General features: G+C 42.7%; 5 protein-coding genes across 34 annotated transcripts; all 5 read left to right on the forward strand.

Moving 5' to 3' along the window:
• Positions 1 to 33,639: 33,639 nt before the first annotated feature.
• Positions 33,640 to 177,533, forward strand: raraa (retinoic acid receptor, alpha a). 9 transcript variants are annotated; one of them, XM_082543434.1, is made up of 11 exons: positions 33,640 to 33,974; positions 51,963 to 52,012; positions 72,801 to 72,922; positions 97,264 to 98,097; positions 161,533 to 161,681; positions 168,709 to 168,850; positions 173,580 to 173,740; positions 173,873 to 174,049; positions 174,162 to 174,366; positions 174,562 to 174,720; positions 174,889 to 177,533. In XM_082543434.1, the coding sequence occupies exons 4-11, from the start codon at positions 97,944 to 97,946 to the stop codon at positions 175,083 to 175,085; spliced, it is 1,344 nt and encodes a 447-aa protein (XP_082399560.1). In that variant the 5' UTR covers positions 33,640 to 33,974; positions 51,963 to 52,012; positions 72,801 to 72,922; positions 97,264 to 97,943; the 3' UTR covers positions 175,086 to 177,533. The 9 variants fall into 9 exon arrangements, with proteins under 9 accessions (XP_082399560.1, XP_082399561.1, XP_082399564.1 ...); XM_082543435.1 differs by having other exon boundaries at positions 72,804 to 72,922; XM_082543438.1 differs by lacking the exon at positions 72,801 to 72,922.
• A 4,101-nt stretch (positions 177,534 to 181,634) lies between these two features.
• On the forward strand, positions 181,635 to 192,878 carry mki67 (marker of proliferation Ki-67). 15 transcript variants are annotated; one of them, XM_082543419.1, is made up of 17 exons: positions 181,635 to 181,854; positions 182,416 to 182,518; positions 183,154 to 183,235; positions 183,411 to 183,526; positions 185,271 to 185,340; positions 185,465 to 185,540; positions 185,713 to 186,324; positions 186,435 to 186,667; positions 186,743 to 186,915; positions 186,961 to 187,907; positions 188,208 to 188,323; positions 188,432 to 188,609; positions 188,700 to 188,843; positions 188,964 to 189,859; positions 190,045 to 190,093; positions 190,293 to 190,805; positions 190,960 to 192,878. In XM_082543419.1, the coding sequence occupies exons 2-17, from the start codon at positions 182,430 to 182,432 to the stop codon at positions 192,621 to 192,623; spliced, it is 5,958 nt and encodes a 1,985-aa protein (XP_082399545.1). In that variant the 5' UTR covers positions 181,635 to 181,854; positions 182,416 to 182,429; the 3' UTR covers positions 192,624 to 192,878. The 15 variants fall into 15 exon arrangements, with proteins under 15 accessions (XP_082399545.1, XP_082399542.1, XP_082399549.1 ...); XM_082543423.1 differs by having other exon boundaries at positions 181,636 to 181,854; positions 186,743 to 187,248; positions 187,327 to 187,907; XM_082543417.1 differs by having other exon boundaries at positions 181,636 to 181,854; positions 186,743 to 187,215; positions 187,249 to 187,907.
• A 471-nt stretch (positions 192,879 to 193,349) lies between these two features.
• On the forward strand, positions 193,350 to 202,718 carry tut1 (terminal uridylyl transferase 1, U6 snRNA-specific). 2 transcript variants are annotated; one of them, XM_082544354.1, is made up of 10 exons: positions 193,350 to 193,518; positions 194,531 to 194,721; positions 194,821 to 195,027; positions 195,246 to 195,360; positions 195,472 to 195,599; positions 195,685 to 195,911; positions 196,005 to 196,114; positions 196,616 to 196,738; positions 201,101 to 201,193; positions 201,275 to 202,718. In XM_082544354.1, the coding sequence occupies exons 1-10, from the start codon at positions 193,422 to 193,424 to the stop codon at positions 202,405 to 202,407; spliced, it is 2,424 nt and encodes an 807-aa protein (XP_082400480.1). In that variant the 5' UTR covers positions 193,350 to 193,421; the 3' UTR covers positions 202,408 to 202,718. The 2 variants fall into 2 exon arrangements, with proteins under 2 accessions (XP_082400480.1, XP_082400481.1); XM_082544355.1 differs by having other exon boundaries at positions 193,421 to 193,666.
• Positions 202,719 to 211,317: 8,599 nt separating this feature from the next.
• Positions 211,318 to 213,470, forward strand: pyyb (peptide YYb). Its single transcript, XM_082545315.1, has 4 exons — positions 211,318 to 211,484; positions 211,685 to 211,872; positions 212,891 to 212,971; positions 213,240 to 213,470. The coding sequence occupies exons 2-4, from the start codon at positions 211,685 to 211,687 to the stop codon at positions 213,262 to 213,264; spliced, it is 294 nt and encodes a 97-aa protein (XP_082401441.1). The 5' UTR covers positions 211,318 to 211,484; the 3' UTR covers positions 213,265 to 213,470.
• Positions 213,471 to 213,536: 66 nt separating this feature from the next.
• Positions 213,537 to 259,228, forward strand: mpp2b (MAGUK p55 scaffold protein 2b). 7 transcript variants are annotated; one of them, XM_082545308.1, is made up of 13 exons: positions 213,537 to 214,063; positions 228,093 to 228,172; positions 242,043 to 242,143; positions 251,084 to 251,236; positions 251,468 to 251,623; positions 252,300 to 252,527; positions 255,372 to 255,503; positions 255,587 to 255,689; positions 256,711 to 256,779; positions 256,886 to 257,047; positions 257,187 to 257,389; positions 257,701 to 257,829; positions 258,976 to 259,228. In XM_082545308.1, the coding sequence occupies exons 2-13, from the start codon at positions 228,142 to 228,144 to the stop codon at positions 259,150 to 259,152; spliced, it is 1,644 nt and encodes a 547-aa protein (XP_082401434.1). In that variant the 5' UTR covers positions 213,537 to 214,063; positions 228,093 to 228,141; the 3' UTR covers positions 259,153 to 259,228. The 7 variants fall into 7 exon arrangements, with proteins under 7 accessions (XP_082401434.1, XP_082401437.1, XP_082401438.1 ...); XM_082545309.1 differs by lacking the exon at positions 213,537 to 214,063 and adding an exon at positions 214,279 to 214,360; XM_082545307.1 differs by lacking the exon at positions 213,537 to 214,063 and adding an exon at positions 231,690 to 231,796 and having other exon boundaries at positions 228,089 to 228,172.
• The last annotated feature ends 5,285 nt before the right edge of the window (positions 259,229 to 264,513 follow it).

Here is a 264,513-nt window from a genome sequence, read left to right on the forward strand (position 1 = left end):
TTCCCATGATGCATTAGGTGTTTCTTCTTCACTGACCTTCCTTCACTTTGTGTTTATACACCACTCTGCATTTAATCATTAGCTATTATTAATCTCTGGCTCTCTTCCACAGTGTGTCTATTTTTTTCTCCTGTCCCTCCCTCGCCCCCAAATGGTCGCTTGGATGGCTGCCCCTCCCTGTGGCTGGTTCTGGAGGTTTCTTCCTGTTAAAAGGGAGTTTTTCCTTCCCCCCTTGTCACCAAGTGCTTGCTCATGGGGTATGGGTGGGTGTGGGGATCTGATTGTTGGGGGTTTATCTATTATTGCAAGTTCTTCGTATCATAAAGTGCCTTGAGCTGACAGTTGTTGTGTCGATGCCTTTTGTAGTATTTTTATTGGAATTATCTGTCATGAGGCTTGTGAAGTATTAGGGAATGAAATTCTATTTTTATTAGCAGGTATCTGTGTCTGTGTTATACACCTACACAGTTTATGACTGCAGCTGGCTTCACCAGCTTTTTAGCAACTCCCCCCCCAAAAAATATAACCTAGTCGCTACCTGCTGATCATGCTCATGAAAATAAGAAAATAAGAGTGGATGTTGGCAAAAAAGTAAAATGCAGCGTTTTCCAAAACTCTGAGCTCTTCCCTTCAGAGAGCCATGCAAAGGCATGAGGTCATTTTTGGTGCAAACAATGTATTTGTCACTGCAGACTGAATGTGCCTTTCTGGTGCTAATTTACCAGAAAAGTTCGATTACCACCTTAGAGTCTTTTAGGGCCAAGTTACGCAACTATGTAACCGTGACCTCGCCGACCCTCGGTAATGCTGACGCTTTCCCGTACAGTTCTGTGTGTACTTGCTGATCTCTAGCCCGTCACACAGCCGGACACAGAGCTGATGGATCCCATCTCTTTTCCCTCGGTCAAAGCAGCTGAAGCGTGCCTCTATGTTTATGGCGTCACTAAAGAGCTCGGGTCACCGCACATCACACCTCGACACTCTTCCTAGTCCTCATCCTCATCCATCCATCCATCTGGACCCTCCACCCTTCCTCTCTTTCCTTTGCCACGGGGCACACTGTGCGCAGCATTTGCAAGGAAATGTTCTCGTCGCCTCTGTTTCTTTCCCTCCATCTGCTTTCTTCGCTTCTTCCTGTTTCCTCTGCCCAAAGGGGCTGGGTGGGGGTTACGGGATGCTGGGCTACAATGTGAATGATACACTGTCATCCTATCTCACCCCCACCCTTACCCCTGCTATCGTTTTCTCAAGGAAAATATTGCGTAAAGGCCTTTGGGCTTATGGCCACAAAAAAAGGCCATGTTGCAAATAGTGACCGGAAAGTGGATGAGCTGACTGCCTTGTTTTGAGAGCTTCTTTCCAAAACAAGGTATTGCCTGGGTTGCTAAAGCACAGAGCCAGGAACATTAGATTGCAATATTTTATGAACATGAATGCTTTTTGATTAATTTTGTATCTTTTTTTTGTCTTTTCCTTTGCACATTTAAATGGAAAAAGTAATATTGCTCTAAGATTGATGGAAGGATGGAAGGATGGATGGATGGAAGTAAAGTTGGGAGTTTGAGCTCTCCCCCGGTTTCTGTCAATTCTCCGTTGGTGTTCACTTGTTTTTGATGTCCTTGCGGTCCTCGTGGGAGATTACAGAGAGTGTGTGTGCGCACTCAAGTGTAGCTACTGTGTCCTTGTGAACGTATACCTCGGTATTTGTGTGAGTGTGTGCATAAGTGTGTGCATGCATGGTTCACCCCGTGCGTGCAGAGCTGTCCAGAGTGGTGTGCTCAGCAGTCGTGCTCGGCTGCACACTAACACGATGTGACAGGGTAGAAATACCAGTACCGACCGTGCTCTCGCCCACCCACCGTCTCACACACACACACACACACACACACACACACACACACGATCTCCATCCCGTCACCATCCACTTCCTCCCCCCCTTCCATCTCCCACTTTCTCCACCGCACCGTGCCCGCACCCCATTGGCTGTCTACTTTCGTCACTCCATGTCTTCTGCTCGGAGACAGAACCATGAGCCCTCCATGCTTTTCCCTCCCCCTTCATTTCACCTCACCCCCGAAAAACCGCGCTCCCCATTTGGCTGCCTACTAGCAGCATTATGCGGGGCCCTACTCTAATATCAGTGTGTGACATGGTATGAAATGGGACACGTTACGCAATGTCCCATTATGCAATGCAAAATTTTCATGTGTTCATCCACCCACCCTCTTGAGATGGGTCCTTTTTCTCCACTTTGCTTTCGCTCTCTCGTTCTTTCAATATCTCCTTACCGGTTGGTTGGCTTCCTTAACGGTGAACCAAGGTGACAGTCCCAGTAGGGGACAAAACTCATTTGACATTTGCAGTTGTCACAATTTGAACCCTGACCTCTGCTCCTTTGCAGCTGGCGGGCTCAAGCTGATAGGACAAGGAGAAATTTAAATACCATGCGACCATCTTCTCATCTTAGAGTCCCGGTGTCAAAGAACACAGAGACATCTTTCTTATAACCTTCAGGCTATGGCTGATTTATCATGCAGCACCTCGACTCATATTTATACCATTACACATTTTCACGCTTGGATACAGCTGGATAAAAGGCTACTCTCTGGCCACTAAGCAGCTCCACTGGAGCATTTCAGTGCCTTGCTCAAGGACATTTCTGCTTTACTTTTCAAGCTTGGAGTAGGCTCTAACAGGTGTCATTAGAATACACAAAAAGCTAGATTAAGGTCATTTTCTCCCCTCTGATGGTACAGTATGGTACTATACTTACGAAGTCAGGGAAAAACACTCACATAAATAGCTCCTCTCTGACTGGTATACAATTTTTCATCAGTGATTTATTACATCTGTATAAAAATAGAAAAAAAATATTTTCCCTACACCTTTTCCCCAACTTACACACTCCACCCAAACTCCCAATTCGCAAACCCCCACCATGACCGGCCAAAAAGCAAAAGCAGCTCAGGTACCTGCCGACCAGCACAGATACAAATCAATATCATCAAGTACGGAAACATCAACAAAATTCATGCGCATGCATGAAATAGCCAAAAAAATAAATTTAAACTCATGTCCATAGGTGGAGATGAGTCAAGATTGCAGGTTTTATTATATATTTCTTGTTTCAGTTTGTCATACTGGAAGCAGCCTCAACAATTTTATATGCTGCAGAAATGTTTCACCTGGATAAGTGCAGTTGTATTATGTAAACCAATCAAAGGAGCTTGCAAAGAAAAGCGTCTGGACTTCTTTAAGTTACTTCTTCAGCTTCTTCAGTTCTAAGGTCAAATGGTGGAGAGTCCCAGATATAAACCTAGTGGGAGTAACCCCCCACAGGGGGACAAAAGGACCCCTTGATGATCCTCTAATCGCCTAAGCCAAGGTGTGAAACTGGGTGTGGGTCCCAGCCAGAGTTTCGGGTGAGCTCATTGTGAAACCTGGCCCCACCTTATCATGCGAATTCCTGAGGTCAGATGGCCCAGGATGTGAGTGGGCGTTAAGGCGTCTGGGAAGGGAACTCAAAATTGGATTATAGATGGCAGAGAGTTGGTGTCGCAAACCCCCGCCTCTGTTTAAAGATGGTCGCTCACAGTGGACATAGATGGCTTCTTTCACTCCTCTTTCAAACCATCTGTCCTCCCTGTCCAAAATGTGAACATTGGCGTCCTCAAAAGAGTGTCCTTTATCCTTAAGATGCAGATGGACTGCTGAGTCTTGTCCTGTGGAGGTGGCTCTTCTGTGTTGTGCCATGCGCTTGTGAAGTGGCTGTTTGGTCTCTCCAATGTAGAGGTCTGGGCATTCCTCGCTGCACTGTACAGCATACACTATATTGTTAAGTCTGTGTTTTGGCGTTTTGTCTTTCGGGTGAACTAGTTTTCGTCTGAGCGTGTTGCTGGGTCTGAAATGCACCGGGATGTCATGCTTGGAGAAAACCCTCCTGAGTTTTTCTGATACACCGGCTACATAGGGGATGACAATGTTGTTGCGTCTGTCCTTCTTATCCTCCCTCGCTGGTGTCTGATCTTCTTTTCTGTGCCTTTTTGCTGACTTTAAGAACGCCCATTTAGGATAGCCGCACGTTTTGAGTGCTTCCTTTACATGTGTGTGTCTAAGGTCAGTTCTAAGGTCATTTGACCTTAGAACTGAAGAAGCTTCTCGGATGAGAGGTGAAAAGTCTTCAAGTAACTTAAAGAAGTTCAGACGCTTTTCTTTGCAAGCTCCTTTGACTACGATGACCTGGATGACTGAGAACCTTCACAGACATATGTAAACCAATCATATTTTTTGCTTTTAAAATTGTAATTTGTCAAATAGCTGCAGCTGACAGTATTTTCTACTCACGAACCCCAGTGTGGGTGGGTGTCCCTAACACACCTGTTGTTCAAACCTTCTGTTTGCGAAGGGGAGCCACTAAGAAGAAAGTTAGGTTAAAAGGGAGAGGAGCTAAAAAAGAATTGTTTCAGAGAGAAGATGAACTGAGGGAGGGGGGGTCACACCAAAACCCAGTGTATATAAGGATTATTTTGAACTGTGAATCATGCAGTGCAACCCCAGAGTCCAAGAATAACAGCAAAAGTGAGCGCAGCAAGTTCAAGATTTTACTGGACTGTGCTTGTGACTGTTTTTTTAAAAAAAAGAGTATCACAGCACAAGATGTTTGGACATCGACCAGTTGGTGGGGGTCTCCAGTCTATCTCTAAACAAAACATAAAGTGTGTGTGTGCAATTCAAACCATATATAGATCACCTCAGGACTGTGATATTATGTCCTCGGTGCCTCATATGACTAACTTTTTCCTTTTGGCAACTAAATCAAAAAGAGTTATGTCAGTATTGTTGCTACTATGATTAATGAGACAATAAGGATCATTTATGGTAGATTAAGGATTTTGAGAGAATTTAAGATACACAGTGGTGGACTATTGCAGTTTTACAGGCACCTATAGCAAACAAAAGTAAGTGCTTTGCTTGATGTCGGCGAGTAAAAATGGGCACTTTTCACACCACTGCTGATAATAAAGATACTCTGAGAGAGAAGGAAAGGGGGAATTAAGGCCACAGAGGGGACGGCGTTACTCGTCCCTCTTGCTACTTTGACCTTTTATACAAAAGAATCTATATAAAGACTGAACAGCTTCTCTATATTTTTATTCTGCATCATTCTCCAGTTCACCTCTCCTCCTCTTTGTGGGCTTATGTGAACTCTCTCTCTTCCCTCTCTGCCATCTCTCCTCCCCTCTTTCCATCCCGTGTTTTCCTCTATCCTCAGGGAGACAGCTGCATGCACAAGCATTTTGGATCACTGAGCTTCAAGACACCGTTTCTAAAAATTGCTCCATTTTTTTTTTCTTTCCACCGAGCATTTTTCTAAAGCGCTGAGCTGATATGATGCTGCGGTTCCTGCCTTGGAATTTGTTCGGTGAGCTAATGGATGAAGTTTTGATGCATTATTGATGCAAAATGATTTCTTTGTGCTTGTCACCGTCCTAAAATCATATTCGGGTTTCAAAAGTGGCTTAAGATGGGCAGCTCTGAGTCGTGCTATCACGTTTTTAGTATGTAAAATTCAAGCGCTAACGGACAGCTTCGCTCTCTCTGTTGCAGATTTATCTACATTAGTGTAAGTTTCACAGCAACGCAGCCCTGAAGGCATCCATCTTGGACGTTCTCCAGTCCACTGAAGGCGTAAGGGCGATGCCTGGTGGAGACTACATTTTGGCTCCCTTCCAGTCCAGTGGGCATGGAGCAGGCCTCAGAGGCTCTTCCCTTTTACACCAGTCTCCCCCCCTCCTCCCGGTCTCTCTCTCTGCTCCCCACTAACCAATTAGAAGGGATAAATACTTAAGTGGACATGTAAAAGACTGCATGTAGGCTGTGGGAAACAGGAATAAATCAGGATAAAAGGAGTAGCAAAGAAGTGTCATGGGAAAGGAGATTATGGCGAGAAAGGACAGATAGGAAGCGTGTGTGTGTGAAAACAATGAAGCACTGATATAAAAAGCTGAAAATATGACAACGTAGCCGCTTCTGCCCCACTGCGTCTGATTCATCCGTCACACATTCCACACTCGAATGTGTGTTGCCGAATACACAGGCCCGTGATAGATGTTTATGAGCTAATGTCAATTTTCTTCTGTGAATTTACTGTCAGCGGATGATGAATGCACTCAATATCGCTGGTTATTCATCTCATATATTCTCTGAAATGCTCCCATTGCGGCACAGAGTCACAGAGCCACCAATAGGTGTCGTCATTGCCCAGCCTGTTCTCAGGTCAAGCCGGCAGAGAGAAAGGGAGAGAGAGATCGTTCCCTTTCAGACCTATTGTAGCAAGATGTGGGGTAACCGTGCACTGTAGCTCTGTCACGATAAAGACAACAAAGGCAAGCGAGTGTGTCCGCGTAAATTAAAGTGCGCTGATTTATGAATAAATATTTTGCGTGCGGATGCAGAGGCTGCGGTTCTGTCAGTAACACACTGCAGATGAAAGTAGGTGACAGGTTAAGGGCGGTATGTGTACACAGACGCCACGTCATCCACCTTTGTGTGTGAGTGTGTGTTTGTGTTCCTGTCCTTGTGTTGGCCATGCTCCTGTAAGCGACCCACATCAATTCGTAAGGCCTCTGCCCTTTTCCTGAGGCTGCCTGAGAAATGTGATGTGACATGCAGGATGAGTAAGATGGAGTGAGGGGGGAGAGAGGACGAGGAAGAGGAAAAGGGTGATAGGTGAGGATCCAGAAGGTAGATTTTAGGGGACATTTCAAAGCACAAGACTGAGAGATGCACAAAGTCGGGCTGTCAGGGACGCAGACTGACTGCATTCTGACAAACTCCTGCATACTTTAAATAGACAGAGCGAAACAGATTTTTATCAAGTAAATAACCGTGAAGCGAGGTAAACATTAACACTGACAGGACTCCACCGGAGCACTTGAATCAATGCAGAAAGACATTAAAGCATGAATACACTCAACAGCATATTGGTATTACTATTAAGACATGGAAATCTTCAATATCATGTAGTGGGAATTTATCATAACATAGCAGGTTATAATCGACTGTAGTGGATTTTATGGATTACACAGTCTGTCAGTTTATCCACCACTCTGTTCAAAACTCAAATATCCAGTGAATGGCAGTCATGTTAATATTCCAGTGTTTTTGCAGGTTGGGGATTTTCTATCCAGTAGCCCACTCTTGTTCATGACATGCCAAGAAAACTAGCCACAGTTGCTTAAGTTTTGGCTGTACCTTAGCTGTGTCTCAAAATGCATAGTTCCATACCTTTGCTATCTATCTTGAGACTGTAAGTGCATTTTCACCAGCAGGTACCGCTACATGAAGTGTGCTACACCTATCTAAATGGTGCATTCATACGAGTCAAAAACCTGAGTGCGCGCTGTTCTGTATAGACTGTAAATAAAAGATGACTACCGCCACCAGAACATCAACAGTGGCTTAGGGAAGACCCACAGACGGTATAAAACCAGGGGGAAACTGCCAGGTAAGAAAAATGAAGCCAATGTGAAAGTGCCTTCAACATGCATTCCATCTGAAAGCCACCAGATGGCGATAGCTGTGGCTGCAAAAGGACTTGTGGTCCTATGGAAAAATGACTTTCTGACGTGACCTGCGTAAACACATGGTGAAAACGCTAATCTTGAGGCTAAAAAACCATCACACTTTTGCGTAACTTCACCTATTTTTACAATCGCAGGTGTCGCCACCTGCTGGCCATAAGAAAGAATGCAGATTTTATGTCACGTCTGCACCGGCTTTACCTTTTAGATCAACAATCTGTCTGTATTATAGTCTGTGCTGAAACTTTCGTGTCTCGATTATATAGCAGAAGCAACAGGATCACCAACCAATTTTCAGCCAGTAGCAGGAAAATAAATGATCAGCACTGATCATGACAACAGTACCTGCAAGGTAATAGCTACTTAACATCACATACATGTTTTTGTGTGCTGACTTCCTACCTTTACCATAGAGTTATTGAGTATTGATTGATCAGAGCCCTTGCACGTGGTAAATGTTCAAAAAATCCTGCAGCTAGCACAACAATTAGCTAAAACGTAATTTTCTATAAGTGCACAACATCATGTGCTTTTGGAAACTAGAATGTCAAGATTCTTTCTTACACACATGTAAGTACGAAGTGTACTGCTCTACACAGAAGTCTAATGCACGTATCCAGACACAGTTTAGTGCTAATTAGCAAACATTAGCACGGCACATTCATTGTACCGGAATATGAGCTTGAATGTATTGTTATTGTTTTTTATCTCAGTGAGCTGCTGGCCACATCATATTAAGCAACTACAATGGCTTGTGTTGCTGCTGTTTATGTCTGCCTTTAACAGCATCTCTGCACAGTAGGCTACTACCTGGGGGAGGTTGCATCAACTGTACAGGCTCCCTTTTCTGCACTAAACATCAGCAGTTTGTGAGAAGCGTGATGTTAATTAAAAACAAAAATCTGAATTTTACAGCACCGCCAGTGGAAACAATAAAGCCGTGGATATTCATCGGTCTCTGTGGGTTTGAAGTATCTTGTACTGAGCAGACATTTTTGCCTGTATTGGGCAGCAGATGAGAAAGCAATGACAGCGAGAGAGAGAAAATGAGAGAAAGCAAAATCTATTATGTGTGGTAGGCCACCTATGGAGATGAAGACTTCAACTGCTTAGCCCAAAAAATGAAAAAAATCTATGAGATAGAAGGAGGCTGGGTAAAAGAGACACAAGAAGAGACAGGAGGCTAAAATTAAAGGCAGTAAAAGAAGCCAAAATCTCAGGCCCAGAAAGAGAATGCTGCACGTACTGCACATGTGCACGTATGGAAATACCATTGCTACTGAGCCAGTCGATGCAACTCGGAACTTTATTTACAGGCTGGATTGAAAAGTGAATTTACTGTCTATGTAGATTGTGTGTGTGTGTGTGTGTGTGTGTGTGTGTGTGTGTGTGTGTGTGTGTGTGTGTGTGTGTGCATGTGCGTGGAGATTGATGGGCCTACATGTGAATCCATGTGAATCTACGTGTTGGTGTATGCATGTTCCCCCCCCCCCCCCCCTCCTTTCTTCTGAGTGCTACCAAGATGAGTTTGTTCCATATGTATGTCATCTCCGATCACTCAGTGGAAATGGGGCGGGGTGGCAGTGCATACTCTCCATGCACATTAGTCTATGATGTAGATGGAGATTGTGTATTTCAGAACAGAGGTGATGAAAAAAAAAAGGTTCCACTGTTTTGGGAGGAGGTGATAAATTGAGTTGAGAAAGGTGGTTTTTAGGGAGGGAGGGATGGAAACAATATTCTTTTAGTGGTTTCAGCTTCTCTGGAAAGTTATTGGTTTACTGCAAACGCTCATTCCTTCTTCCTTTACTTCCTTTCTTTCTTTCTCCTCTCGCTCCTCTCCATATTTCTCCCTCAGTGTTTCTTTCCCTCTAAAGTTACTCCCCTCCTTCCTTCTCCCTCCGCTCTGCCCCACCCATGTGTACTTTGACACCCAACTCCTGCTCAGCACGGCAGAGGGCTGGCTCCAGCCTACAGTGTCCTAGACCTAAGTCATGTGACGCTGACCTGCTATGTTTTACAAGGCTGCAGGGCAGTGAGGGGGCCTCTGAGGAAAAGGGCTGCGTTCACCAGCGGCAGGAAACAAAGCAAAAGTCGGAGAGGAGAAGGGGAGTGTGTGTCTGTGCGTGTGTGAGTGGGGCGATTGTGTGGGTGGGGGATCAGGAAGCAGTATTTCAAGCGATGGAACTCCGCTATAAAAAGTTTGACATCACGAAGCGTTCAAACGTGCTGCATTGTTGTTGGCCTGAGATGGAAAACCTTTGATCAGAGCAGCTTGATTTTTCTCTTCTTCTTTTTTTCACCTGGTCCACATATATTTCTCAAGTCCAATTGACATGCTAAGATGAGCTCTGGCCTTAATCTCCTCTCTCCTTCACTCCCTATCTCCTTCTCCCTTTCCCCGCATTAAATCTCGCGCATCTGAACCTTTTCTCTCTTCCCTGCCTCTCCAGCTCTCTCATTTATTCCCCCATGAGTTGACCTTCACCATCACTCAGCTCCGCAAAGCCATACGTCTGCTCTCACTTGCTCTGCTGCCTTAATCTACGGCTGTGGATGCAGACGTATCCTGCTGTCCGAGCAACCTACTGCACACAAGTGCACACGTACACATCCAGTCATATGTGCACTCAAAAGGGACTTTGCGCTGTGAAATAAGCACATGAAGGATGACCGTGGATACTTATGAGCATGTATGACTACACAAACGCACACACAGACTCCCTCGCACACATGCATCTGTGTCATTCCTGGGAGACTTTAGCCCATTAAATGAGCACAGCTCGGTCCAGTCTCTCAGATCGCTGCCTTTCCCCCTCTTTGTTCCCCAAATCAGGAACAGCTGTGCTCCTCCACAGTTGTAAGTCACTCACTCAGTGGAAATTTAAAAGCTATTAGCCGAGCCCCTCATTGCTACCCCACCCCGTTGTGTATATGAGTGTGTGCAACTCTTTTTTTATGTCTCGCTTATCTGGGCGCAGAGACGCAGACACATTTGCCTGCACACTCGTGTGTACGCGCTGAAAGTCAAGTCAAAACACCCCCTCGGCCCTGCGCGGCGCATTCGAGAAAGCGCTTCTTCGAGTGGCCTCTCTTGTTGAACCTCCGTGCTTTCAAGTAGTCTGAGCAAAGCGCAGACTCATCAGAGGCCAGTGTACTGCGGGATCACGGCGTCATGTGCCTCCCACACCTTGAAAACTTTGCCGTTTTCCAGGCGCGAGTAGTTAAGTGGGGAAGGAGGGAGGACGGGGGTCGCATGAGGTCATGTTGTCTTTGAATGTGGAACAACAAAAACAAGGCCCTGCTGAAATAGCTTGCCGCTTGTCCACTTTCTTGGCTTAGCCGAGCGAATTACCGTGCCAGGAAAGAACAACAAGCCCAGAGCCTTTCACGGGAGCGAGCGCTTCAAGCTCGCCGTATAGACGCAGGCACAGCTGCACGCTCGAACACAGCAAGCAGATGTCGGAGGAGACGCAGACAGAGAGATAGAGAGAAGAGGGAAGGAGGAGATAAAGGAAAAAGAAGGGACCGTGACATGGAAAGTAGACTTTCCGATGTCAAAAGTCAAATCTATGGTTCTTTCTGCTGTTTTTCTTTTGTCTCCTCCACCTCCTTGCCTCCCTCCGTTATCTCCTGTGGAGATCTCTCATTTCCTGCAGGCCCAATGTTGATTTCATACTGGAGCTCAGGGCTTAGAGTGGGAGTCTGTGAGATGGAGAACATGGAGAGCGTGGGGGTGTTTGGGATCAAGCCAAAAACAACCTTCACCTCCACTTAGCTTTTTTTGCGCGCGTGTGTGTTTTAAGTGAGCAAACATGTAGAGTTTTCTTTTTTTGGGGGGGAGAGAAACTTTCAACTTGTTCACACAAGTCAAATAACATTAAGAACATTTTTTTTGAAATCCCTCTTTATTAAACTAGCATAACAGATATGATACAGTTTTAACCCAGAAGTGCTCACATGACCACTATCTGCCAGATCATGACCTTTGTGGTTGCGAATGACACAGCCTGATAGAGGAAATAGTCTAGGTGAGGGTAAGTGCCAGTTTCTGTGTGGTGTAACTTTGACCTTTTCTAAATTAAGGCAGTTTCCTTTGTCAGCACAAAAGAAAGCATAACGAATCACTTCAGTTTCAGTAATACAAAGAAAAAAAATCATCTCTCAATGGCAGATCATTTGTATCTTATCAGTGGTAACCGAGGAAGAAGTTTCACCGCTCTGTCTTGCAGGCATAACACACCAATATGCAATGCACCAATACGCAACACACCAATATGTACGGTTGTACTCACACGCACGGAAGATTGTAACACTCAGATAACTGCGGCACATGGGCAATTTCTGCTCTTCACTTCCTTTCTCTCAATTGTTAGCCTAGATGAGGCCTTCTAGACATGAACAGCTGCAGCCCTCTGCTTTCACTTCCCCTTCTATGAAACCACACATGTATCTGTTACCACAACAAGTTCCCTAAACGTGGCCTCTAATGCCCTCTGTGCCTCCCTCGTGCCAACACATGCACACGTGTGCCTCCGGGTGTACTTACATATATGTATATATAGAAAAACTGACACCACCGTACTTCACGAGGAGGGTGTCCAGCAGGTTATTTTGGCAGTGAGGTTGTCTCTTGTGTTTACTGTTGCAAGCTCGTGATGCTTTCTGACCCCTGGGCAATGGTAAGAATTTTGAAAGAAATCTCCTTTTTTCTTTTTTTTAGAGGTGTTAAGTTGTTTTTGAACTTAGAATGAGGGCGTCACTAACCCTGACTTCCTGTGTGCAGGTCCTTTGGTGGCAGATTTTCACCTCTGTGTGCACAGCCACTGTCTCAATTTGACTAATACATACAAACTCAGTTTGACATACTATCAGTGGCATGGCATCCAAAACACACAGACACACACACACACACACACATATAGCAAGCCAAAAGGAGCAGCATTGCGTGACTGAGGCTTCGCACCTCTCTTTCTCTCTTTCACTCAATGAAAGCATGAAAAAAATCCCTCCCCCGCAGTAATGTGAGAATTGTGTGTGTGTGAGTGTGTGAGCCGCAGCGTATGCGCATGCTTTCAGTGTCTGTCTAGGGCACTGACTAACTATGCCCTTGTTTGGCCTACGTCTTTGTCATTTACATACCCGATGCACTGCATGTGCACACGCATGCAGAAATAGTCTGAGCTCACATCCCCTCTCACACATATTGGCTCCGGGTCTGCCAGCATGCAGCTAGTCAATCAGCATCAGATCAGCAAACCACACCTCACTTTATTATCCTTATCCATATGTGTGTGTGTGTGTTCATTTTTACAGCTCTGTAGACAGTACATTCATTCCAAATACACATTCACATTGTATCCTCAAAACCTGCTCTGCTTTTATTTTTATTTTTTTGTGAATGAACCCACTGACACAATGGCTCAGCTTTTTCATTGTCTCACAGTGTTTTCTCCCGGGAATTTTGGGTAAAGCGATGCAGTGCGAAGGTGTGGGCTGATAGTAGTGAACAAAAAGCTCTGATGAGCTCATTCTCGTGACCGGTCACTCGTGTCATGGAGACGTTCAAGGGCTGATTAGGAAAAAGGACAATATCCAAGAAATGTGTTCCAGTAAGCCGGTCTGTGCGATGTCTGCTGCCAAAACAGCCTCCCATTCTCTTGATCCACTACATCTACAGTATGCGTGGGCTGACAGGCACAGTTTTGTGATGGGAAGGCAGTGGCCAGGTGGCTAATTGAGCTGTTCTCAGGGCAGCCTGTAACAGCGTGCCACTCTGTGCCAAGGTGTTGCCGTTTCCCAGGGCTCAAGAATAGATGCTTTTAGTCTACGTAAAGTGTGTCCAATTACCCTGCCCAATGACACAGAGAAGGCTCACAGTACCGGATGCAAAGCACATTCATCTGGGCTGAAACATGCTGGGTCGAGTGAGTCTATTGTGCCCGATGTGGATTCAAACATCTCCTGTGACTGCAATTGAGTTCAGAAAAAGGAGCCAATAACATATGCATTATCCTACCACACCTGATCATTACCTTGTTGTATTTCCAAATGCTATGCTTAGTTCAATAAAAGTGAGGGTTTTTTTCTTTTTGGTTAGTCATTATAAGCGGTTGCTAGAGGGCAACATCCCTCCATCCATTACTGCATCTTTTTTTCTGCAGAGGGTCACATGAGGCTGGAACAGGTCACATCTGGCATTCATGAAAGGCCTCGCACAACCTCAGCAGCTAACAGTAAGAGGAAGACAGCCAATCAAATCAGCAAATTTCAGATGATCACTTAACCTAACATGCGTGGCTTTGGACTACACCCAGAACTTTCTTGTGTGAGGTGAAAGGTACAAGGTGTGCTATCGTTTTGCTCCGTGTATGTAAAATGATCATTTTCTTTTCTGATTCCTGGTCAGCATGAGCTTTTATAATCCTCCTTCTTTGCTTATAGAGATTTATAAATCATTAGTAATAAGAGCATTTAACTGTTTTGCTCTGTGTACTCCTATAGCTGCTCCAGATATTCAGTTTAGATGTGAATGTGAGTTTTTTCTTGTGAACCTGCATTCAGACCGTCATTTAAATAACCATATTTAATACACATAAGGATGCCAATATGTGTGCTTAGTCATCCTGAATGTAATACTGAGCAATCATAGACATAACAGTACTTGACAGAAAGTCGACTTTTTAGTCGCTCTTTCACAAATGGAGATCGGCCATGTCAACTTCTTCATGCGTCCAAACGCTTAATTTTTGGAAGTGGAAACTAAACATAATGAAAACATGTCGACGTACATTCAGTATTAATAAATACTCGCACTTACAAACCGCAGTGTGCATTTACATATCAAAACAGTCATTTCCAGCCAGTTATGTCTTTGCACATTCACAGTTTTTTTAATAAATATATTCATGTACTTATTTCTTGCAAGCATGCGTAAGTGGGTGAGAGGTGAAGCTGCAGGCAGAGATCCACCGGCTGTGAGGAATCAGTTTCAAGATTGTAAACATCCCCCCCATTAACAAAACCCCTCATGCTTCAGCTTATGGGTGTGCCCCCCCCCCCCCCCCCCCCGCCCCCGCCACACCACGCCAACCCTCCCGCCCCTTCACCCCCCCCCCCCCTTCCTTTTCGTGTTTCCTGTTGAGCTGGCTAGACTCCTTTGACAGATTTACAACTCCGGGGTCAAAGTTTTCCGACAGCAGCAGATAAATCTTACACCACCAGCCCCCCCCCCCCCCCCCCCTCCCTGCTTCTCCTTCACCTGATAAAAAGACACTCACTCAAAACAGCCGCCCTGCGCTTCCCCCCACCGCCAGCACACCGCCCACCACCTCTCCCCACGTCCTTTCATGTGTAATTTGCCCTTTTTTTTCTCCCACCCCTCCTTTTTTTTCTTTTTTTTTCTACAGGAAAAAGGCAGCGCACCTTTGTGCATGAACGTGTGTGTGCGAGGGCGCCTGGCTTCATTTGCTCAAAAAGAGGTGTGTGCAAATCCTTTAGCGCATGTGTGTGTGTGTGTGTGTGTGGATGCAGAAGGGTAAGTTCCTTGCAAGTTTTGTGGTTAAGAGAAAGAATGCAGGACATTGTTCTTAAACCATGAAGGCAGGCGTTTCATGTTTCAATTGTCTTTTGGGGGAGGTCTGGTGTTTTGATTTTTTTGGTGGTGGTGGTGGTGGGGTTCCTCTTTGCTTAACTCCTTCTCTTTTCCCGCCATCGGGTTTTTATGTGTTGGCCCTTGTATCATACACACTCTGTTTTGTCTCCTCTCCAGACAGATAAGAGCATGCTTCATTCCACCAGCATGGCAACAGTTCCCTTCCCTCACACATACACTCTCTCCTCCTCGCTCTTATCCCACCCAACTGTAACATTCATTTCTCTTTATTCATCACCCTTTTATCACAATGTCTGTGTCAAACATCTTCCGCTCTGCCAGGGCAGACTGTGGAAAAATGGAGACAAGAAGTGAGACAGAGATACACACAGGTCTAGGGGCCGTGTCTCTCCCACTCCTTTAGTTCCCTCTATGCTCTGATCTCTGCCCCGAGGTCGAAGACAGGATGACCAGAATTTATATTCTATGGCTAAACTTTTCTCTATGTACCGTACTTTACTAATATCTCTTTTGGTATAATGGGATATGTAACTCCCTCCTTTCTTTTTGATAGATCTGCTGCTTGTCAGAAGAAAGTGACTTTAAAACATTCAGTCTGACACAATTCTTCTGTTTCTTAAGACTTCTTAAGAAAAGAAATTAAGCACATTTGTTAATGACCTTAAATTACCTTCAAGCTCCATTTAGCCTTAGCTTTAATCTTGTGTTGTTTTCCTGAGAAAGTGAGGATCCAACTTTTTTTTTTCCCCAAGCACCATGAAAATCAAAATTGATTTTCCTCGAATTTTACCCAGTACAGTAATATCATGTTCTTAGCCTACAACAACAAACGCTCCCCAATCCAATGTTGTGTCAGATCAATGAGCATGATTGATTTGGTGGTGTGCTGACAGTTCTGATCAATGTTAACTTGGATGACAGCCACAGACCGTGCATCACTGTCATTCACAGTATGTGTGTGTATCTTTTATTACTTCCATTATTTTTGAGCTGTTCTATTTTTATGGTGTCATATTATATTTGGCATCAGATTTATTAAGCATATACTGTTTAAAACAAGCCGCAACCTCACAAAGTAACACACGCCTCCAAAAAACTGCATTTTCTTTAGTGAGCACTTGGGAGTGACTCCAGAAGACAGTCAGCAAGGACTTAATTGAAAGAAAGTAACTACTTGTTACATTACTTTTCATTACTCTTTAACATGACCTGAAATGAGCTGTGACATAATTATCAGCTAATGATATAAACCCACAGTTCCACAACCCAGTGGAAATCCCTGTCCTAATGAGGACATTAGTATATGATCTTTCTTTTAGTTTTTACTAGTGTTGTCAGCGTTAATCTCGTTAAAATGATGCTAACGCCCCGTGCGTGGGGCTGCACGCCGTCAACGCGTTAGCGTCAACAGTTAGTTCGTTAACAAGTTAGCGCCGTGCAGCCACACGCATGGGGCGATCCACGTTAACTCGCTAACGGAGATTTGTCGCGTTAATGCGGTTATGGCGTTAACGTCATTTTAATGAGATTAACGCTGACAGCACTAGTTTTTACACATGAACATAAGAATAGCAACAAAATTCATAGTTAAAAACCAGCCCATATAAACTTCAAAGCAAGTCATTGTGCTGTACAAACATTTACAGGTATAAATGCAGGCAGCAATGTTGCACGTGTGAATGCTCACCATTGCCTTTGTTGCCTGTCGAAGATCAGGCACTGGCTGCTAGGCTGGGGTCAGCGTGCTTGGTTAGCTTCATGTTAGTGTCACACAGTGGAAATTTGTGTTTTTATGTTTTATCAATCTGTGTATTGGTACATAGAGTTGATTTTATTTGCACGATTTTATTGTGATATTTATATTGCATGTTTGTTTATTGATATTTATATTGCATGGTTTTATCCTCATATTTACATTATGTATTTTAGTGTTGTTGCACAATATTCTTCTAATCCACTGTGGACTAAGCAGACAATTGTAGGCACCTGTGAGGTGGGGGCGTTCCCCGAGGTGGCCTATCAGCCGCCAGACTGACCTGTTAAAAGGGATGGTGAGCGCAGAGACAAGAGGAGCGACGCACAAAAGGTGAGCAGGAGAAAACCAAACGCGTGTAAGCCTGCACATGTGTTGGAGGAACTGCTGCCTGACTGTGGGGGGCCACGAGTCATTCGGCGATCCAGTCCCCATGGCAGGAACAGCAACAGTGGGTGGCGATGGCCGCAATTCACAGCAGGGCAGGGGTGCCCCTCTGCCTGCATCTGGCGGTGCTACGAGGGAGGCTGTGTTCAGGTGTGGAGTGGGGCGGGACTGTGCGGTGACGCGCTGTCAGGAGGAGACATGTCTGCGACAGGAGCCCCCTCCTTGTTCTTCTGGCCGGCGTGGTTTCCACGTATTTTGGAAATTTCATTAGCTTTCTGCTAATACGATGTTGTGCTCCCATCGTATTAGCAGAAAGCTAATGAAATTTCCAAAATACATATAAAAATCAAAAGAGGAAGGATTTTTAATATATCTTTTTGAAAGCCTGGACCTCCCAGAGATTTCTTCCTGTTAAAGGGGAGTTTTTCCTTCTCGCTGTCGCCAAGTGTTTGCTCATAGGTGGTCATTTGATCATTGGAGTTATCTCTGATATTGTGGGGTGTTTACTTTACAACAAACTAAACTTTATAAAGTGTCTTGAGGCAAGGAAGAAAGAAAGGATCTATGAAATGTAACAAGGGTGGACTGTAGTAAAAGTACCATTTAACTCCAGCTAAAGGATCAGCAGTTCAATGTGGTTGAGTACCATTTAATATCTTGGTCTAATAAACATGCAGTCATAATTACGCAGCTATTAGTCTAAAAACAAAGTTTGCTTCCTTTAAAGTAAACACATTTCTGATGCAGTAACGTGAGTAAGCGATGACATGGAGCATGTGATAACTGTGGCTGAACCATATGAATCAACTCAGTCTTGAGAAAAGCAAACGATGTTGAAACAGAACATCTGAAAGAGTGTAAACATTCTCATTGCTGGGACACACCCGGTCCACAGGTCATCCTGTTTCACAAACTGCAAACACACACACACACACACACATACACACTCACAGATAGAAATCTATTACTGTGAGGACTCACACTGATATCATGCATTCCTTAACAGAAACTCAAGTCCCAACACTAACACTAATGTAACCATCAAACTGCCTTTGGAGGCTCTATCCCAGACTGAAGTCCAGGAGCAATCTCCTCACTTTCCAAGGTTTGAAAACCCCAAACTGGTCCTCACAAAGATAGACACACACAAACACACATCGCCATCACACACATCACATGCACACACCCACACACACTATCAGATTTGCAGGGAAGCTCATCAAAAATTACAAAACATCACATGCCTTGTGAAACACTCAATGCGCTGCAGCGTACGCTTTGTCAAGCGGTGACCTTGAATACTTAAAAGGCCCCTTGGTGAATGTAACCCCCCCCCCCCCTCCCCCTCCCACAGACACACACGCACAAACACAACACACACCACCACCTCCAATAGTCTTCACAGATCACTGCCATGGGAATGAGTGATATGATGGCAGAAGAAGAAGAGAAGGGAAGACTTAACGAGTGACAGAGAGACGAAAAACAGGAGAAAAAAAAAGGGAGGAATGGAGGTACGGGGACGTGGGGGTGGAGCGGCACCATCTGACTCTCTCCAGGGAAATCTCATCACAGCAGAGCGGGGGGAGGTGACTTTCGACTGGGGGGAAAGATTGGGATGAACAGATCGCGGGGGAGTGGGGGGTGTTTGGGGATTAACAAACGAACAAACCTGTCCTCACTTCTACTCTGCTGTCCCATCATCCTTCTCTGGCATCTGGACGAGCTCTATATTTCTAGCAAAGTCCTCCTGTAACCTCTGTAGAGTTTTTATGGTCAGCGTGTCTTTTCACAAGACCTTTTATTGGATTATAGTTCGCTCCAAAGACTCTCTCCTTTTTCGTTGTTCTGTCCTTCCTCTCTCGATTATGTGCTATGCTAGTCATTTCGCCTCCTATATGTTCCACTCTCCCACATCTTTTTTTTTTTTCCCTCCGTGGCCTAGGCATTCTGTTTGTTCCCATCCTGAGGGATAAGGATGGACAGAGAAGCAAGTAGGACAGAGAGAAAGAGCTAATGTTCTAGTCTGGCTGAATTATTATTTTTTTGGCTTCGCCACCTTGCGTCACTCCGCTGGTGTTAGGTTGGCCATAATATTAAGCGACAGGCCACATGCTTTCCACATGCTTGTGTCCTTAAAACTTGGAAGAAATGTGAGACAACAGAGAGGGAGAAAATATAGAAGGAGGGAGAAATATGCATATAAAAAACAATCAGATGTGCAAATAGTACAATAGGAGATAAGACAGGGTGGGTTAAATTTACGAGGAAACCAAATAAAAAGTAATGACATGCAGCTTTCAAAAACACTGTTGTCTTTGGGTCGACTCCGCCCTCCAGCAGCACAGAGGTCAACTGTTCTATGAGAGATCCGGTGACCTTTGAGAGCAAACTTTGATGTTAACTTTGCATGATTTGTTTGGCTGCTCCACGGCAAACAGAGGGATAGTTGGAAAGGAGGAGAGAGCGAGGGAGAGCGAGGGAGAAAGCAAATGAACTGTACTCCTGAAACTAGGCCAGTCACTGTCTAGAAATGTGGACGTTCCCGTTTCCATCCATTCCCCGGAGTAGCTAGCCTGCCTGCCGTCTGCCTGCCTGCTTGGCCATTTCACCGTCCACTGTGCTGCCTTCACTGAGCTCATGTAGCAGGGTTTTTTTTTCAGAGTTTGGGCCATTTCCTGAATTAAAGCTACCAAAACAAAATGTAATTTTCTACAACATATCAGATACAAGTCCAAACTCAATAGGTAATTAAAGCTACTTTCGCATGTTTAACCATGAATATTACTATTTTTTTTAAACATTAACACACAGACATGAGTCAAACTGTTGCACTGGTTGACCAGTTCCTTTATCACCACCTGGGACTGTAGCTTATTTTGAGTCAGCTTTTGCTCCAAGTATTACATTCTGCACAGCTGGGGACAGCTGACAAAAGCCGCAAACAAATGCATGATTTAACACCTGTTTGAGTAACATTTGCAAAAACGCTGCTCAAGTGGTCCAGGAAGTTACTAAGCATTAACAAAAAATATGTTTGTGACTTATTTATTTCTGTTTTTTATTATTTAGAAAAATTAAACCTTTGATATTGGTGTTTCATTGAATTTTAGAACATAGCATAATTACAATCACATAAAATAAGCAATTCATTAAACAGAAAAGCCAAAAAGTTGGTTCCAGCTTTTTAAAACATATTCTGGCATTAATGTCTTTGGAATCTGATTTTCTTTAGATGTCTTTTTTTTATTTACCTTTGTGATTGACTGACTGACTGATGGGCTAAAGCTGATGTCACACATGAACTCTGGCCAACGTCAAGGAGAATCAGGTCAGGATGTCATCCATCCATCCATATTTCTGACTCCTTATCTAACTGTGGGCTGTGTGTGGGAGGCTTGAGGTTAGCTGAGATGGTGAGAAAGGCAACGTACACGCTGGACAGGTCACTAGTCCATCACAGGGCTAACACAAGGGCGCACACAATCAGATACCTTATCATTCAGACCTACTCCCAAATTAGAATCAACAAGTTACCTAACCTGGGGGCAACCCAATCGGGCACAGAGAGCGTACGTCAACTCCACACGGAAAGGCCCCATCCACTCTGCACCTTCTTCTTCTGCATCCTACACTGTTACATTCCCCGTCACTCTATTCTGGGACTCGTTTTATGTATACGGCTTAAAAGATCCAAGATCAAGTGTCTGATCCAGGATTTGCTGATTCCAGGTTACAGTTGTTTAGTTCTTTGGAGCCACGTGGGAATCACTAATCACTAAACCCTCAAAGACTTAATCGATGTCACTTGGTAGATGAGGGCCAGTGTCAGACAGACAGCATGATCTAAATGGGAAACCATATTATGTTACCTCAATAATACCAAAACATGTTTTTGTACTACTTATTATCAGTGCACTGATCACAGCAAGTTCCTCTCACTTGTGTCAACCACTGTTGGGTGGATTTCTAAAAACAAGGCAGTTTCATATACTCCTGTTTTTATGAAGTAATCCTCCCGTTTAGGTTTTAATCTTACAAGTTTTATCCTGTGAAAACTAATCAAACAACTATCTAACCACAGGATCAAACCACATCTATAAGGTATAGAAGACCTCTGTGATCCAACAATAATTACCTCACAGAGCTTGATTTAGGTGTTGAACTGAAAAGCATTAGGTTGTGCTCATATTGAGCTTCTCTCTCTCACTCTCTGCATGCCTTTTTGCAGCATCTAGAAAGTACATTTCCCCTAATATTCTGGAGACTAATTCTTTGCCCACGATTAGATCAAAAGGTTGGGACCTCTGGCTGGTGCGGACTGTTTCGTAACCCTGCTGCTGCTACCAAACCTCTTATATCACCGCTTATCTTTTTTTTTGAGTTGAGCAACGCCAGCTTGCAGGAGGAACTGGGAGCCATGTGCAGGGAGGATCCAGGCGCAACCATAAAACCGGCGTGCCGACATCTGCCAGCCTATCTTCGCCTTCGTTCCGCCTGGCAGTGCCAGCCCATTAGCATCATGTAGCTCATGGCGCTAATCCAGCCAGGACAATGCGACCTTAATCTTTTCACCTGTAACCCAGCTCCTGACACATCTGGCACATCTCCGGATTCAACAGCAATGTCTGCCTCTGCTGTTCTTGTGTGCCCTACAGTGACTATAATAATCCCCTACTGGTTGCACATCACAGCATCACCATGGATTGGCGCTTATTAAACTGCACTCCCTGATCAGCTCAGGCATGTTGGGGATCAAAACGAAACATGGCGATCTTTAAGAGTGATTAAACGCTCACCGCGTTACCATCCATAAACCCATCCTACCATCAGTCTAAGCTTCACTGCTTACAGATTATGTTTAGATTCAACCTCTTAATGAAGCTTTCTGGTTGCACAAAAAAGGCAGGATTCTGCTGCAGAACATTTTTCCTGCTCATGCAGAACACATCCATCATTTATTTTGCCACATTGCCAGCAACCTCACTGCGAAGGCCGCTTTCCAGTTCTGTTACAGTAGCAATTGTACTAATAAATTATCTGCTGAGAGGGGAAGTTTCTATTTATAAGGTAAATTAGATTGTTGCGCCACCAAACTCCCCCCTGCCCGGCAATGTCCTGCCAGCTTTTGTTCATATACTGTAAATACATCAAGATCCGAAGTACCCATGTGGTTTCATTTTTTTAAAGGGGGTTGGGTTTGAAATGCTCTCCATGTAATGCTGAAAAAGTAGCTTAAAATGCAGCCTTCATTGTAGAGATACACAAGAAACTACACTTCCTCTTCCCTCCCTGCTTGCAACAGACACACAGACAAACCACACTGCCACTGCCAGAGACAAAAGACAACAGGAAAAAGCAAAACTGCCATTTTTGTGATTCATTTCAAGGGCATTAGTAGCGGCACTCTCCTTTGACCATAAAACTCCACAACTGAGCATAGTTTGTTGTTGTTTTATTAAATTAGCTTGACAGTTAATCTTTGTTTTATATTCACGATCATGTTAAAGAGAAAAAAAGTCTCATATTTGGGAATACCACTTTCTACCAGTTGGTAAAAGGAACAACTTTTCCTATATTCTATAATGAACTGCAGTCCTTGCAGCCATCATACTGCTGCAGCTCTGTGGCAGCCATTGTGTTTTTTTCTTCCAGAGAGATCAAGGGAAGGAGTTTTCCTTCTCTGCCTCATTTAGATCAGATCAGCAGTAGGTTCCTTGTGGATCACAGGGGGGGCATTTGAGGATTATGGTCACTACTCACAGGCTGTTTCTGTCAGTATCAGTGCACCCACTCTTGTCTTTGCAGGCCTGGGAAAGGCTGCAGGAGTCACAGATGAGCAACATCTGATCCCGAGTGATCATTATAAGTGGGTATCATTTCCCATTTGCGTGCCTGCGTGCGATGAGTCATAGTGACAATGAGTCAGAGTGCCAATATAGACACTGAAACTAGTGACTGAAATGTCTGAAGCGCCAAGATAATTATCTCAATGTAAAAATATAGCGCTCGAAAGGAAACGGCAGCCCTGAAAACCGCGCCTCTTCATCTTTAACGATCAGCAAACTCGAACCCTTGACTTTTGGAGAATTTTGCAACGAGGGCAGTGAAAGTACGTAATGCGTGATAAAATCTACTCTTAAACCCCCTTTCATCTCATAAACGCAGACCTTCCATTTCTGCTCATCACGCGGGAAAATCTTCTTGTCAAACATATTATAATTTATCTAGTCATAACATTTTTTCGGTGTGTGTTTACGCTATCGTTTTACCTAGAAATCAAGCAGAACTGCGCTCCTATTTGAACTGCATGTGACTGCCTCTTTACACAATCCTCAGGGGCACATTAGTACGATGGTGACTTACACAGGAAACCCAAAAAAGAGATACAGCAGAGGATTTGGGTGGTGATAAATGTCTTAACCTCAAACTTCCGTCGCCAAGCTCGTGTTGTTTTTCTCTTTCGCGATGTGCTTGATGCCCAGATTAGCAGCTGAGGACACATTTGCTTTTCTGCGTAGTTCTCTTCCATTTCTAGGCAAACTCCTCCCAAGAGCCACTGTAGGGTGTGCTTTTAGAAAAGAAAAGAAAAAAAAAAAACAAAAAAAACCCTTTATTTACTCTCCAGCAGAGAGTTCACTTTACCCCCTCTGAGACAGCCTCCTGCTCAGCCATGCATTACAACCCCCAGTTCTCATCACTTCCAGGTTTCCTTTGTTGTTTCCCGGTTTTTGTCACAGCATGACATTCTAATCAATAAGCAATTAAAAAAGGCAACGTGGCAGAGGCCTTACATTGCTTATAGTTCCAATGTTCGTTTGGTTCTCTCTCAGGGGCACAATGCACAGGTGAGACCACTGGTGTGTGTGCCTGGCAAGCACGAAAGCTACAAAAGCAGCTCAAAGTCTTTGGTAGCTTTTATATCTGCCACTGCAGGTACGGTATTGGAGCATTTTTTTTATTGACTCTGCTGTCGCATTTGCCATTTTCCTGACATTTCGATGAGTTGCCTATGCAAGCTCCGTGAATAACATTTAAAGTCCCCAGCTTATGATTAAAGGAGGGGAAAAGACGAGCCAGCTCAAGGTCAGTCGATACTCGTAGTAATCTTAACCAGGAAGAGTGGTTGAAGCCACCCATCCTGTGGTTTATGAAGGATTTACGAATAGCGCCTGTGACTGTCACACCGTTTCAAAGCATCTGATGTTTGGCTGCAGCAACCAGAGATGTTTACATCATCATTTAACGCTGTTGCACTGCATCGCCTAACACCCCCCCCCCCCCCCCCACCCCCCCCAATTACAGCTGTGCTTGCCCTAAGATACACACAAACCTGACGAGCATATCGATTGTGTCACTGACGGTTTACACCGTCTTGTCTGCTAGGGTAGTGGGAGTGAGATGTGTTTATAGGGTTTGGGCTTTTTTTCAAGCTCCCGGCATTTTTTTCCCTACTTCTGTTCTTGGCATTGTTTTCGAGCATGTGTGTGGCCTGTTTAATCACACTACTGTCACCTCATTCTTTAGTTCTTTGACCTGATAGCAGGCAGATGCGGCAGATGTCACCCATCAGCCACGTCCAGCCCATTCTACCCGTCACCTCTGATATGATCAACCTGCCCGCCAGCTTTCCTGGAGAGCACAGTGGTGTTATGAGTGGACTGCGTGTGTACGAGTGTGTATTTGTGTGTGTTGCGAATGAAGAAATAGGGCTTTTCATCTTAATCAGCGCTATTTGAAGTTTATTAAAGTTACCATGTATGAAAATCAAGAGCATGTGTGTTTTTGGATTCGACCCTTCCCGAGTTAAAACGAGTAGCACGCTGTGCCTGCGTTTGTTCTGTGTGTGTGTTACAAGCAAGGAAAACACACAAACGTGTGCGTGTGTTTTGCATTAATGCAAAGAAATAAAAAAAAGGAGGAGAGAAAAAAAATCACCATTACTAAAGTCCAAAAACTCCCACTTCTCCCACTTTCTGCCTCTCTCACACCTCTCCCCCTTTCTCTAACACTCTTCCCTTTTTACAGGCTGCCATTTCCACTAAATTAGTGCCCAGGGTTTTAATTGCAGTTTATGAAGCTCATTTATTGGCTCGGGAGTCTGTGTTTGTGTGATGTGGCATCCAGCAAGGCAGGCCAGTCTTATCCAAGCCTCCCTGTGGTTTTTTTGCTTTTCTTTTTTTTAACCTCCTTCTCTGTTGTTTTCTTTCCCCCCCCCCCCCCCCTCTTCCTTTCTTTTTTCCTTTTTTCTTCTTCTTCTTTTTTTTTTGTTACACCAGAATGTTGTTGGGCTTAACCGTACATGCAGCTGTTTTTATAGAGAATTAGCACTTCTCTACCCAGCACTGGCTGTGTGGCTCCACACTGGAAGTGCTGCCTTTAAATCAGCCCTCCCCTTTAAAACCGCTCAGGCACGTGCCAAGAACCACACATTTAGCATACAGAAGCTAGCGTTCCTTATGAGTGTAATCAAAGCAATAAGCATTGAATTATATTATGCTGTTAAAGCGTAGCAACAAATGTAGTACTTTCTTTAAAACTGATGTACAAGCAGTTGGTCGCAGGACTGTAAATCGTCACAAAAGAGAGCGCTCATTTGTTTCATGGCCTGTGACTAGCTTTCTGTCTTTAAATTTCTGTTTCATATCCCCTTTCTCTTGCTTTCTTCCTCCACATCATCCCCTCTATGGCATTGCAGTGACACCCTGGAGGCTAATTAAGCCTTAATTACATTTGTTGGAATTGATTTGTGATTTAGTCTTTCCTCTGTTGTTCCAGCTCATTGGCCCCCATAGAAAAGTCATTAATGCACCATTATTTTCACGGGCGGTCTAATTAAAGGGACATACTCTCTGGGTTTCTTCTGATGAGATGCTAAGAAGGGGAACATGTTGGCGACTGGCACCCTGGTGATCCAAAATAGAAGACCCAGTGGGAGGGCATGTAACACAACACTATGTGTGAGAATTAAGATGCTGCGTAGACAGAGGTTGCCAGGTAGTCAGTTTGGGAGTTCATGTTGCTTGACATGGTGTTATTACAAGACATGGTGGGTTCAGATGCTTCAGAGGTGAAGGTATAAAACTGTGTTTTTAATTAAAGCTCTGCCAGCCTTAACCTCTTAACACTGATCTGCCAGTCTGAATACAGGAAACCCTTGCACTGTAGACTGCATCTGAATCAGTTTTGTCAAGCTACACCTTTGAAACTGCAAGGTTTCACAATTTAACCTTTGTGAATTATTTCTAGGTACTAATACCATCAAAGTAATCGTTGCTTTTTTGAAGGAAATGGCAGAAATACAGTTTCCTACCTTTTCTGTTGATGTACACCTGTTGAAGCGTGCTGCTCACTTATATTGCAGTAAGGGTATAATGAACGCTCCACCTTGAAAGGCACACTCTATAAAAACAACAAGCAGAGCTTAGCGAAACAGCTAGCCCACCTCAGTTATAAACTCTATAAAACAAATAGCTACCACAGCATCACCTGCTGGTTTTTAAAGTTTTGAAGCCCAAGGATTGGCATTTTACCATCGCCATCTTGTTTATAAAAAACGTACGTGATGAGGACTTGCTCATTGGCTAATGGCTTGTTAAATAAGTTGGTAGCCAAAATGCTAAAGATTTAAAGCATGTCTGCAGTGGGTTAATCTTCCATCCTGGATCCTTAAAACAATTTGTGACAGAAAACTATTGGTTGGCAGGAACTGTACAGATAACTTCATTATTATGGCGGTCGCCATCTTGTTTTTGCTTTTCAAACAGCACATGACCATTTTAAACTAGCTAGCTAGTCATCACACTAGCTAGATATCTAGCTAGCCTAGTTAACAAGGTGCCTATATTTACTGAGCTATTGCAGTAGATGCTACAGTTGATTAGAGTATGCTTTAGTACAACCAAAAAAAAAAAAAACAGGACCAAAAGGCTTTCACCTGTCAAGCAAAGTGGCCACACCCCAATAAAACTGAATGTGATTGGTCTGCAGAGATCAAAACCAAAATGGGTACCAACCTGCTAATTTCTGCTTCTCTAATGGGCATGTTAACAAGTGGGGGTGACCAGCTGATTGTCACAGGTTTTTGACATCCAGCATTTGCGTCGAATTCTTCCTGCATCACACTACACCCTCTGCTCATGAACGGTAACAGCTTTTGATTTCAAGCAATTGAAATGACAGGTACACAAAATACAGCTGTATGACTCACATCATATCGTAAGGCCAATCCCTTCTGGGGAAATTGACCCCAGGCCTATTTGGTCCTAATAGCTGCACTGAGTAAGTGCATAGAGCTGCTTGCAACACAGCATGGCCAAAAAAGCAAAAGCACGTTTGACTCTGTTTCAAAAATAAAAAGCAAAATACGGAGTTGGCAATTGTTTGTGATTCTTTTAAAACATTGGTCTTTCCTTGGGGAGGCTTGTGGGAGGGATGCACAAAAATGGGTGGGGGGTTGCGGTGCATTCACATGTGGAAGCTCAAAGCAGTAACAATCTTTCCCAGCCTGCTCTGGCCTCATATGGCCTATAGTATCCTGCTAAGAGCCTCAAAGCACAGGACTATTCTTTCTCTATCTCCCGCTCTCTGTCTGACTGCTCCCCTTTCTTCCTTTGCTTGCTCACCAATGTGCTGCCAGAGTGACTGCCTGCCACTCTCCTCTGTCCTCAATTTTAGCGCAATTCTATCAGTTGTCTGCATGTACCCCTTCTGTCTGTTATGATTGTGTATAATGGGCCTCAGTCCAGCGTGCTGGCTGGCAGGCAGACGGGCGTGTTGGACAACTGCTTCACAGTTGGCTGGGCTGGTGAGCGAGGGGGAAGTACAGAGGGAAGGAGCGAGAGCAAAGGAAAGAAAGAGAGAAAAGGGTGGAGGGAGGGAACATCAGAGCTGGAGATAGAGCGAGAACTGGGAAAGGGGTCACTTGAGTTTGTTGCTCATAGGATATCAAGCAGCTCTCTCTCTCTCCACCCCGTTTAGTAGTCTGGCTTTTCTGCTACCTCCCTCTCTATCTCTACCAAAACTGCCATCTTTGGGAGTGTTACTATAACAACAATGTTCTTCATAAAACAATCCAGCAGCCCTGTTTTGAGTCCCGGCTTAATCGCGCAATATAAAACACTGAAGATGAAGTTCAGCCGAAGCATTAAGTAAGCTTAAGCTTGCATTTCTTTTATCTGGCACTGTCAGCGCTCGGTGGAATATATTAAATGACTAAGAGATGTTTATCTTTTTTTTTCCAGGTTACTTTGCAAGAGAAAAGGGCAAAGAATGCATTCTGTTGAGCTTGCACTCGGAAGTTAACTGTATCAGGAGTGTGAATTTTCCCTTCTTAAAGGTGTTTTCCTTTGTTTTGCTTTGTTTTGGTTTTTTGCCAGGTTCCTGTGTTTGCTGAGTTGTCTGGAAAAAAAAGAAAAGAAAGAAAGAAAGAAAGAAAAGAAAGCAGCGCTCTCGCATTCTTTATTCTTGGTTAATGCACCATAAGAGAACTTCCATTTTTAGCCTCGCAGCAAATTATATTAAGCTACAGTTCAGTGAGCCCTAATGCTTTGAAAGTAACAAAAATTGACAGAAAAGGATAAGAGTTGCGCGATATTGCTCAGACTTTCTCCTGGCAAGGCGTCTTCTCTGCTTCATCTGGGCCACCAATCGAGAGAAGAATGGGTTAAACCTGTCTGCGGCCCACATCTGGGAATCATTTGAAACATTCCTCAAGGCTTACCACATGTTTTCAGATGGACTAAATCCTGCGAAAGGCTCGCCTGTCAGAGGTTTGCAAAAAAAAAAAATTACAAAAAAAAAATCATCTTGTATTTGCCAGGAAGGGAAAAAATGAGACAGAGAAAATTAAAAGGCTTTTCTCTCTCTCTCCAGGTAAGATAAGGTAGGGAGGTGGATGAGTGGGTGGGTGGGTGGGATACCTGTGTTTTTGCTGTGCAAAGGGGAGCTCTCTCCCTGAGTCCTATTGCATGTTGGTGGCATGTTATTTGAACATGTTCTGAGTGAAAGCTGTTTCTTAACAGCCATTTGTAGTTCAAAAGAGGCTTTGAGGCTTGGCTAACTGTTTCCATGCGGCTGATACCATCTACCCTGCACTCTCTCTCTTTTTTTTTTACCCCCCCTCGTTTCCATTTCTTCTTTATTCTTCACAGTCTAGCACCATAAAGTGAACCAACGTGAAAGCCATGCAGCCTTTCAGCACGCCTGTCCAGACACACTTACAGACACGAGTGGCACATCAAGCTTCTGGCGGAGTAGCAGTAGAGTGTTCGAGTGGTGTGATATCTTCATCTTACTGCGATATATCCATAAAGCCTCTTTTATTAAGCCTGATCAAGTAGCCTTAAGCCTCACCCCGAGGTGCTTTTTTATGGTGCCTGCTTGATGGTTTTACCATTATACTCCGCTATGAATGACAAGCTAATAAACAGGAGTTGCAAAGTGATGAATGGATAGGAATGGAAAATTCCAACAAATCTGGTTTTTAAAAGAGGGCAAAAAGGGATACAGTGATTGACCACCGAGCTTTGACATCCTTCACAGTTTTCCAGCTGCAGGCTATCTCCCGAAGTATACCCAAGAAGAACTGCCAGACTGCTTCCCTTTTTCATGCCAGCCTCCTCCTCTCAGGTTGCCTTAGTGCATTAGACACCCCACTGTAATTGCCCACTGACATTTGGAGAGCTGGAAATGTTTCTCTTGGGTGTAGGTGACACCCTACACAGAGGGGGTGTGGGGTCTCTGACACCCTCTTCTTCTTTTTTTTTCTCTTTTTTTTTTTTCTGTGAACCAGGATGTGACATGTGGTATGTGGCCCCACGCTGGGGTTGAGCACATTGATCAGGCTGGCTAATGTTACCACACTTTGCAAATAGCACTGGACTTTCACGCTGGACAGTAAATAGGCAGAAACCGAGCACCTGCTAAAGGGCTCACACGGCGCCTTGTAAAAAGCAACATGAAAGGGACTCTCTGTTATAGTCATGTAACAACAACCATTAACACGGACTGTTTTATATTATTGTTTCTTGGGGGGAAATGGCAGGACTAAGAGTATAAATAACCCTGAGGCCTTCTGAAAGCATCTTAAAGTGTGTCTGACTTAAGTTATTCAGTGGGTGCTAATATTTTGTTGGAGTAAAGGTATAGTCTGATGACCCCAGAAGGTTTATTCTGTTAATCAATGAAATGAACATATGGGCTGATAAGCTGTCTGTGTGATAAATAAGTAGTATTCGGCCTTAGCTTTGAAAGCATAGAAATAAAGGGATATTGGCTTCTTTCTGTCTAAATGTAAAATAATTACTTTCTCACATGTAGCAAACATTGGGAGATACTCAGACACATTCTGACTTGCAGTTCGCCTGTGCCAAACATTTACATCCGACTTCACATACAAGTCGGTTGAGTAATGCCTGGAAAGATTCTGTGTTTCAGTGCATATGTGAATCAAAGTGTCTTTACCTCTGTCTGCTATTTAGAGGACTGAAGACTTTTGTTTGCCTTTCCTATTCTGTTTCTGGTGCCTTAAGACCGCTGCTCTCTGGTGACTCCTAACCCTCAAGAGCTGCTCGAGTTTTGGAGTGAGCTTCTCCAACCTGCATGTGCTGTGTGCGTGCTGTATTTAATCCTTCAAGCCATTGTCAGGCTTGTCTGTTACTCTTTGCTGCTCTTTGAAAAAAGCGAAAGCGGCATTAAAATCTCTGTATTTTTCAGCAATGTCAACATTTTCTGCCTGTAGCTGAACAAAAAGTTAGCGCAAGTGCCTTAAAGGTACTGTCAAGCCAGACAGTATGAGAGCTTTGTATGAGGGCATGTTAAAGGCTGATTAAACGAAGCATGCAGCACACGGCGTTTCACTTTGCTTAACATGTTCTGATGGCTCTACGGTAGATGCTGAAATGCAGTCTATATCACTATTACAGAGCAGAGGCTAGCTCTGCTAGACAGCGCTGGACTGGGGAACCGTTAAGATTCAGCTCCAGTAACTTCCATTTTAAAGCTGGCTACAAGCAGAGGATGCAGCTGGGCTAAGGAGACCCTAGAGGCCTCACTATCCAACCTAGAGATATGTAGAGGAAACACAAAGCTTCACAATACAAATCCCCACACTGCAGTTGGGTAAATGAGTCTGAGTCTATCCAGTCTAGATGAACACATGCATGCTGGGGCCAAGTTTCACCTGTCAGGAAGCGGTGAAATAAGACAGCTCCATCTCTACAGCCATTCTCCTATGACAGCAACAACTTCCACCAGAGCATACTTTTAGGATTTGACGACTCCCTCATTCCACGCTTACTCGCATGCCTGCGTGTCCCGTGTCACAACCAGCACCCCCCCCCAGCAATGCATTCCTCACTTGTGTGGTGATGTGTGACAACTGACACAGTTTAGTGACACTCACAGCTTTTGTATAGGAAAGCCTTAAAGGCAGCAGGGGAGAACAAGGAGGATACTGACGCTTGCTCTCTCTCTGTAGCAGTGTCAGTGCTCTGAGGGAAAGATGAAAAGCAACTGAGAAGATACCACAGAGGGAAAATATGTCACTAGCTCTCTTGTGGCCTTTTGCCCAGTCATAAGGGACAAGGGCTTTCACATCTGCCACCTGTCACAAAATGTTGCTTTCTGGGTTGGAAAGCATTCGAATGCAGCCACCATGTCTGAGAGACGGAGGAGGACCTGTCCTTTTTCCTGGAATACAGTTTATGTGTAAAGTGTATACAGACTGGATTACCCAGTCTGTATACACTCACCAGTGCTACAGCTGATGACGGCATATCCACACAAATCTGTTTGCGTTTTGTTCAAGCAGTTAGCCATCGCTTCTGATTACTTTTAACAGTACGCCTTCAAAGACACAGGTAAAAGTAAAACAGTAGTGGTTCTGGGAAGGCAGATCTAAATGTTGGTCCCCACAGTGAACCTTTTTATCGAAGCAAGTGCTTTGTGGTTTTTCTTTGGACATCGATTGCTTTTTCACTCTTTTTCAGTCCAGTCCTTGTACCTGACCATTTTTGGAATGTTGGTTTGTCTGTTTGTTTGTTAACCCACCTAACAGGGACCTGTGAACTATTCAAGCAAAAAAACAAAACAAAGCAAAAATAGTACGTAAAACTCTCTGTAAAACATGGTGGAGGCTGTGTCACAGTTTGGAGTTGCTTTTCAGCCAGTGGAATCGGAGATTCTGTCAAAATTGTTGGAGTTGTGAATGCAGAAATGTACAGTCAGATTTGGATCCACAATGTCATCTGGAAAACATCTGCTTCAGTTTTCAGCACACCAATGGTCCCAAACATACTAGCAATGCAGTAAAAGCATACCTGGAAAAACACATGGAACACTCTCAGCCATAGACTGGCCTCCCCAAAGTCCGGAGCTCAACACTACTGAAGCAGAGAATAGCAATATTGAAGGAGCACAGAGAGTGTAGTAGAATTTAGGTGATCCTACCAAATATGATCAAATTTGTCAGAAAAACACTCAGTTTTTGCTTCATATTCTGTATTTACTTGTATGTTTGCACATGTTGTTGAGTAATCCCTTTATCCATTTCCCAAATTATGGGTGGCTCAAGGCTTTTGCACAGTACCGTATAATATGCATAACAGCTCTTTAAACATAGACAAATGTAAGGTGCGTGTTACAAAATTAAAATGCAGACTAACCGAACACATGGCTGTTAAACAGATGCATAATTATGCTTGAAAGCCACTGACAGCGCGGCCCCTCTTTATGCGCTCAGGTGGAGCATTCCTCTGAGTGGAGGATTAAACAGAAGAAGCCGACTGCCCAAATGCGGTGTGACAAAAGGGAACAGCACAACCTGCGATGGAAGATATTTTAGAGGCTTTAATGGTGTTCTCAGCATGACACCGAGACATAGTCACGCAACGGCGGCGGGATCGTTTAAAATTTTATGCTGATAATACATATTTGAACAAAAATCAGAAAGACTGCACAGCTTTCCCGTCCCACCGCGATGATATGGAATTTTTTAAAGTGTCGAAATCATTTTAAGTTGAAGCTGTTTTGTCAAAAAAAAAAGTAAATAAAATATAATAAAAATTCATGTCTGTACTGTGTGCTTGGTTTCATTGTTTAGATACAGAGAATGATAGAAAACTGTGTTTTTATTTATTTTTAACGGAGCATAAACGAGCTGCAAGAAACGCATTAAAAATGCAACCAAAACAAAGTGAGTGCTCCTTCTTGTTGCCTCGCTTGGTTGCAGCAGCGCGCGGAGCACATCTGGAGAGAAACAGGACATCCACTTTTTCGATGACAGGCCCCATAAGAGAAAGGGGGCGGGGTCAGGGCTGGTGTTGGATTTCACAGCCAGAGAACGTGACTGCCATGGTTGCTTCTGCGAACGTCGTTTCGAACTTGCTTGCTCTCTGAACGCCACTCGCCGACTTCTTACCCGCTGTTTGCCCGGTGGGGGTTAACTCACTCAGCGCTCGTGAGGGCCACCGTTTTTTGGAGATTTTGAGAAGTCGGCGGAAAACTTTCAAAAAAAAAAGAAAAGAAAAGAAAAAAGAGAGTACAACCCGCGTTAGAAATACAGCGGCGCGACTGAACTTCCAGCAGCAGTCCGAGGCGAGCAGCAGCGGCAGGAGGAGGAGTCAACAGGTCCCAGGTATTACCATACACTTGTCATTGACAGCTAGACAACATTTGACAGCATGTGTCCAGCTCTCGGGTCTCCTTCGGGGGGTTAGCCAGGCACCGTAGTAACCTGTCCGCTTTACACCTGGAGGACTTTGAACGCGTCACGAGTCGGCACGGTCATTAAATGCACGGGTGTGACAGTTTTTTGTTTGTTTGTTTGTTTGTTTTAACGCCGTTCATTGTCAGAAGCGTACTGGACAGCCTGACCATAAAACTCCCTGTCAAGTTGGCGTTCTCATGGCCAATTAAGCAAAAAAAATAAAAAATAAACCATAGGTGTGTTTAACCGAGCGACGTTATAGTGTGCGAATCCGACGCTTCTTAGGTCGGCTAGCATGTCAGAGCTAACGCGTCTTTGCCTAGGTGGAGGTTGGAAAGACACCGGGTCACATTTAAGTGCTGACAGCTTCCTTTACTTAATTAGCAGAGCCGTTTCGGTGTCCACCTAGCTTGGCTGTTGAGAAAGTGGGGATTTACGGATTAAAAGAGGAGGAGGGGAAAACCCTGTAATGTGTGTCTGGATGTCTCTGTTACCCTCTCAGAGAAAAGCTAGTGTTTTTGGCAGCGTCGGAACAGCGGAATGTGGGGAGATAGTATTTCATTTCACATGGTGCGTTATGCACATTTCGCTCACCATTGTTTGGCTGTGGGCTACTTCAGGCTGGAGGTAAACTTTGCTCCAGTGCATAATTAATACCGAGCCACTTCCTCGGTGTGCAGACTAGAGGCACCAGCCACTGCTTGCAATACTTTCAAGGTGCTCTGAAACTGAGCTGCATACCTGCTGACCCGAGAAGGGGGGAAAAAAGTACTGTAACAAAAACAGCCACATGCTTTTTTTCTGTTGCTTTTCTTTATAGCCTTAAGGTACATTGGCAAACTGACAGATATCTCCCCCAATTTGTTAACACTCTCGATTATCTGCTGTCAAGATAATGTGGCGATTTAAGGCGTCTGCATCACCTCAAATTAAATGTCAGGAGTCTTTAAGTATACCCTGCAGCATCAAAATCCTGCAGTGTTGTCTTGTAAAATGTTGTCTTATAAACCACAGATTACAGTGTTCTGTACCCTCTGTTGATAGCGGTACTTTGTAGAGATGTTTCCCTGTGTTTGAATGAACCCTCATTTCCTGTGTAGGATTTGTTGAGTGATTTATTTATTTAAGCTATGACTCTCTAGATCTTCTCTGCTGGCTGCAGAGCAGGGCAGACTGATTGTTTACAGGGGGAAGCGATCGCAGGGTGGCACTGAAAGGAAAAAAGATACCCGACCTTTCCTGTGACAGTCTGTGACATTCAGAGCAAGATGCATTAGGGTAAGAGTCACTCACTGGGAAATCTGGGGTGTTTGAGGGTTTTCCCACCCTGTCACCTCCCGTCTTGGTGTGATTCACAGTTAAATGCTGTGCCCTCACCACGGTTTGGCAAGGCTTGGCCTGAATACAAGATTATTCTTTCCTACCCAGTAAGCTGTCACTCTGATGAAAATTTTTGATAATAACCTTCAGACATTTTGCATAAAATTGTTGTGTTTGCTGTCTAGCCATCTTGTGGTACCTGATCTGATGTCACGCATGCTCATCATTGTGTTCTAAAAATACAGTTCCCGATAAGCTGCGGGGTTATATGAAAGGCATGATACTGGCACTCGCGAGCAGATCTCATAGTAGTGTTTTAATTGAGCGAGGTTCAGAGAAAGGGTTTCCTGCAGTCACACGCCGTTTTCATGCTAGTAAGATTTTAAAGGTTGTTTTTTTTTTTGGTTTTTTTTTTTTTTTGTTCTCAGAAGGTCTATTAAAGATCTAAAGACCTAGTCATACTGCCCACTGTCGCATTTGTTAGTAAAAAAAGTGACAGGAGTGGTTTCTGTGATGCAGTCAGAACTTCTGTGACAAGTGTTGGCGGAAAGCAGCGACTCTTCTCGTGTGAACCGTGCCAGTCAAAGGCCTCGTGTGCCCTAAATGTATCATCATGTCAGCAGAGGCAGTGGCACACTCAGTTTGCCACCTCACCTCCCCCACGCCCTCGGCGTGTCCCTCTGCTTCCTCTATAGTTTGTAGACTCAACTCAAACACTAGAAAGGGTTTTTTTGTCTCTCTCTCTCTCTTTTTGTTGTTGTTGGTTTGGCATGGCAGTGGTGAGTCAGTAGCTCCTTGCTCTATGAGTTTGGTTACATGTGATGACAGTTTTTCTCATCATACATGGAACTAGTGAATTCAGCAGATGATACGTGGTGAGTTATTAACGGTTGTTTGCATTGTTCTTGATGAGAGGAATTTATTTGAAGGTTTGTTTTAGTTTTTGGGGTTTTCTTTTTTTTTTTTGCACAATTCACACATTTATATACTAATATGTATATGTGGTGTAATATTATATCACTATAATAAGGCTTGTGTATTGAATTAATGCATTTTTAGTGACCTCCTTTTGGACTTAAGTATGTTTTTCTTTTCTTCTTTTACCGTTATAAGGATGGCGTCTGTCAGGTGCTTTGATTGTAGTAGTCTTGCTGGCCACAGTAGCCTGCTACCCTGTTGATGATGTGCCAGGCTGACTCACGAGGTTATGACTGTACAGTACGAAGTCAGCATGTGCTGACAGAGGAACCAAGTTCACTGCAACTAGAGGTGTCACCCAGTGCTTTTTGAATGGTAAACACCTCTACCCCAGTCGCACCAACGCCCTGTCAGATTTTGATTGCTAGATGTTTTGTTAGTGAAAACCACACAGCAGAAATAAGAGTTCGACTTGCTGTAAATAGGAAAAACTGATGTGAAGATTGGGGTTTGTTTCTTTTTTTGTCTTTTATTTCTTAGAATCTATTTGGTGTGCACAGGTGTTTGACTACTGATGCTGCCGTAAAGAGTAGTAAGCAGCAAACATGCTTCTACAAATGGAGTCCAGTGGAACCGCACAGTGTGGCTTTACACTAATAAAACCAGCCTTGACCCAAATGAAACGGGCCCACGGTCTGTCAGAATAAGTAGAAATAAATTAGGATATTACTGTGGTTTTTCTGTGGTGCCCAATGACGTAGTCGTTGCCTTTGGGACTGGGGCGAGTGTGGGAAAAGCAGGAGAGAAGAAGGGTGGGAGGAGAGTGTAGCTGAAGCCGAGTGGGATTTTTTTTTTTTTTTTTTTTTGGAGGGGGAGTGGAGCCGCTGTGATGTGGGAGCTCCGCTCATGTTGGCCGGCGGCAGTTAGACAGGCCTGCTTTTGCATACTGATTCCAATTCTGTAGCTCTCCACATAGCAAACTAGCGTGCCTGGTGCTGCCAGTCACGTGAGGGTTAACTCCCCCTTCCTTTTTATGCTGCCTTCCTTTTATTCCTTTTTTTAATGGCTTTGATGGTATTAAATAATCTTTACGTGTCAGAGTGCACAGCTCCCAGTGTTCATGTTGGGAGAGCAAGAGAGCAATTAGGTCAGAGTGGTAGAATAACTTGGTATCATCTCAGTCTTAAAGCGGCAGGCTGCCTCGCTTCCATTTGTTCTTTATATTCACCTCAACCCTTCGGAGCAACATTTTCAAAGAGGTCCAAGGCCAGCTGGGTTATCAAAGCACTCAGAGAAAGAACTTTGTGTCTCTCTGTTGTATAGTCTCTTAATAAAACGTCCCAGAATGGATCATCGGTTGTTATTTTAGGTTCCTCGCTATGTTAATTTGCCTGAAGAATGAGGCCACGATTGTCTCCTTTTTTTCCTAATGAGGCTGAGCTAAAGACCCATATAACCTATTATCCAGGTTATTGATTTAGAATCTGTTTCGAGCTGCACATTGTTTTGATAGACCTTGAAACCATTGATGTTTTACTGCAGAATTGAAGCGCTGATCCCCTTCCCCACTTCAAGATCACATAAAATAATACTACACTGAGGGGGTTGTATTTATGGTTGACATGGCTTGACTGATCTTTGTTGTAAAGTTTCCCACAGCTTATTTTGCATGTTTGAGATTGCATTTCTACCAGCTGGCATGTGGATGTTTCTGGCCTGTGTCGCAGTGTTTCATTGCACTTGTCACAAAATTTCATACTATTTTCCACACTCATTTTGTACCTTGGCTTTTTGCAGAAGTGTCTCTGCCCAGTCGGACAGTCCCCCAGCGTGACGGCTGACATTTCCAGTGAAAGAGACCTATTGTTGCTTCTTAATCCCCCTCCACCCTCCTCTCCATAAAACAATGGTATCAATTGCTTCCACTGAGTACATCCACAGTTCTGAGTGAGAGACAGCCTGGCTGGGCCTGTTAGCTAGCCTGCCAACCGTCCTCCCAGGCAGCCCGGGCGACCTCTTCATTCCCAGCGATAGCTCGGTGTTTGAGCCCGCAGACTGCTCCTGCACTAATATTACCTCTGCCGCATGTGAACTGGCTCTTGATTGCGACTGCACTGCCACCTTCTAAATGCACAAATAATAGCTCGGGTATATATTTATTTTCCCGCGGAGACGGCGGAGCAGACCGATGGCTTCGACACACCCCCGTCCCCCACCTTCTTAATGAACGGTCTTCATTCTATTTTCCTTCATTTTCCCGAGGACACTGCCATTAACTTTGACAGATGATATGTTCTTTTAGCGAAACGGTGATCCTGAACGCACCGTCACTGGAAATTGGATTTGCACACCCACCCCTTTTGCTCCTTGCGTTTTCTCCATCTCTCCTTTTTCTCTGCTTTTTCTTTCTCTCTCCGTCAGCACTGAGGGACATGCTGTTAATATTCCTTTTAGAGCTGCGCTGTACAGCTGAGCTGCCAAGTTAACCTTCTGCTGTCATGAGTCAGACAGCTAGCTAGATAGCCAGTGTCACTTACACAGATGTCTGACCGACCAATCTGTCCTTAAGTGCTTCTTGATAATATGCGTATTTCTCTGTGCCAAGTGTGAATGTGCAGTCAGTCATAGCATTCAGTTTTCATGTCCACTTTGCTGACACCGATGTAATTTGAATGTATTTGTTAGTTAAATATTTCCAAAAAGGTGTGTAAGAGAAAATGCAGATTTAGTCTCATCTTCTGCCTTGATTTGTTACACTGATATTTTAGTTCTTACTTGGAGGATAACGTTTGGCTGGTCTGCTCCCCATTTAAAAAAAACAAACAAACAAACGTCTCTCTAAGTGAGGCGGTTGACAGCTCCCGCGTCCTTCCCGAGAAGTAGCATTGGCTAATGTTAAACCACTGCACAAACCAAGGCATCTTCACACTGATTTTAGTGGAACAAATCCTCTCTATTGTGCCTCCTGTGTGGGCGTATGTGGCCGTCAACAGTGTATTACCCAGATGCCGTGGTTGCAGCTGCTTGCACATTAGCTCAAGTTGCTATAGGCCACATTTATCAGTGTGAGGAGAACAGAGCGGTGGTGAGATAATGGTCCTGAACAAGATGATACCGCGCTCGCTGCTGCTAGCACGAATAGGCAGCTCCTGTAAGTGGCTCGGCACATAGCATCGTTATCGTACTGCTCTGCTGTCTTGGCTTGTGCCCGCCGAGTCTGTGAAGCTAGTGAGCCGCTGCTACTTATTCTGTCTCCCTGGTCTATCATCTCAATGCAGCCAGCCCCGATGAAGAGCCATCACACCAAATCATCGTCGTGCTGGAACGTTGCAGCACAGAGCCCATTAGATGACAGGATTTCTGCGTTTGCAGCTGGAGAAGGTGATGGAAAGCCAGAAATACCCAAAAAGAATGTAGAAAAGAATTTTTAAAACCAATTACATTTACTTTTCTGTAGCTTTGTTGTGCCCCAATCAATTTTTCCAATAAAAACAGCAAAACAATGTTTATTTTGGCAGTTTAGACATGAACAAACTTGATGTACAGTACAACTAAAGGAGGTGTAGCAGAAATGCACCCTGTCTGTTAAACTAGGCTGTCAGGTTTGCAGATTTCTTTTTCTTTTTTTACCGAGGCACCATAACCTGTGGCCTGAAATGATACACTTTCAGCCAATGAGACTGCGAGACGCTATCGTTAACGGCGGATCCTTTTGATTGGTTTTGTACTTCATTTCATGTCAACATAATTCACTTTTTTTTTTTTGCTTTTTGTGTCGCAGTAATAATTCTGTAATATGGCGCACCACACAGCATATGGCTGCCATTTATGATCAACTGCCTCGGTAAGGAGGTGACTGGAATATGCAAATGGGAGCATGCTAATGGAATAGTAATGTAATGAAGTATGTTGTATATTGCCAGTAATGAGCTCTGGTTATTGAGTGTTGATGGCTTTTTCTCAGCCAGCCTTTGTTGTTACACAAGATGCAGTTTTGGGTTTTTTTTGGTTTGTTGTTCAGGACAAAAACGCACATCATCACCCCAAAAAGCACAAACAAACACCCCCCCCACCCCACCAAAAGAATTTTGACAAACACAGCCGGACGTAATTACACATTACTATTTATTTATTTATTTGTTTGTTTTTTATTGATTTGGCATTGTGTGAAAAGCATATTGATAAATATTTGGAGTACTTGCCCGCTGAAACTCTGAAACTAAATTGGGCAGAACTGAGACAGATGCGGTGCAGTAAATTAAACAAGCAATCTTCTCTGTTGGGTGACAGCACAATGGTGATTAGGGTTTCATGTGAGCTGCCCTACATTATTTATGGCTGTGCTGTGGGCTGCCTGCAGTTGAATAGACCCACAGTCCATTGACTGGGCATATTATGGGAGGCTGACTCGAAGCGAGGGGGGGGGAGTTAAAAATGGCTTTATTTCCTCTCGAGGAGGTCCATTTTCATCTCAATGAAGGTGGAAGCCCCAAGCGTGTTGTTTCCAGGCCTTGTGCGTGTAAAGTGTGTTGACTCTGTTCCAGCAGGCTTCTCTGCATCACTCTTCTTCATGTTTCAGAGTGATATCCACAGAACCTCACATTTGTACGTATTCGTAATCTGTCACTGCCTGCTCAATTTTGTTGCCAATTCATACGCTGACTTTTATCATTGAATTCATCCACATCTGTTTGGACCCGAACTTTATAGTTTGGTGCCTTTGCTTTGCATTGTGACATGCATGCTTCTTGTGGCATGGAGGTCTGAACAGGATGTAGACATACTGAGGTTTGAGTGCAGGTTTTAGCCAACTGTTGACCTTTTTAGAGGTGTTTTCCACGTTCAAACACTCTTTTGTTATGGTGAGAGTATATTTACTCATCGCCCACTAGTTACATTCTTGTGCTTGTAAGATCTTATGAGAATCTTGAGGGAATTTCTTCAAATTTAGCACAAAAACTCTGTTTGATTTTTATTTTTTTAAAGGGAAAGTCGCTCTGACCTCCCATCCCATCCCTGTCATTCTTGTCATTTCAATAATTGCAATTACATCTGGCGTAAACATCTACTTGGTCTCAAGAATAAACTGATTAGTGTTTGGTGGTCAAAGTTCAAGTTCACTGTGACCTCAAATGTTTTTCACAATTTTCTAAGTCATGTGCTTAGTAGTAACTAGTAAATCACTCAAATGCCCAGAGGAAACGGAGGGACCGATGACGTTTTATAACCAAATGTTCATTAAATGTTATTCGGTGCCCTTATAGCAGAAGCAGGGATGATTCTAAACTGCAGCTTGACTTGGTTGCCAGAGGCATTCAAGTGTGAGGCTGTAATTCTAGCTGATATCCAAAAGGGGCTTTTGTTAATACTTCACGCTTTATTTGGTAACACTCCTTTGGTTCACTCACTGCAACGCCCTGATAAAGAAAGCTACTTTTGGCTGTTCCCTTATTCACGAGGGATCGCCACAGCGGGGCGCTCCGCATGTTTGATTTGGCACATTTTTACGCCAGATGCCCTTCCTGACGCAACCCCAGAGGGATTTATGTCCCCTCCCGGAATCAAACCACCGGGCTTTCGTTTGCATCGTGATTGTGTAAACCACTACATTATGAAGACACTTTACTGCAGTGCCCTGTGGTGTTTAGAGCAGAGGTGGGCAATTAGTTTCCCCAAGAGGGTCATGTGAGAAACTGGGACTGTTGTGGACTGCTGCACAAATAAGCTGGATTTAATTCTGCTTGTAAAATTATTGTTGTGGCCCTCCACAACAGTCCCACCCCTGCTTTAGAAAATTAAGGAGGGCAATGGATTGGTGAGATTTAGCATATTTTAAAAAATGGCCTCATTCTTCATCCCACAGATAACTCTGCAACAAACTTAGAATGCTTTAGGTTTGATACACTCACAAACTATTTTTTGAGTTGTGTGTGTTTTATTCCTGGATTAGGTTATTTGTAAATTAAAGCATTACTACATCTAGGGCTGCTCAATTAATCGAATTTTAATCACGATTACGATCTGGGCTTTCAACGATCATTAAAAATGACTGAGCCGATTATTAGCCCCTCCCTCATTTATCCGCGACACCTTAAAGGCCGGTCCGTGAAAATATTGTCGGGCATAAACCGGTCCGTGGCGCAAAAAAGGTTGGAGACCGCTGATTAAGAGGACCCGAGGGAAGCTCGGAAAGCTAAGCAGAAGTTATTTGGAGAGGAGAGTGACTGCTGTTGGTTGAAAAGAGAGTTTAAAAAAAACTTCAGTGGTGTTGCACACTATTTTATATTATTTTTTTAAAGTCATTGTTAACCCTTTAAAGCCGGTCAGAGCAGCACGCTCCGTTTTGCGTAACTATTTTTAAATCCCTGTAGAATCTGAACCGTGTAAGCTAGCGCAATAATTTGTTTTGCATATGAAACCGGAGGAGTTGTACTTACATCTTATGCCATCAGCTTGTCCTCGGTCACGGTTTCGTTCCACATATAGCTTTGCAAAAATTGCATAAAAAGCGCTTGCAGGAACAAAAACATAATATTCCAGAAACACGCTTTGCCGTTCCTATCAGCTGTTCGTAACACTTCCCACAGTGAAATGATGCACATGCTGTTTTCTTTGCAAATTTGCATCATAGGATTGTTTTTTGTTTTTCCTGCAGTATATAAAAATTGCTGTATCTCCAAAATAAAACTATGAAGACACTCAAAATAAATTTCCTGTTGTTGTAAACTATTTTTTGCAACTTTTTTTGTATTTAAAGTTTTGAGGGATAAACCTCTTAAATTTCTCCAAGTAGAAATATATGTAAACAAAACAAAAGCGATTTTCAATTTTTTTTTTTTGTAGTTTATTGCACTTTTTTGCAATTAATGTAGTTACTATGGCCTTAATGCATACATATTAGTAAAATATGGGCTATAACAGTTGTATAGCAACTTGAAATGCTCCCACAAATGGCACTACAGCATGTAAAAAAAAAAAAAAAAAAAGCTCTGGTGGACTTGGTTCTATAGTAGGTCTTAAAGGGTTAAATAAATATCGTCAAATAATCGTGATCTCAATTTCAGTGAAAATAATCGTGATTATCATTTTTGCCATAATCGAGCAGCCCTAACTACATCACTGATAACCGTGAATCTTTCTAGTGCAATACTATGTTTTTCCCCCCATCCAAGCGGCACCTCTTAATAACAACAAGTCTGTTTATTGATAAATGTTCCACAAAGAGACAAATATGTAAAATCCAAAAGAGTGGGGGCAAATCCAGGCACAACAGGATGCTGTTGTTAATACATAAAAAGGATCCACAGAGTCGAGAAAGAAAAATTGCAAAAGAACCCAGGGACGTTGGTGTTGAATGGTTCCTGCTGATACCTTGTGATGTTATGTATTTCTAGCTGCTAACCTAAGACCCCTGCAGCAAACACTAGCTTAAGATGTCAACAAAATGATTGTTGCTACACTCAAGGACTCGAATCATGAGCTAGACTTGACTCAAAGATTGCTTTGTTTGACCTCATAAAAAGGGATATTGCAGTTGTCTTTTCATGTGGAAGTCTTACACAAATTTCATCATGTGCCATTTACACAAACACACTTAATATCTGCATCCCATTTGCATTTGCCAGTTACAGGGTAATGACATCGTGTATGATGGCTCACTGGTATACCCTGCTGGGACTCTTGAAGTTATCATTAATAGTAACACTGTGGCTTTTCCTATCTTGATATGTAAAAGGCTGGCTGTGGAGAAATAAAACCGCTCAGACTGTGAGTTTGAGGAAAAGAGTCAGAAGGAGAGCGCAAACTGTTCACTGTCAAACCATCACTGTCGGCACAGAAGTGACTGTTAAAGTTCAACAGCGAATATGGACAGTGGTGGAAAGCAAGAATGTGAGAAATGATGAGAAAACTACTTGCAGAACACTTGGAACTCTGCCCGTTGTCACACCTTTGCACATGTGAGAAGACTGCCTTTTCACTTTTCTCTGTTTTTGACACTTAACGTTTGGCTGTTTAACTTGATTAATTAACATAACCGTTTAAAGAAATTGCTAAATTATAGTGGAGACAGTAGAATGTATATATAATTTTGTCTTCAGTTGGCAGGTCAGCAGCTCAATTGCTGACAAAGTAGAAACGGGTGTGCACTGCTGCAAGTGTTAGGAAAAGTGAAAAATGGGTTTACGTTGTGTAGTTTTTGTTAGACTCAGAATGGAGTTTCAAAGTCAACCTCGTTGAAAATTGTATATGACAATGGGGTCATTTTTCTCTCTCTCTGACTCTAAAACCTTTTTGGGAGGAACTAAAAATTCCTCTTTTGGAGGAAGAACCCTGTATAAAGATAACAGTAATTATCGTTTTGGTTTCTCTTCATCCCTTGTAGACATGCACTCTTTTGCATTAATCAAAGGGCTCCTGAACGTCAGCTTTGTCTAACAGCAATCTCTTGTAGTATTTAGACATCACTTTAAACAGAGCACTAGCCTGAGCTGCATGCAGTCACATTAACTGATAGGCATGAATGATTGCAGCTGACTCTTGTTTCTGTTGTGCGTCTTTTGTGAGTTCTTCAGTTACCTGAGGGGGAAAAAAGGACTATTGATTTGGATCCCTGTTTCTAATTTGCGATAAGAACAAAACATTTGTTAGGACACGTTTTTGCTTTTCCCACTCTAGCAAAAAGGATGTCTCCCTGAGCCTGATGGGATATCTGTCACTCACTTTAGAGCACACACACACACTCAACACACCACTGTTTAAAAATATGGATCCACATCTTCTAGCATGCGAGATACTGGCAGAACAGCAACAGCAGAAAGACGCTTGTATGTCACAATATGTATTTTTACAAAGTTAAAATGATCGGATGATGGAGAAATCCTGGAAATGTCTCCTTACTTTAAAGTTGAAACGCTCGAGAGCTTTGATGGAGAAAGTGTTGCAGTTGACAAGATGTAGTTTGTGTTAGCGTATGAAAATTGCTGTGCGTTGGCGTTGCGGTCTATGAAAATGAACCACCATCCCTAACTTGTATTTTCAATGTGCATTTCTCTTCCAGTAGCCTCATTGTAGATGCTCTGCCCATGCACAAGTTATGAAATGGCCAACAAGAAGGCCATGTTTGTTTTAATCCTGAAATTAGCTGTCATCTCCACTTGATGAATGCCCGTTGCGTGAGTGTGCCCTAATTGTCCATTTGCACAACGTTGTCTTCGTTCTCGGTTGGCCTATGGCCCAGGGTACCCACTACAACTGTTGTCCACTTGTCCAGAGCACCAAAACAATACCAAGCTGCCGTGATCCTTCAGAGAGCCACTGTCGAGGAGCCCCCTGGGGGTGGGGTGCTTTCTGATAGGTCTGTGCCAAATCTAGTCCAACACTCAATTGCTTCTTTGTCATTTTTCTCCATGTGAATGTCATTGTGGTTGAGTTGTGGCTCCATGGATTCCCTGCGTTCAGGACTTAGACAGCGCTCCTTGCTTCCCCCTCAACCACAAGCCCTTCATCGTGGAAACCATTGTTGTCCTATCAAATGAAGCTTGTTTTTCAGCTTCTCTCATGAAGCGTGAAATACAAGCTTTTATATTAGCTTTGGCAGGTATTTAAACTTCTGATCTGATCCAGGCTGTGCTCATTAAATCGTCAGAGTGATGTAATGTTTCAGTGGCGCTACTGTGTGCCAGCATGGCATGTTTTTCCACTTAGGGATTCCAGGATTTGTCTCTGTCATAAACACAGGGCATCTGGTTGCCAGTAGTGTGAGCTTCATTGGAGTTAGGGCATTGAAATGTGAAGAAGAGAAGCTGCCTGGTTTTTCATTTAGCAGCTTGGGTAAGTATGATAAATGTTACTTATCACCTATTGACCCCATGAGGTCAAGCCTTTGCCCTGTCACCCATCATCCTCCTCCTTCCCGCTGTCTTCTAGCTGCCCCTGAAACCCTGTGGATAGCCTTTATCTGCTCAGGCAACATTTTTCTCTCCAATACTGCTTGACCGCCATACAGATACCAAGGCAACACAGCTATTCACTTTCCGTGTTTGCAGTCAAGTGTGAGATGTTTTCCTCCTCCTGATTTATCTTTCCAAAGATATCTATTATTTGTCCTGTGGCCTCTGAAATACATTCATGATTAGATATGCAAAGCCTGAACAGATAGCTCCACTCCCAGTGTTCTCAGCTTTAGTTTTGACCCGCACACACCTAAATCCCTGCCATTTTTGGGACATAGCTGGAGAGATAAGCAAATGGAAGAAAGTGTGAGATTATCATTGAAATAATCTTCTGAAATCAATTCAACTGAAATATCAAGGACAATGGGCTTATGTGCATGCACACACACTCGTGGGGTTTCTGTTTGTTTCATGCTTCCCCCCCCCACTGGCAGTGAAAATCCACCTGATAATGTTGGGAGCTGGCTCCTTGCCTGAGCTGGTTGGATTTTAAAAAAGACAAAAAGGGAGAAAAAAGCTCTGTCTCCAGTGACCACTCCAGCATTGCACATCCTACATAGTGGCCCAGATTTTTTGCGGTCCCTCAGTAAAACAGCTCTTGTTTTTTGGGGGAGCTTTGGAAGTGGATGGCGAATGTCTATTTCAAAGGGTAACCCTCAGAAGGTGAAAAGTGCAACACAGGTAGGAATAACAATGAGTGCAGCTTAATAACGGCACCATTGTGACGCCAGGCTTTCTGGGTTCACAGATAGGCCATTGCACCATCCTTTCCCCCCCTTCGTGCTTAAACGTTCCACATGAGACTGATTGAGCCGTTTCGTCCTGCTAAGCTGCGTGAAGAGTGCTACTTTTATAATGGAAGAATACTGCTAAATCAAGGCTTGACAAATCTGCTTTCTCCATGTCCTCACATTGAGGGTTGGCGGATTAGGTGCTAATTTTAGTGCCACTTATTTCTTCAGCTGCTTTTAAGAATTAGTTCCAAATAACAGAAAAAAAGTGTGGAGCAAAAAATTGGGAGGGGAGGGAATTGTCTATTGTCAGAGGAAGCAAGGCTGTGGAAAACGGATTGTCTAGTGGCAGTGAGGGCTCTTTGCATAAGAGGTGAAATTTACATACAAATCTCCAGTTACAAAAACAAAAAACTCAATTTGTGGCAGTTGAGTAGAGGGGCAGCTGTTAACAGAAATCTTTGAGGAGTATTTCAGTCCCACCACACTGTGCCTCGAGTGACTCCATGAGATCACAAAGTCAGTTGGTGTTTTGAAAAAAGCCCAGACCATAAAAAATTCAGCACAGCTTTTTTCACCTTCTCTTTCCATAACAGACCCTTAGATCCAGGCTGTGTACGATTAAAGTGTGCGCTGTTAGTTAGAAGTCTGCCGTGCATTTGTTTAGCACTTGGTTGTCACCCTGCAAGTCAGCAGCAGTTAGTTCATCTACAAACAAATTTACTTTTCTGGACTTATTTCACAAATGCCCTGTTAGTTTGAACCTTTCCATCGCGCACTTGTTTGGCTATTGTGTCACATCGTCAATACCAAGCAACCATCAATACCCCACTGGAGGCAGTTGCATTTAAAACAACGGAGGACACAGCATTGGTGTGCATTCAGCACTTTTGAATAGGCGTCAGCTTATTGATTCTCCTTCAAGGTCTGCATCAATTCCTCTCTGCCCGCTCTTTTCTTGTTTGTGACAGCGGAGAGCAAATGCGTTGTGTTGAATTGGGAGGTAAGGGGGTGGGGGCACCCGTAAAAGGTTTGTGGCAGCTTCCACTCAGATCTGCTGCTCTTGGAGAGTAGCCCTTGACGTCGGTGACAGTATTTGGGTGTGATTATGTAATCCATCAGGGTATTACCATAAAGTGGAGTGGGGAGGGCTATCGAGGGGCTAGAAGGTAGCAGTGGCGCTGCTGCTGCTACTGCTGATCATCGTCTAGCAACTGCCCAAGGGCAGGAATGTTTTGTGTGCCGATGTGTCCGACAGGTGGCTAGGAGACGCTAATTGATTAATGATCAGGGTGATATATGAGCCCCTACGGCCAACCTTAACATAAAGGCTCAGAGCACCGGTGTCGCCCTAAATCATTTCCAACCAGGCCAGTAAACCCCAAACAGTTCCCTCATTAGCATATGAAAGACCAATCGGGAGGGAGACTGTGCCTTCTCAGCCCTTTGTAGACCGCCTATTGTCAACATCCTGAGTCTGAATTAACAGGCCAGCATTTTATGCCAGATGAATAATGACAACAAAGATGATTTTATAATAAGGGTCACTCAGCACTAATGAATGGTTAACATCACCACAATCTCAGCCTTTGTTATTGTTTGGACTTTATCCCTCCTTTTTTTTCTGTCTGTGCATGGCTTTGACCTGGGCAGCACTCACCTAAACTGATTTTGCTCATTAGAAGAGTGTTTCCTGCACTGCGTGAGATTTAGGTTCCCTTTATTTCACTACAGTTGGTAAAATATTGATGTGAAACTCGACTGAAGAAATGCGCTGCATTTTCAAAGTGTGTTACAGAAAATCTGAATCCCATATAGAGGTGAAATGATTTGCATTCTTGCTTCATGTGTGTTTTTCTTCTCTGCATCATGGAGTTGACATATTTTCCATTCAAGCAGTGTCAGATTCTTCCTGAATGATTGAACGTTAGTGGAATTCACCTGTCCCCAGATGGTCATATTTTGCACTTGGTGTTCCATATAACGCTGTCAGACTGGATTAGTCTCAATCTCGCTCTCTCACTTCCTCAGTCTCTTCCTCTCTTCCTCTCGGTCTCACTCCCTCTGGTTATTTACCATTCCACAGGGGGCCTTGCGTGACCCTCTTCATTGTTTTCTTTGGATGGCTCTGAAGGACAATAGCAGTCTGGAGCCTTGGCCTGCAATCAGTATGTGTGTGAATCTGCATCTTTCCATTGGGAGTTGTGTCCTCTTGTGTCAACAGAGGTTATGCGATCTATGTGTCACTGAAGGGGCTTTCCACCGCTCAGAGTCAGAGCCTCAAGAACAGGGTGTGTGTGTGTGTGTGTGTGTGTGTGTGTGTGTGTGTGTGTGTGTGTGTGTGTGTGTGTGTGTGCATAGGCAGCCAGCCGGTGGAATTTTATAGGACCAAGCAAGTTAAAACAACACATTGTGTCTGTTTTAATGTGAGCTCATGACCCTCGCTGCAGGGCTGTCATTCCCAAGTAAGCACACGCTTGGAGACTGCTGGTCGTACTCAAAATCAGAGATTCTATTTGTACTGATAGTCTACGCAGGGGCGATGCTGTCACAGTGAATAAGTGAACATCCAAGGGCCGATGATAATTTTACTCGAGACTTGGACTGCTTCCCATCAAACCTTTTTAAACCTTGAACGGTTGAGCAACCCTGAGCATAGTTACAGTTGCTGAGATGCTGGGCTGTACACTCAGGATGGGTGATCCCACTGAATTATTATTTTAGACTCCTTGCGAGCTCCTGAGCACTCAAGACCTCCTATGTGTGGCGATATCAGCTTTGGTTTGAAACCACGCGTCAACAGTGACGACACCATGTTCTTCTTTGTGTTTAAGGTGAGCGTCTACAGCGACTTGCTTTCACCCATCAGCAAGGATAAAGATGCGATTACCTTGGGCTCATCCTGTCCACTCCACTCTCATCAGTGCAGGCTGGAGGCTCAGACAGACACACACACATACACAAACTCTGTCCTTGTTTCATCTTTCTAGAAATTATGCTGCTCTTCCTCTACAGGACCAGTAGGAACACATGATTTAGATACCATTCATATTCATAAACAGGAAGTAAGGGTGTGTTTAAAAAAACAAAACAAAACAGGAAATGGCACAAGGAGCTTCTGCACAAACCAACTGATGGGTAGAGGGTGGAATGGGTAATGAAACTACTTTTTTGTTATTCACAATCCACCTCAAAATGAATAACATATTTTGATATATGTGTCCATATCCTGTAGTTCTGGAAAGTGTAAGTATTGCATGTAGGGATGTACAGATTTATCACACTTGGGTGATATCTGCGTAGTCATATCAGCCTACAAACAAGATAGCAATCAATAGTGTAAGTGTTGAGCCTTTATCTGTTGTGTTATGTCACCTTTGTGCTCGCTAACTGCTTTTTACACTGCTAAAACATTATTTGGTTAAAACTAAAAAGTCTAAGGTAAAGACAAGTTCATAGGAAAAACATCTAAAAATGAAGCTGGCTTCGAAATGCTCGTAGTCCTTTCACTTTGCCACATCTTTGACATGTGCACATGCAGGAGGAAGGTGAGCGTGTAGTAAAAGGATGTGAGCAATATTTCTTTGACCATAGAAATTGTAGACAAGCATTTGATGTTAGTTTGTAAATTTGCTTCCTGATTAACCCCAAATTAAGGTGTCTCTGAGAGCCATTTGTAATTGAGTTGTATGCAAATGAAGCCATTCTTTATAATAACCCCAAATCTTTATTTGTGTAAAAAAATAAATAAATAAATTTTAAAAATGCTATATTTAAAGCTCTGTTGTTTCACTGTCCCTGGTAGCTTGTGATAACAAATTACTGCAAAATTCATTTGCTGCCAATAAAAGGCCACTTCTTCCTCAAGGGATGGTGTTTCCCTGTTTTCTTTAGTTTTTTTCTCCAGCAGTATCTTGACCCTTCTAAAGAGCGACTATTAGCCTGGCTGTCAGAAAAGCTCTGTTGTGCCACAGCTTGCTGTTAACTAAGTGTAAGGAACTTGCTTTCTCACTGTGACAAGTGAAGTGAAATATACCCAAACAGACCACAGTTTTAAATGTCATTGGTTTCTCTTGCTTTTGGAAAACCCTGTCCTGGTCCACAGTTCTACATTTTATTGGAGCCGGATTTGCTACCCCCCCCCCCCCCCCCCCCCCCCCCCCTTCAGAAAGAGAGAGGATAAGCTCACTGCTTTTGACGTGAGCCAATTTTCTATTCAAATATGATTGACCGTGATTGTGTAGTTTGGCATTTACTAACCGCCATTCTGTAATTTCCAGCTAGTTGTTTTTGGTTTGAAAACAATACCACAAAGCGTTTTCCATGCTTTCTCCAGCACAAAGGTGCCATTTATCAGATAGCCTAAGTACCATGTGACTCTTTCAATGTAGATCTGTAACTAGACCTGTTAGTAAACACTTGTAATATTTGAGCAGTTTGCATAAACAAAATGGAAGCATTCATACACTTGCTGAAAACCAGAGTCATTAGATCGTTGTCTGTAGCAGCCATTCATCTGCACAGCATCGGCTAAGCTGCTCTACTATGAAAAGATGACACGCCACTTCAGATTTGTCTCTGTCTTGGCAATGAAGGCGCCTCTGTGTCCCTATTTGTGCATCAGGCTGAGGGGATTTCTAGGCCGCCACCTGATTCACATTGCTGTAATTGAGTTGTGGCCATAAGCACTACTGTGCCTGCCTAGGCCCTAGGTAATTCACACACCACAAAAGCACTGTTTTACTCCACTTTTCACATGATGTCTGGGGTACAAATGCAGCAAGTGAGAAAGTACAATCTATTGGAAAAGGGTGGGGAGATCATAGGGAGAACGAGAGGGGGGAAAAAGTGTGTAAGAGTTTTCATGTAGTAAAGCAGCTCTGCGCCAGAAAGCCAGGGAGTCACTGAGTCTGCAGCACGTGGATAAAGGACCACAAAGCTCTCGATTTCAAATCTCTCTCTCTCTCTGTTTTTTTTTTTTTTCTCTCTCTCAGAGCTTAGGAGCCACAATCGATTCAAGGACGGCGAGATTGACGTTTTTGGGGTAAGCCCGAATTTGTCACTGCTTTTGACTCCGGGTAATTTTGGTTTTCCACATTTAACACTTTGTGTGTACCAATTTTTTTCGCACGCATGTCTCTATATAAGCGTTGCTCTTTGCCATATTAATGTCGTGGAGAGGTCGACTCTGTTGTCATTTGTTTTTCCCATGACACATGGTCTGCATTTCGCTGGCTGGGTAAAGTTCAAGCTTGTGGACAGCTGACTTTTTAAAGTCTTTCCAATCATTTTCACACACCCTTGCACAGACTCACACACACACTGTGCGTCTGTTTGGAGGGGGTGCTGTGTCTTGTGCCCTGCGTGCTGCTAGCATTAGGATGAGCACTGTTGCATCAGAGCTGGAGTTGGCAGCGGGGAGATTTGCCCTGTCATATTAAAGTGACAAAGACCAAACACAAACAGCCGTTCATCATTCGCTATATTGGCTTGAAGTGCACAGACCATTGCTGTGTGAATATAGATTCATTTTGGTTCTTTGTATTAGACTGGCAGCTAAATGAATACTGCTATTAGTTTATTCTTATCCCTTCTGTCATTTCATACTGTTTTGACAAATTCTTTTCATCGTAGTGAAAGAATTTTCACTACGATGAAAACAGCAATACTGCGATCTTTCAGCCAATCAAAGATCGCAGTTTGTCCTCCTCAGTCTGGTTTTGTCCTGTTTGTACAGACTTGTTTTACTCCTCTGTCCTGTCCCATCTTGTCCCATTCTGTCCTGTTTTTAAACCGGCTCTTCCTGGCCTTGGGAGAAAGGTAATCTCTTCCTCTCAGACATGCACCTGCCCTCATACCAGCCTCTGAGCAAAAGCAAACTGAATGCTGTGTGTACCAGTATGCCAGCCAATACCCAGAAAAATGCAGACTCTCTCTGCAGATCACTTCCGTCATGGCATACCCACACAACAGAGATATGCTTTGTGGACAGACGCACACCCACAGAAGACGTCCGTGTGTTGTGTTTTTAGCTTTTGTAAGGTAGACACAAAAAAGGTACAAATTGAAGCTGTTCAGTTTTTTGTTTATTGCCTTCATCATGTTAACTTCATCACATTTTGTGGATATCACACAGTTAAGCCATTACTCTGTGACTTGGCAGAGGATAGTTGCAGCCATTTTGGACTGGGGTTTTCATCTCAATGTAAAACTATACTGAAGCTCCCCTCCCCTTCCCCCTCTGCTGCCCTCCCTCCCTTCATAATTTAGATCCAGTCTCATAAGTGGGTTGGGAAGAGGCCCCGGCAGTTGATGTGGAACACATGCCTTTAATGATTCACACTCTGTGCGGTAGGTCGGTGGTGGTTGCCGAGCCCGCTGCCTCTCCCTCCGTCTAGAGTAGGAGTCCTGTATTTTTCACAGTGTTGTTCCCTTTTTTTCTTTTTTTTTTACTCCATACATGGAAACTTAAGGGAAGTTGAAGTGCATAGCTATACACTGTTATTTACATGTAATGGTTCTTCTTAGTCTCACTCAGAGGCTGGACACAGTTGGATCTGTGTTTACCTGCCAGGCTATAACACTTTCTGTATCTTCTTTTTTTTCTTGTTGATGAAACTTCATGGAGTGAACTGCTGACTCCAGTGGCTCTAATGGTAATTTCTCTCCTGTCATTGTGGTAAATCTGGCTATAAGTTTTGGTGCGATTATGTTGCTGTTCCAATTTTTCACTATCGAATAACCGATCTAAATCGTCGGCTAAACTACTTCGAGCTCAGTTAATGTGTTGTGCTGCCAAGCTCATTTACTGTAAGGCGTTTGACTAGCAAAACATTGCGTGGCATGTTACTTCCTCACCAAGGACAAAATAGCAGAAGTGATGCTCAATACTCCAACCACAGTGACAAATTTGAGCAATTTCACAGCGTTAATCCCATTCAAACAAATGCAGATGCCAGCTTCTGGCTGCACAGTCAAAAGTTAGTGAAACATGCCAGCACGTGGCCATCCAGGCTAACGTAAATGGCTTCCTGGGGTTTTTTGTTGTTGTTTTAAAAATTTCTTTTACTTTCACCCTCTGCTCTCAATCTCAGCCTACATCTTTCCATCCATACTTCCATCTTTTGTACCCCCCCGCCCCGCCCTAACTCTTCCTGTGTCGCACCATCGTGGGTCCCACATCTAGTTTTGGTGCCTTGTCTCACTACTCCTTTCATCACCTGCTCATGGGAACACACTGCGTCACCTACCACACAGTGGACATTACACATGTATGATACAGAGACAAAAAATAGCTCATTCCTTTTTATCCAGAAACAAACTTGGTGAGATCTGCCGTGCTTAAATGAAAGTTTCCAACACTTGCTGACCGCGCCGGTCAAATTAGGCTGCTCGTGCGTTGGCTATGTCACTCTAAAGCTCTGTATTAATGTGCTAAAGTGTTGCAGTTATTGATTCACTGGAAGCGGTACATCATATTTTTGTAATGATTTGGGAAAATGTGCATGTGTCGTTGGAAGTCGCAGTGCTCTTTTGCATTAGTGGGAGAGTAATTTCGTTTTAGCTCTTTTTCCCACAAGTGCTTGGATTAATGCCCACGAGTTTACCAATCCTGTTTACTATGTTTTTATGTGGTGGTGCTCAGTTTTTACAATACCCATTATCCACGAGCCTAACAAAGTGCCACTCATAAAGTGTTGCTTTAATGAAACTATGCTTTGTGCTGTTTTATGCACTGTGTTTTGCGAAAATTGGTGTTAATCTGTTTGGGGCTCATAAATTAAGCCGTTTGTTAGAACATGTTTTATGAAGTTTGTTGCTCTCAGAGCTGCTTTTGGAACAACAGATGGAGTGTTTGAAGTGTGTGTGAGCGCTAAAATTGATGAAGAGACCTCCCTGGATTTGAGTATTGCTACAAATCACTACTCGATACTGGATGCAGAAACCCCCAGTCATTCTATGCGAGAGGGCGTAGCTAACAGTACTGAGTAGTCTGCAGTTCCTCTTTGGGGCGCCTCCTGACAGGAACTTGGCAGCAAGGAAACATAAACAAATTCCCTGTGGTGGGCTGGCAGGCTGGGCGGCGCGGTCCCCCCCCCCCCCCCATTACCATACATGCACAGCAAAGCGCAACCCAGCTCAGGCTAGCATGCTCAGCTCAGAACCCACAAGCTGTGAGAAATAGATCTTAAAGGGACAGGTGCTGCTGGCTTTCCATCATAGGGCACAGGGCCACTCTGTATTTGCAGTTTGTTTTCATTGTGTTGTTCTAGACTGACAGCGGTGTGTGTTACTCCTCCTGCACAAACCCCTGACAGATCAAAAAAAACACCTTTCATGCTTAGGGGAGGGGAACTGTAGCCAGGGGTCCCCGAATTTGTGCTGAGTGAGCAAAAAGCCAAAGCAAGGATGATGTAATGATGGCAGCGATGGCGGTTGGGGGAGATCGAAGCGAATGCAGTTGTTGCAATCTGGAATGAAAGAGAGAGGGAACACGATGGCTAAAGTAGTCATAACGTATACCCAAACAGTTGCACAACCAAAAAATGCATTGTGTTGCACATGTTGTATTTATGCATTTGTGTGCAGAAAAAAACTCAGATGTCTGCAGTTTTCTCTTTCTTTTTCACTCACCCTCTTCAAACACAGTAGTGTATTGTGCAGCCTGACCTGGTCCCTGTCCAAAGGCAAAGAGAACCCAGATTGCTGAAACAGAGGGGCCACTAGTAACAGGCTGGCCAGGCTGTAGTTGTTATAGCCCGCTGTGGCCTTCCAAACCAACAGGGACTTCTGGCTGAGGCCAGAAACTGTGTGTGTGTGTGTGTGTGTGTGTGTGTGTGTGTGTGTGTGTGTGTACACTTGAGTATTCTTTTTGATCAACCACAGAGGAGGTTTTTGGACAAGACTTGCAGGAGCCGACATGGCACCTCAGCGCAGTTTCAGAAGTACTGGTAAAGGCATTTGCCTGACTTTTAATAGTCCTTCTCCATAACATCATCCAAATGCACTATTTTCAACCGTCCTTTAAGGGCGGTGCTCCTGGAGCAGGCGAGTAGGAGGAGAAGACCCTTCGCCTCCTTCAGTTCTCACTAGGAGGATTAAATGCCTCGGTGGTTTCAGTCATCTGCTTCAGCAGCTCGTCTGTGTGCTCTCACATGTGATTAGCACCTGTAATAATGTGGAATAGTGGCACACTAAAGTACTTCAACAGGCTGGATTTTCTGTCTGTCTTGGGGTGGGCATTAAATGAAATATGTTCAATGTATTCTGCATGGGATATACTAGATGGCTGTATCCTTAACACTAGTACAAAGGGTTTTTGTTTGCAGGTTTGTTTTTTTTAAAAACAGATTCTCTAGTTCTTTCCTGTCGATCTCTCTTTCACACACAGGCACAAAAAGAAAATCACATTTCCCCTGCATATCTAGGCGAGTGTGTACGTAGCTGGACAGTCGGGCTTTTCCCTCATGTTGAAACATGTGTCAGCGTTTACAACTTTAATGAGATGATTAAGCGAGACTATCATTCTGGTCATGAAAAGAAAAGAAACAAAACAAAACACAAAGAGTGAATTCTAAGAGGTAATCTTATGTTCTCTCCAGAGCTTTTCTCACATAATCTTGGGGCAGTGTCTGCAGAATCAAGTTGGGACACTATCCAAGTTGTCTTTTCTCAGGTGTAGCTCCAGCCACAATCTCACTACTGGAAATGCTCCATTAATGTGCACTGTTGTCACAGATCGGCACAGTCGGACTTCATGTAGAGTTGCTGTGGAACTGTAAGGCTAAAGACTGCTGATTGTCTGTCTCTGACATTTGTGTTTTCACCTCTTAAGTCTGGCTGGTTATGTCTAGAAAAATTCAGAGTTGCATTGCTCAAGTTTGATGTCAGCAAAAAGAAACTATTGTGATTAAGTTGACATGCTAGCTTGAAGTGTCTCACTGATATAGGGAAGCACACCTCTCAGTCTGCGGTCTGTCTGCGTCTTGCTTGCGTGCCAACCACTTCCAGGGCTGAGCTTTTTAAAATTTTTTGTGACTCTGTGCCTGACAAGTGAGAGTGAAAGATAATTATTTATTCTACTCATAAACACCAATGAGCAGCAATGCTCATAAACAGCAGCTCACATGTACAAAGTTAAAACTGTGATTTTTTTTTTTTTTTTTTTTTTTTTTTCTTCTTTCAGCACCAAGCTCTGAGAGGACAAGCTCAATTGCACAAGATTTTATAATGATGAATGATGACCTTAGTTTCTTTTGTAATGTTTTAATTAGACCTTTAGACTAACACATGATAGAACCCAGTCAATTAACATTGATTACTGCATTATGTATTTGTTTTAAATGTTGATTAGCGGGACATATTGGTCAGTATTGTGTGCATTTTTTCAAAGTATTCATCCAGACGCTAGAATAAATGCAACAAGGTGGGACGATCGAAGGGGAAAGTCAGGTGTGACTATGACATGTGGTTGACAGGTCACAGCTGAAGTCACATCTGTTTGTGCTCACAGAACATTATTGTAATGCAGCTGAACTGAAAACAAAGCTGTTTTCATTCCAATACCTTCCTGTTTTTGTTGTAATATGACTGATATGAAAGGTCGCCCACTGAAGCTAATGTAAAGCAGCCTTTATATTTTTAGACCCTTTTTCAGACTACTTCTCTTCAGTCCTGATTTTATAACAAAGAAGCTGTCTGATTGAAATCAGCACTGACTCACAGTGTTGGCTGCTCTGCTGCTCTGTTTCACCTGTATTTACAAGCAAAATTACCAAGTTTCTTGTTGTCACCTCATTGATGGTTCATAGTCAGTAGTGTATTTGTAGGACTTATGTGAAATCTGTTTAGTAAAAGTCACAATCAAGTGTGTAGTTTAAAAAAAAAAAAAAAAAAAATGTAGATGCACACTCATTCAGCTGTACATAGCAAACACCGATGGGCCCCTCTGAGCCAGGAAAGACCTTATATCTAAAACTATTTGGGAGTATAAAGTTGTGGTCACAGTGGTTATTTTCAGCTCAGTGAGTGGCAATAATGGCTTAAGCATTAATTTTTTATTTTTTTTTAATTTGTACTGCATGCATATCAACCCTTTCCACGAGTAATTTCACCTGCGTGCAATTGCGGTGGGCCAGTTGCACAGCTGAAATGACTGGTAGAGTAAACCTTTATGCAAAATCATTGTGGACTTCTTAAGAACATGTAAAAACAGGAAGTGTCGGCGATTATGTCACTGCCACATATTTTGTGGAAGTAACAATGCTGTCGTTTTCCCCTATTGCTCGCGCGCATTCATGTGCGAGAATAGAACAGTCAGTGCTCTCTGCAAACAGCAGAGCTGGGGGGAGGAGGGGGGGGAGTGGAGGACGAGGAGGGGCTGACAGAAAGTCTTAGGATCAAGCTGTTCCACTGACAGAGCACTGTGCAGGCTGAACTGGTGACAGTGCACTGCACAGGGAGAGACTGTTTAAAGGAATGTGGAGGAAATGGAGAAGATGGCACCAAAAGTGAGTTAAAGTTCCCCCTCCTCCCTCACAGGAAGACTATATGAGAACAGTGAAACTTGGAGATTAAGAAAAGGTCTCTTGGAATAGTTTGGGTGTGCATGCACATGTATAGTATGTAAAGCTCTTCTGTTGTGTGTGCGTATGTCCCAGTACTCACGGGGAGTAAGTACATTCTCACACCGATGAGGTGAAAAAGACAGCATCAAGAGCCTCAGATGTATCTTCTCCCCCGTTGCACTCTCTTATGTCCCACTAGGCACATCTCTGTAACGGCCCTTTATCGATCCCAATGCCTCCTTGTTTGCACTCAATCCACATCGATCGGCACCTCGCAGTGTCTCAGAGGGCTGCTACACAGCCTGTTGCCGTGACACACTGTGCGTCTATACTGTGTGTGCATGTGTGTAAAACAGTGCGTGTTTGTTTACTAGAAAAGAAGCCCTGCCTTCATATGTCTGGAGTGCGTAGGGCTGTGAGTGTCCGTCCAGTCTTTCTGTCAAGCCTTCCTGGGCTCTGTTAATGTGGCTGGAGACCTTCAGTAAAATCGCTCCGCTGTAGCATGGAGTGAAGGCCTCGCTGTCATTAAATCGTGACCGATTCAGGGCTCCATGTCCAAAACCTTGCAGCATGAAGACCTAAGCAGCCGGCATAAAAAGACGCACTTAGTAACTCTGCAGTCTTGAAAAAAGAAAGAGATAAAAATGACTCGCATGTTTTTCTTTCTTTCTTTCTTTTTTTAAGAAAACCCTGATTAATCAGTCAAGCCACATGAAAACTTTGCTTGTTATTGTTGCTACTTGATTGATTGAAGTCCTGGATCTGGGTCAAGCACTCCCCCCCACCCCACACACACACACACACACACACACACACACACACACACACACACACACACACACACACACACACACCTTTTTCTCTCTCTCTCCTCTCTCCCTTGTTTTTTAACCCTCTCTGCCTTTTTTCTACCTAAATAAGAGCCAACCCCCCACGTCTCTTCCCTTTGTCTCTCATCTGGTCTTCTGTTTTTGTTAAAGGACAGTTGATTAATGGTGCCACAGACAAAGCCCATAGTCTGCTCTCAGCATGGCCTCAGATAGGGCTTCGCTCTAGGTAAACCAAAACACGTGTGCTCCGGACAGCCACTGGAAACCCCCGAGGAGTGAGCGAGAGAATAGGAGGGACCGAAGACTTTAACGACAGCACTCACTGATGTATTGTATACAGTGATGTAGGCCTTTCCTGCACACTCCAGATTTATCGAGATGAAGGAGTTGTGTTTAATATATACAGTCCCGGGCGGACATGTTCTGGGTGTTGCCTTTTACACTGCCTGTCGGTAACTAAGATTTAGTCGCACTACGCTGGCCTCTGTGTGTGTTCATTAAAGTATATACTTATCCTGCTAAGGTCTACCTCCCCTGGTGGGAAAGTGCACGTATTTACTGATCTTAATGTAGCAAAGAGTCATTTCAACACCTGAGTATTGTTTCTTGCCTGCAGGCTCCTCGGGAATGAGTGCTGTGCCCGTGACAGTCTTATAGATGAGAATTGCCTTATTGAATGATAACTGAGCATATTATCCCTGTGACTGCGCTGAGGTTTTTATCGTTAGTTGTCTTCGTAATGGCAGGGCCTGACACTCGGTGTTTGTGCCGCATTGGTATGGTCTAATTGGCTGCGCCTGCTGCCAAAGTTAAACATGTTTTCACTGGAATTATTACCTAGTAGGTATATTGGCTAATAACTCTTATGTGTTCAGTTATACTATATGGTACTGACACACTGAGCAATTCTACTCCATTTATATTCAGACCCTTTTTATACACTGTAAGCCAATAAAGACAAAGCATTCCGCGCTATTGTTTCTTTAATCTTCCTATATATATATATATATATATTTAGTTGTATTTGCGGCTATTATGGCTTTTGTGGCTCTATAGGTTGTGTTGATGCTGAATTCTGCTTTGCTTCTGAGAATTGCACAGAACAGCATGTGCTCCAAAAAGGCAGGGAGGTTTTACTCAGAAACCAATCGAAGAACTGTGGTAAGTTATCATCCTGTCTTGGCGAGAGTCTGCATTCATAATGACTGGAAACCAAAACATAATTGAAAATAAATTTGTATTAATCAACAAGCCTTATTATAATTTGGCCACGGGCTGATATTAGGCACAGTGATTCAGCTGACTCACAATTTAAGCATTAATAGAATAATCAGATTTGAACTTGTGGAAATTCCCCCTTGTTTTCTCTAAATGTCACCAACCAGCAGTATGTTGGAAAAAAGCAAAGGTTTAATAACCGTTGGCTATGCGTCAAACACATGTAAGAATAGCTTAGCTGGTCAGCAAGGTCGCTATCCAACAGCAACACCAGCAGCTCTTTGTCAAACTGTGTATACCTTATGTAGAGGAAAGGTGAAGCTCTCCCAATGAGCGTGTAGCCCTCCTCCACTGCTTTTCACCCAGACGATGTACGTATGCCAGCTTCCTGTCTTTTCCAGCTCTCATACAGAATGATCCCAAAGCCTTCCTGTGGGTCTCAGAGGGATTAGCCGTGGCATGTGGACCGCTGGAAGTGGTGACAGGCTGTTCAAGCAGATTTGTTCTATAGAACCAGAAGATTTTTGTCACAGATGAGATGAGCATGTTGAATATTGGGGCAGTTGGCAAATGCAATATTTACATCCCGTTGGAGGCTTGTATGGTATGGGAAGTGGAGAACATGATAAATAAATAAACTGGCGTGTTTTCAGAAGGCTGATGAGAAAATCCATTTTGGACTTTTCACAATAAACACAGGGACTGAGGCAGCGTGTTCCTTTTCCACAAGAAAGTGACTTCACTTTCGTGGGTGTCTCTGGCAGTCCTGCAGTAGAAATGTATTTTTAAACTTTTAAACTAGGTGAATTGAAACTCTGTTCATCCATACTTAGAAGCTTAAGATTTTTTCCTGATAAAAAGAAACTGCAAAGTCAACTAAATTCATGAGTGGCGACCTAAAAGCCACCCCACATCCATTTTTTTTTTTTTTTTTTTACAGAAATAAAGCAGAGTTTATTAAAGTGGTCCAGGTAAAATGCCATCTGTTGAGACTGAAACCTGCTGAGGGGTTCGAATCAGCGCGTTCACCTGTTGTAGGGAATCTGAAGCCAAGTGGCCCATCTTCACTTTATTAGACTGAGCGTCTGTTAGTAATTTATCCTCTGCTTTCTCTGGAAGCAAGACCAAAAGGCTCAGCTGTGGCTGTCTGTCCAGATTTCTTGTCACTGGACATTCAAGCCATTTCCCATTTTGGACTGCAAGTTATTTACTCACTTACACCCTTCCCCAACACAGCCACACACACCCTGCAATGTGCACCTGCCCGGATGAGCAGATGATGCTGTAGTGCTAGAGGCAAAGTTAGGGAAGCACGGCCGTGTGTGTGTATGTGGGTTTTTTTGTTTTGTTTTGTTTGTTTTTATTTTTCTTTTCTTTTCCCCCCTCCCATCTTTTTGGATTTTTTCCCTCTGTCATTACCTTTTCTGTTACTGTACTAAGACAATGTGTACCCTGTACCAAATGTACTCTTTCTCCCTAGCTCTATCCCCAGGGAGTGCCTGTTCTTTTTATATTTTAGTGAGTTTTTCGCCCCCCCCCTTCCTGCTCATCATCACTTGCTGCACTATGGTGTCAAATTTGGTTATGTATGCACCCCATGTCTTTGATCTCCCCCTGCACTCCTGCGTTGTGTACATTGCATAACCACCCGCCGCTAGAGGTTCACCTCAACTCCCCCTCCCCCCGATCTCTTTTCTCTCTCACACCCTCGTTCCTCTTTTTTCCTCACGCCCCTTGCTCTCCCCCTCCATCTTCCTCTTTCTTCTTTGGCAGCAATCCAGGTCATCACCTCTTCCCTTCTTCTCCTTTCTATGATCCCGAACCTGGAAAATCAGTTGGTTGCTCTCACTCTCTCTGTCTCTTTTTCTCACTCCCTTCTTGCCATTGTTGTTCCACTCCTCTTCCCTCGCTCACCCTTTATTTCCCATCCTCACTCTCTTCCCTCTACTCATTTCACTCTCCCTGCCTCCTGCTCTCCACTCTCCCAGTGGTCTCATTAGGCATGAAGGAGGCTGCCTGTTGTGTGTATGTGTGTTCTCTTAGGCAAAGTCTCACTTGACTGAGCATGCCACTTGTACTAGCGGGGGCCTGGGCTCCATTATTACCACAAAGCTGTCACAAACAGTATATAAAGTAGCCTCCTGTTGCCGAGTTGTGGGTGAACACAGGGCATTCTCCTAACAACAGCAGCTACCACTGCTGTGCCTTGCTGGAACGATAGAGAAGCTGCTTTTTGCTTTAGCAGGCGAAACAGACGTGCATTATACAGATATAGAAAATAGGAAATGTATACAAAATAAATACACACACACACACACACCTACACGTCACCTTTCTATTTGGTCGGCACATGCTGCTCCTGAGACTTAAAACCACATACCAAACACATCTGTCTCTTCTGTCTAATGACATCCCACCTATGTGGTCCAACCTTCTGGGATGTCCTCTTCCTCTACTGAGTGAATGATTATATATATATGTGTGTGTGTGTGTGTCCACCACTGTTTTGCTAGTATCTAGTTACAGGGATGCAGGAATGGGCCTCTGTGCTGCCTTGCTGGCAGGCCTGACCCCAGCAGGTCAACGTCCATTACCACATGAAACCTAAATGTCAAGCACGGCCCCCTGCTGTAGCCATTTGTCTTTCTCTGTAGACCCATCAGCCTAGATACACACAAGCATGCAAAGACGCTCACCTGCTGAAGAATCCTCAAAATGTCTCATTGTAACCATTTCCTTTTCTGTGGCTATATTTAAATACACACTTTGCACATTTCTTTGTATTAAAGGATTGATGCCTAGCAACAGGGGATATTGTTATTACATTGCTTTTGATAATCACCCGGATATAATTTCTTCCTACATGTTTGAAGCGTTGACTGACAGCCTGACAACATCCTGTTTTTTATCCAAGAGCTGTTTAGTTTGACCTTTTCTGAGAATGGAGTGACTTCAGTTGATGATGGACAGTCAATGAACAACACTTTCTTTTTGCTTTAAAAAATATGCAGTTTACATGTTCGTTTTCAGCTTTTAACCATTAAACACGGTAGTCTAAACTAGTGATGTTCCTGAGACATATGGTAGCTTCTTTATGCTGCGCGTAATGTTCAGTTGATTCTTGCCACACCTGCTAAAAAGCAAGGCCAGCAAGTGGCAAAAGTGTCCAAAGCATTAAAGGGAAAAAGCCATTCCTTATTTCTCACTACCTGAGCGATCCATCGACAGTTCTGTTACATCAGGCGAATGATTCATTCGCCATTTGTACATTTATCTCTGAGGCTGTTAAGCATCAAACACCACCTCATTTGTTCCCATTGAAGTGATTTGAGTTCTTTAACCACCGGTCAGTGAGGAAATAGCATTTTCCCCTGGTACACAGTGATGAGCTCTGTAGCAGTCATTATCAGAAAGCACTCTGGCCAACTCCATCCCCCCCCCAACACACACACACACACATTAGTGAGCAGCAGCCATCCATTTTTTGCAGATAAAGGACAGAGAGAAAGCTACAGTGACTGTACGTACACACTCGTGCACACATATAAACATATGACTTGTTTACAGGAAGCTGTCAGCCATGTGTCCGTATGATAAATAAACAGAGAAGCATCTACTTTTTAATGATGGCACATACAGGCCTACACGCCGACTATTGATGGAAAGATTGAAAGTGTTCTCAAGGGCCTTTCCAACATGACAAATAGGTCTGGATTTTTTTCCCCCCTCCATTGCCTGCTCTTTTATTTATCTTGTGCAGGAGTTTGAAGATGCAAGCGATGCCAAGCACATTTATAAAGAGCAGTGAACAACAGGGAAAACATTCAGAGCATGAATGAAAAGAATTTGATAATAAACAGAGAGAAAGCCACAAAGAGTAAAAATGTGCTTTCCTTCAGGAGACCAGAGGACATGCACAAAGTATAGTTCAAAATTTAGAAAAAAAAGAGGGTTGTTTTTTAAGGTTTTTATCAAACCTGAGGCATAACTGCTCACCACCTCCTGCCAATGTCATCTCAGGATACCAAAAACAGCAAAGCCACCTGCATTAGCAGGCTGCCCCTGCCGTGCAGAAGATGCTCCGCTGCTCGCTTTGATAAATGTTTCATTGTTTATGCTCTTTCTTCTGCGTCTCAGTTTCTCTCTCCTCCTCTCCATCCTACATCTAGTCGGGTGAATGTTTTCAGAGACCGGCGGGCTTTCTGTTTTTTCTTTTTTTTTTTTTTTTTTGTCAAGTGTTGTTTCAGTGTTAGTCGAGCGTTTGATGTCTTTCTCGATTGTTGTTCATCTGCCTCCCTGGGCCGAGATCACAGGCAACATTTATTAATCTGCAGGTTCACACTCACAGCTAAGGGACTGCTAGCAGCAGGTCCACCACATGCCTTCTTTCCTTTTTCTCTTTTTTTCTCTTAAAACTATACACTGCCCCCCCCCCCCCCCCCTTTTTTTTTTTTTTTTTTTTTTTTAAACTATTAGCAAATGACCTACTTCATGAATCTAAACTTAGCTGCACTCAACCCCGAGTCAAGGGAGCGATTTGATTGTGAGTTTAGCTCGTGAAGGGAGGGCGGTGTTATCTGTGCTCCACAAAGACACAGGGTTAATTGATGCACGCCAGTGTCACTGTGGTGATTGCTTGCCTTTTTGCCTTGTTGGCTTTTTAAGTTGATTTTTAACCCCATTATCTGATAAGCCGTATGTGGCAGGTTGGGGAGTATTTGTGTGTGTGTGTGTGTGTGTGTGTGTGTGTGTGTGTGTGTGTGTGTGTGTGTGAGTGAGTCCTAGTTGCCTCACAAAGATGAAGAGCTCTCTCTTTACCTAAGGGGAATGGGGTTTGACAGTACTGTAGCGCCCCCACCCTCCCTCCATCCTTCTATTGAAACCCCCTCCACCCCTCCCCTCACACACCATCCCCCGCTGCTGATAAATGTGTTTTTCTTAAAGGAAGAAGGTGGTTGGTTTAGAGGAGTCTCTTTTAATGTAGCTTTTTTCCCGTGTGTGTGTGTGTGTGTGTGTGTGTGTGTGCACGGGAGGGGGGGTGCTTGCTAATGCAGTGCAGGGCCATACAGCAGGGCTACAGGCAGGCAGACTCGGAGGCAGGCCTGCAACCTCGACCTCAGCATCATTTGTTTGGACGAGGGCCGTCAGCGGCTGTCACGCGGCCCATGATGAAGTGTCAGTCGGTAATTGTCCCCGCGAAGCATCCACATCTCAGGGGGTGATGGTGGAGGGAGGGAGGACGGGAGAGCTGGGAGCTGACAGAGAGAGAAATGACACCCGGGGCTCCTCCCATTCTCTCTCTTTCTCCTTCCTTCCTTCCTATTCACTCCTCTTTTCTTTCTTGGCTTTCTCTGCACTCTACCTAAAGCTGCACCTCATAGGAAGGTCTGCTGTGTGCTTGGCTCAGACCACTGGCACCCATGGAGCTTTGTCTGGGCTCCAGTAGCAACATAATAGATGCATCATATATAGATTTGTGGGAGTATGAACTAAAATCACCCAGAACTGAATGGTGTACCTTTGTGGATACACATTACTGAGAAAGTATATTTTTAAAACCACTCTGCAGCTGCTGCTCATCATTTAGTCTTCCATTAAAAAAAAAAAGAAAAAAAGAAAAGAAGTTCTTATCTTTCCCACATTCATCTCCGTATTGCCTTGAGCTTTTAATGGGCCTGATACTTGACTAAGAGGCCTCTTGAAGGCTCTTTGGTGGAAACATTGTTCTCCTTCACTGATCATCTTGAAAATAAGTATATATTTTCTAGCTATTGTCATTTTTGGTAATTAGATTCAGTAGAGGGCTTATATTGATTGTTCAATGTCTCCATGTAATGAAAAGCTTTTACAGGACGTGTACACAGTAGCTATTTATAGTGCAATCCATAATGTGTTGCCTTATGTCATGGGCCCTAATGCACAGCAGCCAGGCTCCTGTGCATAAATTGCCGGCAGAAGTTTGAAGATAGAGCCTTGTATGAGTGCGTCGTGATAGACAAAAGGGAGATGGAGAGGAAGGAGATATTAAAGGACAGACAAAAGCTCTTATGAAAGAAAGAAGGGGCCACAGGAGGAGAGAGGATCCCACGTGGAGAAGATGAATAGAGGCTGCATACTGAAAGATGGGCAAGGCATGTAATGGAAATGCGGAAAGAGGTGAAAAGAGGCGAGAATATGGAGGAAACCACCTTGAGATATGAGCCCTGCATTTCCACTTTCTTCCTTCTCCCATAGGACTTTGAACCACCACCGCTATCATCTCCACCTCTGTGATGGTAGGATGAAAGCTGCGATGTATGGTAGATCAGTGATGGGGTTCCTTATGGAGGAACAAGCAGAGTGAAGAGGAAAGATGAATATAAAGGACAAGGACAACAAAAGCATATGAAGAAAGGAGAGAAGAAGTGTGTGAAGGAGCATGACATAAGAGGGAAAAGTGTAAAATTAATAACAGGGCTTAGAAGGGAGACTCCGTTTTTGGCACCCGGCTTCTTATGACACCCTGAGGACAGCAGGTGAATTATAAGGAGGCAGATGGGAGGCATCCCAGCCTTTTCCCTCTGTCTGTCTGTTGGCTGCAGGTGGAACACAGCCTGCCACTCCTGCTGTCTAAATGAGGAGGTGCTCTCCTCCTTCTCCTCCTCTCCTCTGTGTCTCTCCCTTATACACACTGCTTCTGTCTTTCTTTCCTTTAATGGGGCACTGGCCTGGGGCGCCGAACCTGCTCCCTCTGGAGCAACACACATACAGCGTGCACACACACTGATCATGCATTACAGAGACTCCTGCATGCCCTTGCACATGGTGCGATACACACACACAGAAATGGAGAAGCAGGGGAAACCGCAGCCCCCCAAATTATGCCCCAGTCTGCGAGATGATGAATCTGGTTGGTGATTAGTTAGTAGAGGAGGGAGGCACACTGCATAGGCCCTTTAATGGGCCATAATTTGGGAAGATAACTGTATTGTCCTATCTCTCTTGACATTTAAATCTAATCAGACCCTGCTGGTTAGCACTTTGGTCCAAGACAAGAGGGAGCCTGGGAGGGATAAAAGACAGCAGAGAAGCATTGGTCCATAGTGGGTCATTGATCCCTGTAGGGCAAGGCTAAGCAATTAGAAAACAAGACCAAGAGAAACATTATTTCATGCATTCCCTCATTTATGTGTTTATTACTTTTGCTTTGTTTTGTTTAACTATCACCACACAGAACGCTGAATTCAGTATATTCTAAGGGATGTATATAAAGTTCCTTTTCCTTCCATACGCACATGATTATGTGTACACAAGCACCACTAGTGAGCCACTCCAAGGCCTCTTTTGTGCTCTTTATTACCACAGATGAGATGCTCAGTTTGATTAAGACTTCTCTTTTATCCTCTTCATTAGCAGAGGAAAGCCACGGTAGCAGCCGTGGCCCATGTAAAGAGGGGCATGAATTAGAATCCACTTATTCCATAGACTGCCACTAATTCCACTCAATGGCGTTTAATGGCAGGGAGTAATAGGAAAAGGGTGTTTCTAATTGTGTCTTTGGATAGGGCCGCGTGTGCTGAACAGCTGTTTTGGTGAAGTAGGCTCCTCAAAGAGGCCGAAGTCCAGCGACAGCATTGGAGGGCCCGCACAACTCCGTTCGATCGAGCTCACCAGCAATAAATGCTCGTAGACGAGCCAATTTCCTCTGGCGGAGCATCCTGCAGAGTGGAGGAGCTGGGCCTCAGTCAATGAGAACCACCTGGTGCTGAGGGAATGTGATTAGGCTTGGCACTGCTGTGAGCGAAGAGCTGTTTTGTTAAGGCGGATTGAGATGCAGGAAGGGGGGGAATCTCGCCTGAGTTTGGTTTACTGGAGAAATATTGACATTAGGTTTTTGTCAGAGCGAGATCTGAGACACAATGTTGTTTTGTTGGTGCGCAATTAGAGGGAATTATTTTGGTGGCAGCATGTGTTTTACGTTTTGATCTTGGTACCGATTGTCGACTCGGTTGGAGCGTGGGACACGCCACAACAATGGGGTTGTGGGTTCAGCTCCCACACAGACTACACGCATACCAACTTAGAAGTCAGAATAGTTGCGCAAGTGGCTAACCATACGGAAGATTAACGCTTTTTTTCTGCACTGATGGGAATTTTATTGCAACCTCAAAAATGTCTGGAAATCCACAGAGAATGGCGATATTCTTTGCATGGCAAGATTTAGCTGTCGCATGGCCCACCCATGCTACAGCTACAACGAATGGCATTCATTGGACTTTGTCACAGTGCATCACTATAACAAATAAGCCTTCAGAATAGCCTTCTTCTATTTAAGCTAGCCTCAGATAGATGATCACAAATTTTCCTTGTGTTGTTGGGTTGTTTATTAGAGGTGGGAATCACCATACAACTCACGATACGATAATATCACAATACTTAACGCACGATACGATATTATTGCAATTTTTAAAAATATTTTGCGATATTCAAATTCTGTACATAAAGGTAAACTTTATCAATATTAATTTTATCTAATATCAAAGTCTCACACTCAGTCTTTCTCTCATTTCAGTCAGTTTTATTGTTGACAAACTGAACGGTTTGTATTACAGTCTAGTCCAACTTAACTGAATGCAACCATCTGGTACAATTATAGCTATTCTGAACTATGCAATTTATGAAAACTATGCAGCCCATTCAGCAACTGAAGAATTTGAAAGTAAATTAAAACAAAATATAATTTTACATTAAATAAAAAAAGTTTTAAACTTAATTAAAATAAAACATGTCTTAAATTAAAATAAGTAAACTGTCATGTTTATTGCTGCCAAAAAAAAAAGTTAAACACATTTGGACAGTGAAGGAATGTCAGGGTTCTTGCTCAGAAAAAGGATCAACGTGCTCTGAAGTCAGAGCATGTTCCAGTCCACGAAAAAATTGTTTGTAACAAAATATCGATTTCTGCTGTCGATACATTATTAGCAAACAAAATATCACAATACTACACGGTATCGATTTTTTCCCCCACCCCTATTGTTTATGATCATTAGTGATGACTTAGACCTTACAAGGTTTAATAAAAATTTTCTTGCTGTGGCCAGCTATCATCACATCCCTGAGTTTATCTGGCTTACCTGGAGGTGTGTTCTAAAACAGTCTGCCTGTGTTTCTTGTTTTTGCTGACTTTTTGTTTGTTGTTGTTGTTTTTTTGTTGTTGTTGTTGTTGTTTTTTTTAATCATGTGACCATATTCTTAGCTCTCAGCAATAAATTGTGTGACTACTGTGTTATTATTACCCACAGAAATGGCAGCCAAAACTATGAAGAGGGCTGTACCTCCGGGCTGCTGCACCATTCATCTGAAGCCTTGTTCCTTTTGATGCGTATTTAATTTATTTGACCTTTTAATTTAACCAGACATGTCGGACCTTTCCCAAGATTCGGTTTTCACTTGTAAGAAACCGTCGCTGTGTGTGTGTGTGTGTGTGTGGTGCGCTTTTTGTGCGCCTTCCCGCAGGGGTTATCACAGTTGAGTGAATGTTGGCTTGCGGACAGTAGCTCTGATCACATTTGATGATGGAAACGCATACCACTGAGGATTGTCTTTGTGTGTGTGTGTGTGTGTGTGTGTGTGTGTGTGTGTGTGTGTGTGTGTGTGTGTGTGTGTGTACAAAGCAGATTGTGGAGGTGATGATAGTCCTGCCAGTGTCTGTAGAGGGTATTAATCTCACTGTTTATGCATGTTTGTCTTTTATCTTTTCTTCTGCTGAGTCTTCAGCTCTACATTCCCAGCGTTGATGTTTTTCCACCTCAAACCATTTTTTCCTCTTAATACATCTGTTTGTGTGTTTGTTTTTTAAAGAAATCTCAGTGTCATCCCTTTTTCCTCCATTTTTTTTCTTTATGGCCTGTTCGCTCATCCTCCTCTGCTGTTGCCCTCGTTGCCCCTCTTTCTGTTCATCTTTTAATCTCCACTCATCTCTCCCCAGTCTGGATCTTGGCATTTAGGCCTCTAATTGAGCTGGCATCCCTTGAATACTTCATGGAAAAGAACAACAGAGAATCCCACCATTGTTTTCTGTACCCTGTGTTCAGACACAGAAGGCAGGGCCAGTCTGTCTGAGTAAGAGAGAGAGCATTTACAATGGAAGGGGGGCAAATAAAAAAAAATGTAAAGATTTTTCAGTTTCATAAATGTGCATTGCCCGAATTGACTGTCTGTACATTTAGGAGTTGATTGCATGAAGACAGCTGACAATTTTTTACCAATATAAGAGTCAGTGTGACAGAGTAGTTCATGGCATGCAACCATAAATGCACCAGCCTCGAGAATACAGTCAGTCATGATTAAGAAATTAAACCTGGAACTTATCCTCTTACACTTTCTGTCTTGCTTACCCTGAAGAAATCTCCTCCTCCTCCTCTCAGCTGAGCACACCCCTCGTTCCAGAAGAGAGAAATGAAGCACTGGTCTACTCCTTTTTCCAGAATGTGTTTGACAGCTTCTCCAAGCTCTCCACTAACAAATCCCAGCACACACTTGCATGGAGACACACATTCACAAATGTTTTGGAGCAAATCCCGTGTGTGTGTGTGTGTGTGTGTGTGTGTGTGTGTGTGTGTGTGTGTGTGTGTGTGTGTGTGTGTGTGTGTGTGTGTGTGTGTGTGTGTGTGAGAGAGAGAGAAAGGAGAAAGTGAGAAACTAAAAGAGAGTTCGCACAGCAACCTTAATCTATTTCTATCTTCAACTTAGTTTGCTTCTTCAGGTGAGAGTTAGATGAGGAAAGTGTGTGTGAGAGAGAGAGGGAGAATGAGAAAGAAGTGTTCTCTAGTTGCAGACTGAAAGAGGACCCACTGCAGGATGCCCTTCAGGCAACTAACACACAGAGAAGAAACTGAAATATGAAACAGTGGCAGCACACATCAGCACATACAGTATAAGATAGAGAGCCCACATTCATACACACACTGACAACTACACCAAACTCCCCGTGTGTGTGTGTGTGTGTGTGTGTGTACATGTCTTTGTTCTGTCTGGCTGTCCTCTTGGCACGTAAATCATAATGGATCTCATTATCCAGCTGGGTCGGCTTGGTGGGGCCTGTCTGGCAGGAGATGATAGCTGGATGGCTGAAGGGCTTCCATAACACATACACGCGCACACACACACACACACATACACAGGCACATACTCAGCTTTATCCATATATGCATGCCATTTAGCTTGGATAGCTTCTGTGGGAGCATATATGTTTCATTTTCACTCAAATAACATCAACAGACGGACACACACACAGACACACGCACACGCACGTTTATAGCCCATCCAGACACAATGGACATTAGCGGCTCAGCTTGCCGTCAGACAGAAGGCGAATTGATGCAGAGCAGAGGGAGGGACGGATGAAAAATGGAACTTATCCTCTTACTCCCTCTCTCTTGTCATCCTCTCCCCACCTTCTTTCACCCCCCTCTTCTTTCCTTCTTTCTTCCTGCTTATATCCTAACCGTCACTTGTTTGGAGGACACAGCAGATGTCGGTTTGTCCCTCGAGGTGAGCGGGCGCTTGTGCTGCCATATTTTTCCTCCTTATCGTGGTACAGTTTCCCACACAGACTGCAAGAGAGGCATGAATCACACGTGCACGCCACGCTGGTTTTGAGTTGGGGAGTGGTGTGTGCATGTGTGGGTGGGTGTAGTGGGGGGGGTAATAATGTTTTGTTCCAGTAAATCACATGTTTCGTGAGTCTTGTACACAAACGCATACGCACGCTGGTGCCATTTGGTATCCGAGCAGTGCTCAGAGTTATGCTGTGAATACAGGCGGAGCAGTTGGTTGCTCGTAACACGGTTAGGGCCTACACCATTTGTCTGGACATGACCATTACCCAAGCCAATTACTGGCTGGTGTACCGGCGACTCGCCAACAACCTAATGTTTTCCCGTCATGGCTGCCCCCACCGGCCCGAAACCCCTTCCTTTGCAAACACACACACGCAAGCAGAAGGAGGGGGGATAGAGAGGAAGGATGGAGAGCCTGAGGCAAAAAAACCCCACCCCATCGACTTGACTGACTGATACACCTAATAAACTTTCATTTAAGCTAATGTTCCTCTTTTTTTCCTCCCCTCATCTTCTCACCATCCCTCCCCCTCTCTCTTTTCTTACTTTTTTTTTCTCCTCATTGCTACTCTCCTCCTTTCCTCCTCTGTTTTTCAATTTTTCTGTCTGTGCGCCAGAAGAAGGGCCTCTCCGAGCAATCGATGCAGGCAGTCCACCAACCGGAAGCCCAGTTGGCCGAACAGCACACCACTCAATCAGTCTGAACAGCGACACCCAGGGTTTCTGGCAACCAACTGAGGTAGACGCACTCTCGCTATATATACAGCAGTAGATCCTGAACTGAGCTCATTTGATAAATCATGTACATATCCTGCAACAGCAGTAAATGTCATGCACCAAGTTTTATATATCGAAACGAAGCCAAATGAATCAACAGCAATACATCAAACATTCACACTCATCTCTTAAATAGCGCAGACATGCCAGAGTGTTTTGGAACGGGGACTCTTTGCCACCGCCAGCCCATATATCTTTGAATACTCTAGGTGATATGCTAATTTAACTTTCAGACAAAACAGCTGTTTGTTTTCCTTCTATTTATAGGCTTTGTCTGAGACCACAGCTGGCTCAGTATGTACATGTGTGGTTTTCCCTGTACTGGTTACTGTGTCAGTATGTGTTGACAGTGGACACGCTCTGTACAACCACACTGTTTGTAGTTGCTTTACTTTCACTCGTGTGTGTGTGTGTGTGTGTGTGTGTGTGTGTGTGTGTGTGACTGAATTGTAAATTTTATGTGAGGTTTCATTGCATTCATGGCATTGTGTATTTTTTGCTAACCTTAATATATGTAAGTGGTGTATTTGTTCTTAGTTAATCTGTTGTAAGTGTGCAGTACAAAGGGGTTTCTGCTCTTTGTCTCAATTTGTGTCGAGTTGGGAAAAGGCAGGAATTTCCCCCCCTTTTTTTTCCCTTAAAAATAGTACCTTGCTCTTTTCTCCATTTGTTTGATTAACGAGAGCTGCATACTCCCATCATAATAAGAAACTATAGCTTTTGCTCACAGAAGTAAGTAGTTATTTTTAGGGCTGCAGTTTATGATTTCATAAGCTCCTTTCAGACACGCGCTCCTTTTCATTCATCTGACAGCATCTCGGCGCATCGGCTTCGTGTCTGTTACAGCTTTTACAGAAAGGAAAAGCTGTGACAAGCATGCTAGTTTTGAACCTGTAGCACATGGTTACCCTTGAGACTTGGTGACCTAAACAGCCTAGCTAAATCTAAATCAGAAATGTAATGTTCTGTGCTTCGATCTGCTGATATTTTATTTAGATTTTCAAATATTTCTTCACCTCAGGTTTTGGATGGATCAGAGCGAATATTATTACTGCCTTAATATAAAGAACAGTAATCACAGCCTTTAATATAAGGACTCAGATATGTCAACAGGATTCCTGGGTGCAGATTGCTGAAACTGTCGGATTGAACGTGAGTGAATGTATGAAGAAGAAGAGAAACTTAAGGGGGAAACATCTTTTCCCTGAAGGAGGAAGAAGTCTCAGGGTTTTATTTGTTTTTATAATGCCTGGCCCTGCATAAAACACCGAGACATGACCACAAGGTTATTAACTGCACGCGTGGCTCAGCTACGGAGTCTATATCGTAGTCTCGTATGATTCAGCTCTTGAGGTTGAATGAAATGTTCCTATTAATGAAGAGGCATGCACAAGTTTAGAACTGAGTGTACTTTTTCTGCATCTTTGGGGAAGTACACATACAGAACTCTCCAAAGTAACTTTTCATGTATGTTGACTTTCCTGTCATTACAGATTAAATTGCCTATAAAACACTACTTAAGAGTAAATTATTTACCTGAGCGAATAAAAAGTCTGCGGCAGCACAGATTAACATGACTCAGCAGTAACAGCTACAGCATGAGTTAGTTTGGGTAGCTGCTTTTGGTCTCACTGCCAAGTTTATTTCATACCTGCAGCTATAGGAATTCATTAGTTTCCAAAGATAGAGTTGCATGCAGTACTTGCACCTGCTGTTCTACTTTAAATCTTAGAGAGTTTAAATTTCAGTGTCAAAAAGGAAACTAGAACAAAATGATTACTGATTAATACCCATCTGAATCTGATAATAACTGTTTATCCAAGATTGTGTAGTTTAATATTGGCTGGAGTATCTAAAAATGTCACATCCTAAGCTTCACTAATTGAAATAATTAAGGCAGTTACGTTAGGTCACTAACCAAAGTAAACCATAGCAGCTCAGTGTCTTCAGATGCCATAGGTATTAACAAGGAGAAGAAGAAGAAACTCCTGTGCACACATGATGTCAGCAGGCAGACAGTGCACTGGTGTTAATGACACTCTCTGGTCTGCTTCTTTCAAGGACCTTCACTAACTCTTGATACATTAGTGTTTTCTCCGCTGAGTGCTTACCAGTGTGAAGTAGAATTGCTTTATTTCCCTCCTTTACCCATTGACCTTCTATCACTTTGTTGTATGCTTTATGTATCCTCTGCTTTCTCTTATTTAAGTGTTTAAAGGGAGCAGAGACTTTACCGCTACTTCTTCAATGTGTGGGTGGTTTTCCTCCAGATTTTGACATCGAGATTTCTGCCTTGCAACCTATACGATTAGCCAAGCCGCATTTCTGCAACATGCACAGACTTCAAGACTTCAAAAACTCACCCCACCCAGCTCTATATGATGCAGCGCTGCTGTCTCCTCATCCATCCGAAAGTGTAGGCTCTGTATGCTTTGTAGCTGGAGGTGTGCTACTGTAGGCGAGATAGACAGTCTTTGTATTTTTATTTTTTTTTAATAAGTTGGGCAATAACAATAAATCCTACAGGCTAATCACACACTCACCAATAACCCGCCCTCCCCCACTGAATGCAGAGCGATGCAGCATTACTCTGCCGCCGCCTTCAATTACGCCATTCATCATGCATCTTATCTGGCCGCCGGTTTGATTGAGTGTGCAATGGGAGGCACTGCAAACCCTGCATTCTCTATACCTCCGTGTGTGTGTGTTTATGTGTTGGGGGTGTTGACAGGAATGGAAAACTGCATTTGGGGGGGTGTGGGCACATGCGAGTGTATATAGGATTTATTGGGATGTATGATCGTGCGTAGAAATGTGTGAGTGAGAGCACGGCAGATCTACAGAAGTGTATAAATCAAACCGGATGATCGTCCTCCCACTCTGATCCACTCTGTCTCAGCAAGTGCATTCCTCTTTTTTTCCCTTTTTTTTCATTTCTACTGTCCCTTTGCTTCCTTCCATCTCTCTCGGTCCTTTTTTCCCTTCCAGCTCCTCCTCCTCCCCCTCCTCTTCTCCGTCTTCTTCTCTGTAACAGATTTGTCTGGGGGCCCCTGTCTAATCTCCAGCAGTGCCGGGTGTTGGGAGACGGGCGACAAATTTTAATAAGCAACTGGGCGCTGTAATTTAGCGGCCTGGGAGGGAGATTAAGCTGATTGATGCTGGGCTCGCCTAATGGTCCAGCCTACGGCTCCCAGCCCAAATTGGTGGTAATGAAAGTTTTGTGCAAATTGAGATGGAAGAAAATAAGGCATCCTCTCATCTTCCCTCACTCTCTCTCTATCTTCATTCATTCTTTGTATTCCTCTCTCAGTTTCTAGCTCCCTGTTCATTTTCTCCTCTGCTCTCAATCTTTTTGACAAGGTGCGTCTTTCCCTCTGTCTCCCTCCATCAAGCCCTCTCTTTCCTCCCCTCCTTTTATTCTTTATCTGTTTCACTTTCTCTCTTTCAAGCTGTCCTTCATATCCTCCGCCATCATTCATGCCTTCTTGGCTCTTTGTCTTTCTTATCCTCTTTCATGCTCATTGCTTGCTCTGCCTCTTTACCAAAATCGATTTGTCCCTCATCTGCTGTCTCTCTCTCTCTATATTTCGCTCTACGCTGTCAGTAGTTTTTCTCAGGCACGCTTAACTCCGTTCAGTATGTTTTTATTTATTTCACTCACAGGCTCATTTGCTCCCTCCCTCCTCTCTTGGCTGTAGAAGGAGTTTGTGTGCCCTTGTGGTTTGCAGCTGGTGCAGGAGGTGTTGTCTGCATCGCTCCTGTGTTGTCAGGTCAAATTCATCTAGATCTGCAGAGAGTTGTCAGAAGAGGGCCTGATGGCTGTCTAATATTTTCTTTCTTTTTTTTTCCTCCTCTGCTTTTTCTTCTTCGGCCCTCCAAATTACTTACAGCTGGACCGTCACTCTGACGGGCTTCATCTGCCTTGCATTATTAGGCTGTGGAGACACTTTACAGGGTATGGCGAATGTGTGTCTGTGTCCAGCACCTTGTCCTACTGGCAAACTGTGTTTCATTCAATGTGTTTGTCAGATTGTTTTATGATACTTCAGTTCCAAATCATATCAAGCAAATCTCAGTTTAGTTCCGGCAGAACTGGTTGTCTGAGGGTTGAATTTGTTATAAATAAATGCATTTTCTGCTCTCTATTTATATAAGAGTGGTAACGTGTAACAGCGGTTTTGTTTTAAATAGGATTCGAAGCAGTGAGGGTTTCTATGGCATCAGGGATGAAAGAGCCCCCCCCCCCCTCCCCCCACAGAAGCAGAAACTTCATAAAGTTAATGTACAAAGATGCAGTGCCACGGATCTCTGTGTTGTGTGGGGAAGGAGCATGGGAGTGAGCTCACTGCACTAAGGATGTTACCTTAAAATGACTTCTGTATGGGTGTTTGTATGAGGCACAGGAAACTAGGGTTTCATAAGTCTTGCATGAGCAAATCAGTGTCCTTACTAAATCTTCAACTTTCTCTGGCCACCACTCCCTTAAGCGAGAGAAACAGAGAGAGGGAGAGAAAACTGTATGCATACTGAATGAAGGGAAGCTGAGAGTGGCCTCGGGGAAAATGAAAACAGCAGCTATTAGCATGAAGTGATGGTGGTGGGTGGGGGGAAGGCAGCGCTAATCCACTGGTACTGGAACACTGCGGTACTGTATGTAGCATTAGATATTTTTGCTGTTATGAAATCCCCCCTGAGGATGGATGTGATGTTGTAAACTCACACGGGATTTCTGGCCCTCGAGGACTTAAGCGTATGATGTGTTTACATGTACTGCATACGTTTGTGTATAGATGTTTGTGTAATTTATTGAGGTTGTGCAGACATGTGACTACCTGGTTGTGAGGGGAGAAATGAGTATTACCCAACTGGTTGTGAGTAGTTGCTGGAGGTTGATGGCAGTCGCTGGGAAAGTGATTGCTAAAGACCCAGTCACACAGGCCTACAGGCCGGGTCATGACCCCTTGGCTACCACATGTTAGTAAGAAAAATGTGTATTCCTCAACTGTTTGGCAAAAATCTCTGTAATTGCTTTGGTTACTAGCATATTGCTGCAGTTATGGTTTGAATGGCAGACTTGTCTATAAACATTGTCCAGTTACTCTCTGAGTAGGGAAACAAAGACAATTGTGCCTTTTGAAAAACCACAAAACTTTTAATTTGAAGGTAAAGCTTCTCCGTTTTTGGTTTGTGTTGCAGTTTTTTTATTGTTTTATCAGAAATAGTGTGATTTCTTTTTCTTTTTTTTTTCATTTATTCATTTATTTATTTATTTTTTACTTATTTTTGCATGTTTCATTTTGATAGTAATTACATTTTAATTATTGTTTAGCACTTTTGTGTCTTTTAAAGCAATATATAAATAAACTTCACTTACTTAATGCCGTAACCAGTTAGGAAATACACATTTTTTTTGCTAACAACTAGTGGCTGTTAGCATGTCCAATATGTTGGACAACTTTTAAGCAATGTGTACACAACATCGCGTGAGAAATCTCAATACACTCACTGATTTCCTTGTGTGCATGTGTGTCTGGGTGTGTGTGGGTGTTAGCCAGTTCCCGTTGCCTAACAATGTAACTAACGACTGTCTCACTTTTCTGTCCCATCTTCTCTTAACTTCTACTCGCTGTATCTTTTTTTTCAAAGGGTGAGGCTGTTGATGTCCTCCTCCTCCTTTCTTGCTGCCCCTTTAAGTTATGGGTCACTCTATCATTAAAAGCATCGCTTCTCTCTAAAGAAGCTCGCGTGTATTATTCAAACTTGATCACGAACCCTCACATCATTAAATAAGGGACCAAGCTGAGTTCTCTCTATCACTCAATGGGAGATAGGTAGGAGGTAATAGCACAACATAGTTTCAGAGTTTCCCTGCATACAGCATGTATGGTGTCAAAGTAAGTATTCCCTCCTTTGTTTTCCTTGAAGGCCCCCTATTAAGTGTATTTCCTAACTCGTGTTGCACAACGAGCACGCTTTAGCAATATCCTGGACAAATACGAACAAGAAGAGCATTTATTTCAAGCCCACTCTGCCCTCCAACCGAGGCTCAGAGAAAAAATTTCAAGGCAACCAGAACGACACTTTGCAGCTACAAAGAAGCAAAGTGGGGCAGCGAAGCCTGTAAATATGTGGCAACTTTCTCTGAAGTTTATCTTGGCAAAGGGCAGCCCTTGTTGATGGCTCGCAGAAGTATGTGGTTGGAATTCCAGACAACACAGTATAATCGCACTTTCCAAGTCTGCCTAAATACAGTGTGGTCAAAGATTAGACATGGCCCACCTCCACAGGAGCTGTTAAGGCTTTTCTAAAGTTCACGCTTGGCTTGCCAGCATGGTTTGTTAAGAGTTGATTGTTAATTTTCCTTTGGGGGACAGAGATAGAGGAAGTTTTGACGGACAACACGAAATGCGGCTTAAACCGTAAACTGACAGGAGTTTTTAGTTCCTGTTTTGCTTTGTACACTGGTTGCTTGTTTTAAAATTTTGGTGGTTATGCATGCAGTGATTTGGCACCGGTTAGCACTTGCTTTAGTTTTTATGGAGGTCAGTATGTCGTGCTGTTTCTTGGAGAGACTGTAAGACATGGGCATTTTAATAACTACACCCTTGATATAGCAGAAACAATGGGAAATGCAACGCTGCTCCTGCTATTTTCTCTTTTCTTTGCCTCACTGTGTTTAGATTTAGGCACAGTATGTTTGAGGGTTATGACTGCAAATTATCTACCTCCCTCGATGCAGGCTAGTGGAAGGGCAGTAATGCAAGAAACTGAGAGCATATGAACAGTTTCTGTTTGCTGAATGCTCTCCTCCCACCTCATAGTTTCATGGTGGATGATGCTGGGAGGTATTAAATAAGCTGACTGAACGGTTTGAAATGCCCTTTTATAAGATAGTGGGATGTGCCTGATGGTATGGGCTGCAGGGAAGGATTTTCTTTCTTTTTTTGTGGGGGGGGTTCATTTGTTTTCCTGGCTGGTTGCAAAAGATGTGAAGCAAGGTAAGGGAAAATGAGAGGGGGAGGAAAGGAGAAGGGCGAGGTGCTGATGGGAAATAGACGAATGGCGTGCCAGTGTCAGAAGTGGTCATGTGCTGAGGAAAGACTAGGGGAGAATGAGAGGGAGGATGGAAGGAGGGCTTGACTGATTAACCTGTTTACCTCCATGAAAATGCTCTGGGCGCCACTCTGATTAAAGTTCAGTCTTCCATCTATCATCGCCGTGGCCGGCTTGAACCTTCAGAGCTGCCGATACCAAACACTGTCAAAACGATCGAGCCTCCAACCCGCACCACCTCCACACTCCTCCAGCAACAAGCCTATTGCTCTCAGTCAGCAGCATAATTTGCATCTTATACTTGTCACTTCTTCACTTGTCAGTAAACCTTCAGTTAATCTTCTCTCTGTCACTCTTTCTTCCTCACCTGCTGAGTTTGTATGTGTGTCTGCCTTTTTATCTACTCCTTCCAGTGTGCTTCTGAGCTTCTTCCTCTGAAGACTCCCCGGGAATGGTCCTTGTGTGTCTTAGCCCGTTTCCTCCGATGATGTGCTTTCCCAACTCGAGGCTTTTAGCACCTCCAGCATAATACGATTACACCCGTTTGGGGACAGGATATTGTTAACGGCTTTCTATAAATATCCTTTCCAGTCCAGTCACAGTAGCACAGCAGCACTACAAGCGGACCTGATGCAGCGATGGGCAGAGGCGGGGGCTGCACACGGTGTTCTGGCCACTCAAGCACAAATGTTAGCCCTTTAAAAGCTTTTTGCACTGTCCTAAGACCAGACGGAAAAGTAGAAGACAGGGGTTGACAATTAGATTTGAGTATGGACCATAATGGCTTCCTTGCAAGTGCATACGGGTGCATCGATGCAGTAATGACTGTCTGAAAGAGACTTTATTCTCTACGGAAAAAACAACATCCTCAGCCAAACAACAATAATTTGTTGTAATTTTGATCATCCGAGGAAGAAGGAAGTTGGGTAAAGTTTTGAAATAGCCTCAAAGTAACTCAGAGACCATAATGGGGATAATAAGAGTGAACATCCCATTCAGTAAGATTATTACTAGATTGTTATCTGGCAGTAATTTGGGTTTTTTGATAGTTCAGACCCAAACATGCTTCATCAACATCAGCCTACCCAGCAAAACTTGTTGGAAAGACGTCGATGATGACTTTTTCGGCCATGTAAACATCTCTGAAGTTTGTTAAAAAGCAGGAAGGAACTCTTCCTTCTCTACAGCATAGCAGCTCAATCCTTGATTATACTTCCCCTGTCCACAAGTCTGCTCTGGTCCATTTGGGTCAAAGTGACAACAATTTCATCTTCAGGTGGTGAGGACAGGGTTTGCACGTATGTCCGCGTCCCTGCCTGTTTTTGTTTTTTTTTGTTTTTTTTGTGACCACATGGACTTGCCCATGGAAAATTTCCCTTACAATACACCAACGATGGATGCGCCCCAGGTGGCGAACTTCAAGCGGACTTCAAAGCGGAATAACAGGAATGACTATCCAGCCTTTGGCTCTCTAGCAGTCCGTGTCCATAGCGGTGTATAATCAAGGCTTAAGTCGAGCAGCAGCTTCAAGCCCAGAGCTTCTAGCTTTGAGGTGACATTGTAAACTGCTGCATCCCTCTGATACCTTAGCATATGAAAGTTAATTTTTGACTGTCTGCAGCTTCCACTTTTGAATCAATTTTAAGCTGATTTTTAGCCGTCTTGGATGTGTACAAGCCACGTACAGCTCTAAACACGAATTGGTCCCTGTTTGTAATGAAGTTGGAAAATCTTTCAAATTGTTAATAAAAGCCCCGAAAAGGCAACTTTAAATGTTGAACTTTTTTCATCGTGCATTCCGATATAGAGGGATGTCTTTTTAATGACCAAACATATCTCAGAAAACAACATAAATGAAAGTTTAAGTTTCCAAAAACTGTGCAAAAGGTATAAATATCTAAAATCTCTTTCTTGAAGATATAAGACTCTATTCTCTTATTTTTACCAGAGCCAGACTGATGCTTTCCATCAGAAGAGTTTCCACAAATAATATAAACTCACAATGTTTGAGTTTACAAGAGTAAATATCCCTGCAGGGCATCAGTGATATAGTAAACCCGGTATTGCTTATGAATAATATAAAAAGAAAAACAAACAAATGGTTTTTATACTAGACCGCATCTCCATACTACCCGTCCTGTGGTGTGGAGTCAGTCACAGTGGTAACTAATATAATATATATATTTTTCATTTTGCTTTAAATTTTTAACTGTTACATTTTCATACTGATTCAGTTCAAATGATGTGATTTTTGGATTGTTTACAATCAGCAGTTTCCCAGTAGATACAGCTTTGTTACAAATACATGAACTGTATTGTTTTTAACTTTTTAAGAGTGTAATTAATGCAAAATTTAGACGTTAAACAAAAGCTGGAAAAAAAACCCACCAAACAGTAACAAACAAATAATAATCCGTCCCAGTTCAGATCCTGTCGTATTCCAAGAAAACCGTGAAAATGGATTCATTCACAGATTGCAGGGAAGTATTAAAGTATTAAAAACCTCGATTTCACTCTCTCCAGTGTTCATGGGCTGCTTTTCCTCTCGCTTCTCTGCAGGATGTGGCGGAAAATTAGGTCAGTGTGTTTGATCGCGCTTTCGCCCGTTCCCAGGCAGTCATCCCAACAATTTTATTGTATAAAACACTTCTTTGTTTCCCGCTGCTCATTCTCCGTTTCTTCCCTTCGGCCTCTCTCACGTTCTGTCTCTCCTGCTGTCAGTGAAAATTGACTGAAAACACATGGGCATCAGCTTGCCCAGTTATGCCTCAGCACACAACAATACTTGGCGTTGTTCAAACCAAACAGCAAAATATAAGCAGCTTTCACCAAAACTATGCTTCTTGCTTTGGATTTTCCAAATGCAAATGGTTGCATTTGTTTGGGATTTTTAGCTGCTTGGATTGTATGGGGAGGATTTATTGTATGCATTTCACAAAGATATCAAAGATAGTAGGACATTGTTCTTAATTCTGAGCTGATCAGTGAATATGAGCATGTACATAGAGTGTTCAGAAAACCAGCTTAGAGAGTGTTATTGCTAACCCTGGGGGCAACAGGAAAGGTCTGAGGTGATTTCTCTTCAGCCCAGACAGCCTATATGGTGTTACAGCAGCCGGTGATGGACTGATTTAATCCCACTGATGCTGCTCGTAAGACACAGGAAGAGGCAAAGTTACGCGTGCATGCACACACACACCCACACCAAGTCACCCTTTAGTCATAAATGTGGTCATAATGGAGATTGTGCATGTGTGTTTGTGCGTGAGGGAGACAGAGAGAGGTCAGCAGGGCTAACCAGTCCCCTGGCTGTTCTCAAGGTTAATGTAAGACTGACAGCAGCCACCGTTAGCAACCTTCAGATGGTTTCCACCTCCTATGTGGAGAGATGATTCATCCTGGTGGCAGCAGTGCATTAAGATGTAACCGCTTACTCCCAGGTGTCACTCACCCTTTTAGACAAGAGCCTACATCATAATTTTACATTTCCTATTAACTCGTATTATCTGCGCTCAACCACAATGGTCCATTAAAGGGAATAGATGCTGCCGTTACTGCCTCATTCGCACATGTCACTCAGCTCTTGCTATATGTCGTTATTTCATGTCACGCCACTGTCTGTTAATTGAAATACCACAGGCATTGTCTGTAAGGTCCATTACTGGGGTGGGGGTTAGGGGCGAGAGTCGTTCCTAAGTGTCAGCGCGGCTTTAGGCGCGAGCTCGTTAATTTATGTTTGACTTATAAGTGCACGGAGAGGTGGGGGCGGAGGGGAGGTGGGGGTAAATGTAACCAAGAAGAAATGCGCACCGGCATGTCGAAGTCTCATCCAAGCCATTGAAAACTCATTTACATGTTAATGCAAAGTCATTAAGCAGATGCTCCTATCTAGTGCTGGTTGATGTTTACCGTCTTACTCAAGGACACTTTGGAGAGTTGTGTTGCAGAGTGAATGAAAAGAAAAAGTCTTAAAAGTTTTCAGTTTTCATTGTTTTAAGTTAAAACATTTCGTTTTTTTGTTTTTTGTTAATGATATGTTTTTAATGCAGATTCATTATATCCGATTAGCACAGCAGAAGTTTGTGCAAATTAGCGAGCAGCTTCTGCAAGGCTGAAAAGTGCAAACTGAAATGAATTTTTAAGCTTAACTTAAGAGGGAGTTATTGGTTGGAGGTACTGACGAGGATTAAATCCATGCAGCATGCAGGATTTTGCAAATAGCAGTACCAAATGGGGAAGGTTGGTGGTGATGTTCGTATGAAGAGTGATGATGTTGTTGCCTTGGTGTCAAGCGAATGTCAATCAGTCAATTAGCCAATCAATAGTCATCTTGCGAGCGCCTGAGGACACTGGGGGAAGATCTTCCTGAAACACTTGAATCAATTAGTTTTTCACCTGGGCCACAGGCTGTCACTGGGGTGTGTGATCCACTTATATCCACGTGTTTATGTTCTTTCTTTGATGCAGTTTTACAGCATTCATCCTTATTATGTGGGATTTTGTGAAGAAGTCAGTGCCTCCCTCTATTTTCTTCTTTTTTCTTTTCCACATGCTCGGATGCCAAGGCATCAGTTTGCAGTGCCATGGGAAAAAGAAAAATGATTAAATTCAGTTTTCCCCCTCATTCCTCATCCCTCATCCCTTTCAGTCCTCCTCCTCCTCGTCTCTCCATTTCTCCCTTAATGGAAAGCAGCATTCCTTGGCTGCCGTCAGCAGCTATAGCCATCCACACTATAACGCAGTTAATAGATAGGCCTGGCAGCTTATGGAGTCCATGCATTTTTAAATGTGAGTTTTATGACTCCTGAAGAGGAGGCAAGGAAAGAGAGCCAGGCATATGCTTGATGCTTTTATGTGTGAGAAGGAAAATGGAGGACAGAGGCATTAGAAAAGATTAGTATCATAATCTTGCTCGTGCTCGCTTTCACTGTTTCTCTCTCCTGCAAGGTTGTTTGTATCTGTCGTCTTTATGTTTCTGCATTGTTTGGCGGGGGGAGGGGGGCATTAGTTATATAGCTATACAGTGTGTGCATTTGGGTTGTATATGTTCCTAATCTCGCAGCTTTGAGTGGGCCAAAGGTCATTCTAGAAATGCCATTCTCATTTAGACAGTGTTGGGTTAGTGATGGATGTGTCCTAGAGAGGTCATATCAGGATGACCTGCACTTTATAGGGCTTAATCTGTGTATGGACTGACCCACAAACCCCTGCCTCTACTCTTCTTGTCATATAAGCATGAAAACACATGTGCAAATGCTTTAAGTGATTGCAGTGTGCCCCACATAGTGCAACTGTAGGCCTGGTTGTTTTGCAGATGGCCCTGGTGCTAGGCTATGGAGATTTTCATTTCCCCTCAAGAGGTAAAAACTGCCTGCATGGAGTGTCATTGTGGTATGAAACGTGCACAAAAACACAATGGGCAGCATTGTCATGGAAGGCTGGTGATCCTATACTGTAGCATGCAGTTGACATGGAAATTTCAACCCAAGTCTGCACTTTAAACATAAAATGACATCACTAAGTGATCAGTGTAAGGTGAAAAAAGAAAAAAAAAAAAGCCGTGCCCTCATTCATTTGAATGGAGCCAGTCTGTCGATGCAGAGGGGCTGCCAACAAAGGGGTCTCGGACAAAATGACTCAGGGTTGTCTGGCACCCGCCCTAACTTTTGCTCCAGTGTAATGTGATGTCATCTGGCAGAGGCTTCTGTAGGCCAGAAAAGCACACATGGATGTTAGATGACTATGTTTGCTATATTTCTTTCTCTCTGTTTACCTTGCAATCACCAGAATGGAAGACAAAGCAGCTGAGGATGAGATTATTGTGCAAGCCTGCCTGTAAGAATTGTCAGACTATTGTGCAATGTTTTAGTGTCTGATAAACCTCCTGCTGGGGTTGCTAGAGCCATGTCGACTTTTCGATACCTTATATAAGGTATAAGATGAGAAAATGTGGTTCATCAGTATTGCTTGCTGTTGGGTTACATAACCTCTCTGGGCTAGTGTTTACAGTTCTCCACTTACATTCTCAGTGCAATCCTGTTCCTAATCTCCCTCCCAGTGTGCAATCAAACCACGCCACACTTGCAAGTTCTCCTGTGACAGCACTTGTCCACATTTCGGTTTTCATGGAAACTGATTTTTGGGTTTTTTTCCCCCCAAACTGGCTATCATTGTGAGTCATGCTTGGTGGTCACCTCTTCTCCTCTGCTCTCTGTTTCACCAGGTGAGTGTGGTAATGTCGGGGAGGGCTGGGGTTGCGGGTAGAACAGATAACAGGAAAAATGGGTGGAGTGAAGGAAACTGCGCTCAATCTGATAACAACTTATTGTCAGTGCAGTCAAAACAATGAAAACGAGTTTTTATCGACGTACTGCTGTTAACTTTAGGGAAACGCTCAGAACTCATAAGTAACTGGTTGTCGGTCAAGATCTGAAGCATTCCAGTCCTGTTTGGCTCAACTTGAGACTCATGAATCGGTTCAAAATCAGCACATTTGAATCATATTTATCTGAGTGTGGTTATTGTTTGGCAACAAGAATAAAAGAAGTGTAGCCGCTGCATGTTTTTATGTGACTTTCTTATAAATTATTCATGAAAAATACCTTTATTTATGTGAGCTAATGATGAGCAAGCAGCAGCGTGAACAAGTACACTAGATGCAGATATCTGACCTTGACCTAAAACTCTGGGTTTGCTGATGTGGTATAAAGTCTGATCTGTTATCAGTGGCCTGCACTATGGCCTTTTTTACTGTTTTACTGTAAGTGTGAAAAACAAATGACTATACCCACACACACACGCACAGTTCTAAACACTATGCGGGATCATTCAAGTAATTGAAAAAAGCTGTCTGTAAACAAGACTCAACAAGCCTGGTGGAAATACAGGACACTTAGTTTGGTGAGTCAAACTGGCTTTTTGCCATGCATGCACGTGGACACACACACACACTCGCCTTGTATATGCACACTACTTGATATCAACTAATCGCACACTTTCACAATAGTGACTGCAGCACACAGAAACACACACTCAGACACTCCTGTGCAGAATTGTGGTCACGCATGAGTGCGTTTGATTGATTGATTGATTGATTGGTAATTTATTTCAACATGTGAACAATATACAAGTACATTTAGAAAAGAAATGAGAGAAAAAAAAATATACTATACAAATTACATACAAAAAAACATTCTGATTAATTTACATGTTGAAAGTCACACATTTGCACATTGGGATAGGAAAGTGTTAATTTGGTCAGAGTCATTTTTACTTGTACTATACTTAAAATGCTGATTATTTTTTACACCTCAACAGACCAGAATTTTTTATTATTATTTTTAAATAAAATATCTACCTATTAATCCTGGTATTGTCTGCGAAGCTGCTGCAGGAGCAACAGACTGTTAAAGGGGGCACACCCGCTCGGAGGAACAGATCTTGTTTGATCCTCCAGTGGGCAAGCAAGCAGTATAAACAGGAAGGGGCCCTGTGCTTTAGTGCGTCATTTGCTCTCGTGTCATTGGATGTTCTGTGTTGAAATGTGCTGGAGTGTTTCACATAACATTGTTAGCCCGATATCCTGGATAGGTACACTAAGGTGACGGAGACAAAAAAGTACCAGCACAGTGGATTGAAACATCCTCTTGAGGCAGCACAGTGATGCGGATGCCTTGGCGACGGTGCACGTGTCTTTGAAGTGTTTCGACTGTAGATATACTATAGACACGTGTGTATGTCAGCGAGTGGTGGGTGTTGACTGTTCTTCTTCTTCTCAGAAATATAGACTTAATTTGTGTGAAGCCTCTTCCACTACCTGGGACAGGTTTGAAACTAGGCAAAGGAAGCCACTACACTCTCTTGCTCTCATTGTCACATACACGCTAATGTACTTGCTTACACATAGATTTGAGCTCTGCTGCTTTCCCCTTTCCAAAACAGCATTTTGTGTTGTTACCATTCAGCAGAAAAATGCACTCTGCTCTTAAAATGATTCTGACTATACAAATGGCATAACTCACTTATACTCTGAATAGGATCCGGCCAGTTTAATCCAAATTCCCGGAAAGGCTATTCACGGAAATTTATGAAAGCACTGCACTTATCTTAAAAAAATAAAAAAATAAAACACACTATATCTGTGTGTGGCACGGATTTAAAATAGTGTAGTTATTTGTGCGTCCACGTGTCCTTCAAAGAGCGCACGTTTTGTCAGATAAAAGATGCAAGTGACAGAGCTTAGAAGAAGGGATCGGCAGGACAGTTACCACATGGTTTGTGAGGCATGACTGAATGGATGGAAGCAGTGTGCGACTGTTGGGAAAGAATAACATGCACTGCAGACCCCAGACCGCAGGAGGCATGACTCCCTCACCACGAGGAAACCTCAGGGCTTTCTGCTCCGTGTTCTGTTTGCTCTTTCTTCTCTCCTCATTTAGTTGTCCGCATGGTGTCTTCTCCTCTCAGATGCGCAATTGCCATATTGTGTTCTTCCTTCCATTTTTCACTTCCTCTTCCAGTTCTTCTCCCTCTCTGTCTAAATTTACTCACTTCCTGTGTCTCCCACTTCAGAGCACCTTTAGCCGTCCTTCTTGCTCTCTTCGATGGTGTGTTACCCCCACCATCACCACCGCCACACCCCTCTCGCTTGGCTCCCTTCCCTGTTTTCTTCCCAACTCTCCTTCGCTCACCTCTCCACTCTTCATATTTCATATTAGGCAATCCTTTCCATGGAGCCAGCTGTGTAAACAATAGGGACCAACCCTCCATGTTTTCTTAGAACGAGAGAAAAATGGCGGAAAAACCTGGACACAAGGAGCTCGCCACACGCCGTCCACACGGATGATCTATGGCCCTTTGTCTCTCCGACCTCCTTTGAGCTCAAGTGGGATTTTCTGGGCAGCGATGTTGGTTTTTGTGTGTGTGAGGTTTGAGTTTGAAGCGTACAGGACGGTGTTTATGCAGGTATGGGAGCTTTCTGTTACCATAGCCCCTGCAAATATCAACAAAGTTGAAACTACAGTGAGTCACTCAAATGCAAACAGTCGAGTCATCCGCTGATAAATATGCCTGCAGTTTTAGTTTTGACAGCAACTGCGTTCTCGCTGCGTATATTTCAGCGTTCTAATCTTCAGACGCTCACTTCTCCTCTGACTCATGCCTAGTTTTCGTATCGATTAACAGAATGTGATGCGAGTTTACGTCGCATGGCCTACCCATATTTAGCAGAAGCACTGGCCCATCTTACTCTTCTATCTATAGCTCCGTAATCTGTCTACACATACTGTCAGCAGCCTATTTTTAAATCAGTGTTCCCAGAAGTTGCCACTGTTCCAGGGATTCAACCCGCTTCATCTTATTTAAAGGGTAGCTTGGCAAGCAACTTTAGTTGTAGGTTTTAGTGACTTTGGTTGACACAGTTAGAGAATGTGTGTGTGTGTGTCTGCATCTGTCAGGGTTTGTCTGTGCGTATGCGAGCTTTGGCTGTGAGTCTGCATGCATACACGCAGGTGGGCAGATGGTCCAGTTCTGCACGGACAGCCACAGCCGCGCTCATTTTGCGTGAAGAAAACAGGCCACCGTCTTACCCTGACAAGCGCTCAGCTCGTCTCTGGGTTTTATTTTTTGGTTTTTTTTCCAGGTGCAGTGCTTGCTGGCATTTGAGATAATTAAAGGCTGACCTTTCTGAGGTGAGGCAGAAATGTCACGCAGCCTGCTCCACTGACAAGTGGATTCACCCCACAGGGAGCCTCGGTCAAAACAGCGGAGGATTCTCACCACCTTTAGAAGTGCACTTAGCACCCTTTAGCTTTCTCGCGCCACACCTTCTGACCATCATCATCGAGAAGTAGCTTCCACCTCCTGCTCACTCTCCCACAATGCATCAGCAAGCTGCGATTCTGACCGTCTCAAAACTATGCAGGTGGAAGAAGCAGCGAGGTGGATGTAATCATTTACCCTTTCAGCTACTGTATATAAAAGTAGCAGTACTCTTCTGTGTGGTGGTTTGGCCAAAAAACATGAATTACTGACGACAGCACTTCAAATAATGCATCACAGGTTTTTTGGGGGGATTTTGGATGAAAGGGCCACTCATTTAGCATTTTCTGTTTGAATTAAATTCTTTTATTATTTATATAGTATCAAAACGCGTCAGCTTCCTTGCCACCTTCCTTGGACGAGGTGAGAGCACTGTGAGAAAAACTAGAAGCTAGAAACAACAAATAACTTGCAGATCAGAAACTTACAGCTTCAGAGCTTAGCAAACAGGTACCGCATGGGAGAGAAGAAGAGACAAAATTCACGATGTGCAGTAGAGGTATATTAATGCACGATTACAGCTCCCCAGTGGGAAGTCCACCCAAAAGCCCAGCGCTATAACAGCTTAACTAAGGATCAGTATGGCTCAGGGTCACCTGATTGAGCCCTAACTATGTTTTAAGCCTAATCTTAATAGTAGAGAGTTGAGCGGGTTCATGTGTCTTGATCCAAAACTGGGTGCTGGTTCTGCGTGAGAGTAACCTGATAGTTAAAAGCTCTGTATCCTATTGTACTTCCAGGAAGCACGATTTAGCCTGCGCTTTGAGAACAGGGTGTTCTATTGTTATAACAGGTTATTAGAGTAATAGGTAAATGGAAACAGAGCATGTCTCATTACACTTTTGTCCCATTGAAGCCTTTTTATTAGACATTTTAAAGTGCTTTAGAATTAGAAGTAGGGTGATTAGAGCCAGCAGTCTTCCCGGATTATGTTTACACTGGGAACAATCACAGACTTCTTAGTGTGGTCAGAGAAAAAAAAAGAGAATGTTCTTAAGATACACAGTAAATGAGCAGCCTTCATTAATAATGTAAGTGTGTTAATGTAGGGTCTTTTAAAATGTTCTATCTGAGTTTATTTTGCCAGAATAGACTTGAGAGTGATTCCACGTGTAACCTGTTTCTGTTTACATCATAATCAGCCAGCACCCACCCCTTTCACTGGACCTCACCAAACACGCAGTCTGCTCTTTATGCAAAACCCCTCCCATCTGAGCTGGTCATATACAGTAAATGCAGTGTACTGTAGAAACTCCCCCGGGGCACAAAGATGTGCAAATGGGATTTAGCACTCAGACAAACCTCAATAATCACATGCCACACAGGCTGTACACATGAGCACACACACCGCTCCCTTATACCCACGCACTTGTTGATATATTACATAAGCATGTGTTTTTTCTTGTACACCCCTGTATGTAGTCTTCACTGTCTGAAACAAGCTCTTACAGCTCCTCTCCCTTTTAAGCCAGCTTTCTCCTGATTGGCTGCTCCTCACAAACAGAAGGTTTAAAAAGGAAACTGGAGGGGCTGCTGTGTACTAGAGATGGCACAATACTACTTTTTTATGTCCGATACCGATACCGATATCATAAATTTGGATATCTGCCGATACCGATATGAATCCGATATAGTGTTTTTTAATCAACAAAACTGTTTTTTAAATATCTTGCTGCATTTTGTATAAGTTCATACTCAAGTTTAAAACAACAACTACACTAAAGCTATTCTGTTATACCTGTATGCAAAAAAAAATATTTCATAGTTCAGCAATACTGATCAATCTAATAAACTTAGACCTACACCATCCTCCCTATAAGATAAGATAAGATAAGATAAGATAACCTTTATTAGTCCCACACGTGGGAAATTTGTTTTGTCACAGCAGGAAGTGGACAGTGCAAAAGTTATGACGCAAAAATTTCTATTCTGGTATTTTAAAGAGTACTTAGCATAAATATTAAGCAACCTAACTAATAGGGTTCCAACTCCCAGCAACAACAAAAATAAATAAATAAAAAATAGGGAACCACCCCTCACGCTCCACCTCATGATGCTTAATCGACGTAATCAACCTTAATTTGATGCAGTGTGAAAAAAAATGCACAGAAATCAATTATTTTTCAAGAAATATTAAATAGATTCAACATCTTTCTTCAACAAAATTGCAGACTGCACAGATGGTACCTTCCCAAAGTAAAAAGTACTATAGCTTACTAGGGTATATATATTAGACTTAATAGTTACTATATACAGTAATTGACTTCTATTCATTTTACATCAAATTAAAACTTTGGGTGTCAGATAATTATTTATTAAAAGCTCGACATTTTAAATGAGAATAAGAAAGAAAAGTATGTCTTTGTGCCCCCTTTTCCCTGTTATTGCCCTATCGGCCCCCCTGGCTAAACTTTGCTAGATCCGCCCCTGCACAGTTACCAGCGTCAGCTACGTAGAAAAAGATCCTCGAGTAGAAAGTAATATTAAATACATTCTAACAACAGCTGATCAAGGTTAAACGTGCTGCTGTTGTTCAGCCGCTGGTTTCCTCTTTCTGGTGCAAAGTGGGCCAAAAACAAACAAGAGACACTGACTCGCACAGAAAAGCCGATCAGCTGATCATTAAGCAGTTTCATGATTGAAGTAGCAGCAAGAAGAGGCAGTCGCTTGTTAAGCTTAACGTGGGAATGCTTTACAAACATTCAGAGATGGACTTACACACTTGCTTTACTTCTCTCGGGGATAACTTTGTCGGAGATGAAATGCCGGGTTGCTAGCGAAGCTCCAAATGCTATCCAGACCACCGACAGGTCCAGCATGCCACAGCCGCTCTATCACGTGATGCATACTGCTCCGACTGCTAACGTTCTGAGGTGAGTTACGGCGTGTTGCAAGTTTTGTGAGGTGCTTTCGTGATATTTAATGGATCGGATTACATTTTTTATTTTTCTCCGATATCCGATCCAGTAATTTAGGTCAGTATCGGACCGATACCGATACGTAATATCGGATCGGTCCATCTCTACTGTGTACACAGCTAGAGCTGTGTGTCTGATATTTTTCCTCTTAACTTCATACAGAGCTTGGAATAGAAAAACTGCCTGTGCTTTGGATTCACAGGAATTGCTGTCGCTGACCTCATTAGTTGAAACTTTAGTTTAATATGAGCATTATCTACAGTAATGGTGTTTATATGACAGCAAGTAAGTGACATTTGAAAAAGTATAATATGTACACAGTCATATCTTCACACATGCTTGTTTGCACTCACACCTGACGTGCATATCCACCCACGCTGCTATCCTCATGAAAATTTTACTGCATTGTGCTTGAGTGACTTCCGTTACATGTGCCACTGCAAAGCCATACACATTTTTTGTTTAGGCCTTCACTGTTAAACAATGAAGTGCGGTGCTGTAGGGGAAGTACCTAAAGGCGGTTACAAATGTAAAAGCATATATGTAGCAGTATTTCTGTCTGCACGTGCAACAAATCAGCCGCATTTCACTGACATGCATGCAGCAAAGTGTTCAGAAGGTAGCAGGTGTTGTTGCGAGTAATTGAGCTGATGCAGTGTTTATGGCTGTAGAGTATTTGCTTTTGTAACCTGTTCTTTCTATGACTGGTAAAATCCCCACAATGCACTGCATACGTTTAGAATTTAGTTAAAAGAGCACTTACGGTAATCACAGGTTTGTTCTAAGATGGGTTGATCCTTTATAATTATGCTTTGTGTGGCATTATCATAACATGTGGCCTATCTTCACTAAACTCACTGGTATCTTTGCTGTGTCCATGTGCTAAGTCTTGGGGTAAAAAAAGAAAGGAAACAAAAAAATGGTGTCTGTGTTACGCTCTAACTCTGAACTCCTTGAACTTGAATACATCTATGTTTATCCACTCAACAGAATCTCACTATACGTCATGTATTCGCATTGACCATCTCCCTTGGTTGCGTCTCTGTGTTCGCTGTCCGCCCGGACCTCGTGCTGCCATTTGCTGGCTTTTCTGATTAATTCAGTGTTTTCCAACACATCCAATTACATTCTCTCATGACCTCTAACCCTTTCTTCCCTCTGCCTGCTACATGCCAAACATAGTTAAGACCAAGTGACCCAGAATGTTTGTTTATTTTTCCTTCTACTGTAAGTGATCACATACTGTACATTCCCCCTGGAGCTGGCCTCCATGCTAGATCTTGCCTGTGTGCGTTTGAGCATTTTAAAATGAGTTTGGCAGATATGGGCGAGGAAATCTTAGAAAATCTTTAAGAAGATGTACATTAATGGGCTCAGCTCTAGGCCCACAGTCTCTGTGGATTTGTCTTGGCTTTGCTATTGCATTACTGTTTGATGTTAGACTTTTGCACTCTGTCCATAACTGTTTTTATTCCACATCTGTCCACATTTCTGCTGTATTAATGTAGCAGATGGGTGAGTTAATTTTTTTATGTGCCATACAGAAAAATTTGGTTTCAGTCTGAGATCTTGAGCAAATACACAATAAAAGAGCAGAAACTGTACAGCATTAGGCACACGACTGTTCCCCTTCTATCTTCATCATATCGATGACCTCTCTGTGTTAGGCATATCATGCACATAAATCACTGCCTAACCCACCTGCCACAGAGATTCAAGAGCTGCCTGACAGAGGGGTGGAGGAGATCAGATTGGGTGAAGTGGAGAGAATATATGCTCGTATTCAGATGTTTTAAGATGAAGTGTGTGTTATTTAACATGCTAGCCACTGCAAACACAGAGCTCACAGCTGTTTGCGAGAGTTGTGATATGTATGTCGACAGCTTTACCTGACTGTGGTATGTGCACCTCTCACAGCAGATTAGACAGGTTTTCAGGTGAGTCTCAGTTCCTCATGTAGTGGTGTGTGTGTGTGTGTGTGTTTGTTTGATCTCTTTTCCCTGTGATTGTTCTGTCCTGGCAGAGGGGATTACCCAGGTAGTCAGCTACGTTCTGCCTCCAACTGTTGACGCTTGCAAGTATGCACGGATGAGTGGAAAAATGACTGATTGTATAATGCCTTTGAAACGCTTCAGCTGCGACAATCAGTCTTTGTTTACATGCATCAGAAAATGCTTTTCTTTAGCTCTCAGCATCAGACATGTGGGCTTCGTTCAGGAAACGCTCCAATGCTCACAAACAGCGCAACATGTAAATTGTTTTTGGGATTAGCAAATACGGGGATTTAGATTATTGTTATTAGGGGTTGTTAAGTAACAAAGACAACAAAATTCACTGGTTGTATGTATTGTGTGACTTGTATGGTTAGATATGTCACATATGAGCTGGCTGTTTTGTAGTTTCCTGACCTGAACTTTATTCCCAATTTTGAGAGTAGGATGCTTTCTGTTGTTGGCAGTTTACATTCTCTAAACAGTCCAACCTAACTATGAATCAAAACACAAGTGAGCAGAAGCTTTGGCTGCCTTTAGCTCAGCCTACGCTGTTATTATCCCTGACGAAATGTAACCAAAGCCAGTCATTCTGCAGCCATGTTTATTTACTGTAACATCAGCAAAAAGGAAATGCACAACAGAGTCGGTGCAGGTGAACAGTAACATGAGGTCCTGCTTATCATTTAGTATGACTTTTTATGGCACCCATATGAGGCAGTGTAATGATAATGGTGAATGAAGTGGCCCATTTCCAGTCTATGGGTCTCCCATTGTCCCGGTGAGTTGCAGTTCCTCATTTAAAGTATCGGTTCAACGTTTGTGGCCTCCTTAGTTTATTAGATTTAAAAAAAAATATGGCATTGCATCACTTCAGTGTGCACTTTCAGCAATGCTGTTGCATTTTACGCGATTGCAGCAAGGTTCAATGCAGAATGTATCAAGCCAGTGTTTCGTAATGCGTATTGTTGTGTTGTAGTCTGAACCAGATGCAATATCCTGATGGAGATTGTTACTATGTGACTCTTAACTATTTTTTTTAGGTCAACAGGGGCTTTAAAAGCAAATAAAACTATACCTAGCTCCCATGGGCTGTAAAGGCTTTCAGGCTCTCATGTGCTCATCTCCTGACCACCATACACACCAGCTCATTGTGACAGAATGACTGCATAGCACTTTGGCCTTGGAAGTCCAAGGCCATGTAGTCTGTAGTGAATAAACTCACATATGTTTGTAAAAATCAAAGAATCACGTGACTAAATATGTTAAGAGAAAAGAACTACTAAATAAAAACTTTCCAATTCTTAAAACTTAAACCCCCTGTTGAGTGTTTAAAACGTTCGTGTAACTGTTCATGTTCACAAACCAACTACGTTGTATACAAATACACAGAAGAAGAAACAGCACTTTTATTTGAAGTAAATAGTTGAATCAATCGCCATCTAAATGGCACTAAGATCAAATGTAGTATGATGATGATGATACAGACAGTGGGGGAACATGACAAGTAACATCAGAGTTATCTATACCAAAGTTATATGGTCTATTTTTTCACCTCATTATGTCGTCCCCCCCCCTTTCCTAAATTTGTTATTAATCTGTACATCTGTGCATGCCTCTCCTGTCATATATCCCAGCGCTTTCTGTACACCACACAAGTGGAAACAGGCACACGAACACGTCTGACTTAACCCTTCTCTCTTTACAGGAGTTCATCCATGATGTCGCGGTGTAATTCATGCTAGAGTGCTACATTCCTGCTTCATGCAAAGACACATTCCACATGCTTCTTTTCTTTCTGTGAGGCATCTGTGTGGTTCGAGTTGTTTTACTGCTCCGCATCACATCCACTGACTCATAAAAAGGTCATTATGGTTTAAAAAAAACAAAACAAAAAAAGTTTGCTCATTTTATGATGAGCTGTTTGGGATAAATGGCTTTTCTCATATCCCTGTGTATATTGTGATGCTAATGTACCATTCTATGATAATTGTTCTCCGGGTGTGTAGATGTCAGCGCGCTCTTGCCTGCTCACGCTTTCCGTGGTGATTACAGGTCTGTTTGTTCACGTCTCGCTCGTAATTTGGAAGCGAACTCTGCAGCAGGAGTCTCGAGCGGTTCCCAGAAATGCCGCCTTGGGTCTCACCTCTGGCTTCTGCAACTGGTGTAATTAGCAAAGTTTTCTTTTGCGGCACTCTCTTCATTTATGTTTTGGCTCGCCTCCCACAGTATTTGTACTCTGTCACTGTTAATGAGCGAGTGTGTGAGCGCACAAAGCTGAGAGGAGACATCACACACCCACTGCTCGCATCGCAATTTTAACACTCCATTAGATAATTAAGGCGGATGGGGTGTTTTTGTAACGTTTCAGATGAGACATTACCATTAATTAGTGTCAAAAGAAAAGCACTGTTTTGCTCAAACACTTAAGTACAAAGGGAAGTGATCTCTTTACCTTGCCACTGAAGCACTAAATGATCTCCTTTTCTCTCTCTCTCTCCTTTTCTTTTTTCTTTTCTTAGACAGAGGCTCTGCAACTGCGAACAGGGGGCCCATTCAGGGAGAAGAGCTTTCTCCTGGCATCATGTGATCTGCACTTTTCCTAGGAGCGCTCTGCAGTTGAAGAGTGGAATGACGTCCCCGTGAAAGCATCACAACCACTAGCACCCCCATCACCGCCATTGCCGCTCCTGACTGTTGCCATCAAAGTGCACCTCTTCTTGACTCAACTTGCCTCCTGTCTTTCTCTGCCTTCATCTTCGAGATAAGGAATGGCCGCGTTACTTCCCAACGCCTCTTGCAAATAAGACCGTTTCACAATCCCAGAGAAAGGAAGGATAAAACGCTCCACATTCCTCCTTTATACTTCGGCCCCATTTTTCTTTTTTTATCTTTTGTGTCCTTAGTAACTCAGCCCTTAACACACACACAGACACACTCACCCACATACATTCGCTAAACCCAATAGGATTTTGCGGCCATTTTCAGGGCAACCTTGTGAACCTTAAGGAGATATTTTCTTTTTTCTTTTTTTTGCAAACTTTGCCTGTTGGAATATCTTCTTACCCAGCATCCTTATGGGGGATTAAATCCTTACAGGAATCCATACTGACTCCTGACTGTGGTGCTGTTGCCTCTCAGTGAGGGTTTTTTCTTTACCCCAGTGAGGTCTTTTCGTGACTTGTAGGTGGACTGAGCCATCATGGCTGGGAAGGGCAACCCGGTGCCGGGCCCCCACCTCAACGGCTTCCCCATGCCCACCTACTCCTACTTCTTCCCCCACATGTTGGGGAGCCTGTCGCCTCCAGCCCTGCCGGGATTGCCTCTCAGTGGATACAGCACCCCCTCACCAGCCAGTGAGTAGAGTTTGAGCAACTTTTCAGTTTTCTCTGCGTTGGTTCGCATTTTGCATGTGGAAGTGTTTGATGCTCTGGCTGTTGTGCAGGTTTTGAGTGACAGGAGGTATGGAGATTTACTTTCCTTTGTGCGTGTGTCCTGGTTTCTCTGCGCCGCTGTGGCTCACAGTTTCCGGTACAGCTCGCCTGCTGTGTGTATTTGCGTACATACTCGTATGCTGGTAAAAAACACTTTCATCTCGTCCTGTTTAGATCATTCTTGTTTGAAAGGTGTGTAAGTGTGTGTTGGTAAACAGACACACACACACACCCACATGCCCATGTCGCCTCCAGCGCTGTCCTTAATTTACAAACCCACACACACGCATTGCAACGTCAACATAGATCACAAGGAAATGAGGCAGGACAGCCAGAAAGGAGCATTGTTCATTTGGGGAACACACATTTGGCAAGTGTTCCGAAAGTAAATCTCGGAAATACTGCCGCAGACAGCGTTCTTCTTATAACTTCTTTATTCAATCCATCAAAAGCTTCAGAGCGAACTGGCAGTGTTGCTTATTAAAGTAGGACTTGGTGGAAAAAGTACTTGTTCAGAAGTAAATTAAAGTGTTAGTGGTTTATTAATTCAGAAAATGGAATGGGAAATATGGTTAATTGTGAACAGTGGTAGGAAATAGAACTTCTAATGTTGAAGATTTTACAATCTTCATCATTTTTTTTTTTCTCCAAACTAGTTATGTTATGTTATAGCTGTTTTTTCCACAGCTTTGGATTCAGTATTTGGACTCAGTCAGGCTCAGTCAGGGGGAACAGTGTTGGTGGGTTAGTTAGCGGTTTGTGGGTGTCAGTTAGGATAAGATATTTGTGCATGTGTCCATATGTGCGTGCAGGCTTTTCTGGCATTCAGAGGTTTCTCCTTAGTTTCACCACATTATGGTGGTGCTGTGATTGGCACTGATAGGATGAAGGTCCTGCATTCAAATCTGCTGTTATATTATATTGAAAGCTAGTTCTAATTTGGCAATAGGTGTGAATGCCCTCTGATAGACGGGTCCAGGGTTTATCCCATCTCTCACCCTGTGACAGATAGGATAGCCTCTAGCCAAAGATGCTGGCGTATAACTGCAGGAAGAAATTGTTTGTTTTTTTGGGTAAAAATTGGAACGCAAAGGTTAGCTGTGACTGAACTTTCAATACAATGTGAAAGAAGACTGAAAATGAAGATTGAAAAATGCTAGAATCAGTCACCATATATCATTGGGCAGCCATTGTGTCATTTAATCTTTAAGAATACATCACATTTTTCAAAGGTCATCCAAAGAATTTTCTCAGAGCATACTGAAGTATTTCGACCTTCAGTCTAAGACAAATACGCTGAAATAAAACAAAGTACAGGGAGAGCTGGCAGCTTTCAGAGTCTCACAGTGTTGTTGTTCTTCAGTTATGCTAATCTCCAGTAAAGGTTGAAATGACTGCAGTGGTTTGACAGATTTATCATTTATCTTAAGAAAGTCAGATTTATGCACTCTGTACAGTTTGTATACTTGATCTGCAAAGTAACTTGCAACTACAGATCACAATATTGTGAATTATAGATGATTATAGGTTGGTGGAATTACAAAGGTAATAGATATGTATGGTAAATGGACCACCACCACTGTTTACAGAACAGTAATGCGCTTGGACAATCTCTTAATGTGCTAACGTAGAGGGAGCAACAGAAACAATAACTGAAGCAATGAAGTCGGTCAGTTTGTGTGCATTAGTGTGGACAAAGCTGTCAAACCCTGTGCTCACTCGCACAGGTTCAGAGGGGGTCAGCGTATTGACTTTCTATCTGCTGGAGCTTGTGTTGGCAGTCAGGGTGGAGGGAAGTAAAGAACAGGCCGTGCCCAGCCCAGTCACTCCCACTTCCCCAATACCAGATACCACACCTAACCACATAAACTGGAGCGCTCGTCAGATTCCTCTTTTTTTCTTTTCTTTTTTTTTTAAAAACGCTCTTTGCAAGCGTGCGTGCGTGTGTACATTCCTGCATGTGCGTCTATGCACGTCCGCGTGTGTATCCCTTGTCCCAGTGTTTGCCATGTGGGGCGGCAAGATTTCTTCCGTTTTGCCTGGACAAACATTTCCTGTCAGTAAACACTGGAGAGCCAGGGACACCACAGTTTCCTGACGTGCATGAGTACACATTCGCACATGCACACACGGACAACATAAACACAATCTTTGCCCTTCATGCTGGCTCACTTTCTCACTCGTGCTCTGCCACGCATGTAGATAACTGCAGGCATAATTCACACATGCTCACGCACGGAGCAGCAGAAACGCGCACCTCCTTCCATACACTCGCACACCACCTTCACCCCCTTTTTCTCTTTCCTCCTCCTCATCTAGCTCTCTGGCAGATCATTGCTCTCCCCCTTGTTCTTTTTCTTTCTTTTTCCTTTCCTTCCTTCCTCACCCACGCACACACTCGCGTAGCACACATAAACATCAACAAACACACACACACACACACACACACACACACACACACCAGCTAAGCTCCCATTCAGTACTGAGCACTGAGGAAAGAAGAGGGGTTGCTGAGGAAGACGGAGAGAGTATTTGGAGCTTGAATGCAGGAGGAGAGGAGGGATTTAGAAACTCTTCACCTAAATGCTAATAATTACACGCATGTATGTTTACACTCATACATGTTTGAGCAAATAATGTGCTTTTTCCCCCTTTTAACTGGAAAGTTGCTTACAGCTGGCCAGATGAATAGCTTTGACCTTGTTAAAATTTTCAAGGTCAAGCTTTGTAGTTGTTAACACAGAGCTCAGTTATGTTTTATAGCTTCATTATGTTCGCAGCTGGGAATGAACGACAGCTGTAAACAGAATGAAAATCATATCTGATTGATTAGCTTGTTTCTAGATCGTCCACAGACATGACTTTGGGGTGCAGGGATTTTTTTATTAGTGCAAATGCTTAGCTGCTGTTCTTATCACCTTTGTGGCAAATAATTAGCATATTTTATAACATTATTATTTGAATCCTCGTGCATTATTTTCCACACATAGGGTCAGATTGGCCCTTGATTTAAATCAAACACACAAACTGAATTATTAACGTTTGCGACATTGTGGTAATATTGAATGCTGAAAGAAAGCATGCTTATTTTCTGCGCTTGGTATTGAAATGGACTGACTGAACCGGCTAGCCCCGGCCTCCTTTCTCATCTTGTTTCCTAACCAAGACATGTCATTCAGTTAACTCTCCAAAGAGGAGCCCTACTGGTGGTCTAGACCAATTGCAACATTTATGAACAGCAGGCTGGCGGCAGTTCTAGCTCTGCTCTGAAGACCTTTTTGGAAATGTTCTGCCACTCTATCTACAAACTGGAGCAAATGAAGTAGATGGTAATCCTTGCAGAAGAGCAAGGATTGTCGTCGTCAGCTGTAGTCGAAAGATCCTGCAGTTAGAGTCTTTCTGAGAAACTCACTGGATAAGCAGCTGATTAATATCACTCTGCAATGTTTTGTTTCCCAAAGTATTTATGAGTCAATATTTGTAGAAGAACACAGTGTGACGAGAAGCTGATTGCTACCACCTGTTTGCATCCTTAATGTGTTTTTGGTCCAGAAACACCTGCATTTTTCTTTTTGTTCAATTGCACTCTAATCGCTGATGTAAAAGACCGTCATTAGAAATTCTTGAAATGAATAATGGTGAATAAACAGTCATGAATCCAGGACTTGGCATATGGTTTAAAGCGGAAATCATTTACAATCAAAAGCTTTTCGAGTACTTTCGCTTAAAAAAAAAAAAAATTCTGTCTTTTCTTTCTGCTTTCCTCCCTCTCTTCACACTCCTCCGCCTCCCCTTCCTCAGAGTCGGACATCACTGAGAAAGGGGAGGCTAACTCTGCCAGTCAGCTCTGGTCTGTTGTGGGTTTTTTTTTTTAGTAAACCACAACAGGCCAATTATTTGGACCAAGCACAGCAGGAGGGTTAATCTCAGCTTACAGCTCATCTCTCTCTCCCTCTGTCTTCAGATCCTGCCTCCTGGGTTACGTCTTCACATCACATTATCTGAAAATCATCAGGTTAGGTTACGCACTGGAGCAGATCAGTTTCAGATATTGATAATACATTTATAGCCTGCAGCTTTATTAGTTAACGGAATATTATGACTATGGATTGATCCCAGTCACGCAACCAGGAACTTGCACGTTGCTGTATTGAACAGTATGTGCTCATTACATGCACGCTCAAACATAGGCACATACAGCAAACCTCTCATTAGTGTTTTTGATTAAATTCCTCTCACTGCAGGCCTGTATGAATATGGAAGTATCCGGCATTAACACCTGCAACTATCGATCCCGTCATTATCATTTAAGCCTTCTGCTGTCTGTCACCAAGCTCACTAACACTGTACTATTACATTAGCGCAGTGTTATGAGTGATCATAATGAATGGAGCCAGCTTCCTACCTGCTGCCGCGATGGACTAATTGGCTTTTCCCCACAGAGCTCTCTTGTTTCAGCAGCCACAGTAATTGCTTGGTACAGGAGCATTTCCTAGGATGGCTAACCCGCACCAGCACCATCTCGTTTGACTTATTAGAGGGTGAAATGGCATTTATGAATGTACTTTGGGGCCAGTAGGAGAAATACTAAAGGATATTTTCAGACCTCAAGGAAGGTTATGTGTGTGTGTGTGTGTGTTTTACCCATCCCATTAAGCAGCCCGTTGCGGAATGTACAAACCACGAGCAAATATGGATATGGTAATACTGGGCTGTGTGTGTTGGTTTCTGGGACAGACAGGTGGTTCCTCTCTGCGATGGTGGTCTGCAGGAATCAGAGGGCCGTGTCAGTGCACTCCATGGGTGGCAAACACAAACGCACACAAGCACACACTTTCACACACACATAGCTTGTGTGGAAGGGATAAGTGTAATGACAGTGAGAATCACCTTTTCTATCAGGTTACCAGGTGCCAGCTATTTAGCTCCTTCGGATAGACACACACAAAGACTCTTACATAGAAGCAGTACCTCTGGAGAGCTGCTTGTCATTATTGGAAAGTCATTTGAGGGGTGCCAATACTCTGACGGTGGAGACGCGGGCTTATTAAACATGGTGTGTAAAACACATCCAGCATGTCAGCAAAGCACTTGTTCACCCCAGCTTAATGACCTTGTTAATTAACTGCTCAACACTTGGAGGTTGAAAAATGAGCACAAGGACTATCCTATTCTTAAGTTTTCAAAGAAGCAATAGTCTCTGAAGGTACTTTGGGAGTAGTTAGACTAATTCAGCGGGCTTTATGGGTTATTAATATTACTTTTTTTTTTTTTTTTAAAGAAAAAAAGCCATTTTCACTTTGCTTTTGTTGAGTAACAACACATTTAATGTATAACAAACTTTGTGCTACCTTGTAACGTATGATAAATTAGTGATCAATGGCATCTAAATATAGGTTCAATGAGGCGTTATAGGCCTATCCTAGTATCAAGAGCATGCACAAGATCAAAAATATCAATGGCTTTTATTGGCAGCTGCCATAATCTACTACTGATGTTTCTGTATATGATCGTGTGTTAGGGAATTCACCGAATGAGAGTGGCCTCCTTATTGTGTGTATCAAAATGAGCTTCTGGGCTTTGTTCATTAGGATTGCAAGGACAGGAGTGCAACAAAAGAGTGCCCATTTTAGGAGGGAAATAAAGGGCAAAAAGGAGCAAGTGGAGTTTGTTTTGTTTTATTTCTGTCTAAAAAGGAAAAATATGAAAGGCAGGAAATCAGTGTTGCTAGCTTGCACGTGTGCTAGGAGTAAGAGCCACAGGCACACATACTTTTGGCAGCAACCTTGTCTTGTACAACCATCGTGCACCAGAACACCTGCGAGTTTAGCCAACGGGTACGCACTAGGAAACCCATCACCCTCGCTGTTAGTGCGCTTGCCTTTCCATGTGTTCGTCCTTCCTCGCTCCCCCCACCCCCGTTCTTTTTTTTTTTTTTTTTTTTTTTTTTTTTTCTGGCTCCTGCTCGTCGTCTTTCAAACCCCTCTTCAACATTTCTCTCCCCTCCTTCCATTACACCTTTCTGCACTCCCTTTTCTTTCTTCATACCTGCACTCCACCCTCCTCTTCATTCACCACATTTTTACTCCTATCCCCCTTTCTTCCCACCCTCCTTTTCTCCACCTTAGGACTTGACAGAGCTATCATTACCATGCCACCTATTTACTCGCAGGCTGTTATTTTCCATTTGCTTTGAGCGGACCTGGGGCCAAATCCCTGCCCACAATACTTGATCCTAACCACAGGATTTATCCCCGAGTAGCTTGGCAAGTGCGGTCCACTCCCCAAGCTCCCCCCCTTCTTTTTATTTTCTTGTCCTCTCTCCTTCCTTTTTCTTTTGCTTGCTCTCTTATTCTGTCTTTCTTTCTACAGGTTTTTCTCTTCCACGGTTGCTTATGCAAATACAGGCCCTTCTTTTCAAAGAGCTGTCTACCAGTAATCCGATGGATGGCTCCATTTTCCCAGTGCTGCACACACAGACAAACACACATGGATTGCATACAGTGTTAGGATACAAGGACACATGCTATCTCTCATAAACATTCGCTCCAGTTGCCGCATTCATGCACTCATGCATGCAGATCCACATACGCATACAGTGACACAAGCAGGGAGAACCCCCCTCCTCTGCAGCACGAGTGTTATATTTTGAGTAGCTGTAGTAGGGCCATAACAACTTCAAAACCAGCAGGCTGTCGCCAGCAGCCATGCAGCACTCAGTTGGGTAAACACTGGCATAATCTAAATCTCTCTGTGATGCTTTAGTGCAAGGATCTTTATTTCTGCTCTCTTCAAAGGCCCCTGAAGGAAGTCAAGACAAGGGTAAAGAGATAAGAAGTCCCTCTTTTTTCCCCTCCCTCCTTTTTCTCTCTATTCTTCTATCCTTTCCCTCAACCTACTCTTTCAATGACCCCCTTCTCTTTCCTTTTATCTCTCCTCCCCACCCTTTCCACACATGCGCACACATATATCTCTATCTTCTTATGCCCTTTTTGCAAAACGCATAGCGCACAGCCATAATTCACACTGCTGCATACATTCAAATGTCAACGACTCTCTCTCTCACAGGCATCATTCCTCTATTGTCCTTTCATAAGCGGTAGGAATGACGGCATCTGTAAAATATAGGACAGTTACCTAATAGAGGAGACGAGAGAGGGAAGAAAAGGAGAGTGGCAAGGAAAGGTGGCGAGAGGTTGTGCAGGTCTGCCCCGCACCGCTCAGAAAGTGATTGAATTATCAAGCAGGGCTTTTGCTTGTTGTCCAAGAGGGTTTCAGAGGGGAAAGCCCTTTTCTCAACAGCTAATGCGCTTTTTCAGCCTGGCACAATGGCTAACTGTGTTGTGGAGAGGGGCTAAGAGAGCTCTGTTCGCCCAGAGCTCATGGGGCCACCAGCTCTCTCTTGGCACTTCTCTAAGGGGCCTCTGGCCACACTTAACCTCATGGCTGTCTGCTAGCATTAACACATAACCTCTTCAGAGTGGAAAGATAATGCACTTGTGACAACATTAGCACATTACAGTCCTAAGTGTACCACGGGTTGGCTAATGCAGAATGAATTGTGCTGTCTTTAGATACTCATTAGCATTCCAGAGGTTTGTGGAAACGCATGCTTAATGATCTCTCGACCTTCCGTGTCCTCCTGGGGTGCCAGCAGCTTGTTTTTCCAGTTATGTCCTTTTTAAAAAATGACTTTGACTTATAGATTGCAACCCCTTTTCTGGAGTCAGATACTGGAATAGGAACGCAAGGTAAAAGTTGTCAAGCTGTGACTGCAGCTCTTTTTTTTTTTTTTTAAACAGAGAACATTATGACCTGGTGTCATTTCTAATAGTAACAATAAATCACAGGTTATATGTTATTAAAATTAAATTGCACAGTACCTTTTACAGTGTTTACCACATACCACACCCTGTGTCTTTAAGCCCTGTGTTAGGAAAAGAAGCAGATATTCAGGACTGTAATTATTGCTGGTGTATAGAGGGGAAAGAAACACAAGCATATGTGCTCCAGACGGGATTAAAATCAGCGATCAGCACATGCAATATTAAAATCAACAAATCTCTCTTACAGAAATAAATTCCAGCTGCATGAGGCACAGATGTTGGGTGTGAATTCATAAATCCTTCGGGGTCTGCAGGTTATCCAGTAAAATTAAAGGTTGTCTAATATTTGGCCCTTTTTGTTCTCCCTGTTTGGTAAATGGTAAATGGCCTGTATTTATATAGCGCTTTACTAGTCCCTAAGGACCCCAAAGCGCTTTACATATCCAGTCATCCACACACACATTCACACACTGGTGATGGCAAGCTACATTGTAACCACAGCGACCCTGGGGCGCACTGACGGAGGCGAGGCTGCCGGACACTGGCGCCACCGGGCCCTCTGACCACCACCAGTAGGCAACGGGTGAAGTGTGTTACCCAAGGACACAACGACCGAGACTGTCCAAGCCGGGGCTCGAACCGGCAACCTTCCGATTACAAGGCGAACTCTTGAGCCACGACCGCCCCATCGTTGAACTCACAGCAAAGAGCTGAGGAGTGCTTCTTCTTTTGAATATGATATTAAATCAAATTCTTTAAGTTAGTTTAACACTGAGCAATCTTTTTTTTTTTTTTTACTGATCAAGCAATTTATATCTAATTCAAACAGAAGATGTTCAGTCACACAGATATTTAAGCGTCGTCTAACCCAACTAATGGGTTTATATTGTAACTCGTTATATAAGACAGTGCAAATTACTTCTAAACCTGCAAATTATGGTGTGATGGGCCATACATTTTTGTGCTGTGGTCTCAATGCTCCATTTTTCGTTCTCATTTTCCTTTTACCTCTCGCTCTTTTGCCTTCATTTTTCATCTCTCTGATCTCTCTTTTCATTCCCTGCGTCGTTTTCTTTTCATCCATAGAAAACAGCTGTTCAGCAGGTAGCCTGTGATTAGTGCTACGAGGCACCTGAAACTTGCCCTGGCGTTTGACAGCCCTTTCAGGCCTCACACTCCTTTTATCATCGTGGTCCAGTCTTCCTTCATTTCACAGAGACATTATGCGAGTGCGCTAAGCGGACGGAGAGGATGTGATTAGTGACACCGCTTTGAAATGGCCTTCTAAACAACTGGTGTGCATTATGCCTTGATTAGTCCCTTAATTTGATCTCGTGCAACAAACAGATGTTCGCTCAGTCTCACAGTCATACCAGCCACAAAATTGTCTGCCAGGATTGTAACAGAAGCCTGTTTTGCACAATAACTCTCACTGCCATAACCTAATTATTCTGAGCAATGCCACAAAACATGAACCGGCAACTATAAAACATGCAACACAGGGACACCAGTCAACCTGACATGCAGAGCACTGAGTGGATTAGACTGTGCAGGGTTTTCAGTGCAGTTTGATTTGATGGACTTCCACAGCAGTCACAATGATCAGTTACTGCCAAGTTAAAAATATCAGGTATCAGTTTGGATGGATTGTAGCACTTCTTTTTCTTTTAATCTTCTAATTCTTGCAAACAGGGATGTTTGGTGGCACACGGTTTTATGGATCTTATCTCTTTTAGTTGTTTAAGCTTGCACAATACACATCTTGACCAAGCACCAACACCACAAAATTACACAAAAGCAGCCAAGTCTTTTAATCAGCTGCTTGGTTTGTGTATACTGTGTGCTGAAGAAAAATCTGAAACAGAGAAACTATGTCCCACAGCAATGCAATCAGGGAAGATTATGGTTTGTCATCTGAAATACTCATCTGAGCATTAGATGCCAAGCAGGCTGTAGTTCAACAGTGATCAGCCTGTTTTATGTTTGTAGAAGTGTTTTTGTCTCATCACACAGCGGTTGGTCATGTGTTCACAAGTAAAATGCTTTCCACCCGCCTTAAAGCATATGATGTGGTGTAAAGATAGAAGCAAAGATGCATAGACTTTTAGTAAACACTTAATTTTCATCCACCGTATAACTCACTTCTCCCTTCGGAATTTACTTTAAAATCCAATTATTAACATATAAATCTCCACACGGACAAGCCCTCGCTTATAAAGCAGAGATTCTGAGACGTCATCACTGCAGCCGGCTTCTCTGGTCTTCTAACCAGGGTCTTCAAAATGTCCCAGAGGCAATCATGTTTTTGAAGCTATAGCACCCAAACTTTGGTATGGCCTGTGAGATCTCTGATTTGTTTTAAACGACTGCTGAAAACACATTAAGCTATTATAGGTTAGCTTAACTCTTAATCTTCTCCCCTGTGTTTTGGGCCGTAGTTTACAACCATTTGCTTGTAAAGAATCATCTTGCGTGTTCAAACATGTACAAGTATACATTTTCAAACATACGGACACATAAATAACGACATAATTTGTGGCTATATTCATATTCTGAAGTTGTAACTCTGTTTTCAAAAGTCCTATACAAATAATAATTTTTAATTCTATTGATGTGTTTTCTATATATGTATAATTGGCTAATATGATATATCAGCCTGTGGTTGTAGCATATGTCTTATAAAAAAAACATTTTAGGATGTGTTAGATCTATAAAGTACAAATTTAAAGTTATGGATATTCCACTTTATGCATTCTTCTTTTGGCCTGTGTTGGTCATCGTCTGCAGGATCACAACAAAGAGAAATAAATTCAAGACAAAAACACTATGATCCTTCACATATGATTTATCCATTCAGTATCAACTATGAATATCTAAAGCAGCACTTCTCAAAGAGAGGGGGCCAATACTCAAAGATAAAGATTTAGAGTGACACTATATACCTGGAGCCCAAGACCTTGCTCTTTGACCTGAAGATGCCTCTAATAGATTCTTTGAAAGAAAGCTCGAGGGCTAAAGAGAAAGATGGTTAGAGGGAGAGAGCGAATGAAGGTAGTGAAGGCTCCCTGCAGGCATCTTAAATCACAGCAGGCCCAGACTTCACCAAGAATCAGGAGCAGATTCACGCTTTCCACAGATGCCCACCGACTCTTTCACATACCTCCAGCAATATACAGGTGGTGCACGATCTGCAATGAGAAAGTATCCCCATGTAGACAAACGTTTAGCTTCCTCATTCTCCAAACCCCTATAAACTGAGCCGCTGTGTTTCAGTTTCTCAGACGCCTGTACAGCGGTGCAGATGCAGTTTTAGTTACATCAGCTGTTTATGAACTTGTGATTGGAATGTAGGTATGACTCTGTTTACTGTAAACACGGAGAAAGCCTGAAACGGAGTGACGGAGAGATCAGGTTGTGCCACAGATGGGTTTTTGCTCATTCAATATTTACTCATCAAACAGAACTATTTCCTGTAAGCACTTCATGTCAGGCCAAAATCACTCTGTCTCTCAGCACCACCTCTCGCTTTATCTCCTTTTCTCCCCCCCACCCTAGGAGCAGGCTTTCATGTCGCTCCCTTTCATCGTTGTAAACTTTTGCGGGATTTGTTTTCCCTCCCCGGTTTGCTTTTGTTTGTCCGTCTTTCCCAGCGTCTTCTTTCTCAAGCATCAGATTCCTTTTCTCCTTTTTTTCCCCCTGACTGTTGCAAACCTTTCACAGCAACTGTCTTTAAAGAAAAAAAAAAAAAGGACATGCTAATCAAGCCGTGTACACAGAGAGTACACAGTGAGTGAGCTGGTTTGACCTGGGGAATTATGTTGCTTTAAATAATACACTAACTGATGTTCCCACGGGCGTGTGCAAGACAAGTGAGCGTGTTTTAGCATTTGATTAAGTCCGGGAAATGTCCACACCTTTTCTTAATTTTGTGTGTTTGAGTTTGCCTTTCTTTTGTCCCCGTGGGCTTGGCCGCTCATACATGAATGGCGCAAAGACAGCGAGTATTTGAACGTCTTTCTGAAGTGCATTAGCCCTGACAGATGTGCCGTCAAAGCCGGAGTCTCTTTAAAACCTTTTGAAAAATAGCCTTTATGTCAAAAGCAGATCGCTTGGACTTAAAGTACACATGGAAAGTAGTGGCGGAGCTTCGGGGGGGGAAAGGTTTTCAGGGCGATATTTTTAAGTCTTTATCGTGAAGGTAGTCATCTGTCTGTCGACACATTGGCGTGGCTGTTTGAACTGTGTGCCCAGGAGCTGACGTAGTTTTCCCCTGTGTCACCTTTACGTGCACATCTGTCCATTTCTTACTTTACTTCCCACCTGAGATTTGCACATTTGGACCATTCTACTGGAGCCTAATAGACTTCTCCTAAATGGGCCGCGAACAGGAATATTCATTGAGATATCTGAATTACTCACAGACCTCTTCCCCCATATTTTTCTTCCTTTTTTTTTTCTGGTTAAGTAACATGCTAATCAGTGACATTTAGAGACGCTGGTAGGTAGATTTGTTACTTATGGTCTAAATTAGGGTAGCAGTTTCCCTCGTCTTCATCTTTTTACAAGTGTTTGCTTTTGTAGGAATTTGCTTGTGTTTCTAACATTTTGGCTCCTTCATTGGACGCCCTTTGTCAGGACTACTTCAAGTGTTGTGTTACAGGACTTTGAGAAGGCAATGGATACACACAGACACACACACACACACACACACACACACAGAAAGGAGAGAGGGAATTTCACTCCTCCTCTCACAGACTTCAAAGCTAGCTGCCCCTTGAGAAACTTCAAACGCCGTGGGGGCCATTAAAAGACAAAAATTATTTTCTGTAAGGTCGTGATTTATTTGATTGAAAAATGAAACCACTAACCCAAAAGACATTATTTTTTCCTTTCCAGGGCCTGCTTTACCAGGCCCAACCTAAATTGCTACCAGGTGGGAATCCTCTTAAGAGCAGAAACGCTCAACCCGAAGAGCCCAGGCTTTCTTGCTTTCTCTTGTCTCCCAGCCTCCACTTTTTCTCCATATCTCATTTTGTGCCTGCCTCTGTCTGTCCCCTTCTCCATTTTTCTTCATTAACGCCAAGCTGATTAAATACACACACACACACACACTCCAACATGTCTGACTTTATGCTGTTATATTTCTTGTGGTGTAAGTGAAGGCTTAGCCCCGAGCACTAGAAAACAGCACTTCGCGACTATCAGTCATTGAAGAAAAGATAAGAGGTGGAGAAGGAGCCCAGTGAGTCTGGGAGAGATGGAGCAGTGGTGAAATTTAAGCATGTGAGAGAGTGATGGAGTTGAAAGAGGGGTGAAAATATAGGTGAAAAGTTGGATGGAATGAATTAAGGAAGTGGGGGTGTTTGTATAAAATAACGATGGGGACCAACAGAGGGAGAACGTTGTGAATGATAGATGCAAATTTAAAAAACAGGTAGATGAGATAAAATGTGAAATATTGTCCTTGGCCTTTGTGCAGTAAATTTGCAGTGTTGCATGCCACTGGAAGTTTTTATTCAAACTCAAATGTAATCGTACAGCTCGTGCGTCTCCTGGTGCTCATAGATAAATACATCGTTGTGTTCGAACACAAGTGCTTGAGGTTTTCTTTCAGAGTCGTGTCCTTCTTTCTTCATGATTCCTTCCATTTTGACCAAATTCCCGATTCTAGATGATCTGAAGCATCCCCCAGCATAATACTCCCACCACCATGGTTCACTGTGGGGACAGTGTTCTTTGAGTCGTACAGCTCTCCCTTCTTTCTCCAAACGTCTTTGAGGTCAAAGAGGTCTAGTTTTCTCTCATCTGAACAAATGACAGGCTTCCACTATGCATCCTTCTCCAAGTTGTCCTTAGCATACTTCAATCTAGCTTGAAGGTATCTCTTCTGCAAAAGCTGAGGAGGGTTTTTTGGGTTTTTTTGGTCTGCAACCTCGCAGTCCATTCCTGCAGGGTTCTGATGATAGTCTTCTTTGAGACTACAATTCCCGACTTGGCTAAGTCATTCACTGGTGTCTTGGCAGTTGTTCTGGGGTCTTTAGACACGTCTCTCACTAGTTTTCTTTCCAGAGTCTTTGAAATTTTTCACTTCCTACCTCTGCCAGGCTTGTTCTGTACTGTGTGGCTCTCTTTGAATTTCTTGATGAAGTGACAGCTCAAACCCTTGCTGAAGTTTTTATGCTGTGTGTAAATTGGCAGGTAGCCCTCAGTTTTAACTTTAGCATTACGACCTTAAAGCAGCTCGTTGCACAACAGTGGTTTGTGCTATGGCTCAAGAAAAAGGTCAGTTTCTCAGGGGCCTAATAATATTATATGTAATTTTTTTTCTAAAATAATCTTTTTAATAATTTAATATAATATAAAAACGAATATGTCACATTTCATAGTGAGGCTAATACTTGTGTCCTCATCTGCATAGTTGAAGTGTCTTACTATGCTCTGTATGATGTCAGTGAGAGCGGTTATCCTTAATATAGTGTGAGGTGTACAGGTCTGATTGGGAGTCCCACCCACCTGCTGTTTAACTAGCCCTTAAAAACAAGAATGGCTTTTAAGGTTGAGGAGCTAAAATGGCTTGTTTTTAGGCAGTGATCTTAGCGGCTGTAACCAGGCTGTACCATTGGATATCGGCTCAATAAATTTATCTTACTAGTAGATTTTGAGGAAATGCACATAATCAGTGCAAGCGTGATGCGTAAGTGCATCACACTTGCACGTACTAAATGCATCAGGCTCTTGCCGCAGACGGAAGGGGTGAGAGTTCTTGTTTTCTTTGCGAGGCAGTTGGGGTTTGTGATTTTGTGAATTTTGGTCTTAGCTTTGTTTATGTGCGTAAGTTTGTGTGAGAAACATAAAAGGCAAAAAATGTGTTTTTCTTACAGGCTGCCATTTTCACCAGCTGTCTTGCGGCTTGAGCGTTTTGGCCGCTCAGCACATGAATCACTCATTTCGAGTATGCCTGTGTGTTGCTGAGCGTATTTCATCCTTTCATGTGGACGTTCCCACTGTTTATGAGTGTGTGTGTGTGTGTGTGTGTGTGTGTGTGTGTGTGTGCGCCACTGATGAAATTGCATCTCCTCCTCCAACCCCCACCTCCTCTTCTTCTCCCTCTTCCTAATGTTATCTCACTTCCTCTGGGCCTCTGACAAACCCACCAAACAGGGAGAAAATAGAGCGCTTTATTGGGACGCCTGTCAGGACTCCCCCTGGATTTATGGCCAACAGACAGCGTTTATCACTCAGCTGAGAGAGGCAGAGTAAAAAGAGCTGGGGGGGAAGAAGCGGGGAGCGAAAAGAAAAACAGGGTAGAGAAACACTGATCCTGTCCGCTATTTGCATACAGAACCACTCCGACTGACTGGAACCGTTTCTGGAAAAGGGATCATTAAATGATTATGCTGTTAACATCTTGAACACATTCACAGGGCAAAGCAGAGCCACTGAAGATGTTTGTTGAATTTATTATGTAAACTGTTCAAGACTGTTGAAAACTAATTGCACATTTTTGCATGTTTGCAAAGGGCAAAGCCAGTGGAGTAAACATGATTTCCATTGTGTTGATTGATCGACAGCGGATGGTGACAAGGTGCTAAAAGGTAGCGCAGACATGAATGTTTTTGCGTGTAATTAGCATCTGAAGGCTCTTATTATTGCGTCAGAACGCCCGGGGAGACTTTTGCGATTGCATTTTCTTGCTGTTTTAAGTGTTGACTGTGTGTTTACATCTGCAGTTAGGAGTGTCCTTGTGTTGGAGCCCTCCAGGACAACATAGCGGAACAGATTATGTGCTCTTTTATTTTTCCTTCCTCACAGTCTTATTGTTTTATTATTATGACAGCTTTTAACCCTTTAGTTCTGCACTGTTAGAGAGCTAAAGTTAGAAACTTGTCCTCTGTTCTGAATCACTGTTAAATTCAGGATGTAGCCACAAACTTGGCTTTTGATGGGGAAAGTATAATGCCAGTAGAAGAATAGCTGTTAAATTCACTGGTCAATTTGTTCAATATGCTCTCAAGTCATTGGTCTGGGAAGCACTGGTGTAACCTATGAGGAGAAAACTGCCAAATCCATGGAAAAACATCCATCCTATAATAGAAACACATTAAACCACTACTATTAACAGACATGTACTCAGAGCAATGTTGAGGTATCCCAACAAAGACACGCATGGGATCTTTCTTTTAGTGTTTATGCATGAACATAGGGCGGACAACGCAATCAAAGCAATTCCACAGTGATTATACTGAAGAAACATGAACAGGTAGGAACAAAGCCTGCAAGCCTGACTGCTCATCAGTTTGTTACCTGCTGAAGTTCAGGGTCTGGCAGCAGCTTTAATGTTACTTTGGGTCCTTGGCTAGCTTTGCGTTAGCACGCTGTCTGTGCAGATGCGTGCAAAGAGACAAAGTTGTGTTTGCAGTATAATGCAGTCATTTCTGTCCTGGATGCACTTTACCATTGCACATTTACCTCTTTGGGCAATAATAGTCAAAGTAATCTCCATATCTTCGCTGTAGATGACTCACGCCATTTGCCTTCTCCCACACATGAACTGAAGTAGGCTGACTGTAGTGCAAGAATAACTGAAGAACCTTTGTAACACAAGTAACGACGTAATTATAACTAATGTAATTACTGAAATTGGAATAATAAAGGGTTATATTACTGCATTACAGAAAAATGTAGGGTGATTACAGTAGAGTATAGTAACACTGATTCTGAGTCCTCTACAAACTAATTGACAGCAGGTCAATGCAGTCACTGATGTGGCTGCATTTTGTCAAAATATAATATAAACCTACATAATCAATCAAGTGGGGACAACATGCTATTAATTCATAAGAGTGTGCAACTTATAACGTGTGGTGAGGTTGGAGAAGAGTTAGGAAAGTGTGGATAGGTTACCTGACTTGGGCTTTGTGATAACTTGTCAGCTCACAAAGCTGTTGGACGCATGAATGGGAACATCTGCACTGGTGCTCTTTAGTTAAAAATAAACCATATGATGTCAGGTCTCACATCACTGCACTGACTAGTCAGAAGTGGTGGTGGTCAGAGGGCCCGGTGGCGCCAGTGTCCGGCAGCCTCGCCTCTGTCAGTGCGCCCCAGGGCAACTGTGGCTACAATGTAGCTTGCCATTGCCAGTGTGTGAATGTGTGTGTGAATGGGTGGATGACTGAATGTAGTGTAAAGCGCTTTGGGGTCCTTAGGGACTAGTAAAGCGCTATACAAATGCAGGCCATTTACCATTTACCTTCAGTGTCTGTGGACAGTTCTTCACTTTAGTTCAACTCAACAAAACAAGAACAAGGGAAGCAAAGCTGTGGTCTTTTTTACAGAGCTGAATTCTCAGAGTGAGGGAGAGACCACTAAAAAAAAAAAAACACAAAACAAAGCAACCAATGATGGATCCGGTTTGCTGTGGCTGATTGAAGTAATCTAGAGATTATGTGCATATTTTTCCTAGTGCCAGGTCGAGCAGTTGGAAAATGGATAAAATTGATTTTCTTTGGTAGACACCAAATGCTAAAATTTTTGTTCATCCAGTTTGTTCTGTTGCAGAAACAAAGCAGGTGTGGAAGGATGGTGCGCTGTCATAAGAACAAACCCGTCTTGACAGGAAGTACAGTCTGTACTCTACATTACAATATTCTCGCTCACTTTTAAGAGTCTTTGTTGAAGAGCAGCACAAACACTCGGTTAACAAGACTAAATTGTTTTTCTTGCAGTAAACACAAAGTTTTTACTATGCTACATGGAACTTGCTACATGACGGTAAACCTAACAGTGCATAGTGGGTCGCACATGAGCACATACAGGTGTACCTGTCATTCTTGTACATGCTAAGTAGCATATAGTGGAGACGCACGTCAGTCCACAGCTACACAGGGGTGCAACATAATGATGCCATTACAGTGATATTGTCGACAAACTGAGGCATGATTGGCAGAATGTATTTATAGAGAAATCTCAGGAGAAAGTTCGCAGCCCTTAATCATCTGCCTCCCTCGAAATTCTCTCACCATCGTCTGTCTCTGTCTGCTGAGAGGATGAATTAGGGTTGACAAAGCCTCTGTACAGGCTTTTAGTGAAGGGGAAAGAAAAGGGAGGGAGGGGGAGAAGTGGGTTAACGGAGTCATTAACACATGATGATTTAAGTGGTTTGATTTAGTGCCGTGCTACATTTTTCTGGCATCTTGGGCTATCCTCCTGTGGATTGGAGAGGAAAGAATTTTCTTTTCCCTTGCAACATCCTTCCTGCCCCCCAGGAGTTCCCCTCAGTGTGCTGCTATGCAGCCTTCTCCTCTTCCTTTTCTAACACGGCTCCTCCTCTTTTATCATCGTCCTTCCACCTTCAATCCAGCCTCTCACTTTCTTTCTCTCTTTCTCCTATCTCCTCCCCAGTGTCCGTGTGTTTTAAGATTTAATGCCCCAAACAAGCTTTCTGTGTCAGCCCACTGAGAGTGTCAGCAGGGGCGCTCTGTTCCCCCTTCTGTTTCTGCTGTGAGAATGGCTCTCAGAGCTGCTTAGACACAGGCATTCACTCATGGGGTGCTTGTGTTTTTGGCGCAAAAATACTCACTCTCAGACAGGCGCTCATGTGGTCTCACTTAAGACTTTTATCACACACACTGGCCCTTAGATGGGTGCCACATCTGGTCCAATCGGTTTGCATCTCATCCCAGCCTAGAAGGCACTGTAGGAGTGTGTGTGTGTGTGTGTGTGTGTGTGTGTGTGCGCGTGCGTGCGTGCGTGCGTGCGTCAGGCCACATACTGTCCTACCAATCACATTTCACCAATCCAGTGGTCCCTCTTTTCATGAAGGCGGGGTCTGACCTGCCTGGCCATTCAGAATTGGATTATGCAGCATCATGATTAGATTTGACCTTTGATACACACACTCTCACTGTCACTTACACACACACACACACACACACACACACACACACACACACACACACACACACACACACACACACACACACAAAAGGACACGCATTCACACTCCCATTGTGTCTGTAAGCAACTTTATTACCTACACACACACGCACACAAACACTCATGCATGCACGCGCACACTCATGCACATACTAGGCTAACACGATCTAGGGGAGGAGGTATAGCACAAATCTCCTTCAACATCTCCTCTTTCTCATTTTCTCTCACATTCTTCTCTTTTCATTTTTATTTTTTTCCCCTCCCCACAACCCTTAATAAGAAGGACCCCCCCCCCCCCCCCAATCCCTCCCTCTTTCTACCCTGCGGGCTGTCCCACTTCACTAACGTGGTGAATAATTAATGCCGGCAGGCCGAGTTGATTAAAATAACACATCAGGTCCCCTTCATTGAGAAGACTCATCGCTCCGTCATGATGTTGCTGGTACTGTGGCTGAAACCACATCACAGGAGGGAGTTATTCTTCACATTAACACTGATTGAGATTTTATGGATGGACGGGCATATGTGAAACATTGTGGTTTGCCGGTGTTTGGTTATTTATAGAGGTAGAAAAACGATTTAATAGCGCAAATTCAGTGATTTTTATAATTGATGAACGGTCAAATGGCTTTTTGCGTGATTGTTTATAATACATCTCGTGGGTTTAAAAAGTAAAGCATGGAATCTCCTCTCTTGTCCACTGTCCTTTTGTTCCTCCTTTTATAAAGTTTTCAATTAAAGCAGATGACACAGGTCACAGGTGACACATGATGCATGTTTGTGTTTGCTAACTGCGTCTTTGCTTTTCTACTTGCTGTCTGCTTGGATGCTCTCAACCTGCCTTTTTCGCTGTGGGTCTAATAACTTTTTGTCTGAGTTATCTTTTCACAGAATACAAATAAAAACAAAGTTTTCATGTATTAGTGCGTTCATAGCTTTAATAAGCTGTGTTCACGTTTCAAATGCTGTCTCGTACAGACAGAGGCTGCTTGCGGAGTGTCTGTGTATGTGTGTGACATTACTGAGTGGGTGCTGAAGTGGGCTTGTTTACCATCCTTGGCTGCTCTGAACTGTGAGAGGCTGACTGGCCAAACACTCCTAATGAGCTCCTTCTCAGCTCTCTTATATACACACACACACACACACACACACACACACACACACACACACACACACACACACACACACACACACACACACACACACACACATCTCTGATCCACTCTACTCTAAAGCATCATTGCAGCCACTGGGGGTCATTGTTCCCCAAAGCTCCTTCTCAAACTCTGCTGTTGTTCCAGCGTGTGCGAGTACATAAGATAAGATAAGATAAGATAAGATAACCTTTATTAGTCCCACACGTGGGAAATTTGTTTTGTCACAGCAGGAAGTGGACAGTGCAAAAGTTATGACGCAAAAATTAGAATACAATAAGAATAAATACAGTACACAGCTGTACAGAATAGAATAAAATAAAATAATATACTATATACAGTAGAATAAAATAGAATGAAAATATACAATAAGATAAAAATAGAATACGAATGCTATATACAACTGAGTAAAAATACAACGATGCCAGAAAGGATTATTGCACTTAGTGTTATTGCACATGTGTGGATGTGTGTGTTTGTTCAGTTAAAGTCTTTGTTGTGGAGTCTGACAGCAGTGGGGAGGAAAGACCTGCGAAATCTCTCCGTCCCACACCGTGGGTGCCGCAGTCTCCCACTGAAGGAGCTGCTCAGTGCTGTCACAGTCTGCTGCATGGGGTGGGAGACGTTGTCCAACAGGGATGACAGCTTAGCCGCCATTCTCCTGTCACTCACCACCTCCACTGGGTCCAGAGGGCATCCTAGAACAGAGCTGGCCCTTCGGATCACCCTGTTCAGTCTCTTCCTGTCCCCAGCAGAGATGCTGCCGCCCCAGCAGACCACACCATAAAAGATAGCAGAAGCCACCACAGAGTCATAGAAGGTCTTCAGGAGTGGGCCCTCCACCCCAAACGACCTGAGTCTCCGCAGCAGGTACAACCTGCTCTGCCCTTTCCTGTAGAGGGCATCTGAGTTATGAGTCCAGTCCAGTCTGTTGTTCAGATGAACACCAAGGTACCTGTAGCTGTCCACAGCCTCAATGTCCATACCCTGGATGTTCAGTGGTTGCAGTGGAGAATGCTTGTGCCTGCTACATGTGCGTGTAGTTGTGCGTGCAGCCCGTGCCGATGTTAGCTCACCACGAGTTCATCACTCGTTTAATACATCACAACAAGTGAGGTTGAGAAACAGCTGAATAAAAGAGGGGGGATTGGGGTTGCTGCTCACTTTCACTGATTTATTCATCTGTGACCTTGTTCTTCATAAAGTACATTTTCGATTCTTGCAAGCTAGCAACTTTACTTTTTATATTCTCGGTGGTGCCTCTTTTTGCTCCCCCCCCCCTTAGTCTTTGCTTTAAATCGCCCTGCCTTCATCTGTGTGTTTTCTCTCATTGAGATGCAGCAACTCACTGATCTCTTCCCCTCATTACCTATTTTTCTCAGTCTTTCATGCTTCTGTCTTTTGTTCTCCTATTGCTCTCTCTTGCTCTAGTTAGCATTTTCTCTCAGAATTTTATTGGTGCTGGCTCTCTTTGATGTTTTTTTTTTCTTTCTTTCTCCTTCTGTCAATAGATAAAAGTTATCCAAATTTAACCATTTACATTTGAGATTCGCTTTAAGACTCTTGTTGGTTGTTTTCGTCTCCTTAGTGTTAAATTAGCTGTCTTAACTCTGCGACGTACCTGACCCCAAAGGGATTTCACCTCTACAGGTGAGTTGGAAGTCCCTACTAACTATTAATGGGATTTCTGTTTGACCATTAACCTCCAAGGGCGATCCTGCAAAGTACACAGCAAGCCCATGATGACTGCTGGATTAATGCCTGATCCCTGGATATACTAGAGCTTGCTGGGTCTAGAAACCAATCGTGCAACTTCCCCAGTCCTATTTAGTGCAACGCACGAGGGCACACACACAAACATCCAGATTTGGAGACTCGAGCACACACACTCACACCTGCAAATAGCTGGCGAGGAAGCTAAATGACACCAAGTGACCGCGTGGTGTTTTTACAATCAGCTTTGTCTGGATTGTAGCTCAGACAGTGCCACTCTCCCCCCATCTCTCTCATCACAAAGACCGGCTGTTTTACAAGGGTCTGGCTGTAGTAAAAGCCAAGGGTTGCAGGGGGGCACAGAAGGCTGTCAGGGTGGATGTAAATTACACAAATAAAACCCCACACTGTCACAGAGCTTCCCCCGAGAGAGAGACAGACAGAAACAGAAACAGGGAAGGAGGGGGTAGGATGCTTGCTATAAAGCGGGACAGACGGAAGAGAAGACAGGAAAAGGCAATGGTCAGATTACAGTGTACAACAACTGGCAAAGGTATTTTAAGAAAGAGTTGGAAAAACCTTTTTGGTAACAGTCATTTAGCACTCGGATAGAACTGTGCACGAGCCTCGCCGACACAGTCCCCCACACTTATGACATCCATCTTCCTCTTCTGCTCCATATCACCTCCTCCCATCCTTCCCTTAGCAACCCTCCCTTCCTCGTTGCAGGATTTGGCTCATCTCCTGTGCATTTTGGATAAGAGTTCATTTTTGCTGGATAAAGACATGCAACCGTGAGTGTAGGCACACCGACGAATGTCACGCTTGCACCTCTCCCCGTCGACTTTCGTCTTTGCGCCAGGAGAAGCACTATGACCAGTTGCGTTCAGTAGGAATCTGGGTGTGCTTTGTAACAGGCAGGCATTATTTTGTATCTTGGCAACATTAACAGTAAAAGGAAACCCGATTATAACCTGTTTCCTCTCTTGCTGCTGCATTCACATTAGCCCACCATTCAGCTTCGCACAAACAAACAGAGAAAGGAAAAATGTGTGTTTTGTTAACTTAATGACTTCGTCTAAGAACACCAAAAAGCCCGTTAAGATGATCAACAACTAATCCTCGAAATATATTCCATTTTAAATCATATGTGGAGTAACTCACGATCTGAAACTGTCTTGATTCCACGCAGCAAAAGTGGTCTCGCAATTCAGTGTTCCCGTGATACTTTACAGATTATACGGGATTTATGTTCGGTACGTTGCAGCGTCTGTTTAAATTCGTCCGTTCAGTCCATTAGCTCGCTGATTTGCTTTCCCTGCTGTCTGCCATTTTCCCGCCGTAAGTTTCTTCTTCTCCTCTGTTCACCCTACCCTCGTTCATTTGATAAGCTTCACCGCAAGGAGTCATAAAGTAGTGATTTGAAATAAATTTGGTGGCGAAATTTGCCCAAAGCGGCTGAATGTTTTAATAAAAACCCAGATTTTTTTTTAACTCTAATGTGTTAGTAATTGTATCCAAAGAGCAAACTGTTTGACATATTACCCTATCAATATTTTGTCCCACTTCTAATATCTGAGAAAGCTGGATAAAAGGAAAGGGGGAAAAAAAGAAGATGCAATTTCATCTTCATCAATAATCACAGTGACTATTAAAAATTACTGCAAACTCATTTTGTAGATTTTCTTCACAGGATTTCTACTCCTATTCTGCCACAAGTATTAAAAGTAATGTTCTTGTTGCCACACTGTACTTACTGAACCAAAAAAAGAACCCCCGCCCACAACCCCAACTCTTACTTTCTTTTGTTAGCTACTCAGTCGGCGTAACCACCAGGAGCAGCATACGAGGCACAGCTGGATCCTCGGTCGCTGCCAGCCTCGGCCTCTGACGACTGCACAACAAGCTTAGTATGGTCCTGTGACCAGTAAACCTCATGGCAGCAGGGCAGTGGCAGACGGCAAAGCACTTAAGTTGATTATATAGAGATGTACATTGCCTCAGGGAGCTAAGGAGATACTTGTGATGCTCGAGAAGAGAGTAATTGGAGGGAGAAATAAGTTAATATAGGATATGCAGAGTGAAGGAGAAGAGAGGAAGGATCCTGTTAATGTAAGTTCCAAGAATGGAACAAACTGGATAATGAAGCATAATAACAGGCATGTCAACAAATATACAAGTATGTTCAGAAAGGTTGTTCTTATTGAGAATTGTAGGGGTAATTTTGTATGATGGAATAAAAAACATAGATTTACTGGAGAATGTTTTTTCAAATTATACTTGCTTAATAAAAGCTTCAAAAGCCCTTCAACCCAACTGCTCTTACGCTGTATGGGGAGAGAATAAACACAGAAATTCAGAGAAGTGCAGAACGGAACTTAGGAAAATAAAAAACCCCAAACCTTGAGCTCTATAGAAAAGAGACACTTTTATGTTTCTGGCTACAATAGGTCTAATTGTCTTTTATTATTAGATGAGTGAGATTTGAAAAAGTAAAACTCAGTTTTACTTCTGGCCAATCAGAACTGTAAATGGAAGAGTTATAAGAATAACAGTTCTAAAAACGTTCGTCCTTTTCTCTCCCAAATTCGACGGAACTGAAAGGACGCTCAAGTAGTCCTTAAGTGCAGTCATTGTACTTTTGGATGTGCTTTCTAAAAATGGATTTTTTTTTTTCTTGCCAAAAAAGTACTATATTTAACAAGCAAAGCTAGTACTGCTTTTGTTACCATGCCAACATTTTTTTCTTTCTTTTTTCTTCAGTCTCAGGTTTCTAATCAACCAAAATACAAACAAGAGTTTTAATCCCACTGATTTTTAGACCATGAGATGTTTGGCTTAAAGAACTGCAGTGACTGCAACATCCATATATCCATATAGCTTAATAATGCTTAAACAGTGCACCGTATTCATTCTGTTGCCTGGTTTTTAAAGCAAGCGATCCAGATCTTCATGTCTTTATGTTGACACTTCATTCTTATCACTTTTTGCTCGAGCAGTTTTAAGCTGGTGGTTGAAAGCGTCAGGTGTTTGCCATTTTGTTTCCTGTTGCCTGTGTAAAAGTGGAGCAAAGTTGAGAGCAGCGTCATGAAGGTGATTTGAGTGTCACATGAATGCCACACTGATCTTTGTCTAATTATTCTTTCATGGGGTTGTTCAGTTGCGTTAGATGGTTTCAAATCAGAAGTGTAATTTGAGTTGAATGTTATTTTAAGTGCATTTATAAAAAGGCATTTTGTTATCTAAAAAATAATAATAATAATGTGTACACACCAGAAATGTCTGAACAGGACTGAAAACAGGAAAAAAAAGAAAGAAATTACAGCAGGGAATAAAATCTGTATCTTTATATATATTATTTATAATTATTATATTAACACCTACAGTTTTAACAGAGCCTTGAGCCTGCGTTCCTTTTCTGTAAACAACAGGTAAGTGGAGTGTGCACTGTGTGCATGCAGGTATGTGGCTGTGAATGGTCGGTGTATGCAATACGGGTGCTTACAGACACAACAAAAGTGTGTGAATGTGTGTCCTTTTGAGTGTGCATGTCTGTCTGTGTGAGTGAGAGCTACATGCGTTTGTGTGTGTGTTAGCCATATTGTGTGGTTGTGCTTTGGAACAACAAAAATACCCTTGATGATGTGTCCCACTCAGCTCTTTTGCCAGATGACTGGGTTTTGGGCACACACAGAGAGGATGGTGTCCATTGTTATCGGTTTGCTGGAATGATCGTGCACCTGCGTGGTGCTGATGGTGGGATTTGCTCCATCTGTGTGTGTGTGTGTGTTAATGGTATGCTTTAACATCTTGCTTTAGTTCGTTTTAAAAACGAAAATAAAATAACCTTTTAATTCATTCATGACTCATTTTAGAGTAATGAAAAAGTTATCAAAATTCCACTGAAGTGGTTTGGAAAACTGATAAAATCTGCTTGGTCTGTGACTTTTGCACATACTCACAAGTATGTGCGTGTTGCTTAGTGGTTGGTGACCTGGCACGCTGAAGTCACCTATTGTTTGCACATATCTATTGATTCAGTCTCTTTAATTATCCACATACACCCGACTTTCTGTCCATTTACATCCTATGTACATCTGCATCCAACTCTTTGTGCGTTCACATGCAAACAGCACGCAGATCATTTGACCATTACTCGGTATCTGAACTGTGGCAGTGACACGTACGTGGCCGTCACTGGTGTCACACTCTGCCAAAGCCATGTTTAGCCCGCGCTGCTCTGGCTGACTGCCTGCATTTAATTGGATTTAAAATCTCCTCACATACAAAATCTTGAATAATCAGGCCCTGTCACAGCTTAAAGACCTTATTATACTAACAGAGCACTTTGCTCTGAGACTGCAGGCTTACTTGTGGCTCCTAGAGTTTTCAAAAGTAGAACTGGAGATAGAGACTTGCAGGGCCCTGTTCTGTGAAACCAGCTCCAAGTTTAGATTTGGTAGACAGACTTACTTCTCTACTTTTAAGAGTAGAATTAAAACTTTTCTTTTTGATAAAGTTTATAAAGTTGGGGCTGGATCAGTTAAACCTGAATCCTCTGCTACTCCTGCTGGAATAGGCTTAGGCTGCCACTCAGTGGGTTATGGGCTTCTTTATACATCTCTTTTCACTCTGTGTGTATACACTACTGCTGTATTTAATTATTAACAATTATTAAATTCTGGCTCTCTCCCATCTGTGCCTTTTGTTCTATCTCTCGCTCCACATCCTGGCCTTCTCCCCCAACCGGTTGAAGCAGATGGCTGCCCCTCCCTGAGCCTGGTTCTGCCAGAGGTTTGTTCCGGTTAAAACGGAGTTTTTCCTTCCCACTGTACCCGCATGCTTGCTGATAGGGTTTCTGTGGTTACTGGGGTTTCATTCTAATATTATCGGATCTTAACTTACAATATAAAATGCCTTGAAGTGACTGTTGTTGTGAATTAATGGTACAAAAGTAATTGAATTGAAGATTAAATTCCGAGGTGTAGCAATTATCTCGGATCCAGGTCTGCAGGGTACTTTGTGCATGTGCGTGTTTAAAATGGAGAAAGAGAGAAGCTAGCTGGTCAACGTGCTTAATCGCTTATGAATTAGTTTTTGTAAATGCATAGAGTATGTGTGGAGTGATATTTAGTTTATAAATTTATGTTTGTATATACGTTTGTGCACCACTTTGTGAAGCTGTGTACATTTTCAGGCGTATGGATGCACATACATGCTCTGCGGTGGACTGATCGCGCATACACCTGTCTGATCAAAAGCTCAAACAGGCTTGAGAGCGTGCGTGAGCTCATTTGACTGCTATACGTGTACGGCACTCTCATGCTCCTTCGTACCAACAGGGTTATTTTATGTGAATTTTATTTAGGACAGATGAATGTCAGCAGATCCATTATCCTTTATCTGAACTCCCTAGAGGAGAGGGTGAGATGGGGCGGGATACAGATGGTTCGACGGATAGGACGTTAGTGTCCTGTGACACTCTCGTTAACTGTCACTTTTTGTCCTTTATGAATTATTCACACTATATTTTTTTCTTCACTTCATACTCGCGATCTCCTCCACCATCTACACACTCAGACACACACACACAGAAATATACACATACATATGTGCGGAACTGTCAAAAAACACATTTCTCTGTTTTTTTCCCCAATACAATAGTTCAGTATAAACAGAAAGCCCCAACTCCATAGGGATATGCTTTTCTCTGCTTGTGTTTTTGTGTTGTTTTGGATTTTACGGTCCCATGTGGATACCAATTTGCATAGTTCTCTGGCTGTGCATAGATAATTCTGGGAATTCAACCACCACAGAGCATATAGAAATGCACTTGCTTGGACTCCTCATAGCCTGAGGCTGGTGCCGCTGTGTGTAATGCTGGTTGATTAAAAAGGGTAACAACGGCACAGTTCACCAAAAAGAGAAATAAGCAAACAATGGCTTCAGTGAATAGTTCCGATTGTTTTTGTTTGTTTGTTTTCTGTTGTTGTCTCACTTCACTTCTCAGACGTTTTCCAGATATTTAACTTTTTGCCTTTTCAAGTCACTGCGGACTAAGAACACTATCATACTGAGGCCTGACCTTGAGAATGGATGTAGCACGAGTGATGCGCAAAGGATTTTGAGCTGTTTATTGGGACATCTCGGGCAGAGCGCTGTGGACACATTGGATAAACACTCATTGACACAAGTGCATTGACAAGTGCTCTTGGAGGCTGGGATATACGTGCAGATGTAGAAACAATAACACTGAACAGTGCGCAACAGTGCAGTATGATAGAAATTGAACCGGAGGATACGCAAATGACACAATGACTAAACCACCGTCAGAGTACATTTGGCAACTCTTACAACACAAACTCTGCTCACGCACAAAAAAATGTGTTTGAGTATTAGAAATATGGATGTCAACCATTTTGAAATAGAGGGAAGTTGCTTGATAGCGGGGAAGTGTAGAAACCATCGGTCTTTACTGTCAGCGCTTGTATCTTTTTGACATCACTTACTATATTTTGCCGTCACCACTGTTGTAACAATTATCAGGACTTGTTTCAAAATCTGTTACAAAATGCTTTCGGGTTATCCACACAGGAGATCACAGCTACACTTTGCCCTGATGAGCCGAGCAGCAACACTTCAGGAATCAGTTTAGTCGTTAAGGGCAGAAGATTGATACCACTGTGGAGAAGCAGGAGGAGGGGAGAGGATGGAGGACATGGAGCGGCACCTCCCATGACAGATGCTTGGTTGAATTAGACCCACCACTCACACAATCCAAAGACATAGCAGCAGTGTGAGATTATTTACTCTGAACTCCTTACCATCTTCAATTGAACAGATATATATTAATCTTTTTAAGGGTTAAAATGTGGAAGAGGCAACCGTTAGCATCCAGGCCTCAGAGAGCCATACAGCATCGGTGCATACATAGTTAGATTTAGATACAGATGATCACAGAGGTGGAAAAAAATATAATGAATGATTTTGAAACAGCACAGGTTAATAACAAACTTTTTTTTTTAGGCTTATACCATAAGTTTTTTTACACCCCCCCCCCCCCCCCCCCTTCATTTATTACTTTATTCAATAAGAACACTTTTCAATCAATCTTGTCTCGATCGTGACCTTTATCTGCTTTAAAAGCTGTATTGATGAAGATAATGTTGCAGACCACGATGCTGTATGGAGAGAAAGGGGAGGGGAAGAGCATGATGAATGATCCGTCCATGGAGAGAGGGAGATAGAAAGAACCGGGCTGTTTGCCAAGTAGGTTAAAGGTTTTGCTGTCGATGTCTGCTCGGTTACATGGAAACTGTTCCAGATAAACACACAAATGTGGAGCGCGCACACCTTTGGTCAAATACAGTCTAGACAACCCAACGCTCGACCGTGTGCTAACAGAAATATACGCCATCTTCTTCTTTTCTTTTTTTTCCCTTCTGTTTTTTTTTTTTTTTACATTTCCAACTGATTTATATTCAGTTCAATCTGTATGATTTGTATTTACATGCTACCATATCACCATACCACAATACAAGTCACCAGAGAACCTTTTACACAGACCTTTTGCTTTTTACTCTAAAAATGCGGACGCAGCACGCTCCAAATCAAGCGAGACGCAGCCTGCGCACCATCTCGTCTGGCCCACAATGTCCTGAAAGGAAAGCAAAACAACTGCCCCAAAATCAATAAGATGGAGCATTATGCTACGAGATCCTGAGACGAATGCGTGCAGTGGGTATACTGCTGTTTAACTCGATTTCAGTGTAATGTGCTTCTGCAGTGACCTTGACTGATTTAAAGAAAAAAATGGTGACGTGACACCTACACAGGTCCACACTTTGCATAGTGTGGTCTCCCTACACGTGAAAGACTAAAACCTAAGTAATCTGTGAGAAAGCAAAGATGTACCTAGTTTATTTAACAACAGCAAAGTTGACAAGCGTGCCTGTGATGTCTCTCCAGGTTATACAATAATAACAAAAACCGAATAGAATGAGTGGAATACAGCAAACGAGTTGATCCGGAGAGAGGGTAGCGAAGTGAATATTGACAGGTTCTGGTGGATGATTTTGTTAGCTGCTGATGAGCTCTGACACGACAGGCCTCCCAGCAGCCTCTGGCACTCCTGTTCTCACCTCCACACATGAGCAAGCTCATCTGTGAACTCCCCCTCCACCTTTTTACACATTTAACTATGCCACTTTTTTTTCCCCCGACTAAACATGCAAACACTGATACACACACACCACACGCACACACACACACACACACACACTGAAGCTCACACACAGACAGATGCACAAGGATCTACACTTTCTTACATCGTCACTGAAGCTTAGCCTTTACTTTTTTTTTGTAAGTCAGGGCTGTTGGCAGCTAAGATGGAAAGACGGGAGACTGCAGAGAGAGAGAAAGAGAGAGAGAAGGGGGGTAGAATAGGGCTCTCCATCATGCTGTCAGTAAGGTGCAGCTTTAGCCTTAGCAAGGAATATAGAGTGTTTTTAAAAGGTGCTGCGAGGTGCAGCAAAGATGAGTCGGATAAATGACTTCTCTTTTTTATTCAAAGAGCCCAGTGAAGCCCACAGGGTTGCTCCGTGTGGGTGGGTGTGTGTGTGTGTGGGGGGGGGGAGGAAGGGAGGGGAGAAAAGGAGTGTGTGTATGAAGTGGAGAAAGTGTCACAATGTGCATGCTTGAAAATGTGTGCAAAACTCAGACTTGTGTGACGGCCGGCTGATGTTTTTGTTACTTTCTGACATTATAACTTATTATGGGGGTTTTTTTTTGTTTTGTTTTCTCTTGGCTGTTGCTCTCCACCCTTTTAAACCACTGACTGGGAAAAGTAATGTAGTGTAGCCGGGGCATGTAAGGTGGAACAATGGCTCAAAAATATTGAATAAGGAGTGAAAGGGAGCTGGGGTTTGAATGACAATGGGTCAGAGCTGGCGGTGAGGACAGATGATGTGGGGTGGGGGGAAGATGGTCCAGATTGATGACAGATCTCTGCTGGTTAAATATTATCAGGCTGCTTTTTTTTTTTCTTTTTTTTTAATCTATCAACACCCCCTCCTCCTGTCCTGGTATCACACAGAGAATAGCAAGATGTGGTCAGCTAATGATCTGCCCTTCTGAGCCATTCACTTTTTGTATTAGCCTATTTACTTACTTTAGAGACACTCCCCCCTCTCTATGGGTTCACAACACAGATGGTTTGGGTAGCCATAGCGACTGCCATTGGATGCCATCAGTCCAAAGCCAGTCTGTGCTCTTCTTCTTCTTCTCCTTTTTTTTTTTTTTTTTTTTTAATCACAGGCAGGCCCAACTGCAAAGGCAGCTCATTTCAAGAAATTTTTCTTCAGCGTGAATGAATAGAAAGAAATTAGCAGTGCCTCTACCCTGACTTTCTCACAGATCTGTTCATTTTTTAAAAAAGGTTCCTCTTCTCTATTACGGTCACATTTCACTAGGATTGCAATGATATGCGCAACCGAGTGAAGCAAAAGCACAAAAGTTTCTCTGTGCTGCCAGATGCAAATGCATTTTTTTAAACATATGATAAGCCATGTGATGTTAGTTTTGCTTTCACTAGTTCCCTTTTTTCCCCCACCTCAATGTTTGTGCACCTAAATGCCAAGGGTAGGACGAGCCAATGTCTGAGGGCAAAAGGTTTTCCACTGATATCTGTTTCACATGCCAGTTGTGTGAGAATGACGCAGCTCTATTCTACTCCCTGGGGCTACGATGAGTAAACCTTTTGACTGCAGTAACAACCCCACATACAGTGAATATCTTTGAAGCTGACCCGTATGTGTACCTCTGGGATTTGTGGCTAAATGTGGCTGCCTTTCATCCAGTTAACTCCTCTGTTTCTTACACACACACACACACACACACACACACACACACACACACATATATATATATATATATATATATATATATATATATATATATATATATATATATATATATATATATATATATATAAATATAAATAAAATCAGGGAAAGGAGTATAGCTGCTCCGTCTACTTTCACTGCACCCCATTCTTTTGAAACGCTGATGACTCCCTCTCTGCTCATTGCTCTGCTCACTTCTCATCTAATGTGCCGGAGTCATCCATTCCATTAACCCTCCTCCTTCTTGCCTTCCCAAGTTAGAATGAGGCAGATCCCCAACCCCCCATCCCCTCTTTCTCTCTCCCCCCACCTCTCTGTAAAAGGCAGGCCAGCAGGGGCCGTGGCGGTGATGACGGCAAGGGGCATTTTTCATGCTCTGAGCCGCTCTCCCGAGGGCCTTTGTTGTCCCCACCGGCTCCCAACTTTGCTGGGTAAGCTGAGGATTTCACACGTTTCATCAACATCCAAATTAGATCGGCACTTTTTGAACATTTCATATCATTTGGCAGAGTTGTGCACAGACACCGACATGCATACAAGCATTAGAAAACAGGTTGCAGCGAGAAAGGGCGCCCAGAAGAGAGAGAGGGCAGTCAACTTTTATGAGAGAGCGAGCACAGGATTAGAGCTGTATCGCAAATAACTCCCAGCCCACTCCACACACTGCAGACTGTGGTTTCAGTGAGTGTTGACTACACATTTGGCCTGCAGTTGTCCAACCTTTTGTGCAGGTCGTGGCACACATTCAGCCTTTGTGCAACAAGCACAACAATTGGTGTGCCCTGTCTGTACTGGTGTTAGGGGCACTGCTGAAGCGGAGGTCAGTCACCGAGGCATCATAATGCTTTGGGCTGGGCACAACAAGAATGAGGGCAATCCACTTAAAGTGAACCACTAACCCCCTCCCACCACCACCACCTCCCATATCCCCTCCAGGCCACCACGAGCATCACACTTCTGAATAGAAAACAGGAAATTGGTCCTCTGTAGCACTTCAAATCCTGAAGTGTGAGAGAGAAGGCACCAAGAGGGAGTGGGGAAAATACTTAGATCTCTAAAAGAAAGAGATGAAATGCTTTCAACCAGAAAAGCAGACAGCATGGTCATAATCAAAAACTTGAAAGAGATGCAGAACATGCTTACTTCTCCCCCCCATTTTATCAGCACATCTCTAGTTTTTGAGAGCTCTGATTTAAGACCACGAGATGGAAAACCTGGATTCAGGAAATGCAGACATGGATAAATGAGTGTAGCTTGAGTTGTAATTGCATCAGTAATGCCAGTTTCTGAGTGAGCTTTGGCAGAGCAGAGAGATTATTCTTCCAGCTTCCTGCTTCCTTGCCTTTTGACTCTCCCTCTGCGCTTTCTTGCAAGAGCTCATCTCCTTTCTGTAACTTCCTTATAATATACTTCGCCTGCTTCTCACAGTTTAGTTAATTAGTCAGCAGCTGCAGGTAAAATATGAGTATAGAAGGATGTCATCCAGGAACGTGTATGCAAAAGCAAAAGCAAGGGATGCATTGCAGGGAGCACTGTCAAAATGAGCTAAACATTAAATTTGCAATTAATTTCCAATCTGTGTAATTGATTACTGTAATTAACACAGCCGTCAGCTTTGAGAGTGAAGTTATTGGAACTAGCCGAGGTGGAACTAACCAATGGCAATCAACTAAAGCGCTGGGCTGTAAACATCTGAAGTTTTTCACTTTCGGGAGTCTATGGGGACTGGGACTTGCTTCAACTCTGTTGGCTTCACTTTTCAGCCCTGGAGGTTGATAGCTTGGTAGCAACGTGTCGGGACCAGTCCAGACAATATACCATACGGGTATGATGACTCTGCTGACAGGCGCACATAATTTCAAATCAGGATAATGATTATCAAGTCTCAGTCAAGGTTTGGTTACAGTTTGTTTTCTCTGCAATGGTTTCTCTGTGATTAATCATGGTTAATGTGTGAATAAACACTTTTTTTGTAATTGATAATCAACAAAACTTATAAATTTGCCAACAAAACTTCAGGAGGAATTTGACCATATTTTCTTTCCCCTTGTTTTTCTCATTTTCTTGCTCTCTTTGTTGTTCCTTGTTTCTGTGCTTTATTCTCTCTTCTTCTTGTCCTTTTTTTTCTCTAAATAGAATTAGCCAGTATCCGTCTGAATGCACTAAAACATCTCCCCGTCTCTGACATCTAATGGAGGCCATTCCAAGTCTTGGATGACTGATATTGAGATATCCTTCCTCCAGGGTAACATCCATAGCAATTTTCTCTTGATTTGCTGAGTGATGGACTTGGTGCAAAGCAACATAGACCTAATGATCGTTGAGGAGATGGCTCTCTAACTCAAGGCTGTAGAGTGTGGACAATTACAAGCTATACAATAAGCTACGTCGCTTACCTCTTCTCTCTCTCTCTTTCTCGTTCTCTTCCTCTGCTGAAGTATTTCCAGAATGCCGCCGGCCACGATGGATTTATGAGTCGGCCATACTTTGGTAAACACCGATGGTGGGCAGCTTTGTCCTCCCCCCTCTGTGATATAGTGAAGGTCCCCCATAAAAAATGGGAAAACCAGGTTACGGCCACCATAGAGCTGGGCTGAACAATAAAAGGCTTTATGGGCAGATATATGCCTGTACCATAAATGCTGGAATCTGCTGTCGGAAGGACATTAAAGGGATAATGACTGGGGGGGGCTAAGAGGGTCCTTTTAGAAAAGACACTCTTTCTCACACACACACACACACACACACACACACACACACACACACACACACACACACACACACACAGGATGGCAAAGCACCAAGGCTGAGATCTATAGACCAGTTTAACTTTAGGTCAAGGTTTGTGTGCGTTCATGCGTACGCATGCGTGTGTATGTGTTTCCATTAGATTGACAGAGGGAGGTGGAAGTGATACAGTTGTTCATTGATAACTGGAGCTTGTTCTCACATTGGAGGGTCGGGCCCTTATTACGCACTGGCTCAATGTCAGGGAGCACAGCTGCTGGGTTTGGCTGGTGCTGCCTGTACAGGCTGCACAAAACCAGCTGTGCAAACAAACACACACACGGAAACTGTAAAGGCAGTAAGGGGAACGGAGTGGTAACAGACGGGCCACGGAGGTTCAGGTAGACTTGAAAGCAAACATGCGTAAACCCACACAGGTATGCACGCCAAAGATGTGATTCTAGTTGGAGAGTGACAGGAGGAAGTGGTTGCCAGGGCTATGCTAGTGATAGGGGTGGGGTGGGATTACGGTGCTGATCAGTCGTGGGATAATGCTGACATACAGAGAGCCCGTTTTGTCTCACAGTGTGACAGAGACCTGAACAGACTCGATCACTATCTTGCCGTCTCAAATTAGGACACATTTCAACTCCTTAAAGTGCTTCTTCTCTGAATTCTCCACCGCTGTGCTGCTTTATTAGGCCGCTGGGAAGATTTAAGAAAGATAGAAACCTTTGCCGAGGCTTGCCCCAACTTCTTTATCGTCTGGGCATTAGCCATCTGCTGGCACATGTGCAGGAGTGCTTTGGGGGAGGTGAGCCATGAGTGCCTGTGTTTGTGTAGTAGCCACTAAGGCAGACAGGAACTCTAAAATTAGGCCCAGGCCATTCTAACTGGAACATTTCTGGCCTTATCGTGTCAAGAGATGGCTATTACCCAAGCCGACTGTTGTCTGAGCGATACGGCAGGTCTGGTTGGTTTTTCTTTCTTTATTTATTTTTTTGTTTGTTTTGCCTGTTTAGTGTCTCTAGGCAGCCAGAGCTCAGCAGACTTTTCCATGACATTGAGACAATTTGATTCTGTTTTGATTTGACCATCATGTCCAATAAAGAGCACATTGTGCAGGATGTGTTCGTTAGTCACAGAGGACAGAAATTATCTCCAGAGTGAAGGTAGCAACACAAGAGCCAAGGGCTGATTGCAGATGTAAGTGGATCGTCTCCAGAAACAGAAATTCTCACTCATGCTCTAAAGAAGGATACTGCTGAGTCCACTTTGTGCACTTACACAGGACTTGTGCTCCCCCCCACTATTGCTGTGCGCCATAATCCAAATGACAAAACAACCTATTGTTTGTTCTAACCTGTCTGCCCATCTCCTTGGGGAAGGAATGGCAAGGCGTGCACTTTTTACAGCTTCCTAGTGCCCCTGATTGGACTCAGAAAGAAGGAAAGTGGGGGCAGTAAAAATAGTTTGACACCCTCAAGGTCCAGCCAGCAATCTCCTCTTCTCTCTTAGCCCATAAAACTCTTTGAATTCTCTCCTAAACCCCCCCACCCCCACCCCCACCCCCCCATTTCTCTCTCTATTTCTTCACCAGACTCTCACTTGCAGCTTTGCTTCAGATCAAGGTTGTTATGTTTGCCGCTCGTGGTGTCTCCCTATTATTTTCAGTTGCATAACTCTTTCTGCAAGGCCCCTGCGTCTGAATGCAGCTTTGATCAGGTCCGTGCATCGGTTTGGAGTCGGCACTTCACGCACCCTCACTTTGAAGCCCGAGCGACGAATTTGAGACTGGGTCCTCAGCGTCAACTTAGGGGATCGAGGCACAATCTCATTCTCTCTGGCTTTCCAGTGCCAAAGTACTTTTCCATGTTCTCAGGAGTGTGGCGCTTGTTGATGCTGGAACAAGAATAGCCACTTGAACTGGTGTGTGTTGATGTGGGCTGAAACCTGTGTGTGTGTGCGTGCCTCTCGTCCCTCTCCCTCTTTAACTTACCACTCTTACTTCTGCTGTTGTGGTACCAGCCGTCAAGTGTATGTCCTGGCTCTTATATTTTGACTTTCATGTGAGAGTGACATATTACATATTATTACTGGGAATAAAAACCAGTCCTAATTTTTCCACTAATGCAGTGTAACACACTCAATTCTCCAACTGTGTACTCAGAGGAGTCCGCTGTTCCAATATCACCTTCTCCTGTGAAAATTGCCACGTATTTACTCTTAGCCACTTGGATATATTCAGTTCTTTTTTTTTCTTTTTTGACTTAATGGAGTTCCTCTTTTCGCTACAAATAAAAAGCTGTGGGAAAAGGACTGTATGTCAGCCTAATCTTGTATTCTCCCCTCTCTTAATAAGTAATGATCAGCAGTCTGTTATCTCTCAGCTTGTTTTATGCAATCATGGGGTATTACCCAGGGATGAATGCTCCCTCTTCAGAGAGGAAAACAGAGCCTGGAAAATTAGCATTTTCTGACAACCATTACTCACTGGGCTAATCCTGTCAAGGAATGTGTGGCTGCGCTATCAATGCAGACGAGGGGTCGCCATGGCCCAGGCCTGCACATCGGCTCTTATCAGGCAGGGTAAACACACTAGGGGCCTGCATTAAATAAGTGTCACAGTCACTGGAGGCGGAGCAAGCCGAGCCCCCCTGCCAGTGTGCAGATAATCCCTTTCAAAAAAAAAAAACATGCTGGTCAGACCCAGCTGTGGCCTGTGGCTCAGGTGTAGGGAAAGTGGGGGAGGAGAGGTATTGTCTCGGCTGTGGTGTAGGTTACAATACAAGCCACTCAGGGTTTTTTGGCCGTGCTTGTGTTTGCGCAGATACATTTCACAAGATCGGGTATCAGATGTTCACTGTCCACCCAGGCAGTTTTGGAAAAGCTTTGCGTCCACATCGAGATACCAAAACAGCTCGGAAAGTGTCCTCCTATGTTCTCGACTTTGTCAGGGACGTCCCACTGAGTTATGAAACAGGCAGAATTTGCTCTGTGTGTTTCGAACGTTACATTTCTGCTTTTACATTGTTAAGGTTAAAAAAAAACCCCCACACAGTTTTGTATGTTGGTGCCTGGCCTTAATCTCTACTATTATGCATGCACAGACAATTTGGGCCAGCAGCTGTCCTCCAGATCACATGACAATCACAAAATTACAGGCTGGGATTTCTGAAGCACATAAGGGGGAAAAAGGCAAAACATGAGAAGTTTGGATGCACTCACGGGGCTACAAACTTCATTGCCACTATATTTTATCAGCACTGATATTAGCGTCAGCTGACTGTTCAAACTGCTTTTATAGTGTGAGTTTTTGCTATGCCTCATGGATGACACAGCTGCAGGGTTTGCTTAATAAGCTGGAACAATGTTACCTGGAATGTTGCGGTATAAAGGCAGCAACTCTGAAAACAACTTCCTGGACTTCTTCTAGCTGTAACTAAACTGTGAGGGAGGAAAGAAAAAGTTAAGCGCCCTGCTACTATGACTGGGTGACTTTGGCACTTTTTATCCTTGTGTGTGCTGTGTGAACCGAGGCGCCTCTCTGGGCAGCACCAGAGGAAAAGTGTAATAGTGTTACACTGGGTATACAAGGTGGGAAACCTTGAATAATGTGGGGATGAGAGCAAGCCAGAGATCCGAGTCAGCCAGTGGGTCACCAGAAGGTGAGGCTGCCTACTTGCCTGGGTTCAGGAAAAGTTCAGCCGCATAGCATTAGGCAAATTAGGGAGACCGCGGCCGGGGGAGAAGAAAATCGGGAGGGTTAGGGACTGATGAGGGGAAAGGGTCAAATTAGTTGGAAGGAGGAGCCCAGTAAAGAGTGAGAACATAAACGGGGACTTCCAGGAAAAAGAAAAAAAGAAACAAGAGAGTTAGATTGTGCACACAGCGGCTGCTATATCACAATCACTCTGTAAAGACACGCAAGACTAATTACTGAGCTTATATAACTTAATCATGTCCTCAAATACTTTCCTATTTAAAGCCCTCGCTGCTCAGTTTGACGGCGGCCGGCGGGCTCACCCCCCAAAAAGAAACACTCCCGCAGTGCCCGTGCTTCGGGAGAGGGAGATCCGTCGTGACGTCCCTGAAGGGGTTAAAGAAGGGGCGGAGCAACGCATGAAAGGCACCGAGGGGAAGCAGGAGAGAGAGGGGGGGGAGGAGAGAGAGAAAGAGCCGAGTGGAGGTGGAGCCAAAGCTCTCAGCTGCTGTGCCTTGTCACATTTCTGCAGAACATGATAGCCGCACGGTTTGGTGTGGGAATGGTTTTAGGCTTCTCTTCCCCGAATACAAAACAAGGCGGCGCTGCGCGTTTTAACGGGAGCCTGGATGTTGGAGAGCAGGGTCTGACGGAGGGAAGCGGCCGCTCGTTGTAGTGCAACAGAGTCTGCGAGGCTGGGGGGAGGAGGAGGAGGAGGAGGGGGGACTGGTTCGTTTTACGGAGCTGACAGGAGTCCACCCACGACGGGCGCAAACGGGACGACGGGCGCAAACGGGACAACCGACCGTAACCCAAAAGGACAAACTGCAACTCTGCGGAATTCCCTCTCCTAATATTTGCGCCTGCAACACATTCCCAAATCTCCCTGCGCTGTCCACGCAGACTTTGGAGATTTGTGTTGTATTTATTTAAAGATTTGTTTGGACTGGGGGTTGGATTTATTCTTTGTCGTGTGGATACAGCCTCATATGTTGCTCTGTTTGAGCAGCGCCGTAAAGACAGACACCTTCTGTTGAAGTTATTCGGCTCGTCCCCGATTTTTTTCTTCTTCTTTTTTCCTTTTATTGTATTTCTGTTGTCGAGTTTCTTACCTCGGACACAACGCAGACTGCTCTTTGAGATTATGTTTTCATATCCGATCAGGCGCATTCGGACACCGATTCATCCATCGGTCTGGTTTTCGATCTTCACATTGCCGTGAGAAGATGCCAAATGTTCCGATGTCCCTGCTGTGTTTGGATTTACCACTTTCCCCTCGATTTTAATGCAGTTTCCCCCCCTCCGTTCGGCACCGCTGCTGGTGGCGAGCTGAAAACCAACCCCTCACAAACAATTCGGGTATTTTGTTTTTTGCCCTCTTGCTAATATTTCCCCCCTGCCGTCGCCCTGCTTCATATGATGTATGAGAGTGTGGACGTTGTGGGACTGAATCCCAGCCCGAACCCGTTTTTAATGATGGATTACTACAACCAGAGCAGAGGATGCTTGATCCCGGAGAAAGGACTGATTCCCGGGGCGCCCCATCCGTACAGCACGTCCATCAGGAACCAGCACTGGAACGGCTCCAATCACTGTAGGTGCTTTTTTTTTTTTTTTTTTTTTTTTTAAACACCCCCCCCCCCTCCCCTTCATCTCACTAACTGGTGAAGTTGAACCCTCCCTGTTAGTGTGTGTGCATAATAATCACTATATTTCCTATTTTGCGCTTCCCAGCACACGCCGGTCGCATGTGAAACGATCATTTGAAGGCCTTTTTATTCTGGAGTTACCACTTCCATTATTTAAACCCCATAATATGTGCTCAACAGCGCTGCACGTTATCACAATCAGTAAGCCGTCAATGCTGCAACAGGCCTATATATTTGACCCACTTTCGTCTCTCTCGTTTCTTTCTGAGCGTTCACTCAGGTTTGGGGTTTTTCCCTCCTTCTCTTTCCTGCCAGTCTGTTTGCGCTCTGATCCAGGCCACGCTACCCGAAGCTTTTGCGTTCCTGAAATCTGCACTTAATGCAAACCAGGTTTGTGCAAGCGATGCCAGCGTTAATCAGATCAAACTTTCATGCCAGTGTTATCCCCTGGTCCTCTGGTAATCTGCGAAGCTGTACCCACAGGCCAAAGTTCCTCAGCAGCAGCACCATGGCCTTCACCAGACAACTGTATCTGTTAAATGTTGAAAGCCTTGCACTCATTTATTTATATTTAATAAATAATTTGAAGTGATGTTCTCGCATAACTTTATTTTTAAAAAAAACAATATTTCAGTTAGTATGATTTTATGTGTAGACTCCTGTGCTAGGTAGTGAGGATAGCAGTCTTTATAAATGACAGGTTTATTGTGCTTTTATATCAGTGAGATTTAGTTTAGATTGATGATACGTTCATGCGTTTGCTGCATGATCTCCTTGGGTCAGTATCCGCCAGCAGCCGTGGGAGATTTAATTTTGCTGATAGCATATCTGCTGCAGATATGAGAGAGAGAGAGTTTTATTGCAGCAACAAAGTATAGCAAGAGCTGCTTCCCATTCTTTACCTCAGTAGAGCCAGGCTGCATAAAGCGTGAGCAGGCCCTTTTTATAAAGGGATAGCTCTGTTGTCTTTCACTGGTGAAGGAGCTAAAAAAAAAAAAGGCAGGAATCTCCACGGGCTCTTAAGGACCAATTTCCTCCTTGTCTCAAGACTATAGAAACGCACAACAAAGGGAAATTTAGACAGGAATTTCTAATGTTTGGCAGCAACAACAAAAGACAAGCAGCCATAACTATTTTGTACGTGCTGTAATCTTTTCTTCATCTTTCTCATCTCATTATTTGTTTTGAAAAAGATCTCTCCCGAGTAAAGAGGCGAAGCCCGTACATTTTTTTTTTCTAAACAGATATTCAAAGAGCCTGATAGTATTTATTGAACCGGTCCATTAAAACAGCTCTAGTGGTGGCATTGATTCAAACCATGTGAGCTCGTCTGAGGGGAGACTGTGGGGGTTTGGCCCAGGAAAAGACCTCTGATCCTTTACTCGACTCCACATTGTTTTGCTCAATGGAGGAATTGCAGGGGGAGAGTGAGAGTGTGTGTGGGTGAGGGGTAGCATATCTGCTCTTTGCCTTACTGCTTGAATGTAATAAAAAATTTAGTGCACAACCAGAGAACATTGACGGGAGGGTGTAGAGCAGAGAGGCGCAACATCCGTAAGTGTCATCACGTGGCTCAGAGGCTTATTGGATCATAGGGCTAGAAAACAACCCAGACAACAGCGCGAGATTTCCTCGTCACTCCCCGCTCTCACGCAGGAATCCAAATGAGCCAGATTCAAAAAAATCACAAGACAATCCCATAAACATCTGTTTGCTTTTTTGTTTTTTGAAGTTCACAGAGAGTAGTGTCATGGTATGTTCCTCTGCACTTTTCCTGGTAGGTCTTACCATTTTTTTTTTTCTTTTTACCCCCTCTGTGCTTTTCTTTTTTGGTCCTCTGTTTTTTCAACCCCTCCACATTGGATCTAACTATTCATTACAGGCTTCACAGAAGAGCTTTCTGGCTCTAAGCATGCACTCAGTGACATCTTTGCTAAAGTGAATCTAGCCTAAAACGGCCTTCTGGACCCACTAAGTGAGTGGGTATAAATCCACATCATATGGGTGCTTCATCCCAGTATTATTGGTTCTTTAACAAGGCCATATTATGCTTTTGAGCCTACTCCCTTCCCTTTAGTGATATTAGTGATAGTGATATTCCTTCAAATTGCTTCTTTTGTGCATTTAAACGTTATAAAGTCCAAAGCACACACCAATGGGGTGTAATTAAGTTGTACAGGACTTGCTGTTGCTCAGCTTGGATTTACTGACATTCAGATTTACTCCTCATTTTCTTACTTGTATCACCAATATATATTTGAATTATACCTGTCTAGCTTAAGTCATGGAATCAGCAGCTTCTTCCATTGTTATTCATCTGTTGGAGCCCCTTCATGCACTTCATTAGACATGGCTGTTTTGAATCTGTAATGCTATGGTTAAATGACAGATGATCACATCTCTATAACTGTTTGTTCTAGAGACAATATTAATGATTTTTGGAAAGAAGAGAAGTCAGGTTTTGCCGGGATATTCGGTGTATCACGGTAACACAATTCAGTTGTAAGTACTGCTTTTTGAATACAGACAGAAAAACCAGCCCTGCCTAGATTTTCATATCCCCTCAATCATTTTGGGCTAGAGAGAAAAGAAAGATGAGCATTATTTTGTCATTTTACAGTCAGAATTACACAGCAAGTATGATACTTTGATGATAAAGGGTTAAGGCCTACAACAGCATTCGTAGAGTAGAGGTTATGATACATAACCAATGTTCAGTGTTCTTTTGCCAGGCTAGCTAACTAATCATAGGAGACTGGTCTTTTCCCGAGGGGATCCTTAAAGAGACTGAAAGGTGCAATATGAGAAAGATTATGTTTCCATTTTACATCAGTTGATATAATCCAGCACACTATGAGCCTGTAAAACGAGTTCTTAAAAGATGGTGTGTATTAAGAGGTTTGACTGTTTACATGTAGCCTCTGTTTATCACTAGGTTGCCCAGTCATAGGCATTGTGTGCTGTTTGTATTTTGGTTCTACTTGGAAGAAGGCTCTGAATGGCTCAGGTGAAAAGTGTGTGGCCTTGCAGATTAAATCCACTTGATTTTTCACTGAGTCACAGTCAGAATCCTTACAGCGGTTATAGGCTCATGCACGAAAGAATGCACGCGGCTTTGTTCACATGACTGTCACACACTAAAAACTGGGGATATGGTGGAAAGGGGGGATTGCACGGTAGGCTCAAATGCTCTGCAGCCCATGGGCGTCTTGCTCTTTGGGGTATATTTTTCTCAGGCTGTCTATAGTGTAAAAGAATTAGTCACTGCATAGAGCATATGTGAGATGGAGAGCAAAGCATTCTTTGTCATGTTTGTCTTCTGATGATGAAAGATGATGAAAGTGCGCTTACATGAACAGTATGTGTCTTAATCTGAGTTGTTTGATATTTAGTCCTTAAGTCCTTGTCCCCCCCTTTTTTTTTCTGGCTGTAAGAGCAGTTTTTTGAATTTGCATTTTTTTAAGTTTCAGATTTACAGGCAAGTCCATTTAGTTTTTTCTGAGTCTGCAGTATCAGACAGCACCACAAAAAGCACCCGTAATTGTTTGTGTTGTGAAGCAACACTGAAACACGGAAAGTGGGTGATGTGTTTGGACTTTGTGCAGGAGAACAGATTGTGTCAGCCTTACGAAAGAAATGCAAATATCACTTCCTGCACCTTTTCTTTCTATGTGCATTTTTGTTTTTATAGTGCATGCTAGAAACTGGAAAAACATGAACAACAGAAAATAAACGGTGAGTCGGGTCACTAAGCAGAACTGGCTAGAGTACTGTCGGTTTCTGGCACAGAAGTGTGTGTGTGGGGGGGGGGGTTCTATCCTACAAGGGGAAGATCATAAAGTACAAATTTTATTTTCTTGGAACAATCAAGGATTTCTTGGCAAAGCTACTTTAATAACATTACAGCTTGTGACTGTTTATATAAGGCAGGAATGCAAATTCCAGGCCTTAGTATTCCTGAATGACCATGCCCTTTATGTGACTGTGGGGTCCCTGAGTCTTATGTTTTTTGCTTGAACACAAATGTGTCTTGGTGCCATCATGAACATCAGGATTTTATTGTGGGGCTTTATTGGTCCGGACTTGATGGGACTGGCAGAAATGATGCACAGCTCTGAGACAAGGTCATCTGTTCTTCTGGAGAAGGAAAGCGTTAGGCAGTCTCCTCATTTTGCCACATCTATCTAAACCCGATCAACCAAAGGTGATTGCGATTTAGTAGCCTGCATGCCTGGGACATCACAGAGCGGGGAGATGTGTGTGGGTGAAAGAGTGCAATCTGATTGTCCACTGGAATACGCTTGCTCTCACCTTCAGGGTAACATCAATAACAAATTGTGTCATCAAGGTATGTTTGCAATGGCAGAGGAGTGACCGGAGTTCAGCATTGCTCCTGCCATTCTCCTGGGAAAGGCTGCAGGGCAGCATTTCACAACCTGCCATCACTTGCTCCCAAAAACGGCACCTTGCCACCTACCTGTGGAGCAGTCGTTGCCCTTTTAATGCAATTCAACAGTTACTTACAACAGTCGCTGCAGTAAGTTTACCAAGAGCAACAAAGATGCGTGTTTTTGTTTGTTTAAATGCCCGTTGGCTCAGTCACTCCACAAAGTGTAATGACTGGGTGTGGTCCCTCACCTTGAACAGAGTGGCAGAATAACCGGCTTTTTACTTCCAAACACTGCTATAGCTGGCTCGCAACTTTGATGTTGTCTTGCAGGTGGCGCGACGTAATGCCTTGCTATTGCATATCGAGTACATCACGGGTTCAGCATATTCTTGTCTGGGCATTTCATTTTTTCTTTTCCTTTGTGCACACATGAACGCACGCTCAAACCAACTGATGGGCCTCAGCTTGTTTGCGGAGAGAATTAGCCGGAGGCAAAAGTCAGAGTGTACTGTACACCAGTTTGGTTTGCCGCTAAATCCCCAAACAAGGGTTGGTGTACACTGCAAAGCTGACTTTGATGAACAAAGCAGTGCAGACAGAAAAGATCCAGGCAGTGTCATTGATTCATCAGGGCTTAAAGGAGGCAGCTGATTGCAGCCGTTGCGACAACAGGGCTGTAATCTCGCTATCAATAATTACATTCTCCCTGGTGTCAACACCGTTACACACACGCACGGGGCTGGGAGGGACATCAAAACTGTTCAGGTTAAAGGGGGATTCTGCCCTCTAAAATATTCATTGCTTCTTCATTTAAATCAATTCTGCTCTTCAGGGGCAGTCAAGCGTCAACTGTCAGAAATTGAGCTGGGCCTGTTGTAATCACTTCTTTACTTATCTCTACAGATGGCTTGTTCGCAATGTGCTCTGCATGGCTAGCTCACCGGCACTGTCTCCCTCTTCCCCTCTCTCTCCCTGCGCTTCCCATCTCTTCCCCATCTCCATGTTTTATCCCCACCCTCCCACAATGGAACACACATAAATTCATCAGGGTATTGAACCACGGACATTTATCATCCCAGAATTCATCTGCGAGGCATTTTCATTCCTAAAGTGTGTCCTTTCTCACACTTTATCTTCCTCCCTGTTTCCCATCTCGTGGTGGCATTCTCCGCATGGCAAGCCTGAGCCGGGCAGTCAGTGTGGCGATTAATCTTTAATGCTTCCCTGCCCTAATTTTTCCTCATATTTTACAAGATTTCCTGCCCTCCAACCTTCTTTTTTTTCAGCATCCTCTATATATAGAGTGATTACATGGAATGTTGCCTTGTTTCATCAGTTGCAGAGGACCGCTGCATGCCTCTGCCTCTCTTGTGCAGTCAGCCAGGCTCTCTCAGGCCACTAGCTCCAGGCCAGAGCACAGGACTGCTTGCTTCCCACCAGCACACTCATCCTCAGTTTTTGCCTCTGGGGATCTGTGTTAGCATCACATGGATGACAACCGTGCACACCTCAAGTAGTTCACACACAAACGCACACTTGCACATGCACCGCAGTGGAATGCCCGCCTATTTTGAGAGCGGGACAGCGAGAGGGGGGGGGGGGAAATAGGTTAGAGGTTAGTGTGCTAAAAATACAAAAGCCTGGCACTTTCACACGAGCGGGACAAAAAAATAGCACCGTGTTGCTGCCGTCTCAGTTGGTGTTGTTAACTGAAAACGAATGCTCTGTCACAGCTCGTGTTTGCGTTGAATGCAAGGGGGGAAAAAAATCAGCACGGAGTCCTGAATCAAACCTGCCCTTATTTATCAGCTGCAACAGCATGACTGCCATTGTTTTCACCTAGTGAGTCTGTGTGCTCCCCGGTGACACCTGCTGTAGCAGAGACTGCCTTTTAAAGGCTGTTTTTATAGGGCAGGTGTTCACATGTCCCTTCAGTCTGTGGGCAGAGTTTCTCAACACTGTAGCATTTCAACTGTGCAATATGCAGCCGTGAAACTTTGCACATGTGTATTTGAGATTAGAATGAAGGTCAAGTTCAAACACCTGTGCGATCCGACCCACAAGTGCAGTGTGTAAAGGGTGTGGGAATGATAGCTTTACACCGCCGTCCCACATTGTTTTTAATTTGTAATCTATTTCATAAATCCTCAGGTGACCCATCCTCATCCTCATTTGGGCTGTCAATATAAAATATTTGGTCTGAGAACGCATCTCAGCAGGTGTGATCCCATCACAAAATGTTCCGCAGTTATTTTGTGCACATCAAAACAAAATCCCCTTGGTTTCAACTATGCTTTTATTAAGCCAGCAGGCCAGCTCCTAACATAGCAAACGGTCTCGGTGTTTCTGATGATCTCATTGTAGTTAATAACTGGAGTCTGTTTTCTGGTTTATATTTAACCTGCTATCTCCGTTTCTAACAAGCCCCGCAGGAACATACAGAGTCGGAGGAAGATGAGACCTGTTCATATGTCTTGTCTTGATTTATGAAAGCACCTTTCTAAATAACATCAGATGTCCATGTTGCGTAGCATTTCCTCTGTGGTTCTCTCTCATATCATCCCAGCCAAAGGTCTGCTCAGCATGACTCAGGACTGTCTGGACACCAGTCTCCTCTCTTTCCCACAGCCCCTCTGAATCGCTTCATATTCATTATGTGTCTGGCTGCAGCTCGGCCTCTGACATTTGACTCTTAAAGACCCACCTGGGACCAGGATGAAATAGACTGCCAGCAGTGTGGTCGAGGTGGGAAGGAAGAGTATAGAGCTGGATAGTGATGGATAGGACAGCATGTCCGACTGAAGGGGGCAGACGGGCTCGGGTTACATGCCACTTGTTCCCCCGTAACCACGTTTGATATGTTTGTGCTCTCTGTGAGCCAAGAGATGCATCCTAGCTGAGCAGCTCCAAACCAGTGCGGGTTATGAAAGGTGACGAGTGCAGACTGAAACAACTCGATCCTGTTTGTTACGAGTGGAGTTGCTGTGTTCTCAAAAGGGAGGTGGTATTGTCTTTTTAAAGATACGTCTAACCTTTGCTGTGACCTGCTCTCTCTTATCTGGGCTATTGTTATTGATGTACCCTGGCTGATAGTAAGGAGAGAGCGTTTCTAGGCCCATATCATGTTAATTAAATGGTTATGTCAGATGCCGAGGTCCTTTCTTTGTTCCGGGGAAAAATAATGTGCCGGAATTCCTTGCTGCTTGTTCATTTTGCTGTGAGTGGAGTTAAGTCAACAACCCTCAGGATGACACGCACTCTCTTCTCTGGTTAAAAATCAGACACAAATGATTCTCTTTTCCTTATCCTTTCCTTATTTTTTTTTTCTTCAAAAAAATAGTCCTGTTTTCATGGATATCCTTTCAGTTTAAGGCTGGGCTTACGGGGAAATATGCAGCCATGCAGCTCAGAGGGTGCATTCTGTTATTCCATGAGATTTTTAACAGTAACCTGTAGAAGGCTTTTTATAGTTGGCTGAAAAGATGAAGGAAACGGAGAAAAGTGTATGAAGAAATACATTTGCTCCACTAGGTTTGCCCAAAGATATGATGGAGCTCACTAATTAATTCAGTTGGTGTTCCAGTGTTGGACTTTTGCTTTGTTTTGACCATAGTCTAACAACCTTCAAATAATCTTTTCTGTGCTCCCAGTGATAGCATTGTGATCAAAGAGAAGTCCTCTTTGTGCTTTGCCAAGGAGCTCCTACACTTCTGATTTTAGATAGCCCTTCCCCTCCTCTCGGTCTCTGCTTGAGCCCCGGAGCTGACTAATGGAAAAGGTGACAACATTTTGAACTGGAGTTGTCAAGCAGCTCTGCATGGTGCTCTGTTGCAAGTAGTTACCAGTCCCCCCACCCCCTTGTAGCGGCACTGTTCAGTGGCACCGCCGTGACGTGACACCCCGCTTTGCCCTCGCGCCATACGTGGGAAACCTTTGCACAGCGCTGCTGCCACTGTGGCAGTTCCACAATAGAGCCAGATTATTGTGTCTGGGCTGTCAGCACCTCTCAGCTGAAAGAAATTGAGATGGAGGTAAGGGGAGGGAGGAAAAAGAGATCTCAGGCGCAGGGAAAAGGAGGGGGAGGTGGGCAGGGGCTGGCATTTTCAAACAGTAATCTCTGTGGAGCCTTTCAGGGGGTTTAATGTCATTTTTTTGGTCTCTGGATTTTTGGCCTTTTCTCCTTCTGAACAAAAAGCAGCAGAGAACAAATGGCAAAGGAGGAAGAGGGGCAAACGAGTAAAGGGATAAAACTGGGAGAGGGAAAGAGAAGGGGAGATTCTTGGCACGGTGACTCATCTTATTAGTGTTCTAGTGCGACTGATAGAGACTTGGCCTGCATCCATTAGCTGCCAACAGGCCAGTGTTGGGGAACTGAGTTTGGTACAGAATGACCTATATCCCCGTCCTATTTACCACGTTACAGCACATTACGCCTTATCTTGCCCATCTCTTTAGTCACTAACTTTCTTTCCTTTCATTTAGTTTCAAGTGTCATCATGACACAAAACGCCCTCCTGTGATCTTCCTAATGTGTGCGAGCCAGTTGGCCAGCATTGTCACAATGTTTGTCAAAACTTAGCCATTTCATTTATATTCCTGTTAAAAACTGCTGCAGATAAGTGGAAAATAAAATGTTAATAAAAAACCTGCTAGTACTTTAGAAAAACAACTTTTGCACGCTGTCTAGATGTTTGTCCAAATTTGCTCCCTTTGGCTACAGGCAGGAGTGGCAACACTAATCTTCCCTGTCCTGTCTGAATTATAACGCAGTAACGCAGCGATTAGACACACACCTACACCCTGCTGCAGGGGTAACCAGTTAGGTTGTGAGAGAGAGGGGGGGGGGCTTTCCTGGCTGTACGCCGTGCACGTCTTATCAACCTGCAAACCTCCTTGATGGCTGCACATATCCTTGAAGCTAACGAGAGAAAAAGTCAGCTCTCATATACATTCACTAAAACCTTTCATGGCTGTAATCCCCAACTCCAAGAAGAGGTGCATGGGAATCTTGGTCAGCTGACTTTAAAGAGAAGAAGAAGTGAAGGAGGAGCTATCGCAAGGTTAAAGTCTAACCCCCACCCCTTCTCCTAAAGCCTGCTGGGATTCTCCTTGGGCTTGACATACCCAACCCCACCTGCCCTCGCTGCTCAGTGGGACGCTTCACAGGCTTCCCCTGAGCTGGCCTACTTGGGTCTGTTTGATCTCATTGTGGAAGAGGCAAGCTTGCCCGTTGCCTGGCAGGCAGAGAGAACTCCTTGATGCTCGGGGTAGAGGAGGTGGAGCAGGCTTCAGTGGAGAGGCTTAATAACTGTATTAACATCACGGGCTCCCCCAGGACGCACACCTACACAGCAGGGGGGGAGGGTGGGCGGGCGGGCAGCTCTGTAAATCTGCTTTCTCTTGCTTTTAAAACTATGGCCTAATTTTCTCTCTGCACTCACTCTCGTTTGAGTTCAGTGTGATTTATAAATGAGTTGATTTTGTTTTGTTTTTTTCTTTTTAAAGCATAAGAATAAACACACAGTATGTTCTACTCATCCTTCGGGCCGTGAATCTTTTTCTTTCTATGCAGCTCTCATCTTCTCATCATCCCTATGCTAAACCACTTCCCCTAATTCTCCACTTCCTCATTTTGTCCTCTCGCCTGTCTTTTATCTAATGATTATGAAACACCCTGCTGCTGCTTTTTATTACTGATTAACATTATTGTTTCTCTGAACATCCCTCTCATCACATTGGAAAAAAATTTGCCATTCAGATATATGATAACAAAGAACGCTGAATTAAAAGTACTGCTGTCTTTCCTCACCTGCGTGCGCCGCTATTCATGACAGTACACCTTATCTCTTTAATTATACATTGGAAACTGTTGAATAATTGACGGGCCCCACTTAGCTTAATGGACAGAGTTAACTGGGAGTGGCATACATTGCTATTGCAGTGGAACTGGGTCGCAGCAAAACGAGACCCAGTCGCCCCCGAGGGTCATAATGAAGCCCAGGTCACAGGGCTGGCAGAGGCAGCAGTTGAATCGGCAAAGGCCAGCTGGGGTTAACTGAACCCTGGGGGGGGGGGGAAGGACAGGAGGGAGAGGTGGAAGCTTTAACACCAGGCTAATCCAAGCGCTTGGCTTGGAGCACAACTGTACTCATGTTTTCACTTTTAAACTAGTTTGACAATAATGGCGACCTCACAAAACTTATAAACTAGATTGTTTTTTTTGAAAGTCAGTTTCAGTTTTGTTACTGTTTCTTAAAAAAAAGAAGGAAAAAAGGGAAGTTGAGGAAGATGTAGTTACTTGATGTTCTATGATAAAGGCTTCCATTTCTAAGAGGCAATGTCGTCTGACAAAAAACAGTCCCACTGACTGGTGGGCAGCCATATCACAGGAAATGGTGTGTGGTTTATGTGTGTCTGTGCTGTGATCAAATGGTTCCCCCAGGTTATATTGAAAGGTCAGGGATCCATGCAGGAAATTAGTGTCTGCAGAGACAGAGACAGCACCCACAGAGAGGGGAAGAGAAGGGAAGAGCACGACCCATACCCGAGGAAGCTAAACATGTCCTCCATTAAATTCTAGTAACATCCCACTGCACTCCCTTAATGACTCTGCCTGCTGTCAGCAGCCATTTGTCCTAAACACAGAGCAAACCTAATGTCCCAGCGCTATTGACATGCACCTCTGCTTTTGGGTTTTTTGTTTTTTATTGCGATGGCACTGACATCAAATGCAATTGAATGTGCCTCCTGCTGCCTCCCAGTTTTACCCCTCACTCTGCTCACATCTTCGCCGAGGAGCCCCACCGACACTGTGCACCAGACATTTGAATAAAACGCCTGTCATCACTCATCATTAGGGGGCATGAGCAGGAGAAGATTTGGCTGGCTGTGCAGCCTTTAGGGGAACTTTTGTTATAAGCTGCTATTCTCGTCTTTGGATTTACTCTCATTGCTTTATGCAGAATGGCTCTGTCAAATGTGCGGCCTCGTCAGGCAATGATATAGGCTCCAAATCTCTGTATATGAAGGATGGGCAGCCGCACTAAATTGCATTTAGCTTGTTTTCCTCTGCGTCTGGCAATTCTGCATATGTCAGCTGTCTCCGAGGGGTCTTTAGGCCACTCTAACCACTTTGCCGATCTAGTAAAAAAAAAGCCCTTGGGTCATAGCATCTTTGACTTCTTTAACAGACTAGTGACAGGATAATGGCACGCCTGCTGCATCATCTTGTCCAGACTCTTGCAGATGCCTCCATTTACATGCACAATGCCCTTTTAACTCTAAAGCTGACATTGGTACTTTTAGCTAATTTATGAAGGGAACCATGGTCATTATGTTTGCAGTCTATGTTAAAGGAATGCACATTAACCTGCTGAGGCTTGAAGGCAGATGTAAGGTTTAACTAGAACCTGTAACTCATGTTGACAAGTAAATGAAGTGACAAACCTAAAAGGATTCTTAATTTTGGGGAGAAATGGCGTGATGAAGAGGCACTTTTTTTAAAGCATTTTTTATTGCCTCATAACCAATATTTGCCTTCTGACCTCTGCTGTGTTGTTTTGAAACAGGCCAAAATTAGAAAGTGTGTTTTTCATTTACTTAACTAGCACACAAATGAAATAGTGGATTTTTGCATATATAGATGTAGAGATTTCAATGTTGTAAATTTAAAATTTGGCCCTGCTGAAATTGGCTCAAGTTGTGTGCGCTCGAGGTATTCTGTAGGTTTTGTTGGGTTCTGTTTTCTGCCCTGTGAGTCGCTGCTCGCCCTGAGCACACGCTGTCACCCACTTGAGTCCTGCACACGCTTATTTGCGACCTCAAGCCCACTTCCAATGTCACTATCCTGCTCTGAAGTTGAGAAGATCGGACCCTTGTAATCTATTCCCCTGTGATTGACTATTGTATTCTCCAGAGAGAGGAGGAGGAGAAAGGGAGAACATGGGCTGAGAGAAGCGATTTAACATGACAAAGCCTGTCCCTGGTGATCCTCTCTTCTCTCCAGATCCTCGTGATCCTCTTCTTTTTTTCCCCCCTCTTGATCCTTGTCCCCCCTTTTTTATCTACCTCTTCGAGGCCTCTCCTTGTCCACTTTAGCCCTCTAATGCAAATAGCCCTTTTCTCCCTCCCATATTTACGACCCGCTTCCTCCACTGTTGAATATGCGCTTAAGAACGGAGGACTTTGAATGCTGCCACATTGGATTAGTGAGTGTCAATAGGCAGATAACCTCTCTGTTAGCAAGTGAAGTGCAAACACTAGAGCACAAGTATTCATGAAGGCCTTTTGGCCTTCAAACACCAGGAGAGGCAATGTGTGTGGCACTCCTGCCAATAAAGATGAATAGGGCCCGGTTAATGTGTGTGAACGTAATTCATTTCCTTTATCAAATGCACTTTCCAGCATTTTCTAGTGTGTCGTTGTTTTTAAATGCTAAAGGCAGAAATGTGTTCATGATCTCCACTCTAACTGAAATCATCTGTCTCGCATCACTCAACTGTAATTTTCGAAAAAGACGTGCAGTGTTCACAAACTCACCCTCTCTCTAAACCATTGTTCCTTCCTCCCCAGCACCTGTCTCTCTCCATGATTACTTTAAGGTCACAGGAATATTTCCAGGCCCCTGACCCTCCAACTCTGCTTGTAATGCCACTGACCTTGAGGCTTTTATGGGAATAGAGGGAATTGAAGCTTATGTTGCACTCTTTCTAAGTGGCTCTGCAAAACTGCATCACCCAGATGAGTAAATGCTAACCTTCAAGGCTTTTTTTTTTTTTTTTTTTTTGTCAGACCACACACTGAGTCTGTATTGGGTGGCCCAGGATTAGTATTGTTTTGGCACCCTCCTGGCTCACAGTGTGCATGAGTACAGTTTGTTGTCTTAGGGGGGAAAAAGCCCAAAAACATGTACACAGTCATCTGCTCATGCATAGTTCTATAATTAACCAATGCAGGCACTCTGTAACAGAGAGGCTTAATGTTTCATGAAGTCGTTTTTAAAGTCAGAGTGGTAACATTAAAGAGCAGTTTGCAAAGGGCCGGGGTTTTACTTGCATGTGTTCCTGTTATGATCCGATGATGACCTTGATCTTGAGTTGTACTGAAGTAACCCAGCTGTATGTTACTCCAGAAACGCTGCGTAAATTCCCTTTTATAATGGCTGACAAAGGAAGGTTACACTGTGGTTACACCTTCTGCTTTTTCTTACTTTGAACTAAACGTCTAAAAGCAAACATGCCAGCATGCGGAGCTTTTATCTGGGTCCTGCTTTTGAAATGTTTGTCTCACGTGTCACCATCCTCCCTTGGTCCTGTCGCTCATCTCGTCTTTTTTCTTCAGATGTTCTCTCCTCCCGCTTCCCTGCCTCCCCTCTTCTCTCCCTTAATGTAGGTCAGTCATTATACTCAGCTCTATACAGCTGCTAAATGTGTGTGATCAGCTTTTTAAAGTAACTCCATGTTCAATGGCAGATCCATTGTGGGCATCATGTGGATTAATGGCTCTCTAATCAAGAGCTTATATTCTTGCACTCACTATCACGGAGTCTCCACTATAGTTCGACAGGCTACTAAAATGTGCTGCTTTTCCAGAGCACATCCTGGTATCCTCTGGCTTACAGGGGCTGCCTTTTGCCCCCTTGTGCTCACCACCATGTCCCACACCATCAGCTCATGCCAGATATCTCCAGTCAGCCCGGGGCGAGTGCCAATTCACATAGTCCCAGTGTCAGTCAGCAGGCATGGACAGCTGCTGGGTAGAGTTACACCGCATCACTCGTGGTTGCAAGGGAGCGTTGTTGTCAGGGATCTTGTGGTTCTCTCCAGCTAGATGGCAGTCTTTGGATGCCTTCTGATGTGTTTGTCTTTTTGTTTTTCTTTCAGTTGGGTCCCTAAATGTTGGAGTGTTTTATTGCATTTATGAAATGTGTTTTAGAATTGGCTGTACCAAAAGCCAGCATGTGGCAGCAGCAGCAGCGGGACATAGCAGCTACTGAGGTTAACACAAAGTCTCCGTTAAAAAGTCTAGCACCCGTAGAGCTCACCTTTGCCATATGCTGAATCACTCATTTCTCTGCTCTTTCCCTCCCCCCACGATCCAGTTTGTCCACACATGTTCTCAGTTCGTTCTCCATTTGTGATAGGAAAACCTGGCGTGTTGTTATTTCAGAGTCCTGGCAGCACAGAGTGGGAAGTTTTCTTGGGCCCCTTGGAGAAGGATTTTGGGAACATAATGGGGGCCACTGCGCTGATAAAAACCAGGCCTCGCCTTGACAAGAAGATGCTGGTGTTCACACGCACAGGCTCCGAGACACATACAGAATATGACACAGTATACATGTTTGGAGAGGCAGATCCACATTTACATAAGTGCCAGATACAGTTTGACTGCATTTATAAATATAAACTTATTTGCTGCTTCACATCAGTTGTCTTAAAATGCAGAGATAGTTTTCCAGTGTTAGAACTGGAGCGCTTCCTGGAAATGTGAGCATTTGCTGGTGCACATTTACAATTTCATCGACCCCAAACTTGTAAAGGAGTAAACAAATTTTTTTGTAATGCTAATGCAGTCACGAAAAGGATCATAATTGGTGATGAGTGGTCTCTGGTTAAGACCTAATGACAGAACAAGCAGCGGTCTTTGTGAAAGAACCTTCTGTATCTCCAAAGAACGCTTATCAGATCAGGAGTGCAACCAGGAACATTGTTTTCTTCAAAATTCCCAAAGTTCTGTATCGTAAATTCACCCTATTATTGGCGGTGTCATGTGAATTTCTTTCATCATCTTGTTGTATCTGAGAAACATTTGACTACCTTAAATTTAACCAAAAATGTCTTGTCCCCTTCTCAGAATTGAAATTTAACGCAGCATTCAGACATATTGAGGATATCCAGTGAAAGTTGCACCAGCAGGTGGTCAGAATAGGACTTCCTATGAGAGATCCAAGCATAACATCTGCACTGAGAGCTGTGTTTGCTGCACGAGGATACCTTAAAGGGGACAACCGCCAATTTAAAATCCTTTAACTTTTGCTCTTTTCATACAAGACTTTTTGATTAACTACATTTTTGTTAGTTATTTCCCTTAATAAAGCAGAAAATAAAAGTGCATCTCACTGTTACATTTATGCATGCAGACACTCCTGCTCGTCCAGGTGTGAAGATAAATTACCCATGCTAAACCCAACCTGCTGTTTTCCCCACTCCTGGTCCAAGACAAACATCACCATTTCCTGGTGTTGAGGAGAGATCGTAGTAACAGGCAAGAAAGACTCCCTACTCGGGAACCGCCTTGCCCTTCGGCCTCTGCTCGGGCCCTCATTTATCACTCACATACGTGTGTGTTTTTCTTGCAGTCTAGATGGGATGGGACTATTTTGGCGGCTTGGGGTGTTTGGCCCCAATTTGGTGCGTTATCCATCAAAAACAATTTTGTCTTGAGTCAGTGAAGTCTTCAAAACATGGTGCACAATAAAAACTTAAGCTGTCACATCAATTTCTGCTCTCTCTGCAGAATCTGGATATCTGCAATGGTTGCAAAATACTAGTCTGTCATTTCCCTGAAATGTAGACCACAGTGCACTCACTTAAGTGGAAGTGATGTTACATCTGCTGCAGAAAATGATATAATCAGGCTAAACTTGTCAGTTTGAGCTTCCCTTCCTTTGCATTAAGGGCAGTGTGATGTCCGATGCTTTATTTGAAATATATATGTGAATCATGTGACCTTCAAACAGGGCTTGGAATCAGTTGTTGTTGCACAACTCCGGAAATATGTGGTCGCTATTATGCTCAGAAAGCCTGGAGACCCGCTAGTGACAGAGTCCTGTAACTTCACGTGTTCCTCTGTCACTTTGTCCTCCTCTCGTCACCTCGCTCTGCCCCCTCTCTGTACGTTGAGATGGTAGAATGAAGGTTTTACATGCAGCAGCTTAGGTGGAGCACATCCAGGGAAGTAAGGCAATCCCCAATAATCTCCCTAACCCAGCTTCATATGAGCACTGATTGTGAGCAGTCTGCTCGTCTTACCTATGAGTCTTTGTCTTTGCATGTTTAGGTGGCACACTCACATTGTTCAAACTAAGCTGTAATCATGAGCCATTTTGATTTAAAAGATATTGCTCGAAGGAACTTCACATGAGAGCGCAAATGTCTCAATATCTCAGGCTGATCACAGGTTAAATGGTCTTTACACCAACTGCCCCCAGTACAGAGTCCGTGCGATGTCTGATTATGCTGATTTTCTGCTTTAGGGCAGCACAGGTAATTGTCAGGTGATTTCACAGTCAGCAGCCTGTTGTTATCTATGCTTGTAGTGTGAACACATCCAAAGCAGGTTATCTCCTGCTGAGGGCTAAAGCGAATGGACCGCTTGTGTCCTCGCCCCATTCTCTCATCGTTACCAGCAGTTTGTATGAAAACAGCTGTGGAGACATGATTACCATTGCTAGCCCTCCACCAGGAAAACTTCAGTTATATATTGTTGATTATTTTGTGTGTTGACAAGCAGAAATTTGAATATGACTGCTGCTCAAAGCTCTGGGACTCACATTTGGCAAGGATGAACTGGAAAAATTCACTTAGCGGAGGAGGCTTTGCGCTCCACTCCTGCCCGATGTTAACCTCCCCGGGCTCTCCTGTTTGTGAGCGTGTGTTTTCGCTTACGCCTGTCGGCCTCGCCACCAGTTTCCTCCCCCTTCTCCCATCTAATAACTGTTCGCACTCTGTGTTTGAACACAAACACACCCTACTGGTCGTCTCCTTACAGCTGTCAGTGTGTGTGTGTGTGTGTGTGTGTGTCCTCAGTAATCGGTGTGAAAGCGGCGAATGGAACTCCAGTCCATTTTCAGCAGAGAGCTGTTATGACGCTTTGTTAGAGAATGGCAGGATTTCCCCGTAAGCAAGGAAGCGGTCCCATTTCCCCCTTCGGTAATTGAAGAGTGCTGACAAAGCATTCCTGTACATATGTGTGTAAGTTTTGTTTTTGTTTTTTTTGTCTGTTATGCTTACACGCATTCCTTACATTGAAAAACAGAAATAAAGTCTGAATATTTGGTAAAAGTCAAACACCGTGCATGAATGATGCCCTTCTCTGCTCGCTTGCTGCTCTGTTACAGCGCTTAGGTTGCTGCTTTTCGTTTTTGTGGACAGTCATGATACATTGGCTTACAACTCCCTAGGCTTTCTCTATCCACAGGGCTGTTCCATCGGCCATCCCACCTCATTATTTTAAGCAGACTTCAAAGCGAGTCCTAATGCAGCAGCCTGTGGCATGGTGGTCTGTCTGATGTCTCTTCTCCAGCACACACTGTACAGAAACACAAATGGAAGTCTATATGTCGTACGTAGCGTACAGATGGCCGGCATGTGTCTGTACATGTGCATGTCTGTGTGTCCAGATAATCTAATGGAACCCAGAGAGCGCAATAGTCTGACTGAATAGGGTTCAGCTAAGTGGAGGACCCCGATGAAGCCCTGTCTCTTTCTCCATCCCTTTTTTTTTTCCTTCCTCTTCTGCAATAGTCTTTACTACAGTTCAGCCAGCCAGCCAACCAGCCAGCCTGCTAATGTACTTAGCTTCTCCCTAATGATGGTGAAATCTCATTAATATGCCTCACAGCTGGCCCCAGTAACCAGTGGGGATGAAGGTAATCAAATCTCAGAGGACTAACCTAGAGCTGAACCTCAAGAACTGCTCGGCAGCACTGGGCCGAGACGGCCTGGTGTCTGGAGGCTTGATAATAGCCAGTGGGGTTTGTGTATGTGTGAGAGCGTGTATGCCTCTTGGTCTTGATGCCTTTGAAGTGCTGATGTTAGCCAGGCTATCTTGTGTCAGTATTACATCTAAGGATAGTTTATCATAAGAATAAATTTCATTTCATTCTCGTGCATATTTGTCCATTTAAGTCTAGTGTTGCGGTAATTGCTTATGGAGGATGTGGCTGGGAGGCCTCGGCTTCGCTCTAAGTGCACTTGTGGCTCATGATGTATGCAAAGTGAATTTGAAGAGCAGCATTACAGACCACTCACACTTGAACTTAATTAAATCAAAAATGCTTTGGCTCTGAGTTCGAGAACACCGCACTACATTAAGCTATTAAGACATCTGGGGGTAGCTTGCACGTACGTGCACATTCACATGCACGCACATGTGTATAAGAGTTGTCTGGGAATCAAAGGAGATGTGTAACTAAATTAAATCAAGGTGCTTGGACATACTGGTCATTCAGAATTGGTTTTATTAGATAACTCTGTTCTTTTTGTGTTTGGCTCCTCGCTACAATTTCTAACCAAAGAATGCTTCAAACTTTTCATTGGTAGCCGCCGTTCGTAACTCTCAGACACGGTCACGAGTCAGCGGTCAGACAAAGCTTCCTTTAAAGGAAGTTCTGCAGTTCCAAGTCATCGCCATGTCAAGTTTGGTTTTCGCTGGTTACACCTGGCAGTCTGTGTCGCTTATTCCCGCTGCTGGGACTCGTCTGACAAAATTCCAGGCTGCTGCAGACTTTCATTCACCCTTGTGTCTGCTTAACAACTGTTGCAACCATATGGTTTGTGTTTCAGTTCCCCACCGAAGCACAATAGATTTCTTATCAGTAACTCCTACCGACATCCCCTAAGGTTATTGTCTGCTCTTTGTTGCTCTGCCTTGGTTAAAGGAGTGATACTCTAGCTGAAGTTAACAGCGGTGACTTAGCTCTGGAAGGGGCTCGGATCTGGAAACCTTAAAAGACACACACATCCCCAGTGTTAACGTGTTTCAAGGATATTGAGGGAAGCTCTCCAGGCGAGCGTGAGTCAGTTTTTCCACTGCTTGTGCGTATGATATTTGCAGATCATACAAAAGGCAGGCTTGTAAGATGGGTGGTGTTGATCAGAGCTTGGATGCAGGCTGGTGTTGAATAATCCCTGGGTGAGAGCTGCTTAAGGACTAAATAGCTCTGTCCTCTCTTCTGAGCTCCTCTGCCTCGCTGTCCACAGGCCTGCCATTGTTTTGCTCCATGCCTCAGCTTGACAAGGCTCCAGAAGCCAGCCATTGTATTTAATTACAGTCGCCAGCCCTCTCACAGACTCTTATCCCTGTGTCCCAGATTTCCATGGGTGCTCTCATTAAGCGAGTGTACATTCTGTGTGTTTGTTTTCGACTGTTGGGTCTTTTTTAAATGGCCGTTAGAGACCCTTTAGCCTGCTTTAAATGTAAGCATAGATGTGATTTTTGTGTGTGTGTGTGTGCTTGTGGGTGGCACATCTGTTTGTCTATGTGTTTCTAATGATGGCAGCTTTAATGTGGATGAATAGTTCTGTGGTCACCCTAATAATGCAGGGCTGTAATCAGTCCACATCAAGAGGCGCAGAAGAGCGCGCAAAACTGTGAATGTTTTTTTTCTTTTCCCTTCTATCCGTAATGAGAAAAGATGCGGTGTTATGTAAGGCCTGCTCTATTTAAGTTTAATTTGTTTGACATGAGTGTGGTGACTACATGGCCCAGTGGCATGGGCAAAGATGGCTCATAATGACACCAATAAAACGGCAATATGCAAACAAAGGGCAGGCCGTCTCCCTGCCCACAATCTGTCGTCCTTGTCATGTTCATTCAGACTGAATCCTTCACGTCCTTCGGACAAAATTACCTCCTGTATTTGTAATTTCTTTTCTGGATATGTCCACACATGTTCTCTTGGATGTATTATTCCTGCCCTCTATTCTCTGTTATGTTTATAATTGGATTGAATGCCTGGATTGAAGTGCAAACAGAAGTTTGTGTAATATAGTTAAGTCTAGGGTGGTGCTTTTTCTTTCCATACCACCTGCCGATTTAGTGCAAATATTTTATTTTTTTCATGGTTGAGCTGCAGCTTGAGTTTTCTCATCTGACGCATAAATCTTTAAAGATGCGGCGATGAGGACACTGATTCCGCTTTCAAGATTAATTTCAGTGATCATTACACAACACTAACTTGTATAACCAAACAGATGCGTTCCCTTTGTATTACCAAAAAAAATGAATGACGAGATATTTGATAACTGAAGCTTAATTCATGATGAAGCGTAGGAGGGTGAATTCAGTGGCCTCACAGTCAGAGCAAAGAAGCTACCCTGATGTCTGGTGGTACATCTTTTTTTTTTTCTTTTTCGATTTTTATTATTTATTTATTTTATTTTTAATTGCTTGCCAGATGGCACCAGGATGAACCGGCTATGGCAGGGTATTGTAGCGTCTCTTAGTACCCTTTAGGCTCTGCATACACGTTACCTCTTTGATATCAGTGATGATAGATGCTGGTGAGGTTCTGGTCCAGTTAAATCACCTGCTGCTCTGGATAAGATTCCAGTTTGATGCTTTCTGTAATGAGCTCAAGTGAAGTGAAAGATCAATCTAGAGCTGATAACTCTGCTCTTTATGTGTGTACGCATTGAGCAAGAAGCCAGTCGTGTCCTTTATCACGCTTTTTTATACTTTTGAGTCTGAGAGTATGTTTTAAACCACTACAGTGCCCATGTCTGGCTTATATGAATTGTTATGATCAAGATAAAATGAAAGCTTAATTTGACGCGCATCTTAAAATCTGGCAAATCTTGTAAACTTTGCTGCGCAGTGAGACAGCCTCCACCCCCTCTCTCCATCTACGATGCCTGCAGGCAGTGAATCCATCAGCAGCGGGTGTGAGATGGATACAGCTGATTTTGGCATTGATTATCCTTCCCAGGCTTCTGTGTTTGTCAATTAAAATGATCACTTCAGGTCCGAATTTTACCAATAAAATATGATCGAAAGCAGGTTGGAGCTGGACCTTCTTGCTTTGACTTTAGTCCCGTTCTTTGTATCCAAGCACAACTAAACGGGTGATCACACGAGTTCAACTAAATGGGGAATCGTGAGTCAGATTGAAGATTTCTTTTGATTTCAAATAGTCTCTTGGACAGATATACCACCTGCTGATGACTCTGAAGCTTCAGGGAGGAGTAAAGCTGATGTCTGTAGGCAGTTCATCTGTTTTGTATTTTTGTCTTTTGCTTTATTACTCAAACAACACAGTTTTCTTCCCTAAAACTAGATTTGTTGTTCCTCCTTTTATCTCCACCCTTCATTATCCAAAAAGATCATTTTCATTCCCCATATCCCCCCTCTGCTCACTCCATAAAACTTTTTTTTTTGCTTTTAAAAATAATGAAAACCACTATCTCCCCCCTCTGAGCCACATATTTCCCCCCTTAAATCACATTGACCAATTTACACCAAGAGCTTTAAAGGTCGCCGTCGGTGCGAAAGTGGCATACGACATCTGGGCCTCATAAACGACGCCTCTCGCTATGCTAGGCCTTATTAAGTGTCACCGTTAGCTGATGCAAAGTGAGCTTTATTACTTTGAAGCTTAGCTGTTCCGACACCTGAAACCCGCTCGGACACGCAGTATGTTTTTTTTTTTGTTTTTGTTTTTTGTTTTTTTCTTTCTCTCTCTCTCCTGATGGCAGAGATAACAAGCAGGCTTTGGAGGGACTAGATTTTGGTGTAGTGTGATTGTGTCTGTTACCCTTTTCCAGGAAACAGGAACATATAAGGGTGTCAGATTTATTGTGATTGTTCTGAATATAATCTTCTCTTGCACCATCTGCTCTGTTCGCGTAGAGACTGGCAAGTAGACACCTGCACAGAGACAGTATAAAAGGATAGTTGTGTGTGCATGTGGGGGGCAGGCAGGCAGGCAGGCATTCTTTTGTTATTTTGCCCACTGTGCAGTGCAGGCACCATGCAAGCGCAGGGTTTGTCTGAAGTGTAGTCACGTGGAGTGTGTTGCTGAGCCAACCCCCTCTGATAATATACTGTACACGGCTTGTTTACACACAAGCACTGAGGTGCTGGTAACTCCTAAGCCTCTTGCCAACGCACACTCTCTCTCTCTGTTAAGCTGATGATGCTGGGTGGAGCAATGTGGGTTAAAAGGGTGCACACCTGCATGTCATGAACCTGAACCTGCTTTGAGTGCCATAGCATGGGATTCTAAAGCTCCAGTCTGCTCCATCACTCGTGTGTTTGTGGCTTATTTTCTGGCTTCATTTATAAGTTACAGGGTGAAGGTCTTTGCTGTGAATGTGTGTTGTTATATCTAATGGAAGCGCTGTGTTTTGTAATACACAAAACATTGAGGCCAGTGAAGGGAGGTTACTTCTGTATAATCCTTGGTCGCTTTGTTTACCATGTACATGCACAAATGATATGACAGGATACATGCTGTTTGTATGTGTGTGTCATTCACTCAAACAGAGACTCCGCCGCACACAGTTATGCAATTTATAAAGTGGTGCTTATTCTTTGTGACAAATAAATAAGGGTGCAGAGCGATCGTCTTGCCTCTTCAGTGTGTCTCCCTTTTATAGCCGAACTGGCCCTCGGTCCACGTTTCTGTATTCCTGCCTCAATGAGCTCGGTGTAGTGGTTCATGAATCTATTATCCACCTGCTGCTGGTTCTGTTTAGAGTAGCACATCAAGCTCGCAGCTGATAACCAATGTGGAAGGAGGATTACCTTCGCCACCTGCAGTCCCAAGTCTGTGGAGTTGGCGTACTTCCGACTGCTGGACGAGGCGCCAGTGAAGCAGCTAAATGTTGTGGATAACGGTCACTAAAGCAACCTGGTCAGCGTGCCGACCAGAGATAGCTGGTCAGAAGTGACTGAACTTTCAAAATAAGAATGAAGGGACTTTTTTTTTTTAGAAATGCTACAATAAGACACCAAATGTACTTTGGAATAACTTGATACACCTTACTGCTCTTTGGTTTGTCATTTCACCCTTTACTTAGTAATTAACCTCATGTTTACCTGTGTGATATTAAATAAGCTTGTGTGGGGTAGTGGAGTTTCGAAGACCTGTCTTGGTTGGTGAGAATCAGCTTGTTTCTCTTGACTAGTACAGCGTGTACCCTTAATCCTTTTTATATTTTGAAGCACTTAAAAAGAGCACGAAATTTAAAAGGCACAACTCGAGGCCGCCTGGAGAAAACCTGCCTTTGAACCCTGCTTGCGATGTAACCCCCCTGCTGTAATGTCCAGAGGCAGAGAAACCACGTATTCAGCTGTAAATAAGAATGTTGTAGAGGGGTGGATTCATTTGTGCTCCCTCTGTGTGTGCAAGAGTGTTTGTTCTTTGAAGGCATCTTTCCTGTGGCTGATCTGAAAACACTTGAAACTGAGAGCGTTCCCCCTTCATGTTGTTTGCACTGGATTGTTTAAGATCTGTGTGAGTGTCTACACGAGATTATGCGTTTATCCCACTCATTGATTATTGCTAGTGTGCCGGAGCTCCATCTGGCAGCGTCCACTAACCTTTTTCTCTTGTTGCTCTTTCCTCTCCACAGCAATAGAGACCCAGAGTACCAGCTCAGAGGAGATAGTGCCAAGCCCGCCCTCGCCTCCCCCTCCACCCCGCGTCTACAAGCCCTGCTTTGTGTGCCAGGACAAGTCCTCAGGGTACCACTATGGTGTCAGCGCCTGTGAGGGTTGCAAGGTGAGACTCCCGGCCTTCCTCTGAATCTGCCAAGCAAGCAAGATATTTGTCAATCTTATTGCTTTCATGTGATTTCCACTGGAAAGAAAAAAGAAAAAAACTTTTTATAGCTCATATGATAAAAATGATGAATCACATCATTTTGAGTATTTCACACCCCCTGTTTTTTCTCTTCTTCTTCTTCTGTTGACTTTAGATGTCTTTGAATGCATGTTGAGAATTATCACTGACATTATCACTGAGCTGTCTAATCAAGAATATGGAAACTCAGGCCTTTACACGTATATGATAAATGTGCCTCTTATCATGAACAAAATGTGAAATTTTGTCATCTAGTCATCGTTTTTTTTTTTTCTTTCTTTTTGAGTGTTGCTGCTCCTCGTATCGCCTTCTTGCTGACGTGTCTGCATCGGTTGTCCATTATCAATACAGCCATGTTGCACAGGTGCAGAAGAGGCCTCATAAGGCCCATCTGTTCTGTTATCAGTTGATAGCTGCTGTGTGCACGTGTACACGCTCTCCTGTTAGTGTGAGCACACAGACTTCTTTATCTCACGGCTCCCAAGGCAAGGAGCCAGAGTTGTGTAAGCTCGGAGGAGGATAGAGATGAGGAGCAGGGATCTGTGCAATCTAATGTAATGTTACTGCCAGGTGCATACCTTATATCTGCACGGTGTGTGCATTTCACAAACCCAACGTGCTGTTAATATTTTCTGTTTACGCTCTGGTCGTCTTCTAGCTATCAAAAAAAGCGAAAGTCTTCGCCTTTAAAACATGCTGTATGTTTGGCACAGGCAGGGTGGTGTACTAGTTGTGACCAATGGCTCCTCGGCCAGTGTGTATTTGTTTCCATACATGCACGGATAGTAGCCTAATGAAAGGAAACGGGTACTGAAAAAAGAAAAGTCCACATTAAAGGACACACACTCAGGCGGGATGTAGAAATGCAGACGCTACCATTCAAAGACTGAGAGGCCTAAGCTGGTTGAGAGCGAGAGAGCAGACTGTGCTCTGGAAGGCATGAAGAAGCAAAAAGAAAAAAGAGGAGAGAGAGAGAGAAGCTGGGATGGCTGGAGGGGCAGCCGATTAGGGCACAGGGGCCACAGCTGAACTCACTGACACCAAAAGTAAAAGATGGTCAGCGCCCCAGAGCACAGGGGGAAGGGATAAAGTAAGGAAAAGAATGCACAAAGGGAGGAGAGCACAGGAAAGTTGGGAGTGTGATACAAAGTACACCCGGCTTTCCAGCAGGTTAATACTTGGCAGAGTAAATAAATTGGGCCAACAACAATGCTGCTTATTGTGCTTCTCCATCCACTTTCCAAGGAAAATCCTGGTAGTTTGACGATTAACAAGTAGCATTTTTAACTGCTGGTTTAACAAAAGACAGCAGTTTCCAGCCACCACTTTGGTCAAGATGAAATTTAGTTTTTGCATGTCCTTACGTGTGATAAGTAGTAATGGAAATATATGTAAGGATAATATTGGCAGAGCTGTCAGTCTTTGTTTCATGTTTACAGCAGAAGATGTTCAGTGTCTGAATGTTGTAGTTGCTCTTCTTGATATTTTTACTATTCACCGCTTTTGTAATTATCATGTATGAACTCGAGTATCTGAATATGTATTTATTTTACTGTTTTAAGTTTTGGAAGCAAAGGAGGGTCAGAAGTGTCATAACTGTGTGCTGCCATATCCGAATATGTGAAAACATGTATGAATCCATTTAAATACGTGAATGTCTAAAATATATTTGAAATAATTTCATTTAGAATCGGCATGTGCATGACATTTTGTGAGTGGTGTCAGATTATAATAGCAAACAGTTTGAACAACAGGATGATGCTTAGCATTACACCAGCAGTGAACTGCACACATGTTGTTGTCAGGTTTCCCTTCATCTGTCAGTTTTGCACCTTTACCAGTGTCAGGCGCCAGTTTATTTTCAAGGAGCTGAAAGAGGCTTTGAAAACATCATTTATTGCAAAGATTTCTTTGTTTTCTTGGTACGAAGGAAAGCATGTGCGATCAGTCTAATTTTTATATTAAACGTCAGGAACTGCTGGATTTCATATTTGGTGCATGCCTAGTTTTCACCCCCACAGATGTGCAGATAATGGTGATGCACAGCTACTTAAGTATGCTGTATTTAGTAAGCTTGTTACATGCTACAGTTAGTTATGGTAAATGGCCTGTATTTATATAGCGCTTTACTAGTCCCTAAGGACCCCAAAGCTCTTTACATATCCAGTCATCCACCCATTCACACACACATTCACACACTGGTGATGGCAAGCTACATTGTTATTTATACATTGTTAGTTATACATTCATCATCTTCAGTTAAGGGCCACAGGGGCTGGAAGCTATCCCAGCTGTCATAAGACAGGTGGCAGGGGTACACCTTGGACGAGTACAGGGAAAACCCGGGCATGTCGAGAGCATGCAAGCTCCAAACCAAAACCAAAAAACACAGTTGATGGGTGTTGTTTTTTTTCTTCCCAGAACCATCATGCTGGGATTTGATGATGCTAACGACCTCAGTGGCTAAGGGTTATCCTGTGAAACTATCATTAAGAAGGAATGACCAATTCAGGAATATACAATTTGGTTTTTATTTTTAAATTAGCAAGTTGGGATTTCTAGACATTTAATGCATTTTAGTTGTCTGTGGCACAGAGAGTGGATATCAGGTTTGGTTCAAAGCTGAGTGGGCGTATCCATTTTCCCCCCTCTGATTGTTGGCATGTAATGAGCTCTGACTTTGATCTCAAAAGATGCACTGCAACAATGCGGCTATTCCAAGTCTTAATCTGCTTTTAATGTTTTCACTTAACATGTATCCCCATTGTCTCACAGGCAATAATTAAGCAGGGTTATAAGATACATAATGAGGCTAAATCACACCTCATTCTAGTGTGTGTGTGTGTGTGTGTGTGTGTGTGTGTGTGTGTGTGTCTACTGATTTTGAACACACCTTGTGTCACCTCAGGCAGTTTTATCTGCATTAATCTGAGAGGTTTTTGATATAAAAATGGAAAATATAAAGCAGTTTCTTTCACATATTCAGATGGCAGTGTTAAAAAACAACTGTAAAATTCACACTACAACATTCTGAAGTGTGGATAGTCTTTTTTTTAATAATATTATTATTCCTTAACGAACTGAATCGGTTATTATACACTTCCTTTGGTTGGTTAAAAACTCTAAACGGTGTATTAAGCACATGATGAAGACATCTTTAGTGGTTGGAGTGTTGCTCTTTCTGACTGTAGAGCAGTTGTGTCAGAACCAATATTGCAATCAGCCTTTGAAGGCTTTCATGCACTGGAGATATAACTGATATTTTAGTCAGTCATGAGATATTCTGCACAAAATAAGTTGTTTCAGATGAAAAGCAGTAACGTACTAGATAGGTTTCACTGTCAGTTTTCGACGGCCTCTCTCCCCCTGCAACACCTCCGCTATATACAAATTCTGCTCTTTCATCTCTTCGCATTCAGGTCATAAAATTTTTATCTAGAAAACCACGAGCAAATTTGGCATGCATGCCTTCTCAGCTGAATAGGTGTGTTACTGTGAATGGTAGATTATTAACCAGATAGAGAATGCATGAATAATGAGCGGCTCTACTCAGTCAATCAGATATATTGAGTAGATACAGGGAGGGAGCCACTGTTAGACTGAGGCAGAGGTGGGGGAGGGAGCAGTTAATTGGGCGCTTCTTTGCATTACCAAACAGGCAGGCAATAAAAACATAAACCTCTGTGCTCCATTCAAATAATGTCATTGCCCTAACAGCACAACAATTCATCAGGTTAGTAACATGTTGTCATAATCGCACTAAAACTCCTAAAACCTCATTAGTTCGACAGCCGCTGTCACCTGCTGGTCCCATCCCTCTTCACAAACCGCTGCCTTCCTCACTCAGTAGCTGCAGTAATAATTTGAAAAGTTCACCATGCCTTCACCGCATCTCTCACTTCAGAGGAGATGACTTGGCATAGCATACTCAATAATTCAACACTACAGGCGTGAGAATGTATACGGTGTCTCATCTGAGACTGGGGTAAGTTGAGGGTTAGCAGCGTCTGCTTTACTGCAGCATGCCAAACTACAAAGGCGTTTCCTGGGGGCTGCAGTGAACGGAGGAAGCAGGAGCGGGGGGGGGGTATCGAGCTCTGCTGCTTGGAGACAGCTCATTCTCTTGTTTAAGTTCTACCGCTCGCAAACACTTACTAGAATTGCACTTCTCTTTTTTTTTTTCCCCCCCTGCAGATATTAACACTTAAACATTAAATATGCATGCCCACCCCCTCATGTTTATGTTTTTGTCTTTGAGGCATGCCAGTGCAAAGCAGGCATTCTTTCTTCCTGGTATGCACTGCAGTGCAAGGGAAGTGGCTATTTCCCCCAAAAAAACAACAACAAAAAAAACCCCAACCTCCCCGTGATGAATGTCCCCTATTTGGTGTTTTTCTTTTTGTTAAACAAAGCCTTTATTAGTGTGCGAGCTGTTGCAATAGTTGTTTCGTAATAGGAGCAAGAGCACAGGCCTGCATATACACACGTCCATGACCGCAGTAGGAGGTTGGGAACGCGTTCCTAATCCAGGCGCAGTGTGATATTCGTGTCAGAGAAGATTCCTGTGCTTCCCTGTGAACTCACCAACTCTAGGCACTCCTTACATCCCACTTAGTAAAGCATTTCCTCACACACGTGCACAGAGCGGAACGTGATCGCAAGCACACGAAGCTCTTAACCAGGTAGACAGCAGGGAATTTAGGAGCACATGACACTCGCAATCACAAATGCACTAGGAACCATTCACTCGTCCTTTTCGTGCCTCCCTCCCTTCTCCCTCCTCTTGCTGCCCTCATCTCCACTGAACTCTGCAGGGTGGCTGACAGGCCTGCTGAGGGCTCTTGTCGCCGGGCGGATTAAGCGGTGATACAAAAAGAGGCTTAAGAGCCACAGGAAGCAATGACTCCTAAAAGGAGGAGTTGGAGGGGGTGGTGGTGGTGGTGGTGGTGGCAGGAACAATCGACTGCCCCACGAGCCAGCAGCAACAGCCAATCAGGAGGTGCTGCAAGCGGGCACCTGAGCCTCTGCATTATCTGCAGGCAGTGGTCAATCCTCTGATGACCCTGGGGTCAGGGTCGGGGCACTATTGGATCAAAGAGGAGATGATACTCGCCCAAACAAAGACTGGAGAATTATCCCTCAGCTTCAGCAGCTATAAATAAGCTACAATCCTTGTTCTTTTTCACTTGATTGTTTGCTCAGGTTGCACTGTGAGATAACAGCTCTTTTCCAGGGTGGCGGCTGGGGGTGAGAGGGGGTTGGAAATATCTGAAAGCAGCAGAAAATGCATTGTTTATTTGCTGGAAGCATTGCAATAAAATGCACATTTTATTGGAAATTGTGTTTTTCACCCCCCCCCCCCCCCCCTTTTTTTTTCTTTTTTTTTTTTTCTCAAATTAAAAAAAAAAAACCCTGACATGTTGCAGCACAGATGTGAGGCGCTTACAAAGTCAGGGGAAAAAAGGGTTTGACGAGGTGACCTGAGCACCAAATGGCTTTCTTTTCTAGCCAGAGATGGAGGCCATCATACGTAATCACAAGTATCGCCCACACCTGTAAAGTGCCTTGTTGAAACAGATGACAAACGTGACAAACTGCGCACAGTTCCCCTATCAGGAGCCTGAATGACTCTGTGGCGGGAGGACAGGAGATGTAGAAAGAGGCCGGTGATCCGGGAAGGACAAATTGCGGGCTTAGATCCATCAGCCATCTGTCAGCTAGCAAAGCTAATCCCTCTGCGTGGGATGGGGCTCCCTGGCAGCTCCTCTACCCCACTCCACCCCAGCTCCCTCTCGCCCGCCCCAGCTGGTCCCACCCACAAAACATGACCCACCTCGTCGCATCAATACTGACACTGACCTGTATTACATTTGTCCAGAGACCTGCTTGCTGAGTACTCACTCAATTGGGCTTAATTTGCATTAACCTCTCTTTATCTTTCTGACATGATAGGGATGTTTAAGCAGTGAGGCTGCACGGGTGAACATTGATTTTTATTGCATAGGCATATTAAGGAATATATAGGTTAGGATGCACTACTTTTCAATGCATGTGAGATGGTCTGGGTTCTCTCAGGTTGAACTTTGCACTGCTTTTTACCTTTTCTTTTTTTTTTGTATTTAAATTTTTAGGGAGTTAAAAATGATCTTACCACATTCTTGGTGTGCATGTCGTATAAATCGGATATTTTTTTGCTCGTGCTTGTGCAATCAAAAACTAGTTTGTGGTCCACAGAAATCTCCCATTTCAGCCTACTGACCAAAAATGAGTTCATTATCCTTTTTTCCCCTCATCTCCCATGGAGCTGGATTACATTTTATTTCTTACACAACACTTTTAGCCTATAGTCAGTCTCTCTCTTTCACTCTCTCCCTCTCGCTCTCGCTCTCTCTCTCTCTCTAATTATATGCACTTGGCCTGGATCTAGAATTGCTTATTTCTGGCTCTCTAAACTAGGCCATGGTTATGTGACACCCAATAACCCTGTGCCTTTTACCCCAAAAGCCTTTGGACTTGGAAAAACCTCCCGAATCGTTTATTGTTTAGGTTTCTCATTTGAGCTTTCTCCGAGCAGGTGGGCAGCCTCATAAGTTGGTGACAGTTCACTGACCATTATCTCTGTAGTGATTACACACAGATTACGCCACTGCTGGACTTGGCTGTTGTTTGCCTTTTATTTGCAGATGTTTCTAAGTATTCAGCATGGCCTCTTTTTGCTTCTTATTTCTAAATTGTTTGCTTAATGTGAACTGGACAAAAGGCGAATGCCATAACAAACGCGCAATTTGGACGAGGAAGCCTAAACACGTAGTATGCAAAATTGCTTATAATTTTACTACTAACTGCTCCATTTCCTATGGCAGTCATATTTCTACCAATGATTCCACCGACACAACCCTCCCCTTGTCTCTTCAATACCTTACACGTTTGTCTCTCTGTCACGCAGGGCTTCTTTCGGCGAAGCATTCAGAAAAACATGGTGTACACTTGTCACCGGGAGAAGAACTGCATCATCAACAAAGTCACCCGCAACCGCTGCCAGTACTGTCGGTTGCAGAAGTGCCTGGAAGTTGGGATGTCGAAGGAGTGTGAGTAAAAACGTGATCATTTTTACCCAGAGTGCCCTGCCCTCACAGGGCATTTAGGGACAAGCACAGATCTCATCACTGCTCTTTAATCCCAGGGTTTTTGACATGATTGTGGCCACTGCAGGAAGTCTTAAGTCGCAGCGTTTGTTGACATTTGCTCCTTTGCTAACATTGCGTAAGAATTCATCCCCATCCTCCAGCACAATCTGACAACACATGTCATAATCTACTCGATAGGTGGAGTCTTATCAAGATTATCAAAAGAAATTAAAGCACAAAGCTGTTCCGATTTTTCCATTTGAAAAGAGTATCCACCGAATGTGCGAGCGGCAGAGATGCAGTCGTGATGCAGACTGGCATTAGCAGTCAGGGTGTCTCCAGGCTTGGCAGGCCTCTGTGATGAATATGTTCTCACCTGCCGAGAGTGAAAGAGCAGGCGTCTGCTCCAATCATTGCACCCCCGGGGGCTGTGTGAACACACACATACACGCATGCAGTCAGACTTGATAAAGTAATTGGGAGAGGTGTGACCACAGAGGCCAGCAGGGTTTTTACCTCAACCAGATCACATGACACACACACATACACACACACACATACTTACTTCCCAGCAGAAAAGAGAGGGAGAGTGCTTGTGTGTAGGCGGGGGATGCTTTTATATTCTGATAAACACTTTTTAATGGTCTGAAACTGGGCATGTGTCGATTTGAAAATCATAATAAAAATCACGTGATCAGAAAGTGCAGCATGCCTCCTTCCTGTTTAAACACTCTTGCGTACAGCTTTCCTTGCTCAGTCTCTCTGCGCCTCCTGTCTTCCCGGAGCTATTTACCTCGTCTCTCTGCTGCAGAAAGTGCAGGGAGCGCTCCCCACGCCACAGCACTGTGGCTTACAGTAAAAGAAGTTATCCTCTGAGCTCCTTACCTTTGAATGGGGCCATTAATCATGGTTAGAAAGATCACAGCAGCCAGTTCTTTTACACACACAGGCACCGAGGCACCCAACACACAACAGACTGGAGTTGGAGAGCCATCTAGTGGTGACTGTATAGTACTGGATAAGAGAGAGAACAGGCGGGGGAGGGCTTTTCTGAAGTAGACTCAAGGGAAGGATGTATGATTGTTATAAGTTTATAGTTTTCCAGGCTCCTTTTGTTGAGCTGCTTTTGGTTTTTACTTGAATACTTTTTTTCCGGAGTGTGTTCATGTTCTGCAGGTTTCATATCACACAGTGCTGACTTTGGCCAGTGGAACTGGTCTGGTGTGGCGAGGCGGGAGGGACTGGCCATCTGGGGCCAGCAGGGACTCTCTCTTCGCCTCTGACACAGACAGGAGAACGGGCACACTCATCAAAGTGCACTGTTCACCATAATTCCATGCGCATGTATGCCTAAATTATGCGCATACAAGGTGACAAACACAAGCTGGTAGGAATAAAAAGCCCGTAACAGAAATACACTCCGACAGCTTCGCTTGGAACGGCATACACTTCCCTGTCAAACACACACGCAGAAGGTGGACCCCCCGCTAGTGCCGGGGGACGTCTGGGTGACCTTGTGTCTGCTGGCAGACAGCTCCAGATGACAGTGCCATGCCTGCTGCCAGGTGGCAGTGGCACACAAGACAGAGCCGGGAGGAGCGGGGAGGGCGTTGGCAGCAAGCGGAGGGTTACAAGGGAAACACCTGTAAAGGCTAGTGCCAGCTTCAACATGACGGTGTGTGGTTGAAGCGGACAGCTACGAGCAACAGCTGTTCCAAGGGATTGCAAAAGCTGCAACATTGTTCTCTAAATTTTGTGAGAAATATGTACATTCTCAAGAAGAAAGGGGGGGAAGGGACAAGAAGCAGAAGTTTCAAGTAAAAGGCTGTATTTATAGCAAATCAGTTCCACTTTTTAACTGTTGTTATATAATCACAGTTCACTACCATGTTGCGTTCATGTTGGAGTCCTCTCAACAGTATCCCACCTTTTTCTCCCAAAGTAATCACCCTTTCCTCGAGGAAGGTGTTATTCAGCGATAGAAAAAGTAATAAAAGCAAAATAAGATGAAGCGCAGAATGATGGAGAATGGTGCGAAGAGGGGATAACATCAACCAGAGAGGCAGGATAGCGACGAAAGATGAAGGCAGAGAGAGGGAGAGAAGTGTACTGAACCCAGTGTGAGCAAGAATGAAAATCTAGAGTTGAGAGAGCCGAGGGGGGAGTCGGGGGAGGAAGGGAGGAGTGAGGCTGGAGGACAGAGAAAGAGAGAGAAAGAGGGGGGAAAGTTTCATCACTGTCGACGGTGGCTCTGCGCTGCGAGCAGCAGGAGCAGGGGTAACATTGACATTTTTATCTTTCCATTGAATTTAATCTGTGTGATGGACGAGCTGCCAGAGCTTTAATTTTCCTCACACGAATTATCCCTGTCTGCCCACCTCCCTCTGTCTTGTACACAGACACAAACACGCGGGCACAAAAAACCCCCGCATACACACCTGTGGCACCGAAATTGTCTAAGTTGCACGTGCGCAGCCGAAATCCACTACGAGAGGGAATGATTGAGTGATGGCTGGGCGTGCACGCCGACGCAGTATTCTGTGCACGCTGCACACCGGCTCATGTAAATCCTTTTTATGCAACGAGCGCGCAACTGTGGACAATCCATGATGCAAGTCCCTCCATTAGCATTCATATTCTCATAATACATTTTTTAGATTCATGGCTGGTTGACACACAAGTTGACACACAAACATCAAATGTACATTTGTATCTACACACATCCACACGCGGATGATGATGATGATGATGATGATAATAAATACTTTTAAAAAAGAAAAGCAAGGCAAGGCAGTATTTCTTTCATTTGCACTCCCCTGCCAGAGGCCTCCTTCCCCCCAAGTTATTGCATGTGGCAATTCGCCATGACAGATCGCCAGTCGTGCCTAATAGTTCTTTAATGACTTCATTAAATTGTGTTGTGCGGCTTATGATTGTGCTGCCGATTTGTCAGCGAGGGTAATGTCTGGGCACTAGGGATGCCCCACTTTTATTTGTGAATTAATTGGACATTGAGTGCGTTGCAGCCCTCCACCCCTCCCCTCATTGCACACAGGACACAGAATCCCAATCAGCTCCACAAACAGGGCTGGCCCAAATATCTTCAGCAGCTTACTACAGTGTTATGCAACCTAAGATGAGGGCTTGTTAAACAGGGTGTTCCTTCCCTAACTAAGTCATAATTAGCTCATTAAAGTAAATTGGAATGAAAAAACCATTTTGTTTTCCGTGTTTATACCCACATAGTTTATGAAGCGGTCTCATCACAGCATACTCTTCTTCATTGGCCTTTCTTTGCTGCAGAGCTTTCTGTGCAAGTACCAGTGCATGCTGGAAAATAATGCATTACCACGATCGCAGCGGGGTCTTCTTCACTTCTTGTTGTGGTGAGCGGTGCTTAGCAATAACATAATGCCAGATCAGACTTCCAGCCCCCGCCCTCCTCCTCGCCTTCTTGTTCTCCCAGGCAGGGAGGCCTGTCTGTGGGCTGATGAATGAGCAGCAGCACAGAGTAGTGCTCCCCCCCCCCCCCCCCCCCCCTCTCCTTGGCCCTGGTCCAGGCCCCCTCTGTCAAAAGACACTGATCTCCCATCAGCCCGAGCGCTCTTGCCCTTAATGGTCAAGGTTGGTATTAAGACAAGGAAAATCTGATCTCAGGTTAGTGGCTGGGGGAGGCGGGGAGGGGGGGTGCAGGTACCTTGAGGGGAGGTAGAGATTGGAGAAGTGATAGAGTTGGAAAGGTGGATGATTTAAAGCATTTTGAAAATGAGAGAGGGCGTGCATTGGCTGAGAATGAGACGCACTGAGAGGATGACTAGGAAAGCGAGAACGTGTTGTATAACCAGGAGAGGGAGAGAGATGTGAGAGGGAGAGAAAAAGCTGGAAGGTTTTTCTCTCTCCCTCTCTCTCTCCCCAGTATGGTCTCCGCAGCCGAGCCCTTTTAAAACCATTAGAGGCAGGATATTTGTCATATTATGTTATTAGATTAGCTGGGACCTCTAATGAAAGCTGTGGCAATTTGTCAGCCTTATGGATAGCTCCATCCCCCACCACTATTTATCAACTAGCACCCCATCACACCCAACACACCCCCACCCCAGCCTCAGCGCACACACGTATACACAACATAGTCGAAGCAAAACCGCATCCAAACGTAGATGGGAGAAATGGATCGAGCTCATAATGGGATTCCAATGCTAAACACCCCTCCTAGTGTTTTTTGTCATTTGGGGTGAGCACACCACTCGCAGCCAGAGCGCCCGAAGGGAAACGACAGAGGATTATTTCAAGGTTTTTTTGTTTTGTTTTTTTTCCCCTTCTCTCCCTCTCCATCACCATACCCCATCCTGGATGGAGCTGTCTCACAACATTTATCTTACAGTATCGGATAAGAAAAGATGTGTTTGTTGCCGCTGTTTGCTGCACACTGAGGATCGGTTCCTGCTTATAACTCACCTCAGTTTTACCTCGATCTGCAGTCAGGGGTTACTGATAAAGGAATGCGTGCAGACTGTAATTAGCTCCATGAACTGTACGCTACACTTGAAATAGCTCTGAAATGCTGCTGCATGAACCGCTGTGTTTAAAGAGGAAAAAGAATACAAGATTAAATGTAAAGTTTGCCAAGACTTAGTTTTGTCGAAAGGGTTCGAGATGCATACTAATCTCTCTGTTCCTTCCGTCCCTTTAGCGGTGAGGAACGACCGGAACAAGAAGAAAAAGGATGAGAAGAAGCAGGAGTGCACAGAGAGCTACGTGCTGAGTCCTGACACGGAGCAGATGATCGACAGGGTTCGCAAGGCACACCAGGATACTTTCCCCTCCCTCTGCCAGCTGGGCAAATACACTACGGTCAGTGGCATGAGACTGACAGTCTGTGTGTCCTTATGTTCATTCACCTTTTTCAAGTGTGAGAGTTTTGTTTTTTTCTTTGCCTTTGAAATAAAATTGATCTGCAAATATTTTCTTCCTTTATTCGTACAGACTAACAGCTCAGAACGACGTGTGTCCTTGGACGTAGACCTGTGGGACAAGTTCAGTGAGCTGTCCACTAAGTGCATCATCAAGACAGTGGAGTTTGCCAAGCAGCTGCCCGGCTTCACGACGCTCACCATCGCCGACCAGATCACTCTGCTCAAAGCTGCCTGTCTGGACATCCTGGTACGAATAACGCGCACACAAAAAACATCTACCTTAGATGTTTTCATTGAATAAAACTGGAAGTTCGGTTTTAATTTTTTTTTCACAAACCGAGTCTGTCTGCTGTCCACAGATACTGCGGATCTGCACACGCTACACACCAGAGCAAGACACGATGACTTTCTCAGATGGACTTACGCTAAACCGAAACCAGATGCATAACGCTGGCTTCGGTCCCCTCACTGATCTGGTTTTTGCCTTCGCCAACCAGCTCCTTCCTCTGGAGATGGATGATGCAGAGACGGGGCTGCTTAGTGCCATCTGTTTGCTGTGTGGAGGTACGGCAGGTCTTTAAAAAAAGGCCCTTAAAGCTTGCTTGGGTCATGTTTGTGTCAGAAACAGCAGCGGGGTAGCAATGCTGCACTCTTTTCCTTAGCACCATCTAGTGGCCACTGTGGTTCTAACAGTCGGAGAGTATTGGCTGACCCTTTTCTCTGTGCTTTCTTTTTTTTGTTTGTTTGTTTTGTTTACAGATCGACAGGACTTGGAAGAGGCAGACAAGGTGGACATCCTGCAGGAACCCCTTCTGGAGGCGCTGAAGATTTATGTAAGGAAGAGGAGGCCACACAAACCGCACATGTTCCCCAAGATGCTGATGAAGATCACTGATCTTAGAAGCATCAGTGCTAAAGGTCTGTAGTTCCCTTGTGTTTCTACATATATAGTGCTACAGTGATTACTCAGGTGTACAATTGATCATTTCTACTTTTTCTTTTGTATATTCCATTTTTGAATGAATGAATGAATGAGTATGTTTTACCAGAACTTACACTGATAGCTTACATTTTTCCATCTTGCAGGAGCTGAGCGTGTCATCACGCTGAAGATGGAGATCCCTGGCTCCATGCCACCTCTCATCCAGGAGATGCTGGAGAACTCAGAAGGTCTGGAAAGCGGAGCCGCAGGCGGACGACCCAGCGGCGCCCCCCCAGGCAGCTGCAGCCCCAGCCTGTCCCCCAGCTCTGCCCAAAGCAGTCCAGCTACACAATCGCCGTAGTCACGGCCCACGTTTTCATTTTCATTTTTTCTTTGTGTTGCGCTCTGTCTCCTCCCATTAATGTTCTGAAGAGGAGGGGTGAAGGAGGTGGGTCTTCTTGACACCTAACTGCTGAACACAGGAGACCAGCAGAGCCAACCACCTCCTCTCCGACAACAAAAATCCCAATTTCCTGATCCGCTTTCCCCTCTCTCTGGATTTCTATCCAGACATGAGGGGAGATGAGGCTGGACAGGCCGGGGTAACCGGATGCCTCCAACATACCACACCGTAAATACTGCTGATGACTCTTCCTCCTTCTCCCTCCCTTCTCCACCTTTTTTTTTTCTTTTCTTTTTTCTTTTTGAAAAGACTAACGGAGATGAGGTGTGGATGAACCCGAGAGCGGTTGGAGCACAATGGAACAAATATAAGGACGAGAACAATGAACACAGACTGACTTGACAAACACCAGACACTTTTTTTTTTTTTTTTTTTGTTTTCTTTTCTTTTCGTTGTTGTTGTTGTTGTGCTCTGAGGCAGACTACAACTGAACTTTTGGGACTTGTCAAAAGAACCCACTCCTCAAAGACTCTGGGTCTTTTCCTCTTTTCCAGTTTCATGAAAAAATAACAGATTTCGTACAAAAAAAAAGATATATAAATATATAGAGAAAAATTAAGGACCTATTGCGATCGACATGTCCAGAACAGGATGGCAGGTTGAAATGAGGACATGTTTTCTGAGCTGAGATTAGAAATTGTTGTACTCCTTCACTGTTTGAATCTTTTTCATACCCATCGAGTATTGAGGAAAAATGCTTTGGTTTCACATTTGTATATTCTAATTGACGGGGGGAAGAAAAATAAGATTATTTTTTTCCCTTTCCAGTCTACACAAGCAAACACACACAAATGTGCACAGAAAACAAGTCGCAATGATTATCACCTACTATTCCAGGTCGGATTTGTTTTCCTTTTTTTTTTTTTCTTCCAAGAGATTGGGGGGGAAATGATTGTATGAACTCAGTTGTATGATATGGTCACAGGTCCTTTCAAGAAATCAAATTAATGAAGATTCATTATTAAGGTGTATTTTAAGTAGCCTTTTGAGTTTGTGTATATAAGCTGTATTCATTTCTTTAAAACTATGAAGAGTTTTAGGGTTCACCTGATCGATTTTATTTTTTTTTTTTTTTAAAGAATACCGTTTTATGTGTTTTTAGGTTTGTGATTCAAGAAAAGACGTTTTGAGCACATTTTACTGAAGGAAGTTCTTTCATGTTTCGTGTCCTACTTTAACAAAACAAAACAAAAACATGGCAGACCCATCACAAATCACTGGCTCTAAAGGTTTTGGCTTCACGAACAGTTTTGCCCCCCCGACCCCACTTTTCTTTCTTTTTTTTCTTTTTTTTTTTTTATGTACAGTAGGTAAGAAAGTAGCACTCCTGTCGGGGCATAGCTTTTTTTTGTGTGTTTGGCCATGTAGCAGAAAGAGAAGGCGGCGTTTGAGGAAATGGTTTAGACGCCTTCTGTGGCCTGACGGGCTCAAACAAGCGGCGGCGGCTCTGCTTCAAAGAGAGTTGAAATGTGAACAATGGTGTACATACACTCTGTATTAAACACAAGTAAATCTCAGTGCTCTCTCTCAGTGCATCAATTTGTAGTCAATAGGAGAAGACTAGACTCTAGTTGATCCCCCTCCTCTACCTCTGCCCTGTCAGCGATCAGGCAAGGCGAGGTCCCAAATGTGATGTTTGTCAGCTAACTCCCCGCCCCTCACCTCCACCTTGGCAACCTGTGGTAGAAACAATATGTGACTTAACTGAATCCAGAGCAACCTCGTGCCCTGTGACACCAAAAACGCCTTCACCATTGCTACACGTCACCCAGACCATCATTACTGTACGCGCACCAATGTCTCAGGAAGGAATCATTTTTGTGTGCTTGGCCTGTCATTTGTATATGTTCTGTGCTGCAACCCCCTCCCTCTCCGGTAACAGATGCACATACACACACACACCTCTGCTACTGAGCCCTTCAGATTTTTCTTCACTCACTTTTGTTTGGCCTGGCAAAACCAGGACTTGTGCCGAGAGACACTGACCCCTGACCGCTCATTTTTCCAACATCCGTAGGATGCCAGTGTGGACTCTCTCCGAGTCGTTCACATGTCCTCTTTTCTTTCTTTTTTTTCTCTTTTTTTTTTTTTCTTGTACGGTCAAAGCTGCTTTCGTCATTTTAGGACTTAACCTGTCCAGAACGGTGCACAAATTTTCCCTCCACAGCGAATCTGGAATAGCAACAGACACACCGTCAGTTTGAAAAGTATGGAATATGTTGCAATTTTGTCAAGATTATCAAGCGACTTTGGAAAAAAAACAAAAAAAACCAAAACAAAACGAGAAAAAAGATTTAGAAAAAATAATAAAACCAACATTTAATAATTAAACGTTTGTGTTGTTCATATGGTGGTCTTTTCAATTCTTTTCTTTACAGCATCACACTCATTAGCTTTTCATTCATTTACACTGGTGAACCATCCACACGCAGTCACTGACTTTAATTATGCTTTCTGGAAGGTTTGGGGCCACTATTAACAGCCAGGAGCTGTGTTGCATGAATATATAACAGAGAAGCTTTATGACCACAATGAAAACCTCCATTACAGTAATGTCAGAGTAAAACATTATCCAGCACTGCAAATTTGTAAGCTGTAAAAATACTTTCTCTTGAAATGGTTTGGGTATTTTTTCTTTTTCAAATCGAAGCAACTCAGTGCATTTAGGTATGCAAATATAGTCAAGATGTCCTAATAAGGTCAACACAGAGAAGAGTGATTTAAGTGTCTTTTAATGTGGCCTGGTCATTGGTGCCAGGTGGGCTGGTCTGAGTATTTCAGCAACTGCTGATCTGCTGGGATTTACTCACATAACCATCTCTAGGGTTTACAGAGGATGATCAAAAAAAGGAAGCTATCCAGTGAGCAGCAGTTCTCTGTGAAAATATGACAATGTTGATGACAGAGGAGAATGGCAAAGCTGCTTTGAAAGGATAGGAAGCCAACAGCAACTCAAATAAACACTTGTTATAACCAAAGTATGGAGAAGAGCATCTCTGAAAGCACAGCATAGCAAATCCTGAAGCCAATGGGCTCGAACAGCAGAAGACCACACCTTGTTCTATCAGCTAAGAACAGGAAATTGAAAATACAATTTTCCATGGGCTCACCAAAACTGAATGGAAAAAGATTGGAATAATGTTTCCTGGTCTGATGAGTCTCCTTCAGCATTTAACATAAACAGCATGAAAGCATGGATCCATCTTTTCAGGCTGGTGTTGATAATGGTGTAATAGTATGAGGATATTTTCTTTTTTGGCCCCTTTAATCCCGAAATAGTATTGTTTAAATGCCACAACCTACCTGGGTGTTGTTGCTGACCACATCTATCCCTCCAGTGGCTGCTTCCAGCAGGATAACGCACCATGTCACAGATCACAAATCTTCTGAAACTGCTTTTCAGAATGAGTTCACTGTACTCAAATGGTCTCCACAGTCACCAGGTGGTAGAACAAGAGATTGTCATCATAGATGTGCAAACGACACATCGCCATCAACTATGTGATGCTGTCATGTCAGTATGGTCAGAAAATATCAGAGGAATTTTTCCAGCACCTTGAAAGAAAAGGGGTTGAACGCAGTAGTAGCAAGCTATTCTTAAAAACAAACAAAAAAACTGGCTGATGAATCTATATGCAGATAGTGGAAAATAGATGCGTGCAGCATATCAGAATATACTAACTGGAAAAGAAACCAGTGTCAAGATAAAGATACCAGTACAGAAAACATTGTAAACAATACAGTAAATGTTCTTCAATAAATATCCCAAGTTAGCCAGTAAGCTATCCAGTAAATGTGTGAGAAATGTCTATTGTGAACCTACAGAACTTGCGGCCGCTGCGTCGGGTCTCGCCGTCAGCCACGAACACGCTGACCTCCACCAGGTTTGGATTGGTGAACACTAGATTGCTGAGTAATAAAACTTTTATTTTAAGGGATTTATTTATGACCCAAGGACTGAATTTCCTCTGTATAACTGAGACATGGTTGAGGGCCGGTGAGTCCAGCGCTTTCACAGATCTCTTACCTGATGGCTGCTGCTTTTTAAACTCTCCTCGAATATCAGGCAGAGGAGGAGGAGTAACGGTTGTTTTTAAGAAGCAGTATAAATGTAAACCACTGCCATTATCAACCTCAGCTAGGTCGCTCTCACACAGTGCTCTGTGCTGTGGTTTACAGACCCCCAAAATACAATAAGAACTTCCTTAAATGACTTTTCTGATCTGTTGGCTGAAATTATGCCCAAATATGATCATGTCCTTATTATTGGGGACTTCAATATTCATGTGTGCTGCCCTGACAAGCCAATGGCAAAGGACTTTTTAAATCTTATTGACTCTTTTGATCTTGTGCAACCTGTGTCTGTGCCTACACAAAAATATGGGCACACATTGGATCTTGTTTTAACTCACAATTTACCTGTCTCTAACTTAGAGGTTTGTGATGTTGTATGGTCAGACCATAGGCCTGTCCTGTTTGAGGTTTTCCTTCCTTGTACTAAAGTTAATCTTCCTCCTGTTGCTGCTAGGAGCTGTTGTATTTTTAACCCTTCCTCTGCTGGACAGTTCTCTATTGTTTTTAATCAGAACGGCGGCCTTCCTGATTTCATATGCAATGATACAGAAGAGCTGAGTATGTGGTTTTACTCTGTCTGCCAAACTGCTTTAGATTCAGTGGCCCCCTTTAAGCTTAGGCAAGTAAAAGCCAAACCTGAACCCTGGCTGAATGAAGACACCCGGGCTGCCAGAAGAAAGTGTAGGAGAGCTGAACGTAAATGGAAGAAGGATCAACTTCAGGTGTCATACCAAATGTTACAAGATTACTGGAATTCTTACCAGAAAACTGTAAAAGATGCTAAGAGGAAACATTTTGCTGCTATTATTCAGGCAAATTGTCGTAAGCCTCATGTCTTATTTAAGACTATTGACATGGTCCTTCATGCTCCACAGACTGCTGGTGTCGAGTCTTCTCAGGAAATTTGTGAAAACTTCCTACACTTTTTTATTGATAAAGTGCTATCTGTCAAAGCGCAGACTTCCCAGTCTGTTCTCGACCCTTCTACCCCTGTCCCTAGTTCTGCTGTCTTTGACAGGTTCGAGCCAGTTTCCTTGCTCTGCCTGCAGGAGTTGGTTGCTCACATGAAGCCCTCAGGTTCCCCTTATGATGCTCTCCCTCCTCGATTTTTCAAAGAGGTTTTTCTCACTATAGCATCAGCTGTACAATCCATTGTAAATAGTAGTCTGTCCTCTGGTGTTGTACCTGTCAATCTCAAACATGCAGTGATTCAGCCTCTACTCAAGAAACCTGCTCTTGATCCTGATATTATTGCGAATTACAGACCTATTTCCAAACTGCCTTTTATCTCAAAGATTCTTGAAAAGGTAGTTTACAAGCAATTAATGTCCTTCCTAGAAGAACACGGTATTTTAGAAGTTTTCCAATCTGGTTTTAAAGCTTTACATAGTACCGAATCTGCCCTTTTAAGAGTTTTTAATGATGTGTTTTTGGCAAATGACTCAGGTGACTGTGTTATTATCGTGCTGTTAGATTTAACTGCTGCTTTTGATACAGTGGATCATAATATTTTAATTTCCCGTTTAGAGCAGTTGGTGGGTATGCGGAGTACCGCACTGCAGTGGCTCAGATCCTATTTGGCAGCTCCTTAAGGTACCGAAAACCAAGTATAAATTTAAAGGTGATCGTGCTTTTGCTGTAGTTGCTCCAAAGTTGTGGAATGATCTACCCTTGCATGTTAGGCAGGCCTCTTCTCTCTCTGAATTTAAAAGTCTTCTTAAAACATATTTATTCGCTGAAGACTTTGGCATTGATTAGAGGGGTTGACTCAATTTGTTTTAACATGTTTCAATTTATTTTAGTTTTTTAGTTATTTATTTTATCTTATCTCATTTTAATTTTCTTTACTTATGCTATTAGCATGTACAGCACTTTGTGAACTCTGGTTTTATGTTAAAGTGCTTTATAAATAAAGGTGGTATGGTATGGTATTGTGTAGACTGTATTTCTCACCATTGTGGAGCTGCTGTGAATGAAAAAGGTAAGTACTAGTAACTTTTTATTTTTGTATTTATTTGCATCAAAGTGGACTGAATATGCTGCTGAGCTTTAAATAGCCTACTTGGGCGCTTAGAGTGCTGCTTCGAGAAGTTTACTCTGCGCTACTAGCCCCACCCATTTTACGAAACGATGACGTCTGAGCCAATCACGATGCTTCGCGCGGAATTTCAAATATTTTCAAATGCCCATCCATTCACCGATGTGATATTGTTCCGCCAAATTTGTAAACAAAATAGTCCCTTTTGTCTAAACGCGAGTTCAATTTGATCAGAGCAAATACACAGTGCATGACAAACCTAGTATGACAAAATATTACACGCATTTCATTACAAAAGACAAAGTGAAGTCAAGTTTTAGTGGGGCGACCGAGTGCGTTTAAGTCTGGCGGATTGATATCACAACACTTCCCTGGACCAGGCGACGGACAACAAGGGACCGCTGTTGAAGGTTGCTTACGTTAGGTAGTCGTCGGCATGGCAGATTGTCGTTTTAACTTTAGGCTGATATGATCGTGTAGTTAAAGTCCTCGTTGTATCCTTGTCTATGTTTATGGATTTCCCAGGATTTCACGCATCTGCAAAGTGACTTTCAGGTGAGGATACGATAGTCCTAAACGACCGTTATATTAGAGTTTAATAAGTCGTGTAACACAAGTGGCGACCCGACATTAAGTTTTTTTAACGGTGGCGTTATAACGATACACGTTTTTTCTTTTTTTAACTAGAGAATGTAGTAAATGATAAAAAAACAATCAAACTTACAGCTAGCTATGTATTTCTGGCAAGACGAAAACTACAGTCGAGGCCACCATGCACGTGGGATACTGGGAAAACGTTTGCTAGCGCTTTACTGAGGAACAACGGTCCTGCTGGTTTGTAATAGAAATACAAAACAAATCTAGGATTAGATTAATCCTACATAGAGTTAAAAAGAAGTGTAGAATAAACTAAAACTACCTAAAATGTCATAAACCAAATTAAAAAAAATAGCTAAATGTCATCGTTAGGTATGAATACAATGTTGCCGCCTAGTAAATGTCTTTCCTCGGCTTGGAACGACATTTAAATGCTATTTAACATTTAAAGTTTGATTGTCTAATGTGGATTTGACTGTGCCTTTCGCTGCTGACACTTGTGTTTCGTAATGTTCCCAGGTAACGTTGGGAAAATGCCGTTGCACGGTAAGATTGTCGTGATTAAGCGGAGTGGAGGAGATGGGACTGAATTTCCTCTGACTGCAGCATGTTTATTTGGAAGGTTGGTAGAGTTGGCCTTTGTTTACCTTCTGTTTTAATCCAACTTACAGTAGTGTTCATACATGTAAGACACCCTCGTGTACTACAGAAAACGCATACACTTCATCAATGTTTCTCATGTTGCGATTGTGATGGGCTATAAAAACTTTACTGTTAAGCTGTTGAAGTGAAGAAACTATGTTTGTTCTCATATACAGTAGACTTTACATTGTTAGATCAAAGCTCTCAAGCAAATCCACATCAGTTTTGCACCATCTGACCGGCTGTAGCTCAGGGAGGTAGAGCTGGTCACTTACTGATCGGAAGGTTGGTGGTTCGATCCCTGGCTCCTCCAGTCTGCATGTCAAGTATCCTTGGGCAAGATACTAACCCGAACTTGCTCTCCGATGGGTCCATCGGAGTATGAATGTCGTTAGAAAGCACTATGTATAAATAAAGTGCTTGTGAGAATGGGTATGATTGGGTGAATGAGGCATGTTGTATAGAGCGCTTTGAGTACTCCGTGAGAGTAGAAAAGCGCTCTATAAGAATCAGTCTTTCTTCATGAGCCTTTAAAGATCAGCTCCCAGTTACATGTAAATATGAAGAGGTTCCACTTATCATGCAGCTGAATGCCTTCTGCTTGTGACCTTACAGGAAGCCTGACTGTGATATTCGTATTCAGCTTCCTCAAGTCTCCAAGGAGCACTGCCGGATTGACTTGAATGAGAATAAAGAGGTAAGAAAATACAAGGAGCGCGACTGCTTTAATGGCCTTAGTTTGCCGATATTTAAAAAATGATTGCTGTGGGGAATGTTTGCTTAGATGCTGTGTAATCATGTAGTTGTGCTTCTGCTTTGAAATGTTTTCATTGTTCATGTGGTGTTTCTCTCTCGCTCTGTCTTTCTGCCAGGTCATTTTGACCAATTTAAGCTCAGCAAATCCAACGCTTGTCAATGGCGAGGTTTTGCAGCAGTCTGAGCGCTTGAAGCATGGAGATGTTATAACCATTATCGACCGTTCTTTCAGGTGAGTGTGGTCTGAAAGAAACATTTTAACAACCTTTTTTCATAAGCCGTTAGACAAACGCTGAGGTAAAGGGCATTCAAGTTGCGTGTGTTGTTGGAACAGAAGTCTAATCTCTGAAATGCAACCTGCAAAAAGTCAAGGATGTGAGGAACCCGCTGAAACCGAATGTAATGCTTAAGCCCAACAATAGAGATTGACAGACCACGTGACTTTCGCGCATTGCATGCCGGTAACTCGTGGCAAAACAATCCAAATACCTGCATCAAATGCAAGCATTTGCAGCACCGCAAAACGTTCATTCTTCGGTTCCAATAAATTCTTGCTTTTTCTTTGCCCCCCAAAAAGGTATGTACAAAACGAAGGAGAACAATGCCGGTCCGTGCAAAGACAGACTTAATGAAAAGTCAAAGAAAAGGTACGAGGAAAAAAATCAAACCAGTGAAAGTGTTAGACCCTTACGAGCACACAGAGGGACAAAATACGTTAGCGTGTTGCCCAACTACACCACGCTCATATTTATAATTATACGGTTCTTTGAGTGAGTGCATACACTCATGAAGTTTAGTAACTTCAGGTCACTGCAACAAGCCCAGGTACAGTTTACCGACGGATGGGTGCAGGACCTTGAAATGCACCGTGTAGAAAGTAAAGACCATCGTACATATCAAAAGTTTACCAGTCTCACAAATCGTCTTCATAAATACACATTCGCTAACAGTTTATTAATAGGACCTTTGAGCTCAACGGTAATTAATTAGTAGAAGAAATAATTTCTGGTTCATTACAGAAATGTAGCAGTGACAATAATATTGTATGCTGTAATCGTACTGGGCAATTAGTGATACAAAACAACAGTTTTGTCCTGTGAATAAAAGTATATGTTTTTGTCAGTGTACCATAATAACAGAAGCGAAACACAATATTGTGTCAGGACAATTTACTATTTATGCACAATAAATAAAGGAGCATAGCGCGACAATTTCTGTTCAGCGCCAGACTTGCTTGTAACCTATATCACCAATTATGTGATAAAAATGACGCATTAACTACAACAGCAGACTGACCTTTGTGGAAATGCTTGGAGCAGACTAACCTGTGAGCTGGAGTGTTCTGGGACGTTATATTTGATCTTTGAATGGCTGCAATCCAGTCGCCTCTTTGTTACTTCGGAAACATGGCTCGAACAATTTCTCTTCAACGACGTAATCCGATAACAACCGATCTCTTTACCCGTCGGCTTTCCGTGGCTGTCATGCGACCGGCTATTGCAGTTAATAATACAACAGCTTCCTGCCATTTTTTGTGTTTCTTTTTATCGCTGTATAACTGATTTCAATTGAAAGCCTGCGTGCGCTAGTACCTCTTGCCACGAGTTCCCAGAATTTGCGGTTTTACCCCTGAGTGACGTCACATTTTCAATCTCTATACTAATATGAAATCTGTGTTGGCCGTTTCAGTTAACATGGTATTGGTTTGTTGGTTATTATTGCTAAATGCAAATTCAGGTGAGCAGCACTGGAGTTAATTTATTGTTTTTCATGTAGAGATAAAAATGAGATAATCTATCTTGTAGAAAAGTGGTGGGTAATTGGAATCTTCTGATGTGTTTAACATATTTTAAGAGCTCATAGATTATACTGCTTGCAGTGGAAATGAAACAGTCCTGTACTTAGTGTCTCCATGTTAGCATTGTCATGGTCACCCTAAAGGGCGTCTTCTATGTCTTTGCTTTTGATTATTTCAGGTTTGAGTATCCTCCGGCACAAACGCCAAAGAAGAGGTCTGCCATTGGAGGCAAACCTGAAACCCTCAAGGTAATTTTATTTATTTATTTTCCTTTTAAACCACTCTATTTCAGCCTTCCACAACTCTCTTAAAAAAGTTATTACCTTTCTAATAAATTGGATTGTTTTACTAATGGGGGCGTCTTATTCTTAGGTTCTTCAAGACCAGCAAGTGGGTGACACCCCTATTGTGGAAAAAGGAGAAAAGAGATTCTCTGAAGTGTCATCAGGTGTGATTTCTATTTAGAAACAGTCGTTTTTAGCAATGTAGCTATGTGAAGCAGCGTACACTTACTAAATATGTCTGAAAATAAGCAGACCCATGTAACCAAAGCTGTAAATGGTCTTGCAAAACAAGCAGCTAAACAGCCACTGACTGATTTGTTTTATTATTTTTTTAAGATACTTGTCTTAAAGATGGAGCCAGCCATGACAATATTCAGCGTTCCTTGGAGAAAACCGGAGAGTTGGAGTCCAAGGCAGATGATAGCCTGCTACAAGGCAAGAGCAACTCCCCCTTCAGCGACCTGTATCAAATGATCAAAAAATCTCTGGATGTCAAGACCCCTCGGAAATCTTGTGCCAGTCAGCTTGCAACGCCTTCCTCAAAGGTCGCCTCTCCAAAACCCAATTCGGTCAGAAAAGGTAGTGCCATTTTCACTGAGAGAAAAAGCACTCCTAAGAAAAGTGAAGTTCTAGCTGGACCTGGAAGTACAAACGGGGGAACCCCAGCGTCTGTGAGGAAGCAAGCGAAGGTTCCAGCTGCTGAGACGGCTGAACCCAGAGCAGAAAAGGCTGAAAATGGCAGCGTGATTGAAACGGCTTCACCTCGGAAAAGAAATGGCGCAACTCCTCAGAAGTTTACTGTAAATGAGGTTATTGAGCAAATTACAGCTGAAACACCCAAGTCGCCTGCGAGGAGGAGGAGTAAGGAAATGTCACCTGGCAAAACTCCAGTGACCAAGAACCAAGAAGAAAAAACAAAGGCATCACCCAGGAATTCAGCTGGAAAAGGTTTTCCTGCTCAAAATTGAATTATAATATTTCTGGGTGTGGCTGTATAATTGATATTGTACACTTCTGGTAGCTTGATACTAATGTACGAGCATATTTTGTTTTCATAGGAAAAGAAGTGTCCAAAAAACGCAAGAGTGGAGAACTCGGAGAAGACGTGCCCAAACAGCAAGCGAAGAGGAAACGCGTTTCCTTTGGAGGTTACCTGAGCCCAGAGCTGTTTGACAAACGGTTGCCTCCTGACTCTCCATTACGCAAGGGGGCTACCCCACGGAGGAGCTTGTCTCTCTTGAGACCCAAGCAGTCACTGCTTAGACGAGCATCCGTCATCGGCTTGCTAAAAGTAAGAATGGGCAGTTTAAAGTGACAGTATACTTGGAATGTTAAACACTTATTTAAAACATATTGTTTTCCATAGGAGGGCAGCCCACGTGCAAAAAGTCCTGCAAAAACAAAAACACCATCACCTAAGAAATCACCGAGCAAGAAAATGGCTTCTCCTAAGACTCCAACTTCTGGGAAGAAGTCTCCCAAATCCAGATCACCATCACCCAAGGCAGCATCTCCCGCGAAGAAGTCGCCCAAGTCCAGGTCCCCGTCTCCCGCGAAGAAGTCGCCCAAGTCACCCAAGTCCAGGTCCCCGTCTCCCGCGAAGAAGTCGCCCAAGTCCAGGTCCCCGTCTCCTGCAAAGTCGCCCAAGTCCAGGTCCCCGTCTCCTGCAAAGTCGCCCAAGTCCAGGTCCCCGTCTCCCGCGAAGAAGTCGCCCAAGTCACCCAAGTCCGGGTCCCCATCTCCCGCGAAGAAGTCGCCCAAGTCCAGGTCCCCGTCTCCCGCGAAGAAGTCGCCCAAGTCCAGGTCCCCGTCTCCCGCGAAGAAGTCGCCCAAGTCCAGGTCCCCGTCTCCTGCAAAGTCGCCCAAGTCCAGGTCCCCGTCTCCTGCAAAGTCGCCCAAGTCCAGGTCCCCGTCTCCCGCGAAGAAGTCGCCCAAGTCGCCCAAGTCCAGGTCCCCGTCTCCCGCGAAGAAGTCGCCCAAGTCACCCAAGTCCAGGTCCCCGTCTCCCAAAGCAGCTTCTCCTACCAATAAATCACCCAAATCTAGATCTGCTTCTCCTAAAGCAACCGCGAATAAATCACCAAAATCCAAGAGCCCATCTCCTGCAAGAGGAAGATCTCCTTCTAAAGTGGAAACTCCTAAAACCAATGAACAGCAGAAAACTCAACGCAGGGCTTCAGCCCCAGGGCAGATTCCCCACGAGCAAGTTCCTGCTGGAAAAAGAAGGGCAACTGTGGGTTTGCCTGGTACTTCTCTGGAAAGTGTCCCTACTGTCGTCCTTACACCAGCTAAAACTCCCACTAATTCAGGAGTTCAGACCCCCACAGTCAAGGGGCGATTTTCTGTGTCACAAATTAGTACACCCTCTCCAATAGCTGAAGCCGACAAGGTCACTGACCAGGTTCTTTTGCCCACCGTCACCCCTAAAACACACAAAGGAAGGAAAAGCACCTCGCAGAAGACTCCAGGTGCTGCGAAGAGTGCAGTAAAGATGCACAGAAGAAGTGGCATTTCAAGAGCATCTATAAAAGGTATGATAAGTGCTGAAATGTTTGATAGCTGGTTTCAACTCTTGGTTTTTGTTCCCAGCACTAGAAATCTGTCAGTTCCAGTCAGAATGAAGGTCATTAGTGGGAGTAGCTGAAAGCTACTTGTTTTACTCATTTTCTTTTTATCATCTTTAAAAATGTAAATTTAATTTAATCTTTCAAAGCTGTTTATAATTAATTAATGCAGTTGTTGTGGAAAAAGAAATCTGATGATCACGATGAGAATGAGAAGATTAATTTTGTGTGTTTTCTTTCTTTCTTTTTTCTCTCATGTCCATCCAGTCTCCAATCCTTGGGCGCACATTGTGAAATTTGGTCAACCTAAGGCTCAAGTTGTTGCTCCACTTAAAAAAACCATTGGCCAAAAGCCTAAGAAGAGAGCAGTGCCCAAACCACAGGTACATATTGTACCAAGTACAGTTATGTTTTATGTTTATGCGTCTGTTGTTCTGAATCTTTATAATGATCTTTATCAAATCTACTTGTCTTTCCAAAACACCAATCAGACACCTGCCAGAAATCTGAAGGGCTACGTGAGCACTGGACATGCAGACTCGCCCGCCACCATTGTTGTTGGTAGAGCACACAGACAGACCGTTGTGCAGCCAACTGGTGCTGCACCAAGAGTGGTCACCAATGTTGCACTCTTCAAAAAGAACATGAAAATGGATGAAGACTTGACTGGTAAGCACCTCTCCTTCATCCGCAGCAGGTGGTGAAACTTGTGGCCAATTTCAGTTTTGTGCCTTCTTACATTGTGCTGTTTGATTTCAGGTATTTCTGAAATGTTTAAAACTCCTGTAAACGAAAGGAAGCGGAAGTCTTTAATCGATGATAACAGCGTCACAAAGACACCAGCTGGAGGTCAGAGCGCATCTGTGATGGAGCCATCTGTGCTGAGCACACCAGAGGAACCAGGTAAGCTGTGTATTTGTGGTGTTTTGATTGGTAGTGAATCTTGAGTTCTGCATAGTCCAAATAAGCTGGCTGGGACATTAAATTGTTATAAAGGAAAACAAAAATATGACTTATTTACAGGTGAGATGATAGTATCTCCGCTGAGTGTTACATCTGCAGTAAAAGGCAGAAGATACAACAATGAGGCAGTCCAACGCCTCCTTGATGAAGATCAAGACGCCACCTTCATCGGCCAGATTCAGTCAGAGTCAAGTGAACGGCAGAATGCAGATTTGCAGGTGTCCACTGTAACAACTCCCAAACTGAGGCCAGAATTACCAGATTCTCTGACCGGAGTTAAGAGGATCATGAAAACGCCAAAACAGAAGGCTGAGCCTGTTGAAGATTTGAGAGGGAAGCTGTTGAAAACTCCAAAACAGAAGCCTGAAAAACAGGAGTGCCTCACTGGAGTCAAGAGGATCATGAAGACTCCGAGACAGAAAGCCGAACCTTTAGAGGACATCAGAGGGAATCTTCTGAAGACTCCCAAACAGAAGCCTGAACAGCAAGAGTGCTTCACTGGGGTTAAGAGAATATTTAGAACTCCAAAGGAGAAGGCTGAACCGCTTGAAGACCTTCAAGGGAAGATTCTGAAGACCCCCGAAGTCCCAGAAGCTGGTGATGCCAGTTTGGGTGGTGGTAAGGAGCTTCTGCAGACGCCAGCACAGTTGCAAGAATCTGACGCAAAAGGCATGAAAACTCCAAAAAGCTCTCCAGTGGTTCACCTCACTGGAGTCAAGAGAGTGATGAAGACACCTGTGGAGAAAGGTGCTCCTGTCGAAGATGTGGTTGGCGTGAAGAGGCTCATGAGAACTCCCAGGCAGAAAGGCGAACCTGTTGAGGCGAATTTCGGGCTCAAGAGACTCATGAAGTCGCCAAGGCTGAGGGGTAATGCTCCAGTGGAGGACTTCGAGGGACTTCAAGAACTTATGGAGGAGCCACTGACTGAGCCCACAGTACAACCAGAGGCAAAGGAGGTAATGCATTCAGTATTCATACAAAATACATGCCCACCAAAAAAGTCTGAACATCTGTCTGTTACTGAGTTAACTCTTATCAATGCCATTGCCTCTAATCCCTGGTTTTAGAAAGTTGTTTGGTGTGCATGGTTTAGTTTTCTAACAAGACCTCATTGTCCAAATTGGTTTTGTTCTATTTTTAGCAGGGTGAAGCTCAGATGTCTCTCGACAGCAGTGCAAACGTGGTAAAAGGTGGGTTAGGTTAACTAAAACTGTTAAATGTTTGTTCTTGGGAGCGTGGACTTGAAAAGGGTTTGATCAGTGTGACTTTCTTTTGTAATGTTGTCAAAACATATCAGCCTCCACACAGATTCAGCGTTAAACTGTTTCTTTCCCCCCTCTCTCTCTCTCCTTTTGGATGATGATGATGATGATGATAATAAAACATCAGATGCCATGGAAACGGTCTCTCAGGCAGATGCAGTACTTCTTGAGGAAGCTGAGGTGAAGACTGCTGTGAATGCAGATCCTGCACATGAGAAGAAATCTGTACGAGGCAGAAGGGCAAAAACGGTGGAATCTAAAGCAGCTGAGGATAAACAGGAAGAGCCTGTAATCCCTGCTCCATCCAGAGGAAGAAGAGGAAAGAAAACTGAAGCTACAGCACCACCTGCTGTTAGACAGACAAGAGGCAGAAATGCGAAGACAGCTGTTGAGCTGTCAGCAGAAGAGAATCACCTTCCTTCTCCCAAAGTTGCTCCTAAGCCAAAAAGGGGTAGAAGTGCACAGCAGTCTTCTGATGAGCCTGAAGTTGCTGCTGAAGCTGAGCGTGTTCAGAGCCACCCACTTGATGTTGAGGAGAAAGCAAATGAAAGTGCTGTGCCCAAGCGAGGAAGAAGAGCTAAGCAACCCAAAAAGTCACAGCAACGAAATGCAACTGAGGATGTTCCCCAAGATACACCAGGTATAACACTTTAGATTATTTAGTGCCTTCTCTTAGGAAGTATAACTAATAACTGAGCATGTTGCATTATGTTATTTCATTTTTATCATATGTATGTTTATAATTTATGTATAATTTTCTCCCCCTTGTTTTATCTTGCTCTTGTTTAAATTAGATGCAAATGTAGCCTGCAGTGACCAGCCTGAGGTGTTGCCAGGCAGAGCTGATGAAAACAAATCTGATGCCATGGAAACTGTTGTCCAAGCACGTCAAGCTGAAAGCTTACTTCACGTGCAGACACCAGCTTCAGTTCAGAAGAAATCTGTCCGAGGCAGAAGAGCAAAACAGGCCGAATCTGAAGAACTTGAAGATAAAAAAGAGGCAGCTGAAATTGCTGAAGATCCCATTGTGCCTACTCCAGCGAGAGGAGAAAGAAGAGGGAAGAAAATGGAAGCTGTAGCGCCACCTGCAGCTAGACACACAAAAAGAGGCAGAAATGCAAAGTCTCAGGAGAGCACCTCTGAGACCTCCGCTGATGCCAGTGCCCAAGCGTCTCTGATAAACACCAGTCTGTCTGCACTCCAGACAGAAGAAGCTGTTGTTAAGCCAGTCAGAGGGAGGAGAGCAAAACAAACACCTGTTAAGCCAGCTCAACCAGAGCCTGAAACGGTTGAAACAGCAAGTGGGGAACAGAGCCAAGTGGAAAACTCTGAGCCTCAGAAGACCACTCTTCCCACTGCTGGAAAACCACGAAGAGGGAGAAAGGCAAGACAGGATACCGCTGAACAGAATGAGGTGACAGAAGAGGTGGTCAAGCAGGCAGCAGTGGAGACGAATGAGCAGTCTCAGCCTCCAGCCAGAGTAAAGAGGGGCAGAAATGCCAAACAGGATGAAGAAAAGATGAATGAGCCTGCTAAAAAAATAAAACTAACAAGAAAGTCTGAGGAGGCCCAAACGGAATTAACAGAAGCCCAAACTGTTAAAATGGTCATTTCAGAAACAACAGAACCAGCCCAGATAAGCGAACAGGCCAGTGTGGCCACGAAGCCCAGAAGAGGAGGGCGGAAAGCAAAACAAGACACAGAGAGTGTGGAATCCATTGAGGTCCAAGAGGTCCCTGTTCTCAGCACAGAAAATAAACCCAAACGAGGCAGGAGGGGAAAACCAGCTGCCGAAGAAACTAAAGCCACTGCCGAAAGTCCTGAACACAAGCCGAAGGCTGAGGAGGCGAAAAACGCTGAGCCACTTTCCTCGTCTATGAAAACTAGCAGGTCAAGGGGAGTGAGGGCTTCTGCTAAATGTGAGACTTCACAAGCCATTCCAGCCAAGAGAGCCCGCAGAGGTACAACTGTTTCTCCTGAGGAGGTCAGCACAGAATCCACAGTTTTGGTTTCCGAGCCTGCTCCCACGTCAGTGGAACCAGCAAGAAAGGGAAGACGGGGAGCATTCAAGTCCACAACAGAAGAGCCTACGACGACTACTGATCAGAAGAATCCTGAAGCTGTTGAGAGCAACGCAAAGATGCCCAAAAGATGCGTTAAGTGGAAATCACACTTGGAAGTCTTTGAGATTCCAAAGGCGACACCTGTAAAAGCAGCGCGAGGTAAGAAGTCTAAAGCTGCAGACCAAGTCAACAGTGAAAGCAAAAATGTGTCAAATGATGCCAACAAAACTGAAGAGGAGGATCTCTCAGATAAAGCTGTTGACAGTAGACCTGTTAAGAGAGTCGGACGAGGGGCGAAGACTGCTGCCAAAGTGGAACCTGCAAACAACCCAGAGAAAAACGTTGAAGCCAAAACGCAGCCTAAAACCCGCAGAGGAAGATCAGCAAACAAATAGATGTATTTGTACACATCAGTACCTTTTTAATGATAATCTATTTTTGTACTTGTGGCTTTTTTTCTCTCTCTCTCTCTCTTTTTTTTTTTAAGATTGTAATGCTTTGTAGTCCATAGTTTTATAGTGAAAAAGCTTTGTCTGAGTTCAGCAGGGAATCTTTGTTTTTAATCATTTGGTGTCAAGCTGTATTATTCTTCACTGATTCTGCAAATACTTTATGGTTCAAAAAATTGGTTATTAAATTTTTTTCTACATTAGAAAATGTGTGGAAATTGTTTTTATTTTATTAAAAAATGTTTAAATCACAATTTTTGAATGCATCTACATATTGGGTTCAGCTGGTAAATAGATGATCAGGTTAGAAGTAAACACAGTTTATAACTCAAATAGTTATTAGTGTAATAGAATTAGTGATAAAGAAAATAATAGTATGTTTAGCCTGTTATCATAGTGGGCTTTGTGACAATGTTTTAATTAAATGTGTCCTGAGACCTCTGCTGTAACTACCTCAGAGGTTGTAATTTAAGCTCTATTCTGCAGTAGGTTTACAGTTCACCTTAAGTGAAAGGCTTAAAGGTTTCAAGCTGAAATAAATTGGCTTTAAAATGATGCATTTTATAATTCTACTTTAGAGACCTCAAGTGAAATTGGACAAATTTTAAAATATTTCTTTTTTTTTTTTTTTTTAATTAATGTTAGCGTTTCTCTATGGCCTCAATGCCACCCCTTTATAAATAAACTTCCATAGACTATGCCTGCTACAGTGAGTGCTCTAGTTCAAAAGCTAAGAGGAACTGTATGATTAAAAACATGGGAGCAACCCGGACGGAGTTTGGTGACGGACTGAAAGCAAACGCGGAGTCGACGCTGGAGGGAGATTTGAGGCGCGTGGAAGGTTGTTGGCCTCAAACTTGGCTAGCGATTTTTGTGCTTCCTGCGTTTGTCGTTATAACTTATTCTTTACATCATGTCAGAGGACATTGACATAAAAACAACGCCGAGAGGGTTTCAGTGCACCCTGTGCAACGTCAATTTATCCAACTGTAAGTAACGGAAGCTAACTCAACCATATACGAGTCTGTTGAAGTGCTGTGAATGTAATAGTTTCTTTAATTTACAGATAACTAATAAAACTGCGGCTACAGTTTGAACGTTGCAGTCATTTCCGTCATAAGTTTAATGAGTGTTACCGCACTTTGCAAATTACACATACATTACTAAGTTATGTCTGCTTTATTTTCCGTAGCTTTAAAGTTTAACATTACTCAGAAAATTCGTAATTTTTTCTACAACACTGCAAAAGTCTTGATCCGAAGGATTATAGTTTCCTTCCAAGCAGCCAGACGTTCTTGCCATGTTGTAAAGTGTTGTTGCGCACTAGTTCTCCAGCCTCAAGGTTTTGTTTGTTTTGTTTTGTTTTTTTGACATGGACTGTTTTTCACTCATTTACAGTCCAGTCGTTTTACCTGACCATATTCAGAGTAATCTTTTGGTTATTATGCCGGTTAACGCATACCTTTGGCTCATTCAAAAATAAAAAAATAAACCATCTTTAAATTGTATATTTGGGCATTTTGTTACTAGCAGCATGCTGCAAAAATATATATTTTGTTCACATTTCTTTAGTTGAGTCTATGAAAACTGCCAAAGATAACACAATTTAAAAGGCACAAAATAATAAACAAGATGATTCTTAAAAAGCTATTAACCAGCACAGTGTGTCCTTAAAAAATGTCAGGCTTAAAAAAACACCCACTTATCTGTAGCAGATGTTCAATGTCTCAAAGTTAAAAAAATAAAATAAAATAAAAATACAGCAAACACTTGGCACAGGACCTGAGAGATGCATCTGCCCCGTTCCAGAGCCCGTACCTGAACTTTATTGAAGCATTATTTTTGTCCTGCAGCGGCAAGTTTGGATCAGCATCTGAAAGGGAAGAAGCATCAGACACTGAGTGGCGTGCGCGCCACTAGAAAGACCCAGGAAGACCACAGCGTGTTCGTTGGTGGCATCAATCCTGAGATCTCCCAAACTGACTTAGCGGAGTATTTTCAGCAGTTTGGGTCAGTCGCAGATGTCATCATTGACAAAGACAAGGTCAGACAACTATACCCGATCCAGATGTGCACAGTCTTAAAGCAACCCCAAATTACTGCATTTCTATTAAAGCATGACTTTATCCCTTTGCGCTCACAGGGTGTGTATGCCATCGTGCAATTCAGCGAGACAGACAGCATCCAAGCAGCTCTGTCCTGTATTGAGCATAAGCTGAAAGGCCTGAAGCTGCGCGTCAAACCTCGGGAAAAGAAGAATTTCAAGTTGATTCCCAAGAAGAAGAACGATCCCGAGAACCTCCAACAAGTTCTTGACTGCCTTAAACCCGACTTGTGTCAGTTGGTGTCTGTAAGCATCCTCTTTTAAACTTTGCTAAAATGTGTGTGTCTTTAAAAAATGACAAATACACTTGTTTGGTGCTTGTGGAGCAATGAAACTCTCGACTCTGCTAATAGACAAGTTTAGTGTAATCGAAAATATGCAGCTTTGAGAATAGACTAGACGAGCTTATAACATATATGTTTGTTAACAAAGGGACTACGGTGTTGCCCTTTGTTCCCCTCTAGGTGAACGCCCAGATGCAGCATGTTGTTGAGCAATTTCAGCTGGGAGAAAATGAAAAGAATGCCCGAAGCTTGCTGGTTCAACTCATGCAGGAGATTTTTGTAGAGTTTTTCCCAGGTGATCTTTGTAAATACCCGTACACAGGTCTTGCATGCATATTGGTGAGGGGAAAAGAGCAGAAGGAAATGTTTTTCTAACTTTTGTGGCCATATGTTGGGTGGTTTGCAGACAGCCAGATTCTCCCATTTGGTTCATCTGTCAACACGTTTGGCATCCATTCATGTGACCTGGACCTGTTCTTAGACCTAGAACACACCAAGGTGTTCCAGGCTCATGCCAAGTCAACCACAGAACAGGTTCGATGCGCACATTTGGTCACATAATATCACACATGTAGCTCGATAAAGAAGACGCCTTTGGTGAGATTCCCTCTTTCTTCAGCCAGGGGAAGGCGTGTCAGACGATGGGCGGTCTGAGGACTCTATACTGTCTGATATCGACCTGTCCACAGCCGCTCCAGCTGAGGTTCTCGACCTCGTGGCGATGATCCTGAAACGCTGCGTCCCCAGCGTGCATAAAGTCCACGTGGTCAGCAGCGCTCGTCTCCCCGTTGTCAAATTCCATCACCGTGAGCTTAACCTGCAGGGGGACATCACCATTAATAACAGGTTGGTGAGCGAATGCAATATTGTGCAGCATCTGCTGTCTTCAGCTCTGTTTTTATTTTATCTGTGAGCGTAACAGCTGTTTTTCCTCACTAGACTAGCAGTAAGAAACACCCGCTTCCTCCAGCTGTGCTCAGGGATTGATGAAAGGCTGAGGCCTCTTGTGTACACGATCCGGTACTGGGCCAAGCAGAAGCAGCTTGCCGGTAAGACGCAGCAACTTAAAACAAGATCATTGAAACGGATGCCCGTGTTTCAGTTTCCTCTGTATTTTAGGTGGTTATTTCATTTTCTGGTCAACAGATGTCAGTAGAACTTCACTGCCTCTTAGATCACTGATGCGAGAAGAGTGATTTTACAATTTTATTACCTTGTTATGATGAAATAAGACGACACAAACAGCTTTTTTTCTTGTATTGCCAGTGTCGACTCATATTAAAATCTTAATGAATGTTGCTCACTGACACTACTAATTGCCTTTCTGGTGATTACCTTTACTCTTGAGCCATGGTTCTTCTATTCCAGTTGTCACAGCAGCACAACAGTTATTCGGGTTTATTAGTGAACTGTAATGATGTTATGGCTGCGTGAGTCACCGTCAGTCCGAGTGCGTAAACAAACGGGTGACAAAACCCCCCAAAAAAACTTGTGGCTGTGTTCTGATTCGTTTCTTCTTCTTAGTAATGCTGTCACATTGTGGTGTGTAGGTAATCCCAGTGGTGCCGGTCCCCTTCTGAACAACTACGCTCTCACGCTGCTGATTATCTTCTTCTTGCAAAACTGTGAGCCTGCTGTCCTCCCTACAGTGGATCAGCTCAAAGACTTGGCCTGTAAGTGCTGCATCGCTTCTACACTTCACACAAGGACATTTTTGTATACTTAACCAACTAAATACAGTACTGTGCAAAAGTTTTGAGCCACCCCTCATTTCTTTATATTTTGCTTCCAAGGAGCCAGACTTGCTAATCATTTTTAAAGTGGTTTTGAGCAATAGTTCTCTGGGCTTTCTTAAGGTCTTTCAAAGCTCTTCCTTGGGCATTGGCTGCTTTTTTAAATCCTCTTCAATCCAGTTGTTGTGCCTGACAAATATCAGAGGAATGTTTCTTTGTTTATTAAGTCACTTAGAACTGAGCTGTGAGTCATCCAAGGATGAAAAAGGCACCTAATTCAAAGCAAGAACCTGTGTTGTGTCTACACATAACAAGCAACTAAGCAATTTTTAAATTTAGGCACTTTGTTACTAGCAGCCTGTCACAAAAACACATAATCTGTTCTCTTTTTATTTAGTTGAATCTATGAAAAATGCCAAAGATAACACTGTTTAATAGGAACAAAAATGAACAGAATATTAATTTTAAAGCCTGGTTTATCTCTGCACAGTGTTTGCTTAGAAAATGAGCAGACTGGACAAGGGGGGGCAAAAGAAGAAGTGGAAGGCCTAAAAAACTATCTATAGCGGATGAACAGTATCTGAAGTCGTTAAGAAAAAAATCCAGCAAAGTTCTGACACAGGATGTGAGAGATGCACCTGACCAGTTAATCTGCCTACTGTTCACTGAAGCCTCATGAGAAATGGTCTCAGTAGAAGGGTGGCTGTCAAGAAGCCATTATTAAGAAGGAGGCACAGGGAGAAAGAACTGGGCTGAAAACCAGTGGCAATGGGTCTGATGGAGTGATGAATCCAAATGAAAAATTTTGGTTAATATCATCATTAATATGCACGGAGGTTGGTAGAGGTAGAACAGTGAGTATTTAGTGATCGTCAGAGGTGGCCAGTTAATTTACCCAAGGGTCCACATGAGGTGCTTTTGTGGGTGCACCAATAAGCTGAACTCAGTTCTGCTCAGTGTTAATTTTATGTGATTTTCTGGGAAATCACAAAGCTGGTCCTGACGGCTGCATACCTAGATTTGTACAGCTCAGTGAAAAAGGCTTTTTTGCAGCTTGGCTAACAAAGCTTTAGATATCTGTTCTGCTCATTCAAGTTCTTATATTTCTTTCTTCAAACTGTAGTAATTAAACAGCAATCTGCTTTCCCCAAGCTGAACACGCGGCTTTACCTCTGACTTAAGTAAAAACAAAACTACTTGTCTTTTTCTCAGTCTATTTTTGTTTTGTTTTTTGTAGCTAACAGACATTTTTTGGGACTAGCAAACACACCTCGTAAATGTTAGTTCCAATGTATATGTCCTTCAAGAAGCTTGGAGAACGATTCCTGAAGAATGCTTCAGGAAGAGAAAAAATATATTCTCGTGTATATATTTCCATTTTGATGTTCGGGGGGTTTTTGTCCTAGGGAGAGTCAAACTGTTCATGGCTCCTTCAGCGGCTCACGACCCCTTAAGATTTCTTTTTGTACCAAAACACAGGTTAAGAACATTGAGACAATCTTTGACAAAAATGAGAAATTTGACAAAGGAATAGATCAAGAGCTCAGAAACAAAATCCTTCTGATCTGGAAAGGATTATGCATGTCTTTGTTACACATAAACTGGACTACTGTAATGAACTATATGCTGAAGTTAATCAATCATCCCTTGCCTGTTTACTATTAGTCCAAAACGCTGCAGCTGCTGATTACTGAGTAGGACGAAAAAGCGAGGTCACGTTCCTCCAGCGGTGGCAGCTTTGGCTCTGGTGCATTACAGAGTCCAGTATAAAGTGGCACAGTTTGTTGTCTCGTGTTGGATACGCTCCCTGGAGATCTTTAAGGTTTGCTTCTCAATCACTCTGTGGTTGAAGTTTATTTCCAGAGAAGGCATCTCCAGCTGCCTCTCTCTTCCCGCTCCACCACAACCACCCACACATGCAGGGCCTTGGAGTAGGGGTATGTCACCAGGGTGCAGAGGAGGCTACCCCCCCCTCTGTCCCCTTCTGGCTGCCTCTGCCTCAATTTTAGCCCACAACTTAGACATTCACATTATTCACACTCTCATTACACATACATATAGGATCTTGGGGGTGGGCACAATCACGGAGTCCAAATTACCATCAGGGTGTACACCTCACCCCTGGCGTCGTTGCCCACCTCTCAATTTTAAATACACTTAGTCATTGAGGGCTATCAGGAGGGACTATGCGCTTACCTGCTGCTCCTTGGCAGGTAGCTCCATGCCCTCCTGGGTTTTAAATGCACCTTAGAACACACATGCATCAACACTACAATGAGCGGGTGGAGGGAGGTTTGGAGTCTTCTCCCACCCCCATTCTCTGCGGCCTGCTGGAGTGGGAGGGCTAGGTGGAGTTGGCCGTCCGACTGCGGTCTGGAGTGTGGGGCCTCCCTGCTGCTACGGAGTCGGGGTGGTCTGCCTCTCCCCACCGCAGGGAAAAGGGTAACACCACCTGGGTCTGGGTGCAGTTCCCCCCTCCAGGGGCAAGGGTACCTAGACCCGGTTTGTAGAGTACGCTTGGGGAGTGTGATCGTATGTACAGCGTCTCTTTATGTCTGTCTCCACGTTGGTTGAGTGTGGAGTAAGTGCATATGAGAGCATGAGGGTGGGAATGGATGTTTGTGTCTGTGTGTGCCTGTATGTCTGTGTCTATATGTCAGGTTGGGTATCAGACGCCACCTCTCTGGGGACACCTCAGGCCCTCCAAGGTTTGGAGGCCTATCTCCACCTACCACCACTTCCCCTGCCGGTGGCGGACTCCCTCAGGTGTCGGTGCGTTGGTGGTTCCTTGTGTCTGGGGGTGGGCGTCCAGGTACACACCGGCTCACTCCTTGGCGGCCGCTTATCGGGGCCTGGAGCCTGGGGCTCGCTCGGGCCCCTTTGGGGGTGGGGTGCCCCCGGCCTCTCGGCCTGGGGCTCGGTCACTCAGGCACAGCTGGCGGCCGGCGGAGCTCACGGGCGCGTCACTGCAACTCCCCCTGGCTTCTGCTCCGCGGCTGCTGAGTGAGCCCTCATCTGGGACTCTCCTCAGCTCTTACTGGAACAGTGGCGCGGCTGCCCCTCTGTTGGTCTTCCTTGGTTTCTTGTGTTCTGGGGGCCTCTGGATGTCTGGAGTTTTGATCTCCTCCATACCTGCTTCATGCCCTGGAGGACGGGGCTGTGGCCCCCCCACACTCCCTAGCAGATCGTTACATGGAGAAACCTTTGGAATACAAGCGCGCTGATCCACACAGGTATGCACACAGGTGTTCACTGCTCGTAGACCCAAATTACACCTTTCTTGGCTGCTACTTCGAAGCACATCTGTCCTGCGTGCTGCACAACAACATTGAATATTTAGTATTTACTGCTGTTTACACTTAGCTAGATTAATGCGATGGTGTTGTGTTTAGTATGTTGCTTTGTTTTTTTTGTTTTTTTGTCTTTTTTTGCTTGTTTTCTATTCTTCTCTCAACAGGTGATCCAGGAGATTTTTATTTTTTTTCTCCCCCCCTTTCTCACTGTCCCTCTCCCCTTCTGTTTTTCCTTTCCTTCCTCTTTCTTTCTCCCTTTCCTATCTCTCACTCATGTCTGTCCCGTCTGTAACATCTGAAAATAAAATATAATAAATAATAAAAACAAAGATCGACCAAATGGACCAATACGGCAATGCCACGATGATCCATTTGGCAAAGTAAATCCATTGGGTATCCTTGTTGGTCTTCAGACAACAATTCTGATGGCTAAAGAACCAAATGGGACAGGCGGAGAAAAAAAAAAAAAAGAAGTTGCAGTTGCACCAAAAATTATGGGATGACCTCCCAAATGACCTCAGACAAATATGTGGCTGTTTTTAAATCTAAAATAAAGACACAGCTTTTCTGTTATGCTTTTGGAAACTTTGCCGGACCTCTGTTTGGATGATTGATTACTGTTTGGTTTTTCATGTAAACCCTGTGAATGCGTGTCTGTTTATTCGAATTTATTTTAGTGTAAAGCACTTTGGTGTCAAATATGCTATATAAATACATTTTTCTTCCTTAAACTACTGTTTAGTTTGAATTCCCTCAACTCTCATCACTTGCACTGAGGAACAAATCTGAGTGTATGAGCACCGAGAGTTACCTGACCCTACTTTTACAATTAACTGTTTAATTTAAAGAAAAACTTTAATAAAAAACAAAATACTTCTTAATATATTTTGTCTTGCAGACAGACTAAAATGACCGTTTCTATTAAAGGTAACTTAGATAATGTATACTGTGACTTTAGCTTATGTATTAACTGTTTAACCTGTGTTAATAATTATTAACTTGATTGCAGGTGAGGAGGAAGAGTGTGTGATTGAAGGCTGGAACTGCACCTTCCCCAGTCAGCCAATTGCTGTTCCCCCCAGCAAGAACACTCAGCAGCTCTGTAAGTTAAAGTTAAAATGTAAAGAAAGAAATGTGTTAGTCAGAGATTTGCTCGCTCTAAACAAATCGTTTCTCTGTCCAGGTACCCTGCTGGCTGCCTTCTTCTCCTTTTATGCCAAGTTTGATTTTGCAAGTAGTGTTATATCTGTTAGGGAGGGCCGTTCATTTCCAATCACAGATTTCCTCAGTCAGAATAAAGAGGACGATGCTTTGCAAGAGGACCAGTCCACCAAGGCCCATCAGCAACGTCCCAAACTTGGCCCCCTAAACCTCTTAGACCCCTTTGAGCTTTCCCACAATGTAGCAGGAAACCTGAATGAACGGTGTCAGCGCAGCTTTCAGAGGGAGTGCCAAGAGGCTGAGAAGTACTGCCGCAGCCTGCAGTATCAGCGAAAATCTACTAAGGGGAAACCGTGGGGCCTGGTGCGCTTATTTAGCCCACATGGGGAAGCGACACCGTGCAAAACAGAGCAGCTGACCATCAGTATCCCGTTCAAGTCGGCCTCGCTCCCAGAACGACTGCGCGACGAACTGCACGCAGCGGGAGACGGTTTCCGGCTGCTGTGGTTTCAGAGAGTTTGCTCTGCTGTGGAGGAAGTACTGAAAAACATTCTCAAGTGTCACCTCGCTCCCTCTAAAGATGCTGTATTTGGCGAGGACTCGTCCATTTCTGCTGAGGAAATGGAAACTACACAAGCTTCTGTCACATCGTCACTCAGTGACAGCTTTGACGGTGCTGAAGCCCAAATCGAAGCCAGCCCTCTGGGTACAGTTGTTATCGGTGGCAAGAGGCCGCTGTCTTCTGGCAGTGATGCTTCGGTGTCGCCGCAAGGCAAAAAGCCAAGAATGGCGAGACGAGGGAAGCCTGAGCTCCTGGCATGGATGTGCATGCAAAAACACGTAGTGTGGGCGGGCAGGAGGAAAGTGAAACGGGAGCTGATCAAAGATGCTGACTCGAGGCCAGAGGGCAGCTGTGTGGAGCTGGAGTCCCAGGTTACGGCTTTCATCATTGAAAAAGAGCCAGAGCTCAAGGAACCCCTGGAGTTTAATGTTCAGCCCCAGATGCTGGGAGGAACAGAAAGCACAAGGGCAGTGCTCAAGTTAGAGCCGAGCAGCGACAAGACAGGAGTGTTTCAAGACTTCTTTCATTTCCTGGAAGCTTTCTTACCCAAGATGGTAGAGACATTGTTAGAAAAAGAAGAGGCTAGTGCTTAAAAGGCAATATGTTTCCCTAAATGAAAGATTTTTTTTGTATTAGTTATGAAAAAAAGATGCAGTAAATGCTGTGTAAATGAATCATTAAAAAAAGGGACAAACAGCTGTCTATTATATGTTTTTAATGGTTTTCATTCATACTGTACGTTTGTACTTCTGAGTTCTTGAATATTTCACATTTGAGGTTCTGATTGGCCCATTTTTAAGTTTAACGTGACTTAGTTTTACTGTCTTATTTTTAAAGTCATTCTGTTTGGTTTAACAGCTCCACATCTTGTTTTCAGCTGAATAAAGTCCTTTTGTAAAAACTCTTCCTCTCAACACTTTCTTTTACATAAAGAGTTGTAAAGTGTAACAAATTTGCAAAAATAGAGTTGTTTGTTTCACGGTTTTCTAGAAAGAAGCCGTTGGGCGAAGCTTTCTTTTTTTCTGTTTCCCTCGTCGGCTCTGTGCTCATATGACTTAGACAGATGAGAGTAATTATTCAGGCAGGCAGTCTTCTTTATTACAGCAGGACAAGGTGGAGCTGAGGGATGCACAGAGCTCCCATGTGCTGATTAACATCATTCATCTCACTTTTATAGGGAAATACAGATGGTCTGCTTGTGAGATAGGCCTATGGAGATAGCTGTGATGATAAAGAGTGTTGAGATGAGATAGTACATGTTAATCTGACGCTGGTTCACATTAATGACAGGATGTTTATTGTTGCCACATTATTACAGAGGAAACTGTAACGTATGACCCAGCCGGTTAGGATATTTGTGATCCCTCACGATTCACAGTGTATTTTGGGTCTGACTGCTATTTAAAAAAAGGAAACTTGTGGTAATGTGCAGTTTTGGTTTGATTTTTGGCCCATATTTCACAATCCTCCCCTCCTTCCTTTACATTTTGTAAGCAAAATAATGGAAATTGACTTATTAAAATGTGCAAACATCTGTGTTTCTGAGTAAATAAAGAAAAAACAGTAATTCTAATGAGGTCAAAAGTTAACATTTGGTGTTACCACCTTTATTCTTCAATGCATCCTGAACACTCTTACTTGTCATATTTTTAAAAAATCGTCTTCAGGATTAGTTCTCCAGATGTCTTGAAGGACTTTCAAAGCTCTTCTTTGGATGTTGGCTGCCTTTTGTTCTCACTGCTTCAGTAATGTTAAGGCTCAGGCAGGTTCTGTGACAGGTCTTTGCTGATGTTTTTCTAATTCCAAAGGATATGACTTTCACATACTCGTCATCTGTTGCAGTTAGTTTTTATATATATCAACTTTCATGTTAACAGCTCTTTTGGAATCACCTTGCTGGAACAAAAATACTATTTCATGTCAGGTAAACTATCTTTGGGATTTGTCATAGATTTGACTAAAGACGTGTGTTTTTATGACAGGCTGGTAGGAATAAAGTGCCTACAAATACGAGTTAAAATTGGTTATTTGCTAAGTTGTCTGTTATGTGTAATCACAGCATCGGTTCTTGCCTTTTTTCTGCTTGAATCATCAGTGTTGCTAAGTGGCCTAACAACAAACAAACAAATATTCCTCTGAAAATGGTCAGGGGCAAGGACTGGACTGAAAAAGAGCTCGAGAATACCTGGAGTCCTTTGGTGAGATGGTGAACCAACAACTGGAAGGGCTGCCATTAAATTCAGCACACAAATGCATGACCAGAGCTTTAATTGCCATTAAACATAAACTGCGCCATCATCAGGGCGCAATTTATGTTTTTACAATATTTATGACTGCCGCCAGTACTCGTAAGAGCTATGAGTGGAAAAAGTGAGTCTTAGCCTGGTGTGCCGTGTATCCTTTAAAACAAAATAAACATGGGGTCCTCGGGCTGTACAAATTGTACAACCCGAGGACTAAACAAGCTGAAGACCTAACCCTAACCCGGTTAATCTGGAGATGGATCTTTGCAAAGACTCCATCTCCAGATTAACCAGACATGAAAGTCTTGTTATTAAGAAAGACAAAGTAATATAGCAAAAACCGGACATAGGAAATGTGAAACACACCCAGCACATCAATTGATCCCTTTATTGTTCACTTTAGGCTCATAAAACTACAATAAACGGTAAAACTTACCAAATATGCATCTGCACAGCGCTGTATCTTTAAATGACCTTGGTTTGTCCTTGGTTTTTTTCCCCTGCTCAGTTGAGTACCGAGGCCAGCTCGTTTGTAATGGCATAAGCCATTACACGGCGGACTCGCACCTCCAGTGTGGTCCCTCCAACCAATCAAGGCAAAGCGTCTCACCTATAGACACATTTTAAGAGATGGAATTAGCGTGTCTCATGTCTTAAATGTGTATGCAAGTGCTTGTGTGTATAATCAAAATGCCGTCGTTATGTATTTAAATCACATCTGACAGCTATTACACTTTATAGTTACGAAGTGTACATAACCTTTATATACTTATTGCCTTATTTGCCTCTTGTGATTGAAGAGCTGCCTCTGCATTGTTTAGCTCCTCAATGTTGTGCAAGGGCAAATCCAGAGGTGGCCACCTCTTTGCCTCGCTATGCCTTTGTGACAGCCAGCGAGAGGAATTTTCCATCCATTTGTCCCGTCATCGTCAAGGAGACGCCGTTTGAAGTCCTTAGGGAAATTTCCTTAAATTTGACACAAATGGTCACATGGGACTCAAGCATGATTCGATTTTATGATCAGTGGTCACAAAATCAACTGTGATGATTGACATAATTCCAGAATTCATACCCAGTACTTTAAAAACAACAACAACAAAAAAACCCCCAAAATACCCTACCCTTTATTCCCAAAGTCAGACGTAGGCTCCAAACCCTCTGATGCTGTAGTCGGTAAGTGGTTAAGAAAATAGATGGATGTCTTTGTAGATTTATTTTCAAGTTTCTTTGTGTCTTTGTTTTTTTGTTTTTTAAGCTGAAACAATTACTGTTGTTGTCTGTGGTTTATTCTTGATGGCGCTATCTTTCACCGGCTCTCCAGGCTACTCCAATATCACCGCTTGTTTTCAAAGGCTCTGCTGGTAAACAAAGACTCACACACACACATGCACGCACACACACTTTAAAGCCTGAGATTTAAAGTGATTGATTGCAAAACTGCCAGGGTATTTGCTGCTGGTCAGAGTCAAGAAAAAAAACATTACTAGTTGTGGCCACACTCATACAAGCCATTTGCCTCAAGTTTCCATTCACCGAGGAAGGCAATCTGTTGTAAAAACCTTTCCTTCAAATTGGCAACGCAACAAGCGAGGACTGACGCAGCTCAAAAGTTTATATAATATATTTCTTTTTGTTACATTACACGTCTGTAAAGATACTGCCAATGCACAAAAGTGCACGAGATTGCGTGCATTGTGTTCCTTGCAAAAGTGAGGTTTTCATAGTGACTCACTGTATACATGACACACTCCATATGTGCACCTTTTGGGTCATACAAATCCTATTTAAGATATATTATCCACATTATTAACTGATTCACATAGGCATACATGTTAGCTGTTACTTTGGGAATGGAGCCCAAAGTCAATAAATCCAATTTCCTTATTTGCATTTGCATTGGAGTCACATTTGAGCACCACGGCAACTAGTTATCATCATGTCATTGACACAGAACACCAACTCTGTAACAGAATAGCTCAAAGTGTCCTGCAGCAGCTGATTTAGCACCAGGAATGCTTAATTGAAAGCCAAACTGGACAAACTCACTTACAGGCATCACATTTCGGCTTTTCTACACTATTTATATCAAACGTGATTGTTAGTTTTTGTTTTTATCAGGTCCAACTAATTCCAGCAGGAGAAATTAAAAATTCATCCCAGACAAGTACCTGGATCTCAGGAGGTTAAGGGTTAAAGAATAATAAGAACAGTAGCAGGGATTTGATGAAGGATGTGGGATGGGTGGTTCTCCCACTGTAGATTAAAAGCTTACTTGGAGACTATCATCACCATATTGAATTAAACAAAGTCAGTGCAGTTGTTGAGATACATTATTATGAAAGAGTCCAGAGATCTTGTTAGGAACCATCTCAAATCAAGAATACGGGATGGATATAGAGATATTTTCATTACTGGCAACCATGAATTTCGGGGCACTGAATAGTTTTCTTGACTTCCCATCTGAGCTACACCATCCTCTTTATCAGTGAGATTTGGAGGTCTGGAAATGTTATCTTTGGCTACTTTACAACATTTATTAAGAGCACAACTCACCAAATAAATGTTAAAACTGCACATTTTAATTTTTTTTATCACTCCTAGCTAAAGTCTGTCTTTAACCCTGTCTAAGAATCCAGTCACCTGTAGAGTAACTCATCGTGTCACCCCTCCCACTACCTCAAGGAAGTCCTGGCCTACGCTTACTGATAATTGGCTGACATGAGTGGGTCACCAGTAATGCAGCTCACCTGGGCCTTCCAGGCTTTAAAAGCTGGCCCAGATGAACTGCTCAGTCTCTTCCTCTCCACCTGGCATCCACCTGCTTGGATGTTTGTGTCTTGGTTAGTTTATGTTCAAAAAATGGTCCTTCATTCAAGTAAACCTACTCTGAGCCACTTTGACTCGTATTATGCACGCCTTATTTCGCGCTTAAGCAAGTCATACATTAACTGAAATGTCTGCACTCTTGTCCGGCCATTTAACCGAGACTTTGCATTAGAATTTCTTATAATGGGAAATGGAACTTGAGAAAAATAGCTGAGGCGAATATGATGATCAGTGAGAGGGGATATTCTTAATACAGTCATCTCAGGCAGGCAGCTCTGGCAGTAGCAGGAAATGAGCACGGGTCCCCTTTAAGAAACAGCTCAATAACAGTAATCATGGTAACAGTTTGCATTAATTAAAGGCCTTTTAAGGCATCCAAGGAGCACATGTAACCTTTGTGAATTAAAAATGGACACACAACACGTGCATTCATAGACAACAATGAGTCTCTTTGTTGCTTGATTAGTTATTGATGACCAACTAGTTCCATGAAACTCATTTGGTGTAATTACTAAAAGAATTGACTTTGGTAGGTGTGCACCGTGCCTGTTAGGCTCCAGGGCGCATTCTTCATTTAGATTCTCCCATGTTTTGAGTAATTGCCAAGTCCATCGTGAAGATATCCCAAATCAATCCCCCACAGATTCAAAATCCCCACAGCTTACAGGAAATATCAAATATCTCCATGAGCTGCTTTGCAATCACATCTAGTATGATTTCCTTTTTTCTTACACCTCACATTATAGAGCGTGACAGATTTTCAGGGGACAGGTTGGGCACCTAAATAACACAATGGCTTCCTTAATTTGTAATATATTTGAGGACATTCACCGAATTAAATCATCAGCCCCACTTGAGCTGTCTAACCTGTGTGTCATCGCCCATCTGACTGCCGCTGCCAGCTCGTTCATACACGTATCCGTTGGCGGGATATTGATGTAATGCGTCAGCTCTGCTTCCCAAAACAGACAAATGGTCACGATGAATGCTGCAGCTGGCGGAGAAAGCCCCTGGAGGGGAGAAAGGAAATAATACGAGGTATCACTGGTTTGGAAACCAAATGAGAAAATGTGAAGCCCTGACTTGTGCACCTGTTATTTGACCCTGCTGTGGCGAAGAAGCTCATTTTATGTGTGTGTGCACATGTGTCATCGACAGACAGACAGTAAGTATGTACCGTGAAAGAGAAATGTGTGCTATGTTTGGCCTCCCATCTACAGCGCCCCTCATAGACCCCTTTCGAGCCACTTATGTGCTCTTGAATTATTGCCCTTTGCTGGTGGGCAGCCCCGTTTTGTCTCCCGAGGTGTGCAAACAGACCTGGCTGTCTGAAAAGCACTCTGCTCATATTAGCTGCTACCCCGTTCGGGAGATAAGGCAAAATAAAAAGGGCCTAATCATTTCCCCCTTACTGTCTGCAAAGGCAGGAAGGAGTCAGACATTCTCCAGGCAGATTGCTCTTACACCACAATGGACTCCCTGCATGTATGTGTGTGTGTGTGTTCTTATTTGGACTGGGAACTAGCTTGTGTAATGCAAATGGAAATGGAGGTGGGTTTACTATCTAAAGTAAAGACAGACTTACAGGAGAAAAGCTTTTAGGGCTACGTTTGGAGAATGCAGGTAAATGCCTACAGTAAGTAGATTTGCTTAAGTTTTGCTAAGCTAAAGAAGTCTTTCATTTTAAATGTAATACCTAATGCTGTAACACACATCAGCGGCACCAATATCACTAAAGAAAAGTTGGTAAAACTGAACAAGACAAGAGAGAAAAAGTTTTTTGAAATCAGTGGCACCCCTGCAGGTGCTATTATCTTGGCCTTGATGGCAATCCAAACACTTCACCTCTATGCAGGAGCCCAAACTGCTCTTCAGAAGTGCATTAGCTGGGGCTTATTCGACTGTGAAAACTTCACTGTCTGCCCTTTCTCTTATCAGGGGCCTGTTACATTCTTGGTGTTTACTGACAAACATTGCACCAAGCTAATGAGTTTGCCTTATGCATATTGTTGTTTCTTGCCATTGACTTTTATGGGCTTTTGAGAGAGTGCAAAGAGGTTGACCACTGGAGTAGAAATAATAGGATAGCCACTGTTATCTTGGGGAAATGGGTGCTTACAATGAACAGGACAAATATCGGTCATCTTGAATAGTAGACTACTTATTTATTATTTGATCAGTGTAATTTAAGCAGCCTATCCAAGCCCGTCGGGTTGTTAAAAGCTAAGATTTACCAATTTAAATTCCATTTTTGCTATTTTGCGTCAATTTCAGCATCGTTGGTTGTATAAAACACAATTGCCCCTCGCTATCGGTTTGAATTATTGTACAATAATTGCTTAGAAATGGTCAGCGCAATCAACGGGCAATACCACAATCCACTTACAACCTTTATGGCAGGGGAACATCCACTTTAATTTCTTGTTTATTGTCCAAAGCTTTGCAGAGGCTGTCAGGTGGAATTTATGCCTGCGTCAACTTGTTTTTTTGACAAGGGCTTAGGGACAGACAAAGGAAAAACCTTTGTTTTTTACAACTCTATAAAACACAGGAGAGAAGAGTTTTCATGACTTCCCTCGGGAGCCGAGTAGGACAAACATGCTCTTATGTTCTACTCTATGATGACAGCATCTCTGATTCATGTATTATCTCACAAGAGCCTTTAAAATGTTACTGCAAATGTTGACTTTTTGATGTATGTATTGTAGTTGTGCTGTAGTTTTGCTTTTCTTGCATTCTGAGGATGATTTGAAAGCATTCTCTGGAGAATTACCTAACGTAATATCTATGTGGCATTGCACATCTGTGTCATGTTTATCCCCGTGTTTAATCCTAACTAATATCATATAATAAGATTCGGGCAAAATGCATGAAAAAAACCAAACAGATTTATGATTGTTTGCTGACTTTGTGAATTTCAAGCTAACCTTTGGGTTGCAAAATCAACAAGGAGTTGCAAGTATCCCCTACAGCTTAATTCATACACAACAATTCAAAAGTGAAAAAATGCAGAGAAACAAAAAACATTTACCATCTGCACACCTCCATCTTGTGCAGCTTGCACACAAACCTCAACAAAGGCACTGCAGGATGCCTTCAGGCATCATGAAGTGAACAGCGAATTGTGAAGATCCAAGATACGCTGGAGCTGCTTCACGGGTCACACACGTGAGCGTTTAACAGTCAGCCTCAGCACTCAGTACCTGAAAGGTATCTTGTAAACACAGTGTTTCGGACAGAGTGACATGACATCCATGCATCACGAAGGTTATGTTATTATTTTCGATGTTTGGTTGGTTCTCCAACACCTCATTAAATCATTTAATTCAAGCATTCACTGAAAATGAAGCACACTGCTGCCACTTACACGTGAGTGCAATGGCCCAAACACTCATGTGTGGCCTATGACCCCTACCCTAACAAAGGTTTTATGGCCATTTGAATAATGCATGCTGCGGTGATTATTCAAAGCAAGCTAAGCATTTTCAGACTAATAATTACACAAGTTAGGACAATTCTAGAAGTCTCTTTTCTTAAAGTAAAGCAGAAATTTCCACAAATCTTTTTTTTTTAAAATTTGAAGTTTGGCTTCCCAACTCTTATAAGCATGCCATTACTACTTTGTCTAGTCAAATTAAACTCCCAGGTGCCAAAAAAAAGTTTATTAAAAAATAAAAGCAAATAAAAGATCAACTGATACTGACAGAATCAGTTACTAAAGATCTTGTGCTCGGCTCAAAAATTATTTTGGGAAATAGACAACAATGTCCGCAAATTAACAATAATATGCCAGGATTTAGAAAGCATTGATATTTATGAGATTTGTGGTGTTATTGATTTTGATTTTTTTAAACATGCTATTTAAAAAGAGAGAGAGAGAGAGAGAGAGAGAGTAGGGGGGAACTCTGGTTTGATGTTAAAGAATTTTCTTTCTTAACCAAGAAAGAAAGTGAAGGGAACTAAAAATGTATGCAGCAGGATTTATAGTTGCATTGCTGCATCATAGAATGAATTCATTCACATAAATGCAAAGAAATGCAGAAAGTCTTCCGCTATGGGAACGAGGCAGTGTAACAAAATAACAGTTCACTGAGTAATCGTGAAATAAAGCAGGACTATGTGAGAACAGTGATAGGCTACCGAGTTAATATGTAATGTGTGTTAAAATGTTTTCTCTCACATGTTAAACATTATATATCTCACTTCTATTAACACCATGCTATGGTTTCTAAAGAGCAGTTTGTGCTCTTTTCTATATTGTTGCCCTGATGCGCTGTTCGTGGTGCTGAACACACACTGGCTAATCCAACAGTAAAATCAGCGTCTTTTCCCCATAAACCCAATAAAACTTCAGAATTCAGATAAAAGCCAAATATCGGAACCCAGGCACATAAGTTTAGTCTGAGGTTTTTTTTTTTTCGTGGGGGACATAATTACCCCATTTACACACGGCCACTAAAGCCGGGGGGTGTGGTTAATCGTTAACTCGGTGCGCATCAGATGTCCATCCAGATCATATAAAAACCGTGAACTGAGAGGAGAGAAACAAGAGAGGTGCACTGCCGAGGTGACAGTCAGATCATCAGGAGACAAATCAGACAGTAAGTTATTTCTTACTCTGTTTCTCTGTTGCGTCTTGATTTTTAACTTCACCACAAACAGACACACACACTTCGCAACTTATTGGCACTTTGCGTACTTTCATATAACCTTTGTAATACTCTCTATTCCTGTGAAACAGAGCCTTAGCAGATTTTGCCTTTGATGTGATCGTTCCTTGCTGTTTCTCCTCTCTCCTCAGATGGCCAACACGCTCAGATCGTGGATGATGCTCGCAGCGCTCGTCGTCTGCATCCTGGTGTGTCTGAGCAGTTTTGCGGACGCCTACCCTCCCAAACCAGAGAGCCCCGGGAGCGACGCCTCACCGGAGGACTGGGCCAAATATCACGCAGCCGTCAGGCACTATGTCAACCTCATCACCAGACAGAGGTGAGTCTCTAAAAGAAAGTTAAAGGAGTAGCGAAAACCCGGGTGTGCATCAGGTTGTTTTCTTAAATAAGCTAATATGTCAGATGGAAAAGGTGAGAAAGAAGAGAAGAAGGCTAATAGATGCTGGATAAACTTGTAGGGATGTGGTACCTCTTCATGCTCTGGTTGGATCAGATACAAAGTCTGTCTCCTTTGATGTGAGGGATTAAAGTCTTGGGCTCAAGGACAGGTTTGCAAGGTTTGCCAAATGGGGCATGGAAGCCCTCCCGTTGTGACATGACTCAGTCACGTAAGGTTTGTTCAATACTTTAAATCAAGGCTTTTCAGATGCTGGTGAAGAGTCCAGCTATTTTTCTTTTTCTGCAATCCAGACAGACTGTGATGCTTCTGTTGATACTCCAGATCTTTTAATACACATTCTGGAACACCACAGATTTTTATTCATTTTCCTTGTTTCCTGACAGGTGAAAGTCAAAGCTGAGTCATAAATATTCAAAATTAGATTTTTACATGTCTGGGTGCTTAGGTTTAGTAGATGGATGCTGAGTATAGTCAATAATGTCATTAAAGGTAATTAAAAGAGCTGAATCTACTATTGAACTCAAAGGGCTTAACAATGCAGCCTCTCCTACCTCAAATAAAAGCAGGTTTGCTCTTCAGCGGCCAGGCATTGATTTTCAGTAAAGAGACTTCAGTACTATAGTCAGAGCTGACTGGTATGTTTGCCTTGTTGTACAGTGGGCAGTGAACCTGAAAATCCTCCTTTGCACTCAGACAGCTGCAGAACTGATATGCAGACTGCAGAGACCAAAGAAAGAACAAGCTCTCAGAGACTCAACATGCAGCATTCAGCTGACCTGCCTGGTTCTTATGTTGAAAGTCATAGTGAGGCTCATGGTATCATACCAGAGCACTTGATGAAATGCTAATGCTTAAGAGCAGAGAGAGTTATCACGTGAGTAATAACCTCTAATATTTAGTCGTACTTGTTAAATATGCTGGTGTGGACTTTCTTCAGGTATGGGAAGAGATCAGCCCCTGAGGAGGCGGTGGCCTGGCTGCTGTATGGAGGAAATTCAAACCAAGACACTGAGCCACGGTGAGTAACATGCCATGATGCCTAGAAGAATTTTTTTTAATGTGAAAAAATTGAAATAGGTGTATCAAATTTACTAGGCAGGCTAATAACCAATATTGAATAAGAGCCCCATTACCAGAAAGCAACAGTTAATTAATACTCAGACTAAACCGACTATATTATTGAACTATGAGAAATCTTTTAGCGCTTTTGCAAACCACTTATTAAGATGCAAAAAAAGTTCAAGTAATGTAACCATTTTTTAAAACTATCTCTCTTTTCTTAACAGCTCTGACTACGTTGACCAGTGGTAAACACACAATCCCACACTACCAAAACATCCTCAAGAAGCAACCTGCTTGGGATCCAGTGATGCCATATGTTTAATTATATGATAAGCATGTATGTCTATTTGCTTCACTATGTTTGTTTGCCCTTCTAAGTACATGTAATAATTCTTCTCCCAAATGTGTAAATAATTTGTATCGAAATCAAATTTACAATAAACACCTCTGTGAATTTAAAGTATTACACCGACCAACGTGTGCTTTTGTAATCCTGCATTGTTATTATTATCATTATTATTATTAGTTGTAATAGTGGTGGTAGTAATAGGAGGATGGGAGTAAGAGTATTTGTAGCAGCTGCACTGTAACTGCAATGACTTTGATTGCCGCTAGGTGTCACTATATAACTAGAAAACGCACATTTCCAAGTTCTGCTCTCCTATTGCTGCTCGTGCATGGGTTCACATCGACGGCAGTGGACAGGCTTTAACTTCACACAGGGGCACGAGCCCAAAACACGCGTTTGCCATCACAAAGCCTTCTTGGACGTCCTTTGGAGGGGAAACAAGACCGGTGCTTAATATCCGGCAGCCTACTGGCTTTTAATCAATGGATCCATTTCTATTAGCACGCGAGCCCTTTTATGTGCTGTCTCGTTAAAGATAGCAGTTTGTGTGGGTAGCTGCTGGTTTTGTGAAAGTGACTGCACAGAGGGGGGAAAAAGGCTGCCGAGCTCCAGCAACTGTCAGTCTGATATCTCACACCTTCTTCGTCTTCTTCCTGCATCTCATATCGAGAGGGCGTCCGGATAAAGGTGACCGGGCAGGTGAGCACCTCATCCTGTGGTTTATTATTATTTTTCACGCGGTGTTTAGTTTTTAGCGGCAGTGGGTAGTATTAATACCGTTAATCGAAGCAAAGCCTTTCCCAGCGGCATAGTCTACCTTCCCCACTCGCCAGGTGTCTACTGTTACAGGCTACGTTCAGTCTTCATTACCCCGTTCTTGTCATTAAAGCTACCCTACCCTCTACAAAGAAGTCCAGCTATTTCACTCCTTGTCTTTATGAGCGCTTCCGAGGAGGAGAGACCGTGCTGCCATTAGGAATTCCTGTTAAAATCCAGGTAATGTCGTGGAGTCTTTCTCGAGGTTACGCTCATTCGCTTGAGGAGGCGGGGGGGGGGGCTAATGCAATTTTTATTGAGCTAGCCTAATTGGCCTCAGGCTACACGCTATTTGCTTCTGTGTAAAGTCAGAACAGGCAAACAGTATTGCTCTGTATGGCAACCCTAGGCAGAATTATTGTCTTTTTTTGTACAATGAAATGATTTGTTGGGAACATTGGTAACATACTGGATTCGATGCTATTGCGCATGCCCGTATAGTGGGGATAAGTGCAGGTGTTTGAGCGCGTGAGGACTACCCAACTAACAATACGCCTGATTTGTAAATAAAGAGCAATAAGAGAGAAGATAGACAATAAAAGGTTCATTTGGGCATAGAGCCGCAAAGTAATCTATAATGTGAAATATTTTCGTTATATTAGTCTAAAAAGTACTGCTAGTGTCTTCAATTTAAAAACATTAAAGTGACCTTTGTTTCTGATTTAGCCTGCACATTATTATTATTATTATTATTATTATTATTATTATTATTATTATTATTCCTTTAAGTAGAGGCAATGACCATTGCTATTTATTTTACCTCTAAATTAAAATGTAGCAAAATATATAACTACCCCATTGTGTTTAATGATTTTGCCTAAAAGTGTGCCTTCTTTAAAATGTATCTCAGATTGTTCTTCAACAATTTGTAGCTAACAGAGTTTGTCTGATTTATAGATTAGAGGCGTTTTGGTTTGTTTTGATGACAATAAGATTGGATATCCAAAAATTTGACCAAGGTTTTTATTTATTAATCAGCGTTTTACGACATTAATGTTTAAAGATGCACTCACTGAAACAAGCATGCATTTGACCGATGTTTATCTTTTGTCCTATGTCCTTTGCCGTATCATCCCTCATACCTGTATGTCAGCTTGCCTCATGTTTCCTGAGATTTCTGGTGTTTGGGGTCCCTGCTCTGCAAATATTTGGACTTTCTGTATTCACTTTGAGCTGACAGCTTTAAATTTGATTTGAGTCTTTGTTTCCTGAGTCCTGCATTTGGATCCATAATCTACTAAAGAGCTTTTTTACTGGGATTAAAGAAACTTCTGCCTTCTTATCAGTTTTATTTTGGAAGTGTGAGGTTTACCATAAATTTCCCAGCTTTGGGGATTGACTAGAAGACTGGCAGTTGTGGCTCCACTTCGACAGAAAGATTTCCAAAGGAGTTCTTTAATCATTTAGCAGCTTTGCTTTAAACTTTTATTTATTTTTTTGTTGTTTATATAAAGTGAGAATGTCTCCCGCAAGAAAAATGTGAATAAATGTAGCTCTAGGCATTGATTTAGATCAGGAGAAAAATGTCCGCATGCCATAGCCTCGATTTAGTGCATAAACAAACTCTAATCCTTTTGTATTACTCAAACTTTCAGGAGGATTCAAAGAGCTACGTGTGAGTCACAACCAAATACAATAAAAAGTTATTTTATGATACATACAGAATACTCTTAGTCAAACCACCTTCAATGATTCTCAACTGTGACTCTGTTCAGCTTACTGCTTTCACAGCCCCAGTGGTGAATTACTGCATCAACTAGGAATTCTAATCAATTGTAGCAGGCTAAAAGAAAGGCCCCATCCACGCTTGATTCCACAGGGAGATTAATGAGTCGTGGTTCACATAGCCTCAGCATCTTTTCCCAACCTCTATTCATAAGAAATGACCTGCTCATTACTCTCCACCTGCCACCTCAGCCCCTCCGGCACCAGGCGGCAACTTGCAAAGCTTTAAAAGGGAGCCAAAGTGAAAGTGCCAAAACCTACAGTCACTAGAATCACCACTTGAGGGTGGCTGTAAGAGTGAATCCCTATGGACCCCCCGTGTAAATGCCTAATTTAACAACAGAAATAAACATGTTCACATCTCGGTAAAAAAAAGGTGGACTAGTCGTCTGCTAGGCTACCTGTACTAGACCTCTCTTTTGGAGGACAGAATGGTAGTGCAATGTTCAATTTGAAAGGGTTTTTCTATCAGAACATAATAAAAAGTCATCTGTTCTTTTGCAGGTCCAAATACAACCTCGTGAACAACACATGACATAAAACACATCATTACTTATTTAGCAAAACTGAATACATCCTTCCTGCTTCCATAGGAATTAATGGCATAAATACCAGTCAGGTGCTGCCTTTGATTAAGTAATAATCAGTAAGTTTGATCATCTTTATAAAAGCAAAGGTGTTTGCAGTTTGGCTGGTCTAGAGCATTCAGGTGTGTTTTACCATAAATGCAAGGAAGAAAGATATCAGGCAGTATGTTAGGAAAGCAATGGTTGTCTTCTTGATAAAGAATTTGAAATTTATAATTCTACACATGGAGCAAATTCAGAATAATTGCCAATCTTCCTAGGCATAGCCATCCCAACAAATTCACCTGAAGGTCAGATACTGCAATGCTCAGAGAAACTGCAAGGACCAACCAACTAAGCACTGGAGGTCAGATAGATGTCCAGATCATGTCTATATTGGGTACGGCGGTCCAAACTAAGTCTACAATTTCGACGTCCAGCCATGACCCAACTTAGACGTCAATATGACGTTCAACATTTGAACTTTGTTCTGCATTCCTTCACACATAACTGTTACTGAACAAAAAACATGGCCTCCACCCGCTGGAAACATGTGGCTACATAGTCTATAGAAGCAAAAATAACTTAACCCGCACATGGAGATCGTACGAACGACAACACTAGACGTCCCCTTCAGTGGACCAAAATTAGACGTGCAAAAATGACATATAAAAGATGTCACTACAACGTCACATTGGGGAAGAGTGGGCCAAAATTCCTCCATAATGATGTGAGAGACTGATAAAGTCATGCGGAGAATGATTACTTCACATTATTTTGCTAAAAGTGGTTCTACAAGCTCTTGAATCATGGGGTGTACTTAGTTTTATCACACTCTGCTTCTGCATTTAGATTTCTCTTAGGAAAGAGTGTACTTCCTTTTTCACATGACTGTACCCGTTGGCTGTGTTTACTAAAGCTGTTTTCACACTACTGTTGATGAAGCAACTAGTCATTTTTAATGAAAGCTGCTGAAATGAAGAGACAAACCGAAACATTACAAAGCTGGCGTCAGATGTTGTTAGCGTACTCCAGAGCTGTACTAAAAGTATCTGTATTGCGCTGTAATTTAAATATTTTTACGCATGCCATACTGTATTGTGTTATACTTGATAAATGCTGATATTAGTCAGGCTAATGTAAGTTATTTTGTGTAAAACATTTGGGTTCAATGAAACGCCCACAATTATATTCCATCACGACAAAAAGAAAAAGTGATCCTTTAATGAAATCCAGCCAGGGTGCTGATTGTTAAAGCTCCCCCTGGGTAGCTCACAGCACTTTGCCTAAGCCCTTTAGCCTTTCACTGATACATACATGACATTTAAGTCTAATTACAATCTCTGTCACCAGAGAGAAAAGGAAGACTCGTAACACTTAAACCACAGGTTTTCAAATGATATGCAGTGATTGCACTCAATTGTAGTCATGTTGCTTTAAAATAGAAAATTGGTTGTTTTTTGGGGGGTTTTGTGCAAAGCAGCATAAAGCCAAATACAAAGCAAAAGACAGAGGAGATAATGAACTTAATTGAACTATTTGAGAATCACAAACTGTCTCGTGGCAGAAATGGCCATGGGGTCTGAAAGCTGTTAGCTGATTGTTAATCATTTACCATCTACAATTAGATTTTTAAAGCCCCGTTAAGATAAAGTTTCATTATCAACCTCAATCTCTTCAACGGAAAACTACATCTGGTGTTCTTTTCCATGTTGTTTCTTCATGCAGCCAAACTGTTGTGCACTGGGTATATTAGTATGCATGTGGGGAGCAGAGAACACTTTTATTTTGAATCACTCAACAATGATTTAAACTGGTTTTCAGTTTAACTTTTCCTTCAAAAGACCTCCACACACTATCATGATATGTATCAGTATTTGTAAGTTGAAAGTTAATATGATCACCAGAAGGTGATGTTAAGGACACTTCTTCCATTTCTTTCAGGAAAGAATGAACATACCAATGTTCTCCTAGAAGATTTCATGAGACCTGCTAAGCTATAATATGTTTTTTCTGTAAGAATAATCAAAATGAATCTATGTCGGTGAGAGAACTTAAGTTTTAAAGTATGCTTGTTTGAAGTTGTATTGCAGTGCTTTTAGCAGCAGATGTTACAATTTCATCACATCTTAAGGAGTCAGCACATAAAGCCACTACCGTGTGATAGCATATCAGTAGTGGAAAGTGAAGATAGAGCACTGGCCAGAATTTAATTAAACATATATCAGGTCATATTTGTTGCTTTGCAAGTAATTCATTTATACTTGCTACTTTATACAAATAATTTAAATAATGCATATAGCTTAATTGTTGTTTATAAGCTTGAATGTATCTTGTTGAAATCAGATTACATACTAATAATTATTTTCATACCTATATCTCGTATTCTTACAGCTCCCTGCTTTAGTTTACTTTATTTATTATTTTTATCTTGGCTGCCTGTCGTAGGCCGGGGGAAACAACATTTTGATCCTGTGTATGTTCTGTGCAGAATTGACAATAAAGTTGACTTTGAGTTTTCCATTTTTCTATGCGTACTTATTGGTCTGGTTTGTAATGATCATAAAATGAGCGTTGGCGTGTGCTCATCATTAGGTTTATTTATAGCATAATAATGTCATAAGCTAGGGTCATGGCCGGTTGTGTCATTAATGTTATATTGATTACTTTTACATGTACAAACTGATAAAGAAAGAACATCATGAAATGCAAAATGATGGGAAAGCTTGAAATATCACTTTGCTACACACTTGTAGCACTTGTATCCTGTCAAAAGGTGCTGATCATCATCTTATTAGTCATTAGACTCCCACGTTAGGAAGGTGTGGTTGGGTAATATGGTCAGTGCTGTGACACAGTGATTCCTCAGCTCAAACACTTGTATTTGGTGGTGAATGCGATTAATTTGTTCTGGATAGGATTGAAACTCTCATTATTGTGAAGCATAGTCAAACAATGATTACAAAACTGCTTTCTTCAGTACGTCAAACATTGAAATAATGTGTGAGTTTTGATGGATCATGAGTCAGAAGAGCTACTACGTCACTGACATTTTGGTTTTTATTAAACAGACTGCTGCTCTTGGTATTCCAATGCTAGCATTACACAGTAGTGGAAATATATGGAAGGCTAAAGTTATTTCAAGATTGCAAAATATCAGATATTTTTATTAGCTCCAAAATATGTGATGTCATTGTGCCTTTAAAGTGTGATTTGTACATTATAAAGCACATATAATACACTGACTCTATGTGGAAAACACAGAAACATACACATATTAGTGAAATTGCACTTATGTTTTTTTAAAGACAAGCAGGGCTTTTCATCGTCTGTTTTTTAGATGAATGGCCCATTAACGTTCCGAGAATGTGCTTGTTTTTATTTACACTAAAAGATAGGGAACATTGTTGGAGTTTATTATTACTGTTACTATTATTAGCCCACTTTAAATCAAGTTTGACTTCATATGAAGCAATAACCTTGAGTTTAATATTCCTCTGGAGAGTTATTTTGGGGTAAACTGTGCCTCCTATATAAATAAATGAGAAAAGACCCATAACTTTTGTTTTGTCCAGCGAAATCCAGCTAAATATATTTAAGTTGTGTGGTGACTTTGTCCAAAAAGCAGGCTTAAATATCCTATTTTTTCCTCATCTGGTTCATCCCAACAGTTTACTTAACTAATCTCATGCTAATTCACATTAGATATACAATAAAAATAACAGTACAGCCACCTAAAGTTTTTTACAGTCTACTTTTTAGTTGTTTTTTGAACAGATCAATAGTAAAATCTAAACTAAAAAGCCCCAAAGATAACCAAAAGCTCCTTCTCTTTTATGACACATGGTACTACATATCCTTGAATTGAGATGTCTATTCGAAAGATATAATGCTGCTAAGGTATGACATTCAATTGTCCCGATTGACTACATATTTTACAAAGTTTAAAGAAATATCTCCAGACTTTTACAAATGTATTTGTTTTTTCTTTCAGTATAAATGTCATTCTTCCTGTTAGAAGGTCAAGTATAATTTGTGTTTTGTGAAACATGGCTGATAATATTTTATCCCCAGCACAATGTTATTAGCTTTTTGCATTTAAAAGACAATTTTCAATGATGTCCAGTTTTTAATTACCGTTGTCTTTCTGTATACAAAGCAAGCAGAGGTAGCACTGGGTCTAATTAACACTTTTTTTTTTTTTTACATTGCTCCCCTCCTAGAATGTTTCAATTAGAGATGTAACAACTGTCGTTTTCTTGGCTGATTCCAGCTTCTGATGTTTATTTATTTATTTTGTACACATGACCTGCCAATAGCAATTTCTGCCAATTTCATTTTTCTTTGTAAGAGCTATAACTGACCGGATAGGCAACCCCCCCCCCCCCCCCCCAAAAGAAAAGAAATTAAAGAAATGATTAAACTTAACAATCTTCTTAAACTGCTGTAGGTTACAGGAACTTCTCTTGCTTAAACAACTGGAAAAAAGCGCTCTGCTAATGAAAAAAGATACCAATAACTAAATAAATATAAGCTGCTGTACGCCCACCTTTACCTGACATATTTTACCCTATCAAACAAAAGCAGGTCCAACTGATTTATATAACAAAACAGCTGTCGGGTACATACATTATTTTTCAGTATGCTTATAACTTCATTAGATAACATGTCACCAATACTTTTCTCTTTTTCACTCATAATTATTTTGATCCTTTGCTCATACCGAGGCTCTTGGCTAGCTTTAGCCACTTCTTTGTTCATGTCTTTAAAATGACCATGTTCAGTTGTGCAAAAGCTTGTCTCATTAGGTTTCTGTATTTCAGGTCCCCCCACAGTTTACTTTGGTCAAGTTTGTGTCACGGTGAGGCTCTATCATGCTAGTGACATTTTAGCGTGTGGGTGCGAGTATGCATGCCGTGATTTCCGTGTGCTGCATGCGCACGTGTTGTGTAGACATGAAACAGACTTTTAATTGTAATTATAGGAAGCCGACTGGCTGCCCGCCTGTCTGGGAAAACTGACCGATCCAGTCCCTGGCCGGTTGATCGGTGCATTTCTCATTCGAATCCATTAACCTGCATCTTTACAACAGCAACAAGAAACATAGATATCTTCTGTCACTAAACAACTGACTGTTGTGAAGCCCAGCTGCATGCATGTGTGAGTGCGACAACATGATTGACTCAAACAGTATGTTTCTTTGTTTGGCTGGCTCTTTGTAGTAATGGCTGTTATGTAATTGTCCCATAGATTTATTTGTGGTTTGTTTTGGTGTCATGTGTCCTTTACAAGCTTAATTTTGGCTGGTGAGATCTGTCAAAATGTATTTCCAGGCTGTTGTGTGAATACTTTTGAAATATAAAGCTAATCTGAAATCATTTCCACAGACAAAGAGCAAAGCTGAGTTGAAGTGTAGCTCAAACACTGTAATAGACCCAATTTTAGCTCCAACTTATTATTATTTTACGCATTTTCCCTTGTTGCCATGGCAAAGCACCGGGGAACAGAAAAAGAGCTGCTCACGGTTGTCTTGGATACGACAGTTTTCCCTTGTAAAGTAATGAGAGGAGCTGAACCTGTGGGAGCACAGGGTTATTTTTAGGCGTGACGCCAGCCTGCATGTGTGGATTAAGACTTGTTTGGTTGCTGGTGCTTGTGTGCTCGCATGTGTATCTGTATGTGCGAGCATGTGTGCAGGCTTTAATGCAGCCTCACTGTGAGAACACCTCAAGGCGTTTTACACTTGGCGTACAAACACCTGAGCCGCTGCTTGTGTCATTGCTCCAGGCCAAAGTGTCCTGGAGCGTGCAATTTCAGGAAAATTGGACACAGGCTTTCTTTGCAGTTGTATGCCATATATCTGCAAGCACTACCTTAAAGGAAATGGAGTTAATAATAAATTTATCACAGTGCATTGGGTTCACACAAGTGTAGGCTTACAGTCTGCGCAACAAAGAATTCCCTGAATGCAGAATTAAGAATTCCCTTCAACTCTAGGGATATTTTTAACTGACCTTTGCCCTTTTTATTCTGTGTTGCAGCAATCTCCAGAATAATGTTGTTCCACTGGAAATGTTGAGTAAGCTATATTAAAATGAATATAATTTTTTGTGTACGTCGACCACAAGAACCAAACCTGCTGCTGGCCTCTTGTTTTGGTGAACTGACAGTTGATGTAGAGATGATAGCAGGCCGGCAAATGTGATGTCATGACAGCTGCTCTCTTCCTGCAATACAGTGAGCAAGATGGAGATCTGCATGAGCGTGTGTGTGTGAGCTGACTAATGCGGACCCAGCGGGAAAAACCACTCAGAGAGCAGAGATAGTTTAGATGCTGCGATACAGTATTACAGTGGAGACACACTGACCCACAAGCTGCATGCAGGGTCTCTTGTAGCTTGTAGTAGAAAGGCAGTTAGCGAGAAATGCTAATTTTGGACAACTTCACCCTTAATGTTATTTTTGAGAAATACCTATTTTATCCTTGATTGTAGAGCTTGATTACTGGTTACATGTAACAGGCTATTCTCTCTGAAAATGGCACCAATTACCAAGAAAATGCCTTGGCTGGTTATGACCGCACCATCATTGACTCTCGACTAATTTACCCTATTAATATTACAAAAGGCAGAATAGCAGAGTAAAAAGCTCAAAGGGTTCGGTTCTCTTCCCGGCATCCTGTCCTTCCAACCCTCCTGGTGTGTTGGTATCTTGCATGGCCAAGGTCTGCTGCAGTCGGCTTTGACTTCTTAGCTGCTGTGTGGTCTTTGCATACTTTTAACAAGTGCCGTCATTTCTCAGTGCAAACATGGGATGCCTCGGATAAGCTTGGGGGGCTTGGTATGTGGTATTAAGGACCTGATCCACTCGGATCAGAGTTTTGCAAAAGCCATGAGTTCTTTAGCATCTAAGAATGTGTTTTACTGTTACACTTTTAGAAACACGGCCTGTAGGTGTTCCCATCAGAAGTGCAAAGTATAAAAAAAATTACAAAAATTAAAAAACAAGTGAGAAAAAAAAGGGAAATTTAACCATCTAAATAAAAGATTCAGGGGAAAAAATGATCAATTACAAATCCCAGTAAACGAAACAGGATACACAGGCTGGTTAATTAATATCTCAGCCCCAAATGTCACATTTTAGTCGATAACAGAGAGGGACTCTCAACCATATTTCAATTTAATAATTAATTGGTGGACACAGGCTTTTCAGTTAAATGCCATTAGAAAGGACAGTGTAAAGCTTCTGGTAGTGATGTTAACTTTCGGTTGTGTGAATATTGGGACACCAGTAGCTGAAAATATTGAGATTTCTAACCTGTGTTTGACATTGTAAAGGGGGTGTATTTAAACCTAACTGACAGCAGAACTCAGCAGAAAACTAAGTAAAAATAAAAAATTCAAAACTTCTAATGAGGTGGAAATGAATGAATTATTCAGAAGAGAAATAAGCTAGAACAGTGGAACCCCGACTTACGAAATTAATTCGTTCCCGAGAGTCAAAGATTTCGTAAGTCGAAGCACCCATCGCGCCTTTTGAGTGAACGATAGACTATAGGCTAATTGCTAACTGCAACAACAATACGTCGTTCAAGTGGAACAGCGAAGTGCAAATACGAAAGCCAAGGGGTTGTCACATGATTCGGAAGGCATTGTGGGCATTGTGTGCATTCTGGGCTCAGCCAATCAGAGCAAGCGGATTTTGTTACACAGGCATTTTGTTGTAACTCGGGCAGAAATATTGCCGTTAAGTGCCTTCGTAACTTGAGTTTTTCGTTAAATGGGGTATTCGTAAGTCAGGGTTCCATTGTTTAACCTTTAATTTAAGGTTAAACAATGTTTACAGTTATAGTGAAGGGAATTTGTGGATTTGAGTTATATCAGTTATTATTGGGACAATTATCGGGCAGGCATTATACTTGTTTAGTGCTGACTTAATATATTTTTTATATTTTTTCACTTTTCAAAATGATTCTTTTCAATTGTGTTCCTCAGGGTTTAAGAGGTATGAGTGAGGGGATCCACCTTCCTCTTGATTCTTTAGTATCACTACTTGCAGGTCTAAGTAGGGCAGATCTTAAAGTTTGTAACTTTTTTTGTGATGGCAAGACAAAAGAGGGTCTGATAAAGAGGTAACACAAGGTAACACAGATTAAGCATAACATTCTGACCACAAACAGTTAATAACACTGATTAACTTTTCATCATGGAACCTTTTAGCGGGTCGGTATGTTAGAAAGTGAAAATTTTGTCCTCGAAGTTGATGTGTTGGAAACAGGAAAACAGTGACGAATTTAACGAGTTTGAAAAGCGCCAAATTGTGATGGCTAGGCGTCTGGGTCAGACCATCTCCAAAACTGCAGCTCTTGTGGGGTGTTTCTGGTCTGCAGTGGTCCAAGGAAGGTACATAGCATACTCACTATGCCTTCTAATGATACTGCCTAGGGGAAGCATGTATAGTGTAAACAGAATTGGTCCTAGCACCGAACCCTGTGTAACTCCATAATTAACCTCAGTGTGTGAAGAGGACTCTCCATTTACATGTACAAATTGGAGTCTATTAGACAGATATGATACAAACCACTGCAGCACAGTACCTGTAATACCTACAGCATGTTCTAATCGCTCTAATAGGATATTATGGTCAACAGTATCAAACGCTGCACTAAGGTTTTTAGAGGGAGATTCAGCTGTGTGCTAAATCTGCAGCTATGAAATCATCCAATCACAGAATAGATATGATACATTGGAGCTTCTTCCTTAATACTGTCATCAACAATATTCATATGAATCACAAATCCAGAGAACAGTCCTTTTAGTGAGCAAAAGAATAGATTTGTTTCTCACCGAGTCAATAAAAATAGCTTAATACTTTAAATACAAAATGTAATAACTTTGTGATGAGATTGATTTGTAGGTTTAAATTTGTGATACTACTTGAAGAAGGGTTATATAGCGATATAAAAACTATAAAAGGGAGGAATAATGTCAGATTTGAAATAGATTATCAAGCTACGTCTTTCAGTGGTTAATTTGAAAGTATTTCAGAATAAGGCTTTTTATTGTCTTCTTTTCATATTAAACCACAAAATTGTGGTTTAATATGAAAAAACACAAAACTTAACATAATTGCTAAGTAATTGAGCAGACTGCTAAATGAATTGGTATATTCAGATAAAATTGATGTCATACGAAAAAATTATTTTTTGTACTCTGTGACGATTATTGAAGATCCTTTTTTTCATCCAGCCCTTGTGTACTGCTCCTCAGATCAAATACTGCCCTCCAGTTATATTCAATCCACAAAGAGGAATGAGACAAGACCTTTGTCCGTGCAGTCAAGCAATCTAATGAGAATATTTTCCATCTGTGGTTCATTATTATGTAAATTACTTTCAAATATACAGTTTTGGACACTTCTGGTATCATTACACGTTAGAATTAAGTTAAAATACACCCAGGAACAATTACTAACCGCAAAAAAATAAAAACTGCAAAAGCTTTTCTCTAAAGGCCAGTTACATTCAGTTGGGTTTTATTATTCCAGATGTGATATGATATGGCATGTCTGGGGACAAAGAGAAGTAGATTCATTACATAAGGCAAGTATATATGGCCAAAGACCACAGACAGAATCAAAACACGCGGCCCAGTGGAACCAGTCGAACTAATAAAAGCATAATGATATTCAGCAGTTTGGTATCATTAGTATATCCAAACAAATCACTCTGACACTTATTCAGATGGAAGAGGTAGGTGTGGTGGTAACACAGTAATCCCAAGCTCCCTATATTTTGGTAGATCATGGTTTTTATTGCAGCGTATGCCTTCGAAGTAGGCCAAAAAGCACAGTGGGGTCACATTAATAGTTAATAAGCTGAATTTTCAATCTGTGCCCTGGGATATGTTGATAAAATGCTGAGGCACAAAACTGCAGACGATATCTGAGCAAATATGATTTGGGAATATTTTGATCTCAGTGCAGAGAATGAAATGAGTAAGATTAGATACCGCTGGGCTTAAAGACATCTTTATGTTTGTGCTCACTGACAACTGATGGGCTACAAGAAACTGCTCTGAGTATCTTTGTTATTGGAAATTTCAACCTAAGGGGAAGTTAAAAAATATCATTTGCTCAGTAGTGGTAAAAGATAAAAGTTTTTAGCTCATCCAGCTGAAGGACAAATGAGCGAGGCATCCAACATCCGTCTGTTCGTCCATCCATAGTTGACAGGAATCGCAACTCCTCTTTGAGTATGGGTCTGATTTTAGTAGACTGATCTGGTATTATTCTGGTATTTATTTATGCACACACACAAAAAGGTAGACGTAGCCACTGTGACATTACTACCTCAGCATCAGCATTATGGCCACACTGTCTTGGGTCTTTGGTACCAGAACTGATTAGATTTAGATGGCATTGCTCCAAGGACCTTATGGATGCATCTCACAGATTCAGATACTGATTACAAATAAAATAGAGACTGCAGACTTCTCAGACTGACTGTTAGTGCAGTCAGTGATGTACACAGATCCAAAAGGCACCAAACCCCAAACCCAGTTCAGAGGTCCAGTTTGGTCATTTGAGTTAGTTTGGGTGAAGCCTATCAGAGAGCTGAAAACTTCCTGGAAGCTGCTGCTTGAATTTCTTTTTATTTTTTTGTAACCCTGACAGAAAACATTCATAATGTAGCATTTTTTTGAAAATAAGCATCATCCCATCCACGTGACAATAAGGCTAACATGGGATTTTTATGTTGCCAGACACAGACATTTACCCTGCGGTGACATTGCTCGCTTTTGACCACTACAGCATTTATTCCACTAAGGATAGCTATTGTCATGACAACCAGGAATTAGCATCCTTGAATAGTGCTGCCTGTCTCCTATCAGCAACGCTCTCTTCTTCCTCACCATTGTTCCCTCTCTCTTTAACTCCCTTGCATACGTTTTAGTTTCCTCCTGCCTTTTCTCCTCCGCTTACATTTTCAGTTTCTCTATAGACACGATTCCCATTCATTGTTCTGCTGAGTTTATGTTCCCCCTCATTCGCCATGTCATTTATTTACTTTTCACTGTTTGTATTTTCACAAATTCTCCATGACTTGAGGAGCCAATTTTAGATCCCAGAACAATAGATCGTTAATCCTGCAGTCTTCTGCCTGCGACGCTTGTTACGTTTTCATGACGATAAATGGATCAATTAGAGTCAGCAGAGATCCTCACTAAGCTAGTGATAACTGGCCTTGCTGAACCCACTTACAAAGTCTTTCCAACTGTTGCTAATGGTATTCCCAACAGATACAATGGCTAAAATTGTTTAGATGTTACCAGGGCAACTAGCTGTTCTGTTTTTAGGTCTTAATAAAGTTAAATACCAATTACCCTGTGTGGGAGCTTGTTAGTGTGAATGTTTAGTCCATTGACTGCGCTTGTGCCAGAAAGGGATTTGTACACTAAGTCTTCTCCCGATCACTCAGTGTTGAGCTTCAACCTAACAACACAACTTTACCCTCCGTCGCTTATTTCATTCCTAATTCTAACCCAGCAGTGGGATAGATAAAGGTTTTCGTTTTTTAATGCATCTACCTTCTCGTTTTGCACTCTCTTTTTTTATTGCAGTTGACCTAACAAGTCTTGTGGAGGATACTCAGAAGAACCAGTTTCTAAAATGCCCGTGGCCACATCCAGCTCTGACTCGGGTAAGTGTCTCGGTCTCGCTGTGAAGATTGCGCATGCTTGCGTGCGTGTGTGAGTGAGTGAGTGAGATATTGAGAGGAAGAGATTGGTTAGTGATTATTCTTTCAGTCAGTACTTGTATCTCATCTCCAGAGTACTAATGTGACTTAATGAGCTGGCTAACCGAGCGGTAAAACGCCAGTTCTAGATCAGTCATGCTTTAAAGGATTTGCCAAATGCATGAGAGCTGAGTAGTATACATCGGTGTATACATAACTGTGCAAGTTTTCAGATGAACACACATTTGACACATAAAGTGACTTTTTTTTATTAAAGATTGTCACTGAAATAGCAGGACGTGGAAGAGATTAACCTCCAAGTGTCGTGTAAGTGTCTTACTTACTTTGGCAGTTAGCTTTTTTTCTGGTCAGCTTTTTTGAACTCTGTAGATCTGTAGTTAGTCGGTGGCTGCTACAATACAATACAGTCATTCATTGGACACTTTATTAGTTACTAGGAATGTCACGATATCAGAAACCAATACCTGTATAACCACATGATTCTCAATATCCAATTTAATAACACATAATGTTTAAGTACATGGGTTGACCATTTTAAAGTCCTTTATTAAAAGGTTGTATTAAAACGTGACAGGGTGGCAGATCATTTATTTAAAATGTTAACATTATACTTGGTTGACTGATGAAATCTTACGATGGTTGCAGATTAAGCAACTAATGTTACAATTATGTTATGTTTTTATTAGCATACAATGTTAGCCATTGCTAACATTTTAGCCTGAAGTAAAGTTGATTTACAATACGAGTGCCAGCTGCATGAAATGAAATGTTAATGCATATTTCAGTAGAACTTAAGGATAACACTTTAGCTATTGTTACTGTGACAGTTGCTGAGCTTTAGTTTTTTGAACAGATCTGGATCTTTGCTTTGGTGAATTGAGAGTGTTTCCTCCTTTGGTAGGAAAAAGACCACAGAATGGTTCGCGTATTGTCTTTTGCGCAGCAATCATCATGGCTTGTCAGAGCAGAGCTACCGCAGCTGCACTACCATGGACAAGGAAATATCATGGCGCTTTCAGAATTTTGAGATTTGAATTTTACCCTAATTATTGATTTTGGTGACATCATCCATTAGATACACCTGTCTTTTACTGGGTTAGACCCCCTTTTGCCTCCAGAACCGCCTTAAATCTTCATGGCATAGAGTCAACGCAGTGTTGAACACATTTCTCAGAGACTTTGGGTTATGATAGCATCACACAGCATCACTGCAGATTTGTCACCTACCATCAAACCACATCCCAAAAGTGCTTGTAAAGTAATGCATGATCCCACTGGAAGTGGAAATGGTCAGCAACAATAGTCAGGTAGGGTGTGGCCTAAAACCAATGCTCAACTGGTACTAAGTGGCTCAGAATGTGCTGGAAAATGTCCTCCACACTATTACACCAGCTGGACCAGGCAGAATCACTGATACAAAGCAGGATGGATTCATGCTTTTATGTTGTTTACGTCAAATTTGAACCTTATCATCCAGATGTTGCCCTTGTGAATTGTAGCTTCCTTTTGTCTTATCTGAGAATAGTAGTACCTGGAGTGGTCTTCTGTAGCCCATCTGCTTTAAGGTTCAGAGATGCTCTTCTGCGTACCTTGGTTGTAACAAGTGGTTATTTGAGTTACTGTTGCTTTTCTATCCAGCTCTGAAGCTGTCTATAGTTATCAAGCTGAATCCAGAATAGTAATTTGTGACTGTTTGTGATTAACATAACAAAAGTAGGCATTGTATCCTGTGCAAATGCTTCCACAGAGAAATGCTGGACTGCAAGGCAAATTTGGCATCACGTGTTTAAAATTGTTCCATTTATATGAAAGTAAATCTGTAATATTCTGACATCAGTCAAAGTATGTTTTCTTGTTTAAACGAGAAAATGTTTTTGCATTAAACAGTAAACTGCCACATAGCCATGTCTCCATGTATTTCCTTTTCACTCATCGCTGAAGACAGAAACTCGTGAAAAGGAGAAAAATACATGCATATAACTAAAAAAGGTATATTTATATTTGTAAATAAAACTGTATTTAAGACACTTCACCAGAGTGGTGGAGTAAAAGAAAATGTGTATTTTGTGATGTGAATCACAAATAGAAGAAAAACTTCTGAAGGAAAAAAGACAAAAAGAATGTGACAGAGTTAAAAAAAAAGAAAAAGAAACAGCTGGGCTACAAAAAGGAGGGGAAAAGTGTATAGAAGTTCACACAAGGGAAGCAGACTGTTATACACAGCCACCGCTCATGAGAAATGATCAATAATTTAAAAAAATGTTAAGAATAAAGTTAGTACTCAAAATTAGTTGCGGTGAGGTTTTTAATGGGTAAATTGTATTTGTAAATTTAAAAAAATTGTTGTGTTGTTTGGAGTAATGTGGGTATGCCTGCACATTTACACATGCACACACATGCACATACTGATATATGTGTGGGAAAAGGTGTTTTTTTGTGCGTACACATCATTTTTACATCCAGCCCCACATGTCTGGGAAAGTCACTCCAGTGTTTTTTAACGTGGGGCCAAATCTCAAATCCACAGCCTCAAAGTTATTTGTTATATATGATAGTAAATTCCAGCAGTCAGCTGCCAGAAAAGGAGAGGAAGAGAGAAAGAAAGAGAAGCATTTATACCAAGAATGTGTGTTGAGTCTTTTGTGTAATAGGCTGTCAGTCAGTCTTGATTTGTGCACTAGCCGAGGGCTGAGACTGGGATGAGTGGCATTTTTAGTAACACGCAGTCGATTGTTTCTCTAAACCAATTTATGTCTTTTTTTACATTTAAAAAGCAGCATTTCCAGCAGGGATATATTTTGTTCAGACGTGGAGAAGGGTGAGAGAAGGGTCAGGTTTTATTTGAAACTTTGTTTTTTTTTTAAAATTTATGTCAGCGAAGTAGCTCAGATATAAATTTCCTAATTAGATAATTTCATTTGTATTATATTTTAAAAAGTCAAGTCTGTGATTGTTCCTCTGATAATAGTAATGGCAAGCAGTAACAAAATACACAAGTGCGCTCCCTAAGCGCCACCTCTTTGACCACACCTCCTTCTTACAAGCCAACCCTCTGCTACTCTCTCCCCCCACTTGACCCCCATGGGGAAACCTAGACAAGCAAATTTCCTGGCTCCTCTTTACCCTCCTCTTAAGGAAAGCATCACACTTCCCTCCTCTCTTTCTCCTCTCGCGTCCCCCCACCTTCTTTCTTTCCACATGCACCCAGCCCTCCCTCGTCTCCGTTCATTCATGCTGAGGAGAAGACGCTCGGCCAGGCATAGCTTATACACATTCACGTCAAGAGCAGGTGGAGAGGGAGGGAGGGGAAGAGCGGCGAGGTGCCGTTAGCGAGGAGTCATTTTGGCGGAAAGAGGAGGGAATCAGGGAGCGATAAGGAGAGAGAGGGAGAGGAAGATCTCTCAGACTGCCTCTGATACAGTATTGGGTGTGTTACTGAGAGAGTGTGTGTGTCCTGTAGTGAGGTGTTCTTCACTATGGCTGGCAGCCTGTTTGGAAGGCTCTCCCTGGAGGAGGGGGACTCAGCCAACTCCCTAGAGGGCCTGGATATCAAGCTGGAGGGAGAAGGTAAGAACACAGGAACTTGCCTGCCGCGAAGCAATATAGGGATTGTTTACAGCAGTTCAGGTGTGTGTGCTGCTACTAGTTAGGCTGTAATCAGCAACCAATTCAGTGTTATAATGTTGGTGGTTGAGGACCAGTTGGTGTTTGAATTCATACTGTACCTGCTCCTGATGTGCTGCTTCATGTCTCCAGATTGTGATGACGATGAGCAGAGACAGAATGGGACCCAGGGCAGCATGCGATTTAGACGAATCCCAGGCAGCAGAATGCAAAGACATTTATTCACTAGAACACATCATTTCAACACAGAGTCCGTTTTTTTCTTTTCTCTTTTAATTTACAGAGATTGTGAAAGGAGGAGCTTTAAACTGAGAGAGACCAGTTTAGATGCCACAATAAAAAAAGAAAAAAAAAAAACTCAGTGTAAAAGCTAATTTGTTGTACTGGATGATAGTGGCCAGACAATGTTTGCTAGCACAGCATTGAGTGACAAGTACCACACAACCCATTTATAATACATGGAATTCATTAATACTGGATAAAGTTGTATACCACATAATAATATGTTGCGAGTGTGTGTTCGTATCTATTCACGTGGGTCCCTGTGGTCCATGCATGGGCTGCCTGTCTTGGCTAAACAGTGGATATCAGGTGAGGGGGATAAGAACTGAAACAAGTATTTGATGCTGTCATGTTAAATTAGCAGCATCATTACATCATTGCCAAGTCTAATTTGTGTCACACAGTATACTGTCTTGCAAGATATCCTCGGCTTTTCAGTGTGTAGCTTGACACGACAGCGATGACAGCCGTAATGAATCATATTTTCAGTCAATGCATTTGCATCCTGTCTATCAGTGCACAGTGAATGAGACACAGAGAAGGAGGATAAAGAGAGAGACCTCCAGTGCATTGTACATTCATGGTGAGTAAGTGGGTGTGGGGGGGGGGTCATTCATATGCAGCGGTGTTCTGATCAGAGACAGCACGCTTGGAAGTGTCACACTCACAACCTTCAGATAACTCTCCGGCTCTTTCACTTCCACCCTTTCTCCACACACACACACACTCCACACATCTGCAGAACAGTACACAAACTCTCACACTATTGGAGGAATATTCTGCGTGCCTACCGGTCTAATGAAGCAGTGTTCAAACACAGATGATGGATTATTGAGTACAGTGTGTTGGTAAGATTACACTGTCAAAGATAATCGCCGGGTTTCAACAGAAAGGGACAATTTAATACGGTTGTGGCGGAGAGTATTCGATAATGTGGTGACACTGGCAATTATTTCATCCGTATCACACTCAGATGATCTCGGTTTGCTCTTTCATTAACTGTTGCCAAAGAAAACAGATGTACGGTTTGACTCAAACTGCTTGCCTGCGTACAGCGAGATACATTCATAAAGTTATTAGGGTTAGTTACAGTGAGAACGTAAGACAAAATCATCTCTTTTGAGTGGGGTGCCCTCGGCCCTGGGGCTCGGTCACTCTGGCACAGCTGGCTGCCGGCAGAGCTCACGGGCACGTCACTGCAACCCCCTCTGGCTTCTGCTCCGCGGCTGCTGAGTGACCCCTCATCTGGGACTCTCCTCAGCTCTTTCCGGGAGAGTGGCACGGTTGCCCCTCTGTTGGTCTCTTGTGCTCTGAGTGTCTCTGGATGTCTGGAGCCTGGATCTCCTCCATTTGCTGCTTCATGCCCTGGAGGACGGGGCTATGGCTCCCCACACCCTCTAGCAGATCATTACACGAAGGAACCTTTTGAATACAAGCGCGCTCACGCTCACAGGTGTACACACGGGTGCTCACAGACACAAACGACGCCCTTTTTGGCTGCTACCTCAAAGCACACTGTGCGCTGTCGATCTTACGTGCTGCACAATAATATTCAATATTTAGTATTTACTGTTATATTCACATAGGTCGTCACGATGATGTTGTTTATTATATTGCTCTTTTTTTTTTTTTTTTTTGCTTGTTTTCTCTTTTTTCTTTCTCAACAGGTGATCCAGGTGATTGATGTATGTATTTTCTGTCTGTTTGTTTCGTTTGCTTTTGTTTTTTGCCCTTTATCACCGTTCCTCTTCCCCGCTGTTTTTCTCTCCCTACCTCTCTTTCTTTCTCCCTTTTCTTTCCCCCAGTCATGTCTGTCCCGTGTGTAGCAAGTGAAAATAAAATAAAATATAGACAATAATTCTGATTGCAAAAGAACCAAACGGGACGGGGGGGGGACGTAACACAAAATCATCTTTTTGTTGACAGTTTCTGTGGTCATGGGGGGTGGAGGAGGGGCTGCTGTCCAATTGCAAAATGTCAACAAATATCACAAGTGTTGTCTCCACTGGTGACCTTCATACAGCTAATAAGGCGATCTGACCTGCATCCATAGCATGCCAGCTTGTAGCAAGCATCACCATGGTGATAGGGAGGCTGCTTAAAAGTCCCTCATCCTGCTGATTGGCTATCTGGGACCTAGAGAGAGAAGGTCATGATTACTTCCACTGGAAGGATTGCCTTTTATAGGACTTTTACCTACACTGTTATAGCTGTTAGATCACTTACAATTTTTTTAAAGTCAAGCAAGGATAATATACAGCCATTATCAAGCTGATAACAATGCATAACATAGCAATTGCCTTGAAAAAATGAACATCATTTAGTGAAATATCTCTGTAAAATAACCCCTGACATTTCTGCTTTTTTTCATTGGAGCTATTACAGTTAAGATTTTTTAGCAATGAGGTTAGGCAGGAGTCCCAGTGATGGTTGCAGACAACACTGTGATCTGTAGTGGAAGTAGAAAACAGGTAGAAGGGCGTATGGGAGAAAAGAGGAGTAGAAGTCAGTTGAAGCAAGACAGAATACATGTGTGTTAATGAGAATGAGGCTGATGGCAAGCTGAAGATGCAAGGAGTAGAGGTAATAAAGGTGGATGAGTTTAAATAGTTGAGGGCAACCATCCAAAGCAACAGACAGTGTGTAAGGTTTACGAATTGGTAGTGAGACCTGCTATGATGTATGGTTTGGAGACAGTGGCACTGAAAAAACAGGAAGCTGATGTAGAGATGGGATAGCTGATGTTAAAGGTTTTTGCCAAAAGTGACCAGAATGGGGAAGTTTACAAAAAACTACTTATTTGAGATTGATGAAACAATCCACTTATATTTTTATACAGTTATGTTTCTGTAGGGCACTCCTTTTTGTTGTTGTGCATCACTTAATCTCTACTCCATGACCAGGTTTTGTGGGTATGCACGCACTGGATCTGACTCACTGCTCTTTTAATCTGGGGAAAGTAGATATTAACCATACGCGTGCTGCGTTTGCATCCTGTTTTAAACCACTCTGTCATGCAAAAACCAGAGTCAGAATCACAAGTTGGAATTTCTGACACTTGTTAAAACACACAAAAACCCACACACAGGCACACGGTCCCTGCAGCATTATTTATATAAAACATTTAATGCTTCATGTAATTCCTTCATGTAATTCAGCTGCTTCACTTAATCTCATCCTGAGCAGAGGCCTTATCAGCAGGAAGTGACAACACCTGTGGGTGCTGATTATTTTCCCACTACCTTCATTTCACATTGTGATGTTTAAGTCCAAAACTTAGAACTGTGTATTATGTGTGCAGCCACATTAATGTAGTGGAGTTATTATTATGTTTTTAACGAGGAGATCTAATTATTTACAGGCAAGTCTCTACAAGTAGCACACAAACAAACGCACCCATGCTGATTGACCATGCAAGTAAATTACACAATTGTTGTGCACACACGTGCTCCAGACGACATTATTACACCTCCTCATTACGAACCCGTTTTCTTTTTCAGTGAGACTCCACGAGGAGGATGTTGACTTAATAATTCAGAGTTGAGTGCGCGTGCCCCAACTGTGTGCTCATTCTGTTTGCTTTAGTTGTAGTTTGTACGCTCTGTGTTGTTGTTCCTGAAGGAATCTCATCAGACTGATTGCACTCAGAGGGCTTCAAGCTGCAACACTGTGTCATGTTGGAAATATTCATGAATCCCATTGCACTGGGATAAATTCATAGAATGCTTCGGCCTTAACGATTCATCAGTTCTAGCACGTACACACCGCATGGAATATATTCCAATCCAATATCATTCTCCACCAGTGTCTTAAACATTTATCTTTTGCTACCTGAGGGATTGATAGTTAATTATATTTAGCTGGAGAGCTGGGAACTGAATCAAATCTAAAAGCAACATAAAAGTATTTAATAATGTCTTTCAAGGCCAAATAGTATTTTCTTTTTTATAGAGGTGACTTCCAGCAACTTGCAGCGACTTCTAGCAGCTCTTCCAGGAGACAATGAGAATATCAATGAGCTTCTTCAGGAATCTGTCTGTGTTTCACGGGACAAAGCCGGTGTTGTTACTGGCTGTGCAAACTGAGAACCTAAACATTTACCTCATCCAGTGCAAGTGCCCTGATTTGTCACTGCCAGGCATTTGCCAATACGGACTTTAAGTGTCCTTTTAAAAGCTATACTGAATTTCAATCCACATTTGAAATTAAAAAAGCCCATATTTCGAAGTAGAATTAACCCTGTGAGGTCTTAGTCATTACCCTTAACTCTATTCTATTAAAAATATTGTTGCTTGTTTTCTTTTCTTGGCTGTCAGGGGTCTAAGAGGTGATCAGTCTTATAAAAAGACACAGGACTAGGGTTAGGGCGACCGTGGTTCAGGGGGTTGGGAAGCTCATCTTGTAACCTTATCCTTATGTATCTTGTAAGGTTGCTGGTTTGAACCCCAGCTTTGTCTGTCCTCGTCGTTGTGTCCTTGAGCAAGACACTTCACCCTACCGCCTACTGGTGTTGGCCTGAAGGGCTGATGGCACGATATGGCAGCCCAGGGCAGCTGTGGCTACAACTGTGGTTTGCCTCACACCAGTGTGTGAATGTGGAAGCGTTTTGAGTCTCCAGAAAAGTGCTATATAGATGCAATCCATTATTATTATTATTAGTTGCTGATGATGCCTTAAATATCACATCTACTATTTGCTAGAAAAAAATAACCTACTTGCTTGCTCATTACCTGTTGCCAAAAGAGCTCCTTTAACTGACTTTTATTCATCTGGCTCTGCATTCTAAAACACATTGTGTATCTCAGGCGTATTAAGCAGACCAGACTGTTTTTACAGCTAGAAACAACTGGGAGTAAAGAGTCAGCTGCACACTGTACTCCTCTGTGAGTACTGTAATACCCCGTGAGGATTCCACATAGTGAAACAACAACACATCTGCATCTCCCACAAATTTTCCTTCCTTTTTTTTTTTCCACCCTCCCGCAGTCCCTCTGTGTACCCTCTCCCTGCTGCTCCATAGCAACAGAATAACCTTCACTGAGAGGTCCTTGCACCCTGCTGTGCTCCAAACGCAAACAATAACAGCCCAGATTGTTTGGCTGCGTCCGTGACATTGGGTTTAATTGTAACTCTCCTTGGAGGTGAGCAGGCGCTCGGATGAGGCTTTAACAGACAAAAGCACCTTTAATTTAGTTTCCTTTAATTACACGTCCCCTGCTGTAGCAGAGGCAGGCAAGCGGTATCTTGGCAATCTTTGTTGAGAGGCGGTTGCAGGGAGCCACCACAGCATGTTATAATTTTCAATTTTTTGGCTGCTAACTACTGTAGACTGGGTTTTCATCTAAACCTATATTAAAAATCAGCCATCACTCCATTTTAACTTCCTTAAAATGTTCAGGTTTTCTCATAATATTCTGCTTCTTCAGGAGTTTATCCATAAATCCAGCAAATGTAAAATAGTGAAATGCTCCAAAGAGAAAATCTGCTCAAGCGTGAAGCTTTTTTTCCCTGGAAGAGTAGATTGAGTAGAGGGCATAATGTGCTTGTAGCTGGTTAAGTCTGTTGGCACACCTGAGTCCCCCTTTGTGCTTTTAAGCCCTCACCTGCTAAATGAAAGCTCCGTAATGGTATCAAGTTCCAGTGTGTGGTAGAGGCAATTTGGATTCAGCGAAGCGAAAAATAACTTTCGCCTGAGTTCTCACCTGTAAAGGCCCCCAGAACGGACAAAAAAAAAAAAAAAGGCACATAGCATATTAATACACAAATGTCGACACGCAACTTCAATCTGAAATGAGTCGTGAGCAGAAGAGAGATGCATTCAGTAATACGCTGCAGCTCTATGGCAGGTTTTTGCAAGGCAGGACTGCTGTGACAGTGGTGGTGTACAAGATGAAACATTCCACCTGAATGCTAAACAGGAAGTTGTTTGAAAGAGAAGCTTGCAGTATAAAAAGAAGCCAATGAATACTTTATCTTAAGCTGAGTACAGACTAAACGACTGTCAGGCCTGTTGTGAATGCAATTTGGACTCGTTGACGGATTGAGTGTCTAATTTATGTGGGTTTTTTTGTTTCTTCCACAGAAGTAGCTGGAGCTTTTATTTACCTCACCTGCAGAAAGTATCAAGGCCTTTATTTGAAGGGGGCTTTTATTAAAGACTTTAATTTATAATTCCTTCTGTTTGAGCCTAATATGTACAACTTCTCATATTGATGTGCTCCCATTTCCCTGTTAATAGTACAGCACTACACTGTTAACACAAAACAAACTCCTACCAGGCCCTGTGGTCATTTAGCATTACAGTGAACATTTATTAACAAGGACTTTATTGTGATAGATCTGCTGGATCTCGTGTTGCTTCAGTAGACCTGTTGGGTCGTGCACCAGAGGAAAGACCAATCAAGCTGTTACCCAGTGACTACAGTGACAACACTACTACACTACATTGTTATAGCACTATAATTTATTATGCGAACACTGTTAATGTCACTTGTAGGAAGGGGGGAAAGAAAAAAACTAGGGTCAAACATTTGTAACTAGAAGCAGATTTTGCAGTTCATTCAAGAAAAATTGCCGTACTTTGAACATGTGTTCTGTATATAAGAGGAGCACTGAGAGATTTTTGAAGACCTGTGAAGAAAATCACATAAAACACAAAGGAACACAAAATGAAAAGAGGAAAAAACAACATAAAAGCCACTGTGATTTAAAAAAATATGGATTTCACCACGTGGGTGGCTGATTCTTCTGGGTGGGTGAAATTTATCTCTGTGGACACGTCTCTGTGATATTTGCTTTGATGCACACCATGAAAAATAGGGGAAGCAGTGCTTATTACATTATAGTGCTTGTTATACATCATGAATTATGTGCATAAACTTGGACATAGAAGAAAGGCAACGATACCCAAAGAGGACAAGTTGGATTTTTAATAATTTCTCTGAATAATAGATGTATTCCAGTAATACTCCGCAGTGTGATTATTAAACGTTGGCCCTTTTCACACTTTCTGATGGTTCCTTTGTGCCTAAATGTGAGTCAAAACCATTTCCAGTTTGTGATATTTTTGTGACTTTGTGTAAAATCTTTGACACGCTTTGGTAAAGCAGCTGTCTGTTTTATCAGGATGGTTAGAGTGGCTGATGTGTAAGTGTATTAAAACAGCCAGTGACAAGTTGGATGAGAGCTAGAAAAGATGATAAAAAAGATGGAAGTGAAACATGTGACTAAAAGAAATAAAAATCCTCACACGTGTCTGGGCGCAGCAGAGATGAACTAAGATTGGGGAAAGGGCCGATGTGACAGCAACAATTGCGTACAGTTGCAATGATTAAAGAGAATTATGCAGGACCTGTAAACCAGGCCTGCTGGTGTGATATTCTCTGCCAGACGCAAACTTGGCAACTCTCCTGCTGGAGCAGAGCTGGTGTTAGAGGGAAAAAGGGAAGAGAAAAAAGACTCCACTGCGGAAGACTTGTGAAATTATTAATTTAATTTACTTGTGAAATTGTTGGGCAAGAGGACGGATGGACTGTGTAATCTTTGAGGTGGTCTTCCGTTGTCTTCTTTTCTTCCTTTCTACCTTTTATTTCTCGCTATAGGCAGAGACAAGAACAGCTTGCTCTCAATGTGTTTGTTAGTATTTCAAGTGTGCATTTAATAATACTTAACAGAAGTAGACCAAAAATAGGTTTGTGGCTACTCTCTAAATATCTCAAATCTGTCACTGTTAAGCCATTTGCCAGTTTTATTTAGAAAAATATGGAACTAAGTTGAATGAATTAGCGAACATGCTGAGCTTCACTTCACTAAAATGAAACTAGGACACCTAAATTTTTATGGTTAATGATCAATAAAAAGTGTGCAGTGAAGCCAGAACCAAGCATTGAAGCATTAAAAATAAAATTAAATAGCATTAAGTAAGTTAATAAAATTATTTAAGACTCTTGTTATTGTGTAATGTCAATGGAGCAGCTGCATGCATTGTTATCAGGCTTTCAGGGGGGCAACAAAAATGTGAAGTTTTCTATTATGTGATATTTCCTGGCTCACTGATAAATGTATTTACTGTTTTATGTTGGTTTATTTTTTATTACACGTGTTTGTGTTGTAGCTCTTTTTGCTCTCACAGCTCAGAAGGTGGAAAATCAAATCAAAAATCAATTTTATTTTAGGACAGATTTAATGTGGTGTTAATGTCTGCAGAGTTCTGTTATATGGTGTGGCATATATTGTAAAATTATATATTTAACAAAAGTATGGCTGTTAGTTATACAAGAATAAATCGATGCGTTTTATGCCAATTAATTGCATTGTTGCTGCTGTTGTTAACAACAAAATTCGATTTACTTTAGAATTTATGAGCTCTCGTTTTAGATAGCTGTATTAGCTCTCTCATTATTTTACTTGTTTGTTTATTTTTAGCCTGATCATTCGATTGGTGGAGCTATTATATCAGCTGATGTTAACTATGGGAGATATATCAGTATCTGCGTTCATAACAGCCAGTAAACAAAAATTAAAAACGTGAAGAAACACCCTTCAATCGTGTAATTACTGTTGATGTGGCATTGTTTGTCCACTAGAGGGCACTCTGCAACTTCCCTGTTAATGACAGGCATTTGAAATGCCATAAACACAACTGCCAGCTGGTGCTAGCAGATCATCCGCAACTTATTGTGACAATAAAACAAGATTTCTTTTAAGTTGCATTGTCCTATTCTCCTAGTAAGCACATACATAACAAATGTTAGGGATCTGTTAAATGTGTCTGGAAGAAAAACATAGTGACTGATAAGTTGAATTTTTAAATAACCAGTCTTAAAAATGCTGTATTAGTTGGGCTCTGGTTTTTTAATTCAACAGAGTAAGAACACGCTCAGTCTTCTACCTTTTCCAGGAAACTGGGACACAGACTTTTAACACAAAAGGAAATAGCCGCCCTGTTATTTGATCAGTCACATCTTAATATGAGCCTTTGAGGTGGTGAGAGCTTTGAAGTCAGCCATGCTGGATATGTGCAGGGACACTGCTCTGCCAGTATCTCGAACATTAAGAACCGGTGTTGGGTTGACACAAAGGCCTTAGTGTCTGTTTACCAACTTAGACCATTTCTGTTCCCTGTTAGCGAAAATACCCACTCTTCTGGCAGCCATGTCTGCTGTGATTAATGCTTCCCAGTAGGAGTCAGAGTGTAAGTCGAAAGCAATGCTTTAAGGATAGACTGAACCTTCTCTGACCGCCATCGAATTGTTGATGTCTCATTGCGGCTGCTGATTGATTGGTTAGGGTTTAGCAGTCTGAGTTTACATCACAGAGAGAGAGGAGCATTCATGCATTCATGTTTCTCACTGAAGCTTCTCCACGAGCCAGAAAGTTCATTTCAAAACGAGACCGCTGAGTTATGGCTTATTAAAATCTATTCTTATCCAAGTTGTAAAACAGTGTTCTGATGGAAAAAAATGTTTATTCGCTGAGCAACTTCAGCAGCTGTGTTGTTGTATAGCTGGAGCGAGTTAGTGTGTGAATGTGTGTGTGCGTGTGCGAACTTATGTGTAGGAGAGAGGGAAGGAGGAAGTCGGGAGTTGTGGGAGAAAGATACTGCCACTTGTGACAGACTTAAGAGCAGAGTGACTGACAGAGGTGAAATTGCTTGGGAAAGGATGTGAGGCTGCTCCTCCTTTCCCTCCTCCCCTCCTCCCTTCTGCTCACTTTCCCTCCAGACTTCTTTCACTTGCAAATGAAGTATGAGCTACTGTATATGTGCTCCCTTTGTCTTTGAGGTGAGCTGTTCAGTCTGTTTCCCATGGGTAGCAGTGGAAGGTAGCACAGTAGTAGAGTGAGATAAACTCTGTTTTCTTTTTTTTGTGTGTTTTCTCTCTTTTTCCTTTTTTTGATGTTTGTATAGCCATGCATCAGGCCCTGGACACACTGAGTGACAGCACAAGTTCCACAACTGCCAATGACCTGGACCTCATCTTCCTCAAAGGCATCATGGAGAGCCCAGTGGTGAGAATGACTTCAATAAATAAATACATAAATAAGTGTGTGAAATGTGTGTGTGTGGCGTGGATGTGTTCTGCGGCTCTGCTGCAGAGGAGTTGTGAGGCAGTGGATTTGTGATGAAACTCTTAGCTCAGAACAGGTGATAAGAATTAATGGCCAAGTGGCGCTCCCTGACGCAGCACTGACCTACCTGCATTTTGTGTTGATCACAGATAGGCTTTATCGAGTGAGCCGTGACACTTGCACGGAAGATGAACACATCCAGTTGGTGCCTAAAAGCTGCTGGGAAGTGGTTTTCCACTACCATTACCATTGTGCCCATTACCATTAATGGAGGTCCCATATGACCGCATTGGCATGGACCTCATCGGGGCATTTCACTGGTGGATATCACTTTGTATTAGTTCTGGTGGATTATGCAACGTGATATCCCAAAGCAGTGCTGCTGCAGACCATTTATGCAAACAGTGTGGCACAGGTGCTGTTTCAGGTCATCTCTCGAGTCAGCATCCCGAAAAGATACTGACTGACCATGGCACATCGTTCATGTCTCGAAAGTAAAAGAACTGTATGAATTACTGGGCATTAAATCAGTTCGGACTGGCGTCTACCACCTTCAGACTGACGGGCTGGTGGATTGGCTGAATAAGACTTTAAAATTCATGATTCGTAAGTTCATTCATGAGGATGAGGATGGTGTAGCCCCGTAGTCTATAGGGTTCTGTGTTGACTACCACAGAGGAATCAAGTGTCACGGTTTGACACTTATTCCATGCCCTGGGTCGACGAGCTCCTGGACTGGTTAGGCACTGCTCCCTTTTTCAGACACTGGATTTAACCAAGGCCTACTGGCAGATTCCCTTGTCTCCAGAGTCCAAGGAAAAGACAGCATGTTCCAATCCGTACAGTTTGTACCATTTTGCCACACTTCCAATTTTCTTTTTTTTCGAGTCCCAGACACTTTCCAGTGACTTATGGGCCGGGTGCTGCATCCACACGCTGCATATGCTGCGGCCTACCTGAATGATCCATCATCCATAGTTACACCTGGGTGGAGCATGTGCAGTGGATGGCTGGGGTCCTGGAGTGTCTGAGGCAGGGGCTCATTGCCAACCCGAAGTGCGCAGTTGGATGTATGTAGGTACAGTATTTGGGGTACCACTTGGGGGTGGGGGTTAGTCGGCTCGGCCGGATGGCTCCCCGGCCTCAGTCGGGAAGTGGTGGAACAGTGGCTTCAGTGGGAAGTGCCAGAAGACTGACAGAGCAGCTGGGACATATTTTGGTGATCAGTCGTGCTAATTCAGTTGCAACCTGGGACCGCTGTGCCAGTAACAAGTTGGGTGAAAAATTGTACAGAGCAATCTTGAAAAGTTGCATATATAACACAACGAGTAACTAACAGTGTGTACGTGTGGGTCATTCGTGTCACAGTGTGTATGTCTGTGTGATGTGGTAACATTGGGGACGTATTTTAAGTTAGATGCAAGTTTGTTTTAGAGAAAAATCACCAATATTGTAAGGATGCATATTTATAATTTTGAGTTCAGTAACACAGAATAAAATGTTAAAACTTCTGTGTTAGAAGTTTATTTCTGTATAGTCATTAGCCTGCCTTTAAACATATCTTAATTCTTTGTAGAACAGATTCAACAAGGTGCTGGAAACATTCCTGAGAGATTTTGGTCACATGATATTCACATGATAGCTGCACATAGTTGCTGCATATCTGTTGGGGGTACGTCCATGATGTGAATTTCCCATTCCATCACATCCCAAATGTGCTATGTTGAACTGAGATCTGGCGACTGTGGTATACATTGAACTCATTGTCATGTTCTTAAAAGCCATTCTTCTCTGACTTCTGGCATCAACAAAGCATTTACGCCCAGAGAACTGCCGCTCGCTTCCTCTCTTTTAGACCATTCTCTGTGAACCCCAGAGATGGCTGGGAATGTTGGGAAAATCCCAGTAGACCAGCACTTTCTGACCTCTCTGGCAACAGCAACCACGCCACATTTCGAGTCACTTAAAATCAGCTTTCTTTCCCATTTTGATGCTCAGGTTGAACTTCAGCAGTTTCTACATGCCTCAATGCACAGAGTTGCTGCCAAGTCTTTGTGTTTTCTCTTAAATTTTCACATCCTATGAAAAGCTTTAACACTGTTACATTAAAAGTCATTTTTGCCATGTTCTTTTTTTTTTTTTGGTTACTAAGCTACCTGGGTATTGGAGTTAAGTCTTTAAAATATCGTCAGTACATTTTTGAAATGACTATTCAACCAGATCCAAACTCTGTTATTTTAACTAAGCTTAAAATAACAGAGTTTGTCAGTTTATTAGCACAGAGATTGATTCTTCTGAATTAGACGAGCCAGGTAAGCATCTAAAACTTAAGAAATTAAGATTCACTGTGCATGGCTTTTCTGATTAATCTCAGAAAAACTGGAAACTTTTGTGGACTACATTAAAAGCTAAGCTTTAATAACCACCCACAATTCTATTCTGAATATTATTTCAAATTGATTTATTATTGTGCTAGCCCCATGTCAGGCTGACGCCTGTCCAGGGTGTACCCTGCTTCTCGCAATCTGGTAGCTGGGATAGGCTCGAGCTCCTCCCTCGCAACTTTAATAACAATAAACGGAAGAGAAGGGACGGATGGATTTACTAGCATGTTTTAATTTGACTTTTCATGGGAGTTTTAGAATTCCTATCCGGTTGTTCAGTCTGACGTCACTAGCCGTGTCTGGGTCTAAACTCCGCTGCAGGTCCATATATCAAACGATCACTGTGGCATTCCTGAGAGTTGAAAAACTGTCTAAAGTCTTTCATCTTTAATAAAATGATCAGCGTTCTGCTCTACCAGGTGTAACAATTGAGTTTAACATCCAGGCATCCATGAAAACGGAATTTATGACATTTAACGGAGTTAGAAGTTAGCAGGGAGTTAGCTCGCTAGCTTCTATCTAAATACAATATAGCATGTCCTGACTGCGGGGTTTTGGAAACAAATTAAAACGTACAGCTCTGTTATCACTTCCAGCATAAATGAAGACAGAAAACTAAACAGCAGTAACGTTTGTAGGGTTACTGAAGTTGGGCTAGCTGGTATATAATGATGTGCTGCGTGACCGCTAGCGACACAGCTACGTTAGCATAATATAAACAAGCTAACTTTTTTTTCCACTCGATAAAAGTTACCGTGAGTGCTCTCGGTGGTCAGGAACAAATGTAATCGCATGGCAGGATGCTGTAAAAGGACCAAACTTCAGCCAGGAGAACAACTGAGATAATCCATCCACAATACGAGGTTAGTCATTCATATACTGCTGCATGGGCTGGGCTGTAGTTACACCCTAAGGTTTTAAAAACTGAGCTTAAATAAATGATTAGCGGTAATAAAAGCCGAGGGAGGTCAACAGTGATCACTGACTGTTTTAGGAGCTTTTTGAGATCAAATAGAAGAAAATACATAACATTAAACATGTTAACAACACAAAAGCCATATTAAACGCAGACTACTTTAGACCCGGAAGTAGGATTCGTCGCGTCATCACTGAACAACCGGATTGCAAGAAGACTAGAAAAAAAAACTTTGTACCTGCCTACTTGTTTAAATTTTACCTCTTTACGAAGCACACATAGCCTCTCTTTATTGCTTAGCAGTATTATTAGCATGTTTTTTTTTTTTAAATTTGGGGTTTACAACTTCTCTCAGTGGTTTGAAGTGCTTGAAGTTTAATTCAGAAAGCTAGAATAAACATTAATATTTTGAGGAATTTGCCCCCCTTACTGGAGACAAATGAGAACAAGATACTGGCCATTAAAGTTTGTTTGCCTCATAAACACTCCCATTAATAGAGATTGGGAGAGCCAGCTGAGCATGCTCAGCAGGGGCAGGAACCAATTTTGTTGATGCTGTGCAAACTTAAACCCAGCTAACGCACACCTCTGGCTTATGTCACTGCTGTTGGCACAGGTGGAGCTTGTTTCTAGGCGTTTCATTGTTGCAGCAGGTTGAATGGATTCCAGAAAATATGCAAAAATACACAAAAAGGTTAAATGTGTCTCTACACATAACAAAAAATAACAGATAAACATATATTTCTTTTTTTTTTAGAAGTATTAGCATTCCTATTCTTTCAAACCTGTCAGTCATTTAAACAACACACATGAAGGGAACAGCCCACGTATTCTTGATTTATTCAGTGCAGATGGCAGTAGCAACTCTAATGATCACTAAAAACATGAAGTAGATTAGATTAGACATAGATTTAAAATGTATTTATTTATTCAAAAAGCTGTGCTCATAAGAGATGAGACATGTTCCTTATAACTCTCTTTATATTTACTGCATTGAAAATGACTCACTTGCACATTTTGCATAGGCTTGACAAGCTCTCTGTACATTATAATGCCTGTGTGGTTTTCACACACAGAATGTTTTGATGCCTTCTTCTTTCACTGCGAAATGTGACAAAAATATGACTGTGGAATTGGTTGTATCCAGCCTTGGTTTGAGCTGCTGCTCTACTAAACAATCTGCTAGACTTAGCGTTCAGCGTTCATCAGTTTTGAATGAGACTTCCAAAATCTAAAATGTAAAAGGAGAACCTTACACCTTGTGATACTCGCTACTAAAGTATTACAGCAAAGAAGAAACAAGGATGAAAAAGGCTGCCATGCCACTGAAACATCTTTGATTTACTCTACATGCACTCTTCTTTTTTTGTCATCAGTGAAAATAAACATGTTCAGTTTATACAGATTGCGTTTGGATTAAAGAGAGAGAAAATCAGTGTAGTCGTGCCTACAACATCATCCTTTTGTCCAAGAAAATTCAGACATGACTGGCAGTCTTTTTTTTTTTCTTTTTTTTTGTCTAGACTGGTAAAATATTTACTGTATCAATAATAGAGCAGGTGCCATCAACAATTCAGTAACTGGATATTTTTCCATAGGCCTGATTTTAGTGACAGTCAGCTGTTTCTCTACGATGCCTTAGTGTGGATCCTTGCATTTCTTCAATCATCACGATGTATACTTGCACATGGGCTGCATGGCTGAATAACCGAGCTGATTTCTCAAAAACTATAAAGTAGTACTCTCCATGCACATGATGAGAGATGCAATTTCTTAGCTGTCCTCATGCAAAACCAGCCCTAGGTCATTCTTATTCAAATGGAGGTACAGGGTATAGCTTTTTGAAGTGAATGGAGCTGAGTGGAAGAGCTGAGTGGTGCCAGACAGTTTTTTTTTCGCAGTTTCATCTCACTACGTCTTCCCCTCCCACTTCTTGCCAAGAGCAGAATTTTTCTCATCCCTTTTTAAAAACCTGGACTTTTTTCCCCAAGCAACAGGAGGATAAGGAAAAAGCTTCCCGTTGTGCACTGCAAAGACATGCAAGGAAAAAGTGTATGTAATTTAAAGTATAGACAGAGAGTTAATTTTTCCTTATATTTGTGCTGCTAAGAGTAAAGTTGAAGTTGTTTCTCTGTCCAGGGAGATGCTCCTTGCATCCTTTCTCTCTCTGTGTCCCTTTCTGTTGCTTCGTTTTTGGTATGCTTTGAGGCATGTTTGTGTGTGTGAGTGCGTGGCAAGAGCATGACCCTGCTATTTGTGCCGAGTGTCTTAGAGACATACAGTCCCAGTGTATTGATGAGCATCCTCATAAAAGATTCATCTGATGCAAGCTGTGAGTCTTGGTGAAGGATTTAAGAAGGATTTCCTGGACGGTGGATTCCCTTTGACTCGTGGTGGATCTATAAACACTTAACGAGCTTTTGCTTGATGTGCTGAGAGACCGAGAAAATGCTAACAGAGAGAAGGGCACGATAGAGCGAGTGTTCATGTGTGCACGCTTATGGCACGGTGGCTGCAGTTATGCTAATTGCACAGAACAATGCAATCAGCACAACCCACAGTTCTATAAAGAATCAGAATCATGATTACAGGACATTTAGCAGATATTGATAAGAGGAGCTGAAGCTCGAATATTCAGTTGCAGCGCTTCATTATTATCAGTTTTGTGGTACTGACTCAGCACCTGGCTCTCTATCTAACAGAGTAGTCGGAACTATTAAAGTAGTTAGGGCGACTAAATGAGCCGACGCTTGCTTTGACACTTTCAGCTTTGTACCTCGTGCTATTTAATCTAATTTCTAAGCCGTCACATGCCGCCTGTTCAGACTATTAATGAGACTGCGGCGTCTTGGTAAAACAATGCCACGTGGCTCTGAAATAATGAACCTTGGTACTACTCACAATGGCTTCTGCAAAGTATCTTTCTATAATACAGCAAATCTCTGGCTCTGTGGTTATCCATGACCTCCTGCACCATCAACTTGGCACACAGTGATATATATTGGGACCCTGAAGGTTCTAATCTATATTAGATATTAAGGCATCATTGTGTTGCCCAGCAACCAACCACTAACAGGCTAAATTGACCAATTTTTAGGATCTTTGCACCTGTAACACCTTATAAAAAATTTTTATATTTGAATGATATATGTGATTTAATATGGTGCAATCACATTGCCTGGCAACCACCTAACAACAGATTAATGTAAATGGACCAAACAGTGCTATAGCATGGGATTATTTTAAAATAAGGTCCTCATGTCTCACAAACCTGGCATTCAGTTTATGTTTATTTCTATAGCTGACATAGAGGTCCTGTTGAATTACAGCTGATATCTTAGGCAAAGGCAAGGAAATTGTCTCATGCAGCTTGTAAAATGGCAAAAATGAGAGAGTGAATTTTTACAGACTAATATAATTGTAACACTGCTGCGCCAGCTTTGTTAACTGGTTGTCTTTAGAGCACCAGTGCTCATTAGCCTTGATTGCTGAAAAGCCTAGATAAAGAGTTGTACTACTGGTTACTAGGGGTGGGAGAAAATGTGGATACTTATCAGAGTCTCGGTACACTTCAGCCAAATATGAATATTTTTATTTTAACATGGGCTTGCTCTAAACGGATTATCCATCCATCCATCCATCCTCGAGGATTAACACAGATGGCCAATTTAGAAATATTTGACTTAGAGTCATAAGAGTCCTGACCTACTATGGTGGTGCTTATTAAATGTATGAAGGTCAAATAAAGCGATGCTAACTCACTTGCAGTTGAAGAAAAAGAAAAAGGAGAAACTCTTTTCCTCAGATTACTTTTTATACCCCTCAGCTATAAAAGGCTGGCAGGGTTTTGTTGGCCACTGGCTGGGTGGGCAGGCGGCGTTGACACCCAAGTTTGTGAATGTGATAGACGAGGTGAAGTAGGAACTTTAAGTTATTAAGTTACTTAGTTGTTATTTAGTTACTTTTTAAAATAAGCAGTCTGTTACTGTAACCATGCCACTGCATTTTCTTCTTACTTGTTACTTCCGTCCATGACTTCTAGGCATTCTGCTGAGCTCGTGGATATGGTTGCGTTAGCAGGCTTGTTAAGGTCAGTTAGTGAGGTGGCAGAGAGTTTTCATGTGGCAGTATTTGCATCATTTTATGCCAGAGGGATAAAATGTTGCTGCTGTTGCTGCATCTCTGAAACTGCAGCGAATAGCTTTTAGGTCAGCTTGAGTTGTCACTCTGAGGGGAATTAATAGTCCTGCGTGCTGGGCATGTGATTGAAGAGGTGCTGCCAATGACAGCTCGCTCTGCAGGTTAAGTCAGGATTTCCAGAAGTAGATGAATGGTAGGATGGACACTGTAACACATAGGTAAGGTCATGGCAATGTTTTCTTTAAAATTTATTTTATTTTATGTGGAAGTTTTCTTGCGTACTCTTATCATTAGGTAATACTATAATCTAAGAGATTGCTTTTTAACTGTGCTGAAATTACTTCTAAAAGGAATGCCACTCATCACCAGAGAATAAATGTGTTATTACTGCAGTTTTCAGAGTAGATGTTTTTCTTCACTTACACAGATCTGTTTTTTTTGTGTCAATCGCATTGTGTGTATACCAGTTATTCCTACTTCTACTCTCTGCTCATACTATGTTGTTCCTTAAGGTTAGAAAAGAGCTGCGTGCTTGCTCGAATGCCTGAAGATAAAACCTTGTATCCCTCTGTGTGTAGTACCGTGTAGTTAAGTACACAGATTTATGTGTTTGACTGAATATCTGTGGATCTGTTTGTGCGTTTACGTGTAAGTTTCTTGTCCCCCGGCATGGATCCTTCATCTCATCCTCAGCAAACAAACATTTTAGCTGCCAGGGTAGTAGTCAGTCCCACCACACAAATACTCAGTGGGATTGCCTAACAATATGAATCTACAAGCACAGCACCGGTTAGTGTGCAGTTGCCAATTGTGTCACTGTAAATGATTGCATTTGCATTTGGTTTTTGAAAAACAGTCTGCATGTAATTAAGTTCTGTAGCAACTGAATGGTTTGCAGAGCATAGCACGGTGTACCATAGAGAGGTTTAACCTAGAGTCAAGAGTCACATGATAAGTTTGCTCACTCAGAGCCAGAGGTGTGGAGACCTTGTGTACGTCTATCTTTAGCAGCAGGGGAGCGGAAAGTGAAAAATGAATGCTCCCTGAAATATTGATGTCTCACATCATACCTTGAAAAACCTGCAGGGTACATGTTTCTGCTCAACTTGGTGCCTGTAGTTATTTATTTTTATTTTTGTATCATCAAGTCACCATTTATGAACACAGGCTGTGCGCTTGTCTCTGCAGGAGCTTGGATTGAGGTTACTTGGTTTTGTTTTGTTTGCTATTGTGCTCTTTGCTACTTCTGCTTTGCTAAATTTGTTGTAACTTGACAAGCTACTTTGCTGCACTCATTAAAAATAAAATAAAGTAGGAGATTGTGTAGTTTTGCTCCATCAGTGGAAAATACACACAACACGTAATAGGAGAGACAGGTAATGGACTGAGATTGGAAGGATAGCCTGGAGTAACATCTGTCTTATATTAATCGAATCCTAGGCTCATGAGCGATTTGAGGAACCCAAGCTTGAAGCTGTGCGTGAGAACAATGTGGAGCTGGTCCAGGACATCCTCAAAGAGCTGAGCCCGCTCGCGAACAGAAGCCAGGCAGCTGATGAACTTGTTCGCATCCTGAAGGAACCCCACTTCCAGGTCTGGAAAACACGACACATCCCTCACATCAAATTTTAATTTGAATAAACCAGCACTTGTCTAGCTTTTTAAGCTTCGTGAAACATGATTTCCCTTACTGGAGCTGCAGTACTTTGTTGCTCTGATGGCAGAGCCTCACTGATGAGAGCAAGACGAGATAATTTTTTGCAGTTTATGTAATGTGTATTACGTCTTCATGTGTGATTACATCACCTGTCGGTATGTTCACAGTCCCTCCTGGAGACTCATGATTCTGTGGCATCCAAAAACTATGAGACTCCACCACCGAGCCCCTGTTCATTCATGGACGCAGCCCTCAACAACCAGCCGGTTCCTCCAGACGCAGTCAGGATGGTCGGCATCCGTAAGGTGTCTGGTGAGCACCTGGTAAGTCTGCTCAGTAAAGAAAACCTGCAAAGTGTAATCATTAAGGCTGGATTGAGCCTGACTATAAACTGTAAGCAGATAAAACACCCCAGAGAAGTGGAGGATTTATGCTTTGGGTGGAGCATATGCACTCAGTATAATGAGATTTTTCTCTACCATTGTTAAAAAGAGACAAAAGTCAGATTTATGCGGCATTGTAGCGCTAAATTAGTGTGATTTATGTCCACGGTGAGCAGGCACATACGGATAATTTGATGATAACTTTGCCAGATGCCCTATTGTCTCACTTTCTGCACACAAACTCTCTGCCATCTTTCTCGGATCAACCAATCACGGGTCAGAGGTGACGAGACATTAGTTTAAGATAAAAAAGAAAAATAAGGTGCAATAATAGTGATTCAATGTTAAAGCAAGAAGCCTGAAATATATCTCTTTAAGCCTAAATGTCTTTCTAATATAACAGTAGATATGTTTGCATCTGTTGGCTTCCTAATTTCAGCTCAAGTGATTTTACCATTGGCTTCATCCCTCACAATTAAATTAAACACTCACCCCCACTCGTCTCTTAAACCACTTTACAGTGGAGGACATTGCCAGGCTGTCCCCCTGGGTCTCCTTCTCTAGTTAGCCCGCATGAAAAATAATTATTACACTGAGACTCTGTACATGTGCACAGGGAGTGACTTTTCGAGTAGAGAGCGGCGAGCTGGTGATTGCCAGGATCCTCCACGGTGGCATGATTGACCAGCAAGGTCTGCTTCATGTTGGCGACATCATCAAGGAGGTGAACGGCAAAGAGGTCGGCAACGACCCCAAAGTCCTCCAGGAAATGCTGAAGGACGCAAGCGGCAGCGTTGTACTGAAGATCCTGCCCAGCTACCAGGAGCCGCACACACCTAGACAGGTCGGTCATTTTTAGGAGTGTTTACAAAGCAAACCCGATTCAAGCTTTGCTTCAAATCAAGTTAAATCTGTGCAGTTAAAACTTGTTCTGCAAACTCTGCTGCATCATAGCTGTTGCTCTTTGATCACACATGAAAGATCCCCAAAATACCTAAATGGCACAAACTGGAGCTGGAAATAAATATAAAAAGGACACTTTAATGGAACTTTCTGTGCTCGAAATGCTTTGATCTTCCACATTTAAGCTTCTGTTTTTGTTAAAGTAGAATACATTGTGGAATAAATATTGCATAAAAAGATTCAATTGATTTAAAAGTATACAGTCATTTTCATCAGTAAGCACCACTTAATGTCCTCCCTGGCATCCACCCTGCTATCTATAACCTTGCACGCTGTGCCAGGAATCATTATGTAATACCATAATGGGACTTTTTAGATAACACTGGCTATTTAGCTTTAATATGTGCATTACAGCTTTGTCACTTATCCAAATGCAGAGCAGTTTTCCTGCACCCATGCATAATGGATCTGTAATTGAAATCGTCATGAGCAAGCTAGAGAAAGATCTCACAGGCAGCTTATAACGCAGAGGATCCCCTTCATATGTTTGCCTTTTTTTTCATTATTTCAGATGCCACAGTTGATTGACTATCAAATGTTTGCAGGAAATTGCTTGGTGTAGTGCTTAGTTATTAGTTGATGTCAGTGCTCTCCTCTGGTTATGTTAGCTGATGAGCATTAGCTTTCTAAGAATCAGACTCTGATCAAACTGAAACCCGCTCACCGAGTTTAGTATTGAGGGGAAATTGAAAGGTTATCTTGCCTGGTAAATTTTTGCCAATAGGATGCAAGGATGAGAGGATGCAGTGTACACAACACTGCTACTGATTGGCCTCTGCGAAGAGGAAAAATGCAGTGAATCTTGAGAAGCTGGACTAAATAAATTCTTTATGTCTAACCAACATATACAAGAACATCGTTTATAAGAAAAGAATGGTAAATGGTAAACGGCCTGTATTTGTATAGGTGAAAAAAAATCCAGCTTATATATGAGATTATACTATAAAGATAGTTTGCAGTTAAACTGTTTTTGTGTTCACCACCTACTAGAAATGTATTTTTATAGTCCTTTAGTGTGAAGAAAGCTGTGATTTTACAAAGCTTACGATCTCCTAATTTATTGGTTCAGACATGCATGACAGAATAAACTTTAATATCTTTGGTTTAATTTTCCTCCTGAGGAAAAAGATATATCATGAGGACAAAATTTTAAGACACCTGTTTCTGACTAGATTTGTGTGAAAAAAATGTCTATTTCTGTCTATTTCTTAATTCCGGGATTTAATTAATCAAATACAAGCGATGCTTTGGCCTCAGTGCGTGCATCAGGTTACTGTCACACTAAGACGGGTTTCTCACTCTCATCTTCACACATGCACATTTGTAAAGGACCAATAGTATCACGTTTAAACCACAGATAGCATAAACCAACATGGTGATGTCTGAAACACTCAACTCTATGACTTCAGAAACCAGTGCCTGTCTTTTATACTGTCTGTGAATTAAACTCATTAGGTAAGTTTAATTCCAGGGGTGTGTTTTATTCCAGAACCACGATCTGTTTCTAAACCTAACCTCATTAGTTTTGGTGTAAAAACCAGACCAGCAGCTGAACATGAAAGTAAACAAAACAGCAGGGAGTAAAAACAAAACAAAACAAACTCCTTGAAAAGACTACGGCCAACAAATCACCATCCCTCCCTTATACACTCTAATGTGTCAAGGCACTGACTTCAAAAGACACCTTGTGCGTATCTTTACGATGGTAGCAGAACCTTACAGAACAGAAGTATTTCACACATTAGGATGATAGCACCCTGCACCAAAAGACAGCGTTCAGTCTGGCAAAATTGCTGAAAGAGGGCCTTCATGTATAAGAGAAATCACCTCCTTTCCATTCAGCACCTCAGAAGAGTCTATCCTCAGGTATAGCTCTTCATGGATTTCAAAAGATGCAGATTTCTTTGTAAGAATACATATCTCCGGCATACATTATGGTCTAAAAGCCTTCGCTTTGTTGAGGGTTTAGTTTTCCTCTTTTCTATGAAAGCTGCCCTACTTAAATACTTAAGAGAAATCTGTGCGCAGGAGACATTAAAGAATGATTGGTTGTGCTCGCACAGTTAAGAGCTGTGTAGGTGGACGCACAGCGTATGTGGTGTCGATGCTACGATTAGAGTTGTACCCAGAAGTCTCAGTGTAATCCAGCTGTCCAGGCCTGGAGCTTGGTTGTAACGCTGGCGACTAAACTCAACTGACAGCTCGCTTTGGCTAAAGGAGAATATGCGTTTGTCCGTCTGTCTGTCGTGTCCTTACAGAGGGAAGGACGCACGCACGCAAAGGCAGTACGGTACAGGATGGCAAAGCCCATTTTATGTTCATGCATCAGTTCAGAAAAGAGACGACGTCAAGCGCAGAGGGGGGAGGAGGGGATGGTTGCCATGGCTACAGATTTTGGCTCTCTCTTTATTTCTCTCTCCCTCTTTTTCTCCATGTTTTTTTTTTTTTTTTTGTCTCAGTCCATCGACTCCTTGTCCTATCAGTGGGGGTTGGGATAGATGGTTTGGTTTATGAGCTGAATCCTGCAGGCTTGAGCTGTCGGAAGAGCGAGCTGGGAGATAGAGAAGGCTTTACATGGGCAAGGGCTGTTTCATATTGATGGACAGTCGGTCATCCAGACCATCTAAGCCGATCACGTGTACACACAGGAAGCATCACGATTCTATATTCGGTGTAAAAGGTTTGACTGACATGTTCCCTCTCTCTAATGTAATTATTCATTCAGGCCTTTGTGAAGTGTCACTTTGATTACGACCCGTCTCATGATAACCTGATTCCATGTAAGGAGGCGGGGCTTAGCTTCAACAGTGGGGACATTCTGCAGATCTTTAACCAGGAGGACCTCAACTGGTGGCAGGTTAGTACAGCCACATGTGCGTATTTTAGTCACATAAGATGTTTCAATTTGTTAGCCGCTTCATGTGCGTTTCCCCTTCGTAGGCCTGTCATATAGAAGGTGGCAGCGCAGGTCTAATTCCAAGCCAGCTACTTGAGGAGAAGAGGAAGGCTTTTGTGAAGAGAGATCTGGAGCTCGCTACTACAGGTACACCTATTAGCGGTATGCAGCAGAGCAGAGAAGCGCTTCTCATTATGCAGATTCGATACAGGCTCCTCACTGCACAAACACCCCGGCAACAAAGCCAACATCTGTTCCTCTCCATATCATACAAGTGCTTCATCTGGCGCTGTTCGCTCATCCTCCTCTCACCTCTTCAGTCTGCTCCTCAGTCAGAGAGCGCTGATCTGGTAATGAGCATCGGAGTGACTCAGGTGGCCTGATCCAATCTGTTGGTTATTAAGCTGCAGGGTCTGACATTCAAGCGCTACCCCTCCTCGACAAGAAGGCTTGATTGAGGAGCGGTGATAAGACAACGGTCCGTAAAATCTGATCAATAATGATCTCTCCTCTCATGAGACGTGGCGTGAAAAGAGGCCGTGTTTCTTTAGATTTGACTGCTCTGCTCTGCTCAGTGGCAACAAAACAGGTGGTGAGTCATAGCCAGCTGCATACCCTTCACTTGTAGAGGAGAGGAAGATGACAGTCCAACTGTACTGCCCTTGGAGCTCAGGAAGGACACAGCTGCCTATCAGCATGTTTTCCACATATACCAGCAGAGAGAGAATGAAACATTTGGAAATTGATACAATAATGTTTATCCACTGATCTATATAGTTGGGACACAATATTTAATAATTAGAACTATAGCTGTTCAGAACAAAGTCACAATTATTTTTTGCCCTACTTTGACAAGGTAAATTTGTCATCAGGATAGTACTGAGTATATGAGTACTCGTGATTCCAAGTATTACTTTCCTTCTAGAAGATACTCTCTCCTATGCCAAATAATCTGCCGCACAGACGGTCAGCAGATCGTGCAGTCACAGGTGTCCCTGGCAGCAGATTGGTTGTATGCAACTAATTAGTATTGGCGCACAGTGCCATCTAGTGGTCTCTGTAAAACCCTCCCATGCTTTACATTTTCATCAGCTCTTGGAGTGTTTTCAGAAGTATTTTGTTAAGTGGTTGAAGGTTTGATGTTGCTTTTCTCTCTGCTCTGTCTCAGGTCCTCTTTGTGCAGGAGTGGTGGGTAAGAAGAAGAAAAAGATGATGTATTTGACCACCAAGAATGCAGGTAACTTTATATGAGCTTTGGGCAAAATGATCCACTACCTTGTGATTTTTTTATTTTATTTTATTTTTTCTTGTCTCAGTTTGACTTATTATTACTTCCTGATCAGAATTTGATCGTCATGAGTTGCGGATCTACGAGGAGGTTGCCAAAGTCCCGCCCTTCAGGAGGAAGACTCTGGTTCTGATCGGAGCTCAGGGTGTCGGCCGTCGTAGCCTGAAGAACAAACTGCTGGTGTCAGATCCCCAACGCTATGGCACCACAATCCCCTGTGAGTAAAGCTATCATCACACGACGCCATACTCACCAGTAAAAGCACAAGCAGGTTTTTGTTGTAGCTGAAGTTGAACCTTTAGTGCAGATCAGTTTAAAAAAAACCCAAGATGTTTCTGTTTATTGCAATGACCCAGTCACCTCTAGAAAACCAAAGGTGGATGAGAGAGATGGCCAGATGTACTCCTTTATGAGCCGCAGCGAAATGGAATGTGACATCAAAAACGGGCGTTTCCTGGAGCACGGCGAGTATGACGGGAACCTGTATGGCACAAAGATCAGCTCCATACACGATGTGATAGAAACAGGAAAGATCTGCATCCTGGATGTTAACCCACAGGTAGAGGAAACAGCTTTACCTTCTTTATTTGGTTACACTTTAATTTCTCCAGGATAGAACAGCTTGTGGCTGCTGAATTGCTTTCAGTCTTTTCATCAATGTTTATCCAAGAGGATCTCTTAATGATCTGCATCCACTCAGATAATTATTTTTACACATCTTATTAACTAAGTCAGAGGAAGACGCTGCAGGTGTTTTTTTAATGGGATTCTTAGCTTTTCTATTGGATTTGTTTGAGTGTTTTTGCTCATTTGCGGCAAAGGGATGCAGTGATTGTAAAACATCTGTACTGTTTCTGCTTTTCTCTTAAGGCTATTAAAGTCCTGCGGACATCTGAATTCCTGCCCTACGTTGTGTTCATCGAAGCCCCAGACTTTGAGGTCCTCAAAGCTATGAATAGGTCGGCAATTGAGTCAGGAGTTGTCACAAAACAGTTAACAGTAAGTCTGTGCTTTCATTCGTTCTCTACCAAGATCATTAGAGGCCCACAGTAACAAATGAGATGTAGCTGTTGGCTCTATGGTTTGATGCGACCCCTGTGTTGCTGGAAACAGCTCATATCAGTTACTCTGGTGGAGCATTCAAGATCTGACAACATCTGAACCAAAACATTTGATGTGTTCCGGTAATTTTTTGCGCAATGTAGAAATATATATTTAAACTTGTAGCAAAAGTCTTTGCACATTTCCACCCCAAAACACATGTTATTATTTATTTAGTTAAGTTATTTCTTATTTAAACTGACTTTAATGCTTTCTTTATGTGCTCCTTTGGTGCACTCGCTTCCACTGCCGCTGGTATATTTAAATTGCTCACCTGAAGTCCTGACAGGTTCTAAACATTTAAACTGTGTGTGCTGCAATTTCACTTTGGACCTATAATTTGTTCAGAAAGCAAACATCACACTCTGTATCAAATGAATCCTTCATGTTAACAGAGATCATATCTCAAACCTCAGTCTTCGATTGAGTGTCCGAGCCTGAAGGCAGGTTGCCTGAGGTCAGGAGAAACACACCAAGGACACTTGTCATTTTGTGCGAGCACATTTGTCCTCCAGGGTCAGGTCATCAGTGCAGAGGAAGTATCTGAAGCAGGACATGCAGCAGAAACTGTGGTTCACACTGTTCACACAGCAGGAGTTTTCTTCACAATCATTGGTCATTGCCCACTCTACTCACCAGATTGAGACTCTTGTGACTGTCTGCTCTGACAAAATAAAATTTTAGTTGAAAAGTAGCTGTTTGGACACACCTGCATCACACACCAAAATGGGGAAAAGGTCGTAGCATGATTTCCAGAGAGCACTTTAGAAATAGAAACCTCGCTGGAAGCAGCCCAAAGAGGTGACCTTTAAGGAGAAACCGATCAAATTGACTTGAATCAGGTAGAGTTGTAAAAACTTTATGACCATGACTTGTTGTTGCATGGATTTTTGCAGTTTGAAAAATATATATTGGATTTGCTCGCTGTGGGTCGTGAAAGTTCTCTGGTTTCTTAACATTATGTCCACTCCCTTGGTGTCAGTAGCTTTAACAGTGTTTACAATTCTGTCCTTAAAGCACTTCTCCCTGACACACTCCTTTCAGGACTCAGAACTAAAGAGGACGGTGGATGAGAGTGAGCGCATCAAGAGAGCCTATGGACATTACTTTGACCTTTGCATCATAAACGACGGCCTGGAGGCGGCGTTCCGAAGTCTACGGCTTGCGCTGGAGAAACTGTCGACAGAGCACCAGTGGGTGCCTGTCAGCTGGGTTTTCTGATAGTCACCGAGAGCTCGCCAGCAAGGTGCCAAGGTCACAGGCCAAAGGTTGAGGGACGATACATCACTGGTAGCTCCAGAGGGGGGGTGGGGTGGGTTGTTTCCACATGCAGCTATTGGTGGCAGAGGCGTGTGGTGAAGAAGCGGATACACTGCAGAAGACCAGCCTCATGTAGAGCATTGTTTTTTGTACAAAGTTAGTGTTCCTCTGTTGAGCCTAAGGTCAAGTTGTACTTTATTTGTCAGAACTGGAATAAAGCTCTATTGATGTTTGTAAAGAAGGACTTAGAGGTAATTATGAGGTTCAGTGCAATAGTGCGAGTGAGTGTGCGTGTGTTATCATAAATGTGGATATAGACTTAGAGTAATCCATATGTTTTGCAAGTAACAGTGCTATGTTGGAGGTTTTCCTTGAAGGACATTTAACGTTTTAGCCTTTGAATCTTAAATACTTTATGTAGTGTAATGTTTACATTGGATCGGTAGGACAGATTGGTTAAGGATAAAAGATACCAAATGTCATATTTGTATCAAATTCTCTATATTTTATTTGACCATACAGTATGATTGTATGTGTTCAGAACTGTGCGTAATCTCGTTTGTGTCCACAGATTTGAAAACTGAACAGCAATAGATCATTTTGAAGATACATGCAATACACACGAGATACCCTAATGTGCACACACACACTCTCATATATATATATATGTATATGTATACAGAAACAGAGTGAGACCTTCTGCAGTATTCCTGAAGTCTCAGTTTGTTTTATTTGCTTTTCAATGTTGAATACGTTGAACATTTCCTGTCCCGTGCTGGTAAAGCTCTAGTTTGTTTGACAGTTAAAGGATCCAGCCAGTGGATCACAGCGTGTCACTTCTGTCTGCTTGATTCTGTCGGACTTGTATTTGTAGCACTGAGAACACTTAAGCTCTATTAAGAAAAAGAAAGAAAAATACCTGACGAAGTAGCCTACAGTATGCACTGATTGTGTAATGAAGGCGAACGTGTAACCTAACATTGCTGGTTGGCTAGTTGATGGAAGTTTTTTTGTTATTTTGATGTACAAACAGTAAAAATATTTATCAGTGGCTTCGATTTAATGCTTACTTTTGCCTTAACATGGTTGAAAAGCCAAGGAAACGCTATATTTTTTCATCATGTAACATTTCACTTCTATCACTGTACATGTTACTCAGAAAATTTAAAAAAAATTCTGGCAACGTATTCATTGTTTATGTTATTTTTCCTTCAACCTGTACGTACTGTATTGTAATAAAGAGTATATAATGCAACATATAGAAATACATGGTGCTTTTATGGTTCTACCAGGGATCTACTACACTGTAGTCTGAATCTTCCTGTAACGACTATTAAAAATTGAAATAGAGAATATGCATAGTGCATAATCATTTTTAAACTTCAAGTTATATTCAATAAAAGAGAAAACAACACTGTTTTAAATGCATATATGAGACATAATACATTCTGCTGTTGTTGACAGTTCAAGTCGAGTGTAATCTGTGTGACCTCTGAGGATTTGGGTGAGCAGAATTATTGCCCGAGGATGATGGGGTTGGTTGTTGATGTCCAGTTGGTGTTGTCCAGTAATGAGGTGCCAGAGGCAGCATTATTGGATACATGTCATAGGCAGGCGGTGGGCTACTTGGGCAGACACCTATGAGCCTGGGATCAAACTGTAGGAAAGTAGAGTTCAAAGTTAGACTGTCCGTACACAGTTCAGTTTGAATTTATGGCACAGTGTTTAATTGCATTGCCTGTAAAGCTTTTTCCCAGCTTTTCCCAACACTCAGTAAGCTTTAGATTAGTTCAATCACTGGAAACATCTGGAAATGGGAAACGATTGTGTGCAGCCAAGAAGCAGTTCTGTACACAAGCTTGTTTTATGTTTTAGTTTTTGCAGTGATTAAGCCAACATAAATAAACCAGCGGTTCACTGGTGAGTTTAACAGCAACTGCTAAATGAGCCTTATTGCTTTATTTTGCCAGACTCAGACTGTTTTCCCTGCAGTCTTTGTGCTAAGGCTAAGCTAACTGGAAAAGCTTTGTGTTTTCAAAATAAAGATAAAAATTATGTTGGTTTTCTTACTAGTTTGTAGGTTTGAAATTAATAACCAGTGCTGTGTGAAAAGTGTTTTTTCTCTTGAAGACATTGCGGTCCTTTCAAGATAATGCGGGCTGGAATTTAATCATTTCATTAATTTATTTTTTCTGCAATTCAAATCTCTGTAGGACAAATCTGTTTGTTTTTTTCATTTATCATTTGCTCATGCGGGCATATCCATCACATAGATGTGCACCACAAAGGCTTACATGCACTATATGAACAAAGTAATGGGGCACCTAGATATTACATCTCAGCCATGGTCATCCATGCCATTAAGCTCAATTTCTTCACATCATGTGCCTCAGCATTCAGCAACCTCCTAAACTTTATATGGTCTGCCATTTGCTGCATAAATTTTTTTGGTTCCCACATGCTTCTACTTTGCATTTGATAAGGGAAACATATAGGTGGGAAAACATTCACATTCACTTGTAATGGTGGCATCTTGGGATGGTGGGATGCCTTGAAAGTTTGGAAAGAAGGCAAGTGGACTTCTTTTTGGTTTGTGAAAAGGCTAACTCAAACAACTAATGGAGAGTCCCAGGTATTTAACCTTGGAGGTAGCCCTGGGGGTCATTGAGCCATGATTAATCATCTGAGTCGTTAGGGTCATATATACTTTGTTTTGCATCGTAACGACTCAGATGATTAATAGTAGGTCAACAACCTCCCAGGCCACCTCCAAGGAGACACACCCCACTAGAGAGTAAATACTCCATCTGCTGTTTTAGAACTGAAGAAGCCTCTTGGATGAAAGGTGAAATGTCTTCACAAATCAAAGAAAAGAAGCCCAGTTTCTTTCTTTTTAGTCACTCAAGACTACCATTAGTAGTCTGTGTGAATCTACACAGGCTTAATAATGGAACTCTAGTTCTGTTACTCTATACCAGGTTTCACCACTGGAGACAGATCCATCCCTTTGGCTCGTAGCTCAAATCTATGTGCAATGTGAATCAGAAGCTAGCTATAGAATTTGGTCACGCACCAGTGAGTATGGTGGTGGGAAATCCACTGTGCTGTAGCGAGGAGGATCATAACGTGTGTCCACTTCTGCCTGATCCTCCGACAAAGAAATGGGTGATGAAGAATTGGTATCATCTTGCATCGGTATGGTGACATTAAATTCTGCTCTTTTCTTTTTTGCATGGATATAGAAGCAGAATAGTATACCAGCTACAGCAAGGACTAAGACTGGGAACACATTTATACCATTTTAAGATTTAATAATCGGCAATCCCCTTTGTTTATAGAGATTTTATCTTGACAAAACGAAGCAACTCACATATATTGAAGGATATTCACCGCCTCAGTCATTGCTGGAATTGGGTCCATCTGCAGGCATTACTGCAAGAAAAAAGAAAGCCTTTTAAAGACGTCCAGTGCAGGAAAAGACTTACTGCTTCTCCGTGCTTCTTACTGAATTCAATTCAATATTAGCGACAAAACCCAACAACAGTTGCCTCGAGGCACTTTACTTTGCAAAGTGAACCAGAGAAAACCCCAACAATCATATGACTCCCTATAACTAAGCATTTTGGAGACAGTGGGAAGGAAAAAAGCTCCACACCACAATCCACTCATGTCAAATACAGACTTTCATTAACTGTGATAAATCCTTGAAATAACAATCATTCATGATTTAATCTGTATTTACTTGGTAAAAGAAATACATAAATAAAAAAATGTATAATGTCCGTGCTACTCTACATGATAATAAAACAATAGGAAGGTCTTCCTAACATAAATCATAGAGATAAAGCTAACAAAAAGCATAGCATCATAACGTAATGATGTGTCTCCCTTTACATAATGCTTTATGTGAGCATATAGGAACAGTTACTATATGAGACTTGAAGTACTGACTTTAAGTTGAAGGTCTACCTGTAGTCACTCTATTATTGATGTGTTTGTCAGCAGCCTATAGAAGAAGCAGACAGTATCTCCCTTTGTGCTGCACTGAGTTTTAACAGATCGCACCTGTCATCCCATAAAAATGACACTTAGTACAACTGTAGGTAAAAAAAATAAAAACAAAGTTGATTTTACAGAATTTTTACATATGACACACCAATATGAAAACTTGATTTTAAGCCTCATTCTAATATTATAGTAGCATGAGCTTACCGTATTTCAAAATGCAAACATACAGAAAGTGTCATGACCTGTCGCTTGTTATAAAAGATAATATGTCACTTAGGGAGGTGCAGTGTGAAGAGCTTTTACTGCAATATGGTCTTTCTTAAAGACACAGCAACACAGGACTGAATAAAACCATTGTAAATTAAAGCTTTTAACCGCCATTTATAAACCTGTCATATCTTATACAGGAATACATATTTTTAATGGTGCAATGCATCGTGGTCATAGTGTTTCCCTTCACATAGCTATCACAGATAATCTAAGATATCCTCATACAATTAATTTATGGTTTCTCATCATTTTTATGCAATAAATAAATAAATAAATAAATGTTAGAAAGACTGTTACTTCTAACACAATACATTTTGCAGTATTGAGAGGAAAATTCTGTTTGCATAGATGATGTTTACCATTTACTAATATCATTCTAACGCCAAAAAACCCACACATGAACAGGTGAGTCTGTAATACTTTGAGTCCTCCATGTCTTATCACTTAAAAGAGTCTAAAAAACAATTTTTTTGTAGATATGTGATATTTACAAATTTGGAAGCACTCAAAATATTTAGATGATTGAAATACCTGAAAATTGTAACTGACCAATATCCTTGCCAGACTGATTGCCCAATCCCTCTGTTGGAATATATTAGTTTTATTTGTAGTGTTTACATGTTAACACCTGTTAAATGACATTATCTGGTTTTCTTTTAATCCCTTTTTCTTGTGGCGGTTGAACTATTAAATGCAAGAGATGTGGACTGTGACATACCAAGTGATGGCCCGTCGTGGCAGATGAACAGGAGCCATTTATCTTAAATATGTCATCTAGGAAGTGACATTCAAAATTTTCTGGGGGAGCAACAGATGTTTAAAAACCCCATTAACCAGAAATCAGTGATGTGAACAACATAAACCTCGCTCAGCAGTAGAATGACAGTTAGTGGTGCCGCGCTAAAATCTCTGGCTTTAGAGACAGCTCCTGCTTATAAAGAAATGTAATCACAATAATGATAATAAAAATTGTAAAATACTATCCAAGAGTAACAAAGTGCATCACTCAAATGCACAATATTGAAAAAATACAAAAGCTTGAAG

This window comes from Aulonocara stuartgranti (genome assembly GCF_965226115.1).
Source record: "Aulonocara stuartgranti genome assembly, chromosome: 8".
Lineage (NCBI taxonomy): Eukaryota > Metazoa > Chordata > Actinopteri > Cichliformes > Cichlidae > Aulonocara > Aulonocara stuartgranti.

What these genes read in the sequence shown, in the direction of transcription:
- raraa (XM_082543432.1), top strand. Translation starts at nt 137,555, where the DNA reads ATGATGTATGAGAGTGTGGACGTTGTGGGACTGAATCCCAGCCCGAAC. An exon ending in GCGCCTGTGAGGGTTGCAAG is followed by an intron (nt 161,682 to 168,708) that starts GTGAGACTCCCG and finishes TCTGTCACGCAG; the next exon opens with GGCTTCTTTCGGCGAAGCAT. An exon ending in CTGCCTGTCTGGACATCCTG is followed by an intron (nt 174,050 to 174,161) that starts GTACGAATAACG and finishes TGCTGTCCACAG; the next exon opens with ATACTGCGGATCTGCACACG.
- mki67 (XM_082543409.1), top strand. Translation starts at nt 182,430, where the DNA reads ATGCCGTTGCACGGTAAGATTGTCGTGATTAAGCGGAGTGGAGGAGAT. An exon ending in GCAGCATGTTTATTTGGAAG is followed by an intron (nt 182,519 to 183,153) that starts GTTGGTAGAGTT and finishes GTGACCTTACAG; the next exon opens with GAAGCCTGACTGTGATATTC. An exon ending in TGTTCCCCAAGATACACCAG is followed by an intron (nt 190,806 to 190,959) that starts GTATAACACTTT and finishes TGTTTAAATTAG; the next exon opens with ATGCAAATGTAGCCTGCAGT.
- tut1 (XM_082544354.1), top strand. Translation starts at nt 193,422, where the DNA reads ATGATTAAAAACATGGGAGCAACCCGGACGGAGTTTGGTGACGGACTG. An exon ending in ACTTGTGTCAGTTGGTGTCT is followed by an intron (nt 195,028 to 195,245) that starts GTAAGCATCCTC and finishes GTTCCCCTCTAG; the next exon opens with GTGAACGCCCAGATGCAGCA. An exon ending in CAAGAACACTCAGCAGCTCT is followed by an intron (nt 201,194 to 201,274) that starts GTAAGTTAAAGT and finishes TTCTCTGTCCAG; the next exon opens with GTACCCTGCTGGCTGCCTTC.
- pyyb (XM_082545315.1), top strand. Translation starts at nt 211,685, where the DNA reads ATGGCCAACACGCTCAGATCGTGGATGATGCTCGCAGCGCTCGTCGTC. An exon ending in AACCTCATCACCAGACAGAG is followed by an intron (nt 211,873 to 212,890) that starts GTGAGTCTCTAA and finishes GACTTTCTTCAG; the next exon opens with GTATGGGAAGAGATCAGCCC. An exon ending in AACCAAGACACTGAGCCACG is followed by an intron (nt 212,972 to 213,239) that starts GTGAGTAACATG and finishes TTTTCTTAACAG; the next exon opens with CTCTGACTACGTTGACCAGT.
- mpp2b (XM_082545307.1), top strand. Translation starts at nt 231,706, where the DNA reads ATGGCTGGCAGCCTGTTTGGAAGGCTCTCCCTGGAGGAGGGGGACTCA. An exon ending in TATCAAGCTGGAGGGAGAAG is followed by an intron (nt 231,797 to 242,042) that starts GTAAGAACACAG and finishes ATGTTTGTATAG; the next exon opens with CCATGCATCAGGCCCTGGAC. An exon ending in TTTGACCACCAAGAATGCAG is followed by an intron (nt 256,780 to 256,885) that starts GTAACTTTATAT and finishes CTTCCTGATCAG; the next exon opens with AATTTGATCGTCATGAGTTG.